The sequence below is a fragment of the Zonotrichia leucophrys genome, chromosome 4 (assembly GCF_028769735.1).
Source record: "Zonotrichia leucophrys gambelii isolate GWCS_2022_RI chromosome 4, RI_Zleu_2.0, whole genome shotgun sequence".
In the NCBI taxonomy this organism is placed as follows: Eukaryota; Metazoa; Chordata; class Aves; order Passeriformes; family Passerellidae; genus Zonotrichia; species Zonotrichia leucophrys.
Genome location: NC_088173.1, coordinates 42,948,822 through 43,227,686, shown reverse-complemented (window position 1 = coordinate 43,227,686; position 278,865 = coordinate 42,948,822). Strand labels below are relative to the sequence as shown.

Genomic DNA, 278,865 nt, shown 5'->3' with positions numbered 1-278,865 from the left:
CTACTTCTGTCCTGGTGATGGTGGGGAGCTTGGTCCTCCTGCGCACGGCCGTGGCATCGCTGCTGCTGCGGGGCAGGGTGGCACAGTCGAGCTCCTGCTCCCTCCTGGACCTGAGAGTGTGACTTTCATAGCATGGATAACCTGGACAGAAGAGAACCCGCGTCCTGTGCAGCTGCCAGCACCCCCAGAGGAGGGAGGCTCTCAGGGAAGGGCTTCATTTACTGTTTACTATTTATTATTTTTGGGAGGGTGGAGCAGGAAAGGAACAAGGCAGAGGCCTACGATGAAGAACAGGCTGCTTGCAGGGGTTGCAGTTTGCTGATTTGTTTGTTTCACTGCCTTGACACTGCTCGCGTGGGCTGGCTCCACTTAAGTGCCAACAGCGCGGGACTGGGAACTCCCCCAAAAAACATACAACTTTGTCTCCACTTCTGAGGGGCGAAAAAAAAAAAAGCCTTATTTATTTTTTTATTTCAGTACCCTAAAGCGGGCCAAAAGAGCCCGGTGCCCCCAAACGGGGACTCGGTGTCTGTTTCTCAAGCATGAACACGCAGGACGCTCTCTGAGCCCCTAAACACGGGACTCGCTGTCTCTGTCCCGGTGTCCGCCTCAGCCGAGCCCCTTTCCGAGCCGCTTTCCTCACCTAGGCGGTCCCGGGGTTCCCAGGGGAGCGGCCGGGGCCGGGCCGGCCCGCGCAGCCCCGGGGCCCCGCCCCGCGCAGGCGCCGCTGGCCGTGGCCATGGCGGAGAAGGCGCAGAAGAGGTGAGTGAGGGCCGCTCCCTCCGCGATCCCTCCCGGTCCCTTCCCGATCCCCCTGCCACGGCCACCCCGGCACGCGGCGTCCCCTCCCGGTTCGTGGGCGGACCCCCCGGTGACCGCCCCATCACTCCCCGCAGCGTGAAGATCGCGCCGGGCGCCGTGGTGTGCGTGGAGAGCGAGATCCGCGGGGACGTGACCATCGGTAAGGCCCTGTCCCCCGGCCCGGCCCCGTCCGTTTCGCCGGGGCGGGCGCGGGGTGACGCCGGGCTGTCCCCGCAGGGCCCCGGACCGTGATCCACCCCAAGGCCCGCATCATCGCCGAGGCGGGGCCTATCGTCATCGGAGAGGGGAACCTGATCGAGGAGCAGGCGCTCATCATCAACGGGTCCGTGCGACGCCCGGGGGGGGCTTAAAAAACCTGGGGAGGTAGAGCTTGTTAAAAAAAAATCACCAGACGTCGTGCTTTTGTGTACATGTGTGGCACTATGGCATGGGGGGAAGCCACAGAATCACAAGGCCTGGCCTTGGACACTTCGAGGGTTGGGGCAGCCGCTGTTGCCTTGGGGAGCCTATTCCAGTGTGTTACTCCCATCACAGTAAAGATTTTCTTTCCTTTATGTAGCCTAATTTATCTCCTCTTTAAGTCTGTGCCCATTACTCCTTGTTCTGTCGCTCCAGTTCCTGACAGAGCCCCTCTCCAGCTTCCTTGAAGGCCCCCTTCAGATACTGGATGGTTTCTACGTTCCTTTCTGAATCCTTTTCAACATGACAGAGTAGAAGAATCTTAATCCAAAGCAGTCTCAAAATTCTGACAGTTCAGCTCAGTTGGGTGGGATATCTGTGCCTTCAATCTGTCCCGAAGTTGAGCTGCCACACAGAGCACTGTCACTGTTTATTTCAGGCATGGAAATCTGTTCTTCCTTTCCGCAGGTACCCAGAAAATATAACCCCAGAGAGCGAAGATGTGGAGCCCAAGCCCATGGTCATTGGCACCAACAATGTTTTTGAGGTTGGGTGCTGTATCCTGGCTGTGCAATGACAAACCATCTGGCACATCGTGCTTCTGGATCTCTCCACGGTGGGGAGACATCTCTGGGGCTCTCTCAGGGTTCAGATAGCCCAGGGCTGGGTGGTGCTTTGAAAATGGCATCAGGGTTTTTCACCTGTGGAAAAAAAGCAAAGCCTTTTACAATTTTACTTAACACAGACCTGTAGATTCCCAAGCGATGAAGGTGGGAGACAACAACGTCATAGAATCCAAAGGTAACTCTGGACTCAGTGCCTTTGGCCCTGCTGTAAATGCTGTGGGGACAGCTCTCACAGAGACTCCTCCCTCTGCTCTCCCTGGCAGCCTTTGTAGGCAGGAACGTGATCCTGACGAGCGGCTGCATCATCGGGGCCTGCTGCAATGTGAACACCTACGAGGTGATCCCGGAGAACACCGTCATCTACGGCGCCGACTGCCTGCGCCGCGTGCAGACCGAGCGGCCTCAGGTGTGTGGGGGGGGGGGGGGCACAGGGACACGCTGGCTGCCACCTCCTGTCCCCCTCGGCTGTGCCCTCACCTCCCCTGCCCTCCCTTTCCAGCCCCAGACGCTGCAGCTGGATTTCCTCATGAAGATCCTGCCCAACTACCACCACCTGAAGAAGACCATGAAGACCGCATCCACCCCTGTCAAGAGCTGAGCACCCACCTCATGTTCCAGTGCCTGGGAATCACTACACACTCTGGGAAGAGTCCAATCTCTACATCCCTCATTCCATCAAACCATTTTTTCCTTCTTTGTGTAATTTATTTATCTTCCACCGGGAATCTCTGACCTGCATTGAGTCTGTTGTCTCTCATGCATTAACTCTACTGTTCGTGCTCTGTTTCGGGAATAAAATACCTCCTGTTCCTGTGTCCGAGGGAACCGCAGCCCTTGGACTATGCGGGGTGCTGTGCCTGGGTCACACAGGCGCTGTCGGGGCGGGGACAGCCCCGGTGCCACCTGTCCCGTGTCGCCGGCAGAGGGCGGTGTGACCCCGCGCTCCACGGGAGTCCCGGCCCCGCGTCCCGGATCCCCGCGGGCCCTGGGGTGGGAAAGGCTCCACGCACCCGGTGCCACCCTCCACCCATTTCCCCGGAGGCTGCTCCTGCTCGGGTTCCCTCCCGGAGGACCCAGGGCGGAGCTGAACCTTGTCCACTCGTTCCAGTGGAGTCTGGGGACTAGCTGTGATTCCCAGCTGTCCCACCAGAGTCCCCAGCTGTTCACAACTTCCCTTTCTATCCCTGTGTGACACAGTCCAGCATTGTGTCCCAGCTCAGATGGACATCGATTCAGCAGAAATTCCTGTAGGAAAGAGAGAAAGAGGGAAGAGGATGAGCAACTACCACAGAGGAGCCCCAATTTTGGTGGATATGGGGTTTTGGGATCGGGGGTTTCGAGGCAAGGAAGCAGTGCAATATCTCCTGGAGCAAATTGGATTTTCTCCCCAAGTCCACTTTCATGGGTACAAAAAAATTCCAAACCTTCCCTTTTTCCGGTTTGTGATTCCAACCTGGGTTCCAGCGCTGCTGGGGAGCTGCAGCTCTTCCCCAAAGCTGAGTCCAAATAAGGGTTGTGAGGATTGTTCCACCCACTGTCCAGCCAGAGCTTTTTGCGCAGATGCCTGTGGAGGGGGAAAACAAAGGGAGTTAAACACATCTCTAAATTCTTATTCTATTTCTCTCCTTGCTGAAAACCTACTCCAAAAGCCAGAGGCTCTAGCAGATCTGAGTGACTACATCAATCCCTGTGCTCTAGATTCCCTCTGGGGTCAGCTGCCCTTGTAGCCAGACACTTCCCACTCCCCCAAATCCATCTGGTGCAGCTCATTTCCACCTCCCTCCCGGCTCAAGAGCTTCTGCCCTGTGAATCGCTGCTGCGGGCAGGCTGCAAACCTGTGGGTGGCCGGGCTGTGTCCCCTGGGCTGCCGGCAGGACAGGCGGGCAGGTGCCCCAGGGCTGTTTCGGCTGCTGAGGCGCAGAAAGGCACGCGGTGACCTTAAGCGCTCGTTGGGAAGGAGCCCTGTGTCCCGGGCAGGATGTCCTCGGTGTCACCTGCACCTGCGGCCCCGGGCACTGTGACGAGGCGGCGCCTGGGCTGGACACAGCTGCTGGTCCCCACCCCAGGGTCTCCGTCACGCTGCTGCTGCAGGGGGAGCGCAGCCCTGCGGGAGCCCTGGGGCTGAGCAGGGCTGGAACGACCCAAAACCGAGCTGTAGAACGAATGCCAGGCTCAGCAAAAGCCCAGCCTAGGCACGAAGCCTAAATGCAGTCCCCGGGCTGGGCAGGGAGGGGTTGAGCCCTCAGATAGGGCTGGTTGGGGTGATGAGCCCCTGCTAGTCCTTGTACCGCCCCCAGCCCTACATTGGGTGTCCCCAGCACTGTCCCCTCCTCTGCCCCACAGCCGTGATGCATTCATGTCCCTGGGACTGTGCCCCATATCCCCAGCCTGGTGTTCTGTATCCTTAACCTTGTGTCCAGTGTCCCCAGGACTGTGTCCCCTCTGCCCAGCCCTGTCCTATACCCCAGCCCGTGTCCCATGTCCCTGAGACTGTGTCCCTCTCCCCATTCTTGCTCCCCATGTCACCAGCCTTATATCCCCATGTCCCAGACTGCTTTCCATCTCTCCAGCATTGTCCTGTATTCCCAACTCACTGTCCTGTGATCCCAGCTTTGTGTTCCCGGCACTGTGTCCCATGTCCTCGGCCCTGCGTCCCGCGTCCCCATGGCCCTCCTCCCGTATCCCTGTACTCCTCCATCCCCCCGCGACCCGACCCGGCCCGGCCCGGTCCGTCCCCGCCGCTCCGCCGCGCCCCCGCCCGGTCCCTCGCCGGCCGCGCCGCCCCGCCCCGCCCCGGCCCCCCCGCCGCCGCCGGGACCAGCCCCCAGCGCCGCCCGCCCGGACGCGGCTGCCGCCGGCGGGACGAGGAGCCTGGCCGGTCGCACCATGAGCAGCGTCCCCGCCGACAGGGAGGGCGGCCCCGCCGACACCAGCCTGCCCGAGGAGGAGGTACCGGGGGGACACACGCACCGGGGATTTGGGCCGGAGGGGGTCCGGCTTCCCCTTCCCCACCCGCAGTTCCCGGGAGCTGCCGTCCTCGGGTGCCCACGCACCCCCGCGGGATGGGGGGTCCGCGCCGCGGGGCTGCCGCCGGCTCCCGGTACCTGGGGCTGCCGCAGTGGGGACAGGGACGAGTGGCGGGACCGCATCCCCGCTCCCCGGGACGCTTCTATTCTCCGCCCGCATGCCCCTGGGGCTCGCCGCAAGCGCCCCTCCGCCTCGCCGGAGGGAACCTGCGGGCGCGGGGAGCCCCACGCGAGACACGGGTCGCCCCGCGGGGCGTGGGGGATAAACCAGGCTCCCCCCGGTCTCGCTGCCGGTGCCCGTGGGTACCGTGCATCCAGCGGCCGCGCATCTCTTTCCCACGGGTCTCACCCCAAAAAATGTCCGAAACGCTCCAATCCCCACGGGAGACCAACCCCACACCCCACCACGGTGAGAGCTGGTTTTCTTCATTCCAGCCGCAAAGTTCCTGGTTTTGCCCGTGACCTTGAGATGGGAATTTGGACTTTGTGAGGGTGAGAGCGGGAAGATTCCGATCTGAGATCGCCTCCTCCTCCTCCTTAGCCTCCACCCGGCTGGGCTGCTCCAGCAGCTCCCTGCTGAGCTCCCTGCTTGGTGGCCAACGCTGGGATCGATCACCTCAGCTCCACCGCCCGCTGCCGCCTGCCTTCATTTGCTTAATTCCAGAGGTGGCTCTGGCTTTAAACTTCCCAAAGATTCCTCAAAAACGGAGAGCTCTTTCCCCTGGAGGCCTTGTGGGGTGTGTGGGAGATGATGCTGCGGCTCTGCTGGGCATGGCAGAGGGTGACACCAATGGGGGCCTGTTGCCTTTTCAAAAGCATGGAACCGTGCACCGGGCAAAACCAGGACAGCCCTCGCTCCGCTCCCGCCGGACCCGGAGGACCCGGGGCTGGCTGGTGCACTGCTAATCCTTGGGGACCCCCTGACCCGGTGATGCCGGACATGGGGAGCACCCGGAGGGGACGGCTGGGAGGTGCCGGGGACACACGAGGTGGGCGATGCCCGTTCCTCCCTGCCAGCCGCACTGCTCCGGTGCCAAGCAGGTATTTTCCCTGCAGGACTTGTTCCAGCCCAGGCTGGAGGAGCCGGTGCTCCTATTTGCTCAAGCGCAGGGAAAGGGTTGTCCAGCTACTGTGCCTCACCTCCCCCCTCCCAGTGCTTGCCTTCCAGCCTCCTGTTCCCTCAGAAGAGGAGAGGGAGAGGTCACTCAGGGTGCTGCCAGGTGGGAAAAGCCCCCACTTCATGCCCGCTCCCCCCTGGCACGCCGGGTGGCTTCCCCGTCACTCTCGTGCTCCCCTCTCCCCCCGTGCAGGGGAGCCGTGGGCCAGGGGCTTCCCCACGGAGGAGCCGGAACAATTTGGGAAGGCGGTCACGTCACTCTGGCCGGGCGAGAACGGCATGTGAAAGGCTCGGCGGAGGCCTTATTTGGTAGCGGAGTGGCTGCGGAGAGCCCGGCTCGAGGCCCTCGTCCCCATCCCATGCCAGATCCCTCATCCCGGGGGAGCCATGCCATGGGGAGGGGACCCCAGGGATGTTTCCCAGCGGGAATGTGCCCAGCGAGTGGATAAAACCTGTCCCCGTGGCCCCTGTGTTGCATCTCCCCGTGCTCCTGCTTCCTTTCCTCCTTAAAGCGCGGGGTCCGGAGGGTTTGGAAGCCAGCTCCAGGCAGGACAGGGACGAGTGTGACCCGCGCCTGATCCCGCCGCTCCTCCGCTCTGTTGCAATCCCCCATCTGCTCCCTTGGCTGCTCACTGCCTTTTCCTCTGCCGCTTCCTCGTTCCAGCCCCGGCAGCTCTGGACTCGCTTTTCCCCCAGGGCTGTTTCTCTGCTCCCGTCCTTCACCGGACGTGAGAGAACCGCGATTTTCCAGCAAAGCGGCTCCGGGTGGAGAGGCCGGAGACGTGTGCCGCTCCTCCCGCATCCCCCGGGCGAAGGAGCCGGCATCCCTCGGCCTCAGCCTTGTTTATGTCGGGGAGTTTTGCGGGCTCAAGGCATGCGTACACACAGCCCGGCAATCTAAACCCAGCCGAGGAAGACGCTCCATTAGCCAAGAGACTATTTATGCCAGGACTAATCCCGGCTGGGCGGGAGTGCACCCCGCTTTGCCGGGAATGGGAGGGAAGCCCTGCCGGCCCGGTTACACGGCTCGGTGGCAGCCCAGTGGCATCGCCCTCCTGCTGCCGCCGGATCCGGTGCCTCCCCGGCGGGGCGGCGGGCAGTCAGGCGGATCATCGGCTGGTGGAGCATTAAAGCGAGCCCCGCTGGAAGGGGCGCACGCACGGACGGAAGGACGAGGGATGGGAGCTGGGCTGAAGGAGGCGATTAAATGCCTCGTGGATGAATCACCCGGACGCCTCCCGCCTCCCCACGGCCTGTTAACGTTTACCGGGGCTGGTCTGGGCAGGGCAGGGCAGGACAGGGGACCAGGACGGTGCTGGGATCCCCCTGGGATCCTTCTGGGCACTGCTGTGTGATGGGTGTCCAAGCCAAGCAAATGCCCCCCGGTGCCTCCTTGCCTGCAGGAGACAAACCTAGCTTGTGGCTTCATGTGAGGAAGAGGAGGAGGAGGGCTGCTGGTGCTCCATCATGGACCTCTCGATGCTGGGGTCATCCTTGATCCATGCTCTGGAGACCCCAGTCACCTCCTGGCCCAGATCTTTGCCTCTCCTTGCATGTCCTCAGCCCTAACCTCCACAGATCCTTTCCAGCATCCCTTGAACTGACCCAAGATGAGATACAGGATTTCTGGGACAACAGACTGGGACGTGGGATGCAAAGGTGAGAGGGGACAGGCCAGGCATGGGATGGAGATGATTTCCAAGGAAGAGGAGAGTAGCACAGACGAAGGGCAGACTTCCTGCAGGAAAAACAAAAAGCCAGGAGGGGACATATCAGGAGTGAGGCAACATAGGTAGGATCCAGCAGCCCTGAGAAATTTGGGAGCTGTGGGGTGCAGCAGCAGGAGCAGAGGAGTAATGTGGAAAGGGACTTGGAGCAGTCCCATGGCTGCCATCCCCATGGAAGGAAGTCAAGGTGGTCACCTTTGAGCTCCTCCTGGAGCAAACATTGGCATGCTGACTTTTAAAAAATCTTTGGTTTCACCCCAGGAAGAAGGAGAGATGGAGAAATGCTCCACCAAACAGAAACTGAAAGATGTTCATACAGCAGAACTGAAACAGCTCAGGCTGTCCAAAAATACGGTGGGGTTTAGGCTGGGGGAATCCCATGCTCCAGCGCCCTTTAATCCTTGCTGGAGAGCTGTCAGTCTGGCCCTGCCCCATGACATCCTTGGGAGCAGATGCTGTGCCTGATCCACCTCTCTGAAGGAGTAATTCTTCCCTGTGGAAGAACAGATATGTGCCTGCTGCCTGGCCATTTCTCTGATAAGGCTTTTTTTTTTTTGTTCCCAGGGAAGGATTTTGCCCTATGAGTGTTTCTGTTAGAGGATGGGGACTGAATCCCTGGGATTTCAGCACAAAAAACCTGGACTACCTCCCTGTGGGCCAAAGCTGCCCTTCCATTTAAGGGCAGGAGTAATATTTCTGTCTAGAATCTTTCCCTTGGCAAAAGGGCATCTGTGCAGCCTGCTGGGATTATCCCCAAGGATGCTCCCTTGCTCTGCCATCCCACCTGTTTGTTATCCAGCAAAAGGATGCTGTTCATGTAGGATCTACTCCAACATCCCTGGGGCTGGGTGCATTTGTGGGGCGCAGATGGGGAGCACCCAGGAGCTCATACCCATCCCCTGCCCTGGGCCCCAAAATCCCTTTTGGGGCTGGAATCCAGCTGGGGGATCCTTTAGAGCCCTTCTCCCTCTCGCCACTGTATAATTTTACAGATTCAAACTTGGCCGACCCGCATTTGAACTTGCAAAGAAAACAAAGTCATTACAGAAGAGAAGCCCTTCCTCTGTGGGCTGAATTTCGGAGGGCTCCTTGGGATCTTTCATCTCTGTCTCTCTCCCATGTGGCTTTGGGGACAAATGGTCTGGCAGGCTTGGGCATGCACGGTTTGGATTTCAGGGATGCAAACTGCCAGAGGGTTCCCCACTCCCTCCCACTGGTCCCTGGTGTTTCCTGAAGCTCCCCAGGGAGAGGAGAGGCAGGAAGCCAGGGATGGCTCCAGGGATGGCTCCAGGGATGGGGGAGACAGAGGACACCCTGCAGGGATGCTCAGGATGTAAACCCACCTGGGAGGGTGCATGTGTCTGGAGAGCCAATTCCCTGGGATTCCCTGAACAGCAGCCGTGCTCAGGAGGACCTGCGTGAAAGCCAGTATTTTTCACCCTAGGAAAGGAAAAGGTTGTTTTCTTTAGGTTGAATTTCATGGACACAAGGGGAGATCCTCCAGGAGAATCCCTCCCTAGCCCCCGCCAGGAGAAACTGGGGCAATGTCTCCACTGGGGGCCAGGGCAGCACTGAACACTGTGGGATGCTCCATCACTCCCTGGTCCCAGCAGACAAGCAGAAAGCTGGCAGGGGTCCCCTGAGGAGCTCTGGGAGACGGTCCCAATAGAGGGGACAGGCTAGTAGCCCTGGCTCAGGAAGGGGTGAGGACACCCCTTCTCTTCTGATCTCATCCAGCCTGGATGCTGGTACCCTCAGGGATGATGATGATGATGATGGTGATGATGGTGATGATGGTGATGATAATGCTGGCACCCAGGATGGGTATCACCGGGGCTGTTGACACAAGGGCTGTGTGCAAACAGCTGAGTACCTTTTGTTATTTAATAGATATAGGTCAGCCAGAGGTTTTGTTCCACAAAGCAGGAATGTTTGCTGCTCCCAGGCTGGGAGATGGGGGAGATAGCTTATCTGCAGGAGAAAGAAGAAATGTCAGCAAAAGAATAGGCCTGGGCTGGCTGTTTCTGGCTGTTTCCCATGTCTCTTTCCCAGGGAATGGGGCAGGCAGGGTGCCTGGCCAAAAAATTGAAATAAAATACATGGAGGTTTTCCCCTTCAACAGCCCAAAATGTTAGGATGAGATTTTGGGGATGAGGAGAGGAACAACAGATTCAGTTCCCCACACTCCTCTCCTGGTTACAAGCTGGTTGTAAAGCAAAACCATCCCAGCACAGGGTTTGCCCATCCTGGAGGAGCCCCACATTCCCCCTCAGGGGGGTGGGAGCAGAATTTCTGCCAAACATCCCAGCTTTGAGGATGCTGCACCACGATAAACATTAGATCCACCTTTTAAGGGTTAAAACCCCTTAAAAGGTGACTTTTACAAGCCAGGCACAAGTTGTTTAAATCCAGCCCCCTCTAAACCAGGGCTTTTCCTCCAGGAGGAAGAGCTGGTGTTTGCTTCTCCCAGTCCTTAATGAGCTGCTGCAATTAAACTGAGACAATAGGCATTGTCCAGGATCTGCTGGGGATGATGGGAGAAATCCTGTTGGCCAGACAGGGTAGGAAGGTGCTGGGATTCTGTGAGCTTTTTAACCTGGAGAGAACTGCTGGGGTGAGGACAGGTCCCTGCTACCTTTCCATGGTGCCTTAGCAGCTTCCTCCATGGCCACATGAAGGATAGGGCCACCCCTCCCAAAAATTCAGCATCACTCAAGCGTGATGCAACACCAGCACATTGGATCAAGGCTTTTGTCTGCTCTCCTTGGGCTGGCATTGTCCCTCCGGCTAGAGGGAGCGTGGTGTATCCCCAAGTTAGGGACAAGAGAGGGTCCCCAAGAACCTTTCTTCTTTTCCAGGTGAGGACACTCTTTGTCAGCGGGTTGCCTCTGGATATCAAGCCCCGGGAACTTTACCTGCTCTTCAGACCCTTTAAGGTATCACACTGGGGAGGGAAAGGGGAGCTGAAAGCATGGGGTTGGCCTCTGCCCCAGCTCCATGGCCCCAGACCACTTGGGAACCCATCATCCCACCATGTGGGAACCCACTGAAGTCTAATTCAGTCAGTTTATTCAGTCACTAGTATTTAATTGTGGGGATCTCCACCAAAAACTTTTTTTAATCCTTTCCTTGCAGGGGTACGAAGGGTCGCTCATCAAACTCACCTCCAAGCAGGTAGGAGCTGCTCCACATGGTGTAACCATCCCACCATTCCCTGGGGTGAGGGGCTCTCCTCTGTGCTACCCAGGAACCTGACTGATGGCTCCTGTCCTTCCTCCACAGCCCGTGGGCTTCGTCAGCTTCGACAGCCGCTCCGAGGCGGAGGCAGCCAAGAACGCGCTCAACGTGAGTGTGCCTGGCTCAGCCACTCCATTGCTCCATTTTCCCCTTGCTTCCCTGTCTCCAGAGACTCTCTGAATTCCTCCATCGCTAGGATGTACACCTCCCATGCCAGCCAGCCCCATGGCATCCCAATCTCTCCAGAAAATCTTGTTTCTCAGCTGCATCCTCCCTCCTGGGGGGCTGTGTCACTCTCACCTTTCTCAGGGCCATCCAGGAGGGCTTGAACATTCAGGACTTGAGCCTTAGATGCAAATGAGAAAGAGAATTCCCTGTTTATTCAGCAGGAAAAATCCCAGCTAAGTCTGCAAAAGAAAAAACAAATTTCACTTTCTTTTAGCAACTTGTGAAGTTACCTGAAAATAATCACAGGCAGAATTGTGTGGAGCTGGTTCTCCAATTCCTTCCCAGCTCTCCCTGCATTTTGGTTCGGGGTTGTTTTTTTCCTTCTCTTCATTTTCAACATAAAACTTTTTTTTTTTGGCTCCACTAATCCCTCTGGATAAGAGCTCGGCCTTGCGGGATGCCGACTGCCAAATATGGTGCCGATGCTAAAGACGCCGGAGGAATGTGAGCCGCCTCGGGGCCCGGCAAATTAGCTCATTTCAGGGCTGCAAGTTGAAAAAAACCCATAAATAACGGGGAGTTATTTTTGCTGCGGGGCCGGCACGCGGCGGTGCTCGCCCACCCGCTGCGCCTCCTTCCCTCCTTCCCTCCCTTCCGCAGGGCATCCGCTTCGACCCTGAGATCCCCCAGACGCTGCGGCTGGAATTTGCCAAGGCCAACACCAAGATGGCCAAGAACAAGCTGGTGGGCACCCCAAATCCCAGCACCCCTCTCCCCACTGCTGTACCTCAGTTTATCGCCCGGGAGCCCTGTGAGTACCCCCTGCACTGCCAGCAGGGCTCGGGCTGGCAGGCACCAGGGATATTGGAACTGGAAGGAGGGAGGACATCGTGAGGGGGTGGCCAAGGGGAATACCAGGTGCCATTGGAAGCGTTGGTACCTGCTTGCTGTGCGGTGGCACGTGCTGGGGGCTCCCAAAGGAGAGGACCTGGCACAGGTGACAGCCAGCAGGGTGAGGTCTCAGGAGAGATCTTGGCAATGCCCTGCTGTGAGTGCTCCATGCCCCTTGTCGCTTCTGGAAGAGCTTCTCTCGTGCAGACTCTGGCTCCTCACCCTGATGTTGCACACAGGCATGAGCTACACACTCTCCTCTGCTGAATCCCTGGTTTTACTAAACCTCGTGGAGACAAGGAGCCCAGCCCCAGCTCCCTGAGTGACATCCCCAGCCCCACAGCATTGCTCACCTCATGTTATGCCAGTGGGAGAATGTGTGTTAGTTTTGTGAGCCAGCTCTCAGTGGTGGCATTTCACAGTTTTCCAGGGGCAGCTCTGCTCCTGCATCAAGGGGAGAAGGAAGGATGCAGTGAGGGTTACAGCCCTCTGGTCACCATTAACTCTCCCTCTTCTTCTCTTGCAGATGAGCTCACAGTGCCTGCACTTTACCCCAGTAGCCCTGAAGTGTGGGGGCCGTACCCTCTGTACCCAGCGGAATTAGCACCTGCTCTACCTCCTCCTGCTTTCACCTACCCTGCTTCGCTGCACGCCCAGGTAATTCCAACCATCCACCTCCACTGCTCACCCTCCCTCCTGCCCTGGCCCCCTTCCCCTCGGTGCTCACTGCACCACTAACTCTACCCTGCTCACAGGCACTCACTCCCCGCTCCCCAAGAGTTAGGGACGGCTCCCAAATGGAGCAGAATGCTGGCAGGGGTTCCTGTCTTTCCCCAGACTCCTCTCTCTGCCTTCCTACTTTTGCTGGTACCTGCGGTGGGGCAGGTGGTGAGGGAGGAGGGAGAGCTGGCGATGCTCCCAGGGTCTGGACCATGCCCATCGCTCCTGGCACCGAACCATCCGGCTGCCAGTGTGAGAGGGGGGCTCCAGAACCCCTGGCTGCCCCTGCAGCATGGCTGGGATGCTGCTCATGGATGTGCTGCTCATGGGGTGTGAAGGCAAGCAGCTCTCACGGGGAGGAGAGGGAAGTGAAGCACAAATGGAGAGTCCATCTTTTATTGACGAGGAGCTGCCTCGTCACAAGCGCTTTCTGCCGGCTGCTGCTGGCCCCCAATGGCAGCATGGGCTGTTAAAAATTAACCATCCACCTGGGAGAGGAGTGGGGGAAAGAAGAGGAGAGGTGGAAATGGCGGAGGAAGAGGATTTCTTTGCAGTGCCAGCCTTGCAGCATCATGGGGATGCTGGCAAAGGACCCCTGCCACAAGGGGGAAAGGGCAGCTACCTCCTCAGCATCCATGCTGGGCAGCACCCTGCATTTTGCTCCTTGCTGCCAGCTCCAGCTCAGTGATGAACAGGAGGTAACAAGCACATGGAAATAGATTTGCCAGATAAACTGCATCCAAAAGGCTTTTGGCCTTGGCCCACCAGGATTGAGCCAGGTTATCCAGAGCCACCATCACTGAGAGCTGGAGCCAGGGGCTGGTTTGAGCAGAAGGGTGATGAAAAGTGCTCAGTGTGCAAACCATGTGCAGCCTTTGGACGAAACTCCAGTTTTCTGGGCCCTGCTGTTCATAGGAAGAGTGTTAGTAAATATTATTGCAGCTACGTACTTGCCTTGTCAAATAACTGCTAACAGGCAGCACCTGCCCTGCTCAGGGAAGCGCACAGCCAAGGAAATAGGCATACAGAAGCTCTGAGGGTCCCTTGGGAAAACCCAGGCTGAGACCTGATGTTAGACAGAAGCAATATTACCTGATGTGAATTATCAGCCTGCTGGGGAGGGTGCTGGTGGCACCTTCCCATCCTCCTGTGCAGCTGCTGGGGTTGTGCCTTTGCTGGGTGGGGGCTGGAGACTGGTGCCACCATCCAAACTGGAGCTGCTTTGCTGGATCCTGCAGACAGCAGCGGGATCAGAAACTACAGGATGGACAGTGGGGCTGGCTTGGAGAGATCTGGCAGAGCACTGAACACCTGCATGCCAAATTTTGGCATCTGATATTTTCCGCCCTGTTTCAAGCGGGCTTTGCAGGAGCTGAGAAGGATGAGCTCACTCCTGCTCAGTGGGACCATGGTGCTGCTGTCCCAGCTCCATCCTGCTGGAAGCAGCCATGCCAGGGGCTGTGCCTCAGTGTTACTGTTGGAATTGGAGCTGGGATGGCTGTACGGCTGTTCCAACCTCCCTCCGCCCTGTTCCTGGGGAAAGCCAGCAAAAGGGAGCCCAGCCACAGCCTGATGTTGCCAGGGTGGGCAGCCAGCCCCCCTCTCTCACCTTGTGTTCCCCTTGCCTTGGCAGATGCGCTGGCTCCCTCCCTCCGAGGCTGGTTCTCAGGGCTGGAAGTCCCGTCAGTTCTGCTGAATGCCGGGTGAGTGCCACTGTCCCATCCTCCTGGGCCACCTGGGGATCACCTCCACCTCTGCCCTGAGCTTCCCCACTGGGACTCCCAGGCTCTCCAGCAGCTCAGGGTGGGTGGCCACTTTCCAGCAGACACCCCAAGTCCTGTTGCCCTCCTTGTCCCCAGAAAGGGATGTCTGTGCCACCATTCACTTTCCCACATGTCCTGGGGCAGGAGGGAATGGCACCATGCCAGAGGGGGGTGCTGTGATGGAAAAGACAGCCCTGACACCATCACCTCATTAAACCTTAAGGAAAGCTATCCAGGCAGCCCGGGGTGGTGGGGGTGCCAAAACAAGAAGCACAGCCTTACCAAGCACCCAGCTGCCCGGCAGGAGGGCCCATTCCATCTGGGACCTCTTCGGATGGAAAAAGCCTTGCAAGATACGCTCTGCAAATAACTTTGGCCTTTGTGGATAAATAAACAAAGGGGACTCACACAGAAGAGGGAAAAGAGCCTTGTTGGACGCTGAGCACTGCTTGCCCTGCAATCCCAGCCTGCCTGGACCACCCTAGCCAGGAACAATCCCTGCTGGGAAGCCTCCTGCTTCCACATCCGCTTGTAGAGAAATGCCAGTGGATCCAAAGCTCTGGCATCAGCTGCCCATGCTCACATGTGACTGCTCTGCCCATCTGCCTGGCATCTGCAGCCCTGGAGGTCACTCAGCTGGGAGGGCATGAGGCCCAGCCCCAGCTGCAGCTGGCCCCAGACTTGGATCCATAAAGAATTCACTGGCTATTTTAGGCCCAGCAGATAAAAATAGGGAGTTGCGAGGCTTTGGGAACCAATGGTTCTTCCAAAATATGCAACGTGCCAATGTTTCCAGATAAAATGTGAGCAGAGATGCTTTTGGGAAGGGGACATGAGCAAACCCCTTGAAACAGGTCCACCAGCCCAAGAGCCACAGTGGGTGGTGAGGATGGAGGGTCAGGGACCTCCTGTTTCCCCTCCAGGCTCCTCCAGCTGGGAAGGGCACAGAGGATTTGGCTGAGGGCCTGGCTCTCCTGCTTGCATCTGTCTGGATTTGCTGCCTGGAGCCCATCATGGCAGGGCTAATCCCACAATCAGTTAGGTTGGAAAAGACATCTGAGACCACCAAGTGCTATCTTTGGCCCAATAAGCTGCAAGCTGTCCCCTTGGGAAGTGCCAGCTGTGGTGCCTGTGAAATCACCCCTGCCCTCAGCACACTGACCGCAGTCCCCAGTGCCAGCATCCCTCACTCTCTGCCATGTCCTCCCACAGGTCTCAGGTGTGTGATGGTGGCCTACAGTCAGTCTTGTGGGTATTAATGGAGTCTTCCAAGGTGGCTACTGGGTTGGTGTGCTCTCCACAGGACCTCAGTGTGCTGGTAAGGATGCCACCCTGCGGGCTCAGCTGCTTTGGGAAAGGGGCAGAGGAGTGAGGAAGCCAACACAATGATGTCCCTGAGGAACAGGCCCTGAGGTTGGCAGGGCCCTGGGGCTGCTCCAGCTACTGCCCTGCAGAGCCATGGCTCTGCCATTCCCCTGGATGGCTGCTATCTGGGGTGAGAGTTTCCACAGCCAAGGAATGCCTCTCATTACCCTGCTAATCTCATCTCCCTCCTTGCTTCCTGCCTTGGATCAACAGAGACTGAATTCCTCTTAACTGCAAAACTCACACTTAACTCCTGGCTTCCCACTTCCAGCCCCAGGGACTGCAGCCAGCAGGAGGAACAAAGTGGGATCAGTGGGGTTCTTTGTGCCAGAGATGGTACGGTCTCTCCCTGCAGGCAGGTCCCACCTTGCCCTTTCTCTGCTAAACAACTGTCCTTAGAGCAGGGTCCTGACACAAAATTTCCAAAACAAGCCTCCCTCTCCTCCCTACCTTGCTTCCTTCCTTCCACAAAGGAAGAGAGATTAACCACAGCCCTTTTTCCTCCATCACAGCTGCTCTTTTTTTTTTAACACCTCTCTTTGTTGTTTCAGGCTTGAAAAAAAACCTCACACAAGTTTGGATTCCTCCAAGACTTTCCCACAGCCTCTATCACACATCTGCTCTCCTAGAAGAAAAAAGAAAAACATACCTAGTAATAATATTTTCCTCTTTTACACTGTATATTTGTAAGGAAGAGTGTGTTACTCCCGAAAGCATGGTTTGACAGGCATTGTTGTAGTGTTTGAAAAGCCTTTTCAAATGGAACCATAGGAAAGCAGACTACAAAAAAAAAAAAAAAGAAAAAAGAAAGAAAAAAGAAAAAAAGAAAGTAAAAGGAAAAAAACCAAAACAAGAACAAGTATTTTTGTACCAAAGTTCCTCAAGAGGACAATCTTACACTGGGTCGGACCACAGGCTTTGTGCTTGACTTTCGACGTGTGTAAAGAAGAGTCCTATTATCCCCTGGCCCTGGCAGCTGCATGTGGAAGGCACGATGTTCACAAGCGTGAGGATGTCGACACACATGATGCAGGTTTGCAGGAAGTGTGCTCCCCTGGCACAGGAACTGTGCTCTGGCTGTGTTGGCAAGGTGTCTGCAGACACTACAGTATTACTGTTCTCTTCCCAGTTGCACCAAATGACCAGCAGGCAGGACGACCAGGAACTTCCTTCCCGTGTTTTTTCTACCTTGGGGCTGTGTTCATAGCTGCTGTGCAAAGCTTCCGTGGGGTACAACAGCTCGGATCAGGGATGGGCAGGCAGCCCACACATGTAGCAAGGTGACAATTTGCCTCCTCCTCCTCCTGCTGCCATGACTGCTCCAAGCTGTTACAGGCAACATAAACTGCTGTATGAAAAAACATACCAACAAATCCTTGGTTTGTCAGCTCCCTCCAGGTTGGACATGAGTCCTGAGGGGCTCCCCATTATCCTGAAGCACTGGCCTGGCCTGGCCAGTGTTTGAGTGCCGATGTTACGCTGGCCCAGCTGCTCCCTATGTGACATTCCCATGTTTTCATGTGCAAAGATGAGAAGGGAGGCTGCCAACATCCTTTACAGAGATAGAGTACCAGCAGAGAGACTGCTTGACATGCTAGTTCTCCTTCTCCTTGCTCCAGGAGGAATTTGGAAAAAGAAGAGAGCAAACTGACCCAAAAGCTCTATCAGTTTCCGTTTCTTGCAAAGGGAGGTGCAGAACTTCTCCTTCCATTGTGTTTCCCCCACCTCCATTCCAGCTGCAGGGAACGCTGAGCTCAGCTGCTGCCCAGGCCTCACTGTAGCCAGTTTTTCCCAGCTGTTCGTGGCCTCGTTAAACATCATCACCTTTTCCTTTCTCCTTCCTCTTGTCCTGTGGGTGGGCCACAATAAGATGGCTGAGATTCTGGCCATCGGGGTGGGACAGGGGGAGGAAAAAATGGGGTTTTTCACCATCAGAAACTGTCCCGTTGGGGTCTTCTGTAAAAAGTGGGCCTGATAAAAGTGATGTGAGAAGAAATCAAATCCAAGACAAACCTCAGAGCGGCTCCAAAAGGAACGATACCAGCGTTCCCAAGCGACAGACTAACTCTTTTAGCAAACTATTTCCTGTACTTTGTCTCGTGGAGAGGAGAGAAGCTTCCACATTGTCTACTCTGCTTTTGGAAATATGTTTAAAGGTACTTTTCTATTGTAATTTTTTAAAAATAAAACCGGTGATTATTATAAGTTACGCGCAGAGCGTCGCTGTGTGCTGTGTATCCGGCTGGGAACAGGGAGAAGGATCCCAGCACACCCCTCAGGGCCTTGGCAAACATCAGCCTCTTTCCTCCCTCGGGAGCAGCTGAAAGCACTGTCAGGCTCCTGGGTGATTTTTCAGGGTAGATGCCATCGTCCTGTTTGGCTCTCTTGGATCTCTAGGAAAGCTCCAAAATCCAGGCTGGAAGGACCAGCAGGCTTTAAAGAAATGACTCCAAGTTTACAAAGATGTTATCAGTTAGTTCTAAACCTACTAATCTTGGCACAGAGCACAGGAGCTGGGATGCAATTTTCCATGAGCTCAGCCTCGGCTGAGGCAAACGTAACCTAGAGACCAAGGGCCAGATTAGCTCTGTATTTTTTTTTAACACGCTGGGAATTTTGAAAAACTCCAGTTTGTAAGCCCAACCGAGAAATTCTTCCTCCTTTCTTTGCTCTGCTCCCACCCTGACAAATGTGACCAGCATCCCCAGGAGCTTCAGCCAACACACCAGGCTTCAAAAACAAAGTGCCAGGAGCAAGCTCCAGCTTAGCAAAGGCAGCCTGGCAAACAGGGTGTAAAGGACAGGATTAAAAAAGCTACAAGCTCCAGGGTGGAAGGAAGAGGCATGACAGTTATTTGAAACCCCTGGCTCGCAGGGATGAGTTAAACCCTTAATGTTGGATGCTAATCCTGCTGTGGCCACCGAGAGTCACAGCTTTCACAGCTTTCCTTCTGAGCTGCATCCAGCAGAGAGTTTGTTGGCAGGCACGGGGGAGGAAGGGAAGGGAGCCACAACACTGCTGCTCAGCCCAAGAGCTGCTCTGAGCAGCAGCAACTGGCCAAAATCTCTGTCCCAGGCACCACTTTGAGAGATACACAGATGTTTTTGGGAGCGGATTCAGCAGCAAACATCCTGCAGCTAAGAGAGCCGTGAAACATGCACACATCCTGGACTTTGCCTGGGCATTGCATCTGCTCCCAGATCTGCCCTGCAAAAGGAAGTGGGGCCTTGCCCAAAATATTTAACCTCTTGAACCATTTCTTTTTTTACTAATTTCCCCCAAAAGCCAGCCTGTTTTTTGTGCTGATGAGCGTTGCCCTAATCAGCGAGGGGTGGGAGCAGTATGGCTGCTGCTCGCCTGGCGTCCCCTTTGCCCGCGGTGACCTTTCCCCCTGCGGCCGGCCGGAGGAACATTCCTTCCCTGTGACCACTGGGGCACTTACAGGAAGGCCCAAGCTGCTGGCTGACACTGGAGAATTGCAAAACGGGATCAGGGACTCCCATGCCAGAGCTGCCATCCGATACCAGGGAAAAGTCCTGGGGGATATGAACAGGCAGAGCTGGAAAAACCAAAGCAAGATTTTGCACTCTCATTGTTTCTGTTTTCCCAAGTCTGTTTGTTCCCATCCCCCTAGCATAAGGTTAAGCTCAGGGAGTGGGATGCAGGCAGCTCCTTCCTGTGCATCCCTGCACAGGGGTTGGCTGACCAGCAGCAGGCTGGAAGTAGCTGCAAAGGCAGGGAGCAGCTTGGCAGGGCCTAGAGAGAACACAGAGCGCTGATTCCCCGTCAGATGGACACAAGTGAACAGCAGAGAAATGGGAACAAGGTAGGAGAGGGAGAGCCACATCTCAGAGGATTTAGGTGGATGGTCAGGCAGCAGCAGAAGGGACAGGGGTCCTGCCACAGGAATGGAGATGCACCAGCCAGGCCAGGGAGAGCAAAGGGCAGACAGAGCTGGCGCCGAGGCCGGCAGCACCCGCAGCCCGGATGGGGCAGGGAGGAGGAGCAAGCCCAGCGCCACTCCTGGGAGAGGGGGAGAAGGAATAACAAGGCTGGGAGAGGAGAGATGTGAGAGCACCAGGGCTTGGCCAGGCAGCTTTAAAGGCTGAGACACAGGCTGTGAGGGAAGCCAGTGGCTGAGAGCAATAAGATGAGGGGCTTTGTGAGGATAGCTGGGGCCTGGCACAGCACTCAGCACGGATTTGTTCCCCGATTCCTGAAGGGAAAACCGAGAGGTGTCACCCTGCAAGGGTCACTGCACTGTCTGAGAGCTGCCAGGCAAGGCTCTGTTCTCCCTGCCAGCACAAAAAGGAGGACATTCCAACCCAGGGGCATGAGCTGGGTGCTGCAGATGTGATCTGCCCTGAGAGCCAGGCTCCAGCCGACACCTGAACACTGCTACCTGCCTCACTCAGGGTACAAACCAAGATGACAGTGGGGCTTAAAAAAGCAAAGCTGAGAAATACCATTAGCAGGTCCCTGAAATGCTGTCTCTAAAACACTGGGAAGTCAACCATTAGCAGAGTCTGGACTTCATCTCTGCAGTCTCCATAATTAATAACCAGCTCAGGAGGGAATAGAGAACACAACCAAACTGATGGAGGCAGGAAGAAATCGCACAAGTACTTCAGGCCTTGGATGCAAGCCCAGAAGTGCAGGTATATAGTCAAAAAATTAACTTAATGGCAGGACAAGCTCCTGCCTTAACCATCCTTTTCCCCTGCTGTGCTTGTACTCTGCACAATGTCCAACCCACGAGGCTGGAGCTGTTTGACACGTGAATCCCAGCCACAGAAGCACTGATGGGCTTTCAGAGTCATGGCTGTTTTTCCTGGGCTGTTGAGTAACGCAGAGGCCACTGCAAGCCAAAGCAGCAGAAAGCAAGCTGGGGGAAACAAAACCTGCTCTTACAGCACGCCAGGAGGCACCAAAGGAACCAGGGCTCAGAGCCACAGGTGGGTACAAGGGGCTGCAGGAGGTCTCTGATCCAGCCTCCCTCGCACAACAGGACTGCTGCCAGCAAGAGACCTGGGCAGCCTGGTCTTGTCTGGGCAATGCTTGAACCCTCCATGGATAGAGACATCTCCCCACCAGCTGTTTTCCTCCTAATATCCAAGCCAAACTTCCCACATTCCCCTATTATGTTATCTGCCATAGCTGCCAAAAGCATTTGACCACATCATCCTCCTTACTGCCCTTCACACTGCTGTACTTTGTGATCAGATACACTCTCAGCCACCTGCTTAACACATTCAGCAGTCCCAGCTCCCCACAATTCCTCCCAGGCCCTCTGCCCCCAGCCCTGATCAGCCTGGGAGCTCCAAACCAGCATCCCTGGGGATGGAGGGGTGACTGAACAGAGGGGGAGGCCTAAACTGGACACAGTGCCCAGATGGGAGCTCCCTGGTGCCGAGCAGAAAGCTAATTGCTTCCCTTGCTCTGCTGGCCCTCGCTGGAGCGGCGAAGGCTGCGGTCACCTCATTTGGGAAGGGAGCAGCTACAGCTATGCAATGCCAGGGAGCCCTGCTGTGTCCAGGCAAGCCCTCTCTTCTGGGGACATGCCAATCTTCCTGATCTGCATGGCAGGGATGTGTCCAGAGAGCCTGAGCAGAGCTGACAACACTGATGCGGTCAGAACACACCCACAGAGCCAAAGGACAGACCTGAGGCACAGTGCCAGAGCAGACCCTCCCTCCCCTGGGAAGAAATAAAATCCCAGAGCACCTCCTTTGCCATATCCCTGACTTTGCCAGCAGACGGAAGACAGCACCAGCAGGCTGAGATCCAAGCTCTCCTCTCCCTGATGGCTGCCAGTGGTTAGCCTTGCCATGTTAAACCAGCCAGCACTGAGCACTGGCTCTCCTGGCCATCCTTCCCCCAGAAGCAGGAGCTGCCAGAGGCCCCCGGGGCAGTAACACACAAAGGAATTTGGGCCTGGTACATTAGCAACGACCTGAAAGTGAGCAACAAAGCTGGAAATAATAAGATGTCAGCACCACGGCTGCTTTTGGTAATCTGCAAAGGCAGCCCCTCCCCATCAGCAGGTAGCGGGAGCGCAGCTCTCCCTGGTGGCCCGGCACCGCCCGCCCGTGCTCATCGGAAGTGACAGCCCTGGCTGGCTGCAGCCACGTGCAGGGCCTCCCTACCCTTCCCAGGGCTCCCTGGCCTCGCTCTCCTCCGCTCCCTAAAAGCCTGGAGTGATCATGATGAATTATAGATGAGCTCTCACACACATCGCCTCATGTCAGTTTTCTCACTCAACCATACGCCACCCTGCTGCTTTCCATCCCCTTCCAGAATGATCTTCTTAAGGGAGGAGGAGGTGGAATAACTCTGCAGTCAGAGCAACTTTTAGGAGAGAAGTTAGTCAGTAGAGATCTATGTGACACACCTGGGCTACTCAACTTGTCTCTTAAAAAAGAAAAATCTTGTTGGGATCAACCCATCAAATCCTGGAGCTGAGGGAACACAATGTCCTTGCTGGACAGGAGCCCCAGGAGAGTGGAAGAGGCAGGGAAAGGTACAGACAGCACTGAGATGGGTTTGCCAAAGAACCTTCCTGAAATGCACAAGACCAAGGTGCCTGCCACAACCCACTTCCATCTGAAATACTCTGTTCTGTGTTCTCAGCCCAAGTGCCCTCATCTTCCTGGTTTGCAGCAGATGCTTCCAGAGAAGGAGGAGAAAAGTGGGATAATGGCCCGGGGCTGCCAGGACAGGACAGCACATGATGCCTCTCAGCAGCCTCTGCAATGCCAGCCTGAGGGAAGAAGGGTTTTGCCAAAGTAAGCAAGCTGAGGGCATGGTAGTTTTGGCCACTGGGAGAGTCATTCTGCCACACACAGAACACAAGAGAACATGCTGGAGGAATATGAAGGAGGTTTAAGTTTTTAACAGCTCAACTTCAGCAAAAAGCCTGATCAGGATATAATACTGTGAAGTGGACTACAATGGTACTAAAATGGTTTCAGCAAACAGACTCATGCTCATATAGTCTGAGATGTTGTCTAGTTCCACCATCTGATTTTTAAGAGGTCTTGGGAAAAAAAAAGGAACACTGGGAGCATCTTTGGGAAACAAAATCCATCTCCTGAAGTCTACAGAAAAGAGAGGAGCTCATGTTTCTGTTCTTTTTGACAGGCTTAGAAAACTGGGTCTGGTCACCCTGGAGAAGAGGAGGTTGGATGGAGACTTCACAGCTCCTTCCAGTATCTGGAGGGCCACAGAGGGAAGGAAGCCAGAGAGGGACCCTTTATCAGGGACTGTAGTGACAGGACAAGGGAGAATGGGTACAAACTGAAAGAGGGGAAATTTAGCTTAGATATATTGAAGAAAGTCTTCCCTGTGAGGGTGCTGTGGCCCTGGCACAGATTACCCAGAGCTGTGGTTGCCCCACCCCTGGAAGTGTCTAAGGCTGGCTTGGAGTGGGTGTGAAGCAACCTGGTCTAGTGGAAGGTGTCCCTGCCCATGGCAGGGGCTGGAATGGGATGAATGGGATGGGATTTAAGGTCCCTTCCAACCCAAACCAGTTTGGGACTCTACAATTCTGTGCTAACTGTCTGAACTTGTTTTCTCCACCACTGCTTTCTATAGTCCATGCCACCACTAACAGGCCAACATGAGCTCTCCTTCAGCTGTTTTTCAGATTTTACCCTAACAAGCTATAAAACTTATTTATGCCCTTTCTGCTACTATTGCAGAGGAGAAGGCATCCACCAGTGAGGCAAGGCATCTAATTCAGTCTTTCCAACTGGACACCACCTGGACTCTTTTGTTCCTTTGAACACTGGAGCTTGACAAGGCCAGTGCAGCACACAGAGCTCACAGTCACTTTCCCTTTCCTGCTCTCCTGTTTTTTTGACCTAACATATTTTTAATCTTTCAAAGTAGCTGGAGGCATTTTCTTTATACTCAGACTCTATTATCCTAATCACTTGAGCAGAGAAACAAAGCAGGTAGCCTACCTTGCAGCCAGCTTTGGTTCACAGAGAAAGGGCAGTGTTATGTAAGATAAATGGGAAGTTACTCCATGAGAGTCTCCAAAGGTAGGAAAAGCAACTCAGAGCTCTGCTGTTGTCCAAACACCATCACCAAAAAAAACACTGCTCAAAAATGCAGCAGATGGAAGGGAATCTTTTTTACCTTGAGTCAAGATGGTAGAAGAGAGGTGAACAGTTTTGCAAGTGTGCTGCAGGTACTCAAAGCAGAGCTGTAATGCAAAACTAAAAAGTGCCAAAAGGAATTGTTAGTGCTGACCAGGAAGATATAGGAAAGAAAAGAGGTTCAAAGCCATCTGGAGCAGCACACTTTTATATATATATATTTAAAAAGCATGAAATATATATATAAAAATAATAGAAGAAACCTCCTGACAGCATTTGCCAGCTCCTTAACCAGGGCTGACATGTGCAAGGCTGGGAGCACTGCCTGTTTCTCAGAAGAGCAGCCTTTCAAACCAGGAGGATAAACGCTGCACTTACAGAAGCACATTTCCCCAAGCTGACAGAACTTGTTCAGTGCCACAGCAACAAAGCCTCATTCTTCATCTGCTCACGTGGCCGCATCCGACGGCCTCTGCTCCGAGCAAGACAGCAGCCTGAGCTCAGGCAGCAGTGATGTGCCCTCGGTGGGGAGCTGCAGGCACCTCTTTTATCTCTGATCCTAACCCTGGAAGAACACAGGAACAGCTCCTCTCCTGCAGGGCCATGCAAACAGGATCAGCATTGACCAGCTCTGCTTTGGAACACAACAATAAGTTATGGAGAGGACACGGTTTGGCCGCAGTCCATGTAAGGCTGTGCTGCATACAACACCAGGCATCGACAGGCAGCTTGCATTTAAGGTGGTTCCTCCCCTCTCCCCAGCCATCATTAAAGAGATGACAGTGTTAGCCTAGTACAGTTAAGTCACTGAGAGGATAAAAATACAGCAAAGATTCCTTTACCTCCATGAAAAGGAAAACGCAACAAGCACAAAAGTTGCCAATGTTCTCATTCTTTAAGGAAGCAACACTGGAAACCTGCATTGTAAATTTATTACTTAAAAGAAAAAACACTTCAGTATTACATCGTCGTTTTATTTCCCTCCTGTGCACAGAGCAAGAAGGTGCAACACACTTGTACCCACAACAGTGAGGAGACATTGCCGAGGGCAATTCCTAATTACCATTAGGAAGCTCTGGCTGCATCCCATCCCACAGCCTGCTGGGATTTTGGGAGCGGGGTTTTCTGAGTTTGAGTCTCAGATATCACCACCTTTCAGTAAAGCTCAGTCCCGTGGAAAGGAAGAAGCATACAAACCGTGGGTGTATTTGACTGTGAAAGAAACTTTGCCTGCAGTGATTTAGGAAAAGGTTTTCCTGAAACAGGTAAAACAAATGCTGTATTCAATCCCACTAGAAAGCCCCTTGTAAGTAATTCCAGGTAAATACCCACTAAGCAATGTAAAAGCAGAGTTAAGCACTGAGCAGGAATTCCTGCATTACATGCTGAGCACCATTTATGCCAACAGGCAACTAGTGAGAACCTCTTACTCAAAGACACGTTTCTCATTAGCTAATTAAATTAACCTCTAAATTTAGTAGCTCATACTTGCTCTTAAACTGACCTGTTTCACCTCTGGCACTTGCTGGGGTGGGGGAAACACATCACATTATTATATACAGTCAGTCCTTGTGTGAGCAGACACCGAGCCCCAGCAGCAGAAAGCCCATCTAGAAATGCGCATTTGCTCCAGAATTCAAGTGTTCACTGCTTGCCAGGAACCACATCAGAGTAATCTTTTAATACTCCAACCAAGTGGTCATTGTGAGTCTTAAACCGGCGTTTCTTCTGAGAAGCAGGTTTCTTCCTCCTCTGAATGGGAGCCTGCAAGAAAAAACAAACAGCACTCAGAAGATCTGTGACATCTGACCTGACGTGTGACACCGTGCTGGTCACCACTGCTGAGAAAGATGAGCTCTGCCAGAAGGAGGGGTGGGCAGGGAAGGGAAGTGCTGGCTCCTGGAGAAGCAACAGCGTCCAATTCCAATGCAGGCAGGGAGATGAGCCTGGGGACAGAGCAGAGCCATGGTATCCCAGGCACAGTAGTTAAGTTGACATTCTCAAGTGCAGCTACAGAAGCAGGTACATGTCCCACAGCTCCGTCCACACTCCCATCAGGACTTCAAATCTCTTCAGCAGAAAAGGCAACACCCCCTCCCCCTCACCTTCCTCCCAAAACACTACTACTCTTGATGCATTGTAGAGCTTCAAGCAGAATCTTCCACTGTGGAGCTCACAGGGATTCCTGGAGTTTGCCCTCCTTTGATGCTGCTTGGATTACACCAGCTCTAACAAGTCATAAAAATCACTGACTGCTGGCTGCAGCACTTGGTTTTTCCAGTTTTTAACACTGGCCACACTCCCCCAAGCTCCACAAAGCTGTCCATAGGCTCACCAACACATTTTGGAATTAACACTGAGGGATCAGAAAGGGAGGGATTTCCTAGAAGATCTATAATTTGTATCTCTTACTATTCTCTTTGGTCCAGTTTCTTGCATGGAAGAAATACCCTGTCGTTTCAGATACTCTTCTATCTTCTCCTCATCCATAGAATCCACAGGAATGCTCCTCCACAGCTTCTGGAATTCTGAAACGACAAACTCAGTTTTATATCCCAGTGAGTAAACCCTGGGCAAAGACCCCACAGGAAGGGAAGGGGAGAGACTTGATTTCAAACACTCCAACATTCTGGCACGTCAGTCTGTCACCACCAGCAGGCACTCACTCAGCACAGCCTTCACCCTCTCCAAATGCTGATGCACAGCCAAAAACACCCAAAACCCGAAAAGATGAAACTCCAATCAACAAAACAACAAAACACCCTCAAGCTAAACTGCACTTGAGCATCAGGAGCACCCGGAGGCAACCTGTGCTTTCCGTGTTCATTTGCTACGGAGTCTCTTTTTGCCTGAGATCTCCAGAACTGTAGGCTGTGAATGAGTTTCACAGATCCCGATGAAGGGCAATCGCTAACCAGAAATGGCAACTTCATTTACACATCCTCAGCTGCCACTGACTTGGGAGACTCCTCATCCCATCCCCTAATTTACTGAGGGTTCGAGACATCGACTTCAGCGGCTCTGAGCCCGTTTATCACTGCAATACGATCCACACCGTGCTCTACAGATAACAGAGTACTAAAATTCCTCTGGTGTTAAAAAGAAGAGAGACACCTTAAAAACCACAGCAGCAGGAAAACAGACAGAGACAGTAAGTCTTAATTAGAGCAGCTGCCATCTGCCTGCACACTTTCTGCCTCACGTAAAGTTTCACAGAGCCTCTGGAATGCCTTCTCCAGGCAGCGGCTGGTACGATCCTACCTCCCTTCATTCCCCATGCAGGGAGTTAAGATACATCCTGTCAGCAGGTCTGGCTAACAAACTATAAATAAAACACGAGGCACACATAGCAAGGCAAGACTAAATTTTTCCTTTTATTTCCAGATAAATTTAGTATACAGTTGTCAAACAACCACAACCTCTGCATGCTTAAGGATGTGTCCTGTGCAGCAGGGGATGAGATGCTCCAGGGCCTGCTTGCCACAGGTATCCTGGCTCTGGGCACACTGCAACCAAATGGGAGTGTACAAAACCAACCCGGTTCCTGCCCTTGGAACAATTCCCTGCCTAAAGCACCTTGTTTTTCTATGCAAATACATGCCTCGAGTCTCAGGTGTTTGCTGCCAACAGTAAGAGACTGCCCCAGCTTTTCAGGAAACAAAAGAAAGGAATTTCACCACTGAAGAATGACAGTGTTTGTTTTGGGTAATGCAGTGGTTTTGAAGAGAACCAAAACCTGTCAAAACACCACGTTATGTTACACGGAGATAGCTCACAGCCTGCTTCTCACAGAGGCTATCCAGCACCCTGGGATCAGCGTGCACATCCCTTAATGCAGGGACTGACACTGCAGTGAAGACATCCTCCATCTGCTCATCCATTCTGAGGGGCTTTCCAGGCTTTCAGCATAGCTGCCTGCGCCTGCTATCAGAGATCATCCCTCACCCCCATCCAGCTGCAGCAGGTGGAGAAGGTTTGTCCTCTTATTCATAATATCCTGCTGCAAACAAATGTGTCTCCTCATTAGAGTTCAGGATATATGGATAAATACACCCTGGTGCAAAAAAAAAGGAAGCTGAGGAAAGGTGCTTAAGGTCAAACCGGTCTACATTCTTCTGGGGAACAGAAGTGAAAAATTAAACACTAGAAAATAAATGGTCAGCTCTTCAGGGATCAGCATGCACAGAAGTGCAGATCACAGTTAATATCTAACTACAGTGGTCTGCATTTCTTGTAGTGCCGCGGTTATAACATCACTCCAGCATCACATCCACCTTCTAAACTCGGCCAAGAAATACAAATGGAACAGGCACCAAGATCCAAAAGTGCAGGGCCAGAATGGACTTTACATACAGACAATTTAATCCACTAATTGGCCCCACCAGAGTCACCATATCATATTCTGCAACTCCATTTAAAAACTCCTCCGTAAATCAAGCTGCTTTCAGCACTACTGCTTTGATTGCAGTAATTGCAAAAGAAACTTCTACTCATTCTGGATCTCCATGTAGGGCTTTAAAACAGTCCACTGCCCAGGAAAGAGGGAGTCACAACAACATGGAAACACTCCCTATTGGAACAAAAAGCACAGGATAAAGGTGGAGAAGCACCGGGAGCTGCCACCCTTCAGTGTATACAAGTTGTCTGCACTTGGTGTGTCACCTAGAAGGAAAGGGAGATCCATCCATCCATCACCTCATCACAAAACTGACTTGGTGTAACACCAGACACTGGGCTAAGTGCAAGGTCTGAAGGAAAAGAGCAGCTGGATGGCTGGCACTGAACCATTTACACATTACCTGTCAGCCTTTTAAGTCTCCAAGGACCATGCCCCTATCGGCCAGGGAAAGTTCAGACCTTGGGAATACACTCTCTGAATTATTGTGACATCCTCTCTGAAATATGAGAACCTGTGGGAAAAGCTGGCAATAACTGCAGCTCTCAAGAAACAACCATCTGCATTTGTAGCTGTGGCACTTCTGCACCTCAGAAAATACACCCTTGAGCTGACACAGGGAAAGATTCTGCCTGGTTTCCTTGACAAGAATCCCTAGTGCTGTCACCCTGGCCTTTGCTGTGTGTCTGAAGAGCAGACAACAGCAGCAGAAGGCAGCTCCTAGGGCAGACTTCAATATAACAGATCCATTTTTCACAAGGTTTTTCTTTCACAGGGCACAAGGAGCTCAGCGCTGGTGTGAGGGGATGGCTGGAGCAGGAGGCTCCCCACATGCTGGCCTGCTGCAGCCAGCCATGGAGAACAGGTTGGGATGTATGCATTCCTGTGGTGCCTGCAGCCATTATGATGACACAGCACATTCAATTCGCCTGTTCCGTGCCCTGCTCACTGCTGGGTGATCCTGACACCATCACAGCACACAAAAGGTGAGACTCTTCTCTCAGAGCTACTAAAATCTTTCATCCATCAGCCAGAATGAAGGTAAAATGGTTGCAGGAGGATAAAAAGACAGCAGGGCAGGCCACACTCAGGCATGCTGACAATCTCTGCAGGGCTTAGGCTGCTTTGACAAGGCAGAGCCCAGAAAAAATCCCCAGGGAGAAATCTCCCAGGAGTTTCTGGTCAAAGCCATGCAGGTGCTTTGAATCCTCACTGAGATTTGCATTTTTCACAGAGCTTTCTGTTCCGATTCCAGTGCAGATCCTCCTGAGAAGAGGCACAAAGCTGTGATCCCAGTACTGAGGCAAGTGTCATGAACAAATCCTATACACAATATCTGGCAATCTGATCACGGAAAGATGTTAACTCAGAAACTGGACAGAATCAACACTACTCACTCAAGCTGCCTGCTTGCTCCTCCAGAGAGCTAAATTCTGGTCTTCTGAGTACTGAGAGGAGGAAATGAGACCAGGAGCTGGTGAAAAGCCAGTTTAGATGTTTGCTGACATCTCTAGCAACATGAAGTCAAAACTCAAAACAATGAGCTCTGACCAGCAGGAAACAACACAGAGCTAAGCTGAGGGCAGCATAACAAAGATTTTGCAGACACCTCTCTCTGAAACACCCAAGGGGTAAGGATGCACAGTTACCTTGATTTTACAGCATCACGAGGTGCCTCATAGATGAAAACAATTTGCACTGACATTCCCTGAGTGATTATACTCTAACCCACTTCCTTTCTGTAAATGCTTACATTTGGGGAATGAAGTCATGGGTAAATGACTGCCTGGTGACTTTGGAGAGGCTTATCCAGCACTTCTGACTGCCTCACCTGCTCTTGCAGAAAGGTTGAGATGGTTGTGGAGATAAACTGATACATCACACAGCTAATAAAATCTGCCAGAGATTAAAAACAGCTTAAAAATCCTCAGTGAGCCAAGCCAAAAGCTGAGCAAAGGACAAAACCAGACAATAACAGTGTAGAAGGGAAGAAACCACAGTCCTAGCAGTCCCAGGGAATGCAGCACTGGATTTATACCAGAAGGAAAAGGTGCTTGGTGCTAAATCTGTGCTGTCCCTGGACCACCACAGCTGTAAATCAGCACTGATCCCATGCAGATTTTACAGTGTTCAATTTAAGAAGCTTTAGCCATTCCATAAAAAGCCCTTCAAAAGCGCAGGAAGAATTTAAAAATAATTAAGTATCTGAATTTTTCAGCAAAAAAATACTTCCTGTAGTGCATTCAGCTGGGGAAGATACCATCTCTAGCAGTCAGGCAATCCAAGTGGCCTTTCAGCATTCAGCACAGGGTGAAAGCCTTGTTCACATGCAAAGAACAGGCAGCCTCGACTTGGCTGAAGCACCTGAAATCTGGCCCTGCTTTTATAAACACTTTCAGCTCCACACCACTGACAGCAGATTAATTAGCCAGGAAGTCCAGAAGGAACACATGCAACCTGAACCTTCCTCGGCTAATCACATAAAAGGAAGAACAAAAGCCCTTCCTTGCTGCTCAAACCCCCTCCAGTACCCTTGAGATCTCGATATATAGGCAGCACTCCGTTGCTGCGATACATTGGGATTTATTTTCACAGGGGGAGAAAGAAAAGCTTGTTCAGCCATCAAGGGCAGAGGCAGGCACTGCCAGAAAGGAGGTCCTCCCACTGCTCCAGGCAGAGAGCTCCACAAATTGCCCTGGCTCAGGCAGCAGCGGGAGAGGACCCCACTTTTCAAGGCTATCACCCTCAGCCAACATGTTCAGAGCTGGGATGTCATACAGCAGCACTGAGGAGCACAGAGCCCTTATTTCTGAGGATAAACATTAAACTAGAAACATATTTTGAACTGTCACCGGCTGCTAGATCAAAGAGTCTGCCAACACTTCAAGGCTTATTTTGCAGCCTTTTTAAAAACTTCATTTGAACGTTGCCAGAGATAATGAGCTGCAGTAGCATTGCTAAGGCAGAGACGTGTCATAACTCGTCCTGTGCACAGACAATTCTGCCAGAGACTCCCTAAGAGACACCCTTCTGCTGCTCTGGAAAGAATCCTAAAGCAAAGCTGCTCAGGAAGGGTGGCTTTCCTTCGTCACAGGATAACAGGGCTCAAAAAAGGACCTGCTCCAGCTGCAGTGAGTGAGAGAACATACTCAGGAATGTTTCCAGCACTGTGGCATACTCAGGTGGATCACAATATTCACAAAAGAGAAAATATTCTTACCCCCTCCCAGAACAAAGCATCAAAAGGAAAACCAAAACCAGCAGGAACAGAGCAACAACAAAACATCACTTCTAGCTGGGATGGGGAGCTGCTGCCACCTGCGGATAAAAGGAAGCAGAGCCACCTTGAACTACAAACACTGCTCTAAGGATCCCTTCAGGACACACACTGCAGCTTAAATGCCTTCCTTCAGCAGGAGGCCAGGCGTTTTAAGGAGTTTTTTTAACCTCTTCCTCCCTCTGGGAGCAACAGCTCCCTCTGTTTTGTGTAAGTGGAGCCCGGGATTTATCCTGGCTGCCTGATGCCTCTGTCTACATGGGCCAAAATGGGCCCTGTTATGAAACTTGACAGCTAATCCTGGAGTTATTACAAGCTAATAGCAACACGGTAGAGACTTCCCTCTGATCACTCTTTTATTATGGTTGGGTTCCTGCTATCTGGAAAAAATTGCACAAGAAAAAACATTCATTTAGCAACACGACTGTGATACAACCAGTGGCTAAAACTTAAAAGCTCTGTCTCAAAAGTTACTGCAAGAGCACTGATTTCTAAATGCTTTGGCCATGTTCAGGCCCCCAAAAACTGTGGGCCGATGGACTGAAGAGGCACCATCTCAACAGAAGGACAGGGTTCATGGTAAACTCCTAAACATTTGAAATCAGAAATTCCCCAGTGAATCCATTCTGCATTTTGCATATAGTTGGATTGCCCCTACCAAGAAATGACAGAAATCATAGTTTAAAAAGAAATTCACTTCAACCTTTTGAGATATTTTTCAGTATTATTAAATGTTGTAGATGCCACCTCTGCTTAATCACCATTGTGAAACAAAGCTATCATTACTGAGATTACAAGTGTGTACTCTCAGTACATAACAAATAGTTAACGATACACATCTTTAGTTGCTAAATTCTATTGGAAATAAAGATTCCCCTTGAGGTAGGCAAAGAAAGAAAGATCTTTATGCATCCTCCTGTGGTCCTGGAAATAGAGCAGTTCAAATTGTATCAAAACTCATTTTTTTACCATACATAATGTGACGCTGCGTGACGCAATGGCTTTATGTGTCATGTTACAAGAACAATACATGAAAAAAAGAAAGCGTTCAGTGTCACTGAGTCATTCAAAATAAGATCTTCTGACACAGACTGCCTTCCCCTTTCTGCATTTACAGACACCTCATGCTGACATTTATGTCCTTACTGGAACACATTCTGATTTCTGTGCATAAAATGGCACCAGAGGATTCTACCACCATTTGTGACACAGCAAACACACCAAAATTGTGAAGCCCCAAATCCACTCCAGGCCTGGGCAGCAGCACTGCCCCCACACATCTTTCGTTGTCTGTGCTCTCCTCCCAGCTGTAACCACCCTTCTCTCAAGAATTTTGCTCACATCTCATCCCTCCATGCTTCCTCCTTCTGTTCCATTTATGACTTCTTGCTGCATTCACCAGTAAAAGGCACATGGTTCATAACCAGGAAAAAAAACCAACAAAAATCTTGCACCCCCAAATCATTCTTTTGGGATTTTTTTTGGCTTCCCCTTAAGCAGCAAAATGTTAGATGCCGTTTCAGTCACAGTGAGGTGGTTTTTAGTCTCTTCTGTACCACTACTCTTGAAGACAACTGGTGGATTCCTGGTGCCATGTTCCAATGCAGCCATCATAAAGAAGAGGATATTACCATTGGACTCATTTGCTGGTCTCATTAGCCTCATGTTAATATCAACACTCCCCTCACATCTGGACACACCTAATATTTCATTATCACCCTAAAAGACTGCTCTACCTGAAGGCTGCTTATACACAGATGTCCCTAAGGTGAATACAGATCAACTGTCATGGAGACCCATGTAAAACAACACCTACCTTCATCCACAGCAAAGTGACAGCTCTTGTCATTGTAGAAAAGAATTTTCTTCTTATCAGGGCGATTAACGAAGATGATCTGGTCCCCTAAAGCCTCAAAAACAAATACAAAACAACAACTAAAAATCACTTCTTTTCCAAGCTGAAGGTCTCCAACCCCAACAGAGCCAGACCTTGGGCTAATAAAAGCAACAACAAACTGGAGAAGCTGCAAAGTAACTGGCCATGAAACACATGAGTACACTAATAAATCAAAAAGGAGATTCAGAGGACTGAGGTCAAGGTGTGAAAGCAGAACTAAATGCCTGCAGTTGGAACATGGGAGATCAGGAGTCTTTTGTGAGAAAGAGCTCTGAGAGCTGTGCTGAGACATCAGGGCAAATCTGAACATAAAGGATGAAATACAGAAAATGCCACAATATCAGATCTGCTGAAATGCCACTTGAGTTATCAAAAGAACAGCAACAGCTCATGAGAAAGCTCTGTCAGTGTCTCTCTTCCCTGTGAGAAGTGAAAGCTGAACTGCAGCCACGTGTTGCTCACCTTTATGGCTTTCTGTGCATTGGGCAGCCCTTCCTCAATGTCTTCCAGAAGGATTCCTCCCAGGCCTCGCTGGTCGTGCTTGTCCAAGAGCCTGAGCAAGGCCTTTTTGTCTTTCAAGTTGTACTTGGGTTTGAAGGCATACTTCCCATCCACAACTTCTATTTTTGGGTTGTTGACTAGAGCCTGTAACAGGGGCAGAAATTTCAAGCCTTGAAACAGTGCAGACACTTACTACTTTTTTCCTGGTGTGCTTTTGAGCACATGAACCACACGTTACAGCTGCCAGGCTGGAGCTTTGAGTTGAAACAGATTTTAAATCCTTGGATCCTATAATTCACCAAGACACACAGCACCTCTAAGAGAGAAGGGACCCAACTTTGGTGCTGCAGGGTATTTGTTTACCTTTCTTCATCTGGCAGTGGCTCAGTGATAACTTTATATACGCTTCTTGGGAGGGGCTCTTCCATTCCATTCTGATATTCTGGTTCATTATGGAAGAAGCCTGGAGCTACTTTTTGGAAGACTTCAGCAAAGTCAAGCTTCCCTCACAACCAACACTGCCAGAGCAGAGGTTTCTGCTCCCCAGAATATCAGTATTGTCAGCAAGGAATGTTACAGTCTGACTTAGTAGTTTCTTGAAGAAGGGATTACATATTAATAATTTAACAAATGTGTGTAATTCAGCTTTATCAGAATTCTTTAATGAAAATCTGAACATGTGTTTTCTTTACCTCACTCATTAACCATTGTTTCTGCTTGAGTCCAATATCTAAATGCTGTGTTTCATCCAGTATCTCCTCCAGGGTTAATGGATGTGTGTCACCACGCTGGTGCCGGGTCTGCAAAAGCAAACAGCATTTCTTACAGCTCTGTACTCACTTTATTCAGCAACTCAATCACCAAAAATTACACTTTATTTTGATCACTAACCTATGAATCCCAAAACCTGACAGCATCTTGAAATTCCTGCAAATAAACCCCATTATTTTGGTTGCAGAGTGACCTGGGATAATCAGGATTTTAGTTATGGAACAATATGCTAACAATTTCATTTACTGACAGCACTTTGAATTTAACAAGCAGTTTCTTGAAATTCTCACTCTTGCAGTAAAAGAATTTCAGGGGTTGAAACATTCACCATTTTCTAGCCACAGGACAAGAAACAATTAAATAATTTAAAACCAGTATTATTTTACACCAAAACACCATACCTTCATATAATTCACTATTTTAGCAAGGACTCCAAACTTGTAGCCAGAGCCTCCCGAAAGGGCTTTCAAGTTAAATGATCCATTGCTGTGATCTACAAAGAAAGAAAACAAACTTTGATAGCTTCCTGTTGGCTCTGAGCTCCATCACAAACAGGAGTGGCAGAAGCAGCCACCCCCAGGTGAGTCCTTGCACACATCTTGATCCAGACCCAGGGACTCAGAGGACACAGCTCTGGAGCATTTCTGGGCACAACTCCACAAATAAAAAGTTAAGAAAGCAGCAAGTGATTGCAGAGTTCCTGGCACAAGAGAACATGTTTAATTTGGTGGCTTAACATCCCATAATCATTTACACTACATGAATCCACGCTGAAATAATGCACTGCTTTTGCTCCACCAATACCTTCCTGCTGCTGAGATGGGGGCACAAAGCTTCCCTACTTCCCCAAAGGCACTCGGTGGTTACACAGCAGGTGAAGGAAGGCTGTGATTTAAAAAAAAAACAAACTGTTTCAAGTGGTTCTAGTGGAGAATTTATTAATCAGAGCCATACAAATGCAAACCAATTCAACCTGGTGTGTTGCACCACTGGAACAACAACTCAGAACCCCCTCTGTTGTCAGCTCTGGCTGTCTTTACCATGAGGTTTGCTATCACTGTTTCAAAAGTTCTTGCAAGGTTGTTAATGACCATTTAATAACCGTCAGTTCTTAGCACAGCACATTAAACACAAATATCCACAAACCACTATCACAAGCCACAGGCTCATTACCAGCACAACATTGCTCAAACCTAATGGCAACAGTTTTCTGGAATTTCAGCTACTTCAGAAAAAGAACACCATCTCTTTGTCACCACGGGGATTGTTTAATCCTCTGGTGATTTCTAAGCACATCTGACAGGACAACAGATATCTCAGAGATATGGAGCTCCTATTGTTTCTGTGGAAAAATCAGTATAGCAAGAGAAAAGAACAGAATCGTGAAGCTGTTACATGACATCAAAGTCTTAAAGGCTTTATACAGCACAACAATTCTAAAATTAACATAGAAATACCACTGTAGCTACAGAGGAATATTTTATTCTGGTTACTAAATTAAAAGAAGGAAAATCAAAAGCCAGCTCTCCCTGAAGATGTAGCCCATAGAGATTTTCCCCTACAAGGTGCCCTTAAAGATTAAAAATTAATGTTATGTAGGACATTTTAGAAATAAATAGAAAAATCATAGATGCAATGAGAGGTCTGAAGTGACCAAAATAAATTCAGAGGTACAACAAACAACTTATCATGTTTTTGTTCTGTCAGATTTGAATTGAATCAGGAAGATAATCTGGTTTAATCTGCCTGCTTGCAGTCGATGACAAGAGAATCTAACCCCACGGTGAGGCTGGAAATCTGCAGATATTAACACTTCAAACGTCACGGTTTGATGGCTGATCCGAGCACAAAGCACAGCGGGGTCGTGGCCAACCTCTGCTAACGAGCTCATCCCACCCCAAAAAGCAAGAACAGGGAGGCATTTGCTTCTCATTGCAGACAGTAAGTCACATTTCTGAATGATTTACTCCTGGGGTTGAGGGCTCAATGCAAATGAGCACAAAGGAAGTTGTCAGCAGCATCGTGCTCTGGCCAATGGAAGGAAAGCTCCATCTTAGCTGTGCCATAGGCTGCACTAAAAAAAGGGACCAGAACGGCGCTCTCTCAGCATCCTTTCACACAAGAGGTAGGTGTGTATCATTTTATAACATTCTCTCAGGTTTATCTTGATTACTGAAAGAAAATATGTCTGTAAGCTGAGAACCTGTAAAAGCTTCTTGGAATCAGAATGATTTTTCTCTAGGCTGAGTAGGGTTTATCCCGCTGAATGTGGAGGAGCTTGTCTTGCACGATCAGACGAGCACTTTCACCATCTGTGCACTAATGGAAAATTGATGACCACTCCATCTTACAGCAGAGCTAACACAACCAGCCAAGATTCAGTAAACAAAATGGATTTCGTGCTTGCAGGGGAGGTGGGTGGTTTCCTGCAGCCTCATGCTCCTGGTGATTGATTCTATGTGTTTGCACAGAAATGACAGCGAAAGGGTTTTCCTTAAAACAAAGGCAGCTCCAGCTGAAATGTGAGCAGTGTTACCTCCCAGGGGGTATTCCGTAAATTAGGCTGCCTAAAAGAGATCTGTGTGTGTGTGGAGGAGAAACCTGTTCTAGAAACAGGCAGGGAGAAAATCCCTGTGCCTGCTGTTACCTTTGGAAACACTGGAGCAGCCATAGACACAGGGCAAAGAGCCGGGTTAGAATGCACCTGAGATTTGTAAATGCTCAGTGCCTTCTTAAACAGGGCTTCCTCAGAGCTGCATTAAAAGGATTTTCTGCCAGTCATTTCCCTCTGCTCCATGATTTCAAATAAAGCTGCTTCTCTGCAGTGCCCAAAGATGCTAATGCTTTTAAATTAAAACCTAGTGCATTAAATATTTAACTCGTTGCATTTTGGATTTGTACAACTGCTGACTTGATTGTAAATCAGACTGGCTGATACGAATCTGACCTGTGCCATTACAAAATAAGTACAACTGCAGGAAACCAGCCCATTTTCGACAGCTTTCAAGGACACTAACCTCATTAGTGCTGTTTTAATTCTGAACAGTCAGCAACAGCTACTTCAGCCTAGTATTTCAATAATTACAGCAAAGAGTAGCTGATCTTTATCTGCCTCGCCCGTGGAGAGATCATCATCATCCTCCTCCTCATGGAGCATTAAATTCCATCTCCTGGCATAAAGACAAACATCTCTCCCCTGTGCAAACTGCTGCCCTATGGTGGATGTGGAGAGGGGAGGGAATGACTGTGGAGAGGGAATGGAATGGCTGCTGCACTGTTTTCTGGCCATGCCGTGCTCAAGATGCTCCTCTCCTCTTGGGAACAGAGCTACTCCCGTGGAAGAGAGCTGTCCGGGCTGAACAGTGCAAATCTGACCAATCCCTCCAGGGGCCACAGATCTTGATCACTTAGAGCAATATAAATGAAAAAATCCCACCAAAACTTATTAAATTTTGCTTCACAGAAACAGTCTGGTTTTGTGCCTGGTGTTTACAGAGCAAGCAAACTTACGTGTAACAGACTCCAACAAAACCCTCAGTCCTAGAAATCTGTTTACGAAGTTCAAAACAAAACTCTTTTCTTTCCCAAAGGTATCCTTTTGCCACTTAAAACACACAATTAAATCCTGCTTATTATAATTACTCCTCAAAGGGGACTCCAAATCCTTTTATTCAGCTCCCCCATCTCTCTTTGTCTCATGGATTATTTTGAAATAAGTCTTCAAGCCACCCCTTCAAAAACCCTCATGAGTTTTAGCCCTATAACAGGTTGGCTGAGTTTCCTTCTCACACTGTGACCAAACCAAGCCAGGACCTGACTCAAGCCAGGACTATTTTTAGCTAGGATTTGCTCTGTAAACTTTTGTTTAAGGAAAAAAAAAAAAAACCCAAAAAAACAATAATTTAATTAATCCCATCCATCTCAGTTATATACTGTATATTCAATTACTAATTTGCATACCCAGCTACAGATTTAAGTTACTGCAACTGCTCCAGTAAATGTCTGTGTGAAACATTAATGCCAGGGACCTTCCCAACAACAAAGCTCTTTTGTTTCAATTTAAATCCACTGAAGATAAAAGGATAAAGAACAAAATGTAGAATATTAGAACAATAAAAATAAGACATAGATCACAGGGTGGTTTGGCAGCATGATCCTGGGTTTTCACCATGTCCTTTTCTTTAATAATTTCACAGAAATAAGGACAGGTACTCAGACTGCTTTAGTAGACACCATCACCACTATGTTCCACCTAAAACCTCCTTGCTGTTCCCTCAAAGAAATACGGAGATCTGACTTGACCTCCTCCTCCCACACCCAGTTTTAAACTGCCTGAGGGATTCAAAGGTTATTATGACATCCTACAGCCACAGCAGATAACCAGAAGTTACTGTAGCTCCTTGGACAATTTTTATTGCATTAGACTGTTGAGCAAAGGCAGATTTGCTGGAGTCAGCTTCTTGCTTCATCTCCCCCACACCACAGAGCAGCCTCTTCCTCTGCTGGGTGCCAACCCAGGCTTAGGCAGAGTTGAAAATAAGGAGGAAGAACTCCTCAGGAAGGGCTGGGTTTTCCTTGTTATCCACCCCAGTGACTACAGCACCACAAACAAGATTTCCAAACGCTTCCAGTGCCATCTGGGCAGCCAAATTTCTCCAGCTCAAACTACTCAGCAGGGGAAGAGCAGGGGAATGAAGAGGTCAGGAAATCTGCCCTCCTGAAGTCCAGAGAGTTTTGCAGGTGAACAAGTCTGTGCTGACAGGCAATTCCAAAATAAAAAGGCCTTTCACACCACAAGACTGACGATGCACAGATGGTTGAAACCATTGCACACCTTGAAAATCTAGTTTGTAAGCTGTTTGTGCATATAATTGAAATAAAGAAGCAAAGCTCTCTCATTCCTGAATCACTTACACCACATCATGCCTGCACGAACCAGACACTGCCAAAATAAATGTTCCAGGTCTATCACAAACTTACACACATGGAGTTTGATATTTTGGTGAGCAAACACAAGCATGCAACAATCCATGTTAGTAGAAACTTTGAGCACTTAGTCTAAGTAGCTCCAATTTGTGATAAATATCACAGTGTTTCCTTGATTGACAGTTCTCAACAGCTTTGTTTTTGTGTTTCAGCTCCCAAATCTGTGCCAGTGAGCATACCCAAGCCAAGCAGCTCCTCAAGGATGGCAACCCTCAACAGCACCCACTGGAATGAAACTACTACATCCATCTCCCAGTATCTGGGCTTCCAAGTGCAAAAAATTTACCCTTTCCATGACAACTGGAACACTGCCTGCTTTGTCATCCTGATCATATTCATCTTCACTGTAGTTTCTCTGGTGGTGCTGGCTTTCCTGTATGAATTGCTGGACTGCTGCTGCTGTGTGAAAAACAAAACTGTGAAGGACCTAGAGAACGAGCCCAATCCTGTCAGAGCAATGCTGAACAGCTTCAGGAAGCGAGACACAGAGGTGGTGTAGGAAGCACTGAGCACCTGCACTTGGAGAACTTGGTTTGACATTTGACACCTGGAATGAAGCCTCCTATAGCTTACAAACGAGCAAGTTGTGTGCTTTTTTTCTTTTGGATTTAAATATCCACAGTGGCAATTTTAACTCTGGATGTGAGCTGGAATAATTGGCAAAGGTTTTCCAAGTGCTCAGCAGAAAGACAATCTACTGCAGTGTTATGGGAGGGAAAAATTGTTGTTTTTTAGATGAACTGTTGCTGTTTATATTGAGTGACTAGCATAGAATTTTGTCTACCTGACCGAACAAATGCTGCCTAACATGCATAAAACTGTTGCTTAACTGAAGAAAACATTTATAAAATGTCCAACAGTCTGATCACATTCCATGCAAAGACAGCAGTGTTGTCCCACCGAGTCAACCACACAGGGACAGGACAGACAAGGGGTAAGAAAAGAGTTGGGAGAGGAGGGTTGGAGGGCAAGAGACCCTTCAGGCAGGAAAGGACTGGGTGCATTCTAGCCTTTGGCAGTGCTTTTTATTAAGGGTTTTTTGCTTCTAGAAGAGAGGGTGGTGGGAGGAAGACTAAGCCAACAAGAAATGTATCCCTAAAATGGTCTCTTCTAGTTTTCCTAAGGGTACTTTGACCCTTCTCCAGTTCCAGGGAGCTGTTCTCCCCAGTCTGGCCAACAATTTCTGGGTGTTGACACCTGCATAACCCACTACCTTCAGAATATCTGGCCCCATCCAAAAATACTGCTGGAAATGAACAGGGACAATTCTCTGCCTCAAGGCTGCTGCTTCTGTGGCAACCACAACACTACAGGGAGTGGGACACACCGGATCTATCACCCCTATCCCAAACTTTCAAAGCCAAACTGGAACTGGTGGAGTTCTTGCCAAGAGCACAGGGAGATGGGCCACAGACCTCCCACACTGAAGAGGGGGATGGCACCCAGCCCAGGTGCAGCTTTCAGCACTTTGCACAAGAGAATCTCACTTGACTCCATCTGCTTGCTGACACATCCCAGAGCTCACACTCACCCCTTGTTCATGTCCTGGCCACAGAACTCTCACACCTCTGGCTCACTGCCCCCTGTAGCTGTGCTGTGTCAGTGGTTTTTAAAACCATTCAAGTTTTGCTGCTACAAATGACAACTGTAATAAAAATGTCCAACAGTGTAGCCAACAGTAACTCCTGGCAAGTCCTTCACCCTCCTGAACCCCCACAGAAATGTCCCAGAGCAAAGCTACATGTGGGACAAGTTATTTAACCCCAGAAAACATCCCTGGCAGGGAGGAAACAAAGCCCACCTAAATGGCCACAACCACAAGAGACCTCACACTCCATCCACATCTGAAAAACCTTGACCAGTACCTATAATGATCTTTTTTTTTACATATATCAAATCCCCCTCTCAGGCTGAGCATGACTAAGCTCCAGAAGATCTGAACACAGTGAAACACTTGTTAATTGACACTCTCCACTGGGGAGATGGAGTCACAAAACATCCAGGGCAGGATGAACTAGCACAGCTAGTCCAGTGATTCACCTGGAGAAGCAAACTCCCTCCTGCAGTCACAAATCCCCACAGACACACTTCTTCAAGCCTAAAATCAAAAGCACAACTGATGGAAGCCACTGCCCTGAGCACAAGATCATTTAGGACTCACACTGAGATGGATGATGGAGATAATGCCAGTGGAGATAAGGATGACACACCACCTTCTGCTGTGTGACAGCATCCGCCTGGGAAGCCCTGCTCAAGAGGCCAGAGTAGGCATCAGGATGCACTGAATTAAATCCTGGCTCTCTCCTAAAAGGAAAGGCTCAGGACACTTGCAGCATTCCCACAAAGTGCCCATCAAGCTGCACACAAGAGGGCAGTGTGTGCAGCACGCCAGCCTCTGCTGCTCTGGCAATGCCTTCCTGAGAAGCACATGGAGTGACATATGCTGGGACCCATCCCAGCTTTTTATTTCACAGGTCTGCAAAGGGGAATGGGGGTGGGCACAAGCAGCAGAAGGCAAAGGTGGCCCCTTGCACAGTACCAGAGAAGACTCAGGATGATTCTTTCCCACAAAACAGCCCCTGAAGTTTCTGGCTCTTGACAACTGTCAGCAGAGACCACTGAGACAAAGGTCTTAAGACAAAGACCACAGCCACAATTTATTATTGATTAATAAAATGAAACAAACAGATTTGATCAATTTCATTTATTTTCCAGTTCCTGTTCTAAACTGAGCAAACTAGCTTTGAATTTTTTCAAACAACTTGTTGAAACAATAACAGTAACGTCTGCATAACAATCACTGTAGGAGCAGTGGGAAGCTTAGAGCCAGACTTCACAGACAGGCCAGATTTAGCTGGACAGTCTCTTGAAGATCAGCATGGTCTCCAAACCTCTCCTTCCCCAAAAAGTATCAAGGGCAGGCTCTCTGAGCCACAGAACCACAGAGCCAGGGAGGCACTGCACACCCAGGGACTATCAGTGCCAGCACATAAATAATGAGGTGATAAAGGTGACTCCCTTCATCACCTCTGTGGCCACTGCACAACAAAATTAGGACTGACCACCCTATTTTTGTCTCTTTAGGGCAGTGGGACAGGGATTTCCCAACACCAGGTTGTTACTCCACCTCCTGTCTCTGACACCCACATATCCTGACAGGCATCTGCCAATCTGGCAAGTGAAATAAAAAGTGGGTTTTGAGGCAGAGGATTTTGACTCTGCAGCATAAAAATATTGTAGAAAGCCTGGAACCTCTCTGCTACTGCCTGGAACGCAGCCAGCAGCATAAAAGATGAACTTTTATCTCCTCAGAGCCACCTCAAGGCCCTGTTTGTGTAAGTGAATTGTCTGACAGCCACAACAGCACTTAAAGAAACCCTCAGCCCACAGAAACCACAGAAACAAAATGAAACCTTCTTTATCTGCTCAAATCCTCCAGATCAGGCTCACATTTGTACCCTCTGCCCTCTTCCTGCCTCCTCATCCCTTCTTCCCAGCAAACCTTGCTCACCCCAGTGACGCAGCCTAGGATATTCCACGCAGAATTTTGTTTTCTTTGGAGAGTGTGAAAAAGGGATGGATGGAAACCTGGCCTCCCTTGATTTATTTTAGAATGTCTGGCTGATACTTTATTTGGTGCCTGAGAAGCTGCAGACACATACCCAAATTCCCAACTCTTCCCCTGGGACAGAAGATGCTTCCCTCCTCCCAAACTCCCTGACATTTTTCTCTGTTGTTTTTAGCTCTATTGTTTCTCCTGGAGTTTAGGAGAGAGCCACGTGGGTATTATTCAAAATATGAGCATGGACTGAGTTTGCACAACAGGGTATTTTGTTGTGCAAACTCAGATCCTGGCATTTGATCTGACCTTTAAAGTGCACTTGAGTACTGCCACGGCTTTGGGAGCAAATCCTCTCCCCGGTGCTGCACTTTCCACACACTCCCACTATTTTTGGTCCTGCTTTATTAACTGTTTATTTGATACTAGGAGACTCATTATCAGTGCCGCCACCTCCTCAGGGAAATGCCACAACTCCCCAGTAAAACAGGCAGAAAACCCTGGAATGCCTGGTGCTCACGAGCAAAGCTTAGCTCCCAGGTGAAACGAGACAACTGCTAATTACAACATGCAAGCCAAACAAGAAACACCTGGCAAAATCCCTAAAACAAAACCCCCAAACAAGATACACCTGGAAAAATCCATCTCAGGTATGAACACCCTCCAACTTCGAGTTATCTAAATGTTTTAGGTACTCTTTTGCCAGAAATAATCACGGAACAGGCTGGGAAGGAAGGGAGCCTAAAGATCATCCCATTCCAGCCTCCTGCCATGGGAACACTTTCCATTAGACCAGGTTGAGCCAGGCCCTACCCAATATGGCAAACACAGAGAAAATGAATGGCACTGCCTGTCCAGCAAGCACTGAAACTCACCGTTTCCAAAAGCACATCCAAAGCACGGTCTCACATCAATCATTTTGGCAGCACAGATTCCTCCAACAGAGTAACAGCAAACGAGCCACGGGATGAGGCTTAACACACATGCACAGTAGGGAATGGGTTTTTCACACCGTGCAAGTGATTTTCTTAGCAAAAGTGGTAATTGAAGAGAAACTGACAACAGCCACCAGCAAAACTCACAGATACAGCATTATTCACATTAATAAACCACGGCTTAAAGGTAAACAGCAGGAAACACCAAGCAGCTGCTGGACAGGAGACTTCCACCCACCTGTGGTTTGTTTTGAGCTGGAGGAGCCCCCTTGCTCTACCTTGGCCTTCTTCTTCTTGGAAGCAGAGGAGTCGGAGGTGAGCGCTGGGCGTTTCTCTACGGCGGGCGTGGAGAGGGCTCGCTTTTTGAACAGCTCCCGCTCCCGCAGCAAGCTGGGGTCCATGATTCTGCCACGGGGAAAGGGCGAGAAGGGTGTCAGCCTCACCGAGGTGTTTAGGAGCAGAAGCTGCTGTTTATCACGGAATGTGCTGAGCTCGATGGGGTCCCAGCACTGAGTCCGACCCCCAGCCCCACACAGGACAAGCCAAGAGCCCCTCCCGGGCCTGGCGGGGCTGTCCGAAGGCCCCGTGAGCTGCGGCAGGATCGGGGCCGTGACCACATCCCTGGGGAGCAATTTCCTTGGGTGCTCCTCCTTTTCCCCAACACGGACTTCAACAACACATTCGAGGTGTCAGAGCACTACCGGAACCTTAAGGAATGTGAACAGCAATGCCGAACAGGGACAGAAGAGCCCTGCACCAGCTTAACGAGGCACCTCACGGCAGGACGGAACAAAGTGGCAGCGCGGCGGGCGGAAACCCCCGGCCGGGGGATGCCGGCGCCTCGCTGCCCCTACCCCCGCGCACAGAGAGGGGCGGCCGCTCCCCCGTCCCCCTCTCTGTTCCCGTCCCGGTGCCGGTCCCGCTGGGGCTGCCCCGTCCCCTTAGGGCGGCCCCCGCCCGCTCACCCGCGCGCCGCCGCCGCCTAGCGAGCCATGCCGCTCCCGGCAGCCCTCGCGCGCCCCGCACGCCACGCCCCGGAAGCAGCCCGCCCGTCGCCATGACAACGCGGCCCGGCCTGCCCGCCCCCAGCTTCCACAGACACATACACATGAAAAAACTCGGTTATTTATTCAAATCCTTTTATTAACATCCCGTTTCACACAGTGAAAAAAGTCTAAAAAGTGCTGCTTGAGGAAGAGAGGAGGCAGCAGCAGGAATAATGCAGAGCAGGGGCAATTAAAGCCCCTGTGAAGCAAAAGTCTGTGCAGATAATGCTCGCAGTCATGGGAAAGACTAGTAAAAAATAGATCATCTTGATTTCCAGATTCAACTGAAAATCCCTTTCTTGGTTTCTGTTTTGCATTTCTTGGTCTGGGTTACAGCTCCAGGTGTTGCTGCCGAGGTTCCAAACCATTCTGGCACCCTCCTCTTCACGGGGGGATGCAAGCTCTGGAAGGAAACAAAGGCACAAATGTGGAAGGACACACAGCCACAGCCTGCCCCACTGGCACAGCTCTACTGCTCTAATTCATGCTCAGCTGGAGGCACAAACTGACCAAACTGTTCATGAATATGCAGCAGTTAAACCCAACACCTTATTCAAGAGCTAAACTCTGAGAATCAAGGCTGACAAAGATTTGCACTCACAGCAATATCCAGCTTCAAACTGAAACGAAGAGTTCAACAAGCAGTGCTGGTCAGGGACAGGAGCTCCCTTTTAAATAAGAACTCTTAATATCTGGCCATACAGCTTGTGTTCCTATAGACACCAGGGGAAAAACCCTTAATGTGATGGGCACAGCCTCACAGTACCGTGTACTTCAAAAGGAAAAAAAGGAAACAAATGTCCTCTTAAAATGTTGGAAGCATCTGCCACAAAAGAGCTGACAAAAAGTACCGGGGGAAAAGTTTCTTGTAGCAGTCTATTGCAAGGACAACAAAAACAACATGGCACCACTGCCTCAGGGGTGTCAATGAGAGGCAAGGGCTGGCAAGCCAGGCCAGGGTTTCAGACAGTCTGGGAGCCAAACAGAAGCTGAGAATTGGGTTGTTGAAGACTCCCACCCCCATCAGCAGGTCTGGGCTGTGCTCCTGCCTTCTCACCTTGGGCTGAGGGTCTGCCAAGAGCTGCGCCTTCTGCTCAGGATGGAGGGCAGGCTGGTGGGAGGAGGCCACGGTGGTGGGCTTTGAGGGGCCTGCTGCCCCCCTGCTCCCTGCCTGACTGCCATCCACACTCCCTGCAGCCTTCCAGGGAAAACAAAGGAAGCACAAGGTTACCGGGTTACTGGGTCACAGTCCCTCATCAACAGCATGCCAGCACCTCTGCTTAGTGAGGGCACCACCTATTGCTTATTCATGTCACCATAATAAAATCTGAGCAAGTGAAGTTAGTGCATTTCAAACACACTGCAAAATTGTACTTGGCTTTTTTTTAAAAGTGGATAAAACCACTTGCTCCATCCCTATGGCTCTGAAAACTTGAAATATTTACTTCTGCCTCCCAAGTGTTGCATTTTGAAATGTGTTTTCACAGCTAAAGTGTCAGTTACAAACAGCACAGTGGGCACAGAGATATGAGCTCATGTTTTTTACACGATCCTGCTGTCCATAGGTTGCAGCAGTCACACTGACATTTTTGCATCAGCCACACATCCCTGTGTTACCAAAGCCCTCACTAATGGCAGTTTTACCACATGCTTTATTAGAGTGACAACATCTGTTTACCCAAGCTGAAGGCACCATATGCAGATGGGTTTTCCCTGCTCCTTCCCTGGCTGCTGGATTGATTCCACTCCCCTGTAAAAGCAGCAGCAGTGTCAGGCCATTCAAACCCAAGAACACCCATTAAGAGATTTAGAATTGCTTAATACAGAGAATTATTAGATATTCAGCATATTTTCTGAAGGAGCAGTAAATAAAGACTGGATTAGCTTTTGGATTTGCAGTCTGTTCCTTTGGATTACATTAATTTGATTACTAATAGCGTGTCATTCCACTATTAGCTCCAGGAGCACAGAAAAGTGTGACAAGAGCTCAGGCAACTGCACTGTCAGGAGGTCAACTGCAGGAAAAAAAGGCTGTGACACAGATATTGTAGTTTTCAGGGAAGCAAGAAAAATCAATTTGGCAAAATGGCAGTGCTTGAAAAATTGTTTGAGCCAGTGTTTAAGAAATCAGCCCCAAGCCCTGTAAGGAGCAGACACAAAATCCCAGCACAGGTAGAAGGATTTGGAATATGCTGTTTCTTTTTGCTATTGCCACCAGGTGCCACTCAGTGCAGGGTGTCCTTTGTACCAGGTACTGAACTCGGACATGGGGTCAAAGGCCAGCAGAGAGCCGAGACTACTCTGGATTTTCTCAAACAGCAACAAAGAGCTCCTTATTTTCCAACATTTGTCCTCCAGGTGACACTTGTTATCAGGCTGTGCTCAGCAGTTTCAAGTAATCTAAGGACCCAATTCCTGGCTGGAATTGCCTCTGGCTTTTTCATCCTCTTAACCTCCCTGCCTAGTAGGAGAACCTCTTTGCCCACATCCCAGTGCACAGAAAAAAAGCCAGGGCACAAGCTGGATTTGGCTGCTATGAAGGAACGTGCACATCCCAATTTCCATACTGGGAAGAACTTGCAATGTGTGTAATAAATCACAGCAAAGCTGCACAGCTCTGACTTCTTCCGAAGTCAACACTTATCCCAAGAGAATCCTCAGTTTCTGCTCTAAACATTCCTCTGAGGAGGAGGCAGTTCGGATCAAAACTGAGGGAGAGATGTATTGGGAAGGTGCTGGAGACACCAAAAACATTCTGTTAGTCTGTTCCTACACAGAAAACATGATTTTACAGAAGAACACTTACAACCTTCTTTTACTAACCTGTGTTTTATTCCACAATGCACCTTCCCTTCTTGCTTGATCTGCTCCTGTTTTTCCCTGCTGCCCTTCAGGCCACACCAACCTTCTTTTGAAGCCTAAGCCATCCTGAGATTTATTTCTATTCTCTTTCTCCAGTAGTACAATCATCATCTTGATCAGATACAGCTCAATATTGGCAGGAGTACGTTTTCTAATTTCTTGAAGTTTGGTAGTGTCTTAGAAAAAATAGAAAAATAACGTTAATTATTTAAGTTCAGTTTTCTTATATTGTACAATACATTTGTTGCACCTCATTAAAGCACGTAATGGATTAAGGCATAGAAAACGTAAGAAGGTGAAAATGTATGGGTTTGACTTGTGAGATCATGTGATAAATTCCCACTGTGTTTTCTGAGGATGCCAGTACTTACAGCAATACTTTGTCAGTTTTTTCCCCAAAAACATTTCAGTAAACACAGATTTAAGAGGGATGACTCAAGAACTTCCACCCAACTGAGTCAAATGACTTGTAAAAGTCAGCCCCATTGTTATGGATCACGATGAAGTTACTTTACAACTGAACCTGAAAGGAAAGCAGTCTGCCCCAGCCTTCCAGGACTGCTGGGGGGTGTAGCTGGGAGCAGCAGCTGCAGGTAGGTCAGTGATGCTCACCTGAGAGGATGGGAGGGCTGCAGATGATGTCCCTGATGAGGCTCTGCACGTCGGGGGTCAGACCCGCGCGCTCCACGCTCACCGTGCAGCCCGCGGCCAGCGCCTGGCACAGGTGGGTGCCAACCACTGCCAGGGGCAGAGATCTGCTCTCACTTATGGCCCTCTGGGGAAACAAAGGCACAGGGCATGCACAGGGCTCAGGTGTCAGTCCCAAAAAACAATCCAGAGTCGCCAGCACATGGTAGCGCAACAAAGCTCCCCAAAACACTGCTTTATTCCTAATACCTATCTCATTTCTTACCCAGCTTGTCAAGTGCGTTTCTCCCTCAAAACTTCACAGATTAAGTGCAACATTTCACCTTGAACTTAGCTGAGATGAAGGAGCTGTGGTGCACCTGACTTCTCAGGGGCACACAAACACCACAACAAATTCCTCCTAATTTTCACAAGTTGGAGGATTTCTCCTCCTAAAGCATTTGCCTTGAAGCAAAGTATCTTGAACTTGATTGACCCAAACTTTATTTTCTCAAGGATAGGTCCCCAGCTGGAATCTGGTACTCTTCAAAAAAGCACACTTCAACTTTCTACTCGTTTCTCCAAAGAATACACACACTGTGTGCATTTCAGCAGGATTAGTGGATACAGTGCATCAAGCTGCCCATTAATAATTGTACAACTATTTCTTGTTAATTCATCTTTAGGTACACTTTTAACTCTGGGACCATTTGCCCCATACTCTTGGGACTGTCAAAGTAAAAGCCAAAGCAACTCAAGTTGCTTCCTGTGGAATTAAAAATTCACTGTATACCACCTCAGTTTTCCATACCACCACTTCAGAGATAAGTAAGAGCATCTGCCACTTCCCAGGAAAAACACTGCCTCAGAGGTTTAAAGCAACCTATCCAGCACCATGCAGAGGATTTAAGAAAAGTTGCACACCCCCCTCCTCTAGACAAAGCCTCTCTGCTGCCAGTTTTCAGCAAAGCAAAAGCCTCCACAGCCCAGAGCTTACCAGAGAGTAATTTTTCTCCTGGAACAAGGTATATGTGACCTCCTCTGAGGGAGAAAGGGCTCTAGCACGCTTCCAGGGAGATGCTTCTTGCTGAACCTTGGATTCAGCGGCGGGGAATGTGTCGGTCTGAGTGAGATAAAGCAGAATTAAATTAATTTTATCCCACTGACAACCCACTGATCACCCTCCCATTATCTGAAGTTAACTGACAAAGTAACCGTAACAGAACCATTCATCTCTCTGGAGGTTGGTTTTGACTCCAACTCCATGTTCTTAAAAGTAAAGGGAGGGAACACTAAAGCAAGGAGGGAATCCAGATGGACATCCACATGTTCCCATCTTACTAAAACCAGCACAGCATCATCCAAGGAACTTGGAAAAGAAAACCAGCCAGAATAAAGTGCCCAGGCCAACACATCATCTTAGGTATTCCTCATTCCATGTGAAACTATTTCACCAGAACAAACTGTGGCATTCAGTCTGCCTGGGACACTTCTCAATTTGAGCTCAATTTTCTCAAAACAGACCTCCTGAAAACAACTACAAAACTAGACATGCTTTTGATTCCTATTGCTAGATCAATGCAATTTTTTTTTTTTTGTGAAACAGAAAGGCAACTCCATGGAGTTGTCCAATAGCTGCAAAGCAAACTCCATCCTTAAGGTTCCTGCCAAGGAGAAGACACTTGATTCCATCATACCTGCAAACCATTTGCTTGGCAGAAGTCCTTAATCTCAGCCAGGAGAGGCATCAACATGGTGGACTTGGCTTCAGACACACCATCAATTTTCTTCAGGTTCTCAATGCTCGTAGGCCTGGTTTAGGATGAAGAATGCAACAACATAAGGCAATCCCAAAATATTGCTGCCTTTTGGTAGCTGGAGGAGGCACTTGAGATGCCTCCATTCCCCCAAGAGAAGCAGCAAAGGGATCTGTGGCTTGGTTTGCAAGCTCCCCAGTTTGTACAACATGTCTGCGTGCTGGCTTTACCTTATCCGGGCCATCTCCACCAGGATCTTATTGGTTGCCAAGACAGCTGGAGGAATTTCCTTCTCATTAGCTACCTTCTGTCTAGCAGTCAGCAGCTTGCCATACAGAGCAGTCTGGGAAGGAAGGAAGGAGCCAAATTCTCAGGAAGCAGCTCTACATCACTTGTAAGTACAATTGTTACAAGAGCACAAGTTATCCCCTCCCTGATCTTCCCAATAATACACAAAAACCCCACCACACATTAACCCCCCCTTGTGTATTTCAGTCCTATTCTGGTAGTTCTGTTTAAAACAACCCAGTAATTTGAAGTAATTTTGTAGTTTTAAGTTAAGTTAATTTTAATTTTGTTCTGCTCAAACACAGAACAACTGTGGTTTGCAGGCTGACTGCAATTCAGAGATATCCTCCCAGTCCCAGCAGAGCTTACCTCAAGCTCTTTTTCTCTGGATGAAGCACTTGGTTGTTGGGGCTTCAAAGGAGATTTCAGTGGTGAGCGCCCTGAAACACTACCAAAAAAAAAAAAAATCAAGTGTGAAGCAAGCCTTGCTTTAAATCACTTGAATCAAGGCCCAATTTATGTTGCCAGCTCTGCACCCAGGGCTGGCTGGGGTACAACCAGCAGTATGCAGACTCCCACTGAGTCCATGAGCTCAGGGACACAAACCCTTGACTGGACTGCCAGGATTACACTGCAACATCTGTCAGCACACAAGCTGGACTAAGACTCCTTCCCTAAGCACAGTGCAAATAGCTTGGTTTTACAGATTTTAACTGTCCCTAAAATAATTGGTCTTCGCATGGCTGCAGTGGCAACTATTCACCTAACTGATACAGCCTCTTCCTGTCATCTGCCAGCACCAGAATGGTGGCCTGAAGGAGGAATCCACTTAGAAACACAAGGTGCATTTAATCTGAAGCAGCACATGAGCCAGGAAAACAAATTACTTGGTCTGCTTTTTGCAAGAGGTTATTTGATTTCTTTTGACCTGAGGGAGTCTTGAGTTGGTCTCAGTCTTCTCCAGACCAGTGTGGAAAGGCAGAGCCCTCCACACTCCCTGATGTTAACTGTGAAATCTTGTAAATACAATATATTTTGAAATGTAATAATGCAGTGTACAGCAAGTTTTAGGCACTTGTCTTTTTTTAATGCATTAAACATTTCCACACCCCTCGCACAGGAAAGTGCTCATTTTAATGATCCCCCAACAAGCAGCATCCCCATTCACACTGTCAAAACTAGGTAAGGCTGGTTTAATTCCAAATACTGTACCTGTTAACCATGTTAGCGTTTCTTGGAGGAGTTTGACTTTTTCTGTAACAGGAAAACATCTCATATAGAGATACCTATAAAAAAAAAAAAACAGAACAAGGCAAATGCTGATTTACCATCTTTTCATCGAGTTTGCTGTTGATAAAAATTAACTTGGAGTAAGCTGGGTTGGGTTTTTTATAACATGGGCAGGGATGGATGACACAGCAGGAGGGTTGTACTGGTACAGACCTGCTTGCCTGGTGACTGTGCTGTTCCTTTTGTGCCAGGCGAGCGCTGCTTGGCGAGCAGAGGCGAACGCCTGCTGCTGTAATGCAATTAATTACATCTTAACTCCATTGTACAGTGAACAAAAAACAACATTCTGCTAAATAAACTGATTTCAAGTCAGTACAAGGACGCGTTTGGCAAATCAAGTTATTGATTAATTACTAGAATTGTTATTCTGTGCAAAAAAACCAGAACACTGAGGATCTCAAAGCCTCCTCCTTTTCAACCCTGCCCTCTCCAAAAGCAGGGTTCAGAGACAGATCTGATTCAAGAGAACACATGTGCTACAATTACCTGGCAGAAGGTCTCTGAAGATTCAGGTCTTCACTGGACTGTAACAAAAGACTTGGATTTGGGGCAGATCCATCCTTGGACAGCCAATTCCGACCCTGTAGGAAACAAACCACACTGCTTAGCTGTGGGTTACTCAGGAGGAGCTCTCAGTGGGTCCTTTCACTACCACAAGTACCTTCTGGGTGAGCACACAAATGGTTGCAAACTTGTTGTTCTGGCCTGAAACCTCTTTGAGGAAGCCTTCCATGATGAGCTGCTGGCAGAGCAGTTTCCACCAGTTCTCTGGCCACTCTTTCCCACAGCCAAAGAGAGGGTGCCTGCGGTACCGCTCCGGCAAGCGCTGCGAGCACTGCAAGGTTGGAAAGATCCTGTCACACTTGGGCACTCCTTGCACAGGGAAACTTCAAACAACCAGTAAACCAAAAGCCCAGCATGTGAGGAGCCTCCTCTGAGCTATTCCACTCCTAACCTACTTCCTGCCAAGGCTGTGGCAAGTTCATTTTTCCCTAGATGCACTTGTGTGACAACCAGCAGCTTAACTGCAATAAAAGGTTAAACAAGGAACATAACTCACCCTAACCTCCTCAGTTTGTAAGCATAAAAAATATTTTGGTTTTTTCTAATTTATTTCCAGTGACTGTCTTGCTTAGCATTTCAAAACAATTAAAATTAAAGGTGTATGGAAGTTAGTTTATACTTATTCTGGTACACTACTTCAGTACTCAAAGTCAGACAGCAACACTAAGATACAATGGTAGCCATTCTTTGTTTTATTTAAACATAAGCCAACTAATTGAGCCAAATGTTTATCCTGAATTCTGAAAAGGCTGTTCCTTTCAAGATAATCAAAATGATGCATTTTCACAAAAAATTAGAGGACGATCCCCTTGCTTGTTGCATGGGGAGTGGAGCTGAGCAGCTTCCCAAAGTCAAGACTACCTCTCTACACAAATCTCCATCTCTCCAAGAAAAATGGTGCACACACATGGACATGCATGGATATCCCTGTACTGATGGACAGATCAATTAGGAGGATCAATTAAATGAGGTTGTCACAGCCCCTCCCCTCAGAACACACACCAGGAGTTGCCCCATCACTTACAGACCCTCGAAGAAGCAGAATTGGCATTCTGGTCCCAAACTTCTCATCCAGGGCACTCACTGCAGACAGCAGCTGCTGTGCTTGCTTCCCAAAGTCCTGCAATCCACCCTCAAAGTCACTGGGGACTGCAAGGCAGGAGCCACTGCAAAGCACAAAAAAAGCCAGGCTTAACACAAACAAACCAAGTCCCCTCTCCCTTGCTCCAAAATGCTGTCAACCCAGTGATTAAAGAAATAATTAAATGAAATAACAAGTGATTACTTGTACCTAGTCTCTAATGTCAGTCCATGTTCTATACATCTAAACACATTTAATGATTTGCATCAATGTAACTTCAAGACACATTTCTATTTCTATCCATGTAACTTTTCAGACACCTGCCCAACCCAACAGGAAGTTCTCCACCACACCTGCTGTTAAGAACATGGTCTCAGCAATTTTTGGAATTCAATATCAAAATATTTGCATTGGTTTGGGCATGCACAACATTTCTTCAACTGCACTTTAAAGCTTTTTTCTGTTTCTTTAAGAACATAAAGGAAAAACAAAACCAGAAGTAAAGAGCAACCCCACTAAAGGCTAGGTAAGGTTTGTTAATAGGAAAAACAAAACCAGGAGTAAAGAAAGACATAACCCTTTAGTGGGGTTGCTCTTTCTTACTGACTGAAAGGACACACAAACATTACACTGGCACAAACCACTTCTAAGGAGAAAAAACAAGAATTACCTATTTCAAGTGATTTCAGTTCTGCAATACAAATTCACAACCTGGCTCTTTAGTAGCACTGCAAGGTGACTGCAAAGAGGGCAATTATGATCTTTTAAATTCTTTAACTCAGCTGTAGTAGAGGCCAGGCAAAGCTGTCCTAATCCTTGACATACAGAAATTCAGTAGCTACATTGGTAACACTTCTCCAGAAAGCAGCACAGCCTAACATCTCACCTGGGATCAGAAAGCATCAGGCTAACAGCCCGAGCAAGGAATGCTTCACTGTAACTTCAGGGAAAGCTTTATTGTAACTACAGAAGGAGGTGACAAATGTGTTTCTGCTCAGGCCTCCCTGACTATCAGCCTCCTGAGTCCCCCTCAGCACATCCATGAGATTATTAGCAAGGTTAAAAGAGCACATGTCAGCACAGGAGAACAGCTCCCCAGACACTGGGGCAATTTAGCCTTAGACACCTGGCACCACACACCATTTGCAAGTGTTGTCCTTTGGGATTAATTACCTAACAGGCCTTAAACTGATGAATAGAAGTGTTTTTCACTGAGTGGTGCTCTAATCCCCTTTTAGGAACTGCAATCCTGCTCTGCTTCCAGGCTTTCCCACAGCCTCACTTGGAGCTTATCACAGTTTGCTTGACCCACTGGAAAAAGGTTAGGGAGATGCCCAAAAATAAACCTGAGGCTGAGCAGCTGCCAGATCAGATGTGTGAGAGTCAATTCTTTCAGATAATTTGCCTTCTAAGTCAGGCTGAGAGAACATAACCTCCAGGACCAGCCTTGAGGGAAGAAAGCTTACCTGGACCTGCAATTATCACAGCATTCTTCTGTGCCCATGATGCCAGAGGAAACCTTCCGGAGTTGTCTGTCTTCAAAATGAGACAGGATGATTCTACCCAAAGGAACAAAAAGAATTCAATAGAAGACCAAGAATTTACACATAAAATTTATTGCAGAAAATGGAGTCAAAATCAGCATCATTAATTAATTCACTGGGGAACCAATTATTTAGCCCTGATTCCTCTAAAGAAAAAGTCTTTTTTTAAAAAAAGCAAACAAGGATATGCATAAATGTGCTGAAGGATGTACTTTTGATACTGCTTATTAATACAGAATAGAATGTTCTGTGCTTGTGGAACACATTGTGAGCCTGAGCTGCCTTCTGGCTACAGCCCCCAGCTGTGCCTGAGCCCCAGCAGCTCTCAGCAAAGCTGCCTGCAGTGACACAGCACTAAATAGCTGCCAGCACTCACTTCCTCCTGCAGCCATTGGACACCAGGTACTTCTCCATCTTGGCCAACATCCTCAGCTTGTACAGCCGGAACCCCTCGTCACGGATCTCACCCAGGAGGCGCCTGAGACAGGAGCAAAAAATGTACAGCCTTAAATGCTGACCACTGTTAACACTTCAAAAATGAAACATGCCAGACAATACCCTCCAATTCACCAGGATGGCCTAAAAAAAGTATCCTGCTAAAACCAGACCCAAGCTGCCTGCCTGCTTCTGCACCATGGGGGATACTCAGGAGAGCACTTCATTCATATTCTTCCCATTATCCCAAAGAGGACAGAACAGCAGAGAGACACAGAGGTTCTTCCAAGCCTATGGACTACTGTCACAGCCATATTTTCTGAAAAATACCTTTGCCCAGGATTTTCTCCTGGAAAATCCTTTATCTCTTCTTCTCTGGAAGCTGAGAAGTCTCAGAGAAAAAGAAAAACAAGTTCTTATCTCATTTGCTTCTCCTGTGTTGTACTCACATGTGGAATGTGTCTGGAGATTATTTCACTGGTTTCATATGATTTGACTTATTGGCCAATCAGGGTCAAGCTGCCTTCTGTCAGTATCTTCTCTGTATTCTTTAGTATAGTTTAGCATAGCATTCTTCAATATGAGTATCACAAAATAATGAATTAGCCTTCTGAGAACACAGAGTCAGATCCATCATTCCTTCCTTTGTCGGGGCACCCACAAACACAACAGGCTACTGAAGTGCAGTGAGCCGTGGCCAAAGGGGCTGCGGAGGGAGGGCAGGGCTGTACCTGTTGGAGGCCAGGTCAGTGGCAGCCCAGAGGACGTGGCAGGCAGCAGGGAGGCCGTCACGCCCGGCCCTGCCCATCTCCTGGTAGTAGGACTCCATCTCCTTGGGGGCGCCGTAGTGGATCACCAGCCGGATGTCAGCCTTGTTGATGCCCATCCCAAAGGCCACCGTGGCCACAACGCACTGCAAAACAGCAGCCACGTGCCAAAAACAGGCCTGGCTTACGTCACACATGCTTGGGAATCTTCACAAAATCCAGCCTGAACTACACCAGCTTCATGCCCACACCCTCTGGCCAGGGCACAGCCATAGGATTGTAAGTGTGAGAGGGATGATGTCCTTTGGCAAATGCAGGAGTGTTTTCAAGAAGCTGTTTTCAGCAGGCACAAAACAGGTCATGAAAAGGAACACAAGGAGTCCCAGGATATCTCTGCTGCCCAGGAAAAAAAGCAGCTCATAGAAGCTGTGCTCTTGGTCCAGCTATCACCATTTTCCCTCCATACCACATTATCTTTGAGGGAATTACTACAGAAATTCAAAAGATAAGCCTGGAATCTTGCTCCTGACAGCACAGATCAGCAATTTCTTCACCCAGAACTGCAGAGAGAGGACATGGCTAACACAGGTTGATATTCCAAAACTTTCTCCCACCAAAAACTCTGCAGTTCTAAACAGGACTCAAGAGACTCATTTCCTCCATACCTGAATTTCATCCCTCATGAACTGGTGGTGAGTGTCTCTCCTCTGCTTGTTCCCCATCCCAGCATGGTAGGTACCACAGATCACATTGAGTTTTTTCAGTGCACACACCACCTGCTCAGTGGCCTTTCTTGTAGGGCAGTAGATGATAGTGGGGCCTTCAAACTCATACACAGAACTGCTGAAAGTATCAACAACAACATCATGTAAAGACAAAGAACAAAAAGTGCCACCTGCCTGTAAAAAAAACCCCATACCTGAGGGATCAAAACCAGGCTTAAATCCTTACCTTCCTTTCCTAGTCAGGAACTGCTTCAAATCCCTACAGATGTCTCCACTTTGCTGTCCAACCTCCAGGTACAGGTTAGTTCTGTCAAAGCTGGTGCAGGTGACCTGGGGATTCCTCAGGTCCAGGCATTTCACTATGTCCTGTCTGATCGAGGGACTCGCAGTTGCAGTCAATGCAATAATGGGGATCTGCAAACAGATGTACAATAACATTCATGACCTCTCACTGAGCATTTTTTACAACAAAAACCTCAAGAGTCTACCAATTGAGAACCTAAACAGGCACTTTAATGTGCTTATCATTGGATAAATTCAGTCATTTGAAAAAAATATAGTTAATACTGAGCTTCTTGAACATTTTAGACTGAAGCCTTTGAGAGAGCAGACAGGAACACAACACTTGAAATGCAAAGCTTTATTCTAAATCTATCTTCCACAAGACCACAGTATTTCACTGCTGTGATTAGCTAAATTTAGGGAATATAGGATGACACTGACAATAAAAGCATGTTAAGTTCAGGTCTAAATTTCTGAGCTTATGCAGTAAGTGCTTGAGGAGTGTCCAGAAATCAGTGGCATGCTCCTACCAGCCACTTGATCAGGTAAAATAAAATCCTCCAATATGAAACCAGGGGCTTAGGGACATCATCATCTTCCTCAGCACAGGAATTCAAAGCAATTTAAATTTCTTAAGTTTTGGTAGTCCAAGTCTAGAACACCCTTTGCTTAAACACTGGGAAAACCTACAAAGCCTAATCACTGAAAGGGATCCTCCAATTCCCAACCAGCATGGTCAGTACACCCAGAGCACAACATGAAAAGGCTGGGATTTCCAAACTACTACCCAAAACCCTCTTCTTGCATCAGAAACCCAACTCAGCCAACCCTCACCCAGGGCAGAGTCTTCTTTAACAAGCCCAAACTTCTGAAGGAGCTCCTGAAGTCGTGGCCCCACTCGGAGATGCAGTGAGCTTCATCCACAGCTATGAGGGTGATACCTGGAGGACACAAAACCACAGCAAGCTCCAGCTTTCCTGAGAAACCACCAGCAGGGCCTGGGTTTTATTCCTAGAATGCTTTCTGCTGCACCACCTTTAGGGTCTCTCTCATAAAAAGGCCCAGGAGCTTTTACAGTCTCCCCCCCCAACCACAATCTAAGCTCCATTCATCCAACAGCCCTCATATGGCTCAAAATGTTAAGTTAGCTCCAACAGGAGCTTTTCCCACTCACTGCTTCTCAGTGAGTCACAAGTAAGAATTCCAGGTGTCATTTGTTGTATTTCCTGGATTGTAACAGCCTGATGGTCTCCGACAAACTCATATGATATTTTTTTTTCATCTTGTGAGATGAATGGGAATGAATGGTGTCACTACTCTCACCAAGAAATAGGTGAAAAGTCTCCAATTACCAAAAAGGCTTAGACATAATGATCAATTTAAGCTGCCTGGCAACTCACCCACAATCTTACCTTCAACTTACCAACAGTTCGGTCAAGGTCCTGAAGTAACTCTAAGTTCCCTGAGCAAAACTCTGGAGTCATGTATATGACTCTGTACTGACCCCTGAAAGATCAGAAAAAATACACTGACACAGAAGAATCCAGACAATTCAATAAAATCATGATGGCACTGAAAAAAATGAGAACAACAGATTTCTGATGGCAAACAAGAGGAATTGAGTGAAGTCCAGAGAAAACATTCCAGAACGACAGGAAAGCAAGGCATTGCAGGAAAAGTAAAACCAGATTTGCCAGCCATTGGAATAAGAAGGGACTGTTGTGGTGCTGACAGATACAGGCCTAAAGCCTGACTACAATCAGGTATAAATCAGAATACAGCAGAGTCACTAAATTCCATTTCCCCAGCCAAAAGGCACTGGAGGGTGGCTGTAGCCTCCCACACTCTCAGCCTGGGTGAATGCAAACAATATCCTAAGTGCCAGGTCCCAGGGCTGGGCCAGAACCAGGAGTTTCAGTGGTGATGGAGCAGGGAGACATCCCACCCCCCCTCAGCAGCCCTTTGTCACAGCCCAGAGTACCAGAAAGCTTGGCTCAAACTCACCCTCTGATGGAATCCTTGACCTGTTTTGACTGAGCTGAACCAAGGAAACAAGCTGGAATCCCTGTCATTCTGCAGAAATAAAAAAGCACAGTCACGAACAGACTCCCTCTCCAAGCTTTAGCTTCCAGCCTGTGCCAGCATTTCTAAAGGAAGTTCAAGCTGTGAGGTCAGACACTGCTTTCTTCAAGGATCTTTGTGTGAAACACCTTTTGAAAAAGCAGGAGTGGTGCATGGCTCTTCCTGCCACCCAAATGCTCTTGCACTTCCCCTCCACAAGACACACACTGGATTAATAGGAATCAGAGAAAGGAAAGCCATTTTCCTTGCACAAGTTCACAATTAAAACATGCAAAGAATATGCTAAATCTATTTTCTTCAACTCTTCACTGCAGCAGCTCATCACATTTGGATATAAGCCTAGCTAGCCCACAGTTTTTTACCGTGTTCCATCTTTTGTGAGCTACTGATGCTGCATCTGCTTGTTTTAAATCAGGTGGCTGCTTTTTAATGACATAATAAATACCAGCCCAAGTGATTGATATTTCACCTCTTAGCTTGGTGATTTGCTGCATTGTCTCATAGCCCTTGGTTTCCACAGCTGCTCAGTCCAAACTGCAGCCAGACTGACAAACTGCTGCAGTTTGTACAAATTCAGTCTCCTCAGCCTTCAAAATGAATTAAGGCAGTGAATAAACCCCTTCCACAGAGGAAAACAGTGGAAAAGTCAGAGACACCCTGCTGAGCAATAGTCAAAGAGCTTAGGCTGTCCAGCCATTCATCTGCACACAGCCACAACATGCAGCAGCAAATGCCACATGTCACTGGCGTTCTTCACTTCAAAGCACCTTCATATCCCCTCTAACACAAAAACCTCCTTTTCCCAAGGTGGAAAAAGCAGGAATGAACCACTCAACTCAGCATGAGTCCCACAGCTCAGTGCAAAACTGTCAGAAGTGAATGGCTCTTACAATAGGAAGTGAATACATGTGGAGAAAGCATTATCAGGTATTAAAAATCAAAGAGATTTATCTTGACAACACACCTAGAACCACTCATGTCAGAGTGATTTGGTGTCACCCACAAGTTGCCCCCTCAGATCTCTGAAGAAGTGAAGAGGTCAGGTGTTGGGAGACCTACTACACTGTCCCTCTTGAAAGCCTGTGCTGCAGCTGTGATCTGGAGTGCCAACAGCTCCCAGCTATACTGGGTTCAGATGTCACCCCTCTGACCCAAAGCAAACCCTGACACAAGTCTGACAGCCTCAAACAGCCCCCCTACCACTCTGGTCTGGACATAAAAAGCCTGTGAATCCAGAAATAAGTGCCTTCAAAAACCTCTCAGCAGCATCCATCCTTTGCAAGCTCAGCCTCTGGTTCACCCACGTGGCAAACCCAGGGATGTGAGACTGCTGACAGTCACACAAGGGCTGTGCGTGCTCCCTGAGACACACAAGCCCTGCAGCTGACACCCCAAGAGCCTGCTGCACATGGAAACACCCAGCAAGGGCAAAGGCAGCATCCCTGTGTGCCCGGGGGCAGCCAGCAGCAGCCTGGCCCTGCCACCATGTCACTCACGTCAGCTGCAGCACCTGGTCCTCCATCAGGGAGATAAGAGGGCAGATGACAATTCCTGTTTGTCCAGTGTAAACAGGAGGAAACTGGAAGCACAAGCTTTTTCCATAGCCTGAGAGGGGAAAAAAAAAGGAGCAGAAGTGAGACACCATGCTTTCTATGCACCTACAACAGACAATTCTGACACTCCAAAAAACCCAGCCATGTTTGTTGTGCTGCTGTCCCCCAAAAAGGGAATGACTTTCTATTGTTTCTCAGGATGCAGTGGTAACTCACCAGTTGCCATGACAACAAGATTATCTCTTCTGTCTTCCAAAAGAGAATTGATCACTTTCCACTGGACCCTTGAAATAAAGCAAAGGGGAATACTTGATTTTGGCCACCACAGATAACAAGTGAATTCTATGGAACTGCGTATTTTGCTGGACTGTGGGTTAAAGGGACCCTTGGGGCTGCCTCAGAGTGGTGTCCTTGCACGCTGCAGCCACTCAGACACCCCAAGTACTGCAGGCAGGGCCCAAGTGGGGATCTCTAACAGGACTCAGGCAGGCAGCACTTGAAGCAGGAGATCACTGATCTCAAAGAACACCTGCAGTTTTCACAGCATTTGTGGATCACTTATCTCCAATTCAAGAGAGTGTGAAAAAGACCTGGATTTATTTGTTGCCATTTTTTTCAAGTGAATGGTAATAAAAACATCATCCAGGTTGGAGGAAGGGCAGGAACACCTACCCCAGTGTGTCCATTTCAACAGAAAACACTCACGGTTTAAAAGAAGAATGCCCAAAATAAGTCTTGAGACACATGATGTGGCTTTCTGCAGGCTCTGGCAGCAGTGGATCTTTAGTGGGAGAGAGAAGAAAACACTCTTTTGGGATTGAATTTTAAAAAGATAAAGCACTGTCTCCACAAGCAACAGTCTGCTCATGCTTTGTCATGCCCAGGGGTTAGAATTTGGGCAATTCCAGTGAAACAAGAGATCTCAAACTCCAGATATTTTCAGGCTGGAATGTAGGATTAAAAAAAGCAAGGAGGCTCCTCAGAGACCCTGCATGAGGAGAACATATGGCTTGATTAATGAGATAAAGCAATAGGACTGCAATGCATAACTGCATCATCTGGAACAGGATCACCCTTACAACTCAGCTCCTGCTCACATTTCAGCTGCTTTTCCCCATTTCATTTGTCTCCACAGGGACAACCCCAAAGCAAGTCAAAATCACCCCCAAGGCAGAATTTCTTCACAATTGTCATTCAGCAGCAACAGAAGAGCACAGGCAGATGGGAGGTGTCACCTCCCCCGTGCTGTTTCTGAGCAGGTCCCCCACACCCCCAGGTCAGTTTTACTCCATGAAGCAGACATCAGCCGACCAAGACAGAACTTCACTCTCTCCTGCCAAGCACACCTTTGTATTTCAATCTTCATACAGTCCAAGCTCCCCTTAGAAATCCAGGCAAGCTTGACCTTCCCACTTTGAGAAACCCATCCCTAAAAGTCACTGTGCTTTCAAGGCTGCTTCTACAGACAGTGGTTTTTAAAAACTTATTTCACCATGCACTAAGACTTTTAAAAAAACCATACCCAAATATTCCTCCTCCTCTTCCTCAACACCTTCATCTTCATCACTGTCTGGTGCTACATCCACTTCAGGAGTTTTCCTGGCTTTACTGGACTCTCCTTCAGGTAGAACTCCTTCACAATCATCTACATCTTTTAGAGACTGCACATTTAAGAAGAAAAGTTATTTTGGAGCAGGGAAGGGTAGATAAAACACCTCTCTCAAGTAAAACGATATGGGAACCAATTTTTAATCCAGTTATAACATCTTTAATCTAGCAGGCAGATCAAGTCCAAGCTGGTGGAGTAAGGATGACACAGGAGGCCAATGATACTCCAGTCTAACTGCAGCAAATTGAATTCTTTAGGTATTCCTGTGTTTATTCTGTCCCTCTTCTGCAAGCAGCACCTTTCTGCTTCATATTCCCTCCCATTACCTGCACTCCCAGAGCAGCATAATTATAAACAAAATTTTAAAATAAACCCTCTGGCACTCACTTTGAGCATCTCCATTTCCAGCTCTTCATCACTCTCAATGACACAGGACACGTTTTGTTCATTGTCTGTGGAACACGCCTCCTACAAAATCAACACAATTCTCTTAGGAGCAAAGTAATTTCTGAAAATTCAAGATAATTAAGCTCAACATTCAGCTCTGAGGCCTGTCCATCAAAAACAAAACATCTGATAGAAATATTTGGAGTTCAGGAGTGTTCATTACCTCGGGTGCAGCTTCACTTCCCAATTCCTTGGCAGCCTGACATTCCAAGACCTGCAGCTCTTGCTCCGTAATGTCCAGGGACATGAAGTCATCCCTGTCCTCTCTGTCTGTGACCCTGGCTGCTGGAGCCCCACTTTCCAGAGCAGTGTTACCTCTCTGTGCCTCCTCCCCACTCATTTCTTCCTCCCAGAGGACAGCCAGGGTAGCATCAGAGCAGAAGTTGAGGTCACCTTCAGGCTGCTCAGCACATTCTGCTTTCTGTGCTTTGACACTTGCTGACTTGGCTTCCCAATGCGTTCTGTTTGCACCACAGCTCCTCTCCAGCCCAGAAGGGGAACCTGAGCAAAGCAGGGTGGCTTTCAAGGCACTGATGTTCCCTGATATCTCTGCTAGTATTTCTGTAGCCCTAGGAGGCAAAATCAAAGAAAGTAAAGCAAAATTACACCAGCAGTTATTACACTTCAGAACAAAATTCAGCAAGTTCAGGGTCAAATCCCTTACAGTCAGTCAGTGAAAACACATATTCCTACATATAAAAAAAATGCATTTTCCTGGAAAACAACAAACGGGTAACAGATGCCTGTTCAAAGACATGTAACTTTGTTGTACGGGACCTGGGGGATCAAAAACAAAACACTGATTGTGAAGGCAGAGACAAGTCAGCACAAAACTGACCTCTGCAAGTTCTCCAGTTGTCCAGAAGAGTCAGGGATGTGAGAAGCCAGGTCTGTTATCTCTGCAGCCAGGGAAGCCAAGTGCTTCTTCACACCCTCAGATGTGGCATCTGTAACAAGCGCAGCAACTGATTATTTTGTAACAATTAATTTGTAATAATAACATCCCTATGTCAAGAACACCAGCGACTGCATCCCTACAGCATTTACAGCTGGTAAAACAGCATTTCCCCGGGCTTAAAAAAATCAAGCACAGAGAATCAGGCCAAGCTTCTAAGTATTCCAGCACTGCATCTCTTCCATCACACAAGCTCAGGGAAAACAGGTACACAACGGGAACAAAGCAATCCCTCCAGCTCCTGGAAAAGAGCTGCTAACACAGACGTAAAACAAGGCCAAATCCTGCACCTCAGATCAAGGGGACAGCACTGCCACTGCCCCTTTTGGCAAGAAATTAAAACTGAGCCAAAACAAAAAGGAAACTATCCCCTCACCACCTCTTTTTCAGCATTAAGCTAACTGTAATTTTTTATGAAACACAGAACTGAACAAAACACTAAGATTTTAAAATTGTCTCTGGCCAAGTAAATAATGTTAAGCTGCTCTGAAACATTTAAGTCCTATTGATGGGCCTCAATAAAGACATTACTTCCCAACATGGTTTCTTTTGTGGCCCTATTTCATGTTAAATTAGGTATTTGTCCCTGCATCAGCAGCACTGAAATTAACTCACTCAAGTGTTTCCATAAACAAACTGGAATGACAGCGGGAATTCTTCCCATCCCTGTGTACAGCAGAGACAAACACAAACACCCCGAGAGCACCTTCCCACATCCTACGGAAAACAGGCACAGAGTATGGGTACCCTGAGCATCCAAGGCCTCTTGCTCCCTCTGCAAGTCATGAGGAATCACCAAGAGGCCAAACAAACCTGGCACTATTTTAATATATATATTGATTTCCCCGCTGGGAAAAGGAATATGCAATTGTACATGGGATAAATTCCTTATGCCTGGATGGACAACTTACCTTTGTTCATACTACACAATTTCAGGTCACTCTTATTCATATTTTTCAGTTTTTCATAAACAATGTAGCCAGCCTAGGACGGAAAAGAAACTATTGGTACTCTGTACTTGAGAGAAAAAATAATAAAAAACAATTCATCAGGAGTTAATAAGGCAAATCATGGCAGCAATGCAGTGTGACCAGCAGAAATCCAAACTGGAATATGGCTCCCATCATACTAATTACCACCCTGACTCCACTGTCCATCAGGACCAGGTTACATGCTACAGAATGCTGCACTAAGGGCCAAGTGCTGACTTGGGGCTCCCTCTGAAATGGATCCTCTTGCACAGATCCCACAGTGGGTCATCTCAGCTGCTGGCTGCACACAGAAAGCTCCCAGTGCTCAGCTCCCAGGGCCACCATCTGCTCACCTCATTCAGATTTCATGCCCTGCTCCAGGAGAAGAGCTACAAACACACCAAGATGGATTCAGTGTGTTTAGTATTTCCCTAGGTATGAATAATGAGTTCTAACAGAAAAACACAGCCTAAAGCCAGCAATGTGCTAATTAGGCTACATGTGTTGAAAAAGAAACAAGTTACTCCCTAATGTTTTCCTGGGAAGCTCCAAAAGGCAGGCCAGGTGAAGAGAGCAAAGTGGGAAAGATGCACTGCCTGGGAAAAAATGGCTACAAAGGATGAACCAGGCACAAAAAAATTTGAAATTTTTCCAGACTGTTAAGGATCTTGACAGAGGCTAAACCCCACATGGCAGACCTTTTAACTGAACTAGAAATCAGAAAAGAAACCACTGTCCCACTTCCCTTCCTCCAAGCCCAGAAATATGAGACTAAAAGGATTTTTTCCCTTGATTTTCTCCCAGGAAGCAGGTGGCACCTAGTAGCATATTGGCAAAACCCTTCACAGAACTGCAGATAAACCAAAATTCATCCAAATGACTGAAAAAACTGGGACTTCTGGAGAAGCACAAAACTCATATGCAACTTAACTCTCCTTGACAATCCATATTGTGGTTCTCCTGTATTACCCACCAGTGAAGGCTGTGTTTCTTGCAAGTTTTGAATTTCACCTCCCATACTGTATTCAACAAGGTTTGGGTTAATTAGCAGCTAAGAAATATGACAAAACCAGAAGGAAATGGATCCAGAAGTGGTAACAAGGGACTAAAAAATACGCAGCAGCTAGGAGCACACAGGAGAAGGAATTCAGTTCCAGAGGCTGGAATGCTGATCCCCTGTGCTACATACATAGGCATCTGTGGCTGCATAGAGCTTCTGCTCCTTGTTAGTGCAAACTTCTCCCAGTTGCTGCAACTCTCCCTGACAATCCATACTGTGGTTCCCCTGTATTACCCACCAGTGAAGGCTGTGTTTCTTGCAAATTCTGACTTTCACCTCCCATACTGTATTTAACAAGGTTTGGGTTAAGTAGCAGCTAACAAAGACGACAAAACCAGAAGGAAACACATCCAAAAGTGCTAACAAGGGACTAAAGAAATAGCCAGCAGCTAGGAGCACAGTGGAGAAGGGATTCACTCCCTTCTGAGGAGGCTGGAATGCTGTGGTACATACATAGGCATCTGTGGCTGCATAGAGCTTCTGCTCCTCCTTGAGTGGAAACTGCTCCCAGTTGCTGCAGCGGACGGATGGATCCTTCAGCAGCTGCCTGCCAAAGAGGTGCTTCACCAGGCCATTCAGGCTCCACGTCTCCTTACACTTCAGCTGGGGAAAAGAACCCAAACAAAACACCAAAAGCAGATGATATGTTTATAAAGGAAAGCACCTGCACCTCCCCCAGAAGAGCAAAGCATACTCAGTCCCTTCCTAGCAGCAAAAAGCTCTGGGTTAGTCAAAGCATACTTAGTTTTTCAAAGCAGTGCTGTCACAACAAAAATATGAGCATCTGCACAAAACAACCTCTGGGTTGATAAAATAAAAGCCCTGGACTTAAACAGCACCCCCTCTGTCCTCCAGGATTTTCCTGCTATTTGCCTTTCTAATTAGAAAAACCCAGCATCCAGCAACAGGGATTTACCTAATAAAAGCACAGGAATATTAAAGCCTGCCTGTGTGTGATGGACATCTTCTGTCAGGCTGAAGCCAAGCACAAAGCAGAAAAGCACAGCTCTAGCCCAGGACTCCCAGGCCTCCGAAAGCCATCCCAGCACGTGCTGCCTCCAATTGCCTTTGCAATCCCTTGTCAGCCACAGTGGCTGCACCCTGCTGCCCCCAGAGCCAGCCTGGGAAATTCTGTTGGGGTGCCCAAGGATCCAGGCCTCATGGGCAGTCTGCTGCTATTCCAGCCTGGAAAATGTGCCCAGCTGTGGAGCTGAACAGCAGCAGTGCAGCATTAGCAGCTCACTGCCTTGAGTCTGGTATTAAAAAAACCCTCCTAACTGTTCTTTTTAGGCTCCCCCACCCCTTCCCCTCCCATTGTGCCATTATATATAACCCTGTTCTCCTGTTCTCTTTCAAGTTTATTTTTGGTTTGTTTTCTCTTCAGCAGAAGCTGCTATCAGAGATCACACTGCTTATCTTCATAACAAATTATCCTGAGCCAAAAGACAGAATTAAAAAAAACCAAAAACAAACCGGCTGACTGAGGAAACTCCAAGTTGGAGAAGTAACAGCTCCTCTTGTTACTTGAGCAAAACAGTTAATTTGTATCATTTTCAATCCCAACTCCACAGGGGCTCCTAGGGAAAGCACTGAGCTGCACCACAGAAGGGATGAGAAATTTGTGGAGAGACCAAGCACAGGTAAGGTGCACACAGCAAGAAAAGCTTTAAGGGATGTGCTAGAAATCAGAAAGATTTGGAAAGCAATGAACCTTGGTTTCCTTAAATAACAGCACAGGTGGCCCTGCATCAAACCATCTCTGACACAGAACTGAAATTCAGGGCATGCCAGAGGCAGCACAACTTGTAAACAGCAGCTCAGCAGGTGCTGCAAGCAGCACCCACACCAGAGCAGAGGGGACACCAGCCTGAGAATCACAGGAATGCAGATATTCCTACAGAAAATCCATTTCCAGACTGTGTTGCAGAAACACCTCTGCAGAGAGGGCTTCAAGGAAGACCTTGAGCCTCCCTCCAAGAAGCAGGGCTGCCTCCTTGTAGCCTGCTGATGATGCTCAGCCACTGCTGGGACAATGCCACCACTGCCAGCACTACAAGCTGGCCATTTCCATCACCAAAAATTAAAGGAAAAGCACCTGCAGCTGAATTCAAAAAGTACCTCTTGTAAACACTTGAACAGACCTGAGAGGAGACAGATGTTGATTAAAAACTGGCTCACTGGAAGACAGTAGTTAGTTTTGCAAGCTTTGAGAGGTGTTTTTAAGCAGTTTCTAAATAAGTTAAAATAGATCTCTGCTTTACTCCACAGAACAGGTTTGCTGTTGGAATTGAACTCCAACCAAGACAAGGAAGCCTTCCTTTGCACAGCAGCACCATAACAAGATTCCCTCCCACAACAAAAAGGTTTTAGAGTTTTACTTTGTCATTAGCAATGTCAGCCAGCTCCACAAAGCTCTTCAGTTTGATCTCAAAGTCACTCATCAGCTTCCATTGATCTCCCTCAATTCCTACGCCAACCTTTTTAATTGTTTCATCTTCGAGCAGCCTTTTGAGTCCCTTGGGAAAACCTAAAATAGATTAAGCCCAAACATGAGAAACTAAATACTGGAAGATGCCAGAAAGTCTAATGGAAATTACAAAATCCAAGCAAAAACACCATCTGCAAAACCCTGGGCTTCTAAAGGAAAAGCCACCAAAGTTCCCCTGTTTATTTGATTTCTCTCTGGAATGACTTGAAAACTTCAGCTGGTTGTGATGGGTCATCTGCAGACAAGCAAGAAGGAAATACCTGAAACACACAAATCATCCTGCACCTATCTGGAAACAAACCAAGTAAAAAAACCCAAAACATAATTGGTCCTTCTGATTGTTAAATCACGCAACAAAAACCAACCCTACGCTGGAAGTTTTAACTCTCAAAACTCAGTGTTCATTACATAAAATCAAACACTATTTTACTATTTTCCCCATGATGTCCTCACAGTTTTTGCTATTTCACATTTCTGGGCAAGAGTTGAAACCGTAAGCATGGGAAATCCCCAGCAGCACAGATTCTCTGGAGACAAACTCACAGCTAAGGCTGGGCTGCTCCAACAACAGCATTTGGAAAACAAAACCCACCAACCAGCTGCTGTGCCAAGCCCAAACATGCCAGTCCTGTCAGCAAGCAAAAGCCCAGTGTTCAAAGATGCACACAGATACTCAGTTTTATATTTTGATTTCTCCCCAAACTGATGGCACAGCAAATCTGGATCAAAGGGTATTTTCAAGCTTACAGAGCTGAATTAAAGCAGGCAGCTTTCTCATCTCTTTCTGCAGGAAGAACAGCCCCAGACACTTCATCCTTGAACAACAACAGCCTTTTACTCCCCTGTGTGTTTGCTCCCATTTAAAATTCAGAACATCTTATTTAAACCCATACCTTCAGGACCCCACAGCTGGATACCCTGAGTTAGTCTCAAAAGTGCAAATCTAGTACCTGCAAACACAGAGAGCTGCACAGGCACACAGTGCTCACCTGCCTTGGCTCTCATTGCAAACACCACCTTTTCCCAGCCCTGCAATATGCATTTATGTACTTCAACAAACACTTGGCACCACTGATTTTATTTGTGCACCATTGTCTCTGCCCTTTGCTGGCTGCCACTCTACATTTGCAGCCACAGCCAATTTCCTGTGCACTGGAAAATTGCAGATCCACCCCAAAGCTTTAAAAAAATAACTGGTAAAACCCCCCCAGACAGGAGCAAGCTGGTGCTGTGAGAGGCAGACCAATTACAGCATTCCCAAAGCATGTGAGCCATGGGAAAAGATGGAAAACCCTCCACAAATAAAGAGAATTCAACCAAATACAAGCCTGCATATGTAAAAGGGGTTTTCACCTAAGGGAATCATCACTACAACCTTCCAGGATGGGCACTTCCCAGTGGAGGAGTCCTGCCCCATTTCCTAGAAAAGTGACTAAATAAAAAACAAAAAAAATCTAAGTTGAAGATTGTGCAAAAGCCACAATCTGAGAAACAGGCCACAATTTGAGAAATCTGTAAGGAAATTAAAAAAAAAACTAAAACATGGAAAATTATGAACAATCTTCCCAATAAATAAATAAATAAATGTGGTTTTGCCATTTATGCACAGTCCAATAAGGTCCAATTCCTCCTGCAGGAGAAAGCTTTTTTGCTAGGACTGGCTGTTTTTTCTTCTGGTTTGGCCACATTTCTGCAGATCACATATATTGCCATAAAAGCAGAAACTGGCTCTGGTCCCTGCCCAAGTCACTCAGTTCAAAGTGCATCCTCCACTGGCAAGAGGAGGCACTTTGGCAAACCATCCAGAGGGAAACTTCCCCTTTTGCTGTACCACAGCAGCCACACAAACATCTCCCCTGCCAGAAGCAGGAGCATTGCAGTTTTTATGGCTATTGTTCCCTCAGCTTCCTCTCCTCACATCATTTTCCTTTGTGCTCTCCAGCCTCCCTGATGGAAGAGCCTCCAGCAATTAAATTTTCCACCCCATTTGCTCTAAATGACAAAGGATTGAACACCAACATTAAAATTATCACTATTATACCTCAGCATGAGTCCCCCAGGGAAATCAGAAACCTCTCCCAGGCATATTTTTAATCTAACATTTTAAACCAAAGGTTATAAAATTGCCATATCCCTCCCTTATCCCTATTTTCCCTATTTGGAAGCTTTTATTCACATCCATAATGAATTCAGCCTCTGCTAAGCACACCCCCTTCTCTCCCCACAGCTGCATCACACCAGGTACCCAGGGCTCTTTCCCAAAGCTGATGTCACACAACACAGGAATTGGGAACAAAGAGCATAACAGCCATCATTTTTGAGGCTCCTTGTTGAAGCCAAATAAAAAAAAAAAACAAAAAACCTCAAAAATACCAAAACACAATAAAACCCACAGCCTACTCTACTTAGGTTCACTGTTTATTTTGGCACTAAACAGGAAACTCATTAAAGGAGCAGAGAATTAAGTTTTTAAAACTGGAATAAAACATTCCCATGTAGAAAAATAATCAGAACCCACACCCTGTTTTCAAGCACATCTAAGGTTGTCTTAATATACAGGCATCACTCAATGAATAAATCCCTTTATTTTAGGTGGGAAAGGGGAGGAAAAGGGTGGGGTTTTACAGTCCCACGTGGTAGGATATGTCAGCCATTGCTCAAGGCTTCAGTTCAGAGATAACCAGGAGAAGCAGAGAGCAGCTCATGGCCCAAATAAGAGAGGAAGCACAGTACCTGCCATGGAGGAGACATGGAACAAGTAGCACCTGTCCTCAGCCACACACATCTGGATTACAGCTGTTCTGGCCATCTTGCCCTTGGTGTAGGATGGAGGCCACTCGATGTCAAAGCCCACAGCAGCCCCCTCTGACAGGCTCTGCCTGGAAAGGAGCAGATATTCCCACATTCACCTGCAGATATTCCCACATTCACCTGCAGATATTCCCACATTCACCTGCAGATATTCCCACATTCACCTGCAGATATTCCCACATTCACCTGCAGATATTCCCACATTCACCTGCAGATATTCCCACATTCACCTGCAGATATTCCCACATTCACCTGCAGATATTCCCACATTCACCTGCAGATATTCCCACATTCACCTGCTGCTCCAACACCTGCCACCCTCAGCAGAGGTTGTGTGACACCCCTATGTCACACCTGCAGGACACAGAAAGCATCCCACAGCTCTGAGCACTTGGTGCTGACCCACAGAGCCCCTGAAATGCTGCAAAACCCTGCAGACCTGCCTGCAAACACAAATACACATTGTTAAAAACAGCTGCAGGTGGTGGATGCAGAGAAGGACACTCAGCAATTACCAGCACATCAAAATTAAACTGATTTCCTACCTGATTTCCTTTCCAGTCAAATCAGAGAAGGGCAATGGGAAATGAAACAATCTCAAATCACCTTTCCCACACCACTCCCTTCTTCCCTGGACTCCCAAATTTCCTACCTCTTCCCCCTCAGAACCACAACAGGGACAGAACCTTTAATCCCCACTACTACAACTTGGCCACACAGGCCTCAAGGACAGGCAGAGGAAAAAAGGAACAGTTCTTATTCCTGTAAAAGGTTCACCCTAGGATCCCTTGAAAGACAGTCCTTTATTTATCCCACAGCACTGGAAGTGTTGCACACAACTTTTTTTCCCCAGCATCATGAGCTGTGCTACACAAAAAAAAGGGGAAATAATAATGTACTTGCACCACAAATTTACTGTATTTTCTTTACACATACACTCCCAATTAATGGATTAATTAGGAACTAACACTCATCCATGAAGCCAGTGAAGCACATGGAATTACCCATCCTGTGAAAGGCACTCAGTCTGCACTGAAGCCCTCACAGCCTCTGCTCTGAGGAACAGAAAGGCTCAGCAATGGCATCTCCCACCAACAAGGCCAAATGGGAAACTATTCCCAAGAGCTGAGCCCCTTCCAAAAACACAGGGGCACTCAAGGGAAAGATGGAAAAAACTGAGTGTGAGCTGTTACCTGATATCTTCTGAGAGGAGGGAACAGTCACTGGCTTCATAGCTATAAACAACAGAGCCAGAGAACTCCAAGAAAGGCAGCCCATCCTCCAGAACACTCCTCTGGGCACCAGGCTTCTGAGAAAGCAAATTTGGGAGACCGGTTATCTGCCACTCCCCTCCTCACCAGGGACACCCATCCCAGCCAGGCTCACACAGCCCCATCATCAAAACATTTGGGTTCCTATCCCATCGTCCCTAGTGAACAACAAGTCAAAATTACTGTTGTTTCACCTGATAACTTTTAATAAACACCTACTAATCAGCTAATCATTTACTCCCACTTGGTGGAATAAAAACTGCTGAACTGCACCTTCTGCTCTCCCCCTCCCTCATTAATGAATTAATTATCTAACTACTGATAATTAATATATTATCAACAGTTAGATAATTAATTATCTAACAAAATAATTATCTTTACTAATATTACATATTTACTAATATAACACAAGTATCTATTCTATTTTATACTTAGATTGCACATAAAATTATATAAAATTTTATATATTATATTTATTTAATAATATAAACAAATTATATCTACTTTAAGATTTACATTATATATAAATATTATATATTTACTAATTAATTATCTAACTAAATAATTATATATTTTCTACCACTTGGCGTAATAAAAGCTGCTGACCTGCACCCTCTGCTCTCCCCCTCTCTCATGAATTAATTAATTACCTAACTGTTGAAGCTGTTTCAGGGATGGTCCCTCCTCATGGGCATTTTTACACTGAACATTCACACATTCTCCAGAGCTGGGTTGCTCTGCAGTGAGCCAGGACCCACCTTTTTGTGCCCCAAGGAAGCTTCTTCCTGGCTCTCTGTGAGCATCCACTGGGGATACTTATCCTGCAGGCCAGCAGCTACCCCATCCATTTCTGGCACATTTCTAGAATTAATAAAGAGAACAACAGGAAAACAGAACACTCAGCTACCACATCCATTGCCGGGGCTAATAAAGACAAGAAGAAAAAATTAGAACAATCAGCAGCTCATGTGGAGGTCAGCTGTCACTATCATCAGGCCTGATCAAGGTTATGAAAATATCTTAATTTTTAATTTATTTTCAAGGCTAAGCAGACTTTTCCCTTGGTGTACAGCAGCACAACCAACATCCCCCTACATTTCAACACCAAACAAGCATTTTTACACTAAAGCACAACAACAGCCACGGCTAACACGCCTGACTTGCTACACGAACACTGAACGCCCTCAGCGCTGGGCAGGCCGCCAGGGCCCCCGGGGAGCGGCTGCCCTGCTGTGCCCCAGGGCTCCCGGGCCCCCCAGCAGCGCACTCACCGCTTCAGCCGGTGTTCCCTCGCAGCCCGCGGCAGGCCAGCAGCAGCTCCGAGCGCAGCGCGGGGGCTCCGAGCCCGTTCGGCCGCCGCGGCCTCCCCGCGCTCCGGTCCCTGGGAGCAGCGCCCGCCCTTACGGAGCCCGAGCGCACATTACGCGTCATGCCGCGTCGCGCCCTAAATACGTCACTGATGGCGCCCCGCCTCAGTTCGGGTTACCCGAGGTGACGCGCACGCACGGTGCCGCGGCGGCCGCGGGGCACTGTGGGTGTTGTAGTCTCGGCGTCGTAAGGGCCGCGCACCCCCCGGCGCCCCCCGCGCTGCCGCCGCCGCCGCCGATCTCGGCCGGGCGGGGCCGGGGCGGGCCGGGGAGGGCCGGGGCGGAGCGGGCGGCGGGGGAGCGCCAGCCCGTGGCTCTGCGCGGCGGGGCCGCCGGCTGCGGGCGGTGGCGGCGGCGGCGGCTGAAGGGCAGCGGCGGCGATGGGCGCTGCGGGGTGAGTGATCAGGCGTGGGGAGCGCGGCTCCGGGGGGCGCGGAGGGGCCGCGGGGCTGCGGGGGGCAGTGATGGGGCCGGAGATGCTGTGCCGGGGGGCGCTGGGGGGGCCGCGCTGGGGCACTGGGGGCGCTCGGGGGCGGCGCTGGCAGCGCTGGGGGCACTTTTGGGGCGCTGGGGGCAGTACTGGCAGCGCCGGGGGGCAGTACTGGGAGCGCCGGGCGGCACTTTTGGGGCGCTGGAGGGCAGTACTGGGAGTACTGGGCGGCACTTTTGGGGCGCTGGGGGGTAAGGGTGAAGTTGTGGGAGCGCTGGGGCTGGAGGTGCAGTGATGGGGAGCACTGGGCCGCAGTAGTGGGGCGCTGGGGGCTAGGGGAGCACTACCGGGGGCAGTGCTGGAGGGCTCTGAGGGCACCAAGGGCCGGTACCGGGGCCGTGAGGGGCCAGAGAGGCACTGGGGCACTACCGGGGGAAGGAACTGGAGGCTGGAGGGCACTGGGGCAGGAGATGCAGTGGCGGGGGGCTCCGTGGGTAGCGGGGGACAGGAGGGCAGTGCTGGGGGAAACCCCAGTGCAGCCCCCGTGCCCTGGGAGGAAGAGCAGAGGGGGTGATGGAGGGGGAAGGCAGCGGCTCGGGGATAGAGCCTGCAGAGGGGAGCCGCAGCCCGGGAAGAGGGGTGAGTGCTCCCCGAAACAGGTCACCATAACCCACCCCCCTGGGGCAGCTGGAGGGTCTGTGGCACCACAAGGCAGGACAGGTGGGCTGCAGGGCAGGGAGTGTTGCCGGGAAGTGCTGCTGGAATCGGGGCTCCATGGTCCGGCAGCCGGAGCGCGGGAGGGGAAGAGCGCCCGGGATCCTCGGGCTGCGATGCTGCGTGCCAGTGGCAGCGGAGAGGGATGCAGGAGCCTTTGTAGGGAGAGCGGCGCCGAGCGGAGCCGCCACCGAGGAGCTGAGCAGGCCCCTGGTGCTGATGTTGTTATCTGTGTCTCTGTTGTGTATTGTTTCCAGCTGATTGGTAAAGATGGAAAGAGGGAGAGGAGGAGGAGGAGGAAGGAACCTGGGAGGCTCTGGCCTGCACAGGAACATTTATTCCCAGTCCCAGCAGCAGTACCACTACCCGGCCTCCTCCCAGGGGAGCTGCATGGAGATCCAGGAGCTGGCCTCCAAGAGGGTGGACATCCAGAAGAAGCGGTTTTATCTGGATGTGAAGCAGAGCTCCCGTGGCCGCTTCCTGAAGATCGCCGAGGTCTGGATAGGAAGGGGCAGGCAGGACAACATCAGGAAGAGCAAGCTGACCCTCTCCCTGTCGGTGGCCGCCGAGCTGAAGGACTGCCTGGGGGACTTCATCGAGCACTACGCCCACCTGGGCCTGAAGGGCGGCCATGGGCACCGGCACGAGCACAGCAATGACAAGGAGCAGCATCCCCGGAGGCGGCTGCAGCACCCGCCGCCCTCGCCCCCGGCCTCCGTGGGCTCCGAAGAGCCCCCTCACAGCGTCCTCAAAACGGAGTACATCGAGAGGGACAACAGGAAGTACTACCTGGACCTGAAGGAGAACCAGCGCGGGCGCTTCCTGCGGATTAGGCAGACCATGAGCAGGGGACCTGGCATGATGGGCTACTTCGGCCACAGCTTGGGACAGGAGCAGACGATCGTCCTGCCGGCGCAGGGCATGATCGAGTTCAGGGATGCTTTGGTGCAGCTGATTGAAGAGTACGGCGAGGGGGACATAGAGGATCGCCGGGGGGGAGGTGAGGAGCCCCCGGAGCTGCCCGAGGGCACCTCCTTCCGAGTGGACAACAAGCGCTTCTACTTCGACGTGGGATCCAACAGGTACGGCATCTTCCTGAAGGTAAGTGAGGTGAGGCCGCCCTACCGTAACACCATCACAGTTCCCTACAAAGCGTGGACACGGTTCGGGGAAAATTTTATCAAGTACGAAGAAGAGATGAGGAGAATTTACAACAGCCATAAAGAGAAAAGAATGGATGCAAGAGGGGACAGTGGTGAAGAGCAAGAGGGTCTGGAATAGAGTGCATTGGACGATTAAACAAACAAAGCAAGCAGAAATTGGTGAGAGGGACTGACCTATAGTAATTCCAAGTTGCCCCAGTTTTTTGTAAAGTCCTTTTCTGGTAGTTCTTGCTAACTCCAGTATATAATGTTATAGGAGTCTGGTTATCACGTTAAACTATGCCCAAAACATCTCCGTGTGTCTTAGAAAAGGATCAACCTCCCAAGTCCGTATGAGTCAGCTGCTTCGAGTGTTGGAGACTGTGGAAGTACGAGTATCAGCACAAACAAAATCCGGCACCCCGACCTTTAAATAGTCTAGAAAAGGCTTGTGTTGCACTTAAACACGATACAAAAGTACCCCTGCCCTGAACCTTACCATGAAATGTATCAGTTTCTGCTTATCACCAGTTTTTCAGGACTGGCTTCTGCCCATGCCCGGTCTGAAGGCCAAGCAGCACTGTCGTAGAGCATTTATGGCAAAAATCGGCTCCACGTGAATCTGTGGTCTGTGTGTGAGGAGGGAGAGAGGTTTAAAAGTTGACATCTCCTGGTTGTTGAGTTGGAAACGATAGTCTGTTTATGGGTAAAGTCCTGATAACCCATCAGACCTCAGTCACATGCCAGTGAAGGGCAGAAGAGCTGTCATTAATTCCGTAGTTTTGTGCTGACCAGATCACCTGAGTACCCCAGGACAGCAGAGTGCTCAGCCTCCTGAATTAATGGCAGTGAATGATAACCCACTCCTCATCTCCATGTTCTGCCCCTTAGAGGCTGGTGATATTTTTTTTATTTTATTTTTAATGCATTTTGTCCAAAATTTCAGAAGGTATTTTTGTATTAGGCTTGGAGCGGGTGTTGGAAGGTGGAAGAATGCCGCGGCCGAGGCTCCCGGCTCCTCTTCCAGATTGATGTGGTTCGGGATGTGACCTGGGCGAGGAAAGCCTTTGGGTGTTTTCCTCCTCCTGCCATGGGAAGACCTTTGGGGTGTTGGGTGCGCCACTGGATTCGTGTAGAAAGGCATCTCTGTCACGCTCGCTCGTGGTGCATTTTGGAAGCTGTGGTGGATGCCCCGTTGGTTTTTCTGTTGTGCTGGTTGTGGGTGGTGCTGGGGAGACAACATCTGTGCCCTGCCATCACCACCTTCCTCCCCAGCTCGGAGCTGGAGCTGTCCTTGAACCGCTCCAGTCCCGATCTCGCCTGCCTGCCCCAAGGTTTTGCTGTCATCCTGGAGTCTTTGTGATGTAATTTTAAATCTCGTGATATTAACTCTCTGCCTGGAGGGAGAATGTGTGCAATTACCTGGTTGGGAGGCTGGTGAAAGGTTCTGTGTTTCTTAAAACATGAATATTTATAGCATAAGGGGCTTGTCCAGCCTTTGGGCAACCAGCTTCTTCCCCCTGAACCAGCAGGAGTTTGACTGAGCTCCAGGTACTTCTAGTAGTGCGTTGCTCACCTTTAAGATTGTTTTAAGCAGGCGTTACCATGTCTGATCAGATATTTGTAATCACTCAAATTGTTTCATTACAGAGTGGCCTAGTGTGCATGTGGACCAGCTGTTTTTCCATGCAGCCATGACCTGTTTTATTTTTAAACCTTTTGAGAAACATCTTTATCTCCAACCAAGACTGTTCACCACTCTGAGTCTGGAGCCACCTGCACACTGCATGGCCACGCTCAATCCGAATGCTGTTGCCTGTTAATGTCATAATGAGAAAGGTTGGGGAGACAGGGTTGGGAACCAAGAGGATAATCTGGATTTTAGTTTGGGAACTAAAACTAGTTAATCTGTTTTAACTTTAAAAAAAGAAAAAAAAAAAAGAAAAAAAATAACAGCTTGCACCAAAGTCACCAAAGAACCTTTAGGAAAATGTTACAGTTGTGACAAGAAGTAAGAAAGTTAATTTCACTGTTTTAGGTGATTCCCCCTTTAAAACCATATATAGCAGTTACAGCAACCAAGCCTTTGGCTTAGTGTCAAAAACTCCCATCCCTTTCTCCGTAGGTTGCTCTTTCAGGTCCCTTTTCAAACCTGGAAGAGGTTTCTCGCTCCATCACTCGAACAGCCAGTGGACCATGATGAATCAGCGGGCGTTGTGCGGGTCCTGGTTCATCGGTGCTCTCACGGCTTTCGTCCCAATGGTTTTAACAGGTCAATTAAAAAAAAAAAACACTAAACCCCACGTTAAAAGAACTCCACATCCTGTTATGGTGTGAAACCAGAATTTAGTGAATGAGTCGTTGATGCGTACATTAGCGCATCACTGACTGCTGCTGCCCGTCACAGTGCCTGAGGTAAAAAAATTCACTTCTAGTCCAACAAACCGGAGCTATGAATGTACGAACTTTTTATGCTCTCCTTCCCTGTGTGTGCTCGGCATCTCTCATCCCTGCTCGCCTTTGCCTCAAGGGATCGTAAAAGCTCCTGGGTTGGAATTGGCCTAAGTGGCCGAGTGTGTTGTAAGTGCTCCTGCCCTCCCCGTGTTCCTGTAGCATTGGTGAGGAAATTACTCATGATTGGAAAGGGATGTTTTCTTCACTGTTTTAAAAGATGCAAAAAAGGATGCAAAATTGCTTTCCTTATTGCTGCCCGTTTTTAAAAAAAACTCTTTATCTTTTGTTAGTGAATTGGCCTTCCAATGCCATTAGTTTCTTGTAAATGTCACCCAGGAATCCAGCGATGGCCAGCCTTGGTTCTGGCATGCAGGTATCCCATAGGATCCGCTCATGTACTTACTCCCCTGGCACAGGATGCACCTTAGTATCCAAACCTGGCTCGGGATCTTCACGTTCATTGCCGATCTCTCATGGGTAGAGCAGCGGCTCTGGGTTTCCATTGCCACGGGAAGCACCGGTGTTGGGTTGGGGGAGGACGGCTCTCCAGGCGATGGGAAGCGGATGTTGGGCTGGAGAGCAGTAGGGATGCACTCGGAGTGTAGCAATGCAAGACTTGAATGGTGAGATTCGGAAACGGGTTCCTTTGTATTTTTGGCAGTGCGTCCTCAGCTTCCCAGAGCAGTGACCACGTGGGCTGCTGGTGCCCAGGAGGGCCCAGCGAGAAAGCTCCGGAACGCTGAATCCCTGATGTGTTTTAAGTGTTTGTTCCTGACGCCCTGAAACTGCCATGTCCCTTAAACTTGAGAAAACACAAGCTTATTTGCACTAGAAAGAACGGCCAAAAACAATCCTTAGGAGGACAGGGTGAAGAGCACCGGTCTGAACCTCTTTTTCTCATGAGAGAATTTCCTATTCAAGCCCTCACCTCTGTTTCAAAATTCTATGGTCCCGGCAGAAAGTCTGTCAGTTGAATTATTAAATCCTAATGCACTTTATATTGTGTAAATAACGCTAGGAGCACATTTCTGCTCCCGCTCCGGTAAGGGGATGCTTTGGTAACGTAGTCTAATGCCGAGAGAAGCCGTCTCCTGCATGCACACCTGCCTGTTAGAGACCTGTTGATCCTGCTCGGTCCAGCTCTGCTCGTGTGTTAGAGGAGGACAGGCACTGTATTGAGGATCCTCTCAAACCACCAAGAGTGGAATGATGATTTGGTTTTTTACATTGCAATGTTGCAGAGCTGCTGAGCGCCCTCAGCTCCGCCGTCGCAGCGGCTCCTCACCCCTTCCACAAACCGGGCTCCCCATGTTGCTGTCGAGGCTTAAAGCCGAGCTTTGCTCTTGTAGTCTTGACAAAACCACCTCCAGCAGCTGCCCCGTATCTGGCTTTCCCTGCTGCTGGCGCCAAAGGCGGGGTGGTCCCTGCAAAGCTTATCCCAGATGGAAGGGGCTGGGGGGCTTCCCCTGCTTTGCAGCTGGGGGGACGTTGTGTTGGGTCCGGCCCAGGGAGCCAGCTTTCCTGGTAAAGTACAGAACTATGGAAGGGTTGGGAAGCATTTTGCACTGGTGTGGAGAGGGCAGAACCCTCCCTCGTGGGCTCCCTGCGTGCAGCCTGGATGGACAGTGGACTTTACCCAGCGAGAAGCTGCAGTGGTTATTGGTATCTACTCGTCGTCGTTAGTGTTTCTTATCTGTATCCGATATATACCGATTCATATCCACGTATAGGCATTACTATATTTATGTGAGTATATTGTAGCCTGTAGTAGCTCGTAGCGAAATAACCTTATTTATCTGAAGTGCAGTCTGAGGAGGGGACGTCTGCTCCCGCCACTGGTCTGGATAAACACGTTATTCCACCCAGGGCTGGGCGCGAGCTCCTGGCCGCAGCCCTCAGAAGAATCCTGTAGGTTTTCAGCAGGGCAGCAAGGGGAAGGGTAGTTAAAAGGAGGCAAAGCTCTTCCTTGGAGGCGTCATTGAGGAGAGGTGAGAGCTGTAAAGAGGCAGCTGCTGGCCACGTCATGTCTGCGTGCCATTTTACAACCCCTGGCTCTGCAAATCTGTACTGCCATGTTCATAAAATCCCAAGCAGAAGTATTATAATCACGTCCTTTGTACAAAAAAGAACCCCCGAGCAATTACCAAAATCAATGTCAGCACTTTTTTTTTTCAGCTACAGATGTCCTAGTCTGATAATTGCATCATTTTTTTCCCCTATGGCCTATTGAAGTGACCTAAACTCCCAGGGAAGTGAGCTGCTGGTGGTTAGGAAGCCTTCTGCTTGCGTGACTTGCAGTCTTGTTTTCCAATTCTAGTAATTTTTATAGTAGAAAGGAGTTTATTATTGCGTATTTTCACTGGGCAGATTTTGCACCAGGTCAAAAATTATCTAATAAGCTTTTTCAGTTTCATGGCATTCCCACTTTTGCTGTACATACACTAGATATATGCAATTTATTAAAGAATTCCTGAAGAAAATTAGACCTTCTGTTTAATTTTCTATGCTGCTTACTCCAAAATTAAGTTGCCCTTTATTTTTAATGATTTAACATGATGTGATGTCTAAAATTTCACCTTTCCCTTCCTTTGCTTTCATGTAAAGGTTGTGTTTGAAATTAAGAGTTTATTCAAGAAGGAGTGGATATAAAGGCTGCACCATAAGCTACACCCAAGCGAGGCTGTCATGGCCACAGGAAAAGAGCCCCAGCTAGGGGAGAAGGTGCTTCTGGATTTGGGGGATTTGGAAAAAGCTAAAGCCAGATCTTTTGCTTTTCTGTTCCTCCAAAACCTGCGGAAGCCATTATGGGCTGACATCAATTTTTCTTCCTAATATTTTGTCAGCCTGTGTTCAGTTCCCCACCTGCACCTCAATAAAGGCAACAGTATATATAAAGCATCGAGGTGAAGTAAAATATCAAGAACTCCTGATAGATGACATGGATTAAAAATTGGTTTTCCAGAAATGTCAGAGCGTAAATTGAGGTTTTATAAGGCGGATGTCGTTTTGGCATTTCTGTGATGGATGTAATTGGATCGCTCCCTCCCCATGCGGAGGGAGGCATCACGCGGAACCCGGACCCGCAGCCTCGGGGCTCTCTTGTGTGCACCAACTTCTGGAAAGGTGCAGGTGTCTGCTGGCTTTCTCACGTGTGGGGAATGTGGTGGTGTTCCTACTAGCCTGGCCTCCAGGGGCCTGGCTGCCCCCCCCAGTAAAACCGTCATTAACGACTTGCTAATTCATCTTCTTAATTGCTAGGCTGCACAGAAACGCTTGGAGTGGCACATGGAAATTGCTAGCTCTGCACAGAGCCGAAACTTAAAGAGGCATATTCTGTCTTTTTGGGGGTTTTAGAGCCATCCAACACACCAGTATTAAACTGGGAGGGGTAACTGCTCCTGCCCGGGAGGTGTTGGTTGGACACAGACAATCGGATGGATTTCTTACCACAGTGGAGGAAATCCATCCGGCAGGCGGGAGTTTACGTCTGCTCTTGGTCCTGATCGTTTGCCATGCAGAGATTAATTTTAGGCAAAGATGGCCCTCGGTGGCGGCTGCTGGCAGCCGGAGAGAGCCGGGGCTTCGTGCCCAGCCCCACTGGCACAACATCTGTCAATTCATATGTGGGCACAAATGAACGCAGAGGCGAGGGAGAGAGGAGCATTAGAGATAGATATGCACGGGCATATTGCAAATACTCATTTCCCCCCTGTTTCCAATAGGTCCTTCCCTTGGAGACATTAAACAGACTATCTGTCTGTTCTGTTTCCCGTATTGGAGATGGGTTTCACAAGCAATATCAACATACTCTACTACTAACCTTAAATCTTTACACTGCAATAGAATCTGCATTTCAAAACAGCAGAGAGTATGTGGGATAAAAGACACGGGTTAACCCCAGGCTCTTACAAGTATTCCCATCTGGTCCTTGTTGGGAGCACATGTTGTTGGCACAATGCAGAGGGAGAGGGGGAGTAAGAGCAGAGATAAGTGCTTCTCACCAAGGCAGAGGAACAAAAAGGCAGGAGGGGGCGGAGGGAAGCGAGGACAGGATGCGTGCTCCAGGGAATCATAGAGCATGGTGATGGTTGTATCCCTAGTAGGAGGAATAGGCAGCACCTTCAGCACTGGAGTCCCACAGAGCTGGGGAAGGAGACACAGAGCCTGGATCCTAATGCTGTACTCCCCAGGGACCAGGGTGGTTCTCTTGGGCTGGTTCTCCTTCCTCTTTGGGATCAGTAACACGCTCTGCAAGTGTCTAACCTTGCCAACAATCCCACCGGGGCCAAGTGTGTCCGATGGGTGGAGTTACTGCTTTTACAGCTCGCTCTTCGAGGCTCACCTGGCTGGGCTCTTGCTGGGCTTGCCCAGGAATACAGGCAGAAGTTCAGAGGAGAACTCAGTTGTTGGTGGCCCTGTAAGGTTTGCTGGTGCCATCTCAACTTATGGATGCTTGTGTGTGCTTTTCACCAGAGCCTCGCTCCACATCGGCTGCCTCCCACTCCAGGAATGAGTGATGGAGTGTTGTGTGTATCCGTGGGGCAGCTGCTCTTTTCCATTTCCAAGGAAAGGGGTTGGTGAAGGCTGGAGTGGATCAGAGTGGAACGAAAGTGGCTTTCAAGAACAATCTCATGCCTTTGCAAAGGGTTTTGTGTGGTTTCTAACAAGACTCTGAGGATGATCACCACTTGTACCGCCTTTGCTTTCGTGGGCCTGCCACTCTGAGGGCTGAGGTGCAGCCAGGGTCGGTGTCAACAGCTGTTGAAAGCTGTGCTTTGAACCAGTGAAGTGCTGGAGTAATTGTCTGGACTCTGGGAAAGCTGTCAGTGTGTGGAGCTGGGCCTCCTGATAATGGAGATGGGATTGTTTTGGCTTTATCCTGCCTGTGCCTGTTCTCCACCACTAAAAGGGGGTGGATGACACCTTCCTACCTCAAAGGAGTGCAAGAGTTCTTGTGATGGTCTGATGCTGATCAATACTGATGGTATCCGGAAGCAAGAGAATATTCACCCCAAGGGAGAAATTTGGGGTGAAATGTAGTGTTTGGAAGGTTTGGAACCTACCTGACTCTGAACTTCAATTTGCCAAGTGCAAGGATGCCTCTAATGTGCATTTCAGGGCCGGGTACAGAGCAAACAGCATCCATATTTTTCCCAAGTTGAACAACCTGGAAAAAAATTGTTCTTTCAAATCTCTCATGCTGGATACTCCCAGCTCGACACTCCCTCCCTAAGCTATTTCACCCTATTTCCTGTCAGATACTTTTCCTGCTGTCCAGTCCATGTGTCCCTTGCTTCCATCTAATTCTCTTGCTCTTTGCCTTACAGGCCATGCTCTGCAGAGGAGTTATAAAAACAGTTTAGTTTCTTCCCTGCTGCAGCTCTTACACATAATTAAAGGCTGTTGTCAGGTCTCTTCTGCATCCTTTCCAAAGGAAATACAGAACCTTCCACATGGAGTAATTTTTAGCTCTGGTCATGTTCTTGTTGCTTTCTGATGAGTCTGTTCAAACACAAATGCAGGGACAGCACAATAAATGACAATATAAGCTCCCTGTGCCAGCATGTTTGGAAATGTAGGTTTTCCCTTATGTTCCTAAATCTCCCAGGATTGTGTGTCAGGAATCACAGAAATACTGGCATGAACTTTCCCTCAGTAACATTTTTAGTGTGAGGAGATCTGGTAGTTCTGTGTAGGTCCAAGGAGAGAGAAGCTCCTGCTGTCCCACAGTGCCACCGCTGCACATGAATGTATAATATACATTCATCCCAGCAGCTTCCAGAGGGGCACATGTATCAGGCAGCTATTTCTTCCCTCCTCTTCCTAGGGAAAAGGCTGGGTGTGCCAATGCAGCCCTGGTATTTTGAACATAAATCAATTATCCCTGCTGTTCCATGTCCAGGGGGGATCTGGAGCACGTTGTGTGCTGGCAGCAGCGACCCCGCCGGCTTTGAGCACGAGAGCAAAGCTCAGGGCTCCCAGGGAGTGAGCCCAGCCTGGCCTTGGCAGTGCTCCCACTGCTTCCCTTGGCAACTGGTGCTGAGCAGGAGCTGCTTTGTCTCTGCACGTTCCCCCTGGACCTGTGGCTGTTTTGCAAATTGTCACTTTTGCTTTGGGCACGGAGGAGGCTGCTGTGCTGCTGCCTGGTTGGGAGGTACCTGATGGAAAAGGAGAGTCTCTCTCTCTCTCCCAGGAAGCTGGCAGGGGGAATCTAAGGCCAGAGACCTTAGGCTCTGAGAGGGAGGTGATGGAGCACTGCTCTGGAGTAAATGCAGCTCAGTGTGCAGTCAGCAGGTAGATGGGTTTTCTGTTTGGGTTGTCTTCACCACACTGCTTGTTCTTTCCTCCTAGATGTTGGAACACTTCTGAGATCTCTATAGGGCTGCCTAGAACAGGAATCTGAGGGAACTGAGTGGCCTCCAAAGACAGTCTTTCTCCCGAGCCTCCAACGAGCATGGCAGAGTGTTTGAAAAGTGGAGCATTGTGCTGGTGGCACTTTGAAAAGAGTTTTTCCCAGGTAGATATCCTAGCAGGGGTGAGCAGAGGCTACTGACAGCCAAGAACAGAGGGCAAGGGTTTCATCTAGTTATTGGCAGTAGCATTTATCCTAGATTCAACAACTCAGTTTATGTGCACATCCCTGTAGTAAGTGATGAAGTTTTTTAATTTAAGCCTTTTTAATAATCTCCCCCATCCTGGTAAAATTAGGGAAAGAGTTTTCTGGCTGAAATGTTTACCAGTAAGCTGAGAATAGGCACTGTTTCACAAGGTGAGCCAAACTTCTGTGCCTCTTACCTCAGAGCATATCCCTTAAGCTGGCATTACATTTCTTGCTCCATCTGGTTGCCAAACATCAAGGTCACTAAAGCAGCACAGGCAGAAACCCCTGTAGGTGTTTATATGGCTGAGTGCATAGGGACATTCTCCTCTCACTTTGCTGGCAGTGCCTGATCCTGCTAGTGTTGTCCCTTTTTCCTGCTCGATCACAGAGTTGGCGTCTTGTTCATGACCTGGCTTGAGGGCCCTAAACCTCTTTTTTTTCTTACAAGTTCAGCATCTTTTCCTTAAGCTTTCATTATGAATCCCTCTGGAAATGTTGTGCAAAGCCCGAATGTGCCTTGGTTCCCTCCTGGCTGCTGCAGCCAATGTAGGACAAAAAGATGTGGAGCTGGCTATATTTTTCCCAGACAGTCGTTTTGCTCCCTGTCTGTTTTGGTGTGTTTTGGCCTCAGCTATTCCAGGGATCCTGTTCCACAGCTCTCACGTGCTTCTGCAGCTGTTGCATGGCTGGTGGGGCTCTGGCCGACGTTACCTCTGGACTGGGGCAGATTCCTGGGGTGAAGCTGCAGCAAAGCAGGAGTTATTTAACCCTGCAGCCAGCCATTCCCACAGGGATGGCTGCCATGTGCAGAGGGCTCCATGGAGCAGTTCCCTGGGGCAGCTCTGGAGCTGTGCTGGTGGCAGACTCCGAGCAGCCGGTGCGCACCATCTCGCTTGTAGGCAATGTCTGACAGCTTCCCCAGGGATGAGCTTTGCTGCATCTGCTGCAAGTGCTGCTCTGAGCTCAGGCTCTTCCTTCCCACCACGGCTCAGTGGCATGCCTGGATCCTTTGTTATGTGTAACCTCAATTTGGTTTCTTTGAGCAGTGCCAGGATTTCATTTTCCCCGGGACATTTAAATGGGGTGCAGAGTAATTAGAGTCACTTTTCTCTGCATGTGTAATAGCAAATGCTTCCAAATCAGTTTGGGAATCGACCCAGGGGTTTGATGTGGGTTTGTAAATTCAGGCACGTGGGAGGAGAGTGCCCACAGCAAAGCATGAAGATGTGGAGATAAGAGCTGTGCCTCTGCCAAGCTCCTGTCTACTTTCTTACAGTCCTGTACTGACTCTGCTTGCTGCAGTGGGAGCCACCAGGACCAGGGACCACCAGAGCCTGCCCATAGCACCTGGGTCAAAGTGGCAGCAGACACCTGAGCTAGGCAAGGGACCACCACCCACAGGTACTGTGTGTCCTATTACAGCTCAGAGGGAAGCTGCCAACGGCTTTATCCTGGATACCACAGCAGCCCAGCTCTTTCATCCTTCCTCTTCTGCCTCTGGTGCATCCTCTCTGGAGAGCCCAGAGGCATGTCTGTCCTGGGATCAGTGTGTGCCAGCATGCAGTGGGCTCGTAATCCTGCTGCATCCCGGCCCCCTCTCCAGAGCAGCATTTACTGCTGATGTCAGCACAGTCATCCCTTAGTGCTGCCAGGGGTAACCCTTTGAGCTAACCACTGATAAGTTCCTTCTAGCTGTCTTATTTTAAAAAAAGAAATTAAAAAAGAGGAGGAAGGTGCTGCAGTCGCCTGATGAACATTTGCATGGATGCTGCCAGCTTTTTACTGTGGGTTACCTTGGTGAAGGCATATTACAGAGACTTTTCTTTTAAAGAGAGCTTAAAACCGTCTGCTTGGCAGTGTGTGTTTTATGCTGATAGATGTGAAACCCCGAGAAAACCCCCAATCCAGACCAGGAAGCAGAGGTGGTGCCCACTTAACTCCTGCCTGCAGCATCAAGCTGCACTTTAACCTGTTGCATTTCACACCTCTTTCCTGCTCTTAGGAGGCACCTTCTAAAGCTGGGATAACCTCCCTAAACCTCGCTCCTCAGGCTCTTCACAGAGGGAAGTTCACTCTCCTGCTCCCTTCTGCAGCCCTCGAGCTGTTGTAATAGCCCTTGAGGTGCCCTCTCTCCTTGTTCAAAACCCACGCCAGCCTCTTCCTCTCAGCGAGGCTGAAGATGCTGTGCAAAACAAGCAAGAGGGCACAATATGGGGATTTTTCACTTGCCTCAGCCTAAAAACCAGCCTCCTCCAGGCTCTCAGTCTTCCAAGAGCTTCCCACCTTTCTAGCCAAGTGGTTTGTTTGCAAGAAGAAAAATTGGTAGCTTTGTGCTAGCAATAACCGGAGTCCTCTTTTACTAGCGCAGGCATTTTCTCCTTTGAATTCTGTCTGAATGCAGAAACTATTGTGAAATGAGAGCAGTAATATCAGGAAAGGGGAAAGCAGAGTGCTCCTCTGGATAGGGTTTGATACAATTTGAAGCTGCTTGTGGAAGATTGGCTGGAAGGTAAACTGATTTGGGCTTAAAAAAGATGGTGCTGGTAAAGTGTGTTAGTGACTCTTCAGTAGATGGTCCAAAATAGCTTTTTTATGGTCTCTGACCTCTAGGAAAGATAACTGGATTTTTGATCTTAGATTGAAGGGGCAATTTCTGCTGGAAGAAACTTGTGTTCTTTAGAAACCATCCCAGGCTGGCATTTACTGTCAAAAACGTTTCATGGGAGTGGACAGAAAACAAGCGAAAAATCACACATCTGAGTCAACCCCAGGAGAGCCTTGAAGGATGCTGTGGCTGAGCTATATCAGAATGAGATCAACCATCCAGAATTCAGGATAGGTTCTGTTGTCATCCATCCTCCTGGTGGTCCATGGCCACCAGAATTTCCTGTGAGGGTGTGATTAGTCAGGAGCTCCTGGTTTTGCAGCATCCTGGACTGCAGAGGAGTTGTGGCCCCAAGGAGGAGCGTTCCACTCTGACATTCCCGCGTTTGTGTGGGAGCTGCAGTGCCCATATCAGGTGGTGCTTGCTGAGGTGGGTATTGAGTTACAGGGGTGCCTTTCCAGAGCAGTGCTTGGTCACCAGCTGTTGTCCAGGACACCGTGCCTTTTGGTACAGCAGCAAAAAAATACACCTTTCTCTTTGAATTTCAGGTCAGGGGCCTGTTTTCTGCCAAGCTACCCCCCACCGTTTCAAATGTATTTTATTCTCCTTTTCTTTGCACTGGTCCCGTTCCGCTCCGCTCAACAGCTGCTACATTTAATCCCAGAAGCTGCAGTTGGTAGGGAGCAAAGTGATCTCCATATAACCTCTCTGTTACTCATAAGCGTGCATTATGAAGCTTAACCGATGGTAATAAAATGTTTTGCTTTCAACATGCTGTCCCTGTGGTCCAATGTTCCCGTCTTCAGGCTCCATCATTGCAGCGGGGCAGCGTACCGGAGCTGTTCTGCTGCTCCCTGGGAACGTGCCTGGGAATACTGGATGTAGGCCTCATGGATACCCAGCTAGGAGGGATGGAGAAGGTGGAGCAGAGTCTTTTCCATAGGTAGTAGCACCAAGCAGCTTTTGGAGGAAGATTGTGTCTTGGCTGGGACCCAAGTGCAGGTTCCCATCTCCCTAAGATTGTCTGGCACTGCAATCTGCTGTGAGAGGCTCTTCAGGGAGCACAGGAACAGATTGCAGTCCTGCTGCTTGGTTGGGTTTTCTTCATCCCTTTCACAACCACTCTGCAGGTTCATGGCTTTATTTGGCTTCTTGTGTTTCCTGCATACTAAAAAAGGGCATTTTCATGCCATCCTGCACGATGGATGTTTTTGTCCAGGGGGGAAAAAGGATGTTTCTCATCCACATTTAAGTAACCATACAAAATGTGGAAAGTCTGCTTTAGGAACTTGGGTTTTGTTTACACACCATTGATGCTTTTATTAAAAGCATCTTTTCACATATAAATAATTTAGAGGTCATATGATTTTCCTGCTCTAAAACGAAAGCAGGAATTTCAAAGCAGGGATCTCCAAGCATCATTTCTGTGTCACGGTGGGTTGCATTAGCCCTACAGCTGCCTTTTGTTGAACAGGACGGGGTTCTTCCATATTTGAGGTTTATGGCATTGGGTTTCAAAGAGGAATTTTCCAGACAGAGCCCCCCAGAAGGTATCAGAATATATGGCTTTGTCAGGCAACGATAACAGCTTTTTTCCTGGAGATTGCCATTTTGTAAATAAGCTTCTTCTCCAGCAGCGCAGCTACAGCTAGGAAAGATGGATGATTATTTCTTCCCAGAATGGGTCTTCCGCTGCAGGATCTGGTTTTTATTGTGATAATTAGCATAGAATTAAAAATGGCCCCGCATCTTTAGTTTGCACTGTAGTGTCTCTGGTACCCAGCAGCCTGGGCTGGTGTTTTCCTTGGAAATAGGCTATGTCTGGGAATCGCTTGATTCACCACTGAAAACCAGTGCACAGATATCTGCAGCCTTCAATGCAGCAAAAGCCTCCGCCTCCAAAAAGAAATTACTGCTCCTAATAAACTTTCAAATCAGTTGTTTTTTGGAGACTGGGCAAGTTGCTGAGGATGTTTAGGTGAAAATCTAGAGCAGTGGCTGGAGCAGAGTTTTATAAATGCCTTTAAAATCTGGAGCTTGGGTTAAAGGTGAGGTCACGGGCAAGCAGAAGCTTTTTCTCCTAAAAAACCTGTAATAGCTGTTCTTTTTAAAAATTTAACAAGGTTGCCACTCCAGGTAGAGGCAGAATTATAAGGAGTGTCACACACAATGACAATGTATCCATAGGAGAAACTAAAGCGGCAGAAATGCAGCGCCACGCGTAAACTTCCTGGTGAGAGCCGTGCAGGAAATTACTGAGCAATTGGACACGGTGTCCTAGCATTAGATTTATTATCCACTTCCAAATCATCTGCCAAAAATCCTTTCCATCGGAAGACAGGAAAGAACATGTTATAAAAAGACCTGGAAAAGGAGTCCTTTTGGCACGGGAGTTCTCAGGCTGGTAATTGTCCATGCCTTCAGTGTTTGGGTTTGGTCTCAACATTGAGGTCAACGCTACTTAAGCCAAATGTGATCCCAGTGCCTACATATGGCACATGCTGAGATGTGCCAGTCTTGCAGGATCACTCCTGGAATACAGTCCTGGAAGATGCTTCTTTGCCCAGTCTACTGCTCAGTGATTGCTTTTAATCCCACAAGGCTCCAGCATCACTTAGGGAAGGCTGGCATGCTTTTCCCTTTTTCCCCCATGATGGACTTGTTCCTTGCTGGATGGCAGGGTCATGGCCACAACCACATGCTTGTGTACATTCCCCTGGATATATCATTCCAGAAGTTTCTTGTCTGGATGGTGGACTGAGATGGTGATGTTTCCCCACCATGCACATTGTTGCTCTCCTCACTGCAGGGCATTGCTCATATCACACTGCACTTCTCCAGCTCCCACATCTTTTCCTTTCTTTCCAGTTGTGTACATCGATATCCCCTGTATGCACAACCTTGCTCTTTGTGTGTTAAATCCAGCTCTTTCTGGCAGTAAGGGAAATAAGTGACATGAGTTGGTAGCTCTGTTTTCACTCCTGGGATATTAGTGTTCCCTGCTGCTGGAAAACCTAGTGCTAGGTCTCTGAGGAGAAACATGTCTGCAGCTGTACCTGCAGCATCCCCAACAGATCCTGCCAGCTCCAGCAACTCAGTACTTTTGACTTAAAAAGAGCTTTCTCCATAGAAAAGATCCACATCCACCTTGGACGCGCCAGATGTTACACAGCCAGATGTTGCCTTGTACAACACTTGGGAGAGTTGGTGGTCCTGTGGTGAGTTTTTTGGGGTGCTTGCTGAAACACAGTGAGAACTAAAGGTTCTGCTTTGTGTGAAGAGGGATCAGGCTGGGTGATGGGGCAGTTGGTGGGAAGTGTGTGTTTACCGAGGGAAAAGGGAATGCCTGTCATCTGTTGGGATGAATCCTCCTTTCCCAGCCTCTCCCCAGGAGCGTGCTGATTCAAAGTCCTTCTCTGGAGCTTTGTTCCTCATGAAAACCAGTGTTTACCAGACCGCCTTCATCGTCTTGTCCTTGTGTTCGTTGTCCTTTGGCAGGTAGGGTGGTTAAGAGAAACAAGCCAGCTTAATGCATGGTCAGGAAGCTGCAATTAACGAAGCAGACCACAAGTAAATAGGTAAATAGGCTAAGCTGTAAGATAGCGTGTAAGAGGAGGCAGTGTGCCTCTGCAAAGTGCATGATAAGCATCGGCCAAGCTTGTTGCAGACACTGGGCAAGGCTGCTTTCGCTAGACTTTGAGTATCCTAGTTGCAAAGGCTCGTCAGTGTTCCTAAAGGCTCTTGGTTTTGGAGTGGGCTCGTCCTTTGTTTTCTGTGCGCCGTGACCGCTTGCTTCCCGAGCGGGTTCGTAGTGATGGAGTTCATGGAGCTGTTCTTTATAGTAGCCTAAAAGGTGTCAGTCGTTTGCTCGTGTGTGTTCACAAGCTGAGCCGTGGCGTGATTTGAAGCACTTTTGGTGTGGCATGTGCAGTTGCAGTGCTGTCTGTTTTTAATTTCCCCCAGGGTAGCGTCCCCGCCTTCCCCCGTGTTTCGGACACTGAACCAAACCAACGCTGGGACTAGCACTTTAAGTACTAGCAGTCACTTTGCTTTGGACTAAACTGAGCACTGCACTTTTGTACCTACTGTTAGCACTGAGTTTTCAACTCTCTTCTTTTCCCCAGCTATTTCCCCTCCTAGGCGCAGTGTAAATTATGTAGGGGCCATCAGAAGAAAATTTCGAGGTGTGTTGGACCACTGTCCAGTGCCTGATTTTCATTACATATCCATTAGCCACCTGAGAGTAGGGAATTTACCCATCCAAGTTTATTTTACACGACAGCACCAACATCTACAGGCAGACGTGGTGGTTGTTGTAAACTTCGAGGTCACATACAGACCCAAGGGCATGGCTTTTAAAAACACCAAAGATGCAGGAGAAGTCTCAAAAGGGATTGGGATGGTGCAAGACCATCTCCTTGGCACCTGGAACTGAGCGGCGCGGGAGCTCTTGTGTCTGGTATGGGACCCCGGTGAGTCCATGGGACAGCCCAGCCCAAACCAGTCTGAGAGCCTGGTGCCAATAAAGGCTGTGCTCAAGCCACTGCAATAAAAGCCATCATTGTGCCTGCACTGAAAGTGCTGTTGGGATTGGTCGTGGGCTTCAACTGCAAAAGGCATTTTGAAGTAAAAAAGATTTACAGACCATTTGGAAGATGGAGCACAATAACCCTGGGGTTTGCTGTTGGATTTGGAAAGCGTTGTTAGAAGTTGATCAGCTCTCATGTTCAGAGGCAGTTCAGATGTGCTATTCCTGTTAAATTCCTGTGGTATTTCCATATGGAAGGCCAGGGATCAGAGCTCCCTTGCCAGCAAGAAAGCAGCAGGGTAGAGTTAGTAGGAAACATAGTCAGAAATCTCTAGGATTTGGAATGGTGATCCCTGGGATGCTGAGTAATCTGGGTTTTACTGCCCCAAACCACCCACTCCCAACCACCTGGTGAGGTTTTGCTCCTTTAAAAGCCCCTGTGGGTTTTCCACAGCAGCAAATGAATCATGGTGGGTATGAGAGCCCCATGTTCCCTTCATGCCAGGGTACCCACACTTGGGACTGCTGCTCATCATCCTTGATGAGCCCACAGTCAATCCAAACCCTTCTCTGGCAATCCTCCGTGATGGGAGTTTCTCCCCGGTGACACTTGATGGATAAACCCTGCCAGTGCAGCGTGATCAGTGAGAATGCAGAGAAGGGAATTAGGGTTTCTCCTTCACTGCTGCTAGCAAGGGGCCAGCATGGAAATAACCTTCAGCAGCAAAAAGAAATGGGTGTGTTGGGTTTCCCTGTTGCAGCAGATGGAGGCGTTTTCCTAAACAGCTCCAGTTTTAGTGGCTGGTTTTGTTGGCTTCCTTCTTCAGGGGCTTGGATATTCATTGGGAACCCAAGGTGGTTAAAAACCCCAAATCTTGAGCAACCCCAAGTATTATGCTCTTGCATCCTCTGTCACGGATGTAGAAACAGAAATAAAATCGGCATTTTGTGTGGGGTTGGTTCTCTTTCTTCTTCCCCCTCCCCCCAATCCCCAGCCAAATTATCCCTGCAAATTTAGCTTTAAAGAAATAGCACCAGGCGATGCTGCTGCTCTGTCTGAGCCCCCAGAATTATAGTGGCTGAGGGAACAGCCCTTTCAGAAAGTACCTTGGTGACTCAGAGCCCACATCCTGCTCACTGTCACCAGGATAAAGGCAAACCATTTGGAAAATCCCCCCCACCCCCAGCAAGCCCACCAGTCTCACTGAGTCCTTGGAAATAAGCTTGGGAGAAAGGGGGATGTGGAACAGGTATTTTTTGTCTTTTTTTCCCCCTCAGGTGTAGTTTTTTGTCCTTTGGAGATGGCATCTCATCCTTTGGGAAGGTAGAATTAAGTGTTTTCTCCTGCCTGTCACATTTGAGGCCTGAATGCAAATCCTAGCACAGCACCCTTTCCTCTGGAAGGACCTTTTAGGTGGAAAAAAAAATTTTTAGTTGTTTGGGTTTTCAGTTAGCTCGTGGGAAGCGCATTGTAACAGCACACAGGCAATGCTTTACCAACCTTTTCTGTTCCTCCAAGAGAGACTTTTTAATTTACTTCAGTAGTTTAGAGTTTGTTTCCTTGAAAGTCTTTTTGGACCCATGAAAATGCCCTTGAAATGAGTCAAGTTTATCAAAACAAAATTGTGCACACACCCATGCACTGGCCCATGTGTTCGTGCTTGTCTCCCTGGGTGTGTATACACTCAGAGAAATAGATTTCTTCCCAAAACATTCTTTTTTAAATTTTTTTTGGGTTGGTTTGGTTTTCTTGGGTTTGTTTTTCCCCACCCCCAGGATATTAACCAAAAGGTGTTTTAAAGTCATGGCATGAAAACTCCTAAATGTAAATCTGAGTACCTTGTGATGCTAATTAACAGGTTTTCTCCTGAAACTTTATGTGATGCTTAATATTTTCCTTAGGAGGTTTTGTTTAATGTTAGATCATTGTTCTGGAGGATGTTGGTCCTACTGGCATTAAACTAATGGAAATAAAATGCATGTGTTACAAGTGTAGAAACAGTGAAGAATTAAGTGTGAACTTACTGTACGATACTGATTCTGTTTTCAAACAATCTGTTTTGCTGTTCAATAGTTGACATATGGAAATGCCAATGTACTGTAATTTAGCACTTTTCCAATGGACCCTGTTCTCACTACGCCTGAGGGAAGAAGCAGCTTTGGCATGAGGCCGACTGAGGGCAGCTCCTGAACCCTTTTCTGCGTGTTTTGGCAGAAGTGGCCAGGTGGAGTGTCAATTTGAGGTTTTCTCATCACTTTGGTGGCTGCCACAGGGCAGAGTGGGGTGGCTCTTCCATCCCCGTGGCCAAACCAGGACCACTGTGCAGCTTGGTCTGGTGAAAAGGAGGGTGGAGTTAGATGATTTTTAAGGTCCCTTCCATTGTGGGATTCTGGGATTCCCTGATTTGGGAGGATGGGCTGGTGGCACTGTGCTCCACCAGTGCATCCCCCCAGGAGCCAGGCTGGGCTCGGGCTGTCTGAGCTGGGGCGGGAAAGCGGCCGAAGCAATCCACAGTCCCTGAAATCCAAGGGCAGAAGGGCCAGCTCAGCAGCCAGCCCTCTGCAGCCCAAACCCTCCTTTCCTAGTGCTAACAGGGCGCAAAGTGTTACTTGTCATGTACTGTACTGAAAGGGTTAATTGATCAGTGACTGTATTGTACTGTATGAAAACTCATGAATTGCCTTGTATTGTTTCTAATGGACTGTTCCATGTATCCCCACTGCCCCGTTGTTCCCAAAGGACTTTGCATGTGCTCAGTTGGCTCCTCCAAACTCTCTGGTGCTAACTCCTCCCTGTCTGATGGTGCTCCTGCGGACACCAACTGACCACATGCCCGTCCCCAGCTTGAAGTCCACCACGTCTTTCTCGTCTGTTTGTATCACACACACACACACATATGAGAAAAATTAAGGATAAACTTGAATTTGTTTCAAAGCCTCATTGACAATCTAATGTTTTCTATGTCTGCTTTTATTTTGGGATGGTTTTTCTAGAAAGCAGCTCGCCAGCACCTTCACCCTAGGAGGGGATTTTGCCCTGTTCACTCCTCTGGCATCTGCAGTGAGCTGCTCCCTCGCTGGCTTTTCAGGCTCAGCCACTGGAGCCAGTGAGGAAGAGGAGGTGCAGGTGCCTTCAAAGCTGCCCAACCCTAAAAAGCAGCTGGGATTCTCGGGGCTGCTCGGTCCAAACATAGGTGGGTGGGTACTGAGGGTCTTGGAGGGGATGAGCCTGCCCCTTGCTTTGTGGCAAAAATTGGCTTTTAAGGAGAACGGAGGTGGAAATTTAGAGTCCCAAAGGTGCCTCCGTCTCCTCCCAGCATCATTCCCGAGCCTGAGGTTTTCCAGGTGACACCCACCTCGGATGGCGTGAACAGGGCCACCCCCTCCAACCCCCCACCCTCATGCGAGCTGCTTTTTGGACAAAATGAAATCTGACTATATTTTATATCGATTTGAAAACAAAGTCTGATATTTACCCCTGTTCTCAACTGAATTTGCATATTGTTGTTTGCCACGATATTTGTTCTGTCCTCAAATAAATTTGCTTACTTGTGTAGTCTTAACTGTCTGCTCGGATTCTTACCATCAGATTTACCCCTGCTCCAAGGTGCCTGCACCACAGCTCTCCTTTGAGCGCTTGCCAGGGAGAAGAGAAGGAAGTTTTTTCCGGGAGGGGGAATCATTTCAGGCTGTAAATGTTTTTCTCTCCCTTATCTCCCATTCATCTCCCCGGGGCTTTTCAATTTGATGCCCTTTCCCCCCCGCAATCTTCCATCATCGGCTTCTTCTATCCGGGTAAGTGCGTGGCAGAGGAGCGGCTGTGCCTCAGCCCGCTTCATCTGAGCGATAGAATTGTTGCTAACACATTTTTTCAGGGTGAGGCATTTCCGACGGCAGTGCTTTGCATTTGGGAACGGAGGGATTTACGGCCGCGAGCTGCGGGCACCGCCGGCTCTTCCTGCACATCGCATTAGCGAGACGCTGGCATCAGTCACCGGAGCCGGCGCGGCGGAAGGCAGTGCCCTCCGAAGGCTGCAAACCCGATTTGCACATGCGTTTCCAGGGAAGTAATCAAATCAGCCGGCAGGCTCGATACAGGGAATAGGCAAATGTTCCAGATTCGCCTGCGTTTGCAAACAGAACCTGTTGCAAGGCTTGCAGGTTTTGAGGTTCCTCCCCAAAATAGCTGTTTGGGGATTAAAATTGTTCCAGGCTGCTGCAGGAGGACATTTTTTATTCCCTGAAAGATGCAGCTGTGTCCGAGAGGAACATTTTGGGAGGATCCTTGTGAGGGTTTGGCTACTCTCCTTGCTTTCGGAATCCATCCCTGTGCATACATCACAGCAACAGAGTCCATTTTCAGAGATTCATCCCCCTTCTCCTGGCAGCATTCCCCCTCTCTTTGCCTCTTTCCTCCCCTCTGACTTCTCCCTGGCTTTTGTTCCCAGTTTACCAAGATGTTGTAATGTTCCCTGCTGCTCCTCACAGTGCTGCCCATGGGGATAGATGCCATCACGGGAAGGAGGGAGACAAATCCTGTGGGGAAACCCTGGGAGAAAGAATCCAGGCTTCCACAGAGGCTGCTGCCAGGTAGGTTTGCCTCCCATGCACTGCAAAAATGCTGTGTCTGCACCCCAAAATGTGTTTTAGCCACTGGGTGGTCCTGTGCTCCCCTGCACCCTCACAGGGGGGTCAGGGGCCCTTGGAGCAGCTCCCACTGGGTTTGTGCACCCTCATCTGCTGGCAGAAGGAAGAACTTTACTGATTTATTTCATTTATTCACTGTGGGGTGGGTTTTTATCCTCTCTAAAACACAGGAGTCCAGCACCCTTTGGGAAGCAGTGGATAAGCCCAGGCAATGCCTTCCATAGGCATTGCTGTTTCTCCTGTGTTCTGTATCGCAACCTAAAAAAACGAGTTTCAGTGGAAAAATCACAAGAATAAGAAAGCAAGGTACCCCATGGGGGGGTTTAATGTTACACAGCCAACAGTAACATATTTTTTAATAAAGTGGCCTTTTATGCCACTTTACCAGCATTGCCTTTTTAGAAGGTTCTAGCAGAGAAACTAAAAGATTTTTAGAGAAGGTGGTGGAAAATCCTGCCTTCATTAATTCCCTCTGGGTGAGGCTTGTCAGTTTTCCCTGCCAGGGAGCCTGATGAATGTCCCCACTGCTGCTGGGAGACTCTGCAGGCTCCATCCCTGCCACTCCTTTGCAGGAAAATCCCCAGCTGATCCCACGAGCTCCCTCTTTCCAGCAAACCACGTCCTGTTGCTCTGGGGATGCTCCTGGCTCAGGCTGTGAGGTTTTGCCAGAGCTTTGCTGAGGACCTGCCATTGGATCGATACCTCAAAACCTCTTTATTCCTGACAGGGAGCCAAGAGAAATATCTCAGCTGCACCTTTCCATTTAAGCTTCCCCTATTAAACATTTTAATGGTGGCAAGGAATCAGTAAATAGAAACTTAGCACCACAGCATGCATGTCCATGTGGGCTTTGTTTGCTCAAGTTAAATCACGAGGAAACCTCCAGAAACTGAAAGATGGGATAAAAGCTGCTTTTGGTTTAAGGCTGACATCCTGAGGCTCAGGATGCCCTTTTTTGGGTCATTTTGGACAAGGCAGGGGTGATTTTTATTGGGGGTGCTGGATGCCATTTTTTTTGGGTCATTTTGGACAAGTCAGGGGTGACTTTTATTGAGGGTGCTGCTCTCCTGTAGGCTTTGGACTGGGAAGATTTATTGTTCCCTGCCACAAGGCTGGGTTTGCCTTATCCCATGGCTGTTCTGTGCTGCAGTGTCACAAACATGGGCAATATGGTCAGAAATGATCTTCTGGAAAACAAATCAAACATCCAGAGGAGTGTGAACACTTCCTGGCAACTATCTTTCCTGGGAACTGGACTGGTGAGCAATTGTCATTTATAACAGTAGCCACAAGGTTGTGTTTTATGTAAATTGCTCACTTTTACTTTGCTAGCTGTTTTTAGTTAGAAAATTTACTTCAGGGATGTGATGTTGTGAATCCTTTCATTTTTGGCCCCCTCAGTTCAGGGTGAATTCCTTAAATCTGTCTGTTTTACCCAGCGGAGATGAAGGGAACTGTGACCAGCATGAGTGCTCCTGGTAGGAGAGCCTGAGCAGCTCCTCAACAAAGCTCAGCCTTCCCATCTGACATGAACAAACACACCTCATGGACTTGATCTACCTTATCCCGCTAAAAATCCCAGGGAAATTTCCCCTCAGAGGTCTCCCAAAATCCTAGTTCCTGCTCTGTGGACACTCCAGATTGTGGCAGTGTCACACCCTCAGTTGTTGCATCTCTGTCATAATATTGCTGCTCCATTTGGCTACAGGGGAGACAGCAGAACGAGTTCAAAGGAGAGAAATAAACAGCACTAGGTAGGAATTCGTGCAGGTCTGTCACACTTTAAAGCTGAGGGCAAGGTGACTAGAGTGCCAGATTGTAAGTAAATATAATAATTTTACTGCTTACATTCACTGATCGTGTATCATATTTGGCACATCATCGTACACGTGATGAAAAAAAAACCCCTTCAGTTGTGATTATTGCCCCACAGTATTTCACGGGAATATGGCGAAAGGAATGAACACCGCACATTCACTGAGGGGCAGACAGAGACTGTTACATTCCCAAGCTCTGCTGCCAATGCTTGCGACTCGACACGCACAGCGGGCGCAAACGCGTGTAAGGTTATCCTTTTCCCTTAGACAGAAGGGAGCAGTTTATTCCTTTTTCCTTTGCCGAGCGCAGCCGCCATAGCCTCATGCAGCCGTGAGGGGAGGGGGCGGGGCCGAGCTGAGGGGCGTGGCCAGAAAGGAGGGGCCTGGCTCTGAGGCCGACTCAGCGCGCCGGAAGCATCGGCGCGCGGCGCGCGCGGCCGTGGGCGTGGCCGGAATTGCGCAGCAGCCGCGGCAGGCGGGGGGCGCCGCCATTACGCGGAGCGGAGCAGACCCGAGCGGGCCGCGCGTCCCCGGCCGCCGCCGGCACCCACAGGCGGGCCCGGGCCTCGGGGGGCCCGCCCGGCCCCCCTCGCCATGGAGGAGAAGGGCTTCGCCAAGGAGCTGGACCAATGGATCGAGCAGCTGAACGAGTGCCGGCAGCTGAGCGAGAGCCAGGTCCGCAGCCTGTGCGAGAAGGTGAGTGCGGGGCCCGGACGTTGGCAGGGCGGGACGGGGCCCGTGGTGTGTCCGGCGTTGGCAGACGGGCTTGCGGCCGGGGCGTATCGGGCTCTGGGGGGCGGCGTGCTGCCTGTGGAACACTGGGCCTGGCGAGAGCGGGTGGTGCCCGCGGCATATCGGGCTTTGGGAGGCGGGGATGCGCCTGGCGGGATATCGGCACTGGGAAAGCGGATGGTGCCGGTGGGTTTGGGGTGAGCGGGATGGTGCCTGTGAAGTATTCGCCATTGGATGCCTGGAGCGGTTTCTGTGAGATTGGACATGGCGTGGCCAGGTCGGTGTTTCTGGAGTATCCAGCGCTGGGACTCCGGCGTGATGCCGGTGGGGTACCCGGTGTGCCGCACAACATGGTGGAGCCCCGCGCTGAAAAATCGACTCCCAGTCAGTGAGGAAACCCGCTGGCTTGGAGGTGGGACCTCGGGAAGCAGAGATGAGACCCAGAGAGACTCCCCGCGGGCTGAGGGGACCAAAATAGAAAGAGGAATGGCTGGGTAAAGGACACTGTCGGCTGTTCTGGACAGGTGTTGGGAAACGGTGCTTGGGTTTGTTTAGTGGGGAATGGGAAAAGCCTTTTTTTCCCATCAGGAGAAAGGTCCTCAGACCTGTGCTGGATGTTGTCTGAGTAGTCTCTCAGCACTGCAGTCTGTGACTAAGGGAAGATTTTCCTTGCCATATTCTTCCAGCAGTGATCCTAGCACTCCTTAACCCCCAGACAGCTTCTGTTTCCTTCTCTTCTTTTTCATTTTTTCAGTCCCTTGCTAGGGCTGTCTGTTTGTTTTGTGACTCTTTCTCCAGAGCTCCCTCAGTTGTGAGGGAGCTGTGGCTGTTCGGGAAACTGGAGTAGTGGCTGGACACACAGGAAATAGGGAGAAGCTGGGTGGGAGAGCTCAGCTGGAGGTGGGGAGGGTGTTTGTCCTTCAGGAGGCAGGTGACAGGGAGGTGTGTCATCTGTCACAGCACCTCGTTCTTCCAGGCTGCTGGAAACTGATGGAAACGACTGGGGCATGAAGGAAACACTGTGCCCTGCACTGACTTGGCTTGTTTAAGTTTTGGGGAGTGGTTGGGTCACCCAGGAGAGGAGCTTACAAAAACCTCTGGGTGTGCAGCCCTGCCACAAAGCTGGTTTAGTTGGTTTCCTTGAAATTATATTTGGAGAAATCCTCTTCTCCCGAACACTTTCTAGCACTCTTGTGTTTGGAGCTGATTTCAGAGGGGCCCAGTGCAGTAGTGCCTTTTGCCTCAGGTTTCAGTGTGTGGGTGAACTGAGTACTAAAACAAAAAATCAAAATGAAGTGGGGGAAAAAAAATCTATAAAAATCCAAGAGTTATTTGTGTGGGTTATTCTTGGTTTACATACTGGCATAGTGGGCAGTGATGAGGGAAGAATTGGACACAATGGAGGTGTGCCTAGTGACTGTGTACGCTTAAAAGTTGTTGAAATTTGCAGCTGTGAAAGCAGCGTTCTGTCCTCAGCTGCCCAGTGGTAACCTCGTTAGGGAGCTGATCTGCCCCTGTGGCTCATACAGGGGTGAGGTGAGGGAGGTGCTGTTCCTCACTGTGATAACGTTGTTCCTATTCTGTTGGTGTTCACAATGGAAATTAGCTCAAACCCTGCAGAAATTCAGAGGCTGATAGAAGGATTAATTCCTGTCACTGCTGGAGCACACAGGTGAGGGAGTTGAGAGCCACCCTGCTTAATCCAGGTTTTTCGCCAAGATGATGAACTGGGCTATGGAGGAAGGCAGGGAAAAGGCTGTCTCCTGACTTAAACAAGCAGCCATCCATGGCCATTCCTCTCCTTGCAGCTTTTCTCTCCTCTCCTGGCTCTTGGGATGACACGGTCCCGTTGCAGGCAATTCCTTGTGCTGTGTTGTGGCTGGCAAGGTTTTGTCTCTCTGTTGGTGGTGCTGGTTCCGGAGCACCTGGGCGCCTTGGCAGAGGCTCTGGGTGTCCCCTGTTGCCTCATTCCTGAAGGGTGACACAGCTCCATCCCTCCCATCCCTCTGACTCCCATCCCACTTGGCTGGTTCTCCTTCCAGCCAAGCTCCCTGAGGTTCAATATCCTCAGCCCACTTGGTGGTGCAGTAGTTTGGACTGTGGACATTGGTGGGTTCGAGGTTCAGGTGAATTTTGATCCTAAACTCCATGCCTGGCTTTGGATTCCCAGAGAACAAGCCTCTGTCGGTCAGACCAAGCTGAGGGAATGAATCCTCCAGAAGGAATGGAGTTTTTCCTTTCTCCAAGACTCTTGAGAAGCACCCAAGGAGTTGAGGTGATGGGCAAGCTCACAGCCAGCAAATGGGCTGCTCCTCAGAAGCTCTCTGAGCACAGACAGGCAGCCATTGGTTGGGTTTATTTAATACAAGGGAGGTTTATTTAATAAAAACACCTAAAAGCTGCTGCTTTTTATCTTGACCTGGATATGGTTTTCATCCAGCGCAAGTGGGACAGATGCACAGGAAGCTGATACCATTAGTCACTGTTTTCTGCAACAAAGGTAGCTAAATTTTGACTTCTAAGTCACAGTTATTTATTAGCCTCCTGGATTAAGTGAGTGCTGATGATGCCAGGCAGCCTGCTTGCATCAGAGGTTTTCATTTTTGCTTTGTAATAGTGCTTTTTATTTTAAGTCATTTGATGGCAGTGTTCACACTGCAGGCAGTTAGTCACTGCTTTTCTTGGGGTGTTTTTGTTGATGCTGAGCATTTTGAGAGTCTTGTTCTGCATTAGAAAATGATCACGTAAGGGCAAACTGGGGCTCCCCAGCCTGATGTAAGCCAGCTCTGCAGAGTTCAGATGACAGCCTGGATGTGTCCATGTGCACCTATGAGTGTCCTGCCCACAGGGTGAGCTAAAATGGGTACAGGGGAACAGCTGCTTGGCAGCACAAAGAGTCACTCCTGTCACCTGCCAGCTCCTCCTTCCTCATCAGAGGAAACTTCTGGGTTCTCCTGGCACTGACATTTCAGTTTGTGGGCTGGCCCCCCTTCCTGGGATAGGTTTGAAGGGAGCCTGTTTGCCCTGTTCCTATGGAAAAGGAGCCCTGCTGAGCTCCAGCTTGGAACAAACCCCTGCCTGTTGCTTTGTGCAGCAGCCAGAGCACAGGGAGCAGCTGTTTTGTGGGTTTATATTTGTCTCTCCCAGAGGGTGGAAGCTCTCCGAAGGCGCTGTAAATGCTTTTAAAGACATGCGAGCAGAATCTGAGTGCTACTACTGCACTCACATACAACATGTTCAGCAGTTCCCAGGCACAGCCCATCTCAGCAAGTCCACGGGCAGGAGGTGACTTTAAGGATCCCTCAGGTTAGGTTCTCTGCAGACAGCATGCTGGATACAGTCCAGACTGTCCAAACTGCTTGGGTTGTAGTTATTCCTTCCAGATACATGTTTTTCTGAAGAGAGGCAAGGCAGCAAACATTGGAATGGGAATGCAGGTGTCCTCAGAGGGTATCCTTGGGAAGCAGCTATCTTCTGGCAGCACAGGGTGAGCCTTAGCTCATCCTGAGCTAAGGGATATGGCAGGGAATACCCAGATCATCACCTGCCTGTGACTGCTCAGTGCTGGTGATCTTCCAGCCCTTTTGTTTGGATCAGATGGAGCCATCCTGTGGGTGTTCCCTGTGCCTCAGATGTGCCAGGAGCGCTGATCAGCATCAGTCAGTGAGCTGCAGGCAGCACAACAAACCTGGTATTTGATAAGGATAATGAGGTGGTGCAGATAGGCTACATGGCATGGTTGTAATTAGCAGAGGAACTGCTGGGTGTGGAAGAAGAGATGACTAAATCCAGGGATGCCATCCCTCCATCTGTGGTGGTTTTGTTGCCAGCTGGGTACAGCCAGGGAAGCTGGTTGTGGCTCCATATGTTCCAATTGCCTCTGTCTTTGCTTTCCAGTTGTATGTGACTCGCCTGTAGAAGTTGCTGAACTGTTGTGCTTGGAAGAGGATTGGAATTTTGGTGGGCAAAATGTGCCCTGGGCAAGGAAATCTAGCCTTGCTGTAGTAAACCTGCTCACCCCCCTGCACTGGGATTTGGGAAGCATCCCTTGTCTGTGCTCACCCACCAAACTCTTTTCCGGTGGTCATCTTGGGCTGTGGGGATGACACCAGGTTTCCTCCATTGTGGGAATACAGCAGAATAACATCACCTGCCTCTGGAGGATCTTCCTCCTTTTGTGTCCTAAACATGCTTTCCTTGCCAGGCTAAGGAAATCCTTACCAAGGAATCCAATGTGCAAGAGGTACGCTGCCCCGTCACCGTCTGCGGGGATGTCCACGGGCAGTTCCACGACCTCATGGAGCTCTTCAGGATCGGTGGCAAGTCTCCAGACACAAACTACCTGTTCATGGGAGACTACGTGGACAGAGGCTATTACTCAGTGGAGACAGTGACTCTGCTGGTGGCGCTGAAGGTACGGCTTGGGAGACTGGGGATGGGAGCTGGGAGCCATTTTCTCCTCCCAGTGACGCTGCCGTTGGCTCGGGCATGACGGGTGTAAATGGATCCGTGCTGGGAGCAGAGTGCAGGGCTACTGTGGGTGATATTCCATCACTCCTTGTTTCTATACCTGTGCTAAGGGAGGTTCTGTCTGCCCCCAGGTGCGGTACCCAGAGCGCATCACGATCCTGAGGGGCAACCACGAGAGCAGGCAAATCACCCAGGTGTACGGCTTCTACGACGAGTGCCTGCGCAAGTACGGCAACGCCAACGTCTGGAAGTACTTCACAGACCTGTTTGATTACCTGCCTCTCACAGCTCTAGTAGACGGCCAGGTGAGTGTGGTGTGAGGAAAAGCCTCTCTTCCCTCCCTTTCTGCAGGCTGTGTTGTGTGACATCCAGAGGAACAGTTCCAGACAAGCTCCTGTAACTTGTGATCCCAGGATAAGATGGCTGGGGTTGGGAATGAGTGTTAACAGAGTTAGACCCAGCTGGTTTGGAGGTCATTGCTCCCACTAAATGGATTGTTCTTTTCTTTCTGGAACAGATATTCTGCCTCCATGGTGGCCTCTCTCCATCCATAGATACACTGGATCATATCAGGGCTCTGGACCGCCTGCAGGAAGTTCCACACGAGGTAACAGAATTCAGAAACTTAAATATCTGCTGGTGGAAAATGCAAATGTTTTCTCACGTTGCAGTCCATTTAGACATGTGGTTACACATGGATTATGGCCTTTCCAGGAGCTAGAGCAGATAAACATTTGGGCAAAACACACATAAGTCAGTGTGCTTTGATTACAGCAGCCTACATAAGGAGAGCTGTGGGGGTTTCACAGCTGTTTTCCTTAGAATCATGGGATTTTTGGGCTTTCAGTCTGACTCAAAGAGCGGGATTTGGCAGGGGAGGGTGTTTACTATCTTCAGCCTCCTCGCAGAGGTGGTTGTGAACTGACAACCACCATGTGAAGCCACATTGTATCACCATCCTTCCTCCCCAGCCAGCCCAGCCTCCCTCCTGTGGTGTTGCACCTTGTTGCAGCTTCCTGGGGCATGAAACCTGAACTGAAATCCACCTTAGAGCTCTGCGGGCAGCTGGAAGTTTTGTTGGGAGTGGCTGGGGCTCACAGACGTGTGCTCAGTAAACTCTTCATGTGCCTTGCACTGAGCAGGACGTGCTGGCAGTCTTGCTGCTGTAAATAAAAAGTGTTTAAGCACCTTGCCAGTGGTCTAACAGAGAGCTCCTAATGTTCCCAGGGTCCGATGTGTGATCTGTTGTGGTCGGACCCGGATGACCGCGGCGGCTGGGGCATTTCCCCACGTGGTGCTGGCTACACCTTCGGGCAGGACATTTCGGAAACCTTCAACCACGCCAATGGTCTCACACTGGTCTCCCGCGCTCACCAGCTGGTCATGGAGGTAGGGCAAGCACTGCTGGCCAGGGCTTCCAACACAGGGGCCCACGGGGTCTGCTCTGGGACACCTTCCTGTCGCAGGTTTGTTGGCACCTTTTACATAGGTCAGTACCAAAGAGAGGCTTTAGTCACATGGAGACAACACAATAAAGTGAAGTGCTTTGACCTGCAGCCTAAATAAGGGTATGTTCTGGCCTTTCCAAGCAAATTGCCCCCTCCAAGTAAATTGCCAGAGGGGCTGTGTCACGCCCTGTTTGTGGCAGGAATAATCTTTTTCTATGCTGGTTTGTTCTTGCTCAGACTGCTGCTGCATCCAACAGCCTGTCCCATAGTGCTCAGCAGTCAGATGTGACAGGGATTATGCCATTTTTGGCTCTCTAAGGCTATTTTTGGATGTCTTGCTGGAAGAATGCCAGGTGGGTCACTGGAGCAGATGCCTTTTTAAAATCTAGTGCAGGTAGATCCCTTAAGCAGAACTGTGTGTCAGAAGTCAGTGGCATTCAGCAGGCAAATTGTCACTTGTGATGGAGGAAAGCTGAAGGCATCCCTAAAAATCCCAAGGCTTTTTAGTGGTGCAGTCCATAATTTACAAGTGAGGAGGGGATGATCTCCTGTAGGCTGCTTGAAGCTGGTTTTGTGAGGTACCTGCTGCTGCTTCTTGTGGTAAAGCACCTATTTTGAAATGAAACTAAGTCAGTTGGAAATACTTCAGGAAATCTGTACTTTCACAAGTGCCTCAGAGAGTTTCAGGCCTGAAGAGGAACTTTGGAGGGGCTGAGGTTTAACAGAGACCTTTTGTTTTTCCCTCTCTGTCCCTGGCAGGGTTATAACTGGTGCCACGACCGGAATGTGGTGACCATCTTCAGTGCCCCCAATTACTGCTACCGCTGTGGGAACCAGGCTGCTATCATGGAACTAGATGACACTTTAAAATATTCCTTGTGAGTATGCTGCCTTGGGCTGGGCTCTCCTTCTAGCCACTCTGTGAGGAATGGCTGATCATTCCCAAAGGGGTTCTTCCATGAAAAGCCAGCTCAGACCACTCTGGAATTAACATGTGCTCTGCCTTAAAGTAAGCAGTGAGTTAAGCTCCTAAAAGCTTCTCTTCCTGGCTGTCTGGAGAGTTGGAGCTTTTGCCCTTCAATCTCTTTATTGCCTAAGCTTGATGGAGAGAGTAAAAACACATGGCTTTATCTATTTGTTTTCATCTTTGGTAAGATGAAGGAGAGGTCTGAATTGTGCGTGGTGACGGGCTGCTGGGTCACTGATGAGTTTTAACTCTTGTTTGGGGCTTGGAATGTTACGTACAGCAGGAGAAAAAGCCTGGTGTTTATCATGGCAGTGGAAAGTGACTTGTGGAGGAGGGTAAGTGATCCCTTTTTGTTTCCTGCAGCCTCCAGTTTGACCCAGCACCTCGTCGTGGAGAGCCTCATGTTACCCGTCGTACCCCAGACTACTTCCTATAAACCTCTCCCAACCTTTGTAGAAGGAAGTACACCTGGCATTTTAAAAGAGCAACAATATTTACATGTTTCTGTAAGAAATCAGGGTTCGTCTCAACTCAAATCCCCATCATGGACCAAAATGTGCCATACAGAGGACGAAGAGCATTTAGCACAACTTGAGACTGAATTCCTTACGACACTCTCTCTGTCCCATGCCCATCAGCCCGAAAGTCAGTTTGCCTGCTGTATTTGTAGTCATTGTTTTCCTTCTGGACTGTTCAGAGAGGAAAAGGTAACACTCTAACAACACTCATCTCCTCTGACGCTTCTTTGTACATTTTTAGTTCTAGTGTTTAACTGGCATGAATTAGAGTTTGTTTTCCAGGGAAGTGCACACTAACTTCATCCCCCACCACTCTTTATTTTATTGGAAAGACCGCTCAACTTAACTGGAGAAAGGAAGTGATTCCTGCTTGGGAGTACGTTGTCATAACCCAGATAAAAGTGTTCCCTTTTTAGCTCTATTCCCGTTCTGTGCTGATCCTGCCCCCCTTTTTTTTTTAATTGTTTTGGGGTATTTTGTTTATTTTGTTTTCTCTTTTGTTATTTCCCACCCCCCCCTTCCCCTCTGTATATTTGTCCTGGAAGTGCTTGCAATCCTTCTCGCTGTACCTGAACCAATAAACTCGCCGTTGTCAGCCCCAATACGTGGTGTCGTGCAGGGCCGGGCGGGACCGGGGCGGCACCGGGGGCGGTCCCGGGGCGGGGCGGCGGGGCCAGGCCGAGCCTGGAGCGATGGCGGCGGCCGCCTACGAGCTGCTGGTGCTGGGCGGCGGCTCCGGGGGGCTGGCGGGGGCCCGCCGGGCGGCCGAGCTCGGCGCCCGGGTCGCGCTGGTGGAGCCGCAGCGCCTCGGCGGCACCTGCGTGAGTCTCTTGGGGGTGCACCCGCACCCGGGGCGGGGAGGGACGCGGAAGGGGACGAGCGACGCGGGGCCGGTGCCCTCTCGCTGACCCCGGTGACTCTGGGATGGTGGCGGAACCCCCGGGGGGGGTCACGGTGCGGGAAGTGGGAGAGGAGGAATCGCCCTCCCGGTTTCCGGGCGTTGTGCAAGGACCTGCCTCGTCAGGCTGAAGCAGGACGGATCCCAATCCCCCATCTCCACCAGCTTCTTCCCGGCAGTTTCCAAGCCGTTTGCAGGATGCCGATGGATTCTGGATCTGTGTAGCGCAACTGCAAGGCGGTAAAGCAGAACTCCAGAGCATGGTGAGCTGGTAACGAGCCAAAAAACAAACTGGTTCCTCAAGCAAGTGAGGGACAGGCTCTAATTTTATGCCCTAAATGCATTCTGCTGGGAAAATTAGCGTATTAGAAGTGCAGGAAAAGGATGGCAACCACCTTTCTGCAAGTAAATAATTTTTACAGTCTGAATGGAAAAAAACCCCTTGTGTTTGAAGGCCCCACCTTCCATATTATCTTTCAAGGAAGTGAAAGAAAATGAGCAAACCGCAAGACCTTGAGCCTCCCAGGGCGGTTACACCCCTCTTTTTCCAGGAACCCCTAATCCTGCCTTTGTTTTCCTGAGCAGAGAGCTGGGATGCGGAATGCTCTCTGGAGTACTGCCTTGGGAAAACTGGGCCTTGACACTGAGACTTGTTCTTATTCCCTCCAGGTCAATGTTGGATGTGTGCCCAAAAAGGTGAGGCTGTTCTGCCGCCAGCTCCAGTGGTGTGGGCTGGGTCTGCTGTAGGTGCCTGTCAAATTTTAGGGAGGTGCTGGCACAGGGTGTGGGGAGGAAGCAGGGCCTCGGAGGCTGTTGAGCCATCGGGCTGCTGTGGGCGCTCCGGGCAGAGGTGAGCAATCAGGCAGCCTGGCAGGGGTTTTCCCAGAGTGCCGGCAGTGCTCCTGAGCCAACCTGGGGTTTGCGTGGGCAGGTGATGTGGAACACGGCGGTGCACGCGGAGTTTGTCCACGACCATGCTGACTATGGCTTTGAAACTGCGGGTGTCAAGTTCAACTGGAGGTAAGAACAGGAACCAGTTGGGAATCAGCATCTTGCAGTGAGTGTCCCACAGGGAGCATCCCACTGTCTACTGCCTGCTTCCAGGCTCCCGTGGGCTGTGCAGAGCTGCTTACAGGGCCAGCTGTGTTTCAGAGAACAGGGAGCCAACCTGGCTCTGGGAAGGACAAACACAGGGAAGGCAGGCACAGAAATCTTGCTTTGGTGGGGAAAGGGTCATAGGGAGCCGCTTTATTTTATGGCATGGCTGCCCACATGCCAGAGAATGCCCACATGCGTTCACAGAATCACGGTTGGAAAAGACCTCTGAGGTCATGGAGTCTAACCTTTGACTGATCACCACCCTGTGAACTGGAGCATAGCATGGAGTGCAAGGTTCTTCCTGAACTCTGAGCTTCACCTGCTGGCAGTGATGGCATTCCCTGCTCTGTTCCAGGACCATAAAGGAGAAGCGAGATGCCTATGTGCGGCGCCTCAATGACATCTATGAGAACAATGTGAAGAAGGTGAGCGTGGGATGTGTTTATCTTGCAATCCCAGTGGCAGAAGTGATGGATTTTTGGCCACTTTTCCAGCCTTATGATTGTCCTCCGACTGTGGAAGCCCTGGCTCCATCAGCTGACTCCTCATGCCGCTGTTAACCCCGTAACTGTAACCCCTAAGGCTCACATTGACATCATCCGGGGCTACGGCAAGTTCACCGCTGATCCCGAGCCAACCATCGAAGTGAACGGGAAAAAGTACACGGCTCCTCACATCCTTATAGCCACGGGAGGGCGCCCGGCTGTCCCTTCCGACAGCGAAATTCCCGGTGAGCCTGGTGAAATCCCCCGGGCTCCCAGGCTGGGGAGAGGTCTGCCCAAGCAAAGCAGGCTTTGGGAGGGAAGGAGGACAGCTGAAGGGTGCCAAAGCATCTCTGCTTTGTAGGTGCCAGCCTGGGGATGACCAGTGATGGCTTCTTCGACCTGGAGGAGCTGCCCAGGTAAAGCGGGATCCATCCCCCGCAGCCACCGGCGCCATCTCCAGGTGGCTGCACACGGCGTTGTCACTTCTCCGCAGGCGCAGCGTCGTCGTCGGGGCGGGCTACATCGCGGTGGAGATGGTGGGGATCCTCTCCACGCTGGGCTCCAAGTCCTCGCTGCTCATCCGCCACGACAAGGTAGTGCCACCCCCTGTCCCCAGCTGTGCTTCCCACCCCGCTGCCACACCCCAGCCCTGGTGGCCAGAGTGATTTCTGGCTGTCAGTTCCTGATGAAGGAGGGTCTCAGTTGGCACGGGAGTAGTGACGCAGGGGATGGTGGCGTGGGAGCTATGCAGAGGATGGAGGGCACGTGTTTTAGCAGCACCCACCCGCAAGCCTGGTGTTTCTTCAGCCATGCGTGTCACCACATCCATCCGCTTGAGCTTTATTTCAAGTCACAACTTGAAAAGAGGAAGAAAGGAAAAGAAAATAATGGAGAAACAAACAGAGAAGTTTGTTAACCATGAGCATCCTAAACCTCTTGGGTTCCTGGGGCAGGGAAATGCCGGTGGAGGGGCTGCCAGGTGGTGCCTTTGCCTGCAGACCCTCGCCTGACAGGGTTGGGGGGGTCCTTGCCCAGGTGCTGCGAACTTTTGATTCCCTGATCAGCTCCAACTGCACCCAGGAGCTGGAGAACACCGGGGTGGATGTCTGGAAGCACACACAGGTGGGAGAGCACAGAGCAGCCCTGTGCCTTGTCCCATCCCTCCTGCAGAGGCACTGCTGGGGCAAAGCTGCCCTTTTGGGTGCTGCTTGCTGAGCCTTGGTCTTGGCAACATCCCTGCTTGTGCAGCATGGCTGCTGTCTGTTGTTGCAAGGCAAAAGCCATCTGCACCTTCTCCTGCTGCCCTTAGGTTAAGAGGGTCACCAAGTCTCCATGTGGGTTGCTGGATGTGACAGTGGCCTCGGTGGCACCCGGCCACAAGCCGACGGAGGCGGTGATCCGGGACGTGGACTGCCTACTGTGGGCCGTGGGGCGGGAGCCCAGCTCTGACGGGCTGGGCCTGGAGCAAGTGGTGAGATTTGGGGTTCCCTTTGGTCTCCAGAGCCTGTCACAGGGGTCCCACAAGCCCTCCCATCCCTGCTGGAGCGTATGTGTCTGCTGTTTGCCATGGCAGGGCGTGCGGGTGGACCCCAAGGGCCACGTGGTGGTGGATGAATACCAGAACACCACCAGGAGAGGGATCTACGCCATCGGGGATGTGTGTGGGAGAGCCCTCCTCACCCCAGGTACTGCAGCCCTGCCCCCTCCCCTGCTCAGCCCCGTGGTGCCACGTGGCTCAGGGTCCTGTTCCTCTCTGTCCCTGCAGTGGCCATTGCAGCTGGTAGGAAGCTGGCCCACAGGCTCTTTGAGGGCAAGCAGGATTCCCGGCTGGACTACGAGAACATCCCCACGGTCGTCTTCAGCCACCCACCCATCGGCACTGTGGGGCTCACCGAAGGTGGGGACACAGGGGCTGGGGACACTGCCTCAGAGCTGCTGCTTGCATGCTGGAGATGCTTTGATCTCCAGCAAGTGAGCCTTGACCAAAGGGCTTTGACTGCTCTTTTGGCATGTCCCATGTGCATCCCTCCGACCCCTGTTCCGTGGCTTCTGCTGCAGAGGAGGCCATGGCCATACATGGGAAGGACAAGGTGAAGATCTACAACACATCCTTCATTCCCTTGTACCACGCTGTCACCCAGAGGAAGGTGAAGTGTGTCATGAAGCTGGTGTGCACTGGCAAGGAGGAGAAGGTGAGTGGGGGCAGCTGGGAACCATGGCTGGCTGTCCTCTTGTTCCCTTGTGGTCAGCTCTTGGGCTGGCATCCAGCTCCCCAAGCCTGGGTCCCACCTGGCCTTTCATTTCTCCTCCAAAGGTGGTGGGATTGCACATGCAAGGGCTGGGCTGTGACGAAATGCTGCAGGGCTTTGCTGTGGCCATCAAAATGGGGGCCACCAAGGCCGACCTGGACAACACCGTTGCCATTCACCCCACTTCTGCCGAGGAGCTGGTGACGCTGCGCTGAGCCTGCGGGCACCGACACCCCGGGGATGGTGGCAAAAATGTTTCAAGTGTTTGCAAAAGTGCCTTACTGCTGAGCGGGTGCCTGGAGGGTGTGTCTGTAGGGTGGGTGTGGCTTGCTGTGCAGCGGGAAGTAAACACGCTGATGCTGGCTGGTCTCTGCCCTTTGCTCTCTGGTGCCCGTCTCCCGCCGTGCCCAGCCGTGCAGGGCGTTGGCATGGCCCATGGATGTGGTTTGGGAGAAGGCTGGCAGTGGTCAGATTCCTCTTCTGCAATCCCTGGCACTGGGGCTGGGCAGGGAGCAGCAGGAGGAGTAGGACTCTGGGGTCCTTGGGGTGTTCATGGGTGCTGGGGTATCCTGGATGGGCTCCATCCTCCTCTTTATCTCATGTCCCAACACCACTGGCTCTCCAGCCTGTCCTGACATCTCAGGGGGAGTTCAGGCTGGTGGTTCAGGGATCAAATTCCCTGTTTCCAGCCCCATTTCCAGCAGCTGGAAGCTCCAGACCCAGCTGGGAAAGAAGAGGCCTGAGGAGTGGGGTTTTGGGGATCAGAATGGGGCTCCCCGTGGTGAGCCTGGGCCAGGCACCTTCATGTCCTGGAAACAGAGACTGAGGCCTGGGTTTGGGGGGCAGCAGGCTCATTTAGCCAGTTTTAGGGTCCTGTAATAAATAAATCAGGCATTTTCTTTGGCTCAGAAATGAGAGAAGTCCCACATTACTGGCACTTGGAGCCAAGCCCATGCGGGCAGTCCCAGGGCTGTGAAACAGACTCCAGCTCTGTTTGGGCAGTGCGAGTGGGGGCTAATCCAGGCACTTTAAGGCTTTGACCAGAGAGCCCAAATCCTGTATTTAAAATCAGATAGCCATTTGGGCTGCGTTTGGGGGCTCAGGGCACACCCCAGACTGGTGAGATGCGGGGGAGCCGGGGTCAGAGCGGGGCAGCCCCAGGCTGCGGGGTGGGCTCAAGTGTGCAGAGTGGAACTGGGAGCATTTGCACCCCGGGAGTTGCTCCCCTTCCTTTTCTCTCCATGCCCCTATATCAGCCAGATGCTGTTTGCAAGGCAAAAATAGAAATTATGCCATCGGACAAAAGCATTGACAGCAGAACTGGATATACCTGGGCAGTGTGAGCAGTCTGTGGAAGTCAAACCAGTGACCACACAGAGGGATTTTAAATCAGATACCAGCAGGTTTCATTTCACAGGAACTCAAATTTTTTTGGCACCTCTTGCTTACATGTTTCCCTGTTGGAAGAGGTCAATTAGTCTTTTTAATGACCAGATTAGCCAGCACAGGGAAAAACAACCATCATTCCCTGAACACCTCCATCACTTCCATATCCATCTGCAATCAGGGGCCAATGGACAGCAGTGTGCCCTGAACAGGCTCTGAGGTGGGACTGGATGATCCTTGAGGTCCAAACCAAACCGTTTTGGAGTTCCATGGACAGTTCCATGAGCTCTCCTCGAGTTTATTTCGCATCCTGTCCTTCCTTCTGCTCCCAGCAGATGGAGCCGCCGGCCTTCCAAAGAGATGGAAGCGTCCTGGGACACGGATCGGCCCTGCCGCTCACGGAGCCGTTTTTAAAACTTAAAGGACAATATTCTGCAATGAATCCGTGATGAGGATTCCATGCTGATGTTCCACGGGGAATGGGGGAAGCAAAAAGCGATTCCCTGCAAGTCTCAGTTCCCTGCAAGTCTCACTTCCCTGCGATGTGGATGTTTTGTTGCTTCCATGAGTAACACTTGCTCATCTGAAGCTCGTTGGATTACAAAGTGAACTTGCCGCCTTTTGGGCTTCCAGGCCGAGGGAATGTGAATATAAGGAAGTGATGGGGAGACAGAACTGCAGCAGTGTGTGTGTGTGCAGGGAGAGCTGGGGTAGGAATTCTAGACAAAATCTTCTTACCTGTATTCAGGATCCTCTCTTGGTCTGAGGTTTCTCTGTCTGTGGCTTTTTAGTTCATCCAGCTCCAGGCCCCCAGTCCAACATCCTGGATTCTGGGATTCCATCTGCTGCATCACACGGCAAAACTGCCCTCACTGCAGTGTCTGTGTGTGGCTGGAGCTTCTCAGCCTCCATGTACAGCACGTGATGCCCCCATACAGTGTTGTTATAACTCCAGCTGAGTTATGCTGGAAAAGAATTTGCTGGTTTCAATTGATATTGGAATATGTTCTTGTTCTCTGAAATTTAAATGATTTGTTAAAGGATTAATTTTTAAACTATGCCAGGAATCAAAAGGGGAGTGTAAAAATAGAGAATTTATTCTTATTAAGGAATGATTCTTATGTCTATGAAATCATTAGTTGGAAACCTGTTCTCCTAGAATCTGTCTTTGGGATGCTGCTTTTCTTTCCAGAAAATCCTGATGCAGAGGCAGGTAAGGCAGGACTTGCCATTTCACCATTTCAACTACAGGGGCCACCTGGTTTCACCTGGGCCACACAGACTGTTGTTTTGGGTTTTTTTTTTTTCCCTGAGTTCCTGATGTAAAAGCTGGAATCTCTGGAGAGCCTGGACCTGAATGCTGGAGCTCAGCAGGTAGGAACAGAGTCTGGGAGATGCCACAGTGCTGGGAGCACTCGGAGCTCTGGGGGAATCTGGGTTCTGATGGATGGGGGGTGGCACCTGCAGAGGTAGCTGTGACTTCCTGACCCTTGGAATGAGCTTCCCAAGGCCGAGGGATGCCTCAAGCAGAGCAGAAAGGCTCTGCAATGGAACATAGCCCAGAAACTCTTCCAGCCGGGCAGCCCCGAAGCCCCGGGGCTTGGCGCCTGGCTTTGGGCTGGGCTCTCGGCTCCCTCCTTCCTCCTGTCCCTCCTCCCTGCCTGAGGCAGGAACCGCAGGGCTGCGGGAGCGGGGGCTGCAGCCTCGCCTCGCTGCTGCCTGCGGAGCCGGAGGCGGAGCGGAAAGCGGGGTGGGTACCCGGGGGGATCGGGCTGGGGCTGCCTTCCCCCGGGCAGGGCTGCTCCTGCCTCCCTGCCGCAGCTGGGAGCTGGGGAAAACCGCGGGAGCTCGGCGAACAACAGGTCTGTGTGTGTGAGGGAGAGAGCTGGAATGCTGCCGCCACTCCTGGAGGTGCCCTGGTTGGCAGGGGGGCACAACACTGCCTGCCCCGGGATCCCGGTGATGCCAGGGACCTGCCGGCCGGGAACAGCCCCCTTGGGCTGCCCGGGGTGGGCAAGGCTGGGATGAGGAGCAGTTTGAGATGGAGACGGCATCAGGTGCCCCTGAGCCTCTGCCTTTGGGGTTCCAGCCCCCGTGTTGCAGGAGGGCCTGGGCTGGGAGCTGGAGCGCTCTGTAGAACTCCAGAATTGGAGAAAGATGATCCTGAGGCTGTTTGTTTTGTTTTGTTTTTTCTCAGTGATTAAGACAAATTTTATTTTGCTCATTTTATGACAAGACATAATTTTATTTTGCTCTTCTATTAGTAGCAGGTACCTCCAGTAGGAGGAAAGTATCTGGAGCTTGAAGTAGCTCATGTTAGCATTTAAATCTGAACCTTTCCTGGGGCTGCAAAGTCTGAAATGCAGTGAGATCAGTTTGGGGTGTTTAGCTGGGGAAAGGGGTGTAAACAAGTGTAACTCTGAGCATTTCCTGAGGCTGGTAAGTAAGATGGCACCTCATCCCAAAAGAATAGATCTGTGCTGCTGGGTTTTTTTCCAAAAGAAAATCCTAGCAAGGAAAACTTCCTTGCAGTCCTTGCTGTTTGGACTGCTGTGGGTTGCAGCTGTCATTTACTGAGCAGTATTGGCTTTAACTGGAGTCAAACCAGGAGGTTTCCCAGGTAATCTCTCAGCATGTCAAATTCCTGACATCAATCAGAGGTACCTATCCGTGTTATCCAGGTAAGGCTTAGAATTTGGTGTTAATTAAAATTGAGTCACTGAGGCAGCAGCAAATGGAAATTCAAGAGCACTAAAAGGATTCAAATCCTCAGAGCAGGCCACAGGAAAAAAAAAAAATCAATGATTACCTAAAATGCCTGTGTGGATGTGGATGGTGATGTAAAGGGAGCAGTCAGAAGGTAGGAAGGTGCGGGGAGAGTTCAGCCCTTCTACAACCATCATCTTTCTGCAGAGGTGACACTGCATTTAAACCTCTGCTGTCACCCTCACAGCCAGTTCTTCTCCTGTGCACTTATTTAAAATTAAAGGCATTGCCTCTGGGCAAATCCAGCATGGGCTGAGGGGGAGTGTTCAGGATCCAGCCCCAGGGTGCTGCACAGGGAGCTCACCTGTCCTGCCCTTGGGCCAGGCAGGCTGCTCTGCCCAATTCCTAGTGAGGCATCGTCCAATGTTCTGCAGCCCAGGAGCTTGGGTGGGGGGTGAGAGGGTGTTTACTGTGACAGGCTGTAAGTCACGATACCCTCACTGTGTGACCAGGTCGTGGACCGTCACCTCTCATGCCTGTCTCACAGAGGGCAGTGGCACTTCTGTGCCAAAAGAGGTGGAAATGAAAAAATTCCGTGGCTCTGGCTGGTGCAAAGAACCCCTGTGGTGTGCTCTGTGCCTTGGGATAGGTTTGGATTTTCTGGTCTTTCACTTGGCAATGATTACAGGATCCTCTGTGCCCCCCATTTTGGGGGGACACAAACTGCCTGCTGGCAGAGCTGTCTCCTGTACCTGCTGCATTTGCCCTCACTGGCTGATGGGCCCCTAAAACATTTCTGTTGTTTGCCAATCCTGTCCTCCACTGAGACTCTCTCATGATTGTCCCACTTTTCAGGGGTGTTTTTTACCTCTGTCTACCTGCTCCCCAATTTCTCCCCTCAGTTTCAGTGCCCAATGACAGGGCTGTCAGAGTGACTTGTGAGCACAGGCTGAGCTGAAAGGTGCAATTTAGGAGGCTCATGTCCTATTTGTGGGGAATTTAGTGCTGCCAAGAGGCCAGCAGGGATCATTGATTTAGCTCTTCCTATAGACCAAACCCCAGCACTCACTGCTGAACTGCTGGAGCATCTCTCCAGGGAAAAAGCTGTGGCCAGTCCAGATATTCTGTGGGGTCCCTGCCCAGTTTCCAGTGATGGATGGGAAACTGCCACTGCATCCCAGGAGAACTTGAGTAATTTCCTACTGAAAGCTTTTAAAACAGGGACTTGCTTCCAAGGTAAGGCAGCTAAAATCCTATTGCTTGTCAGGCTTCTCAATAAAGTGGTGGCATAAATGTGCCTGGGTGTGGAAATCTTACTTTAACCTGATTTCAGGGAGCAGTTGGCTGAGATCTTAGTTAAGATTTAAAACGGCCTGTGACGCATCAAATAAAAAAATATATTTAGAAGCTTAAAGAATTATAATGACAAGGAATAGGTAAGCAGCCTTGGTTCTAATGAAGCAGGATGGAAATGATATATAAATATATATAAATATATATATATATGTATAAAAATACAAAGCCATTGCCAACTTGCTGTGAATGCCTCACCTGCCATTTGCACCTTCTGATTTACAGTTACAATTTGGCTTTAGAGTGAAATGTTTTCTATTCCCAGCTCAAGTGGATGAGTAATCCACAGCTAAGTCTGGTGTTTATTCCAGTCATCCTGCTGATAGCCTTGTTCTCCATCATTTGAAGTTTGAGATCTTTTAAAAAGAAACACCTATTTCAAAAAGCAATACCTACAAACTATTTCCTTTGGCCCCAGCTCAGCCTATGCAGATAAATGGCTCTGAGGGGAGGATAAGCAGTTTAAGTTCATTGAGAGGAGATGTGTGTGCAGCTCTGAGATTGGCACATCTGCCTGGGATTGCCCATTTCAAAATGAGAAATTTACTTCTCAAGGTGCTCTTGTTTTTCTTTATGAAAGTAAATGTCAGTAAGAAAGAATGATTTGATTGCAACTGGTTATTTTTAAGGGTATATTTTCTTCCACAGCTCCTTTCTCCCAGCTGAAAACTTACTAGGATATTTGGGCTTATTTGGAGATGAACCACTCTGAGGTATGTCATATAAAATAGGATGGAAATATTGATGGATGAAAAAGTTAAATACCTAAAGAGTAAGTTCTATTACCTTAATTCACAAATATCCCCAGAGTCCGCAGCTCAAGCCCTGCATGGCCTAGACCAAACACCTCCTGCACCAGTCCCTGTGGAACTGGGAATGGGGGGTTTGGGGTGGCTGCAGTTCCCCCTTGCTCTGGAAGAGAAGCCAAGAGGAGCCCAGATTCCCATGGGCTGTGCATGGGGTCCCTGTGGAACAGCATTTCAGGTTTTTAGTCAGTGGCTCCCTTCCTGGTTCCCTATGGCAGAGGATGATCCATTAATTTCTCTCTCCCTTATTTCTCAGACACTCACAGACCAATGTCCTGTTCTTTTTGCCATCCTTCAGGGGCTGTGTTTTGCCCCTGGGAATTTCTGACTTTTCAGCAGACCAGGGATCATTTTCCAAAGTGGGAAACCTTGGGAACTGGGAGTCCTGGGAAATCTCTGTTCTTGTGCCATTACTAAGCTCAGGACAAGGGAAGAACAAATTTTTTAGCACTTACCACACTGAATGTTCTTCATGTACAGCTGCATGCTCCTGCTGTTCCTCCCATCTCTGAAGTCTCCTTATTTTTGTTTCAGCCTCAGAGGATCCTGTGAGGGTATTTCACACATAAAAATGAAGACATCAGGATGACAAACCCAGCAGGTTGTGCACAGGGATGAGGCAGTGGTGGCTGCTCCAGGGGATTTCTTCCACGTGCCCAACGTGAAAATAATGGCATCACTTCATAATGGCTTGGAACTGCTGCTCTAACGAGGGAAAACTGAATTTCTCTACCCAGAGGTACACAAGTGTCCTGGTCAGGCTGTGAGATGTTACATTGTGTATTTGTCCATGGAGGCTGTGTCTGAGATTCCAGCAGGGAATGAGCCTCCTGTGCTTGGGAACCCACTGTGGGTTGGGGCAGTTTTCACTCTGGGAGGCTCCCTCCCACTTTATTCCTTTGCAGATTTTCTCTGATGTATTAAATGAAGGAGAGAGGCCTTGCTCTTATCAAGTTACCACGTGGAAGCAGATTACTGTTATTCATCCTCTTATACCAATTAGGTATTGCATAATTTTTTCTCTTTTCTTAGATGATTTATGTTTCTGTCCTCCGTGCCTCTCTCAATTATTTATCACTGCTTGTTTTAGCAGGCAAGGCCCCTGTGAAAACACAAGGCACTGTCTTAATTTCTCCTTCCAGCCAATCCTTCTCCCCCTCAGCTTCAGGATAATAGAAATCCATGGAGCTTTTCCATTTCCTGTCATCTGCAGTGTTTGCACAGCCTCTTCCCTATGCCTGCACAGCCAAAATTTCATTAGTGCAACTGGGATGAGACTCAGCTCCAGTTTTGCCTCAAGGCTGTTTACAACTTCTTGTTTACCAGCTATGGACAAAAACCATTCCAGAGATCATTACTGAAGTGATTAGAAGCTGCTGCCTCACAGCACAGTATCAGAAACAGAGAGAAAACACAAAATATGTATCCAAAATAACCATTATTCCTCCTGCTTTTAGTGTGATAAGGGACAGCCCTGTCATGGCATGACCAAGAACTTCTGCCTCGAATCATCAGAGACCCCTGGAAAAGCCAAACTCCTGCAGGTGAGGGAGGAAAGGCACCTCTGGGGACAGCCCAGGGACAGCTGGGCATGGGGACTGGGAATGTGGTGGGAGCCAAAAGCCACCTTCTCCTGGCCACAGTGTCTCCCTAAAGCAGCTCCTCTGGGTAGCAAAAGATTATGGCAGAAAATTAGTGGGTAAGAGTAATAATAATAGTAATGTGGTGAAGAGCAGCAAAGGGAGCAACAGGAATGCTGCTTTTTAATGGAGAGAGCATCTCCTGGGATTTATAAAGCCCAGCTCCAGGTCTGGGATTAAAGGAGCAGTGTAAACTCATGTTGTCAAACATCTGTGTTGGCATTCTCTCAGAGTTCCCCATCTTGAGCCCAGGTTGGGGTGCAAGAGCACCAGTGCTTCTTCCTTGAGGGATCAGGAAAATGGGCATTAAAGCACTTCTCACAAGGCTGACTCTGAGCTCTGGCTGGGGAAAGCATTTGGCACATCAGACATCTCGGTAAGATCACCTCCAATGATTTTGAAAGCATGTTGAGTAAAAACTAATCAAGATAAATAAGCCTTTGTCTGTAAGGACAGCCCCACAGAATGTACAACTATCCCTACACTTGTTCAAACCAACAAGCAGCTGGGTTTTGGTGAGGGACTCCAGACTTTTTTGTCTCCCTGCCTGGCTGTGCAGGCATTTAATAAGTCTGTAAAATACAGACCCATTAAGACACTGCACTGCTGCTGATATCTGAACAGGCACAAGAGAGCAGAACATGATGGGTTTTCACTGCTCTGCTTGTTCCAAACCTGAGGCACAGCAGAATAAATACTTTTTTTTTACTGCACTTAATTCTTGAGAGTAAAACACTTGCAGAGGCTTTGCTGAGCTTTCATACAAGCTCATCAGGATTCAGATAACTTGTGCCTAAATTTAAATCCCATTTCTATTAAGAAATTTGGAGTATCTTGAGAGCACCTGTGCTCACACTTTAATTTCATTCCTGCTGCCACCAATTAATTTTGCCCCCTGCTTCTTTAGACATCCTCATCTGGGAGACAAAATATATGTGGAAAAGAGTTTGGAATGCTGCCTCCAAGTCAAGTTAGCTGCTTGGAAATGAACCCAGCTCTCTTGTAGCTCAGCATGTTTCAGACACAATGTGGTCCTTCTTGATTGCAGCCTTGGAGTTAGGTAGCTTGACTAGCAGGGAGCAGGGAATTAAATCACCCAGCTGCACACAAAACCATGTCCATGAAATGGGGCTGGATTTGAATACTTGCAGGCAGAAGGCTTGTGCCACTTGAGAAAGCTTTAATCCCTGTTTTTCAGTGCTGGAGTTAGTGACTTTTTAGTGATTATTGTTCAGCCACCTCACTGCTGCCAGGGTGCAAGTGAGTTTCACGCTTATTTCAGCACACAGTGGACCCAAAACAGAAAACAATGCCATAATAATACTGATAATAATATTATCACATTGCTTCAGATGAATTGCAAGCAGACTAAAATGGCCTCTTTACAAATATCTTTTAGGGCACATTAGAACACAAGGAGGAGAATGGACTCAAACTCCTAGTTGGATTGGCCTCACTTGGATTTGCTGAATTACAACAGGACTTACAAGTACCTTTATCTGGAAGGAAATATCTCCTACGTGGACTTCTACCTCCACCAGCCTTGGGTGGCTGCTGTCTTCATCACCTCCTACCTGCTCATCTTCCTCCTGTGCATGGTGGGCAACGGGGGGGTTTGTTTCATCGTGCTGTGGAGCAGGCGCATGCGCACGGTCACCAACCTGTTCATCCTGAACCTGGCCATCAGTGACTTGCTGGTGGGGCTCTTCTGCATGCCCACCACCCTCCTGGACAACATCATTGCAGGTGGGCTGGCTGCCCGTGGGGTGGGGAGAGCCAGGGGCATGTGTCCAGGGAGCTCTGTGGGCATTCTGAGTCAGTGGAAGGTGTCCCTGCCCATGGCACGGTGTTCCTGGCCATGGCTGGAACTCCATGATCTTGCCTTCCATCCAAACCACCCCATGAGTCTACAGTTCTACTCAGGAAATGGAAGATGAGAGTGAATGATTTTAAGCAGAGTCCTGCAGTGAGATGTCAGCAATTCCAAAATGCCTTTTTCCTTGCAGGGTGGCCCTTTGGGAGCCTGGTGTGCAAGATGAGCGGGATGGTCCAAAGCATCTCTGTTTTGTGCCTGTGTCTGTCTGTGTGTCTGCTCGTCTCTGCATGTGTGAGCGCATGCTGACTGGATTTAACCTTGTATATGTGACTTTTGCTTTTCAGGTTTTGCAACTCATTGTTAAATTTAGAATAAAAAATCCCCAGCTGCCTTCCCCCCCACCCCGCCTTTTTTTTTTTTTTTCTTGGTTCTGGTCGAGTAAAAACCCAGAAAAATACCCCAAGATAGGCTAGAAAAGACCCAAAAAACCCAGTAAAAAAAACCCCCAAGATGGGCAAGAAAAAAACCAGAAAACTGCCACAGAAAACCCAGAAAAAAAAAAAAACAAAGATGGGGAAGAAGAAACCCAGAAAAAAACCCCCAAGACTGACAAGAAAAAAACCAGATAAAACCCCAAGATGGGCAAGAAAAACCTGTCGTAAATACGGCACATTTTACGGCACCTTTTACGACAGTCGCGCTTTGAGGAATGGAGTGAGGAATGGAATTTGTGCAAGGAGCAGCACAGGATCACAGAGCACCAAGGCTTATTCTGTAAGGCCCTACAGGAGCCAAATCCCAGGTAAAGCCATTCCCTAGGGCAGTCCTTCCTCAGATAAATAGGAGTGATTTCCACAGTATGACATTCCCTGCTTCTCACTGTCTCAAAATGCTCATCCTCTTCCCTACACATTACCTAAATTTTATCCTCAAACCTTTACCTGGATGTGCCTCAGTTTACCTCTAAATTTTCATTTTGTGCACTACGGCCTACCTCAAATTTGCTCCAAAAATTTTTCCCTGTCTGTCCCCTGCTTGTTAACTCATTTTCTCCTCACAATGTTCATTTGCCCTAGAGAACAACTCAGATTTATGGAGGAGCATTTCTCCCTCATTTTAGGAGGAACATTTCTCCCACAAGCACACACTTTCTTTCACTCCATATCCAGTTGAGGAAACACCAAATCAGTGCTTGGCTCTGACATCCACCTAGGGCTGCTTAGGGCTGTGCAGGTGGCTTGGTGAACAGCCAGTGGCAATGAGCTGTGCTTTCATCCAAGAAATCATTCCCAAGGGAGCAAATCAGCAAACTGCAACCCCTGCAAGCAGCCTGTTCTTCATCATATGCCTCTGCTTTGTTCCTTTCCTGCTCCATCCCCCCAAAAATAATAAATAGTAAACAGTAAATGAAGCCCTTCCCTGAGAGCCTCCCTCCTCTGGGGGTGCTGGCAGCTGCACAGGACGCGTGGTTCTCTTCTGTCCAGGTTATCCATGCTATGAAAGTCACACTCTCAGGTCCAGGAGGGAGCAGGAGCTCGACTGTGCCACCCTGCCCCGCAGCAGCAGCGATGCCGCAGCCGTGCGCAGGAGGACCAAGCTCCCCACCATCACCAGGACAGAAGTAGAAACTCACAGGTTCTCTATCAATGGCCACTTCTACAACCACGAGGTAGGAAATTTTAGGCTTGGCTTTGTCACCTGAGGGACAGGGAGCCCTGCCCAGTGAGGTGTGCCTCAGGCTCAGGCCGTGGTGTGGCTGCTCTTGTTCCCAGACATCCGTTTTCACTCCGGCTTTTGGGTCAGAAACCAAAATAAGAATCAACAGCCAGATGAGAACCAGACAAATGATAGAGCAGTTGCTTCGGAAGTTTAAGGTAAGTCTGCTGGCAGGAGGAAGCGTGGCCGTGTTCTGGAAGCGTTCATTCCCACGTGCACTCGCTCCAGCACTGCGGGAAAGATGTGGAATAGCTGGGCGAGGACAGTGCATGGAGCGGAGTGTAAAAAACCCCGATGGACAATTTTAACCCTGGCGGTGCTGCCCTCCCGCGGACAGCCCGGGAACTGCGGCTCGCCTGAAACAGCAGCGATTATCCCAGCGCCCGTCTGGGACGCGCTTTCCCTGGGAGCCGGGCGTGTGGAAAGATGGGAAGGTTACAGCTACAAGTACTGCTCGAGGCCAGCGCCATGCTGCCTGAAACGACTTTTTTTTTTAATTTCCTTGGAACCATCTCCCACCAACAATGTCGTATGTGGTCAGAAGCAGCTTTGCCCTTACTGCTGCATATTTCTCAAATATCTTGATTTTTCATGCTTAGTGTTTAATTAATACTTTAATGGTCTTAAACTTCCCATTTAACTTGTCTGGAGACTTCACTATTACAGAGTTACTTTGAGTGGTTAGTAAGACTTGTGAGTGTCTTGGAAGGAAAACAGCTTCTAGGAGTAGCAAGGAAGGGAATTAGAGAGCAGGGAGTAGAGTTGTAGGGAATACACTGCAAAGAAAGTGTTCAAAAGCTGTGCTGTTCTCTGAATGTGGCTGTCAGGCACGAGGGTAGGTCACAGAGGTTTACCTTGATGGCAGCACAAACAGCAGATCCACGTGTGAGGGGAGAATAAGCTCTAGGAAGCAGTTAAGGATGCTGCAAGGAAAGCAGGCAGGACAGATCTGGGTTTGCAGTGTGTTTCTGGTTTGGGCACATGGGAACACGAGGGTTAGGGCTGGCACAGGGACAGTGAACGTGGCAGCACAGCTTTCTGCTTTATCCAGATCCACTATCTTTAACTCTTGTACAGACAGGATCCCTGTCTCAGGCTTTGATCCAAATCTCTGAGCTGAGACACACAGGGAAAATGTGCTGAGAGGGAAGTGCTGGGAAGGTCTGTGAGTCTGAATGGAATTTCTTTTTTTTTCACAGATAGAAAACAGCCCCCATGAATTTGCACTTTACGTTGTCCATGCATCTGGAGGTAAGCCAGCCACTGCTGCCTGAGCACCTCAGCTCTGATCATTCTGTGTGTGTGGAATGTGTCCCTTGGAGTAGCAGGACTTGTGCCAGGCCTCTGTCCTTGTTTGTGCATTGTGTGTGTGCTGTGGCATTTTGCCTTCTCAGGGACCCTTCAGAGATGTCTCCTCTGGAGAGGAAAAGCTGAATAATTGTGTGTATTTCAGCTGACAGCTTTGCATTGCGTATGCTGAGTTCAAAGTACTCACTGGTCAGTGGAAAAGGGTTACTTCCATAGCAGTTTACTTTTCCAGGAAAAGGGAGATTTGATCTTTATTAAAGGGAACACCTAGAGAATAGGAGGGAACTGGGGGAGAAGGTATTTTAAATGGCACAACATCAGGGACCTGTTAGGTATCTGGTCATTGCACTCGAGTCAGTATGGGATCCTTGTCAGGAACAAAGGCTCGTGACTGCAGGTGGTAGATGGAGCCCCTGTGGTTGGTTCTGTGTTTTGTGACACTGCTTATACATTCCAGAAAAGAAGCAGCTGAGGAGTAGAGATGTTCCCTTGCTGCACAGGCTGCTGCAGGGGCCCTCTCAGAAGGTTGCCAAGTTCTTTCTCATGGATAGGGATGTGGAAGAGATCAGCAGTGATGTATGTATATCCTCACTTCTCATAGCTCGTGGAGTTTTCCTCGGTGACCACAGTCAGTAGTGCCTTTCTTGTCTTCTCCTTGGCAGGTGGCTCAGTACATTTCATTCCATCTTCCCTTCTTGGAATCCATTCTGCACAGAATAAATGAAGAGGAGAAGCAGGAGATTCAACAGACAACTGCAAGGTAAACAGACACAAAATGAGGTGTCACAGAGTCCAGGGCAATCTGTACAATTGGCTCATGAGGAGAACATATGGATGTAGCAGAGTGCAGGTGGAACACTGTGATGGGAAGGCTGCAGGGATTAGGAGGGTTTGTAATCCTTTCCCTATCCGGCTGCTCTTAAAGATTTCATAATTAACACTGACTACACACAGAGTGGAGTCTTCAGAAAATTTGGACCCTCAGGGTAGCTTCTCTTTATTTTGTTCGCTGTTTGCTTTCTGGGCTTTCGACTGGATCGGTCAGTACTTGCTGCTGTTCCCTTGGAAAGGGTAAATGCAGTACCACACGTGGTACCATTTTGATTCTGTAGCATTTCAGCCACATCAATGCCTGATGTCCCCTTAAAACTTGAGGTGAGTGATGGAAATGCCCCTGGCAAAAAGGGGGATTGTCCCACAGGTACAAGCCAGAGGAGCTGCCATATTTGTGAGCCTCTCCTGAGTCCAGGAGCACCAAGAGGCTGCAGCAGCCACAGATCTGTTACTGCATGAAGGGCTGATAATCACTTTGAATCCAAGTGTCAGGAAACATTTAGAAAATACCAGACTTGCCTGCATTGGGAAAGTGGGACAGGGCCACAAAGGTTGGGAATGGACCCACGTGTGAGCAGCTGGTTGGAATTTGGGCTGAAGGTTTGCAGAGGTTATTTCAATGCCTTCTCCCTCTCAGGTACACACGAGAGAAGAGGCTGATCCAGCAGCACCTGAGCAGTCGGAGCATTCAGAAAACAGAGACCACGGTGTGAGGGGACGGCCCTGGAGAGCACTGGGAATGCCCCTGGAACGCCTGGGCTGCTGAAGGACAGTCCTGCTGCCTTCTGGGCTGGGACTGAGCAGTGACAGTGCCCCGTGGGAGAGGTGTCCCCTCACCATTAACCCCTGCAGCGCTGGGGTGCGGGCTGCAAGCACCCACGGAGATGCACACTGCCCAAACTGCAGATGCTGGCTCTGACTTGGAACTTGGGCAAAAACTCCCCTGAAAAGCCCAAGGCTTTAAATCCTGCTCATGTGTGACCTGGCACCAAGAGGCTGGCGTAGAAAAATGCTGCAATAACCAATGTGTTGATAGAAAATGTGCAAACTAGGAATATGGTTATCCCTCTGTTAAAGAAATGTTGTGTTATATCAGCAGAAAGCTTTTCAGTAGAGCCAAGTGGCAGAAGATATTTATGTATTTAAGACTGCAGGTAGGATTTCCATTTAAGTTATAAAACATCCATGCAAGATGCCTGAAATCCATGGGATTCAGGCTGATGGATGCTGAAACTGCTTAAGCTTTGAGCTGCTGTTAGAAAAACATAACTGGAAACCCTCCCACTGAGGAGCTGCTGAACTCTTAGCAATGACAGGGAATTTATTGCTGAAATACCTCGAGCACTGCAAAGTAAGAATTGACTGAACGCTGTGGGGTCCTGAAAGGCAGCTCAGTGGTTTCTGTACTTGGAATTGTTGATTGTGTTCCTTCCTGAGTGTTCTGTTTGACGGGGAATGGAGGTGCTCAGTGAGAGGCCGCGTGTCACAGCCAGGGAGGGCTGGGCCCACGGCCTCCCAGGGATGCAGTTTGGCTCCAGCCCAGCCCCACGCAGGGCACTGCAGCCCCTGCCAGGTCCTTCCTGGCTGAGCTGTGCTCCATCTTAGAGCTCCAGTTACAGAGATGTAAATAAAATAAAGCTGTGCACAGCTCTCTGTCCTCCTGCACTACCTGGCTGTCTTTACCTGGTGTCTGTGCCTTACCTCACTGCCTTTGTCTCGTGCAGGTAACAAATGCTTGTGAGGGAGGAAAGGGATGTGCAGAATATGTGGCCTCGAAATTGTATGGAGTAAATCAAATTGTAAAACTTTACACTGCCCAAAATCCTGTTACTAAGATGGGAATTCAGAAAGTAAAGGTCAAGGTGCTGATATTGAATCTCCTCAGGTTGCAGCAAGTGTGTTATTTCAAAGTACAGTTTATAATCCTGCCCAGGAGAATGGGTAGGGACAAGGGAGCACAGAGGGCAGAAATAACAATAACTCATGGTTGAGGTAAGAATTAAATAGGCCGTTTTTGTCACCATCTGATGTCAAGACTTGAATCCTTTTCAATTGTCTTGTCTTGCTGAATTGGGACTGAAAACTTTGGGCAGACAGAAGTTTGGGGATAGGGCACAGAGCTGGTGCTGTTGGCCAGGATTTCAGGGTGAGTGCAATGGTGCTGTGACTCCTGCGGGGCTGGTTCTTTATGAGTGCTGTGCTGTCTAAATGAACCATTTCTGACAAATGCAGGCAGGAGCAGGGGAAGAATCACTTCCAAGGTATTCTGGGACTCTCAAGGAAACACAGCAAGGACACCCAGGTGACAGAGGAGAGGGGGGGTCACTCAGGTTCGAACACGAAGCCATTGACTACAGAAACAGTGATTACAGTCCATATCTTACCTGAATTTGTGCATTTGATCTCATTTGCACTTACACTTCTAAACTTAGGATTTAAAATGCCTTTATTTGTTTTGTTCTGTGACTATTTGGGATAATATGATAACATTTCATACCACAGCCAAACTCTGAATTTCCATCACTTAGCTTATTGTTTCAGTGGATTTCCTTATGGGGATTCAGCCTCTCTCTGACCTAAAAGTGGCTTTTTGTCAATTGGTTTGCTTTAAATGCTCCCTGTGCCCTTTGTGTCACTTGTCCAGCGAGGACATTCCCAAGAACTGTGCAGCCCCTTATGCCGACAGCATTTTCTCACTCCTTTGGGAGAGTTCTGGACCCTGGAAAAAGGAAAATCCCTGGGAGCATCAGTGTCAGGAGGGTGGCTGGTGTGTCTGTGACACGTTCAGTGCTCATTAGGCTGGGGCTGCACACGCACTAATTAATGGGCACGAGAGCAGCAGGCCGGGTTCGGCCGAGCTCGGCTCTGTTCCGCCGGACTCGGAGTCGCTCGCTGCATTCGGAGCTCAGCTCGGTTCGGTTCGACCGACCCCGTAATGTTCACCGTGGTTGGGCTGATCTCGTGGTTCGGCTTATCTAGTTCGGTTCGGTTTATGTAGCTCGGTTCGGCTGACCGCGGTTCCGTCCCGTTCCGTTCAGTTCACCTCAGCTAAACTCGGATCGATTCGGCAAATCGCGGCCCGAGTCGGCCCTTCGGGTACGCTCGGCTGTTCTCGGCCACACTCGGCTGTTCTCGGCTCCACTCGGCCGCGCTCGGCTCTTCGGCCGTCCCTGACTCTGCTCCGCAATGGCGGCCGGTGGCCGGGCCCCGCTCCCCGGCCTGAGCCCCGTGAGGGGACAGAGTGCTGGCACAGCCGCCTCGGCCCGGGCCACCCTGTCCCTGCCCGGGCCCGCGTCCCCCGGAGCGCGCCCTGCAGCGCAGAACGCGGCCTCGGAGCCAGGAGCGGGGCCAATGCCCTCGGCTCGGCAGCGGCGGCGGGAGGCGGCGGGCGGTGCCCTCAGGTGAGCGGCCGGAGCGGAGGGAGCGGGGCCGGGGGCACCGGGGCCGGGGGCGCCCTCAGCAGGACGGGGCTGCTTTGGGCGCTGCTGCTGCGGGGGACCCGCTGTGGGTGGGACGGGGCTGTCCCGGCCTGCGGCTCTCTGGGATCGCGTTCCGTGGAATAAGCTGGCTGTCGGGCTCGGGCAGCTCATTGTGTAAAACAAAGTTCATCTTAAATTTACACGTTTGTAGGATAAAGGCAGCTGGGGCTTGCTGTTTGCCAGAACCGTCACCTTAAATTCTTCCGTTTGTCTCTAGATTAATGTGCGGGTGGAGTGCTGTGGCTGTATTCCTTAGGGTCCGGTTACACTTTAAACGGTCTTCGGATTTGTTCATGAGATGTTCTTTTGCATACATTAGAGTTTAACACTGTGCTCAAACTAGTCTGGATTATGACTTTCAATTTTGCTTGTTTTCTGTCCACTGTGGATTAAACCAATACCCTGTTATTTCATTCTGTGGGCCACCTGGAGTCTGTGGAAACCGATGGCAAACCGGGTTTTGTTGGGTTTGGGACTTGCCATTTCCCCTGCTCCGTGTGTTTTGCCTTAGGAAACAGGAACTGGGCACCGAGACATTTTGTTACCCTAGAAGGGACGAGTTTATTTGTATTTATTTCCTGAGGCGCCTGGAACGATTTGGGTCTCAGCTGGCGCCCGAGAGCCTCCTCTGTGTCCTGGGTGGGTGGTGGCGATCAAAGGGGTAAAAGCTGGGGCAGGAGGGTGGGCAGAGAGGAGAGCAGTGGTTCTTTGGGGATTTGCATCTGGAAAGGGCCCTCAGGTTCCTGCTGGGAGTCCTGGGAACAGAGCTGAGAGTGGCTGAGCAATGAGGGCAGTGCAGCTGGAGTGCTGAGAGTGCAGAGGCTGCAGTGGCTGTTGTCTGCTCGCTCTCCCATATCCAGTGCTGGGCTGGCACCCTCGGGGCAGGGGTGGCTTTTAAATGTTTTAAATGCTGCAGCAGCTCCCTCAGATTGGATGGGTGTGAGGATATCCAGCTCTTCCTTAGGGCTTGGAGCGTGGCAAGGGTGCAGAGCTCATGGTCAGTCTTGTTTAAACACTTGGAATAGCAAAATACATTAAAACAGAGACTTTGAGGAAATAACATGGGTGAGTCTGTTGCAAGGGTAGGTACAAGCTGTCTTCATTAAAGATCCACACTGCTGGATGTTTGTCAGACCCCTCTGGGGACAGATGTGTCCCCAAAGGTTCATGAACCCCTTGTTTCCTGCTGCAGGGCAGGGTGTGAGCGCGGGCTCGGGGCTGTGTGGCTCCTCCTGCCCGGAGCAGGGACAGCCCTGACTGAGCCACAGAGGTTCAGTTGTTGGGGCAGCTGGGGATGGATCTCTCTGTGCCTGGGAATTGCTGTGGCTGCGTTGCTGTCACAGCTGCAGGGCTCCCTCCGAGCCTGGGCCTGCAGCAGCACTTGGAGCTGCTGTGCTGGGCAGGAGCAGCTCTGGGCTGGGGCTTTCAGTGCCATCAGTGCCCATGGAAATGCAGCCTTGGTTTCACTTCCAGCGGCCTCTCTGTGGTGCCACCCTCGGTGCCAGGGCACAGAGCTGTGGGAAGGCTCCATCCCATCTGTGCCAGGGGCTGCCAGCGCTTCCAGCAGCAGTGCTGGGGCATCAGGGGCTGCCTTTGGAGCCTGATTTCACACAGGGTCACACACTCTGCCCTGCAGCATCCAGCTGGATCCTACAGCTGGACAGTTCAGCCAGCAGGGGTTGGAGTCAGCTCTGGGGCCCAGAGCAGGTTCTGTCCCACAGAGAGGGACTGAGCTCCCTGGGGTAGCTCAGAGATGGGCACTGGCCTTTGGGGCTGGCAGTGAGTGCTGCAGGTGATTGTGGTAAGGGGGAACTGAAGCTTTCTTAGAGAAGCCATCAGCTGTGAGGGGAATCTGTGGAAAACAGGCGGTTGGTGCACTGGCTGGTAGCAGGTCCTGGGCTTTTCTTCTTCTTTCCTTTAACCTGTTCTTAAGAGGACCCCAAACCTGCAAAATCTAAAGGAAGGGGGATGTGGGGGTGAAAGTTGCTTTTCATTTTTTGAAGTGTTGCTGTGGATTTTGGTGTGTCAAGTGGCACTACCAAAACAGGATTGGAATAACCAAACTTCAGGACTCTGCACTTCATTCCTTTAATGTGTTTGTGTGGGTGCAGGAAATGCCAAATCCCAAAGCAATTCCATGTCTGCAACTTCAAGTGCAGCATCTTTAAAACCAAGTGCTCAGTGTGGGCTTTGCACGTGGATGCCAATGGTCAAAGGCCTTTCTTGTGTCCCAAAAGCAAAAACCTTTGTCTGTGAGGTTTTGGGGGGGATTCTCTTTGGGATTTCTTGTGATGCAGCATCCCAGGTGTCCCTGCCTTTCTGCCAAATCCAGTGGTAAAGGATGGAATGGCTGACACGTGGGGTCTGGGATAAAAATGGTTCTGTTCAAATTAGGCAGAGAATGCAATATGAAAAATGAGCATCCTTTTATTGTCTGAAATAGTCAGGAGTAAAAATGCTGGCAAAGGACACGTTGGTGCTTGAATTGGTGTCACCTCTCATGGATAAAACCCCATAGGGAGCAATCAGGGCAGAAGTATGAGAGCCTTTGACTTCCACAGTGGACTTAATTTTCTTTTCCTTCTCTCTTTCAGGGCAGGAAAAATCATCAAACTCCTCCCATCTTTGCCAAAAACTTTGGTGTTTGGGCAGCCAAAGGCAAGAGGCTTCAGCGCCAGGGCTCTGCACTGGAGGGCTCTGCTCCTGCCCACGCTGTGGGGTAAGTCAGAGGGACACAGGGCTCCTCTTTTCCTCTCTGCTGGGACTGACTGCCATGGGATTGCCATTCCTGACAGCCCAGCCCCAGCTGTGTCTGCTGGACAAGGCAAGGGAAGGGACAAATGCAGGTTCTGGCTAAAGGGACTGGTGCTGGCTGTGCCCTGGGGAGCTGGGATGCTGTGCCGGCGGGCTGTGCCCTGAGGGGCAGCTTGGGCACTGCCTGTGCCCCCAGGACTGCTGTGCCCTGAGGGGCAGCTTGGGCACTGCCTGTGCCCCCAGGACTGCTCTGGGCTCAGGAGCTCTCGGTGCATTCCCAGCCCTGCCAGGGTGGCAGCTGCTGCAGGGCTGGGTGACAGCCTTGGCCGGGGCTGGGGCAGGGCCTGGCCTGGCACGGATGCAGGGGCAGGGCTGGGAGGGTTTGGGAGCAGTGGGAGGAGAATGAGGGATGGTGCGGGCACAGAGCTCAGCCCTGCAGGGCCCTGGAATCTGGGAACAGCTCCAGCTCTCCTGGTGCCAGGGATGGGCTCTGAGGGACTGGGCTCACCTGTGGCCTCCCAGGTCAGCAGGAACAAGGGCAATGTGGTGCCAGAGCTGGGGCCCATCGGGCTCTGTTTCCCTCTGGGAAAGCACAACAGTCTCTGGGCTCAGGTGAGTTTCCTGCAAGTGCTTAGAAGAGCAATCCAGGGAAAAGGGAGTTCAGGAATTGCATCTGCTGCTGGGAACAATGCCTCAGGCTTGTTAGTTTGTGTCTGTGAGAAGTGGGCTTTGGGCTGGAGACTGAGTAGGAGGGAAGGGGAGTATTTAGAAATGATATCAGCATTTCTCCCAAAACTGGGGTGCAGCAGTGATGGGGGCGGTTGGGTTTGCTCTGGGCCTTGTTTTTCCTTGTGCAGTTTTTCAATTCTGTTGCATGATTTACTGTTCAGTATCTTTCTAACAAAAACTGACAGGAATTTAGGTTCAGGATTAGAACTTGGGTCCATTCACTGCAAATCTTGCCAAGGCTGGGGGACTGGGGTGATGGCTGCTCTCAGCAAAGGTTATTTATAATGCTGTGTCAGATTTCCCTCAGTGCTGGGCAGGAAAGGTGAGGGTTTGGGTCAGGAATTCTGCAAACAGGACATGGGTGATGGCTGATTTGTTTTGTTTTTCAGTGAGCCAGGGCTGGCACAGGGAATGGTGCAGGTGCTGGTCTGGCAGTGGAGCTGCTGCCCTTTGGAGCCATTTTAAAGGTGTGATCATAGAACATTTTGGGGGCTGTTTTCAGCAATCTGGGTTTAGAGCTCCTGTCCCCAGCCCATTGCTGACCCTGAGACATCTGCTCTGGTTTCAGGCTGTCCTTGCTGGAGCACCCTGGTCCCTGCCATCCCCTGGGACACAGAGGGAGCCCTGTCCCAAGTGGCCTTGGCACCTTGGCAGGGATGTGGCAGCAGCCCCAGAGCAGCTGGAGGTGAGAGCTGGGTGTGTGAAACTGAGCAGTGCTTACCTGGGGCTGGGGGCAGGGGAGGAGTTTCCATCCCCCCTGGAGCTTTCCTGCTGGGATGGGGCAGCACAGGGAGCAGCATTAATTGTGCCCCTCCCATGGGCACTGCTGCCCTTGGTGTCTCTGCTGTGCCACCAGACCGTGGCACTTTGCTGCTGCCACTGCCACCCCCCGGGGCTGTGCCCTCCTGCCAGCCCCACCCAGGAGCTCCAGGGGTGCCTGTGTGCTCTGTTGGGAGCGTTTGCTGGGAATGTGCCTCATCCCTGGCAGTGTCCCTTTGTCCCTGGGCTGCCAGCCAGCTTTGGGCTGCTCAATCCAGGGCTGGATTGCCCAGGGCACTGAGAGGGAGCAGCACAGGGAGGGTGACAGAGAGGGGCTGGCAGAGCCCAGCTGGCAGCCTGTGCTGGTGCTGCAGGTGGGCTGTGGGCACTGCAGGGAGTGAATGTCCCTTCCCTTATCAGTCCTGCAGATCCCAGGGGCTCCTAGAGCAGGATTTTATTCCTTACTCCCTTTGTGGAAATTCATTCTCCCAATTGCCATGAGCAATTCTTTGATTTCTCTAGGAGAAAACCTCCCAGCAGAGACAGATGGCAGTGGAGGCCAGAGCTGTGTTTGGAGCAGGGAGTGCTGAGAGCTGAATCTGCCTGTGCTGCCACAGCCTGAGCACAGCCTGGGAACAGCCTGGGAAAGGGATTGGGGCAATTTCTGATGCCCCAGTGAGAAGAACACAAACTCAGCCATTCAGCCTGACAGGCCCCTCCACCAGAGCTCAGCACACATCCTCAGAGGGAAGTCCAGCATCCAAAGGGAAAAAAAGCACAGAAGAAAAAGGTGATTTATTTTGATTTAAATTTATTTCAAGTTCTTAAAGCCCAACCAACATTTGCTCTTGATTTTGGTTGGGTGAAAAACAAGCAGTGGGCACAGGTGATGCCATTCATGTAGCTGAAAACCTGGTGTAATCCAGAGGGGATACAAGAACTGTTTGTGTAGGAAAATGCAATGTGAGGGGATGTCAGGGGGAGTGAGGTGGCATTTGTGAGGGAATTGCTGAGGTCATTGAAGGGAGCCCAGCAGACAATTCCCCTGGGAAATCCGAGGCCACACCCAGGACTCTCCAGGGCTGAGGGGGCAGCCCTGGGACTCACTGTGTCCTCCTTCCTTGGCAGCAGCCAGCAGGGAAGGGACAAGAGGATCCCTGTGGGATGAGGCTGGAGAGAGCGAGCAGAGGAGCAGCCTCGGGCTGGAGAAGGGCAAAGGGACCAACGTGGTGTCACCAGGGCACCTGTGAGGAGCAGAATGGACACTTGGAGGCCACATGGAGGTGAGGAGTGGATGGTTTGGGGCAAAGTCTGAGTTCATCTACAGGGAAATAAGTAGGGGATATTTAGGAGGGAAAAGCTGAGGTGAGGAGCTCACCCACCCTGGCACAAGGTGTGTTTGCACAGGCTGGAGCCAGAGGTGAAGGTCAATCCAAAGCCAGCCCTGCTCAACCTCTAAATCCCAGGATAAGTTGTACAGGCTGCCCACTGAGGGATTAAAAACACGAAAATGAAACCAAGAGCATTAATGAGGTTCCTGGGAATCCCATTAACTTGTTGTCAGAACTCCTAATACAGTTTTGAGCTTTGATGACAAGAATGCATTTCTTTATTTGGATTATGACTGTGTGGGATGTGGGGTTTATTTGGATTTTAAAGCTCTCATGGTGGCCCTGACACTGCTCAGGAGCTGGTAGGGAAAGCAGAGTCAGAGCTCCTGGCAGGCACAGGGTGTTTTCCCCATAGTGGATTGTGGAGGAATTGTCTGGGACCTGGATTGTCCCTCTGGGTGATGCCACTTGCTGTGATTTGTATAATTTCATACATTTAATTCCCAAAACTTCCCAGCCCAGGGGTTTGAGCTGACAGGGCTGGACAAAGATTGTTCTCTGTGTGGGGCCCAGATTTGGGGTTCCCTGTCAGCTGTGCTAGTTGTGATGAATTATACCCAGAGCCCCAGATTCCCTGCTCCATTCCTGCTGCAGTAACCTCCCAGTGCCCCATGGAGTGTGGGCATTCCCATGCAGAGCTGCTGCCTTGGACAGCAGCTGTGCCAGGAGCCAGCAGAGCTCCCAAGGAAGCTCAGCAGCACAGGGACAAGGACAGAGCTATATTCCATAGAACTGGCTGTTTCTAACCCTCACCCCAATGGTGTCCCTGGGGTCACTGGACAGAGCTGCCTGGAATTGAGCTGGTTTCACCCCCTGAGCTCCAGGATGGAGAACATCCAGTTGGTGTTTAAAGCAGGAGAAGGCAGTGGCAGATGTGCTCCCAGCCTGTGCTGGGGCAGCCCCTGTGCCCAGGGGGGGACATCTCTCCCTGCTGAAGCTCAGCTCCTCTCAGAGCCTCAGCAGTGGCCTCTCCAAATTCTTTTCCCTCAGGAAAGGGATGCACATCTCTGTCTTCAGCACATCTCCAGTGGGAGATGTGAAAGCTTTCCACCACTTGTGCACTTGCAGCTGGATCCCTGGAAAACACTAAATTCCATCCCACTGATTTTCAGGTATCTCTGAGGGCTCCTGCCTGGGATTTAATATCTGTGGGGGAAGACTGCCTTGGCTTCAGTGCTGCTGATGGATGGTGGCCTCTGGCTGGGCAGCAGGGAAGGGATTTGGGGTGGCTGGGACAGAGCTGGCAGCTGTGTGGGAGCTCTGAACCGGGAATTGCTGCGTGAGCCCCTCTGCAAACGGGCCGTGCCTCCATTCCCAGGTAATGCCAGCTGCTCCTTGGGCTCCTCCTGGGCTCTTGGTGCTCTGTGTGGGCTGGAGCATTTCCACGTGCCTGCTCAGAGCAGCCCCTGGCCCAGGAGCCACGGTGCAGGCACAGCTCCTCCTGCAGATCCCACAGACACGAGGGGCTGCTTGCCTTCAGGAGCTTCTGGCTCCTCCTGCCCTGCGCTCCCAGCCAGCTGGGACACCCTGAGGGAACACCAAGGAGCACGGCTGGCAGCGAGCAGGAGACACCGAGGCCTCTGGGCCCAGAAACAGCCCCGGCCTCAGCAGCCACCATGGCTTTGGCCTGGCAGCGCTCACCTGCAGGAAACGCCCCTGCCACTCTCCAGAGGAACCCTCAGGAATTGTCTGGTTCCCTTCTTCCTGGGGAAACAAAGGGACATTGTGTGAGCACATTTACAGCTGCTGGGTAAATCCTGGGAAGGGCAGAAAAATCAGGGTTATGGGGAAGAGTTTGGTGCTGACATGTTGAGTGCCAGCCAGTTCTTCCCTACAGCCATTGCAGGGGCTGGTGTGTAAAGCAGCATTAGCAGAAGGGAAGGAGCTGCATTTGCAGAGGAAGTCTCTTACTGGCAGCAGTCATTCCCATCCCATGCAGGACCTTTGGAACAGCCCTGGGATTGGCTCAGGTGTTTGGAGCAGGGTGCTGAGAGGACCAAAATTCTGTGTTTGATGTGCAGCTGGGCCGGTCACTTCTCAGCATTTGATTTGGTGATCCTCACGGCTCTGGAAATAAAGAACAAACAGTTGTCACTGGTTTTTAACACTGGGGGGTTTTCCCTCGTGTTTCCCTGTGGCTCCAGTCCCACACCAGGCACAATGGGAGCGGGAGCAGCAACGCCTCGGCCCCAGCGGCCGTCCCAGAGCGGCTGCTCCCGGCCGGGGCGCTGCAGCCCCGGGGGTGCGGGCACGGAGAAGGGGCTGGGGCGCTGCGGCTCGTAGGGGAGTGCGGGGCTCGTGGGGTTACCGGGCCGGGGGGCTGCGGGGCGGCGCCGTGTCCGCCAGGGGGCGCCCCGCGGGGCGGGCGGCGATACCGATGGGGTCCTGGGGCCGGTACGGGCGTTGTCCGTGTCCTTCCCGCTTCCAGCGCGATCCAGAGGCTGCTCCCAGGAAGCCTCATCCTCCTGGCGGGCATGGCACTGGCACAACACCGGCATAGCACCGGTTCCTTCCTGCCGGAGCATGCCCGGAGTCCCGGCGGGATCCAGCCCTCCGCCGGCTGCAGCCGGAGCTGTAGCGCCTCTCCCGGAGTGGTTCTTTCCGAATGCGGCGATGCCGGTGCCGATCGCATCCCCAATCCCACCTTGATCCTCCAGCCCCAGCACCCGCACCCTGCCCGCCCAGGTAGAAGTGGCTCGGCCCAGCTCCCACAGGAAATACCGGCAGGATCAGGACCTGAGTCCTCGGGCCCAGATCCTGGTCCCACCCGAGCGCTTTGGAGCTCGGGTAGGAGCAGCAGCAGCCCCCGATCCGGCTCTCCGCACAGCGCTCCGACCGACGCTGCCGCCGCATCCCGAGCTGAGCATCCCCTGCAGAAAGCGGGACAGGCGCGGATGTGAGGGACCGGGGAGGGAGGGGGGAGGTGCCAAGACCCGAGGGGACGCTCGTGTGTCTGGCAATTGCTTTTTTCAATGTGTGTTCACGCTGCAGAGTGACGAGCCCCCCCTCTGCTTCCCTCCCACCCCACCCGCCCCCCTCCCTCCCCCCGGGCCCCGGTACGGAGGAGGGGGTCCCCGCGAGGGGGCCGGGGCGGGACCGCGTCCGGAGGAGTGGTCCGGGTGAGGGGGCGGAATCTGGAGGGGGAGCTTCCTCCAGGCCCCGCCCCTCCCCGAACCCCTCCTCCGGAGGGGGCGCTCCCCGCTCCCTTCCCCAGGGATCCCCTGCTAGTGAGGATGCCCCTGTTACTCGGACCCGCCACCCCAGGACCCCCCAGTGTGATGTAGGGACAGCCGGAGCCCCGGCGGTGTGGGACGCTGTGTTGCACTGCAGTGGGGGAACCCGCAGAGCGGCTCCGGCCCCGTGTGGGGACCCCAGCGAGGGCGGGGGCGCCGGCCTCCGGCCGTCAGGGCTTTATTATTGCCCGGCACCCCGAGCCCCGCGGTGCGAGGGAAGGAGGAGAGGGGAGGACGGGGAGACAGGAGAGATGGGGGTGGTGAGTGAGGACGGGGAGGGAGAGGGGTCGGAGTGAGGAGGGAAGCGGGAGAGGAAGGGAAAGGCCGAAGGGGCAGAAGAGGGATGATGGAGAGAGGAGGAATAGAAGGGAGTAGCGGGGAAGGGACAGGACGGGAAGGAGTGGGGGGGTCGGGTTTGGGAGGAGAGGAAAGGAGAGTTTCAGGGGGAGAGGGAAGGGGGAGAAAGAAAGGGAATAGGCAGAGAAGGAAGCAGGGGTAGAGAGAGGGACAGAAGGGGAGGCCGAAGCCTCCGCGCCTTACCTGCGGAGCCCGCACAGGGAGCTCCCGTCCGCACCGTGCTCTGAGTGAGCAAATGGCGGCCGAGGTGATTTCCGGGGTCTAAATCACCTCGGTCCCGCCCCGCGCAGCCGCTCTGGGGCCCCGCCCTGCACACCTGAGCTGGGCCCGCCCCGGTATTGCCAGGCCCCGCCCCCTGCACCAACCGGCCACGCCCCCTTCCGGTAGGCCCCGCCCCTCACACCTTTGCCGGCCCCGCCTCCCGCACCGCTGTCCCGCGGCCACGCGGGGGCGCCGCGCTCGCACCGCGCTCCGTGTCCGCCAGAGGGCGCACTGCGGGGTCCCGGCCCCACACGGCGGCTCCGCGCCCGCACCGGGGAACGGCCGCGATCCCGCACCCGGCAGCGCCCCGTGCCCGCGGCCATCCCGGGCCCGAAACCGATCCCTGTCCCGGTACCGCTTGGATCCGCCCGACGGGAGAGAGGCCGCATCGCCCGGGACCTCTCGGCAGACCCCAGCAGTGCTCTGCCCCCACACCCTCGGCCGCCGTCGCGGCCCCGCCGCAGCATCCCGTGCACGGTGCTGTCCCCTCGGTAAGCCCCCAATAAGGCAGCCCCGGGGCTTTCCGCTCCGCCCGCCCTCCCCCTCCAGAGCACCGCGCCGCCGGGGCAGAGCGTCGCCCGGCTCTCCCTCCCTTCCCCGGGGCCGCAGCCCCGCGGGGCTCTCGCCCGTCGTGCGCGCTCCTGTGGAACCAGCGGGGCTGGATCGCCGTGAGCGGGAGGAGCCGCACCGAGACCTTCCTCTCCTCGGCGTCCAGCTGCTGCATTTTGCCCATGCCCATTGCCTGCGACTTCAAATAGGTGAGACCTGTCCTACCGCTGGGCTCATCTACGTACCCGGTACCCAGGGAGCTGCCCACTCTGCCCAGTACTTGCTCCGAAGCTTCCAGAGGCACCAGAGCTGACCAACAAGGAGCTGAGTGGCAAGGAGGTGGCTCTCCCTGCCACCAGGTGAGTGGTACTGCCTTTGTGCAGGTTACAATCCCAAAATAAAACCATTTGGATTGGAAAAGACCCCTGAGATTGATCCCGGTCAGTTCCTGACCCTTCCTTCTCCCCTTGGTTAGGTGATTGAGGAGATGGTCCTCAATTCCCTCTGGGGTGCAATCCCAGGGAATCCCAAATTTCACCACCGCCCAGCCCTTCCACGAGGTGCCTTCACCTCCAAGTGCTGCCCTGTGCACCGGCCCCCTCTGAGCTCAGAGCTGGGGGAGCCCCGGGCACAAGCAGGGATCCAGGGGCCCGGAGGGAAGTGCCCAGTGGGGGCCCAGCAGACCCAGACCTTCTGGCAACTCTCCACATCCAAGCGCTCCCCCAGCTATCCCAAACTATGCTTCAGTGGGTCCAACACTAGGGTGTCAGGGAGCCCCTTTTATCACCAAACTGATTCTGGGATCTCGGTTCCATCAGAGAAGACTTGGCACATATTGAGGGAAAACAGACATGAACTCTCCCATGAATGCATAAAGTTACTTTATTTTCAGTATACATTTATTTAATTTTGAAAAATATAAATGCTAAAATATCTCATCATCTTCATCTTTTGATTCCATAAAAGTCACAATAGAAAGCTTCATAAAACTGTAAAATACTATAATGTTATAAGGAATTTCATTTTTTATATTACTGGAAAAAAAAAATCACTTTAATATGTTTGAAATGTTTTCTGCTTTTTTTCCTTTTAGTTCCACCATCTGATCCACTTCATTTCATCCTAAGTCCTTGTTCCCTCCTCCAAAGAAAGCACGGACTTAGGAGAATTAAGAACAAGAATAAAAGTATCTCAAAGTGCGACTCGATTCCAACAGAGATACAAAGGTGCGGCAGCCCCGGGAGGGGGCAGCGCAGGCCGGCTCCCCGCGGGCTGGGACCTGGCATTTGCTGGGGGAAGGTCATTTTTGACGGCTGCCTCTGATCTTGGAGGGCTTTGGGTCAGTCTCCACACTTATTTCCTGAAGCGCCCACCCAGGCTTTTCCGACAAAACACCTAATTTGGATCGAAATGACGTTCTGGTTACTCTCCAAGGTCTGCAGAGAACCTTTGCTGCCAGAGGGCGGCGCTTCTCATGCAGAGCCTTTGTCCTGTCGGCAGCGCGGCCCTCAGCGCAACACAAAAAACACAACACAGAGAGAGAGAAAGATCTAGAACAGCAGTCAGGACACTTCAAGTGTATTTAACACGGTTCAGAAGAGAAGACCTCATTTTTGGGGAGACAGGTCACCAGGCAGCAGCAGCTGGAAGCTGTGCCCATGGAACCGAGCGGGACAGCCCCTGCGACCCAGCTGATGGCACCTCTCCTGTGGGATTGCTGCACACGCACGGTCTGGGCAGGATGTGCAGCAATCCCCACGCAGCTCCTGTGCTCCAGCCTGTGTCCCCACTGGGTGCCAGCACTGGTGTCCACCAAGGGATGGAGAGCATTGGCTAAGCTGGCATCACACTTCCCAAGTTACCTGTCCTCCAGCAGCAGGAGGCATCCCAGAGCTGCTCCTCTTCAGGCCTTTCCCAAGTTTCCCCAGCATTTTCAGAGTAGGTTTCAGCTGGGTTCCTAAGATACCCAATACAGATTTCATGGAAACTGAAGGGGAGGCCCCTCAAGGGTGAGCAGGGGCTATACAGAGGTGGTGGCTCCTGTGTGGGAGCAGATGCTAAAATTTGGCATTTAAGGTCTCAGCACCATCAGAAATTCCTCTTGACTTCACCAACCCAGACTTTGGTTTCACAAGGACCAAGTGGCAGCATGTGCCCATCCTCTGTGATGGGATTGTCTCCATCAGGAATTTCACCTCGAGAGCTGGGGTACTTTTGCTTCTTGTTCTGTTTTTTATTTTTGGACAAAGCTTTTTGTGTGTTCCCCATGTCCTGGTGAAGCCCAGTTTCCCAAAGATGCCTTTAGATGCACATACCAGTAGGAACATGCTGCAGAGAGGAAAACCTCTCTCCTGATGTGATGTCCACTTGCTTGGTTGCACCCCAAAATCCTGGGATGCCCATGCCTGGCCTGCTGAGTCCTGCTGCATTGCTGGTGTGGGGCAGAGCAGCCAAGGTGCAGGGTCAATTCTGCAGATGGTGGAACACAGGGCTGGGATGCAGGAGGATCTTTGTGAATCTGAGTGTCAGGATGAACATCCCAGCAGGCCACCTTCATCTTCCTCCTCGTGCACTGTGCCTGAGGCACACCTTGGCTCTTCTCACTGCACATACGGACACACTGGTGTTCCAAGAAAACCACAGAGCCATCCCAGGTCAGAAATCAACAACAGGGATAGAACCAGCAGCTGTCCATTCATGCTCTTCTAAGATCACAAGAGATTTAAGTCTCTTTCACAACAGGGATCGCTCATTACAAAAAACTCCATGAACCAACTTAACCCTAAGAAAAACAGATGCTTCGGAGCACAAGGTGTTAATTGAACTGATCCAGCCCTATGCCACGTCCTGGAGATTGCAGTGTGATGTTGTGGGTTTGTTTCTTGTAAAAATCACATTATATATGGTACAATACATTTTTTACAGAAAGCCTGGCATCTAGAAATAAGAGGTAGAACTACTCATAACTATATGTTTCCTGCTGCAGGAAAAAAATTCATTTTTCTTTACAGTAATTAAAAAAAGGTTAAAAAAATTGTCAAAAAAAAAAAAGTCGTAGGTTAGGCCCCCATAATTTAAACAAAATAATCTAGGAAAATAACACTCTTCCATGTACCTGACGGATTAAGTCCATTAAAGTGTTTCTTTAAAAAAAATTGCATAGGAAAGGGACGTTTCCAAACATGCTACAGCGATGGCAATGGTCTGTCTGTGCTGGGAGTGAAGTACCTTCTCTTTTACCTACACGAGGGTTAGCAGCACGTTCCAGCAGTGGGAGCAGACACGGAATGAGCCTGGAGGTCAGCTGGGCTCTGCAGACACACAGACAGCGGCTCCCGGCGTTCCCGCGGGGCTCGGGCGGGCCCGGAGCGCTGCTGCCCCCGCAGCCAGGCAGGAGGAGTCCGGGAAACACCGAGGGCGTGGGCGGGGAGGGGCAGGGCGGGCTCCGTTACCTTCGCCGCTGGGAGCAGGGAGCTTCTCAACATTTGGCTAGTGACAAAATGAATTGGTAAAAGATCGGACAGACAGACAAATTACAAAGTAGTTTCTGTTCCCTTGCTCCTCCAGAAATAACCATTGTCTTCAGGATCAAGTTCTATTCTAATTTGAGGCACAACTTTTACTGGAGTTCGTGGAGGGCTGCAAAGAAGAAGACAGACAAAGTCAGAGCAGTACAAATGCTGGGCTTTGGGAATGCACAGCCAGATTTCAGGTAAGGCCCACACACAGATAACCTGAATGAGCTGCTCTGAACACTGCTTGGAAACTTCCAGGGATGGGGCATCTTGATGCTCCACCCCAGGCTGTGACAACATCCCTCAGCTGCCACTGAAATAATCCAGGCATCGCTGCTGGGATGGATTTCAGTGCCTGTCTAACAGCTGTAAGCACAGACACATCTTTGGCATTTCAGAGGAATAAACTTGCCTTGCTCCACATCACAGTCCTGCTGCTGGGAGGCCCAAGCTGGCCCCAAGGGACTGGACTCAGCAATTATTACTTGCTGCAGTTTAAGGTTATCCTTTACTCTGTTTTCCACCACAATATGGAAAAATGGATTATTTCTCCTTGGCAACAACTCTCTGGGCTACCCCAGTAGCTCCACATTTTTCTCCTGGTCTGATTCCCAAACCTGCTCTCAGTGCAGCAGCCAGGAGGCCAGGGAAGCTGCCAGGTCTCTCCCAGGTTCTCCACTCCCCATCCCCAGTCCTGCCAGGAGCTGGAGTAACTGTGGAATCAATTTGTTCGTGATCACCTTGGGAGGCAGCAACCCCGTGCAGGGAATGTTCTCCAAGTGTTTTATTTTAAGAGTCCCCTGGAGGAAATTTGCTGTGTTCTGAGGGGGGCAGAGGTGCATTTTGGGGTGCTTACCTTGGCATGGCGTGTGATTGAAGGAAGGGAATTGTATCAGCACGATGTGTGGCGTTCAAGGAATGTTGGTGATTTTTCTCCTGGGGGAAGAAAGCCTGGGTGTCACTGCTGCACACCCACTGTGCAGCGCCTCCAGCCCTGCCTCAGCTCTCCCAAATCTATGGGCCAAGCTCTTTTCCTGCTAGCTGCCAGATGGATTTACAGCTTGGTGAGGAAGCTCTGCATTCCCTTCTCTCCTCCAAGGTAACACCCCTGGGGTGCCAGCAGCCCATCCCCTGACACTTACCTGGGACCTGTCCCCCTGGGTTATCCCCCTCTGTCACACCCACGTCCTTGGGGGACACAGGGTGGCTTCCCTCTGCTGACCCTGTGGAGCCATGTTCTCTGGGAATGACAGTCCTGCTCCTGCTCTTGCTGCAGGAAAGCTGCTGTCAGTAGTACTGCCAGGAATATGCCCTGGATCACAGTTACACTCAAGCACAATCCCACAGTGGTGCTGCATTCCAGTTGGGTTTTTTTGGTATTCCAGTGGCCTGATATGTTTTAATTTTTATTTTACATTGCTTTTAATTAGAAAGCAGCAAATAAAATACTGGATTATAAAAATGTATAAATACACAAACCAACTACAGTTCAGCCCATGGCTGATTTTATCTGTTCCATCTCCAAGGGCATCCCAAGAACCAGGCTGATGCCACAACTAACTTTTCCTAACTATTTTAGCCCTTAAGATGTTGGAAAAAAGGCATCTGATCCTGAAATCCTGAGTAACAATATTTAGGATGCAGTTTGTTTTTAGTATCAGGAATGCACTAAATACATGGAATGAGGAGGATATGAGGTTGCCTGTGGCTGATTTTGGATGATGTGCTGACATCAGCAAAACATTGAGGATATCCAAATAGCCAAGAAAATGCTTCCTTTCCAATGCTTTTATTTTATATCCCAAACTCTGAGTGTCTCTGTATCTAAAAGCCACAGGGTAAGGCTTACCATTCCCTGAGGGCTCTATATGCTACCAAAAGGAAAGGAACCTGGCTCCCAGTTCCTAAGATCCATCGATAATTTAAGGATCTAAAGATCAGAAGGGTTAGATCCTGCTCCTAGGAAGCACTAGCCAGGCTAATTTATTTAGTTTGTATTTCTCCCCTCCCACCTCAGAGGAAAAGGGCATTTGACACCCTTAGTATGTTACAAAGTCATCCCAAAGGCAAAACCACCAAGGTCAGCTGTGATTCCTCACTTAAAAGAGGAAAATGTAAAGTGGGAATGACTGAAAATAAAGATTAAATTAAACAATTACAGCTATTAACATCAGAAATGAAATCCTAAAAGAAGAGCACAAACCACCTAAGAAGGGAAATATGTTAATGGCCAACTGATCTCTGCCTGTGCAGCTTAATGACACAGATAAATAATTACTCTGTTAAATGCTGATTTTTGCAACTGCTTGGCACCTAGGGGAACAAACAGTGACAGGACAGCGCTGCAAATCCAGAACACAAAGCTCAGTGGAAAAAAAAAAAATCCCACCATCAGCAGGTTAACACCAAGGGGGAGAGGGAGAGGAGAGGAACAGAGAGTGGGTGGCCAGGAGACCTGTCAGGAGCTGGAGAAAAGCACTTAAACTGGAGGCACCAGAAGGAATAACATTGATTTTGTAACCAGCAAAGAAAATTAAAGCTCACAAAAGCAAAATCGGTCATAAAGCAGGGGCCTGGAAATTAAAAACGAGAGGGGAAAAAAAAGAACAAGAGAATACTTCTGAAGTTAAAGGAAAGATTAAAAATTATTTTAAAATCACTAAATAGACACAGATATAGTTTTGTAGTGCAAGTGAGAGTCAAGCAGGCATGCAAGAGCTTAGTTCTACTCACTGTCAGCAGGTTTGCTATCACTTAGGAAAGGTTCCTGCTCCATGATGTCCATTGGTATTTTAATACTTGGGACTTTTTCTGAGTAGGGGCAGTCAGACTGTGAAAGAAATGTGTAAAAGGTCTTAGAATATTCCCACTGCTCTCTCCCTCATTGTCTCCCACACATTAAAATTATCCTTCACACAGTTCTGTAGGAACAGGTAAAAGAAAGGAAGGGAAAAGAGAAAAGCATCCTCCAGCATAGCTGCCTGATGGATTCCACTGGTTCCCCACTGCATCCCACTTCCCTTGATTACCCTCATACTCCAAAAATAAAACAGAAAAGAATCATCCTGTTGGATTGTAAATTGTAATACATCTCCTTTCCCACCCCACCGTCATAAAAGACACCATCCCCTTCTGCCTGGAGTCAGCTGCAGGAAATAGATGGAAAATGCATTTGTGGGCAGACACAGCACGCTGCTGGAAAAGCTCCTCCAAATCCTTCATCCTGCTGGGATTCTTGTAAAAGCCCTTGCTTGTTCCCAATTGCTCCACAGGCCCCAGATATGACATGGCAGAGGCTCCTTACATCAGACTGGCTCAGCTCCCTCTTTAATGAAAGTGGAGTCAACCCCAGTCTCAGTTACACCTCTGGTTCACCAATTCCAGAGCCCTTGGAAGAATTCTGCAACCCTGGCCCAGCCAGAGAAACAGCAACCAGCTCAGGATGGGGCACAGGGAAAAGCTGGAGTCCCCCAGAGTTGGGGCACCAGCAGGATTTCACCCCCGCTGCCTTCTACCACCACCTGCTTCTGCTCAACAGGAGTGATTGGAATTGTTTGGCTTTTTTAAAAATAAAGGGAACTCCTCAAAGCCAAGGAAAGGCTGTTACTGCCTAAGTTGGCAAAGGCAGGAAGGTGGGATTTGCCAGAAATGCTGGGACATCTTTGTTTCTGAAGAGAACCGGACCCACAACACCAGGGTAGAGGGAGGAGACCTTCCAGTCAGGGCAGGAAAACACTAAGGAGGCCAGAGACTGGCTCTCCCTGGATTATTATTCTTATTTTTGATTTATTTTTTAACATAACTGATATCCAGTGCCTTATTTCATACTCCAACTTCAAGATGTTTCCTCAGGACTATTTTTATGAGGCTGAGGGACAAGCAGAACTCAAAGAAAGCACAAGTGACACCCAGCAACTCCCCTGGCTGAACTCAGATCCATGCACTGCTCCCCAGATCCCACAGGATTGACTGGATTGACTCTGGGGGTGGATATTTCTGGAAGGGAAAGGGTGAAAATAATCCAGCCAGTAATTGCCCAGTGCTGTATGTTCAGGAAGCTAGGAAAGGCAAGTGCTGAAAAAAACCAGCAAGAGTTAAGGACCAATATTTTGCATAAAATATCTTACCCATTAGATTAATTACTGTACCTGGAATTCAGGAAAAGCCTGGGAAGAGAGGAAATACCTTAAAACAGACAGGAGAGAGGGAAGCCATGGCTGGGGATACACGGCTGGATTCACACCAGTGAGGAGGAGGGGATGGAGCCAAACCATTGCTGATTCCTCAGCAGAGCCCCTTTTACTCTCATCTGGGTTTGCTCAAGGGTGCTAAAGAAAACCCTGGAAGCTGGAGCAAGGATGGGACAGGGCAGCTTGCTGTCTCAACTAAAAGCCAGTCCTCCCAGCTGTTTTTCCTGCTGTGCTAAAAGGGGATTCTTTCCCAGCTTCAGGTGACCTTACCTCTCCCTACAGCCCAGGAAAGGCCCTTCTTCATGGACATGAGCAGAAGAAGTGACACCATGCTTAGAACTCACCATGGAGTGTCTTTAGCACTTCAACATAAATTTAAAGCATTTGAGTTAGACCTGAGCAGGAGAACATTTAAAGGCACCAAGACTACATTTCTTCTTCTTACATATACAGGAGGAAAGAGAACAGTCAAAGGCACATGAGTGTGGCCTAGCCAGGTCACTTTTCACTATTTAGGGCATACTGCCACCTGAGGTAGGACCAGAGTGCACTGCAGAGGGCACGGATGCTCAGGAAACATGGAGGTGATGAGTTTTACCAACACCAAGCAGCTTTTCCTGCAATATGACAAATCACACCTATTATGTGCTTTCCAAAAGAGCCATTTAAAAAATACTTGAAAAATAAAACCAGTAGGACCAGAGCTGCTGGTGAAAAGCATTCTCCTCCTAAAATGTAAGAGACAACGAAGGGGAGAAAGGTGTAGGAGGGAAGCTGGAGGAGGCAGGGTGATGAGAGGCATTCTAGCAAGGGGCACGAAACCTCAGCAGGTACCTGGTGCTCTTGGAAAGTGTAACCTCACCCCTAGCAATGCACAAATCACCCACCACAGGCTGGAAAAGGGAAGGCTGTGTAGGAATTAAGTTTTCTTTGGGACTCATTAGCTGCAGCAGTGGCAGACCGAGCTGTCAGCTCCACAAGTGGCTGGCAAATGTCCAGCCTCAGCACTGGGCAGGGCATGGAATGTGCAGGGGGTTAGCTACCTAGGGAGGAGCGATGTGACAAGAGCAGGAAGCTCCTTACATCATCATTGTCACTGTCCATACTGCCCTTCTTCTTTTTCTTCTTCTTCTCATCCTCTTTCTTCTTCTTGTCCTTTTCTGGAATGACGTCGTCAAGAAAGCTTAAGTCATGCTGGGAAAAGAGGTAGTCCATGGCTTTTCTGACTGCCACCAGGGCCAAGATCTGCAAAGGCAGAGAGGGATTCCCAGTCACATTTTACCTTTCACTTGGCACACTGCATTCCTCTCAGTTCTGCTTCTAAGCCCACACTCTTGAATTCTGGCTGTAAATGAACATACAAAGAAGGTGGTGAACACCCGGGACATCTCTGTCAGCTTAAGAGGTTGTGCTGTCACTGCCTCATGTCAGAAAAAATCAGAAGCAGTGGAATACTCCTGTATTTAACACTCCTGTATTAGGAAATAAAGAGCAAACAAACGAGCACTTTCATTTACTTTTGGAGGCAGGTTCACAGGACAGCCTGAGTAATAAAACCTTGACTTGTTTCTCACCACTTGCCCAGCTGAACTTTTAAGAAATCAGACAAGGGCCAATCCACGCCCCCAGAGATTGCAGAATAAAGTTTACTGGGATTGTGGCAGCAGGAAACTGGAGTAAAAGCTTGTTCTGTGCAAGACTGCAACAAAAGCACTGGGAAAGAAGGAAGGGACATGTCTGAAATGGGTGCTTACATGGACACTGGGCCTGACAGCCCCAGCAGAGGCCACTGAGATCCCACACAGGCTTTGCAGAGGGTACAGCAATGGGCTGGGAGCTGTAACCTATTCCCAAGAAGCTGCCTTTAAGGACAGCTTTGTGCCAGGCCATCCTGATGCACAGCACAAACAATTCTCAGGAGAAGATCTCAGGCTCTGACTTGCATAACCTGAGGGGCGATTACAGACGTGAGGAATTACTCAGGGGGGAAAGATACCACACAGACACTGTGGCCATCCCACTGTGGATTACTGTGCTGAAAATGCCTTTCCTCCAAATAAACAGGGACTTGGCCACTGGCTGAATCCTCACAAACTCAAGTTTGTGCTTTTTTGCTCGTGAGTGCAGAAAATGGAGCTTTTTGCCATCATATCCAGGCCCACCGAAGCTGTGGCTGTGCCTTCCCTGAGTCTGCACCATTCTAACAAACTTGGTCAGCCTTGGGTTGCAATCAGATTTTAGCATGGGCAAAGAGATTTTACATTCCAGCTTCCAACATCAGTGCAACACAGCCATGGAATTGCGATGGAATGCCACATCAGTGGGAATTACTGATTTTTTACATCTTTCACAGGAGCATGTGTCTCAGCAGGAACATTTGGAGGATTTTTTCAACTGGCATAATCTTTTCTCATTTCACCATCTTGTTCTTCACCTGGGTTCTCCCCTCCCTCCCTCTCTCTCTTACATAAGCACTGCAGCTCCTACCAGCCCCCACAACTCAGATTTTACATGTCCATAAACCTGAAATTAGGTGACTTGGGACCAAGAGTTATTCAGGACTTTCATAAAACTTTGCCTTTTGCACAAGTCAGATCCATCTCCAAGCCTAGCTGTGTCTATAATTCCAGTAATAATATGAATAGTCACCCACAGAGGGTAAACAACATTAGTGTCTGTTTACTGGAGTCCAAGGAAAAGAGACATTCCCTTTCCCTCCCTTTGACACCTCTCTTAGCACTGAGCCTCCTTCTTGGTTCTGTCAATTTGTGCTATTTAAAAGCCAGGGAGACATTTTGCATCTGGTAGCTAGTGTGGGCTAAGCCAGAAACTCTGCACCTCTCCTCGGTTCATGCAGCTCAAGGAGAAACCATAGCAAATCTAACCTTGGCAGCCAGGACTGGTCAACACTAACTACACCTTCCTGGGAAAAAATTAACTTTCCAGGCTCATTTTCCTCCAGAGGATTAATGGAAAGGCAGCCACAGTCACACTGAGCCCCCTGAGTGCCACGAGTGGAGCTGTGAGGCACAGACTCGCTAGGGAGAGGCTGGATTTACACATGTACAGGAATGTCCTAGGGGGAAAGGAGCAGGCTGTGGGGAAAGGGAGGGCTGGGAAGGACAGCAACACCTACCATGACAGGGAATATGATGGCAGCCACGGTGGATTTGAGGATCCAGAGGAGGGCCAGGCACACCACCTGCAGGAAGGTGAAGAGGTGCACCCTGCGCAGTGGGACGTGGCGCAGGTAGATAAAGTCAGGCTGGTGTTTTAGAGGCATCAAGAGCAGCTTCAGCCGATCCATGAACTGGAAATGAAGAGATGTTGAAATGAAACACAGGATGCACAAAAAAAAAAGAGAGAAAACAAGATGAATGCCCAAACCAGGGTCAGCATCACATTCTGGGGAATTTTTGCTGTCCTCCCTTTCCCTGCTCCTGCCAAGGAAAGATATTCAGCTTTCAGAAGCTGTGCTTTTGTTTTCCCCAAATAAATCAGGAGCAGAGGTCAACAGAGGCGAGGGCAGACATTGCCTTGCCAGAAAACAGAACAGCACCTCACCAAAGGGCGAGGAAGATGGGCAGCTTTCCCAGCAGTGTCCCTGTGCTGGACCGGATGGACTTGGAGCTAAACCAAAATGGGGATTTCTCAGTGAGTACAAAACACTGTTGATCCCAACCCCCCCAGCACCTGGGTCGGGAGCAGGGGAAATCCCCTCCAGGAGAGCCGCCCCGGGGCAGCGGGACAATCCCCTCGTTGTCCCCTGCCGGAGCGCGGGCTCACTGCCCACTGCCGGGACCAGACGGAACCGCGGCACTGAATGGAAGCTGGAGCTGTTTTACAGAACGCCTGAGGGAATTCTGGGACTCACAGAACAGGCAGTCCCTTCCCCTCAGGGCACAACCCGACACAAAAAAGAAAGGCCTCAATTAACAGGGTGCCAGAAAGCAACAAAACCACTTCCAGCCTCCTTGGGCCAGCTACAGGCGCTGGGCACGAGAGTGGTTCCTTATGTAAGATTTCCTCAACGACAAAGAGAGGGGAATGGCTTCCCCTCCCTGGAGAACAATGTCCCTGCTCCTTAGCATTGAGGAACAACCCCACTGCCATAAATCATCCTCCTTCCTAGCCTTCAGTCTGTGGCACAGGACCCAAACTACCCTGGCAGCGATCCTGAGCTGGGGCAGAAGCCTGTAGAATCCTGGAATGGTTTGGGTTGGAGGGGATCCTAAGAGGATCCTCTTGTTCCACCCCTCTGCCATAGGCAAGGACGCCTTCCACCAGACCAGGCTACCCCAAGCCCCACCCTGGTTGCCAAAGATGGACCCAGGTCCACAAAGCACCCCTGGCACTGCCGGTGCCCACTTGGCCACTGTCCCTTGGTCTGCCATTTCAGGACGCCTGGGCTTGTGGCTAAGTTTGCCAGCAGCTGCCACCCTTCATGGGCTTCTTGGGAAGGAGGAGGAGGCAGTGAAGGAGAAGGGTAAAGCTGGAGGGCTGTGGGAGAAGCCCTGTGCTGGCTGATGACTCACCTGCACGCCGTTGAGGGATGCAACTCCCATGTAGAGGAAGACACCATAGAGCACGGGCATGGGAATGAACTGTGGGACAAGAAGAGCAGGAGAGCCCAGGTGAGAATCTCCCTGTACACCACACACCATTAACACGTGGTGGGACAACATTCCCAGCCTGTCAGCCATCCAAACTGCACCCACAGGGGGATGACAGAGAGGAATGAAGCCATGAAAGTAATAAAGCTGAAGAAACAATATGTAAATATGTAATTCATAAAATGAAGCTGAATAAACAATAAATCCTCCTGCTGTGTTCTGAGAGACACAAGGACATTTGTGCAATCACACTCTCCCAGTTCACCAGGACTTGGACATCTTGTCCAGAGGGCACGATTCCAGTCACTCAGCAAGTCAAGGAACAGGTGGGCAAACGTGTTCCAGTGAGCTTCAAACTGCCTTTCACCTCTGATTTGTGGTGTGACTAGAAACAGAAGGCAGAGAAGAAGGAAAGGCAGAACAATCCTGTAGTTTGTGGTACACCGTGTTTTCCCAGGTAACTCAAGTTGTGCCAGGGGAGGTTTAGGTAGGATATTAGGAAAACACATTCACAGAAAGGGTTGTCAAGCCCTGGCACAGGGTTTCCAGGGCAGTGCTGGAGTTGCCATCTCTGGAGGAATTTAAAGGCAGCTCTTGGGGACATGGTTTAGTGGTGACTGGCAGTGCTGGTGGAACTGGGTGATCTTAGAGAGCTTTTCCAATTAAAACAATCCTGTGATTCCATGTCCAGTCCAGCTCAGTAAACCATGCAAATCCATGCAGAAAGGACGTTCTTTGGAGTCCCACCTCAGCAACAACAGTCGTGCCAACCCAATCTCTTCCTGCTCTGTCTCTCACACACATTAATCCAGAATTACTCCCAAATACAGGACTGACTTCCTTTCTTTGTTGCCGGGATGTGTTCTTTCAAACATCACTTTCTGCTCCCTCAAAGTGCCAAGTGCTGCCCATACCTCCACATGGGGCACACCTCCCTTTGGGAGTGAGGAAGGTGCAGGGGAGCAGCAGACAGGCTGCCTGGAATGAGTCTCTATCCCTCACCAGAGGAGTGGGCAGCCTGCCTGGCATGACAGAAACAGGGATGCCTGGAACAAACCACAGGCAGGAGCTGAGTACCAGCCTCTGTGGGATTTACTGGTGCCCAGGGAGGGTGGAATGAGCTCCGAAGGACAGTCCCTAGCGCAGTGCCAGGGGACTGCCACTGAATGGCAGCCACAGCCAGGCCATGGCACCCACTGCTCCAAGCAGTCCTGTGCTGGGAATCCTCCCCTTCCAACCCCTGCACTGAGCTCATTAGAGAGGCAAACAACACTGCAGCTATGCAGTGTTTTAGCACATTCCCCACCACCTTGCTCATTGCTTCCAGCAGGCATTTCCCTGGGGCCACATGAGCACCAAAGTCACCCAGCCATATGCTATCCAGAGCCTCCCTGCCAGCATTTCTCCTTCCTTCCTGAGTCTCACTGCCTGTCCCCTCCTGCGAGCTTCTGAACTGCTACCTCATCCTTCTCTTGGGTTTATTTGCTCCCTCGAGTGAGCCACACTGCTGTTTCCCATCTGAAGGTAAAAGTTTTTTTTCTGCAGCTTTTTCTGGGCTCTGCCAACAGCTCTGCTGTGAGAGGGACAGGGACCCGGCAGGGGCTTCACAAAGCTGTGGGTGATCATGGGATTCAAAGCCCTCACGGGATCTCAGGGATGACACACAACACAATACAGTAAGCAAGAGCTGAGCTTGCCAGCTCATTTTCACTGCTCTCCTCTCCTGCCCTTCTATTTATTTCCATGGGTTTTTTTAAAAGTAAGAACAATTTCAGCATTCCATCATGATTAATCCTGTACATTATCCTGAGGTGAAACCTCAGTACCTGAGCCTGCAGAGCAGCAAGTGGTGCTGTCATTTTGGAAGACTTTCTCTTGGCAAAAGCATTCCCTAACGATGGGGGTGCTGGCTTTGGCCCCCAAACAAAGCTGCTGCAGGCCAACAGGACTAAAACTGTATTTATAGGAAAGTGCCTGTCACCCTCCCAGCAGGGCCAAGGATGTTTCTGTGGAGATCTGCCTGGGCTGAGCAGAAACACCAGCACCATCCAAAACCAGCACAACCACCGCAAAGCCCTCAGCAAACAAAGCTGGGATTATTCCGTGGATTGCCTGGTTTATTAAATTTGGGATTGTCAACGTTCAATTTGCCGCTGGCAGGAGAAGACTGAAATGTTCTGCAATGCATTTAGCAGTGCAGCTCTCTCCAGCAGGACCCTGCCACTGGAATTTGCTAAAGGTCCTGAAATCCTGCCAGGTCCTTCCCTCTGGCACGTGGGCCAGCAGCATGCTGACTTATCCTCAGGCGTCCTCCAGCGAGGATCTTCCCCACACATTGTCTTGGGGGAAGCACAGACAAATAATGAATGACTGAAGCAATAACAGGGGAAGTAACAGACCCCAGTGGGATAGAGGAAGAGGGATCTTGCAGGGAAAGGTCACATAAACTAAAAAGCAGGATTATCACAATCAGGCATTAAATTAAAGGCATGGAAATGCCTGATAGTGTGGAGGTGGAAACTGTTACCTGAGACACCAAAATTCGAGCTGTACAAACAGCCTTAGAAATTAAGAACAGGAACACACTGGCATGGAAAGCCACTGTCTCCACTCCCTCCACAGGCAGTGTCACTGTTCCCTGCCCGCCTCCTCCCCTCAGGCTCACATCACACTGTGCCTCACTGGCCCTGCAGCCTCCAAAATCTTCTGTGCAGCCTCCACAAATGTTCTTCCAGACACCCATCTGCTCGGTGCTGTGGTTACAATGCACAGTGCTGCTGCTCCTACCATAGGCCTATGGATCCATGGATAAGGGCTCCTGGAGCTGACACCTCCTGTTGGACAGTATGTCCATGCTTGGCACCACTTCCATCACTATCCCCAGAGAAGGCAGCATCCTCCACAAACCAGGTTCTCCAGTTTCCTTCTACAATCTGATGATCCACTAAGGATGCATTTCTCCATGGCTACATGCACCAAATCTCTGGTCTTGGAAAACAACAACCTACCTAAATGCAATGGTCCATCAGCAGCACATCTATCCAGAGCTTTGGCTACACTTACAGGAAAAAAACAGTTCAAAGACTAAGAAATGCCATTAATTGGACTGCTTCCTCCAGAAACATGTTTTCCATAGTCTGAGCTTTATCCAGAATATGTTTTCCATAAAACAAAGAGTGGAGGTATAAAAGAAAAGGGAGCTTAACTTTATGCAAACATGGAGAAATAACCTTAAAATGAAAAAGACCACAGTGTCCAAGAACCCCAGCCCTGAACTTGGTGACTGTTCTAGCACACTACAACTATGTTGGTGTTTCCTTCCAAAAAGTTTGGATTTAAGCCTTCAAAGAACTGTGAACAGTTCTTACCTTCAGGATGGGAGCCATGAAGACAGACACCCCGGTCAGGATGAAAACGATCACACCAGTGACTCTCTGCTCCCTAAAACAACATCATTGAGTCACGACCCCAAGTACTGAACACCAACAGGAATCCCCAAAACTCATTTCTGCAGCCACATTTTTCATTCAACAGCCTCAGGCAGATGGCTGGATCCTGAGCCAGACCTCTGTTTTAAACCTCAATTAACAACCAATGGTGGACAGTTTTGTTCCACCATTGGCCCTCCAAAAACACCTCGGCCAGTAATATTTCAGAATGCTGAAAGACATGCCATAAAATTTCCATCTAGTTACCTAAATAAGCTGCCTGATTTCCAGGAGTAATCCCACTGGAAGCACTTCAGACCACTTAATTAAAGCACCCAAACACATGAAAAAGATGCTTCATTAAGTAAAGCTGCTTGCACTAGGTATGATAGGTTTGTATGTTTGACCATTACATTTGCTAAGGAATTTGCTTCATTTCCCTGGATAGAGAAGCCTGCAGGAAATTTTTTCCTTTAACACAGGAACACTGCACCTGATATGGCCAAGTAATCTTTGGAGGAGCCACAAGGGGGCTTGCCCAAGGACCTGGCTTTGGAAATAGGGAAAAGGCAGCACAAAATTCTTTGTGCAAAAGGATTTTGCAAACAAGGTAATTGAGACTTCCTGGTGGGACATACCTCACTCCCAAAAACTTGGGCTGCTCTCCAGGGGCTGAAGTCTCCGTCTCCATCTTCAGGCTGTCGATGTGAGCGATGGAGATGACGGTAGCAGCCACGTACCAGGGCAGCCCCATAAAGGAGCAGACAATCATCAGAATGGCCACCCAGAACAAATCCAGATGATATCCAGCACCTTTCTGTGGAGGGAGACAAACAACCTTCAGCTTAATTATTCCAAATGCCTCTGGAGCAGGGCAGAGGAACACTGGACAGGCAGCATTTCCTTCTGCGGCATCCTGGCCAACAGAGCCAAACACCAGAAATACATTGGATCCTGTGAACAGCATAAGGAAGCATCTCCCTCACGACACAACCCCATGCTCCTTCAGGAGTGCAACAGGAACAGCTGAAGCCTCATTCTCTACCCAGAGGAGAAAGCTGCCCTTGTTCTTGACTCCTTTTCAAACACCTCTTATCCTCTATTTTCAAAATCCTGTAATGAAATAAAACAGGAATTCCAGCAGTCACAAGTGCCAAGAGAAGAAACAAAAGAGCCACCAAGAAAAGGGATCTTCAGAAAAACAGTGGACAAACCTCTAAGGTTTGCTATTTTAAAACAGATTAACCTTTTTAAAATCCCATTCAGCTTGATTTTATTGGAAAAAACAAAATGATCCAGGCCTAGAATGACCCAGGAGGGAGGGCAATCCAGCTTCTCTTGAATAGTCCTCACTGTTTTCCTGACATGTGCACTGCTTACCTTGGCTGGCTGGTGGCACCGGGATGGGCACCCAGCAGTACCCTGCCAACACTTCAGCAAGGGATGAGCAGAAAAAACCCATCTTTTTCCTACAGCAGATCTTGTGTATAGAAGTGTTTTTTGGTGTGGAACAACAAGATGGGGCTTGTGAACCCTCAATTCCACAAAATACCATATTCACACCATAAACAAAGGAAGCAGGGAATACATTTTTTACATCAAACAGTACTTTGGAGTACTGGAGTGTTTATAACTTTGTTGCTAAAAAAAGTACTGCCAGTGCTGACAGCAAAACCACATTCAGCGGTTCATAAGCTGCAGAGATGAGGGGCCTCTTCCTCATGAGGGAAGAACAGTGAATATTTTCTTACAGTGTTGAAGAAAATGCTATGTCTGCTTGGTTAGGTGCAAGAGACAGACCTAAAACTGCTTAGCCATCTCTGAGGAACATGAGGGCCCAATATTGAGTTTATCTGCTCAGATCCAGGTAGCAAACAAGGATGTTCTGAGGGGTTTTTAAATCATCAGCCAGCAGTCATCACTGTGCATAAGAAGCCATTCCCATTCCCTGGTACTTCAACTCTCTCCTCCAGGTTGGGCTCAGGATGGTCTTAAATTACACATTACTTGTCTAACATTTACAGTGACCACATGAATTGAAACATCCTCCTCTTTTCCAAGCAGAAGCTCCCTTCCCATTTCCAACAGCTCTCCTGATAACTGATAAAGCAGGTATCTAAATAATGACCCACCATTGCCTGTGTTTTGAGGGAACCATTACTCCCACAGGTCAGACCACTTGAAACATGCCCTGTGAGCAGGAAGAGACAATCTTCTTTCACAGGAATTTAATATTTTCCAATAGAACTGACCATGCAGGGGAACAGAAAAAAACCCTACAGGCATGAAAAACTGCATACCACTGGTCTGGAAAGTTTGTTTTAAAAACATGACTACATTTTAGGCTGTTACATATCAGCTCTTCTTTAAATAACATCCAGCTGAGGCTATGCCCTTGATATGTCCCAAATCTCTCCAGCTTATTGCTGGTATTTGACAGCACCATGCAGCTTTGGCCACAAAGCCACTTTTCCTGCTTAGAAACAGCAGCCAGTGCCAGGGAATAGGCTCGTGTCCATGGGGAGGAAGGTGGCAGGGGGAAAAGCCCCTGCCCGTGCTCCAGGCACAAGACACACCCACCTTGAGCTTGTGCTCCTTCCTGTTGACGATGACGGCGGTGATCTGCTGGTCCATGAAGATGAGGATGGTCACCAGCAGGGCAGGGATGGCTGCTGCCAGGTACACCCACCACGGGTTCCCTCCAAAAGGTGGGATAAACCAACCCCTCTCGGGGCTGGTTGGCTTTGAAGGGCAAGGAAAAGAAAGCTTGTGTTAGAGGCACAGTACAGGGGTGATGAAATCCCAAAGCCAGGTCTGTCTCCAGCAATGGAGCTCCAGGGAGACACTTCAGGTTTGTGGCAATTTCATCCTATCCATTAACACCAGTCAAAGGCTCCAAGTATGGAGGTAGAATTTAGGAGATAAACCAGCCAATTAAAATGATGCTAACAAAAAGCCTCCTAACCCTAAGCCTCTGAGTAAACAGGCCCTTTCCAGACTGCTGACTACATTCCCATTCTGAGGGCAAGTCACTCCACACAGGGGAGGTGCAATGGAAAAGGAACCTCTTCCAAAAGCCAGCAAACAAGCTGACAACAACATACCTTGAATTCACTTGGCACAATTAGTTTTGGTGTGTCCACACCAACCAGGGCATCAATTCCACAGAAGATCAAAATGGACAGGATAATGGCAAAGTCACTGATGAGCTTCCGGGCCTGAAAGAGACGTGGTACCATAAGCACAGGAGTTAGCACCACAGAACAGCATTTCACCCATCCTTTAGTGCCCACATGGCAAACACTGGCAGGACAAGCTCGTCATTTCTTCCCCCACAAATATGGCCACCATCATGTCCAGTGTCATTTGCCACACATGCCTTGGTACTTTACCGTGCTCTCTGAAAGCCTAAATGGAGGCATAGAAACAGCACAAACTTCCACAAATGAGATACTCTGAAGAACTGGCAGAGATTACACTGTTTGCTGTTTAAGTAATACGTCAAACTAAGCAGACAGGAAAACAAACCAGGCTTCCCAGCTAAATCCCTAAGACTGCAGCTCTCCTGAAGTCACTGGAATACAACAACTTAGAGCTGCCAGTGATCAGACCCCAGAATTTAACCACACAGGAGGCACTGTGCTAGCCTGGAACTGTGTGAGCTCTCCAGAGCTGCTGCTCCTTCCAGGTTTCTTGGGTTTGCATGGTTACAGATAAATTGAGCTGCATTCCAGCCCGGATGGAATTTGTTTCCTTTGTATTAAAAATAAGAGAGGTTCAATTGTAACACAGTGGAACAGTAAACATCCATGCAGGATAAATCCCTGTGTGTCAGGATGCCAGAAACGGGGCAGTCTCAGAGAGGAATGGCTTTGGCTCACACGCCTGGCCTGGGAGCCTCACCAAGGGACAAAACAGGCAGATGCACCTGAGACGTGCCCGAAAGCTTGGAAGGGTTGCCTTCAGCACCTTTAAGACCCCTGCCACATTACCCAAGCAGGTTACAGCTCCTCTTGGCTCTTCTGTTGCCTTACCTGTGCTCTCCAGATGCACTGGGAGCAATCCCAGACATCCCTCTGATAACCAGATCCAACAACCAGCTGCACTTTTATCCCGACTGCTTCCCTGCAGAGCATCCATCCCTCCCTGTGTGCAGGACAGCAGCTCCAAAAGGAAGGCTGAGCTGTGCCCTCACAAAGACTGATGGAGTGACAGGAGATACTTACAGTGGTGGGAAAGTAGCGACTGGTCTTGAATTTCTTCAGGGCCATGGAGCAGGTGTAAGTGCCAAAGAAGAGGATGAAAGACATGAGGGTGATGTCAGGGACATAGTCACAGTTGTTGCCCACAAGCTGACCCCCATACTTCAAGCAGTCCTTGGCTGTCAGAGCTGCCCAGTCAATGGTGCTGTTGGCCTGCAGGAAAAAAGGGAATGTTTCCATAAGGATGTGGATACTTGGCCCATGGTGGGACAGGAATGGTGACAGAGTATCTGAGAGGAACAGGGAGGCAGCATGCAGAAGTTAGAATCACTGAAGCACAGAACAGTTTGGGTGAGACTATTTTCCTGCTGGTGTTTGACTAAAAGAGGTTGTTATTCTGTGCCTCAACTTCCTTCCCCCACACAGGGATGTGATCCAGCAAGCTCCACTTCTTTCTCCTTGCTATCCAGAGCTTGCCAGCAGAGTGGCACCACAAGACTCTGCAGGCCATGTGATCCCTGCCTTCCCAAGGGGAACTCACCAGCTCAGAGGAGGGAGAGACCAGCTCATAGTCTGACAGCACCATGGTCCTGTTAAGTAATGAGCTATTAACTGCAAGAGAAAAGAAAACAGGCAATATGGTGAGCAGGATGCAGGAAACCATTGGGAAGGAGAGACAATTCCAATTATTAAATAATTTCTCTGTCAAGCTGTTTGCCACCTCTTTGCTCCAGAAAAGTTAGGCACAAGTGTTTCAGAGAGACTCAAAAGCCTCAATCATCAATCACTCACAAAACAGAAGAAAAAAAGGTTAATTGAAACATAACCCAAAACCAACAGGGATTATATTTTGAGTTGATGGTAAAAAAACTCCCACAAAAAACCAGACAGACAATATAATATTTCATAGCTTTCCAATATTTTCCTAATGATTTCTGGATTAAATTAAATACCCACAGAGCACTCCTAATGATTGATTTCAAATGCAAGCACAACGCCAAAGATACCCAGAAAAGCAAAATGTGATTCAGTGTCCAGCATAAACACAGTTTTGAATTAAAAGAAAGAAAAAAGAGAGCAAGAAATTGAAATCAACAGGATGGGGGTAATTTCTTTGAAAGAAGGAGCAGCATTCCCTGTGGCTTCTGAAGCATTAGGAATCATGAATTTGAAATTTCATTTAGAAATGCAATCCTTCCTGTAAATGGGCTCATGGCTGATTGAGGTTTTACATAAATAAACTTTTTTCACTTGGATGTCTGGAGAGCCACAAGTGCTTCAATGGAAGTGGAGACTTCCAGTTTGGCATTGACCATTCCCATCGTCCTAGTTTCAAGAAGGAATTCACTCTGCCATTCCAGCAGAGGCAGAACCAGGCTGTGCTCACCAAGGTCCTGTGTTAATAGGGAAGGCAGGCACCCAGCCCCAGGGAACGGGCTCTCGACACCTGCGAGGAGCAGCCAGCAGCTTTTCCTGTTGGACAGGTGTGCCAACATAACCTGCAGTTTGCTCTGGGCACAGATCAAGTTTCTTACTCACTCCCCATTGTTTGTGGGATCCTAGGAGTGGTCCTACTTCCCTAATGGTACAGCCAGCCTCTCTCAATTTGGATTTGGGTTTTGTAACCCTTTGTTCTCAGAGCCATAGGTACACTGGCTCTATCTGCCATGCAGCCCACACTCCAGAGATAGGCTGCCCTGGGGATACACTTCCCTTCTCGGAAGGGAGGGAATTGTTTGTGCTTTCCCTCTCATCCATGCAGCCAGGAGGTGGGAACCACCCACGTTTGGGTAATGCCTTGAATAAATCCAGCTCCTGAAACAGGAGTGGCCTGAGCTCCATGGCAGTGACCTCAGCTGCACAGCAGTGACCTGGCCACCACTGCTGCCCCTTCATGGCATTTGGAATACCATTTGGAACAGGGATGCAAGGAGACAGGGGTGCAGAAACAGCTTCTCCACTGGTCATGATGCTCTCTAGAGGAGCTCCAGCAAGACCAGCTGTAATGTGACATGTAGGTGTAGAAGAAGGGATTACAGGTGACTGTGCCCCTGTCATAGTTGCACTAATTACCAAAGAAGAGGAACAGCCTTATGACCCTCAATGGGTCATAGTAACTAATAAAGATAAGTGTGACAAAAGGGATGGGTTGGCTGCTCAGGGGTGGACCTTGAAGTAGGAGGACCTGGATGACCCCTGAGGAAGAAGGAACAACCAAGAAGAACTAGAGGATGGACAAAATAAGGCAGAGAGTTGCTGCTGAACAAGATCTGTGGTGAGGTTTGCAAGGGGCCTGCTGCTGGAGCCTGCAGTCATATTCCAGCAGGAACAGCCTGCAGACTCTGCAAACTAACACATGCAGTCACAGTCAAGCAGGAATTAGCTGCAGTCAGAGTCCACCAGGGAAGCCAATAGCAGGAGCTTGCTGTAGTCACAATCAGGATGGCTCAGTTGTAGAGAAGAATAAACGGGAGCCTTTTCACATCGTTGAACAAGAGTCGGTGTCTTGGCTCACTTCTACCCCCAATGAGAGGTCTGCTGCAACACTGACATTCCACTTGGGATGAAATGTACCTCTCAGCTTCTAAGAGACTAAAACAGGATATCTGAAGGTGACTGATAAAGAAGGAATAATCTACTTATTATCTGGGCTGCAGCACAAGGGAAAAGGAGAGCAAAGGCCACCTCCTGTCTACAAACTGGAGAGGTAATGAACACTCCCTTACCTGGATCTAGTGGTTTACAGGCACAAGAGTAATGAGTGATATAGTCCACCTTGAACTGGGAGTTGATGGGATAATGATCTGCCAGCTTGATCATCTTCTTGAAAGCATCATAAATGAAGATGAAGCTGATGAGGGAGGAAAACCCTTCCTCGGTGAAGCGGGTGAAGTACTTGACCAGGAAGCTGGCGTCGGTGGCCACGAGAATGAGACACTGGAAGGCTGACCAGAGGCCAATCCAGAGGCGGAACTCCAGGTAGTCAAAGTCATTGTCCCTGCAACAAGACAAGGGGGGCAAAAAAGGAGAACATTGGGTTAGATAAGATCAGGAAGTAGAAAGCAGATGTTACATAGAACAAAGTTGAGTCAGGGGATGTTGAATCACAGAATGACCAGGTTGGAAGAGACCTTCAAGATCACTGAGTCCAACCCAGCCCCAACACCTCAGCTAGACCATGGCACCCAGTGCCACATCCAGTCTTGTTTTAAACACATCCAGGGATGGTGACTCCACCAGCTTCCTGGGCAGACCATTCCAATACTTTATCATCCTTTCTGTAAAAAACTTTTTCCTAATATCCAGCCTATACTTCCCTTGGTGCAGCTTGAGACTGTGTCCTCTGGTTCTGTCTGTGCTGACTACAACCCCACCTGACTACAGCCACCTCTCAGGGAGTTGTAGAGAGTGATAAGGTCACCTCTGAGTCTCCTTTTCTCCAGGCTAGACAACTCCAGCTCCCTCAGTTGTTTCTCACAGGGTTTGTGTTCCCAGCCCCTCTCCACCCTCACTGCCCTCTCTGGATGGGCTGAAGGGTCTCAAGGTCCTTCCCAAACTGAGGGGCCCAGAACTGGACACAGTGCTCAAGGTGGGACCTCACCAGGGCTGAGTACAAGGGAGATTGACCTCCCTGCTCCTGCTGGCCACACTGTTCCTGATCCAGGCCAGGAGCCATTGGCCTTCTTGGCCACCAGAGCACACTGCTGGCTCATGTTCAGACAGCTTTTGACCAGTACCCCCAGGTCCCTTTCTGCCTGGGCACTGTCCAGCCACACCGTCCCCAGCCCATAGCATTGCAGGGGGTATTGTGGCCAAAATGCAGGACTGGGCACTTGGATTTATTAAACTCGATCTTACTGGAGTCTGCCCATCCATCCAACCACTCTGAGTCTCTCTGCAGAGCTCTCCTACCTTCCTAGAGATTGACTGAGACTGGACATTGAGTAAAAACCTTCTCCCAGAGGGTGGCTGGACACTGGAACAGTCTTGCCAGGAAGCAGTCATGGCACCTAACCTGATGGAGTTCAAGGAGCATCTGGTCATATGTGTTCTTGGTCATATGGTTTAGTTTTAGGTAGTCTTGCCAGGTGCACAGAGTTGGACTTGCTCATCCTTATGGGTCCTTTCCACCCTGGGATATTCTATGACAAACCCTGGTGCTGGGAATGGCAGGGGATGGAGAGCCATGCACCCAGCTGCATCATTGCTTTCTGGGGACAATGCCCCCCATTGTTTGCTGCTTGAGGATGAGGTGCTGTGCCAGCACAGAGTCCAAAGGTGGGCTTTTAGGAATGAAAAAGTGCCTCAAGGGAACACTGGAGCAGATGAGGACCTGCCAGGAAGGCCACTCACTGCCTGTTCTGGAGAAGGAAGCAAGAGCTGGTGGGACTGGCAGGCTCAGGCAGCTGTAATTCTCTGGAAGCCAGAAGCCCTGACCTGGAAGAGGGCAAGGAGCAAGTAAGAAACAAAATTATTTAGAAAAAGAGAAAGGAAAAAATAAAAATACAAGACCTAAGTGACAACTCTGAAGTATCCAGAGTCAGTGCCTGAGGGGGCAGGAGATCCCATCCATCTGAAGGCAGCTGGCAGAAACCCAGCTACACTGACTCCACACCATTCAAGAATTTCAAAAATGTTAAACTATATTATTTTAGCATTTACTTCTCAAATTCCTGCAGCACTTCTGAAGCTGACAGAGCAGGTGGAAAAGCACTGTGTCCTGCAGGATTGCTCCTAGCAGGGAACAGCGTGTTGTGAAAATGAACAACCACAAATGCATTACTGAAAAATCAAAGCACTCAGTTCCAATTTCCTTGTAAGAAAGGCCTCCTTTGAAAAGGCCTTCCTTTCTGCTCTGGCAGGTTGTTAGGACAATGGCTTTTACAACTGCCGCCTCCTCCTCAGGTTAACAATAACCACCTTCTTCCTTCCAAAACAGTACAAAGTGCTTTTCCATCTTGCTTTTTTCCTGCTGCCTGCTGCACCTGGGCTTTGTCATGCTTGCCAGGTGCCAACAGGTGCAGTGTGTTCATTCCTGACTCTATTCACTGATTCCAGATGAGGGAAGAAAAGGAAGGTGCCCACCTCTTGCTCCACTGTGCAACTCACCCTTTGGTAGTTTCCAGTTTCCCTCCCTAGGATAATCTAACTTTCCAGCCATTTTTTCTAGCCCCCATCCCTCTCTACATGTAGGAACACAAGTCCTGCACAACCTGCCATGCTGAGAACACAGACTACAAGGGATTTGGGGTGTATTCTGTGTAACCTAAAATGATCTCCTTGCAAAACACCAGCCAAAGGGTCACCAGCCCCATGGGTGAAATCATCCATGACACTGCTGATTCCTTTGGGGATTCCAGTGTATCTTCCTGATATTGCAGATGTGGGAATGGTAAATGATCAAACCTAAGTAAATGGGCTCCCTTTAGCTCTGGGTGTCAGCTGTCAACAAAGTGGAGAAAGCAGAACTTCTTTATAGCAGTTAAATGGAAAAAATGCAGGAAATTTCCTTTAAAAGCAGAAAAGCTCCCCCATGGAATTCTGGGGGCTGTTTCTACCAGAGACACTTTTGCTTTCATAAATAATAGTGACTATTTCAAATGGCCACTGGACAAATTCTTGGCAACCTTGAGACCCACGGGATTTTGTTAGTGAAGAGCAGGATTCATTTCCTTGTTCCTATGGGAGACAGAGAAGCAGTGATGGGGAGAAGCAGCGCACTGCACCGAGAGCAAATTCTTCACCAAGGACTGAAGTGGCCAAGGCTGTTTTTGTTTCAGGAGGCCCCACAGAGACAGGCAGCCACACACTGGGCAGTGCCCTGGGACATGCATGCTGGGACAATCCCTGATGTGATTGCACTGGGTGTCAGCAAGGAACAAGACCTTTCATTCTGTACTAAATCCCCTCCTTCCCCAGCAGCAAGCAGCTCATTCCCTGGCTGGATTTCCTTCATGTGGGACATTCCTGTCCCCCCCTCTGCCACCACGTACTCACTTGCTGAAATTGAAGAGGAGCCTCTCAAAGACCAGGACAGGTCCTGTGCTGCTCAGAATGGTGAGGGGCTGGCCAGCCAGGAGGCAGAACACGGCGCCGGTGACAGCGGTGCCCAGGAAGCTCTCCAACACGCCCTGCAGGGACACAGCACAGGAGTCACCCTCTCTGAAGGAGCACTTCTGTTGTGGCTGCATGTCCCTGTGCCTGTGACCAAGGGGACAGCATCCTCCGGCCCCCCCTGCAGCTGTCACCAAGATGCTGGTGCCACACAAGCCACAGTTACTCGGGACAGCCACACATTAATGTGCTGAGCAGCCATTAACAGCACAGGCCAATCCCTCCCTTCCGCCCAGGCAGCAGGGATGCGGCTGCAGCTCTCCTGACTTGTCAAGGGTACTGCAAGAATTGCAATCCAGTTTTGTGTCTCTCTTCCTTTAGAAGACACGAGTTAGTGTTTTCACTGAGGAAAGCAACAGGCTGACTGCCTTTGGGGGACCTGTAAGGCTGAGCCCAGTAATCCCAGGGCAAGGAGCAGCCTTCACACAGCTGATCCCCTCCACTCCTCTTGTATTATTCATGGAGAGGGCCCTCGTGGCCAGAGCATCTGGAATCTCTTTTTCCTACGTTCTTCCACTTGTCTGTAGCTAAGAATAGCATCTTTTCTCAGAAAGAGAAAACTCAGGAGCAAGCTGTGAAGACAGTGCTGGCTGGGGCAGCTCCCAGGACAGGGAGCAGGGATGGGCCGCGCTCAGTGCCTGCCCCAGCAGCAGTCACATCACTGTTTACAACAGACAAGACACAGACACACAAACTGTGATGTAGTCACCCCAAAAATACTGCTCTCTGAGGGTTTTTTTGCTACTTGATAGTAAGCTTGAGACTTCTGGACACAATGAAGTGTTTCTCAATTTGAACTAGATTTGGAATCAGGTAACATTTCCCCTTCCTCCTGTAATTTAAAGACTGCACCTTGTGCAGAGCAGACAGGCTTTGCTGTGCTACCCCATGACAGTCCAGTGTTGCTCACTGGTGGGAACTGGAGACCTCTCCATTCCTGACTTCCCTGGAAAACGCAAACTGTTTGTACAGAAGAGAGGGGAGCTGGGCACTGCACAGGCTTGCTGGATCTTGCTCTAGCCTGTAATTCATCACAGGGAAGTGCAGGGCTCCAGATATGTGCCCTCATTTCCTATGTTTGACTTAATTAAACCTGCATAAATTAATAATTCAGCCATTATCATTATGAGCTTGATTATTGCTAGGAGATTTGACTGAATTGGACTGGCTGAACCGAATATATCTAAATATAACCTCCTACTTTTCCTATTATACCACTAACACACAGGAGGACCTCCAGCACTGTTAACAGAGAATCCCTTCTCTTTAGCCTGAGCTAAGCCATTGATCCAGCCTGTCCATGGATATGTGCCTGGTTCTCAGCTTGTGCCCTCCCACTACTACAAAATTCATCTTTCTGAAGACCTGACATTTCTCTCCTGTGTTACTCATTTTCCTAATAATTTTGGCATTTGCTTTTCACCAGAGAGGCCAAAGCCCAGGTACTGTAGGAATCAGGCAGAGGATTCAGAGTCAGCAAATTGAACTGGACTAAAATGATACAACTGAGAGCAGATCAGAGGAGCTTCTCGGTACAGAAGGAGCAAAGACCTTCTCTGTTTCTTGGGCCTGCTTTTATTCACCATGTAAGGAACTGCTGTACAAGCTGTCAAAGAACAGCACAGCAGCAGAGAAAGCAGTGAAAGCCAGAACACCTCCATTATTGTAGCAAGAATTCCAGCTTTGCCAGTGCCCAAGCACTGCTCTGACTGGACAGCAAAAGGCTGGATTTGCTGGTTCTGAAAGCTCTTGCCCACCTGCATGTTCTCCGTAGCATCCCCAAGCAATCCCCCAAAAGTGATGGCATTGGTGACAGTGGCCAGGTAGATGAAGAGGATGGCTGAGAGGGCCTGGATGTTCAAAGCGTCGTAGAAGTCGCTGGCGAAGAATGGTGCTTTCCTCTTGATGTCTTTGATCAAGCCCCCGCAGAATCTGCAGGGACAAGCAAGAGGAGACTCAGGCAAGATGTCTCACAGTGAAACTCAACACGCTAAACCAGCAGAGACACTGCCAGCAATGAAGTATGATCTCTAAGGAGTGAGATCAGCACGTTGCAAACAGCCTTATCATAGCTGTGGTGGTCCAGGGATCTCAGAGAGAATCCTGTAAGGAGAGATAATATCTCAAACTTGTGATGCAGCTGGAAAGGGACAAATTGCAGGACTACAAGCCACGCTTCTGCTGAAACAGACCACTACAGTTTGTATTTCAGGAAGCTCATCTGTTGGTTTTTTTCCCCCAAATATATTAGTTGATGTAATAAAACAGATTAACTCTGGTCTAAGTCCCTGCCTGAATTTCTCCACATAGCAGACACCATGACTGGGCGAGCCAAACAATGTGCTGCATGGAAAAATGATTCAAATTAATAACCAGCAAAAGAACTAGAAGCAAAAACATAAGGGAAACACTCCTGGATGACAAAAGAACTTTCTTGCAGATATCCCTTTTTGTATGATCACAGACAAGACAGTACTTAAGTCTTATAAACTCCACATGGCACTGACACTGCCAGCATGAAAAATGTTTGTTTAGCCTCTTGTTCCCCTGCTCACAGCTCCCCACCTCTGCCAGGACTGCACAGACACTGTGGCAGACAGGTACACACCACCTTCTGACCCCAAATCAGGACACTCCACTGCCTTGTACACACCAAGGCAGTGTGAAGACTTTCAGACTTTCCCTCTAGAATTTAGACTAGAACTAGAACTGAAAAAGAAGATTCAGAGTGGGAAGGAAGGCACAAAGCCACCAAGAAGCCCTGTGCACTGATCTTGAAATGCTGAACCCGCTGTTTCATGACCACCTGAGCTGTATTCCCACTCCAGTGGACTTTAACATGGCACAAAGCAGAGTAATAAAGCAGAGAGTAGGGCCTGGGGCACTGTTACCCTCTCTCTTTCTATCCAATAAAAGCCTTTAGCTGTGCAATCCAATTGCAACACTAACGTCCAGAAAAGGGAACATCTCTGCTTTTGGCTAAGGCACCCCTTCAGCAATCCAAATGGATTAACTGGGGCTTGTACCAGCCATGTTTATGTTCCCTACAGCTCATCTGACTTCCCAGACTCCCAACAGGCAGCACCTACCTGGGCCTTCTGTCCTTTTTAATGGCTCTTTATCATCTAATGAGCATCTGATCCATGACCTTCTGCCATCTGCTGAAGCCGGACGTTCTGAACCCTTCACACAGCCTCACTCTGGGCAGGAAAGGCCCCCAGGACACATTCTGGGGTCACACCTGAGCCTGTACAGACAGCCCACTGGGCTGGGGATGCTTTGGCAAGGGAGGCATTGCAGGGGTGTCACCGACCTGCCCGTGCGCTGCAGCTCCTCACAGTCGCCGTGGCCGCCACCGCCGTGGCCGCCGTCGTGGGGCGTGTCGCCGTTCATCTGCACGTTCTCCCCACCCGAGTACATGTTCTTCCTAGGCCAGGACACAGCATGTCAGAGCACCAAGAGGAACCTCAAAGAGCCCAGCAAACTACCAGCTGTGTTATTGTGTGCCTACAACATCATCTCAAAAGGTACAGACTTCCAGGAACATCCTCCCTCCCTGAAAATATCTCCAGGCCTTTCTAAATAGTGACAGCCAGGTGCAGGTCACTCCATAGACCTGGCACAACCAGAACACCGTCTCTTCCCACCCCCTCATGCCCACTGTCCCTGGCCAGCAGCCCCTCTCCTGCTGTTACCTCTTATCTGAAGAAGGGAGAGACTTGGGGGGCTCTATCCTAATGGCTGGATCCCATTCCCCAGGGGGGAGCACAATGACTTCATCCAGAAATTCATCGATGCCTGCGATCAGGTCCTGACGGTCCTTGGCTTTATAGGCAATGTCATGGAATACCTGCAAGAAAAAGAGACTCCCCGTGGGAAAGGTTTGCATTTTCTGTGGCCCCGCCTCCAGAAGCAGCTGCTGAGTTCTACAAAATCAACTTAACTCCTTCTCAGAAACCTCTGAGAAAGTATCAAGACATGCGCCACAAGGAGGTGTGACCCTCAGAAAGCCCCTTCCTTTGGCTGGATAACCACAGAGATTCTTTCCTTTTAGGCATATATCTAATTTTAAGAAAACCATTTATTTCTAACCTTTAAAAATGTTAGTAAAGCAATTATCTATATCATTAGTGCAAAAAAGTTTTCTTCTACATAAGGACTTTCAATTACACTTGTAGAAGACACTTTGACAAAGTCACCTACTTCAGTCTATCAAACCCAGATTCATCTTCACCCCTGTGACACAGAACTGATAACAATATTTACTCAAAAACAACATCATAAGCTGGTTTTAGTGAAAGGCCTGGTATTAATAATGAAGAACAAATGAGAAAAGGTGGGGGGAGGAAAGCATTAATGCTGAATTTTATAGGAATCTTCTGGACTGTGTGGAGAGGAGGTGGATCAGTGCATGTGACAGACGAGTTGGTGGCAGGAAGGGACTCTGGGGCTGTGGGAAGTAGCCCAGTGAGTGACAGAAAGCTGGAGAGCTGGGCGCAACTGAGCTGTGATGAAGGAGCTGTAGGGAAGAAAGGAGCTGTAAATGAATCCTGAAAGGCTGTCCATGGCAGCAAGGAGGGGCCAGCTCCTCCTGGCTACACATGAACACTGCCAGTGCTTGGGACACAGTGCCACATGCAGCACCACATGGGGGAAACGGTGCTGTGGGCATCACCTGCATATCCCTGGCTGTGGGATTCTGGGATGGCAGAATGGGACACAAGGTGCAGACCACAACAGAAAAAATTCAACAATTAATTCACAGTTGATATGAAAGAGTGATCACTAGCAGGACAATACACACGGCACACAAACCTCTCCTAGAGTCACACTTTTAACAAACACAAAGTCAGAGGCAGTAATTTTGTCAACAGAAGGAATTAGGAGGTAACATGGGTATTTCAGCTGTGTGTGAATGCTCCTTCCTGTTGACCAGGTTGGAGGGAAGGACACTGTTACTTGGGAAAACCATTTCCCACTGGAGATGCCAAGACACCTACCTCATCTGACATCAGCGTGGCAATGGCTCGGCCGATCTCATGATAGGACTTGGCTTTGCCCTTTGGTCCCAGCAGAATGAAGAGAAATCTGACAAAACCAAGAGATTGTTCCCACTTAGGATGGCAAAATCAACTGCTTATTACCTGTACAATACCTAGACAGAAATCTGGCCTGAAATTTGTGGTCCTTGTTAGAGATCTGGAGGCTGCCAGTGGCCTCAAGCTATCTTTGGACCAGAGGTTACACCCTGTGGCCTACCATGGTCTGTGCACTACGAAAGCCTGTCCACCTCCATGGGGATTTGTTTCATGGAATCACAGAACAGTTGTGTTGGAAAGGATCCTAAAGGCTATCTCCCCCCTCTACTAGCCAGCTTCCTCCAAGCCCTGTCCAACCTGGCCTTGGACACTTCATTTTCCACATGATCTCTTCGGGCAGCAACTACATCCAAGTCACAGCTGAAGAGTTTAAAAAACGCCATGGTATGAAATCTTTGGAAGTGCAAACATACAGATGAAATAACCTCACCAGAAGCACCTATCCCCTTCCAACAGCTGGATTAAATATTATTTTATCTCCTAACTCATATATGATGAGGTACTAAGTTGAATGGCTTATGAGGAGTATTATATCCAAACAAGCACTTTCTGTTCAAGAGAATCTAGAGTCCTAAAAGAAAAAAGGCAGCAAGTTAGTAGGACAAGATCCATAAATACATACTGATTGGCATTACTCCACAACACCTCTTAATTGAGTCCTTCACGAGGTGTTTGAGTGTTTTACTGGAGGTTCACGGGGAGGTGAGTAAGCCACACACACCCAGGTCATGTCCTCTGTTCTCCTCCCACCTCCTGGAACTTTCCCTGCTTTACCAGTTCTTACAAAATAACACTCAAGAAAAACTGTTCCTCAGCCAACTCTTTCCAAACTCCAGGATGCAAATTAGCCAAACATATTAATATACTAAAAAAAGGAGGTACATAACTTCAGGAGCTGCTGCTTGGCATTCTCCTGGTTTTCCAGGAGAACCAGGCACTTCCATAACCCTCTTCTGCAATAACCCCAACCAGCTGGCTCTTTTCCAGCACAGTGCAGCAGCACCTGAATGCTCCTGCACTACTAAAACACTCCTGAAAACAAGGAGACTGCGGCATTTTCCAAATTCTTTGTCCTAATTCAGCTCAGATCTGCCTTCAGTGGGTAGAACAAGATCCTTTCACGGGCCAGACATTACAAACACAAAAACACTAATGCATTTTAGTGGCTGTAGCATTAATATACAGACAGGACTGTTTCTTGATGCAGAAAACACCAATCTTAATTGTATAGGCTATATTGTATAGGATTACCAGAAGACACTGTGTCAGATCTTATTGGTGGGCAATACATTCGCACTTAGTTTATTGGTTAGTACATGGTATTTTGCATGTCTATCAAACTTCTGTATTTATAGTTAGTTTACATAATTTTTCTACTGATTTCCATGAGACAGATCTTATTGTTTATGCAGGTGCTAGTTGTTTTGCACCTAAGAATAAGTTGTGTTAACAAACCTTTCATACCTAAGATTGTTTTTGGATGGGAACTTGCAAATTACTCAGCTGCACTTAGAAGAAATGACAGGCTAGCTATAAATTTAACAGAGCAGGCCTGATTTGATGAGGCCTTTCTTCTATAATTCTTCTACCTGTCTACAACAAGTGGCCTGAACTAGAGTATGTGTGCATAGATTTATTATCATTTAGTTATGAACATTTCCAGCCACAAAAGCCCTCACTCCATGCTGTGCCATACTCCTCCTCTTCCTCTGCTGAAGGCCACTCAAGAATTCCTCCCTGCTTCACACAATACACGCTGAGTTATCCAATGCCAATCTCTGACACCTAACATTGCTAATAATGCTGCAAGGCAGGGAATGGGAGGTTCCACCAAGCTCAAAGCCTCTCAGAAGTATTAACAAAATGCAATGTTTCTCTCAATGCACTGCTAGAACAGCAACTCCATAAGGGCTGAAGGCACCTATCAAAAGAATCTCAGCCAAGTCCTGGAGGAAAAGTGCCTTTGCAGTGAAAAGCCTCCACTGGCAGGCCCGGGAGGACCAGATCTGTCTCTCGCTCTCCAAATACCTTGGACAAGTTACCTCACTTCATTTGAGACCTGCAGACACCAGCCTTTCCCAACTCTGCACACCAGACTGTGCAAGTCTGTGCAGCTTATCTCCAAAAAACATCTTCTCCTGGCTCATTCCTCATCTTTCTTCCCATCTTCACTGCATTAAACAGCAGCCTTGAACACACGATTGTGCGTTGCTCTGATGAAAATACAAAGCCATTCACAAGCCATGTTGCCAGCTCAGGGCTTCCCCGAATGAGGAGTCCCAAGCACTGTGGGATTAAATTTGACACAAGAAAACCAAAGGCCTTAAAGGTTTTTTCAATGTGACCAGTAAAAAGAAAACTCAGGAAAGGCTGGGATATCTCTGTTCCAACTGCATATCCCTGATGTTTCTATTCTAGCCCCTGTGCTCTGGAACCAGGCTGGGAGAGCTGGGGGTGATCAGCCTGGAGAAGAGAAGGCCCCAGTGAAACCTCAGAGCTCCTTCCAATGCCTAAATGTGCTACAGGAGAGCTGGAGAGGGACTTGGGACAAGGCCCTGGAGTGACAGGACAAGGGGGAATGGCTTCCCACTGACACAGAGCAGGGTTAGATGGGATATTGGGAAGAAATTCTTTATGCGAGGGTTGTGAGGCCCTAGCATAGACTGACCAGAGAAGCAGTAGCTGCCCCTGGATCCCTGGAAGTGTCCAAGGCCTGGTTGAACAGGGCCTGGAGTAACCTGGGCTGGTGGAAGGTGTCCCTGCTCGTGGCACGGGGTTGAAACAAGATGGGCTTTGAGTTCCCTTCCCTTCCAACCCAAACCATTCCCTGCTTCTCTATCTGCAGTTGCTGAAGAGCAGGAAATGTTCACCTAACACAGCACCCCAGACAGAGGGACTGGAGACAAAACCTGAGTGTTTAACCCCCTCCTGCCCTACATAAAACCAAGGAGAGAAGCACACAGGTCACACTGGCAGTACTGAGAGAGCCGGTCCAGTTCCAGAGGCTGCGCAGCACCCAGCTGGCACCCGCACTTTTACCAGGGAATCAACAGCTGAACCAAATAAAAGGAGAGGCCCCACAGGACAGAAGGCTGGGTATGCCAGAGGCTCCAGCATCCTGCAGTCTGCGGGCTGTAAGTGCAGGCCCACGGCAGGAATACCGGCGGCACCGGAGATGTTCCATCACAGCTCCTCCTGGCCCTGAGGGGATTTCCTTGATTGAATTTCCTAGGATGCAGCCATGGCAAATGGCTCTTCATCACTCATGAAAGCCACCTAATGAGCCTTCCTGCTTTGATTAGGGCCAGTATTTGCTTTGGAGAACACCAAATGGATAATACTATTTCCTGGGAAAAGTGCTGGCAGGGAAGGACATACTGCCTTTATTATTGCTACTGAGTAATGAGGCTATCCAGCAATCCTGGATCTAACTTCCTGGCTCCCACCACCACAGCAAGCAATACCTCATCTTACAACTGCTGAAAAGAATTTGGAGATATGTTTAAAAAATAGTCAGTGGGATTAGAGGGGAAGCTGAAACACTGAAGCACACAGAGGCCAGGAACACTGAGGAATAAATAACCTGCTACAGAATGAAGCCACATCTGGGTCCCCACACTCCTACCTGAATACCCAGAGTGTACAGACAGCTGTGGATGTGGCTGTAAGAAACCACTTGATGAAACTGCAAGAAACACAAACACTGCTACTACCACTAAAGAGCAAAACTAGATGCTCTTTTCCCTTTGTTTGGTACACAGAAAGAGGCAAGGATTCCAGCAGCCATCTAACTTCCAGGGCAGCTTAGACAGGCAGGCATACTCAAGCAGTGACTTCAAATATTTAAGAACACAAGATATATTGCTATTTGTGAGACTGAGATTAATTTGCAACATGAGTCATAATAAATAAAATATTTCTCTGACATTTTCCCTTGAGCCATTATGCATTATAAAGCAACAAGCCCCAGTAGAATTGTATGTCCAAGTTCCCCTGACTTTTTTTTTTGCCCCAGGAGGGCCAGAATCGAATTTTCCATCTCTTCTGAGCTGAAGAGGAATAATATGTACAGCAAAAATGTGCAGAGGGAATCTGGGATCTGTACAGAAGGGGCGGGAAAAAAGCCTCAGAACTTCAATTCAACACTGACAGTGCTCTTAACAACTGCTGAGTTGTTAAGGCAGTGTGTTTGTGTAATGGCTTACTCACAACCAAACTCAGGAGCTGAAAATGATGAAGCAGCTTCAGTGAGTTTTGTTACTTTGCACCACCAATGCTGATGGTTCTGCATGTCACAGCATGGAAGGCATGGAGAACACCTCCTGGCCTGCTGTTTTTCCTTGGCCAGGTGGAAATGCAGGTGCCTGGGTGGTGCCTGCCCGGGGCTGGCTGTCCTTACCGTGTGGGGACAGGGACCTCGGTGAGCGCTCCCAGCATGACCGCCTGCTGCAACCGCACGAAGGCAATGAAGGGGCTCTCCAGGAAATCCACCTCCCCCACCAGCACGTTGGAGGCCTCAGCGTCACGAGGCAGCTTCTTCATGAATTTGTTCTTCAGCTGCAGCAGTGCAAGAGGAGGGAAAAGAAAATTAAGTTGCGCTGGGCATGTTCTTCACATCTCTGCACCTCTGTGCAGTGACTGTGCACGCTCGTGGACCCTGCAGTGCACCCTTGGTCTGGATCCAGCCACGGAGAAATGTCCAGGCTCCAGGGTGACCTCAGCTCAAAGTCTCCAGGGAAGGGGAAAACACCACAGCAGCAGCAGGAGCCCCTGGATTCTAAAACTCAGCCTCTGCGAGACGCCTTTGTTTGAATTTCAGCAGCGACAGAATTAATTTGGAATGGAAGGCTTTTTGAAAAGCCTGCCCTCAGCTGGTTCCCAATCTGCCCCCTCTCCCTGGGTGATCTCTGGAGATGCTCTGTGTGTGCCTGGCAAAGGGTGAATGGAGAGGGAGGATGTACTGCCAGGAGCACCAGCAAGAGGGGGGCACTGAACTGGGCTATGAATCCCTAATGAGCTGCATGAGGTGACTCAGGAAGGAGGAAAATGGAAAAAGTCTCCAGAAAATACATGAATTGACTGAACAGGAAGAAAACTGCTGGAACTATCCTGCCCCTGCACACTTCAGTCAGGATTACCACCAGAAGAAACAGTAAATATGCATCAAGGAGCATCGTGGAGCAAGTCTGGAAAAGCCCTACCAGTTCTTCCACAGACAGTGCTTGGAAACACAGTGGTGGTAAAAGAATAATGGGAAGATGGCAAATCCACAACAAACATTTTATTTACCTCACCAGGCTGGCTGTATGGCTGAACAAAGACCATTCAGCAACACCAGGGCTGGTTTGGACACCTGACCCAGACCCAGGTGATTCTCTGAGGCAGAACTGACCTGCAGCATTTCCTGTGCCCACTCAGCTCCTGAGGCCAAAGGCTCCAGCCCCTTCCTCCTGCCCAGCACAGCAAACCACTGTCACTAATTTTGAAGAGCTGCCATTATAGTGGGGTTTTTAATCTCCAAATGAGTTTTGCAGCACCACTCACCACTTTCTTAAATCATTTATCAGACAGGTAATGAGTGCAGTCAGCACTTAAAATCCATTCTGAACCATTCCCCAAAGAAGCTTTGGAAAGATCTGACTCCTCAGTAGCATCCAGGAACATGGGACGGATGAGGGAACTTCACTTTCCCCTGCCAAACAGAAGATCATTCCACCCCAACCACTAATGTTATGTTAAAAGCCACAGATCTCCAGCACTGTACTTGCAAAAAGGCACATCAGCCTCAGAATCCCAATTTCCTTAAATGTACTGGAGCACTCGGATCATCAACACCACTCTGGATTGACTGGTAATGAAAGCAGCTCCTGAGTACACATGCCAAAGTAGCACTTAGGGAAGGTTAATTCCCCTGGAGCTTGAACCTGTCTCTGTCTCTCTGTTTTTCTGTATCTGCTCACACAGAGGTTTAAGATCACCTGATCACCTTCCCACAACTTATCCCTTGAACACCTGCCTCCAGGGGCACCTTCTGGGCTCCAGGCTGCTCTGTCACGCAGGGATGCTTTAGAGGGCCACTGAGGATATGGGGAGAAACCAGGCAAGCAAAACTGCCCTCTGCATCAAGAAAAACAGCCAAAGTAAAGGAAATTCCAGTTAACTAAACTTTCTAGAAGCTTTTCCTTTCCTCCAGAAGGGTGGCATTGATTGTACTGGAAGACAGTCATTTTCTCAGGAGCTTCGTGGAGTGAAAGTACATCACCCAGGCTGACAGACCTTAAAATTGGGAATGTCTGCTTGCAAGTGTGGAGATGAGAAGATGTTCCAGCAGGAAAAGCAGCAATCACTCCCACAATCAATCCCAATGCATTCCCAAGAATGGGATCCAGCCAGCGCTTTCCTGTCCACGGGTCCCCAGGAAAGGCAGGAGGGCTTCTCTAAACAAGGCCAATTTCTTTTTTAACTCCAGCACTGGCTTTGGCACAGATTCCCTGTTGACATGGAAACACTGGGTTGAATACACAGTGTCTACACCACAACAAATAAGAAGGGTTTTGTGCCTCCCTCTGACTGACCACATTCATTCAGAGCCAGGCTCGTCCCACATCCAAGCCCTCTGGAAACACAGATAACACCAGGTCAGGAAACTCCCCTTATATCAACATACATTCCCTTGCTTTATGCTGTTGCATCAGCTCAGGAATAGCAGGTCCCTGGGAAAACAGATTTCCTTTCGTGTCCCCTTTATTCTACATGTTGAGGCCTGAAGGAGTGCTGGTGGTGCAGCCACTCGGAGCTGCCAAGGACATTCTAATAGAGCACAGCCAAGGGCTTCTTGCAGGGGGAGGGACTGGAATGGCAACAGCAGTAGGAACTTCCCCAGCTTCCTGTGGTCTGCTGGCACTGCAGCACCAGAGGGGCTGAGAAAGCACCTACTTGACTTTTTTCAGTCACTCTCCTTCACACATAAGCTGGAAAAAAGGGTTTACAATGTTTTTTAGATATTAAGATGTGGCTGCCCCATCCCTGGAAGTGTCCAAGGCCAGGCTGACGGGGGTTGGAGCAGCCTGGTCTAATGGAAGGTGGCTCTGCCCATGCCAGGGGGTGGAATAGGATGATATTTAAGATCGCACTCCATTCTGAGATTATGGAATTCTATGAATATGTTGCTAGTGAAAAATTTGATCCAACAACTTGATATTCAGGAGCTGGAGGAATTCTCCAGCTGTGAGAGTCCCTGGGTTTATGGACATAGCTCCAGCACCGCTGGTGTATCTAGCAACAGAGAGCTGGGAGCCCAGGAGGGGGCAGGAAGTCCAGATGCTCATTTATTAACTGCTATATAGAAAAGAAGAATAAATTGTCCCAAAATGCCACTGCTTGTCTCTCCAGCTGCAAATGCCCAGGGCATTAACTGCAGCCAACAACTCCTAAAATACGACAAATGAAGGCAAGTCCCTTCTCTGTGCTGCCACCTCAGGAGCAGTGCTCTGCCAAAGCAAACACAATGAAAGGGAATACAACTCCTCTTCCCTAATTACCTTGCTAAAATGCCAAGCAAGCCCACAGCACAGAACAAAAGAGCAAACCCCCAGTCTGCGGGCCCTTACTGAAGCTGTTTCTCACCAAAGTGGTTTTGGGTCAGGGCTTCTGCAGGATCCTGAGCCAGCCTCTTTGCCATCCCAGTGGATCTAGCCACCATTCCCATGGCAGAGAGAGTTGGCTGGTGCAAACTGCCTGATTCAGCAGGCATAAGGAGCATCCTGAGCCAGGCAGAGCTGTCTGGGTCCTGGCAGCAGGGATGAATGCAGGAGGATTCTCTGACAGATCACATCTCTGACATGCACGTGAAACCTGAACCTTTCAACATCCAGAGAAAAGGAGCAGGAATGCTGCAGATTAGAGGAGTATGCTGGCTATGAGCTCCCTAGATTATTAGTTGCACCATTCCAAATAGCACTAAAGGTTGCAGAACTGAATATTAAGGATGTAGGAAGACAGGAAAATCACTGAAGGTACAAAGAAGTTTGGGCAAAGCCTTTTTTCCTCTGAAACACGGGCATGCAATCCTCTACCTGTGTAAAACCAGGGATTGATCAAGGATGCAGGAAGGATGCAGGAAGGCAATCCTGCTCCACACAGCTGCTATAGACTGACCTCACCCCTCACTTTTCTTACAGGCACATAAATAAATAAAAACTGGGATGTTCTGTGTCTCCAGCACTCCCCTCTGCCTGTATGGCCTCACTGACTGTCCAGCTTCCAGATGGGATGCCCAAATAACAACAGCCAGTCTCCCTGCTGCCAAGGCAAGTGAACCTGCTTCCTTTGCAGCTCCTGCTGTGGTAACATGATGGATTATTGCTGTGTCTGTGTATGGCACACTGAGTCCTGCTCAAGGAAGCTGCCAGGCACCACCACAATGCCACAAATTCAATCAAGGCAGGACTTTGAGTCGATCAGCCATGAAAACTGAGCTCTAAGGTGATGTCTCAAGGTGCAGGAGGACAAGGCTCCCACTTTGTGCAGAGTTCATCAGCAGGACATGGGCTAATTAACTAAGAGGATTTTTGGAACTCTACACTTAGCAAGAAATAGTTCTCACCATCAAGAGCCAGGCATTATGTACACTGGAAGTTAAGAACTTTGGAGCCTGCTCCCAGCTGCATCTATTAACAGATTTCCCTATTAGTGCTACCAAAACCATCTATTTTTATACCTAATTCTCCACAAAAGTCCATTATCTGAATTTCCAGAGAGAGAAGGGGCAGTGGAGACTGTCTGCACTGCTGACAGCTGACAGCTCAGCAAAGCTGCAGCAATGCTCAGCCCCAGCTTTGGGCAGGTCTAGCATTAAAACCACAAGTACAATGGGATTAAAAATGTCACACAGCAGTTTGTCCAATGACAAAAAGCTATTTAACAATCCTCCTCCTTCCCCAGGTGTGGCTGTGTGTACTAAAGGAAACAGGTATTTTGGAAACACAACCAGTACAGGTGATACTAGAATATACTACGACACTGCATGACTCTGAGATCAGTGCAAAACACACTGCTCCCCTTCTCTTTCCATGGAAAGTGTATTTCTTTAGGCAAATTTTAAACTGTTTAATTAGCCTGAACTCACTATTGTACCTCAATTATGTTGTTGTGTCCCTTTCAGGATTTGCAGAAAACTGTGACCAGCCATTGTTGAAGGATGGGAGCCATCCCCAACTGGCCAGCAAGGCTGTGCTACCCAAACAGGTTTCCAAAGTGACTCTCATTTGCATTCAGAATCACCATGAGGACTAGGGAATGCTGGAAGATGCAGACCAAAAAAGAGATTCTCCAAAAGAAACAGCCAGGCTTTGAGAGTAACCCACATTTTGAGCCCAGACAAAGGTTTTTTGAAACTTGCACAGAGACCTCATTCAGACACCAGTTTTTCTAAGAGTTGGAATAAACTCACTCTCACCCCTCAGAGGCGGCAGCCTGGGGGAAGGATGGAAGCACACACAAAGGCAGCCCGTATGCCATACCACAAACATTTTCCTGGGCTAGCAAAGAGGTCAAGGCATGGACATTTGTCACTGGAGGCCAATTTTAACTTGATTACTGACTGCATTTTGGAGCTGCTCTCCTACATCACCTGTGAGCACAGCCACCATCCCACTAGGATGTGCAAGGGGAGGTGGCACCTTTGTTCCACCAGCTGCTGCAGCAGGGACACATTGCCCTGAGTGCTCCTGCTCTACCCCGTAGTTCCTGTGAACATTCAGCCCAGGGTGCTCCTCTGCAGACCCTTGTAATCCCTCAGCAGGGAGAGGATCCAAAATCCATCACTCCCAGAGTATTTTACCTCCTTTCTCATGGGGATCAGCAAGATGCCATCTACGTGGTGTTACTTAATTCAGACCTTGTAAGAGACGAACCTGCTGTTTGCACGGGTTGGTGCTAAAAGAGTCCAGGAACTAATCACAGGACTCAAAAATACTCACTCCTCTTGTTTCCAGGGCTAAGGTACAGAGTAGCCCTTTGCCCAACATCCAGCTCCTCTCCAAACTCATCCCCAAGAACAGGCTGGGCCTGGAGCTTACCTGGTCCTTCTCAGGCTTGTCTGAGATGTCGTTGAGGCTGGTGGAGGTCAGGTTTCGGTGAGCCATGGCTGGGCTGCCTGGAGGAACAACACCAACAGCAGTTAAAGCACCTGCTTGGATCCAGTCAGAACACAGAGGCTCAGGCTACAGCATCACCTTTCCTTGGGAGGCTGATGTGGGGAATTCCAGACCCTGACAAGCTGCTTTCTGTCACTTCATGTGGCACAGGGGGGGTTTAAGACGCTAACACTTTGCCACCTCTGACCCTCCTAGCAGTCCAGTGACTCCAAGGACAGCAAAAGAGTCCAAGAACTTCCATAATTCCTGCCTGTGGGAGATAAGCAACACAGCACCACACTGCTGGCCAGCTCACCCAGGACCCACCACAAACTCATCCCTCCACAGAGCTGGGACCTTCCACGGTGTACAGCCCTGGCCTCAGCCCCCCTCAGCATCCCAGGCACTGCACACAGCACAGGCAGAGAGGGGGGCAGCTCCTGCTCCTTTGAGACAGCCCCTAATGAACGCCTCCCTCGCTCTAAGCAAGCTCATTAACAAAGCTCAGGAGCATCTCACTGATTAAAACAACGTGTGTGCCACACCGACAGGCCAGGAGTCAACAATTCCTGACACCATATTCTCCAGAGAGGTGAAAAAACTCTCCAGAGACACAGCACAATAATTACATTTAAACCAACCCAAACAAATAACAAACTAATAGTAAACAAAGGCTTCTGGGACGGATACAGGATCAGAAATCACAGTGGTCATTATGAACAGTAAAAATTATCCTGAAATGTTCCCATCCCTTCTCATCACATTTGCAGGAACCTGAAACACAGCACCAGGAGCTTCTGACCATGAACTTCATTGGAAAGGGAGGAAATATAAAGGAAGCTTTTATCCCAGAGCTTCTGACTATGAACTTCATTGGAAAGGGAGGAAATATAAAGGAAGAAAAAATGGCAAGGAAGCATCTCCCAATTGAGGCTGTGTTTTGAGACCAAATTTATTTTATATTATTATAAGGAAAGTCCAAGTTCTCAGTGTTCATCAGCTCCCAGCACAAACAAGCTCAATAATAAATCAGCATCAGAGCTGGGAATAAAAAGGAGCAGGAATAAAAAACTCTGGACTCTCCAGATATGGGTTTTCTTTACAACATATGTGGGTATAGATTCAAAGTAGCTGTATCTGCTGTGTGTTACTGCCACGTCCAGAAACACCAGCACAGCCAAAGCTAAGCACAATTAGACAAATCACATGCCACAAAGGGGGATCCCCAGCTCCAATTCTTCCTGCTGTTATTTAAGACCCCATTTAGCTGCTATTTTTTCCACATTACATCACTTGTTTGCTTTGTTTATTGGATTCCAAGCTGACTGTTCCCTGGGATATAATGACCCTTCTCCCAAGAGGAGGAGGCTTTGTGCCTTTCTCTCCCCTTGCTAGCAGCCTCCTTCTCCTGGGGAGGTCAACATAGCCACACAAACTCAGAGCAGCTCCAAACAAACCTTCTCCTAATGGGCTCCACATAGCCATACAAACACAGAGCAGCTCCAAATAAACATGTGGAGTACAAAGTTTCGGCTGCTGAGACCCCTGTGGAGGACTTCTGGCCCATGACATTCACCCTTATGGTGCTTGCTAACAAAGGATCATTTCCTGATCCAGGCCCAATTCCCATTCCTGTCTCTCTGGTAAAGGTGACCTGAGCCTGTCCATGGCCATGCTCAGCCAAGGACTCGTGAGGGAAGTACACCTGGCAGTCCAAACCCCTCCATGCCATTACCTATGAATCAGCTCCATAGTCATCTGGCAAGGGGAATACCCTGGAATTCAGACTTCAGTCACTTGTCATGGTCACCACAGAACACTTCTGTGCCACCACTGCCATAAGCTGTGCCCTCCTGGGAGGAGCAGTGTGCTCCTCTGGGATCAGCAAGGCTCCCTGACACAGGGAATCAGACAGGAGCAGTGCCAGAGACCTGTCCTGCTCACCCCAGAGAGATCAAGCTGGCAGACTATTTCTGAGGATAATTTATACAAAAATTACAATATTTAAGGCCCTTTAACAGGCAAAGGGTACTTCAAGAGACCAAAAAAAAAAAGTGCCAGCAGCCATCCTAGACTGCCCTTGGAAGGGGAGAATGGCCTGACCTACCTGCTTCATCCCAGATGAAGGAAAGAAGGCAAACAGAATGAAGCAGAGCGATAACAGGAGCAGCCAGAGCAGCACACTCCCCACAGAAGGCACCCACGCTCTCCCCACTGTTAGGTTAATGCACCAGCAAGCATTAGAGCCTGGCTGTGGCACTGCCTGTCCCCCCTGCCCTGCTGGCCCAGCCCCCCTGGCGCTGCCCACACTTACTGAGCCATCCCACGCTGGGGCTGCGCGGCACTCCCAGCTCATCGTCCAGCGTGCGCGTGGCCAGGCAGGGCACCGAGCTCTCCAGCGGGCTGCGCGCTGGTGCCGGCCCCGCAGGACACAGCAGCAGCAGCAAAGAGCAGCAAGAGAGCAAAGGGGAAAAGTTAAAAGAAAAGAAAAGAAAAAATAAAAGAAAAGAAGAGAAAATTATGGCAGAAAGAAAGGCTCAAGCAGTGGTACAGCGAAGCCAGGCAGGACAGAAGGTTGGAGCTGCACAGTGCGGTCACTGAAGCCCACTCATTTAGATCCTGACTTCTCCTCCGCAGCTCCACCTCGCAGCCTTCACTTGGCAGGGCTGGACACAGCTTTCCATCCCTGGTGTCTCAAATTCAGGCACCTTTGAAGCAGATCTCATGGAGGTGAGTGGGCACCTGCAGTGCTGGTGGCACTGAGCAGTTTCAGGCTGCAGCACCATCAGTAACAATAGGTTTTTGAAAATAAAGATCAGGTCATGTCCCAGGAGCCAACTTTGAGCATCCTGCTCCCATCTGTACACACTCAGGCACACCGATCCAGACTTGGAAATGCTCACCTTAGTCTGCCATGCTTCCAATGATGCCAACATACACATTGATAGGGATTTTCCAAGCATTCTCAGACACCACCTCATTTTTGGTATTGTTCAGCTGATGCCACTGTTCAGCTACAAAGGCACTGAGGTCCCAGTTCGTGTGAAAAGCACTGAACTGATTAATACGGAACCAGAGGAGCCATGGCTGCCTCATCCCTGAAAGTGTCCAAGTGACAGGGCTTGGAGTAACCTGGGCAAGTGGAAGGTGTCCCTTCCAGTGGCAGGGGCTGGAACAAGATGGTCTTTCAGCTCCCTTCCAACCCAAAGTCCTCTAGGATTCTAAAGTGGGATAAAACCTCTCTCCCCGCCCCAGCCAGGTATCCTCCAGTCTGTGCCTCAGCTGACAGCCTGCTATTCCCACTCAACTGTTTCCAAACCACGCTGCCAGCACAGTGTGAACAAACAGCGCTCAGGAGGTGTTTAGGCAGCACCCACGCAGTGATGGGACCATGCCATTATTTATGGTGGTTAAACACACACACCTAAACACATCACAGTTTTCTATAATCTCTGCCAGCTTGGGTTTAGCAGCATTTCATCATTTCTCACTTGCCAAAGGCTCCCACAGGTGTTGAATTATACAAAACGCTGGCAGGCACAAAGCTCTGAAAGAAAAATCTCAAAATGGAAAGCAAATGTCATCACAGAAGGCTGGTAAATATTGGTCAGTCCTCCAGTCAGGCACCTGCAGAAGGGATGGGCACCACAGATCCCATGTTATAGCATGGCAAAGCTCAAGGTGTGCCAGCTGGAGAGCTGCTAGCCCAGGTATCATGTACTGCTCCAGCGGTGTAGGACAAGGGCTGTGCCAGGAAGGAATACAAAGAACTCTTCAAAAGCCACTCAACAAAATGAGACACACACAAAAGCCTGGCAAAAACCCCTGCAGGAGTCTCATCAATATGTAACATGGAAATATGCTTGCTGAACACTTCATACGGTTCACCCTTCTACCAATGGAAGCAAGCAAAAGGGCTGTGTCTTCACAAGGTAACATGGAGGAATTGCTTAGTCCAGCTTTGTACACCCAGAATTTTGGCAATCATCTTTTTCCTAGACAACAGACAGCAATGGAGTACTGTGATTTATCCTCTTCCATCCATGGCACACGAGGAACTACCCTCTTTGCCCAATTCCTTTCCCAGAGCAAAGGGATTCCTGATAAAACATCCTGCCAGAGCAGGTGTCAGAGCACACCTTGGCCATGTCTCTGCCCATCTGATCACTACCTTGCCTTCAAACAGAGCAGTGACATCAAAGATGGGGGCTGAGGATGACCCACCCCCATCCCTAGGGAGGGTTGGGAAAGGATAGAGATGCTCCAGGATCAGTTATGGCAGGGAGATGGGCAGAGACATCTCTCTTTCTTAGGTTCCTGAATTTCTAGAGTCATCTGGGATAACTGCATGGGGCTCATTCATCTCAGAAGTCAAAAGTAAGAATATATTGGAGGCCCTAAGACTTCCGTTAAGTAAGCACTCTGAACCAAATGAGATAGAGGCACCACAGGATTTTTTTGAGCCATGGCCCAGGGTGTATTTCCAAATTTCAGATCTAACAGACAGATCCCACCCCTGGAAATGTTCAAGGGCAGGTTGGCTGGCTGTAGAGGGTGTTCCTGCTGAGCCAGTGAAGCAGGGGGCAGCTGCACCAGGCTGTAAAGCTGTTGTGCAGAGGGCAGGCGGATGCTCAGACCTATTGGATGGAAGTGTCACTGACACTGAGATGAAAACAAACACCCACCTGGAAAGAAACTCAAGGGGAATTTAGGAGTGCCTGGGGCTGGTGGCACAGTCATTAGGGTGATTAGCTATGCTAAGAGACAGCTGCATTCCTGTTGGCCTCATAAAATTTTTATCTGTCTAAAGGACACATGAGACACTCACTGAATCCAAGGTATAATCTGATCAAATATATTCTGTAGTTACTTCTCCATTAAAGTGTAAATAATAAATAACAGCAACAACTACTCATCAGGTTTTTCCCTCATATGTCAGTCTTGCCCTCCTGAAGTCTCAATGCATTTGTACTGTCATGGAACAGAGTGTGTTACACATCCTCAGAGCACATCAATATCCCAGGAGGAAGAACAGAGACAGAACAACATAAAAGGAGTGCCTGAAGACCAGACCAGGAAAGAATTCCTGGGGAATCAGTCCAACTGAGCCAGGACCTGCACAGCCCATTCAAACAAGAACAAGAAATGAATGATATTGAAATCACTTAAAATCCAAGCAAAGAAGGCCTTTAACCATGAAAAAGGAGCAGGGGCTGAGTGAGACTGTGAGGAATGTCCTCTGTCAGCATCACTCTTCCTGGGATAAGCTCTGCCTACGTGCAGGAAAAGGGGTTTGCAGCCGAGAACTGAGGGCATCCCCTACAAGAGGTGACTGAAACACTTGAGCACCAAGGCATGTCTGTCTGGGGTTCAGCCTCCCACACACTGTGGCCACAGGCCAGGGTTCTGCTCCCCACAGCAAACCCGACCATCACAGGCCCAGAAAGGACTTGGGTCACGGAGGTGGTACCAGAAAGCAGCTGCCTTCCATCCATCCCATGGGGAGCACACCTTGGGAAGGCATCCAGAAGGCCAGGCTGGATGGGGCTTGTAGCAATGTGCTCCAGTAGAAGGAGTCCCTGCCCATGGCTCCTCCAGCTGTAGCACTCATCTGGCCATGCTGTCCCTAAAGCTGTCATTTCATCCCAGTGCTCTCCCCAGAGCCCAGTCCCTCTCTGCTCCATTGGCCTCCTGCAGGGATGTTCACTGTGAAAACTCCCTTGGTTCATGTTACTGCACCTTGCCTTACTCCCTCACTCACCACCTTATTAAGGCACAGACATGACAGGAGGTATCACCCAGAGCAAGGAACAGTCTCCACACACATACACACTCCTGCTGCAAAACCAAAGGATGATCCAAGGTAGGAAATATTAATGAAGTGTGAGAATAGGTTAGGGAGCAATGTTAGGGTGAGTTTTAGAAGCCAAACACAGCAAGCTAAGAGGCCTTTGGTAGAGCAAGAAGAAAATAATTTTCTTCATTTGCTCTTATTTCTGGGTATTTTAAAATGGCAACTTTAAACTCAATTTCCAGACTGTCACAGGAGACAGTCGAGAGAACTCCAAGACATGACAAGAGGCATAAAACTCCTCTTTTCTTTATTACCATGAGCAAGAAGATCCCAAATCTCCACCCAGGGGCAAGCACTGAGTCAGTGTCCAGGCCTCCATAGCTGTCTGCATACACACACACACATTTAGGGACACCACTACCAACATGGCACTACCTATTACACCTTTTTTAGAGAGAACAGGACGCATATTCGCAACACACACCACAAAATTATTTTAGGACGAATAAAGCAGGATGGAAATCAGCTTTACCCCACTGGACAATGATTTTATTGCAATAAAATGCAAGCTAGGTGTTACTGCCAGGTCATTTTTGATTCACAGTGCTACTGACACTGTTACAGACACAGAATGTGCATGGAAGCTTTGTCTCTGCCCAAATAGTTCAGGTGACCAGCCTTTTAAGGTTCAGGCCCCACCAAAGTTTTTGGCAAATCTCTCTTTCCTATTGTTGCTCCTAAACCACCTCCTAGACGCCAGCTGTGAGAGCACCCCCTGCCTTCCAGCCTGCCCCTGGATCCCTGCCAGTCCAGTGAAGGTGTGCTTAGAGTGCTGTGCCAGGGCCAAGCAGCTGCAGAGCCCCCACTGATGCGCCATCAGCACGGCCTCGCTGCTCCTGGGGTTAGGAAGCGGGGTCAGGGCCACGCAGTTAGTTCTGGGCGGGCGGGCTGCTGTGACAGAGAAGGCAGCCTCTGCATTACCATTATCGGGGTTGGAAAACATCCTACTTGCACTGGAGACGGTCTTTCCAATGTCAGCCAGCGAGCGCAGGTTGGATTTCTTGGTCTGGTGCCGGTGCTTCCTGAGCAGCGTGTAGGTAACCTTGTCCTTCAGGTCGGGTTTCAGCAGCCCCGTCTCGATCTGATTGTCAACGATCATCTCTGTGGCCACACAAGAAGGGGGAGGGAGGCAAGACCAAAATTAACCACAGAGCTCAAAACCACTTCCAGGGAGAGCAGAGAGAGAGGGCTTGGAGGCATTTTCACCCTGCCTTTTTGAAGGCTTTCTCACCATCTCAAAGCCAGCTTTTGTTTCTATGAAAATCTCTTTTAGACATTCCTCTCGAAAGAGGACATAAGCACTTCCATCCAGCATGAGCCACTAACACACAGCTATTGCACTGAGATTCCCTTCTGCTATTTCCTACATGCCATGGAGCCGATTTCAAAGACCAGGGTAAGCCAATTCTTAGCTCAGAAATGGAATCCCCTCTCAGTCTGGACTTTCTTAGAGATACTACTACTCTATGGCAAGTTCCATGATGCCCCCATAAAGCACACAGAAAATCTTCTATCAGCTTCAACAAGGCCTGAGTTCACCTTGCAGGCCCCCAGTAAAACTTAATCTAAAGATAGGAAGAAATCCTGGAGATGAGCCACTAATTAAATCATTCACTTGCAGGACTGAAGTGATGGCAACTACAAGCGGCAGAACTTGCTCCAGTTACCACAGGATGTATTATATGGCTTTACTTTTCATGGAGTCGCCAGGAGAAAAGGCCCCCAGCGCCCTCAATGCCTGCTCACTTCCCATCAATTCTCTCCTTTCTCCTCCCTTATCCCAGAGGAAAAAGGCAGAAAGGTGGCCAGACTTATGAAGAATGTCCCCTGTGAAGTAAGTCTGGCATGAAGTTGTTCCCTTGGTAACTTGAGTTCACACGCTGTCCCCTGAGGGCAAGTGGCAGCTCATATTTGTCTGCTGGTAACTTTTATTTGTGCTAATAATAAAAGTTATGGCAAGGGGGAGGCAGGACACGCATCACATTTGCTAACTCAGTGAGTCAGAAAGTCATCCTCTACGTGCTGCTCAGAATTAAAGCCTCTTCAAATCCCCAAGGAAGCACCCAGCTCTTCCTCTCAAATTAAGACAGGGTGGGCAGAAGCACGTAGGTACCCTTACACAACATGCCTGGCAAAAGGCTGACCTTTGCTAAGTGTTACTTTAATACAAGCTTTTCTGGCTCATGGTTTTGGTTAGTGAATTTTGGAGTATTTCCTTCAGAACCTACATTCAAGTTTTATCCTTCTCTATCTGGCACTTCCCTTCCCTGTTGCAGAGAAAACACAAACAACAGAGAGAGTTTTTCTTTGGAGTTTTCCTTTCCTTTGTGTCACTACCAGACACAAGCCAAGTGATCATGATTAAATCATCCTGGAAATCCAGTCCTGTATATCCCTACCTGTCTGATTAAGGGTCTGGACCAGCAAAAACACCCCGCTCAGGACAGTGTCACAGTGTCACAGCAACAGCAACCACCAATGTGTAATTTAATCTCCTAGGAATTAGATTTAATTTGGGGGTTGAAGAAGGAGATTGAAGGTGACATCTCGAAGGGACTTCAAAAGAAAATTTAATGTTTGAGGGTTTAAGGTTTCGGACCATGAACACCAGCTTCTGAAGCAGGTTAACATTCAGCAGAAAACTTGAGAGCTTCTTGGGGGGTTTATTTTGTTAAAACTTTGCAAAGCTGTGCATTTGGATACACAGACACAAAAGCAAAGGAAGATACATGTCACCATAAGCACATGCAAAACTAAGTTCAAAACTCTGTATTTAACACCAGAAACACCTGTAATTCCAAGTCTGACGATCCAGTGTATGGGAGAATTCAATGCCCTGATAATTTTGACCTTACTTCCTGAGATGATCATTCAAAGCACTGAGTTTTGGCAGAGAAAGTACTTAATTTTTCTCTTTTAGATCTCCTCGTGTAATGGCTCTTAAACTCAGCATTTTGGTTAAATGTCCCTCCACTGGATGGCTCACTTGGAAAATTTATTTTCCCTAAGTTCTCACACACCATGGGCAACGTGATCTGGCTCTCAGCATGTCACCAAGCGTCACCCTGGGCCACAGCTGATTTGACCATACAAAACCTGCCCTCCCACTCTGCAGAGCAGAGCACCAGCTGGTGCTGGGGTGCTCTCCCCTCTCCCTTGTTGGGGACGGGGAATATCCCATCCTAAACACAGTCCCATCTGCCCTCAGTGGGCAGCTGAACACCTCAGCCAAGAGCAGCTCCTGGCCCGAGTTGTTCTGCATAAGCAGTACCTGATGGGTGTCTCTGCTCCAGACACACGGCCCTTCCACATGTCACCTTTTCCATAGCGAACATAAATTAAACAGATGTCTTTTTCCTGCACTGAGAAGGACTCTTTTAATCTATCTATTATCTCTTTCCAGGTACTTTCTAGTTTTTTCCTCTTATTCCTTTTTCTTTCATTTTTTTCCTCTTTTATGGGAAAAGCAGAGCTTTTTCATTAAAACCACCCATAAAGCCATACCAGAGTTAATAAAAATTCGTGGGGAAGTGGTGAGAGAAAGAGCCAAGGCAGGTGTACTTACCCACCACCTGTGGGAGGGAAGAAGCCTCCATATCCAGCATGATGGAGCCCTTCTCTATGCACGTCCTCAGCTCGAACAGGCTGTGCAGGGACAAGGTGGCCACGTGCGGTTTGCTCCATCGCTCGCCACCTTGCTCTACCTTCTCCTCAAACTTGATCCACCTGCAACAGGGCAGAGCAATGACATGGGGTTAAGGCTGTTGTTTCCTTGCAGGGAAATAAATCAGCATTTCTGGAAATAAGGCAACTTGTCCTTCATTATCTGGGCAGTTCTGGTTTAATGGTTGGACTCTATCGTCCTGGAGGGCTGTTCCAAATGGAATGATTCTGTGATTCAATTTCAGGCAATAAAATATGGAATCAGCCACTGTCAAGATGGAGGCAGAGTGGAATACTGCTGTCCCATGCCCACAGGCTGACAAAGATGGGAAGAGAGGAGCACAAGCTAGTCATGTCTGAAGGTGCTTTTAGAGAACAAATGAGCCACCAAAGGAGAAGGCACAAATTAAGGAGCTCATTCTTTCCCTCCAGCTGCTGTTTAATGATTTAACCAAGCAGGTTTGAAAAACCCAGAAAACTTATCTCTAATGGAAGGTGAGAGCAAAGGGTGAATCCTGGTTGTGCAAAACACCCTTTATACCCCTAAAACTACACCCCAAGAGCAGGGAAGCAGGAGGCTCCCTGTCCGTGGCATGCAGCCCATCCCCAGTTCCCCCCACAGCTTTGACCCTGCCCTTGGCCCCGCTGTGCCCAGCCCAACAGCGTGCAGGGATGGGCAGTGGGGATAGAGCACAGGGCTCCTGCGGGCCTGGGGGATCTCAGCTGGCCCATACCTTCTTCCTCACCACAGCACCCAGCAACAGCTCTGCTGTAAACTGGGGGTGCAGGAAAACGTGGCCCAGTACGCCCTAATGGCAAAGCAGAAATGCTTTTTAATCCCCTCTTGAGACACCATTTTAATATATGTGAAAAATGAAAATTCCAGTGACTAATATAAAGAGATTATTAAGAAAAAGGTAAGGAATAAGGTAAGAAAGCTCATAAATTTTTTCAAAAGAATATTATTAACAGCAAGGGAAATTATCTTTAATCCTGAAAAATGTATTACTTGAGGATTAATCAATTATGCTTCACAACTGCAATAATCTCTTTCTGAGACTTTGTTTTTTTAAAGCTGCTTTTTAACTCAAGATAAAAGACTGATTTTCATCTCCAATTAATAAGGTCCTTTTAGTTCACAAAAAAATAAGTGTTTCCTAGGACACCTGAGGGATCTGGGTGGATGCAAGTCTGTGCACTTGAGGGGCTTTGTGTGGAGCCACATTTACCCTGTAACAGCAGGAAGGTTGCAAATTACCAGTGTTTGTCCTTCCAGGGAAAGTGATTACTCACAACTATCAATATTTACTTTCTGTTTACTTTTCTCACTGCAACCCACAGTCGCAACACAATACACCAAACATTAACTTGCAAACCTGGGTGAACAAATGCCTGCTGGATTCACACCACCAGAGAGTGGTGTGGGTTGGGAGGGACTTCACAGCTCCCCTAGTTCCAAACTGCTGCCATGGGCAGGGGCACCTTCACTAAGCACGGAATGCCTGCATCCCAGAGGTGGTCACAGGATACCAAGTGAGGCACAAAAAGGAGACGACCTGCAGCAGCTGGAGGGCCCCAGCCTGTTGTGAGGAGCACTGAAGTATCTTTGGGGACCAAGACATATATATCTTGGGGGATATTCTCTCTAAAAGGCAGAGAGATGGCAGGAAGGTGATGGGATTACAGAGAAAAGGAATGACAGTGCTGGACTGTGGGATGGTGGATATGGGTTTTTTGAACTTCTGTTATAATCATTTTTGTTCTATAAGCTGTGCCAGGAATTACATTTCTATCCTTCACCCTTTTACACCTGATAATATCACCACAGCTTTCACGGGCTGCTGGGAGCGAGGTGCAGCAGACAGAAGGAATGTGTAGGTGTCAGAACAGAGCAGGAAGGAGATGAGGAAGGTAATTTGATTGTTTGCTCTTTCAAATATGAGTGCAGCCTTTAGCCCTGCAACAGCCTGAAGCCAGCATTGCTTTCCCCAGCTGGGAGCTGTGCAGTTCTACCCTGGGCCAGGGGAAGCATAGACCCTACAAGGTCTCTTCTGTCCTCTCCTCTTCCTCCACCCACACAGCCCTGCACTTGCTCCTGTGATCAGTACCTGCTCCTGCAACTTCCCAGCTGTGGGAGATGTTCTGCAGCAGCAGATGCGAAACAACCCCAAAACAGCTGGCAGACCCTGTGCCCACTGAAGCACAGCACCAGCCAGCTCTGGATGCACTGGGAGATGCTCAGGAGCTCTCAGGAGGATCTATGGTGCAAGATTAAGTAATTTCAGCAATGTACTTTTGAAAAATCCTGAGCAATCAGATACTTTGTAAGATCACTATCCACAAAGGCAGGAGGTTGGGTGAATTTAGAAACTTAACAGCACTTCAACAGGGTGCTTTGTTATATTCTGTGTCATTTATACAAAGAATCATGGATCCATTCAGGTTGGCAAAGTCCTCTACGATCATCCAATCCAAACATTAATCCAGCAAAGCCAAGGCCATCACCAACCCATGTGCCTAAGCATCACATTCACACATTTGCAGGAGATGAGGACTCCACCACTATCCTACACAGACAACCCTATGAGTGAAGAAATTTTTCCTAATATCCAACCTAAACCTCCTCTGGCACACCTTGAGGCTGTTTCCTCTTGTCCTGTGGTTTGCTCCTTGGGAGAAGAACCCTGCAGAGAACCACCCACACAGCTCCATGCAGCACTCCTACCAAAGATGTGTAACAACAGCTACATCAGGAAGTGCTGAATTCATGGTAAGAGGAAAGGAGAGCAATAAAGGGAGAAAAAGGATGAGCAACAAGTCAGAAGTTAGAGAGTAAAAGGCGAAAAGTCATTAAGTAAGCTTCCCAAGCAACTGAGAAGCAAAAATAAATTAAGATAAGAGGTAAAGGGGTAGGTGGTGGAGCAGCTCGTTAAATCACAGGTAAAGAAGATTAGGGTGACCAAACAGGGGCTAACTTTAAACAGACAGCGCCCTTAAGAGGGGAAGGCGGGGAAAGAGCTTAGCCCAGCCACCACAAAGAAAAGGAAAAAAAACCCCAGGCTCAGTGAGAGCAATTGGGAATAGGCCAGTGGTGTTCAGATATAAACTACATGTAACTTGTAGCAGCCAGACCCCAAAAACATCCCAGCTTTTTTCTCATGGCTTTTTGACCAAACTAACAGCAGCACCGAAGAACCCAACCAAGGAACTCAAAGCAAAGTAACCCCATGGAGCACTTAACATGCACCTTGAATAATTTCTTCACAAGAAAACAACTTTAAGCTTTTTTTCCTATTTAAAATTAATTCCATCAGTAATTCAGGAGGACAGGGACAGCCTGTCCCTGTGAGGTGGGACCAGGCTCAAAAGCCACTTTGGGGCAATAGTACTGAAGCGCTTTTGACTCAGCCAAATTGGAATTGGCAACTTCTGCCAATTCCGGCTGAGATGTGTCCCCCTTTGCAAAGCACTACTGAGCCCATACTTTTCTCTCCACAGGCAAACTATTGCAACCCATCTGGCACTCTCTTGTTCCCCAGCTTTTCTTTTGGAATACCTAAACAAACCCAAAAATTCTCTCATTTACCAAAGAATGGCAATTTGAACTTTGCAGGCTCCTTTCTGCAGCTTCCCCATGCGATCCTGCAGCACAGCTATTCCCCAGTGGAATGCTAAACCAGGAATCTCCCGTGGAAAGCACTGCTGGCTGCCCTTCCCTTTGGAGGTAAAGGAAAACCAACCCACCTTGCAGTCTCCTTCCACTCCATCTCCTGTCCATCGACAGCCAGAAGCTCGTCCAGCTCGGTGAAGAGCTGCGGGGGCGCGGGGCTGTCATCTTCCTCTCCGAGGATGAAGCGGATGCGCTCGGCGGCGGGGGAGACTGCAGAGGTGAAAATACTGCGGTTAACGGCCTGTGAGATGACCAGGGACGTGCGGCTCCTCTCCTTGCCCTGCTCCCCAAGGCCGTTCAGCTGCTTCTCCAGGCTGCTTCTGCCATCTGACATCCTCGGCGCTGCGGACACGGGCCGGGAGCGAGGTTGCCTCTATCTCCCTCTCTCCCCTTCCTTGCCTCTCACTGAACTTCTTACAAGTTCAAGCTGGGAGTAAAGTTCAGGAAAACTTGTCTTTTCCTACAGACCTTGACTATGTTACAGCAATTTGCAGTCCTTGTGAAAAAAAAAGCACTATGGTGCTCTGTGGCGCTGCCCGAGGACCGGCCGCTCTCTGAGCAGCCCGGATCCTTCACCCCCTTTTTTATATGACCTAAAACCAGTTCCAGCCAAACCAATTGGGGGCTTGCTGGCACAGCATCCCACTGCTGGCTTTCCCCTCCCTCCCTGCCAGCCAGGTTTGGGCTGCCATTGGCCTGCAAGGGAGGCTGGAACCTCCCCAGCCCACCACTGGAAAACACAGGAATACTTAACAGAAGGATTGTCCTCCTCTATACGTGAAGAATGCAACCCCATGCATTTAGTCAGGCACCAATGCACTGAAAAAAACCAACTGGTCTGGGTTGGAAAAAGCTGCCTGTTTAGGCAAAAGAGCTACTATGTTCAAACACACAGCACAAGCAAAGCCTGTTTGTTTTATAAGCTCAAGAAAAAGGACAGAAACCCTTTCTTGGCTAAGGGTTCAAAATTCAAACCTGAGAACATCACTGTACCCATCATCCCGAGGCCATCTCCTAAAGGTAAGTGGAGCCCACACCACCAGAGTCACCTTGCTGGAGGGCTCCTTGGGGTCTACAGCCTTTTTCTCAGCATATCACCTTAAAATAAAGGTGTGACCATGTGAAATTTTAAGACAGACATCCTTTCTGCTGGATGTTTATCAGCATTAGAGATACACAGCAGACTATGAACTTTGAACAGTTCCGCTAAAAACGCCTTTCTTTTCAAAAGATCAGCTGGCTCTCTCTTGCAAAATAATTAATTACATCAGGTGTCCAACCACATTGATTTTTCCAGGGTAAACAGACTCTCAATTTGCAACTGGGAAAAAAGAAACCAGTAGAAAACATGCCCTTTACTCCTTTTTCTTTTCCTTAAATAAACTTTGATAGCTTTCTTCCTAAGTTACTCAGAGTGATGATGCTTCAGTGATATAGATTTCCTTTTGACTGAAAGTATATCAGTAATCATAAATGCCCTTGGGAACTCCTGGGAGCCAAGGACCTTGCCCTGCTGCTACAGCAGCCTCTCTATCATGAGGCATTCAGCTTCCTGCAGGCTTCAGGAGAGCTGGGGAGAGACTTCTAACAAGGGCCTGGAGTGACAGAAAAAGGGGGAAGGGCTTCCCACTGACACAGGACAGGCTTAGATGGGATATTGGGAAGAAATTATTGCCTGCGAGGGTGGTGAGGCCCCGGCTCATGTTGCCCAGAGAAGCTGTGGCTGCTCCATCCCTGGAAGTGTCCAAGACCAGGTTGAATGCGGCTCGGGGCAACCTGGGGTAGTGGAAGGTGTCCCTGCCCATGGCAGGGGGCTGGAGATGCCAGACACATGCATGTTCAATCATCCTCCCCCTTCACCACTAATGAATCTCAATATCCTTTTATATTTAAATGGAATTCAAATATCACAGCTAGAAAACAAATAAAATACATGCCCATCTTATTGCTTCAAAAAGCAAGATGGACCACAGAAGTGGTTGCTGCTTGGAAGAGGCTGTAAGAGAAGGGACTGCAAAGCTCCTTGAGCTATTGAAGGCATCCACTGGAGCCAATAGGAAAAGTGTCTCTTGAGTCACTCTGAAGTGGCTTCACCATATGAAGTGTTACCCTGATGCTGCCAGCCATAACTCACTCACTCCACAGTATTTTGCACACTGAACCTGGGTGCCCATCGTCCGTCACCCCCTCTCTCTTGGCTGCCTCCTCTCTGTGTTGCTGATTACCCATTACCTGCACTTAGGGCTGATGATAAGGTTCACAGCCCCATTAGGGCCCTTGCTGGGTCACAGGTCCCGATGCTGGCCTGACCACATGTTCCTGATTGCCATTCTGTGGGTTAATGGGCCGTTTATGGGCTGTTTATGTGCTCTCTTGAGCAAGGAGAACATATTTCCATCCTCATCTCCAGGTGAACACCGTGTGCTCGGTGTGGGCAGCTGGCTGAGCCCCGGACTTAGGGGCTGGGGAGTCATTAACCCGGGGGTGACCCCCCAGCCCCCTGCCTGCCCGACTTCTGAGCACCACCGGGCCAGCCTGGCCCAGCCTTGGCCACCACCTTGGCTTCCAGCCCGGCCATCCAGCTCGGGAGCTGCTCAAACCAGCATCCCTGACGCCAGGAACAGCTCAATGCTGCTTTCCTTACTGTCTTCAGGAGAACAATCTGATGGTCAACAGACATTTGCAGCAGAAAAAAGGCTCATCCACAAATTTAGATGGCTGAGTTTATATATTCATTGCAGAGGGTTGAATGTTCCTACACAACAACATGGATACAGAGGGAATGGGATGTCTCTCACTTGCCTCTCTTCCCTTTCCTGTTCCATTCAGTCTGTGAGGTAGCTTATAAAAGGATAACTTGCACAAGAGCAAACACATCAGCAGTTTCTCCAAGTTCAGCTCAGGCCAGTTCTGAGCACAATACATACCCTTGGGTTCCCAAAGGCAAAAATCAATCTCCATCAAGAGAGAGGAATCTCAGGGAATTCGGAAATAGGGAGAGACACGTTCTCGCACAACGTCAAATGGGGCATGCCTGAGCTTCCCAGCCCTGCTCCAGCACTGGCTTTGGTGGCAGCCATCACTCACTGCCTGGTGCAATGGCACAGTCACACACGGAAATGCCAGAGGGCTTGGTGGCACTGGCCCCCTATCCTAAAGTCACCTCCTGCTTTGGTGCTGAGGGCCTGGCTGGTGGTGGAAGGCAGCTACAGCCTGGCTCTCCGGGTGTACAGGGCTGCCTCAGGATGGAGAGCAGGGGGTACCTGTGTTGATGCACAAGTAAACAGCCTGTTCTCCACTCAGCCAACATGCTTTCCCTCCTGCTTTTTCAGCTGGCTGCTATCAGGGACACTTCTGAAGACATGAAAAACTTAGTTCCTTATCAGGAAAATGTTGTTGAACAGGTTTGTCTTTGAAATCAGGATTTCTTTGTTTGTGCTTGCTTCAAGAATCAGAACTATTCAATCAGAACTCTTCTTGTGTTTCTACTTTGGTACAGATTTTCAAAGGTATTTTAAAGCCTTAAAAGATAACATTAACTAAAGTTAAGATAAACCAAAATTACCCTCTTCACACAGCTATAAAGGACTGAAAATTCACACAGATGAAGTAAGTCACTGGAGACAGATGGAAGAAAACCTTTTATTGTTTTAAATGGACAGAAGACAGCCACATTTCCTTCAGTAGGGTTTCCCTTTACAAGGAGAAGTTATGTTTTGAACATGTTAATGGCATGGCTAGCTGCATAACAAACCCATCCTATCTCCTCCCTGCAACCCTGTAGCAGTCTGACATTGACTCCAGTGAGAACAGGATTAAGCTGCAATACATTTTTCAAAGAGAGAGCCTTCTGAGATATTTTGTTGCCAGAACCACTGCTGATTTTCCTATCTGGCTGAAAATAAATGTAAGATAATTGCAGAGAGTTTTGCTGAGTAACTAGTTAGCAAAAACTCCTATCTTGCCCTTCAATTCAGCCCACACTTCTTGAAAAGACTCTTCTCTCCGTCGGTTCCCACTTGCTAATGTCTTCAGTACTTTATTACACTGAGGACCTGCACCTCAGTCAACTGCTTCCTCAATCTGAGGCCTAAGGGATACAAACAGATACAAAGGTGTCTGTTACTTCTAAGTGAGTTGGCAGCTACAGAAATCCCTGAGAGACTTGGTGCAAATCCCTCCCCAGAGCCTGTGGAACCAGTACCAAGGAAAGTGGTTTGTCAAATGTGCATTCCAGGCAGGCTTATTAAAATAGGACACGATCACACTCCCCTTCCTTTCTGGGGCTGCCCTCCCTCTGCTAAAGCCCAGGTCAAACCCATCCACAGTCAGAGCAGTGACACACTTGTCCAGACACCTGTTACAGACTTAAACTTGTTTCCTTTCCAGTTAAGCTAACTTGCCTTCCAAAATTCTCTGTTACCAAAACCAATTTTAACTGTGCGTCACTGTCAACACAAGACACCAGCTAAAGGCAGGTGGGTAGGCTTTGGTGGCCCACAGTCCCACCAGCTTCCTTTAAAGACAAACCTGAATAGAATTTCACTTAAAAGCAGGAGATGAGAAAACAATCACCTGGGACACCTACTTCTGGAAAGACTGCTCTGAGTTTTTGGGAGCACTGCTCCGAGGCTGCACCCTGGCCTTTCCCAGGGTCCCACAGAAGCAGCCCTGGGTGATCTGCTCCCCAGCTAATCGCTCTAAGCAAGCGTGAGAATTTCTCCTTGCTTGTTTTGCGTCTCTGCTTGTGAAGGATCACTTTTTGACCCCATGTCGGGGCAGGCTGGCTGTGAGGCAGATTACGCTTTCCACAGGCAACACCTGGCAGCTGGGAACGCTCCCCACAGTACCTGAATCCCTCCCCAGGCCACTTCTTGCACGATTGTGGGGCGCAGAGAATGCTACTTGAGATGCTTGCTCTATTTTGGAGCAAATCTACCCTATATTTTCAGTGTCCCATACCAGACATAATGAACAGCACTGACTGTCTTTGGAATAATCAATTTTTTGCTGGACTTTTGGACTGCATGATAGTACATGTTTTGCTGTAAATTCCTCTGCAGCACGTGGCATATATTAAGTGTCTGATCTACAAAAAATCTTCAGTATTGGACAAATTCTTACTAATAGTGTGTTCTGTCAAGCACCAGAAGAACGGCAGCATTTACATAATCCCTTGCTGGGCATTCCCAGCTCCCTTGGTCTTTGGTGCTGTGCCTACAGACACTTTTTAAAAACATTCCTTGGAGATGCAGGGAGAGAAAAAGAACCCTTCTTCCAAAAATGTTTCACATCAACTCATCATTGGATGCAATATGGACAATCAGTCTGGGAAACTTCTAAACAAACCCAGCACCATCTCATGAAAATGTTGTGAGCCTTATTCTAAAAGGCAGTTCCTACAAAAGAAGGCAGCCTGCCAATCCCATCCACATGGCTGTGATGGAGAGACCACTGCATGCTATATCCCAAGTCCCATGATGAGCTTTTTCCAGCACTGCTCCACTCTAGGGAGACTCTGCCTTCAAAGACTGTTTTTCCCAACTGGAGCCAAACCCAGTAATGTCTACACAACCTGCCAGAAGCACAGGCAGCTGCAGAATCCCAAGGAAATGGGAAAAGATAGCCTCCCACAGACACACAATGAGCCATTTGAGCCAAACTAAGCATTTTACCTATTATCAATGTGAGGCTCTGCCTGCTCTCATCAATGCCAGGCTCCCCTGATTCCAAGGGTGCTGAATTGGGCATACATGGACCATGCAATTCCCTATGGGTATGCCACAGCTAGGTGCTAATCAACACTGACTGGATAGAAAAACAGGAAATTTGTCTTTTTACACCACATTTAAAAATTTTTCTAGGTTCTCAGAGTGCCATTCTTAATTGCATTAAAGGCAGCAATGCCGATGACACTTCCTTTTACAAACCAACTACTCCACAGTGACAAACCATACTGGTTATAAATCCTGATATAAAACATACCACAAGCAATTCACTGCAAAATATGGATAACAAAGGTATTTTTGGACCAGTCCTGGAGGTCAGCCATCGTACCTCCAGTTGTGTCAGACTGCTACAGCAGCACATTTTTAAGGAGCGATTCCCAAGCAGTTGCCAAGAAGACTTTAATAAAGAAAGAGCAGCACCTAGGGAAAGCCTGACTTTCTCCAGAGCTCTGGAACATTTCCTGTTGTCACACAGACACAGGATGCTGTCTGGCATCACACCTCCATTGGATCTGAGCAACAGTCAAGTCCCCAGTGAAACAGCAGAGCAGTGGCTGCCACATAGAACTGAGTTCAAAAATCACTCCGTCCTTCTCATTATTTTCCTTCTTTGGCTTTTCTTGGTTTCCCTTTTCAAAGCAGTGTGGCTTTCACAGTCTCCTTCCTGGTGCTGTCCACCTCTCTGGGATTCTGCTGGGTCCTGCTCTAGTACCTTAAACACTGTAAGCACACCATGATCACACACAGCCCTTCCACACCTCCATCAGTATCACTGCACCATGTGCCCACAAAGCAACTGCTCATCATAAGCACAAGGGAAAACTCCTGCTCCTCTGATGAACCAAAAAAAAAAAATCCTTTTCTTCTTCAGCACTGAAATGTTGCTCCCCAAAGATGGTTTTAAAGCAGTTCTGAGGAGCTGCAGTCCCTGTAAGCAGCATTGTTTCTTGCACCAGCCACAAGCCCTCCTGCCAAACTCTAACTCAGTCTATCACTGCTCATTTACCTCGTTTAGGTAACAGGGAGGGTACAGGGACACTTCTAACGACACAGCCATAACAACTCTGAGCTCTCCTCTTGGGTTTAAGCTTCCACACAACGACAAGAGGAAACTTCCTCTCTGCCTCCCAACCAGCCCTCCGGCTGCAATAGCCAATTTTCTGCCTATTAAGCTCTTCTCACAAGCAGGGTTTCATCACTGTCTATTTGTCTCGTTCAATCAATCTCCACAGCTGACTGTTTCAGCACTTCTGGAAGCTTCCTTCAGCAGGGGCTCAGCAGGACAGAGCCCACTCACAGAGGGAGGAAACTGCACACGTGTGGGTGAGGATTTTCCATAGTTATTCCCACAGTTTCCGAGCACACCGAGCCCTTTGCCTCATGTCTCCGGCTGCAGCAGAGCCCACCTCTGTTGCCAGGCAGTTTTTCAAGGAGTACTGAATGTTTCTGGCATCCACACTTTTTGCTTTCAGCTCTTTTCATTTTGTCCCCTCTGTTTTCCATGTTGCCAAACACCTCATCCATTCTGGGCACAGAGGGAGCCGTGCTTTATTATTCCTCACCATCCCTGGAGAGACCAACCAATGCATGAGAGCTAAAGGCATGGGCTGGGGGGTTCTGCAGGTTGTTATTCCTTCCTCATCACCTGTCCTGCTCCAAACTCCACATAGGAGAGGGAAGCCACGGTGTAAATATGTATTTTATAGAATGCCACACTGGTTTAGGTTGCAAGGGACTTAAAGATCATCTTGTTCCAACCCGCTGCCACAGGCTGGGACACCTTCCACTTAGCCCAGGTTGCCCCAAGCCCCATTCAACCTGGTCTTGGACACTTCCAGGGATGGGGCAGCCACAGCTTCTCTGGGCAACCTGAGCCAGGGCCTCACTGCCCTAACAGACAAGAATTTCTTCCTGATATCCCATCTAAACCTGTCCTGTGTCAATGGGGAGGCATCCCCCCTTGTCCTACACATACTCCACACTAAAAGCACTATCACAGAATTACAGAACTGTAGGACACCAGGTTGGAGAGACCTCAAGGATCATCTGCTCCAACCAGCTCAGAAGCCAGAGCTCAGGAGGCCGCTTCACCTTGACTCACAGCAAGGTGAGGAAGGCGCCACCCTCCTCTGAGATGCTTTCAAAAAGGCTTCTCTATTTTCCCACCAGCTTCTGAACAGCTCTGCTCAGTGACAAACTGCCCTTTTGGCTCACAACAGTTCACAGCCGCTTATGTAAAAAGCTGCAAAGCCAGCCTGAGAATCCAGACAATGCTTCCATTGACCAGGAGAGCACCAGGATTTGGCCTGACAGGGTGCTTACAAAATCAGCTGGTTTCACATCTGGGCGCTGGTTTTCCTCACATTTCCCTGCTGCTGCAAAGCAAGCTCCATCAGGTGGATCCACCCCTACAGACCTGCCTCTCTGGGTGCCTGCATTTACTCTGTATGTTAAATCCTGACCAACGCCACTTTCCTCCCCTGGCATCCCTGGAGATGGTAGCACCATCCTGATGGAACTGTCCCACCAGTTAGCAGCGTGGCAAAGCAAAGCTCTGCGTGGGTAAATCACCTCTCTGAAGGCATTTTCTTTTTCTCTCTGGGTCGAGTCAAGGGAACTCGGAAAAGGGCTCTTGCAATGGCATTTGGGAGCAGAAAGACTCTATTGAGACAAAGCCACAATGAGCAGTTTCGGGCCTGCCTTTAAAAATTAACCACCATTAACTCCGGGCTTGGCAGGGCTCCAGGCTGCCAGCAGCACACTCCTTCCAAGCAGCTTCCCAGAAACTCCCAATTCAGCTCCTTCTCAAAAGCCTGCTGACATTTGGGCAGCTCCTGCTCTGCACTGGTTTCCCCTTGCAACAGCAAGTGAAGTTCAAGCTTCTGCCTCCTTTTAACTCTGAGCTTCACAGACTCACCCCCACCTCCTACACAAGCTCCAAACCTCCAGGGAACACGACTATGGTGGAAAAAACCAGTGGATTTGCTGGGGTCTCATCCATGCTGAAAGGTAGCTTTACAGCTTTAAGCAAATTTCTGTAATTCAATCAAGGAAACATAAGTATAAAATATTTCCACTTTCAGGAAAGGAACATGACCAGGATCTACACTAGTAAAACTGTGTACAAGAAAAATAAAAGACCATTATCCAATGGATTTATCTAGGAAAATTAGGCACGGGTTGGCTTTCAGCAAGTGAATGCACTGTAACTAAGATCAATACACTCCAGAAAAGGCTACTGCCAAAACTGAAGAAGGAGGAAAGCAAGTTCAAACAAACCCAACTTGTTTTTTCACTGAAAAACGAGAAATCTGGTACCTAGAGATACATTTGGTGACTCCTTATGGAATGCAACACGAGCCAGGCAGAGAGATACTTTTACCAAAACAACAAAGAGGCTCTAAAGCAGCAGTGAAGCACAAATACACAGAATAAGGAGGCAAAGCCACACTTAACTGCACCATTTAGGAACATCTGGGTCTGACACAAGCCCAGGTGAAAGGAAAACTACCAGAAATGAAAGATTCCACTAAACACTGGAGGATAAGTGCGTAAGGCATACAAGGAAAATGAATTATTTAAGACCATTAGCAGCAGGAGCTTGAGAAGGAGTGGGTGACCTGGACCACCTTGGAGAGAGACAGCCAATTAAAGGGATTAAAATGTGCAGGAAAGCAAAGCAGCCTCTTCGTGTGAAACCCCAGCACACAGGTGGGTGCACAGGCACTCAGCCTTTCCCAAAGGGTAATGTGGGACGAGGCAGGTGTGTGCAGAACAAAGAGGAGAGGATGGAAGTAAACCCAAGGAGTTCACAATGAGTGGCCAGGCCCTCTGTGCTCACATCTCACCAGACCCGTCCAGAGCCAAGGTTTTAGTCAGGTCTGAAATGTTTCACACAGCCTGAATCTGAAGAAAACAATCATCAATCCCCAGAATTACCTGGCACTGCTATCCAACAGGATGCCATCCACCATATTTTTACCATTTCTTTCTAGACTCCAGGCTGGGCCCTTTGGAGATTTTCCTTGCAGTTTCCAAAGGTGCACAAGGTGACTATGCCTTTATTTTTCTTACCCAACTAAAACCACATGGGATCTAAACTGCCCCAGCCTGCTGGGACTTACCCAGACCAGAGGGCTGCAGTTAAAAACAAATCCATTAGCAGAGTTCTCCAAAGTGCTACTTAAGCAGATTTTTTTTTCTTTCTTTTAAGCTCCTAAATGCAACTTTAGCAATTATTGGTTTATGTAATTGCCTAACATTTAATGTTTACAGCAACATTTTACAACCAATTTACATGCAGTTCACTAAATGCTTTAGGGTTAATTGGTCTTTTGCTGTGCATTAAGCAGCTTGCTAATGATTAGACAGTTGGGAAGAAAACATAAGTAGGAGGTCAGTTTGGGGATGGCTTGGACCAGGGGAATGGCTGGGGGGCATTTTTGCAGAAGTATTGACCTTCCTAATGGTCAGGTCCCAGCCTCACCCCCAAGTGGCAGAGATAGTGTCTTTTATAGGGTCACATTGTTCCCTTTGTGCTACCTGTGAGGAGGAGGAGGATACCACAGCAAAGGAGAGAGAGAAGATGCAATTCCTTGCACTTGGCAAGAATAATGTTGTACTGCCTGTGCTTGAAGGGAGCCCCAGGAGACCCAAGTATTCCCTGTCCTGAGCATCCAAAGGTATGAGGATGCTTCCAGGAGTAGGAAAAGTAACAGTGTGCCTCCCTGGGGCCCTGTGTCACTGCACTGCCATCTAAGGACAGAGTGCTCCGGACATGATACCACAACTGAGAAAGCCAAGTTAGTAACTTAATTACCAAGCTGGCCCTGCTTTGAGCAGAGGTTGAGACTCACTGATGGCACCTTCCAACCTCATTGATTCTATTTTATTAGCGACCTTCCCAGATAGATGATCTCCACTCCAGCTACCCCATCTGCTGCCCAAACATGAACAGTTTTGCCACGGCTTCAGGGAAAGTTTAGTAATGAAGAGAGACTGGAAACCCCACGCTGGGTTTAATGATCTGCTTGGCATCCTGGCCTGGAGAACGGGAATAGAAAGGAAAGTAACAAAACACCAACTCTGCATCAGAAGATACTGACAGACTCTTTGGAAACAGCAAGGGCTGCACCAGCCCAACCAAGACCAAACAGGAAAACAGCAAAACAAAGCTGAACAGCTTCCTTTGCATTTAGGGAATCGACTGTGACCAACCCAACAGGTAGTCAAACTCTACTTTTTAAATCCTTCCCCAAGCACAAAAAACTGGCAGTGGGATCAAAAGCACCGAGCAGCCAGCTGGTCTTAAACATTGTCCAGGACTTAGGAAAAAAATTAAGAAAAAAATAAGAGGGGAACAAATCAGCCAGGTACTACTGGTAATCTTTTAAACAACTTAAGATGGAATGAGCAAAGCAGAAATGAGCAGTGTTTTCCAAACTATTCCATCAGAACAGCACTGCCTCCAATGTGAATCTCTTCACAAGCACTGATCTCCTTAGAGTCATTAAATGCCATCTTTATTTCTTTTTAACTGGTCCCACTGCATTTTAAATTACCTTTTAAAAGTACAGCTGGAGCATATAAACATGATGTGTTGAAACACAGAACTGTTAAAATACAGGAAATAAATTTGAAAAGTTTGTGGTTTTACTGGTACTCAAATTTCATTACCCAGAAATAAGGAATGTACTAATTTTAAAACAAAAAATATTTGACTATTAAGAAAATCTCAGTGTCTGGCAAGTTCCGGCAGATGATTAATTATTACAACTCAGGAAGGGGTGCTGCTGCTTTCCTTCTGACCCTGCACACTCTCCAGGTGGGTTGAAGAATAGCAACAGCACACCTCACCTTTCCTCACTTTTATTGTCTTCCTGCTCCCACCCCTTCAGCCTCCTGTTCTCCCTTCTCTGCTGGGATCAGGACTCTGGGCTTGCACTATAACAAAATCTGTTTTGCTGATTCAGCTTAGTGCACGGCCACAAAATCAGCTAGATGGCCCTTAAACCTGTCAGATGGACATGATTTTTTTTACAAACTGGGTGGAAAACCATTAGCACACAGCAGTGAGGGATGCCCCATCCCTGGAAACATTCAGGGCAGGTTGGATGGAGCTCTGAGCAATGCAGTCTAGAGGAAGGAATCCCTGTCCATGGCAGGGGCTGGAACAAGATGACTCTGAAGGTTCCTTCCAACCCAAGCCATTCTGTGACCATTTTTATGATCCCATGAGATGGGTTAGATGGCTACAAAACCAGTTAGGTGGCCACAACAGCAAGAGGAGGGAGGAACAAAGGAGCTGGGGTGAGGTGGGAACCTCACGCAGGAGACCTGCCCTGACAAAAAGCTGAAGTTAGGGATAACCCCTCCATGGAGCTGCCCAGATTCCCAGCCCAGCAGCTGGGCCAGGCTCAGCTAAGGCTGAGGATATTCAAAGGGCCCTGTCACCGTGCCAAGCACACAGCTCCTGTGACAAGGGTTGCTTTGTCTTGTGTCCCCTCTGCCTCCCAGCACATGGGAAACTTCAGAAATTCCCTTGCTGAGGAGAACAACTAAGCTGAGTAACTTGGAATTACAGGCTTTTAAGGTTAGTTTGCTGCTGGAGCCAAGACATATTTCCAGAGCTTCTCAGGACTGAAAACAACCTCCTACTTTTAATGACTTGCCTTTTATCTTTAATAAGGGATTAGGAGCTATTTTTCCAGCTAATACCTTAAAATCCAGATAATCATAAAAGCAATCAGTAATACCCAATATATGTTAATTACTCATTTTCTTCTCGTCTCTGGTTGCCTTGCTGTCACTCAGGGCCATTAATTTGTCTATAACAAGGCTGCAAATCAAAATCAACAAAAGGCTTCAGGTCCTCTGGGGAGTCACAGGTTCGGACTTGGGGGATTAACCACAGATTATATCTGCAACAACAGCAAGGAAAACAATATTATGGCCAAAGAGGTGCTAAACTATCCCACCAGCCATTTACCCACGCCTGGACCTGCTTATTCCCACAGCAGTCAAGCAAAGCAAAAAACTGATTAAAAATCAGTTAACAAGCCACTGAACAAACTTGACAGCACTAAGGGGAGCCAAAGCTGCACTCACCAAGTCATTCCCAGTGAAATGCGACTCTAAAATAATTTTACTTTCTCCACACGAAGCTACACTGGCCTTTCCAAAGGGAATTTAAAGGAATAGCAGGTGTAGAAGCTTTACATTCAATATCTGATGCTGGAATAATGATGCTGATCAGCACATTGCTCAGAGAGGTAATACCTATGACTGCTCACAGAAGAGGGATTCACAGTTCCTTGAATGCCATGAATTTGAAGGATGCCTTGGATTTACCAGAATATTAAGGTGATAAGGAAAAACTGAAGCAGGAGCAAAGATGGATGTACCTACTTGGAATTCCATCCAGCATTTATGCTCTGCCCTCCCTGCACAGCCATTTCTCCCATTTCTGAGTCCTGAAGAGCTCTGCAGGGCCCCGAAAGGAGTTTAATCCCTCGTGCCTCAAACCAAACTCTCCATCACATCCATTACTGCACCTCTGGGTTTCAGGACTATCTGTTGGCAGTCCCAGCCCCCTTGAAAGCACGCACGTCCCGCACAGGTGATTCCTGACACCCCAAACACCTTCCCCTAATCTCCAAAGCCACAGTCACGTAACACCAGCCATTAGCTGCTTCTCAGCTCTATTAATAGAGCCCAGGCTGCAGCCAGCCTGGTGGCCAGGGCTGCTCCTGGCTCACGTAACACAGTCTGTGGCTCCTCTGTCCAGGAGCACACACGAGCTGTCAGTGCCCACCAGTCCCCTCAGCCAGCGACCAAGGCTCTCCCAGGAATACAGCTTTCCATCCCTGCCTCCCAACCCTGCAAGTGTCCTAAGCCAGGCTGCACCAGCTCAGAGCTGCCTGCTCTAGAGGAGGGTGTCCCTGCCCATGGCAGGATGGAACTGGATGGGCTCTAAGTTCCCTTCCTGCCCAGGCCATTCTGTGATGATTCTCTGAACAGAGAGCACAAAGTATACGTTTGATTCTGAAGACCTGAGCAGATCAAATTGCTTCATCCAAACGAGAATCAAAAGCTAGCAATTTCAGCCAAGACTACACAAATGTGCTAATCCAGTTCTTCCCAGTGGCATCTTCTACAGGGCAGAGGGAATATTACTGTCAGTTTACATTAATTAAATTATTCAGTTCATTAAAGAATTAAATATGATGTGACAACAGGAGAGGTTGTTCATTTTTTCAGAATTCTCAGCTACAAGAAGGGGTGGGAAGATGAGATCTAAGGAGAAGAGGGAATTTGGCTGGCTCATTAGTTCAGATAATGCTTAATCCCTAAAAGGACTTCAACTGGGGAGAAAACCCAAACACCAAGTAGCTGCACCATTACCAAAAAAGACAGCCTTCCCCTTGGATATTTTTAATGGAATTTCAATCTCCATCCACATGGAATTTGAAAAAGATGATCCAAAAGGAAGTCTTCCCCATCTCCAGGTGGATACCAGCATGAGCATCTGGCCATCCAATGTACAAAACTCAGGATGTTGGACGCCTGCACATCACAATGTCAAATTACACCAGGTATTATAGAGTGTGACTTGGCTACCAAAAGGGAACAGCAGATTCAGGGTGAAAGAAGTCCTAACAGCAAATGAAGGAAATAATGACAATGATATCACCAGATTAAATCCATTATTTAAAATAAAGTTCCCCACTTGCTGATTCAAATGAAGCATGATGTCTTGTACACTATTTTTTTAAGGCAAACATGAAGAGCTGATGAAGTGTCCCATGCATTACTTCACCCACTGAGCTAAACTCTCCATAGTGAGGTGCACATTTTCATGGCTCCAGGGAAAGGAGAACCATGACCCCAGTGAAGAAGGTACACAGCAGTCTGGAAGTGCAAGGCAGCACTGAATCACAGAATCCCCTAGGTTGGAAAAGACCTTTAAGAACTGGAAGCAGCAGTGAAGCTGCATTATGGAAAGAAATTCCCCAAGAATGTGTAAAGCACAAGCCAAGGCACACATGGATCCTGCTCAGCCATTCTGATTGCTGAATTGTAACTGATTTATTTGTGTACACATACCAAGAAGATTTTTGTATTTCTTCTCAAGCCTCCTTCTTAAAGCCTCCTGAAATTGGGGAAAAAAGTGACAGGAATACCATGTTAAGAAATACACAGGTGATTTTCAGGGAAATTAAATTCCTCAACTTCTGCCTCCCTGTTCCAAGCATTCTTTTAAAGCCCTAAGCTAAACCAAGGTGCTGAACAGAGAGATCCATCTCCTCCTTCCCCAGTCCTCCACCACAGAGCACTAGGTACACTTTGGTGGGATGCAGTTGTGAGCAACAGGAACACATGCTCCGAGAATCCCTTTTCCAGCAGCCATCGTGCCCTGCTCTGTCACTACAGTGAGCAAGTTCTGAACAAGGAAAATGAACTTGTCAGGGGGCTCCATCTATTTCAGAGCAAGAAACTCCATCATGTGGAATAGTAACACCAGAAGAACCAGGCAAGGACGGTCTGCTATATACTTCCATTAAATGCATGAAAGAAAAGAAGATGTAGAAACAAAGATTGGTTTTCCAGGTGTTCCTCAACTTTGTGGCACTGGAGAAGCTATGGAATAGAGAACAGCTCTTTCATATATAGCTGATCCCTCAACTCCAACCCAAGTTCTTCTGCTTAATTTTGAGATGAAGTCAAACCTCTGCCTACAAAATCACATTGCAGATGAGAACAGTACAATGCACTGATTTAGACAAAATAGCTTTCCTTCAAAACACTTTTGTTTTTATCCCCCAAAGAGACAGGAAACTGTGAGCAATAAACCTCAAGGATGTCTTTTCCAAGATTTGAAAGCTATTCTCCAGTGGAGATTCCCATTTTAAGCACATGCTTTGCATAACTGAAAGAAAATACATGACCTTGATAGTAAGCAAAATATTCCTTGCAAAACATTTACTCTTTTTCTTGCTGTGCAAAATCTGTCTGCTCTTCCCAAATGAAGGACACCAAACCCACATTCCTCAGAAAAACATCACACCAGATTTAACTGGAGGAAGGTGTTTTTACAAGTTCAGCACTGACCTTATGTTTCTGAAGCTGTTAGCTTCCAAGCAAAGAGCATTTTTCCCTCTGCAACATGTGCTGCCTCGGCTGTGAGGGCTTTTCCAGAGCCACAAGGATGTTCTTCACTTCCACATCAAGGGCATCTGATGGAGCACCAAATACCACCTGACATTGTCCCCATCCCTAGTAACATCTCAAGAACTCAAAAAGTATATTCAGGGTCTGTCCTCTTACTACCTTAAGCTACAGGAAGAGCAGTGTCCCCATCATAGAAGCCCAAAATGGTTTGGGTTGGAAAGAACCTCAAAATTTATCTCATTCCAATCCTTGGCCATGTGCAGGGACAGCTTCCACTATCCCAGGCTGCTCCAAGCCCTGTCCAACCTGGCCTTGGACACTTCCAGGGATGGGGCAGGCACAGCTTCTCTGGGTAACCTGTGCCAGGGCCTCACTGCCCTGCCAGGGAAGGAGCTTTTCCTGCTGCACCATCCAAGCCTGAAGCCATGATGAGCCACCCTGCAGGAACAAGTCACCAGTGGCAGTGGCTCCTACACACTCTGTGTCCATGTAGAGCTGACCTGGCAAAATCCTGCCTCTGCATTTCCCACAGGCACTGAGTTCAAACACCTGGGAACACCCCACAGCAGCAGTGCTGCTTCCAGACACGTCAGACAAGCAGAGACAGCAAGAGGAACTGCTCACAATGAATCCTAGGTGCCTGACCCACAGAGATCAAAAAGACGTAAAATTCCAGCAGATTTCCCAGGCCAGATCACAGATGCCACAGCCTTAGACAGTTGCCACTTCCAAAACTTTCCCGTTGCAACCCCTTTTCCAGATGAAACCTCAGAGGAAATCCAAATCCTTATTTCCAAAAGGTGCTGAACACCAGCAGGCTGCAGCCAAACAGGAGATCAACTTTCCAAGTCTCCAAGACTCAGAGTAAATACTGTACTTCTTCCTTTCAAGAAAATGAGTGAAAAGAAATACAAATGCTTTTCTAGTCAGTCTCAGCCCCACAATGCCAAAGTTATTGTAACACAGTCATTCCCAAGGGGCTGAAAATAAAGAGCCACTATCAGCGTGTATCAATGGAAGTACCACACTGCATTCCTGCCATCCATGAACACGTAACCTCTCTTCCCTCCCAGCCAGCAATCTTCCCTGTAGCTCCTTACATCTGCATATTAATATTATTCTGCCTTTTCTGTCTATCTTCAAAGGCTTCCAAAGTAGCCACATTCCCTTTTGACAACAGGAATTAACAGGTTCTCCCCCAGAGCATCACACCTTCCATTTCTTTGCCCTGCTCACGCCTGTCCCAAATTCCTTGGCAAAAACAGCTATAAACATGGGAACTTTGATCAATAGGGTTTTTTAGCACACTTATTAGAAGTGTGCAATAACCACTGTGGAGGAATGAGGCAAATGTACTGGTATCTTTCCATTTTTAGAAAAGCACATAATTACATTAACAAACAACAAAACTATGAGTTTAGTCACAGCACTGCAGCAAAAAGAGCCAAGTCACCAACCCTGCATTATCTGAAGATGTAATGAAGGCAAACTAAATATTTTCCCAACCCCAAAATAATGTTCAATTGAACTAGAAGGTGATCTGTGGTCTTCCAAAGCGTTTGGAATCCTCCACAAAGAGAGAATTAATTGCCTAAAAAAGGTCTGCTTTTAGCACAGAACAGCAGGTTTGGGAAATCTAAGGAAAGGGTGCACCAGACAATTTCTGACTGCAAACAATCTATCTCCTCTTGTGCTGAAGGGCAAAGAAAAGTCCCTTTTGTTGTTCACAGGTATTATATCCGCTTTGGGAAAGAAAGGAAAGAAGGCATCCCCAGCCTCCTAAATGCTACCAAGTCTCAGTTACAAGCCTACAGCTCCGCTGCTGTGAAATATGGGATGTCCTGAAAGCCACCCCTTTCCAAGGCTGGTACCAGCTGAGAGCTGTAACAGGATGCAAGTCATCTGCAGAGCTTGGTTTATCCATAAAGAATTCACAAGGATAAGGTTTGCTAAAACCTATTCTGCTCTAATGATCAAGGAAGGGCATCAGGCAGAAGCTGGGGAACAAGATCTTCATTCACAAACCTTACACAGCTGCCATCTTTTTCAGCTTCTTAATATTGAACTTTCCTATAATTAAGAAGCACCATAAGCATGAAAAACACTGTATTCCACAGGCACAGGTTTTTGGACAAAAATCCACATATGTTACCACTCTCACACAGAAAAATAAAGGTATTTTAAGACTGGAAATGAAATCTGAATGCAAAGAAAATGTTTCCTGGAGCAGGACAGACACAGCTGTCCAAGGCAGCTCCAGGAAAAAAAGGTGAGCAGGTTGCTGTGACCACCAGCAGCAGCTCTTGACTGACATTTTCCACATAGGATACATGTCAGTGCCTGACCTCCCACAACAGGTGGGAAGTCTGTCTCAGTTGTAACTCAAGGAGAAGGTCTGCAAGTGAATCACTGCCAAAGGGGAAGTAGCTCCAAGGGGAACTCCAGAGGGAGCTGCTCATCTCCCTAACTCTGAGAAAGATCCCAGCCCAAGAGAATGATCCCTTTTTTATGAGCCCATTTTTACAACAGTTGAGAGAAACTACAAATACACCTGGCAATTCATTTAGTGACAGCTGAGCTGGCATTAAGGCAAGTAAAAATAATTGGGAAAATGACAATGTTCCTACTAAGTACTGCTGGGGGAAGAAAGCTTTTTTATGTTACTCCACTTCCAAAGGGACAGCAGGACAAGCCATAGAGAGCATGCTGGCTGCTTTCCCAAGAAGACTCATTCTCCTGGAATCAGTTTACAGTAAAGCTCAGCAAGGGGACAGCTCTGAGCAGAGCCACACTTTGGGAAAGCCGCACAACCCCCGGCTCAGCCCGGAGAGTGGGCAGGGAACTGCCAGTCCAGCTCTAGTCCCCTGTGCTCCGATTCTCCCACTGGTGACAAAGAGAACAGATACCAGGGATGGTCATCCCAGCCCAGCAAGCAGCTGAGAGCACTCCCTGAATCCTTGCCCACTGCCAGGTTTCCCCACGTAGCCAGAGCAGCTCCAGAGCGGGTAACTATTTATATCAGCAATCCGCCCGGCACTTCAGCAGATGCTCAGCCTTAAATATGGCTTTAAATCTTCTTGCAAGCAGCCAGGCTAAATATATGCCTTGGGTTAAATTTGTTCCTGGTGCTCTCCTGGGTCACAGCTCTCACTCTGCCTGCACTGTTCCTATAGATAGGGGCTGGCACAAGGTGTCCTGGCAGCCTGTCCCTGTCCCACCGGGGTCCCTCCCAGCCTTATGCCAAAGCAGGACCAAACCTGTGGACAAGGTGATGCTGGAACATCCAATCATCAAAAATTGCTCACATTTAACCCCAAATGTGGTTTTGTCTGCAGCTGGAAGCTTCTTATTTATTGCCAAAGTGCTAAAGGAACCCACAAGACAAAGAGCAGCCTCATTCCAAAGGCAAACAATTCATTACAAAATACTGCCTGTTTTGCATATACACACATATGTATTTTAAGCAGACGAGGCAAAAGATTTGGAAATCTTCCCTCTTCACCACTGAATTAAAGTCACATTGACACAGCTGGAACAAAAACCAGACTGAGCTCAGTACAAAGCCCCCAGCACCATTTTTCTGGGCAGATCCCAAGGCATGCTGCCCATCCCTAGACCTTCATCAGTTTCCTGTTTCCCCTTCCCATACCCACACATGATATGCATCATTGGGAACTGCAACATGCTGTGAAACCCTTGGGCCAGGCCAAAGGAAAATCTAAATGACTCCAGGATTAGTCTAAATTGGGAATTTAGAGTGCAAGTTTGATATCTGAACTGCACAACAGACAAAATTTAACTCTAAAATAGACCATGTGAGTAACTGTAATCACCATGGTCTGTGGTTCCTGAGCTGCTTCCTTTGCTTCCAACCAGTAAATAGGATTCTAGAAGCTGTGACAGTCACTTTATCTAAAACAGCCCATCCTCAAATAATCCCCATTTCTTGCAGTAGACATGAAACAACTGGATGACACTATTTTCCTGTCACTAGGAATGCAGAGCACGTTTCAAGCCCAGTTTTAATGTTAAGCCTAGACTAATCCACCCCAAGAGCTTTAGGTAGGCTTTGCCAAAGGAGCAATTGCTGCCACTAAATGCATTTATACTGTTTGATGGTGAGCAGTTTATTCTGTACAGTGAGCTCCCATTCCCATGATGAAACCCATGCTGGAATGAAATCACTTGAGTGAACTTTTTTTGCTATAGACTCATCCTTCTGAAGTTTCCCATCCTTGGCAATTTACCTTGGAACAGGCTAGGACAAGAAAACCATGATATACAAAGTAGGCAGAACAAGTCCCACCCAGATAAAGGGAAACCCAAATAAGAGCAAGTCCAACAAAACGGGGTCAGGCATGTTCTCTAGGAATACCCAAAGCACAAGGAAGAGCCTGTGCCCAGCTGAGCAGCCAAGTCAGTACTCTGCCTGGGAGCAAGGAGCAGGCAGCAGCCTTCTCTTCAGGAAGCTGACAGCTTTGCAAGATGGCCCAGAAAGCTTTGTGTGGCCCAAGGATGAACCACCACACACTGAAATTCTCCCACATCACACAACTCTTTTCTAGCCTCAAAGCTTCCATTGCTTTCATGGGCTTGAAACCAAGCAGTTTCAGGTGACTTCTGTAAGCACATTTCTTCAGGAGCCCCTTTATCTACCCCATCCCACCAAAATGCCCCCAAATAACTCTAGAACTTTGTGGATCCATCACTTGCCATGTCCCCAGTTTGCTGCTCCACACAGCCTGCTCCACAGGCAGCATGGAGTGTCTGACTCTGAAATACAAGCCACAGGACAGGGTTACCACCCTCCTACTGGGACGGTACTGGCACACCACATCCAGCCCAGGGAGTGTGAATCAAGGTGCAACGTCTCCACAAGGGGTTTCAGTATGGCCAATCTGGAGCTCTCAGAGAGGGAATACACAGGACCTAATCTATCTTGCAGAGAGACTCACTCATATGGACCCCAGCCCATGGAATACTTTCCTTTACCTCCTCCCAGTCTGAGTGACACCCATCTCTGCCCAGATTTGGTGCAGGACACTTGCTAAGAGCCTTGATATCTAAATCTTGTGGTTATCTAAATGTTATGGTTTCAGAAAAACTTCCCTGCCCTCTCTGCACAGAGCACATCAAGTTTCACCACCTCCAGCTAGCTCTTTCTGCTGCTCTTGCCTGTGAGTGGTGCTCTTCAGTCGTGTCCTTTTCTCCTGACTCACATCCTAGGAGCTCCTTACGTGTCTGAAAGCCACCCCCAGCAGTCCCCCAGTGCCATCAGCATTCCCTGGCCAAGAACCTGTGGTCACAGCCCTGCCAGCTGCTCTCCCCACTCCCTGTACCGTGCACACAGAGCTGATCCATCCTCAGTGCCATCCATCCCCTGTCAAACCCCACATGCTGGCTCCCAGGGGCCAGGCACTGTGAGCAGACTCCTGTGAGTGGGTTTCCAAGGAGGAATGTCCAGGTGGCCCAGGGGGAGCCAGCAGGGTTCAAATCAATTGAAAGGGATTTGACACCTAGGCTGTCTGCCTCCTTCACCCCCCAGCTCCCCTCCACTCAGTGCTGCTTGCAAGCAGGAAAATTTGGTTCCAAGGAAGGAAAGCATGGATTTGACCTCCTGCATCACTTCAACACAGAGGAGCTGGGTTATAAATGACAACCTGAAGGCCAAGCCTGTTGCAGAACCGCCCTCAGAGCAGGAATACAGAGGGGAACTGCTGGAGGTCTCCACAAGTCAGGATGCTCAGAACACCCCTCCTTTCCTGCCAGCCATGCAATTCCCAGGGTATTACACACCCTCAGCTCAGAGCTCAACTAAACACCCCTGCTCCATCAGATGAACTCAGTTCCCATTACTGTATTTAAATATCAAGGTCTCCACTTGGAAGCAAGACTTGAACACATCCCAGTACCACATTCAGGCTGGGACTAGTCCATTCCTAGGCTTCCTTACAAAGAGCAGGAAAGGCTCTGCTGATTTATGCATACTTTTATTTCCATGTAACTGCTGAGGCCTACAATGCCCTTCCAGGGGTATCCAAACAGAAGGAAAAGGCGCCACAAGGGCTCTGCCTTTTCTGAGACATAAATCCATCCATGCAAGTACAAACACATCTATGCAAACCACTTACATTTCAGCTAACATCTGCTTTCCACTTTAGCTTGCAGATGACCAAGTTCTTCCTACACATAATTCTGATGTGCTTAATACCATTATTTTAAAGTTCACTCAGTGGGTAAGAAATCAGCAAATAAATCCAAGCAAAGACTCTCCCCTGCTTGAACAGATGTCAGATCAGGATTCAAAGCTGAGCAGAATAGCCCACAGCTCTCAAGGATTTTGTTTCAGATATCACACAGATTTGTTTTAACAAACACACAATTTTTCTAGGAAATGGCTGACACTAACAAAGAGAAAAGCAAATTATTTTAAATGATCAGGTACAAGAGCTGAGGCTTCTCTGGCCTATCTTGTTTACTTTTCAGGTTTTTGACATGGAAATCTCAATTTCCATTTCCTTTCATAGTGGCCCTTTGGCTGCCAGTCCTTCACTCACAGCTAAAAGAGCCAACTTTGGCTCGTCAGGAAGTCAAAGAGATAGAAGTCAGAAGAGATAGAAGGGCACTTCCTGCCTCTGCATAAGTTGCTATTTCTTCAAGGCATGAACACATCCACAACACAGCATCTGCTCCAAACTTCAAAGCAAGATCACTACCATCATTTCCCCAGACAGAGAAACCCCAGAGTGGGTCCTTGGAAGGGACAGCCTGAACACAGGCCTTGCCTCAAGAGCATTTGCAAGGGCACACTGAGGTTTAGTGTTCCTGAACCATGACAAATGTATTTATTTCAGGGCTCACTCTTACACAAAATCCATGCTGGAGCCATGTCCGTAGGGGAGCAGGAGAGCCCTTTGCTATCAGCTCAGTAATCTGTATGAACTGATTGATTTTTCTTTTTGAACACTCCCTTGTGGTCATTCTAGCCTGCTGGCACTAGAGTACAGCAGGTTTTTGGCCTCAAGATCTCTGGTTCCCCCTCCAAATGTTTCTTAATCATCTAATTCCCTAACAGCTTCCCTGTGCAATCAAAGTCATCCGCATTGTCACTGCGCCAGCCCGAACTGGAGGAGAAGATAAACTGGGGGAGCCAAGTGAAAAGGGGAAAGGCTCAGAAAGTCATTGTGTCTGGGAGAAGGGAGCAGCCCTACACTCCCACAGACAGCCTGCACTGCTCTCCACCAATCTGCTGAAACCTCAGTGGCTCCACTCATTAGATCAGCATCTGCTGCCATCCCAGCACTGCCATCTGTGCACTCATTTCCCAAAGCCACAATCCCAACTGGAGGTTAGTAGGTCATGGACATAATTCTCTGCCCCTCCTGGGATGAGAGGAGACTTGGTTCCAAGCTGCAGGAAGCACTGAGAGCCCCCCTGTTGCCCATCCTGACCCTCTGAGGCCTCTCCTGCCCCTTGCTGAGGGCGGAAGCAAGAAGTGACCGGAAGAAGAAGCTACCCCAGCTCTGCTGATGGGCGACTTACTGGTGAAAGAATAATAATAAAAAATAGACACCACCTTCAAGAACAGCTAGACCAAGGATCAACATCTGAAATGGTACCAACAGGAGAAATTCAATGAGGTTCACAAGAGGCAATTGAAAACATAAAGAAAGGAGGGTTTCAGAGACGAAAATCCAGGTATTGGTTATACTGGCAGTAAAAGATAAACCCCTGTTTACATATTCAGAGAAATGCAGAGCTTTAGGATGGCTTGTTCCCATACTATCCAACAGATTTGCATGGAGTGTAATCCAAAAAAGGCAGCTTTGCAGTGCCAACCATCACATCCCCAACTCAGCCCTTCTCAGCTGGAGAAACAGCTCTGGCTTCAAATCAAAATGTTTCTAAAGGAGATTTTTTTTCCCACATGGTAAATTCCTTGGACTTTTCTGCCCCTTAGCAGTTTCACGTGAACACAGGGAACAGAATTAGGCAGAGCATTAAGGTGGCTTAAGTAATTATAAGTGGCACATGCTATCATCAGTTCAAGACATAAGATTAACACAGCAAGCTCCAGTTAAAGCAGGTCTTCCCCACACTAGGAAAAGAACCAGCCTCTCTTTTGCTCTAAAACAAACAGCCTATCCTGATAAAGTGGGAATAAAGACCCCATAAAATCTTCCCAAAGGCATCTCTGCTGGTATCCGTGCTGAAACACAGAGGAAGTTTCAAGCTGAAGCTGAAGAACCACTTTCAATCCACCAAGTAGTTACACACCCTGTGGCTTAAAATACCATGTCAAGGTTATATTGAATTATTTTCTTCTACATCTACATGACTAATTGTGTCCCCTTGGGCCAAGGGAGATTTCTAAGAGAATTGCCTGGTCAGGAAAAAAGCAGCGAAGACCATTCTCAATTAAGGAAGGCTTAGTCATAGATCTAAGAAAACATGCAGTTAATTGAGGCAGAAGTGACCAGTAAATTAAAATACTGTGTCACTTAGACCTACGCCAAAACCAAAGGATTCTGAGACTAAAGCTGCCTTAGAGGACAATTCCTCTGTTTTGCCCAGACCCAATTTTTCAAATAACTCTTGCTATTTTACCTCAAACTTTGCTACGATTAATTTAGTATTAACTAGCTGGGGTTTAGGAATTTAACTACTCTCCCAAGAACAGGTTACAGCTATAGAAGAATCTTAACTTCGACTCACCCCAAAACTATTTCTATCAGTTCTTGAAATTGTAGAGGAGACTTAGAGGTGTGGCAAGAGGGCGGCAGCATTCAGGTGTGAGAGCCAAAAGGGCAGCAAGAAGTGTTTGTACTTCTTATTCAAATTCATATTTTCACTTCAGGGCTGTGGATCTTGATCACTCCAAGTTGACAACAACCTAAGTGGAATTGCTCAACAGCCCTGCTGTCTGCATTGGTGTCACTGCCACAGCAACTGATGTGGCTGTTTTTTAAAGATGGAAGGAATGGAAGCAGGATTTAAAAGCTCTCTGAAGAGCTGGCACTGTGCCTTTAAATGCATTGCCCCCAGGAATAATCCTTACCAAAAGCCCATTATCATTTTATCATTTCTCCATTTCATTCCCCCTTCCTCCCCCAGGGGCTGCTCCTTTCAGACACATCCAGACATCCCTGAAGAATTCAGACCTGAACAATTTCATCCTGCTCTCTGCACAGGTGGAAAAATACTCCCCTCTACAGCCACAATATTCCATGCCCAGGCTCTTGGGACAGTTTCATATGGCACATGACAGCAGACTCCTTTTCACTCCCCAGCACCACTCTGACATCATCACAGCCCAGGAACACTGAAATCCTAGGAATACAAGACTCTTGATAGATCTCCATGACACCTGAGGCACCCAGCAGCCTGGCTGCAGCTGGAGGGGACTGACAAACACTGAGTGACACAAGCACTACTGGAGACACAGTGCACAAGGACCAAGTCAACCTGGAATTCCAGGGAATTTCAGCCTGCACTACTGATTTCTTTTGAGGAACCATGCACAATGGCAAACATAGGCCTGGGCTGGTTTATGTGGCTGAACAGTCCCTTCCAAAGGGCATCTGGTGGCACTTCAGAGCCTGGGGAAGGACAGACAAGACAGAGAGCGTGGGGAACAGTGCTGCATTAGGGCGAGATGCGTTTTCACCCGCACGAGGCCCCTGACATAGCTGTCCCTCTGAAGACCTCCAAGAGCAGGTCCCAGGAGCAGCCAAAGGGCAGCTGGTGGCAGGGGAAGCGCAGATGCCACATGCCACCTCCGAGCACATCCGCACATGGGGGCTTCTGTCACAGCGTCCGTCACAGCTGAGACTGCCACAACACCGAGTGCCACCACCCCATTACAGAGCTTCAGCCCATACAGAGCAACACCTTACCACATCAGAAGGCTGCAAGCATCGGTTCATCTTGTTCTTTAGCCCAACCTTGTACATCCCTCATGTTTATGCACTGCACCTGTGTGCCCTCTGCTCCCTGTGGTGATTGGCCAGTGCCCCTGGACACTCCATGGCTGTTACCTTCAACAAGGTTCACCTGCTGCTCACAGCTGGAGCCCACTGGGGATGAGGCTCAGCAGCCCCACTCCCAATTCCACAAACTGTGTACCTACAGGCTTTCTACAGGTACCTGAGCCATGCCCATGGGTTTAGTGATTTAATCAGTAAGTGCACATAACTCATCCAGGGACAACTGCTTCTGCTCTCCTACCTCACTCTGAAAAACAACTTCAAAAAAATCCCAACTCCCAGACTTTTCTGGGCTGGAAAAGAATAAATCCCTGTACCTGAGACACTCAGCATTTGTCTTAACAACGAGATTACTTGCTGGTTTTCTGTTGGGAGCCTCAGGACACACCTAAGGAAGGAGGAAGTTTAGCTCTACCTTTTAGGACGCCCACCAGAAATCTGGAATTTGCAAGCAAATTAAAAAATCCAAACTTGACCACCTTTCCAAGCTGTCATGAGAAAGGAATGAAAGCTCCATGCTCTATGTTCTGCATTTACCTAAAGGAGATGGACTGTCAGTGTAAGGGAAGTGCAAAGGGTTTTACACAAACAGAAGTGCTTGTAACAAGCCCTGATGTGACTGGCACATGCACAAGTCAAAGTAAAAAAGAAAAAAAAACTCACAAGTTTAGGCAAGGGTTGTTGCAAAAAGAGCATTTTTTTTTAAATTAGCTGTCCGAGTGAAAGCCTGTACTCTTGCCAAGAAGAAAAGGAAAGCCTTTGCCTAGTGTGATGGATCACATCTAGACCAAACCTCATATCAGCATGTCCCTTCATCCTGCCCAAGTGCCTCAGTGGGAGGTGGGGCTTTGCAGTGAGGCCACAGAACAAGAAAAATGCCATCCTGACCCTCCCCCAGAAAAAGAGCTGGAGTAAGCAAGGGGTGAAGGTAACCAGGTTTAGCTGCTGCTGGAAGCACCCCCTCCAACACGAGCCTCTTCTCTGTCACTCCCACACCTCAACAAGTCTTAACTGCCACCACCGGCACCCTCAGGGCTTCACACCGCCACAGGACAGGGTTAGATTAGACACCAGGGAGAAACTCTTGCCTGTGAGGGTGGTGAGGCCCTGGCACAGGGTGCCCAGGGACACTGCAGACACCCAATCCCTGGAAGTGGCCAGAGGCCAGGTGGGACAGGGCTTGGAGCAAGCTGGCTAGTGGAAGGTGTCCCTGCTCATGGCAGGGGCTGGCAGGAGGTGGGTTTGAGGTCCCTTCCCGGCCAAACCCCTCTGAGCATGTGGCTCTCAGGCCCCTGCCCACCATGGAAGCAGGATGGGCAGACAGCAATCCCACCAGTGCCAGGATCAGCGTCTCCGTGTGTTACGCAAGCCCTCCTCGGCAGGGTGGGAATGGCTGCACCGAGGGCTGTGTCAGCACCTTCTCAGCTGCCCTGCCCCAGCCTGCCTGCCCCAAGCACCTTCCCATGGCCTTTCCCATGGACACTGCCAGCTGCACCCCGCCAGCGCCCCAGCGGGCCCCAGCTACACAGAGGGCAGTCTGCAAGGCAAGCAGTAATTAGCTCTGTGCTTAACTCACCTCTGCACTTGCACTACAGTGGACCCAAGCACTACTGGAGGGGCAGAACAAGGCCTGTTCCAACTGACCCCAGCACCTGGGACCAGTCCAGAGCCTGCCGTGCAGTTCTCAAAGACCAAACCAGCAAAATTCCCTTCTACTCACAGCAAAATTCCCTCCTACTCACAGCAAATTCTCCCTGACCGCTTTCCCTATGCAAAATGCCAATACAAAAACAATGAAGCTTTGGCCATCCTACCTGGTTTTTGTCAACTACTGTCAGTGCTCTCACTGAGGTGAGCTGAGGCTAAAAGCTTTTGGAAAATCCTACCCCATGTCTTGAAAAGTCAGGAAAGAAATTGGATGGCTGAAAAATCCAGTAACACGAACAGAAAGAGAACTTTTGGCACAGTCCAGACTGTGCTGCATCTGCTCTGCTAAGTAGGTTCATTTATTTCCATCCTGTAGCTCTCTCCTGCTATTTATAGCATCTGCCTTAATGAACTTTCAAAGTAGACACCCAACGTGAGCATTCCTAAAAAGATGTCTAGACATCCTTGTTGAATTAATTTGATCTTTTTATGAATGGACCCTTCCAGTCAGACTGGCATACCTCACTGGGAATCACAGAATGATTAAGGAACCTTAAAGATCTGCTCATTCAACCCAGTGCCATGGGCAGGGACACCCTCTACTACCCCAAGTTGCTCCAAGCCCTGTCCAACCTGGCCCTGAACACTTCCAGGGATGAGGAATCCATCACTTCTTTGGGCCACCTATGAAATGGGACATTGTCCACAATAAACTCTTCCAGCAAAGCAGGCACTCCAAGATGGGAAGCGGGACCAGGAATTTACCTGCTTCCAGTGCAAATCCGATCCATCCAGCCAAAACCTCACCTTCACTGGGAGAGATGCACTCCATGTGGAATGGCAGCACAAGCCTCAAACTGCACCTTAATGAAATTACTCCCTGCAAACAGGAGAAGTGCTCCTCCAAACCCACATCTGAGGGCTCAAGAGAGGATTTTTACTAAAACCTTTAAGAACTATTGCTGCTGGGTGCAAGAGGAATTCTCTGAGCCAACTAGAAACCTTTAAAAAGTTCTCATATGTCATCCTTCCACTCTCTCTTTATATGGGTCCTCTTACCCCTGTTTTTAGGTATTCCAAAATTTAGATTCTGCAGTTATATTTATCAACACGGCAACATTCTGACACCTGACAAAAAATCAGGTTTTGCTCTCTTCAGGGCTGCAAGCACTAAGAGAATTCTACTCCTTGGAAGTAAGAATTTCTCAGAACCACAAGGGGTTTTAAAAAGTCAGTAAAGTATTGCAGCACCTGGGTTTGGGCCAGGGAGGTGAGCCAAAGGGACTTGGAGGGCAACCAGACAATGAGAAAAAACCCCTTCCCAGATCAAGTGGAGATGCATTTCCTCATGGGAAAATCTCTGCACACCAGTAGTACAGAACGAGGAAGAGGGAAATGGACTCAGAGAAACTTCATCTGCCTTCCTTGTTCCTCCCTTGTGTCATCCCTTGCAAGTAGCAGCAAACTGCACAATCCTCTTTGTGCTGACACAAGCACCAGCTGATCTATGAGGCAGAGTCTAAAAAGCCTTTGCTCCTGACTGGCCCTAAATGGAAAGCAAGGCTAGGGGGTTAAAGGAGGTGCTTTCAGACCAGAGGTGCTGGGATGTTTCACCTGGAAGAGGATTTGTCATCGTCTGCAGTCCTGCCTGAGAAGCAGGGCGTGAATGCCAAAGTTCCCTGAGAGCAGAGACAGCCCCGCAGGCCTGGAATGTCCTGAAAGGGCTCTGCAGAGGGAACATTGCCTTCCTGCCTCCTCCTCAGTCTGTCAGAATATCCCTGTCTGGATTTGTGAAGGAGGCATGGTTCCCAAGCACTCATTTCCCTAGGATAAAACGGATCTGTACACGTTCCACCTGCCCAGCTCTCTCCAGATGGGAGAGCTGAAGGTTGTCTAGAACTACCAGAGTTTGGCTCAGCTGGACACAGGTTAAAAAAAATATAAGGGCTGACATTTCCAGACTCCACCAATTCCCAAACACAGAGGCACAGATAGACTGATTTGGGACTGGAACAAAACTTTTCTAGAGAAGATTTACATTTCTGGACCTGTTTATTCTCTTGCTGGTATCAATGGACATGTTCCATCAGGTTCAGCTGCTGCGAGCAGCTTGACCCAGTGAGTCAAACCCAGACTTGGTCTAAGTCTAATTGCAGAGTTTTCATCCAAGAAGCTGAGAAATCATTTTCAGGTAAGATATTGAAGCTTAGGCTCATGGTCCTTAGGGACAGATCAAGAATTCCAAGTGATGTACCAAATCACAACTGGCTTAAGCTTTCTACTCAGGAAAAACAAAGGTCTCAATATACAGGACAATAAAGTTGTTCCCTGAACTTCTACAAATTATTTTAACAACAACATTATTAAAGATTTTGTAAATCAAGCTCTATATACTTGTACTTGTATTAGAAGAGACACTAAATCACCAGTTGTGTACCCAAGCTGAACTGACAAGTGTCTAATACTGGCCAAGGTGATAACTGCAAAATCAACAAAGAGAAGGAGCTCTTTGTATAAATTAAGGATTTCTTAAAATGAGATATGTTGGACCAAAACTCACAGTGCTTGAGATTTCTTCATGTCAGACCAGATTTTGCTTGTTTTAAACCACACAGCCCTCACACCTATTTCAGCATCTGACAGTCCACACTCTCTACTGACTGCCTTACATATACGTAGTACAGCTCATTTCAGCTTTCTCCCAATTCCATTAAAATTGCTCTGCAATATTCCCCAGCTCTTAGTTTCTAAAGTTCTTTTGAAACTGAATTTGAGCCACCCATCCCTCAATCAATGCCTATTATGGGATGAAGATTAAAACCCCAGGGTTGTAACTGAGGTTTCTTGCCGGGATTGCCAGCACTGGACACCAGCCTGAACTGGTACATGCTGCCCAGAGAGAAATGGGCTTCTGTCAGACACACTTGTGTGACACAGCTGGTGGGGAGAAAAGAAAGGCATCTCAGAAAGCAAAATAAAGGGTGGGAAACACAAAATTCAGGTCAGCTCTGAAGACAGGAGTATCAGAGGGGGAAAAAGCCCAGGGATATGAGGTAACTTGTAATTCAAGACAGTAATCTGAACTACCCCTCTCCCTTACAGAGCTCCAAGATAACTGAGCCAGCTCGTAAAAAGATCTGGGCACCAGCATGAAACAGCAGGTCCCTGCAAGGATCTGGAAAAATATCCAGATACCTGAGCTGCTGAACAACAGAGAAAAGGGCACAGGGATGGGGTATGAATGCTACTGCATGGGACACCTGGAATATTTGTACAATTCCACTCCAAAAATCTGCAGTGCAAAGAGGTCAGGGTGGAAGAGGCTATGGGAAAACTGCAGATGGAAAGTGATGGGAAGACTGCATTTTCTTACTTGCAGTAATATGTTCTTATTTGCACTTACACCTGCATAGAAAAAACAGAAGAGAAAAAACACCACAAACCCCTCCTCAAATGTCACAGACACAATGATGGGCAAAATGAAAACCTGATGGGACATGAAAATCTGATGGAAGAAATGGGTTTTCAAACACAGGCACACTTAGCCCATGGAAACAATTCCCCTAGGATATGATACATTCAGAAGCAAAAAAGAAATTTCTACAGGCCTGGTAACCTGCATGCTAAAGAACAGAGGTGTAAAAATAAACATTTTATGTTTAAAGTTTAAAACATTTGAGTTCTTGAAGTAATTATGTCTTTTGGTGTTAAACCAACTCCTGGTATCTGAGCACAGACAAAAAACCTTCTTTGGGACAACCAGGGAACAAGAGCTGGGAAGAGCAAATGGAATCTGTGACTTGCCTTCCTTTCTAGGTGCAGTTCTCTGAAGATGGTAACCAGGCTAAAGACATGACTGATCTGCCTGCCCCATGTTACTGTCTCTATCTACAGCAACTACCCAGCAACGTGACTTCAAAATGAGAAATGAATGTATTTCTTCAATCCAAGAAGCAGTTGTATGGATCTCTCACACAGGAAGCATTTTTCCACTTGGAAATGAAGCTCCAGCCATCTGGAATTAGCCTGAATATTCTAAGCTATATCACATCCTGGCCTGGCCTGCTATACACAACCCCATCAGCCTTCCCATCTCCCCCCTGCTCCTACCAAAGCAGCCATCTCCCAGATTTCAGGACAAGTTTGTGGCCAACAGAGAATACAGCAAGGGGAATGCAACCCTGTGACTCTGCACAATGACGGCACCAGCTAAAGGTCACTGTCTTTTGCATAACAATTCTGGTGGGAATAGAGGCACAGGGGATCCAAAACAGATCTCACCTGCCTGTCAATATTTAGACATTCAATCTCTAAAGATACTCAAACATACAGCAAAGCTCCACTTGAGTCTCCATTTTGTTTTCACAACCTAAAACTGGTTAATTACCAAAGGGAAAGAAGCTGTTAGCACTGCAAGTTAGTGACACATGAGGCTGAAACCATGGGGTGGTGGAATTCCAGAGCATGTGCACGCCCCAGAGCCAGGGCAGAAGCTGCAATAGATCCACCTAGGCACTGCTCAGTCTTTGCCCTTGCTTGCTATCTCTTTACACACAGTGTCAAATTGCTTTTCAAACATTCAGCCTGTTCCTGCCTGGCATCCCTCAGGGGCCAACTCAGGTGATACAGAGGGATGAAATGTCTGCTCTGGGCTGTGCCTTTTTCATGGACAGCAGCTGGGTAAGACCACTCCAACCCTGCAACGTGAGATCATTGTTTTTGTGGCTCGAGTTCCATCCCCCGTGAGCAGACCCCCTAGAGAACAGAACATTATAAGGACTGACAAGTGGAAGCAGTACTCACTGAGTGGTTTAAGGATGCTGCTGCTTGTCTCGTCAGTGTTTTCTAAGTCTGATTTGTCCGAGTAGTTCTCTGAGATTTTCTCCTTTTCTTTCTTTTCTTTGTGCCCAGCTCTTCTTCTGTGACGCCTCCTCCGCCGGTAGCTCTTCGGCACATGGACCCCGATGTAAATGGTGTGGTGACCTGGGGAACACAAGCACACCAACATTAACTTCAGCTCTGTGCAGTCTGGGCACCACGGGCCAGCACAGTTCACACTGCATTTCTGTCAATCCCACAATGGTTTGGGCGGGAAGGGACCTTGAAGCTCACCTCATTCCAAAACCCTGCCATGGGCAGGGACACCTTCGACTAGCCCAGGCTGCTCCAGGCCTCATCCAACCTGGCCTTGGACACTTCTAGGGATGGGGCAGCCACAGTTTCTCTGGGCAGCCTGTGCCAGGGCCTCACCACCCTCACAGGGAAGGATTTCTTCCATATGTCTAACCTAAACTTCCCCTCTTTTGGTCTAAACTCGTTACTCTTTGTCCTATCCCTGTTTCACTCCAGAAGGCAAGTGAGATATCTCTCTTAGCTGGCCTAATGTTAATTAGTCCTGTTTTTCTTGTCTCCAGATGTGAGCTTGGAGCTCTGTAGCTACCGTTTGGAGAAGTATTTTTATCCTATCATTTCTCAGAGCACGTGCCAGTGCAGACTCTGATAACGGTTGTCCTTGTGACTCATTTAAATACAAAAATAAACCCCACAGAAGGCCATCATACTCATTCTGTAATATTGAACAGAGTGCTTTTCAAACACATTCTACACTAATTTTTCCATTTGTTTTACCAAATAACTGGCTGAACTTAACAACTACCTCATGCCAAGTGATTCAGTTTAATTGAAGAGCTTAGACCAACAAAATCTACATCACTTGACTGTGCAGTCCACTGTAAAACAAGTGCCAAAGTACCATTAGGTACCTTACACAGGTGCCACTATAGAGGTCCATGCTCTAAGTACCATTAGGGTGTTGTTATAACACAGCAGAGGAGGAAGGACTACTTACACAAGCTCCTATAAACTCCTACTCGACACTTTCCAAAATAAAAATTAACAAGTAACAGAAGAAGTGCCAAATCTCATATGTTGGCTGTAAATCCCAAGGATGCCCTTGCACTGAGACTGGGATTTCAAACCAAAGCACTTCAACCACATTTGCTAATGGTTGTGTCTATTTGTGTCTGATAGAAATGTTTTCTTTTCAGGGCTTTCTGCACTTCTGCCAGCTCAGGATGAATATCCTGTGCTTACAGAAAGCACTTAGATGTTGTCTTCTCTGCCCAGATCATTGAGACATCTCACTGCAAGCTATAAAAGCAGCTCTTACAAAATTAACTCCTGAGAAATGAGAGCTGGATTCTGTACTTGGGACCAAATTTGATTTCCCCATTTCAATCCCAGAGTGGCCAAATGGAGAGTTTCAGATGAACAGACTGAGTAAACAAATTCATCTGAATCAATGACCCACAAACTGAACATGTGTCTCTAATTCCTCTTTATGATAAATCCAGTCTTGGCGACTGAACAACTGAAAATTCAGGCACAAAATACTCCATTTCTGTAACTAACTGATTTGCCAATGAAAAATAACCCTGATTTGCCATTTCAAATTCCACACACTCCTGAGGCCAGCTGTGAGGCCTTTATTTTGCATGTTTGCTCCTCTTGTTCCAGCCCCTGCCATGGGCAGGGACACCTTCCACTACACCAGCTTGCTCCAAGCCCCATCCAACCTGGCCTTGGACACTTCCAGAGATGAGAGAGAGAGGATTCTGGAGCTGAGCAGGGTTCAAACTCAGGCAGAAATAGTGACGTAACAGGGTCCTGTGTCTGCTGCCTCTTGTCAGAATGGCCATCTCTGAGGAATGGGATCACAGTGCAGAGGGAAAGGGCAGAGCCACAGAGACACCTGCAGCAAGACCTCCCAGACAGACACGTGAAGATCCAGTTTAGCTCTTGCGTGCCAAAGGAAACCCAGAAAGCTCTTCCAGCAACTGGAAACATCAGCTTTAATGTGGCAGATGGCCTGAGCACAGGGACAGGGAAGGGGAGATCTTATCTGAGCACAAGCAGGAGTTGGAGGGTGGGGGTGACCCCAGACAGACAGGGCAGTGGTAGCCCTTCCCAAGGGATTCTCACGCCCAAAACTCCATCCAAAAGCCTGATGCAAAAGGCATCTGTATTAAACAACATTCCCCTTTGAATCACTTGAATTCTGTGGTCAGCTTGATAATAGAAACACATCATAGTGAGCCTGCAGTCTTAATACTTTAATATGCTGCCAACAGAACTGGACAATCTCTTTAATCTTTGGACCACGTGTGCACAGCACAGATTTTGGTAATATGAAACTCACTTGTATACACGCAGGCAAACATCTGCATTACTTTGCTGCTTTCCCCTAGTCTGAAGGCAGAGACTTATTTAATGTTCCTTGCTGTGCCCCCACCCCCCAACCGTTCAGGGTGGCCAACCAAAACATTTTCCTTCTCCATGTACTTGAAGTGTTTGGCATCTATTTATATTGTTCCAAATGCTGGGATAATCTCCAAGGCTCCCTTCTCAAAGCGCCTGGGAGGAAACAATTGACACATACTCTCAATGCTCTGGGCTCCTGAGAGATTTCCGACTCACCGGGGGAAGCCAGCCTTTCCCATGAGAACCAGTGCCTGAAAACACAACGTGACACACAGGCACTGCAAGGATCCTGCAGCTGGGGAGGACGGCAAGCACAGAGTGCTAAACTTCAGGTAACCCAACCCTGCTCTCTTGCACACCCAGCACAGCTCCTCCTGGCCCTCCCCAGGGCACCCACACCCTCTGTGTGCACTGCTGTGTTACACCAGTGTCTGTGTCACAACACTCACACCCCACCTGTACCAGGCACATGCAGAGCTGCAGGTCCCGGCGGCATCTGCTCTCTTCTCAGTGACAGTGGGCTGGCTCTCTTTGGACTTACACAGACTGTAGCTGAAGTCTTTGACTTTTGTGACCACAGAGAATGTTTACTGTGCCCCAAGCTCACAACAAAATCGTTTCATCTGATTATTAACAAAACAAAAAGCAGTCATCATCAGGGAGGTTCCCCTTGAAAAACTCAGTTAAAACAGCATCTTTTGCTTTACTAAGAGCTACTGAATAAGTTCATGATTGAGCACCCAGATTTGGAGTTTGGGCATGGGAGACTCCCTGAATCAGCTCTACTGATGAAAACCACCTTGTGTATCACCCAGCTGAGGTTCTGTGAAAAGCAGCACTCCCTCCCTGCCTGCAGGAATATCTGCTCATCATCATCATCAAGGCCAGCTTGGATGAGGCTTGGAGCACTCTGGTCTAATGGAACGTGTCCCTGCCCATGGCAGAGGGGTGGAATTAAATATCCTCAAGGCCCCTTCCAACCACAACCATTCTGAGACATCACTTGATTATGATCCTCTCCATTTTTAAGCACTAGCTCTTTTTTTAAAAGGGTACTAGGGAATGGTTTTTGCTCAGCAAAACCAAAACTCAGTCACTTGGAGACAGGAGCTGAAAGTTATGGAATCAAAGGGTAAAGTCTGCCTGCTGCATCTCAGAAGGAATCCTTTCCACATGACTGGATTCTTGAGACTCAGAGCGTGGTAAGACCAGCCCATAAAGAATCTCACGCTGGCACCTTAGAAGAAAACAAGATCAAAATCTAATATTAAAAAAGTATAAAGGACTGAAAATAAGCTGAGCATTAGCAGTTTTCACCCAGCCCTTGTTTATCCCTTTAAAGACTCCTTTGCAAAGAACAGGGAGAGTCACATTAAACCTGATCAGACTGCAACAGCCCATGTGGTTACTGATGGCCACAAAGCCAAAATCTTCCCCACCAACTCTGGCCAGATATTTTGGGCCGCCTGAAAAATGGACTCTGCTCAGGATGCCCCAGCCATGTCACTTAGAGGCTTGTGACATGGGGTTGGAATGAGATGACCTTGAAAGTCTCTTCCAACCCAAACCACTCTGTGATTCCATGAAAGGTGAGACCTTTTCAGCCCATTTTCACAGCCCAGTCATCAGTCTTATTCCCAGATGGAATGGAAAGCCCCAGGTGCCCCCCCCCACGCAATGTAACATCTAGAGATCTGTTCTGCAGTCACACCAGAGGAGCCACATGCTTTGTCAGCAGAAGATGGCACAGTTTTGTGCCCAAGGAGGTGCCAGCGCACAGCCAAGCCCACAGAGAGAGCTGGCACCAGCCAGGACATGGCCAGGATCACAGCCAGGTCAGTGTGCTTTAGAGCAGCTGCTTTTCCAACCTGGGGTTCGTGCAAAAGGTGCTTCTCATTTTGTGTGAGAATCAAAGAAAATTAACAATACAAAAAAAAGCCCACAGCTCAGAAGGACAAATAAATCAGGAGGATGATCCATTTTAAAGGGGAGATACTAAAAGTAGCGCTAACGAGGTCCCAAACTAAGCCCTGCTTAGTTTCAAATCAGCTCAAGAAATAAGAACAAAAGGCCAGGCCGTCACGTGCCGGGTGCCCTTAGCTCTACCTGGTTGTAGAGGGCCTTACAGGTGCTGGCAGCAGCAGAGGGGGCAGCACCTGCACCCCACCCAGCTGCACCTTCCAGGCCACAAGCTGCTCTGTGCTCCCAGGATGGGATGCACAGCCAGCAGGACACCCCACGCTGGAGAGCTGTTCACACCTTAGCAGAAACAGGGAACACAAGGACCTCCCCCAGCACTGTGCAAAAGCCATGTCCTATTCCCATTCATGCACATGGACAGAGACACTGAGTCTCCAGGGAAAACCAAACCTCTAGACAGGCTGCCCAAGCACAGTTCCCTCAGGCTCACCCACCAGTCCCCACAGGGTTTTCAAAACATGCTGGTATTCCAGCGACCGATTTTCCATGCAAGTAAAAATCCATCAGTCAGGGAAAATGCAGAAGGATTCACTGAGCACTTTGTGGAAATCTGAACAAAACTGAATGCACTAGTTGGAGACAGATCAAATCCCAAATCCCTTCTCCTATAAAGAACATTAGTATGCAATTAACCAATTCTTCTGTGTTGTGGCGGTTTGCCAAGGAGAAGGGTCAGCATGAATCCATCAAGCGATGGGAACAACAACCATAAGGCTGAGCTGCAGGTTCACAGACCTGTGATAAATGTCTCCTGATAAATGCCATCAGGAGATGAGCCTGCCATGAGGGAGAGACAGGAAAGGGCAAAACATAAAACAGAGGCTTCGTGAGAGACAATCCTGAGCTACTATGCCACAGAAAAAGGAAAGAAGACATAACAAGATTAGAAACATCAGGGATCTCTTCCAGTCTACCAGCTCCAACAGAAGAACCCCAAATTCATGGCTTAGATTCAAGCGAGGATCACCATCAGCAAGGAACAGGCAGTTCCTTAACCAAAGAGGGAACTTGTGCAAAGATCATTTCATATATTTGCATTACTGCCCTTTCATCTCTTAACCGGTAGTCCTTGACTGAAATGCCTATGAGGGGAGGGAATGAGCTGTGCAGGGGAACACAGCGGGGAAAACTGGAGACCTTTTTCTCTCTTTTTCTGTAACACCAGGCTTCTAGCACTTCGTGATCTTCAAAAAGGATTTAAAGCATTAGCATGTAACAAAGCTATAGTTAGACAGAAGGGAAGTCTACCTAGCCATTTGCCTAAAGCTTGCACTCCTCTGTTCCAAACAGATGATCCATGACCCAGACTGGACCTACCAGATTCCTAACAAGATTCAGACGCCACTCCAGCAAAGATGAGTTAGATCTGAGCAAGAGGACGGCTCTAAAAGACGAAGCTCACATAAATTCAAGTAAAAAATATCGAAACAGGAAAATAAAATAAAATTAGATCTTCCATTTTCTTCCTGAAGATCCTAGAAACTCTGCTTGTGCAGATGGAACAAAGTCATTCGGGGGGGTGGCAATGAACGAAGGGGTGGGCATTGTTCAGACAGAACAATGGACATGTGGCAGTGGTATTCTCCCTGAGCTTTACATAAGCCACTGCGAGACTCTTACCCACAGCCCTGTAAGCTGCTTTTCTTTCTCTCTTCTTTGGAGCTGTGAGAGGTTATAAAAGCCACTGAACCTGTCCTGCTGTGATCTGATCTAATCTGGCCAGAACTACTTGGCTTCAATGGAAAGAAGAGTTGAAGAAAACTTGAAGAACAGAGGGCTCTGAGGAACAGGGCAGAGAAGGGGATCTGTGTCGGACTGTTGGATTTAGCTCTCGGGAAGCACAGTACCTTTGGATTTTCTGGCATCCTTTAAAATCATGTCCCCTTCCAAAATGCTCCAAATGACCACTCAAGAGAACTGATCTTGGCTGAAAATCTTTTCCTATTTCCATCTCATTAATTACCAAGACTGAATGAATTGAGTACCAAGCTGTACTCGACACTCTCAGGCTCACAGGTAGAGGCAGGATTCAGACCCTGCTCCAACAGAAGTAAGAGCTGTGGTATGATGACTAAGGCATCCCAAGCTGCCTCCATTCTCTGGGAAAAGCCTCAAACCAGCCCTCTGCAACTGACCCTCAATTCCAAGGCTGCAGTTTAATTGGAACAGGTGTCTGATGGAAGGCCTTGCTGCAAACAGAACAGGGCTCACACAGAGGTGCCCACACAGAGGCACCCCACACCTTCCCAGCAGCACACGTTTCCTTCAGGCAGTGCAGGAGTTCCCTGTGCCCCTTCTCAGTCTCTATTTCAGTCTGGTGTTCTGCTACCAGAGCAGGAACATCACCAGAAGGAAAGGAGAGGACAGGCCTCCAGGAAGGCTGGGAGGATGCTCAAAACAGCAAGCTACAGCCCCAGCACCAGTTTCCAGGTTAAGCCCAGCTTTGGCAGTTCTGGTATGAGAAGCACGGGTGGGAGAGGGAACAACACTCCTGATGTTACCTAGCCCCAGCCCAGGCAACAAGACCAACATGTTTTGGGTTACCTTTTCATTTTAAATGTCCTGGAAAAATCCAGAAAGGCTCACAAGCACATCTGGGACTCACATCTGGCAAATGAGCAAAGGCTGTATCTGATTTGCCATCTCCATGCTGAACTGTTATATCCAGTGTTACTGTACCTTAAAAAAGAGCTGTTGGGCAGAGGAAGATGAGAGCAGACAGTCAAACAAGCCTAGACTTGAATCCTGACTGAAATGAGAGCACTTGCTCCCATCCAAGGCTGCAAGGTGCCATGTGAGGGCCACCTTTCTAGCTGGCATGGGCCCCAACAAAACTAGTTTCACTGCCAGGTCAGAGAACTGATGATAGTTTCCAATCAGTTGGACTTGATGATCTTAAAGCTCTGTTCCAAGTTCAATGATTCTGTGATTCTAAACTGACTGGAGATGGGAAAAACAAGTCACTGCCAGAATGGTATGGAAACCCACTCCTTCACCTCATGCTCAGCACATGCTGGCACAAAACTTAGCACCACTTATCACAGCAGAGCAACCACCACCTTTCCCTAACCATGGGCAGACCATGCCTGCTATTGACTCAGTTGCTTTTAGAATGCTTTCTCCACTTCTTGTGCTGGCACAGCCAGCTTATTGCTGCCTTACATCAAGTAATTTACCAGCCTCTGAACCCAGACTGCAGCTTTTCTCACTAAGCATGGAGAGGGGGGCTATCAAAAACCTCCTCAGCCCACCCAGCACCCTCAGAGCTAATGCTGATTGCTGACAGCAGAGCAGGGACAGCGACGTGACCAGAACAATATTCCATGCAATGACCTGCTGGACGCTGCCAAGAGTAAGCACAGTCCTGAAAAGTGCCATGGGGAATTAAAGCTGGAAAGGAAAGAATATGAAGACCTGAAGTCTTTCATCAGGGTGTTTCAAAGCTGGGAAGATTTAAACCACCTTTCTTGTTTTTACTTAATTGTGTGGAGCAGCCCTGCGTTCCAAACTCCACCTGCCATTCCCAAGTTCATAGAATCACAGAATGGTCAGGGGCAGAAGGGACCTTAAATCTCATCTAGTTCCAGCCCCTGCCATGTGCAAGGACACCTTCCACTATCCCAGGCTGCTCCAGGCCCCATCCAACCTGGCCTTGGACACTTCCAGGGATGGGGCAGCCACAGCTTCTCATGGCAACCTGTGCCAGGGCCTCACCATCCTCACAGGGAAATTGTGCCAGATGCTGGTTGCAAAGAGAGCACAAAGGCACTGCCTGAGTCCTCTGAGTTTGGCTTTTGCAGGAGTAAAGCCCAGTTCAGTTTTACTGAAGCGAAACACAGCCTGGTTTGCTTCTACATATAAATTAAGGGTACCAAAGAACATTAATGAGCCCATTCTGTGATCAGATTTTACCTGATTAATTTTTTAATCACATTTCTTTCAGAAGCAATTAAAGACTTTGATATGAAACAGGTCATCCGGTTACTTCTGAAAAGGAAGGAGGGTCTGCCTACGGTCACAGATCAGAAACAGAGGGCAGGGATGAGAGGAGAAAAAGAAATGCATGTATATGGGCAAATACAGCTCATTTCTCCCACTGTCAGCCTGCTGTTAATACAGGTAAAGATGTTCACAGTTAGCTCTGCCCTTTTAGCCTCTCTCCTCATTGATCCAACCACCAAGGACTAATCTTGGGCTTATGGCATCACACAGCTTTCTACCAGCAAAATGCAATGACACAACCTGGTCGAGAATAGAAAGCAAGGAGGAGGAAAGTGCTAAAATGGAACAAGCAGTTATGGAACATTGTTACAAAATCCCTGGGTTAGCCACTCTGCAGAGCACAACAGTAAATGACACAACCATAACAGGACCCAGGAAAAGTTTCCCCTAAGAGCATATTTTCCTGAATTCACTCCCATAGCAGTGCTGAGAGGTGCTATGGAAACCTTTACTTTGCCCATCATTTGAAGGCAGGACAGGTATGCTGCTCCCCATTTCCTAACACGTGGAGCTCAGGCTTTGCAGTGGAGTCATCACACTTCAAATCCAGCATCCTCCACCCCACCACAGAGCTAGGGTGGCAGCAAGCCTGGGGGAAGTTCCACTCAGAGAGCCAAGAATACCTTATCTCGCAGGATAAGGTGGAGCTTTACTTTTCCCCTCTTGCAAAATCAGTTATTAAGTAATGTGTTTATGTCACACATACCAGCACTCCTCACAGGGGCATTACAGCAGCACAGTGTTACCTTCAAGGAAAGGAACGTGCAGTGCTCTAAATGAATGGAAAGGGTCCTCTCTCATGGCTCAGGGCAGTGCCTCTTCCTGATTTCCCCCAGCAAAGCCAACTGGTACTTGCTTTCCTTCATGCTCTGCCCTAGACGCAGGCAAATCCCCTGGTTCGCCAGGTCACGTTTCTGGGCACTTCTAGTCAAGCAACTCCTCCTAACTAACATGCACTGAATCCACCTCCAAGCCCTCTCATGGATCCAGGCAGCAGGGAGGAGCTGAAGTGGAGTAATTTCCAAATGTCAACAGCTGATATCACAGCAACACATTCCAGTGTAGGACCAGGGTGCGGTGCCACCTGAGGGCCGGACTAAACACTCCCTGGAAACAGGCCCAAGGGACATAGTTCTGTCAGGTATGAACAGTTTCTGTTAACACACCATTTACTCACTGAGGGCACAAGGGACAATTTTCCCACCCTGAAAATGTCTCAATGCCTTCCCAAGTAGAAATGCCCTTTTTTATCCCTCCTTAAAAAGCCAAGTCCTTCCCTCTCCCCCGCACCACTACATAATCAAATTGGTGGGCGATGAGGTTGGAGTTGCTATCTCCATCCCACAGACATAACCTGTGGGCATCACTGACAAAGTGAGCCATGCTCCTCTCTTTTCCCAAGGAACACACCAAAGAGGGATGCTCAAAGCGACACCTTCAAAATTCTGTCTTCGCCTCCTTGAACTCAAAGCAAGTTAAAAACAGCAAAAGCAACCTGGTTCCAAGGCATATTATACTGATCTGCTGGAGAGTCTTTCCATTCTCTCCTGCTAACTCCTGCTGCCCTATCTCTTCTGATAAAGGTTACAGCTCCCCTTCCCCTCATGGAAGGAAAAGAAACAATCTCCTCTCTGCTCACTTTCAGTGAAATTAAGTCTCTTGACAGACACTCTCCTTCCTTAAAACACCCCACTGTAAGTGCAGGAATCTAACAGGGACTTAAAAGCATCTGCACCAAGTGCCAGCCAAAGGTCTGCAGCCTGATATCTTCACCCTTCCACTGGATCTTACACTAACAGAAGGCAGGGTGAGATTAGATTAGATACTGGGAGGAAATTCTTCCCTGTGAGGGTGGGGACGCCCTGGCACAGGGTGCCCAGAAAAGCTGTGGCTGCCCCATTCCTGGAACTGTTGGACAGGCCTTGGACCAACCAAGCAGAAAGTGTCCCTGCCCATGGCAAGGGGCTGGAATTGGAGATCAGTTCCAACCACAACTACTCTGTGAGTGTCAGCTGATCCCACACATGCAGACCATGACTGCACCCAGGGTGCACATTGGATACACACACTCATTACACACACGGATCTCTGCAGAGAGACAGATGTAGCCGAGGACACACAGAGAACTGCAGAAACAGCGAGGCTGGAAACATGGAGACAAATAAGATCTCTCCAAAGTGCCAAAGCCTTTAATGCCTACAGGCACTTCTGCAGTGCCCCAGATTGCCAGGCACGCCAAGAATTCCAGGCTGTCCCACTCAGCACAGAGCAGAGCGGCTGAGCAGCGGCTCCCTGGCTGACCCACCCATGCACCACACGTGCCCTGTGACCCTGACAGATGCCTCAGCCCTGCGTCCTTGGGAAATTTAGCTGGGCTGCTCCCAGGAGCCTGGCAGGAATCACGGGCTGCCTTCAGCACCCCCGAGGGAGTGAGCTGGCTGCACAGCCCCAGGGCTCTGCGGAGGCTCAGCCCAGCAGCTCCAGCTCCCTGTCGAGTACAATTAGAAGCGCTTGTTTCACCTCCGCTCCTCATTCCCCCAGCTGGTCTGTTAGCCCAGCTAAACCAAATGAGGATATCCACATTGGAACAAAGGATATGAACACACCACAGCCACAAATACTACTTCAGGCAGTAACCACATCCCCTGCAGACAGTCAGAAGGACCCTCCTGCGCTCATCACCAACCACCACTTGTATTTTACTCCTGGAACATCACATGCGGCCCTTGCGCCTCAAAACAACACGTAGCAACATTCAAGATGGTAAAACATTAAAAAATATCCTCTCTCTCCCTCCTCAAATGTTTCCACTGTGCCAAAGTGTCGATTATTCCACAAGCAAAAGGCTAATACAAACCTGACCCTGCAGACAGCAAACAGCCTCATTAAACCCAATACAATGATTTATAGTGGCTGAGCACAGATTACTTCATTCCAGACAGGAAGAAAACACAGGCTTTTTGGTGGAAACGACTGGCTTGGTTTGCTGGAAGTGCTCTAACTCCTCTTTACAGAGACTATTTCCTCTCCTACTCCTGGATCCTTTCCTGTCCATTACTGGTGACAATGACATGGCTGTAACTCTACACCTTTCAACACATTTTCAATTGAAAAGCCACAGGCATTTGTTTGCAAATAAAGAAGTTAGAATAAAATAATACCCTGAAGTCAGGAGGGGAAGGATAGTTTTGCAAGGTGAAATCCTCTCCCTTCTAGGTTAAGTCCTATCCTATCCTGTTCTCCTCCTTCCCCCCTACTAGTTCCTCAAGACAACAGACAATAAATCCTCAGAAAATGAGAAAAAGAGAATTTGCTGCCATTAACTCAGTCCTATCAGCTTCATCATTTTCCTGGAAGAAACTTGAAGTAAACTCCTTTAAATTCTTTTTACCTTTGGGATTTCACAACATTTTTAGTTAGAGAAAAAGCAAAAACACATCCAAGGGAGTCTACTCTTTCCCTATAAAGTGAGGAAATTGTTTTCTCTGTTAAAAAGTTTTCCTTCAAGGGAAAATCATTCTCTTTATGCCTCCCAAGCACAAAGAATAACCCAGGCAAATGGTCACTTCCTGCCTTAAGAGCACCCTGACACTTGGTACAAATTCTGCTGGATTTCCCACTTGGCTTCTCCAGCTGCCTCCACATTTCCAAGCTCACAACTGCAGTGCTGATAGGCAAGCACTGCCAAATAGCTCTATTCACAGAGGAAAGCAAAGCAAACAGCTCTGGTGCTTCCCAGCCATTATGCAGGGCACAGCAACCAGTACTTTGGGGGAAGAGGAAGCGTGTGCCAGCAGCACACAGCAACGTTCGCTCCCCAAATGGAACTGAGGATTTCTCTAAAAAGTCACCTCCACCCCGACCAAGCCTACCCATGTTTCAGTCAATTTTAGGATGAAGTACTGGGCAAATCAAAGGCACCCCGGGTCTCTGCCCTCCTACATACAAACACCAAAGCAAAGGCACCCTTCCTCCCCAGCAGTCCAAGTCTCTTACCTTCCACTTCTTCTTCATCACATACATGTTTAAGGAAGGAAGCCCCTCTATCCAGTACTGCCTCGTCCTCCATCCTATAGTAATAGAAAAGAAAAAAGGAATGCTCAGACTTCTCCTGGAGCGAGCTGTTTGAACCAGCCCAAGTCCTGGGCAGGTTAACTTGCAAGCTGTTGTTCATGTTCCTGTGGGCACTCCAGTCCTCCTTCCAGTGCCTGCTGTTCCTTCATAGAGCTCCTTTCACATGGCGTTCGCTTTAAGCTGGCCTCACGTAGCTCCGATTCTGACCTTGAGAGGACATCAGTGGTGACAGGTGTGAACAAGGTAATCCCAGCTACAAGTCTTTGGGGGCTTTCCTGCTTCTTGTGTCTGGCTTTTGCCCCCCTCCTCTTTTCTCCAAAAGGTACAGCCACACAGGCAGGCTTGGGGCTGTCTATGCAAGAGCCAAGAGTTGGTGGGATGGCAGTTTGCCTCTGATGCTGCCCCAGCGGCACAGGGAAGGGAGCAGGCACACCCCCCAGGGCCACACGTTCCAAGCACAGCCCCTAATAGCAGCAGCACAGCACACTTGTCTGCTGGGAGCCCAGCCTGTGTCACATGCTGGCCTTACAGAAATCTGACATATGAGGATTATCCCAAGACCGAGCTACAGTAAGTCAGATCATCACAGCAGTCATTTATGTGTGTCACCCATTCATTCATCCATTTGGGGAAGGGTTTTAGTGGTTGCCCTCCTTCCCCTCCCCTTTTCTCTCCACCTCTGATCTGCCTCTGTGGACAGCAGAGACTCCTAATTCCACGCTTCTGCCATTGTCGTGCTTCTGCAGAGCTGCCCACAACTCCTGCTGCTGTGGCTCACCCACAAAACCAGACCCTGCCTGCGTTCCAAGGGTACATCTGCAAATCCACTCTTGACAAGCAAATGCAAAAATAATAAAATAATAATAAACAAAATTGGAACTGTGTTAAATAATCTCCTTAGAGGCTAAGTACACATTTGCTGCTCACTACTGGGCAGTCGCCATGGGAGCTTTCCATCCTAATACAGCTGAGACCAAGCTGGTCACTTGTTTTCATAGCAAAAATCAGCCATAAAACAACACCTTTTCCTTATATTTCCTCAGGGGAATAGGGACAAACTCAGTTCAGAGTGAGACAAGGCCTTCAAAAATTCTTCCCATCCATACTGCTTCCATTCAAGATCCTCTGAGAGCTGTAGCAGCAAACACCTGCAGATTATCTTAATGGAATATTCAAATTCAGGAGGGTATAAATACTGAACAGATGAATCCAAGAGTCCAGAATGCCTTAGGGTGTCTACCTTGCATGCCCAATGCCTGGCTACCTAACTAGAAAATAAAAAATAAGACTCAGCCACAAAAGGAAGAACCAGAGTCCCATTTCACGAAAGCAGTACCTCAGCAGCCACTCTCTCACCTCTGTCAAGTTTTCCTCCACCGCTTTAGCCAGCTCCTCCTTCACACAGGCTGTTTCTGACTGAACTCCAGGAGCCAGAGGATTTGAAGCAGAAATTTCCCTGAGCTAGGAAAGGTGCCATTCCCCAAGCAGCTGCTGCTGGGTGCAAAGGGGTGGGACGTGCTCCCTGCCAGCACAGCACACCAAGCCAGCACTCAGGCACACACCAGCCTCCCCTGAAAGCTCCAGCTCTTCATTAAATTATTTAAGGCTATTTACACATCTTTTCTAATGCAACAGAAGGGAACATATCCCATGGATACCCTTGCTTGTTTGCAATGATTGTACAGGAACAACCCCACATTTTTTTAATTATTTTTTTCTACAAAGCATCACAGTAGCTCCTTGCTAGATACTCAACTGGAAAGACCTGGAATAGATGGGACTGGATTTCCAGACCAAACACAAACTACAGGACTAGTTTATTCCTCTGTAAAGTCTGTACTTATCCTGGCATTCAGCTCCATTCCCTGGGCACTCGCACACATGCAGGTGTGTAACACACCTGTGTGTCCCACAGCTCTGCCTAAACCCTGTGTGTCCCAAGGCCAGCTCCTCCAGCCTAGGCAGCCTCAGCCCAGCCGTGGAGCAACTGAGAAGGAGCAACTGAGAAGGAGCAACGTGGTAGAGCAGAGAAATGCAAAGGAAGGGAGTAATTTCCACTGCATGCAAGGGATACAGGGCTGAGAATTCACCAGTTGCCATCTCCCTGGCAAATGTCTCCTCATCCTTCCCATGACAGCAGAGCACCCTCTCAAGCATCACTACAGCAGTGGGAATGTCCCCCACCTTCCCAGAACATCACTGTGCCAGCCTGGAATGGGTTTATCACATTTAACAGCCATGATTTTTAGCTCCAGAGGGCTAGAAAACTGCTCAGCAAGGCTGATGCTTTCCCTGAAACATGTATCCAAAGGAGCTGGGGGGTTTAAAGGGCCAGGAATAGAGCTTGGGTCGCCTTGGCACAGCGCCCCGGCTCTAATCCACAGGAGTTTAGTGATTAGACTCCAAGCACCACCTCCCTTGACTTGGTCTTTTCTGCCCTTCTCAGATTATCACAGGATTTCTGTGGGCCAAAATCTAGCAAGAAAACATCCTTTACTGATTTGCATGGGGAAATTATTTCAGTCTCCTGGAATTTTTCAAATACCGTCAAATGGGAGTTGCAAATGAAGAAAGAGAAAAAAAAAATAGTGATGTGGAACAGCAAGTAAAGGTTCCCTTGAATCTTCAGGGGGAAGTGGCAGGCAGACTCCTGTTGGTGAAGCACTGCAGCAAGACCATTATCCCATGGAAGACACACATGGACAGGAGAAAAGAAAGCATGGAAAAAATTTTAGGGCCTCTGAAAAGAAATGTGCCTTCGGTTAAACCTGGTTTACCAACTCCTTGTTGGAAGGTAAAGGAGTTTCCAGGCATTTCTTGTCTAGATCAACATCCTCGTGACTGCTGCTGCAACATTTTGGAAACAAACCTAAAATAAAATTTAAAAATATTGGGCTTCTATTTTCAGAGTCTGACAGAGTATGCTCCAGTGAAAAAACACGAACTGCTTGAGTAACTGGCCTCTCTGGGCCGATGATTAGATCAGTGCCAAACATTTTTAGAAATGATGTTATGTGTCAATAGCATTTGAACAAGAGTCACACACGGCCAGCAGCAACTCTGCTCTGCCTGAAAAGCACCGGCAGATCCAGCTCACGGAAATATTCTGCCCAGCTACTCAGCAAGAACAAGACCAATTCAGTACTAGCAGAGATCCTGGACTTGCTAATGGATGCGCTCATCTGCCAGCATCTGTTCTGCTCATCACAACATGAATTCTTCGTGCAGGTCTCTGGCTGCAGCACCAAACACTCTCACCGCATCTCCCAGGCAGCGCAAAGCAGCGCGTAACCTCGGAGTTAGCGCTCCCCGCGCTACTCCCGGCAGCGGCCGGCCGCCAGCTCCCCCGGGAGATGGAGTGCTGCCACCGCCCGGCTGCTCAGCTCCACAGCTGCCAGACTCGGAAGGCTGAGGGCAGGAGAGAGGGAAAGTGGTGTTTGGCGTAAATAAAAAAGACTGATGTGGCAACACGAGATGTTGCGAGGAGTCACAACTCGCCGGCGTGAATCAATGCCTGACGGAGCTGTGGAGCCAGAGGGGAGAGTTACTGCTCACTGATAAGCTTTTACGATTCTGCCCATTTCCAACGGCTTTTGCAATCAGGAAGAAACCCCAGCAAACTCTGAACTGCACAAGGAAAAAGAAATGGAGCCAGTTCCGTAACTGGAGCAGCGTAACACAGAGCCGTGAGAAAGTCACATTAGAGAGCAGCCCAGCGAGCTGGGGCGTGGAGGGGATCAAGGGGCTGAGGGAGGAGGGAGAGCTCCAGGTCCCAGAGCAACAGCACGGGCAGCAGGGCTCCCGGCGGATCAGTGGGAGCTGCCAGCCCACAGGGGGCCTGCCCAGCACAGCACCCGCTGTGCCACAGCTCTGCCCGGCAGGTGTGGGGAAGCTCTCCACTCTCCCGGGAAAAGGCAAGGGAAGAAAGATCTCCCTGAGTGTGCAGAGTCAACCACCCTGTCTGTTTCACAGAGCACAGCATCAGTGACCTGTGAAGACTGACTGTTTTCCTCAGAAAACTACCACAACCAAAGTGGAGTGGGAAGGCATGGACTGGGATGCTACGGGAGAAAAGACAAACCCAAGCGGATGGTGCACAGGGCATCGTGGGCTGAGCTGTTTAGCAGGTCCCAAATCCCACAAGGTTTACCCCCAGATCTATCACATACTGCTCCCCCACACCACATACCCCCAAACACAAAAGGAGAGATCTGCTCTGGTAGGAAACATTCACAGCCCCACACTGCTCCCCTCAGGTGTAACCAACACAACTTGTGACAACAAGCATCATCCAACCTTCAACCACAGATGGATCAGCCAGACCTGAAGGCTCCCATGGACAGGACCTGGACCTGAGCAGAGAGAAGAGCAACCAAAGGCTTCCCTGCCAGTGACACCCAGTGCCGTCACCAAGCCACCCAGGTTAGATGCCAAGTGCAGGAATGAGTCAGCAAGCCAAACAGGCTGCTTCTGTCAGCTGGCTGGGGGGAGACAGAGATAACATTATTCCTTCTCTCTGCAACCTGTGAAGCATTCAGACACTGCAATTGTAGTGGCCAAGTAAACAGGAAACCAGGAAGGAGACTGGGTCCCAGCTGATGCTCTCACAGCCCATACGCAAATGTGTGAATAAACAGACCTAATGTGACCGATTCCTTTTAAGGGCCCTGATGTGTTCTCGTTTTCTCACATACCTGCATATGGGCTTTATCACATAGAAAAAAAGAGCTTCTGCCTATACTCAGCACAGCCTGGTTGATGCACTTTTGGAACATGTTGCCAAATTTATCCTGGATGCATTTTCCCCTGTCAGCTCTAAAGCTGCATTTATTTACAAGCTTTCTCAGCAAAAGGCTGTACTCACCCGGAGCAAAGCGGGACAGAAGCCTCTGCTTTGCACACAAAGAACTTGCACCCTAATATTCATAAACCAAATAAATTCCCAATTAAGTCATCTCATTAGGTGAAATGTTTCCCTTTATGGAGGTGTCCTCAGGGATTGAAATTAAGTCCCGTGACAGGATTTAAATAGGAGTCTCAGTTCTTGACTAAACCTTGTTTTCAAAAACTCTTACAGACTGGAACGTCAGGAACTCTAAATTTTTTATCTCAACTCACAGGTGAAGTCTGTGAGAGCACCTTCCTGAAACCAAGATAAGAACCATTTTAATTCATGATGGCAAAATAAGTTCCATCACCTGGATTTCAATTTTGATCTCCGACAATTTCGGAAGAACTCCTGAAGCTGGCTATGTTCCAAAAATGAAGTAACTACTAGGAAAAGCAATTAGGAGTGAATGAAGTTACAGCTTTCTTCTGCACAAGTAATAAAGTAACACTATCAAAACATCGAGGAATACAAGAGGAACTGTCACTGAATGCAGGGCAGGTGTAACAGTTTAGGCCTTTGTTTGATTGTGATTACATGACTTACCATAAAATGCCATGACTATTTAAACTGGTGAAGTCAGCTGCCTCTTCAGCTGACTTCTGCAAGAACAAGGCTGCCTTGCACTCCAGCTTCATTTGAGAACTGCAGGATCTCAGTGCAAGCCCCTCTCCAGGACAGGGTGAGCCTCTGCTGCCAAGCACCCGGCTCCTGACACATCCATCTGCTGTATTTCATGGAGCTACAGCCAGGAAAAGGTGCAGAGACAGCCTGTAAGGAATTCGAGCTTGCTCTTTGGCAGGAGCTTTGGGAGATGGAATCAAATGAGATGAATCCACAGGAAGAAGTGATTCTGGACTGCAAATATTATGAATGTATCTGTTTGAGGATAACATAAACCATACATTTTTGTAGCTTTGTTTTCTGGAAATAGAAATCACCAAAAAAAGATTTCTCTAGAGGCAGAGAGACATCAGGTTTTAAACCTAAAAGCAGTAGTGGATTTTTCCTAAAAAAATATTATTTCAAGCCAGCCTGTGGCATCTGAACTATTTTTGGCTATTTATTACCGTGACAATGTCATGTCCTGCAATATTTTTGTTGCAGTTTTATGCCTGAGAGGCAACTTCTTACTTGACTGTGCATCTATCTGAAACCAGTGCTGGTTTGTACAGTAGCTGCTCCTTGTTCCAGGCTCCTGTAAGAGCTCTTTTTGAGGAATCTGTGACTAAGTGTCCTGTGTCACACACAGGAGCAAGTACCATGGGCTAAGAAGCAGAGCAATGTTTCAAGTGTGTATTTTACATCAGCTCAGCACACAGCTTTCAAAGTATAGGAGGTCTGGATACACCTATAGAGAAACCTGGACAAAGAAACAACAACTGCAGGAAATTTCCAGCATCTGCTGCATATTGCTCACCTGGAACCTCCAAAAGCAAGGCATGGGAAGACTGATCCTGAGGCAAATTCCCAGCTACAAATGAGGATGTTAGAGTGGGCAGCCTGGTCCTGTGACTAAAAGCAAAGAGTTATCTGGGCTGGGTGGTGCTGGGTTTAAGTCCATTTCCCACTGAGCAAAGGAACAGGCAGTGTGTACAATGAGGGGTGGGGCAGCACACACTGGCACCACTCACCCAGGGCTGCTTTTCTCCAGGAAAATCAACCCAGCACACTCAATCCTGGCTTCCCAGCAAGCACCTAGCTCCTGCACTTGTCCTGTCCTGTGACTGCTTTCGGGGGGAAAAGTTCTCCATAGCAATCACACCACACAAAAGGTGTGAGACCAGCCCATAGCTTAATCTCTGGAATTACAGTCTGAAGCTTTTCCCTTCCCTCAGGCTTCAGACTGTCAAGTGCACAACTCCTGGAGTTGCATATTGTCCCACAAACCACTTCCAAGATGCTGAAGCCCCTCTAAAAGCATCACAAATCTCTGGACCACTGATGGTAACACGGGCACAGAGCATGCGCTGGCTTCCTGCTGCAAGGAGGACAGGCAAGACCTGATCCAGCACAATCCAGACTTGAGCTCTGGCTGGCAGAGGCAGAAAGCCTGGTTGTATAAAACATTTTGGACACATCTGAAGCAGCCAAGGGAGCTAATGCACTCTCAGCACTTCCCAGAGTGCAGGCACAGCGTTTCTGATCCAGTTCTTGGCATTCTGAAGCGATATGTGGATTCACAATATGCTGGTTTCAAAAACATAATCCAGCATCAAGGATATTTTTAACATGGATCATTTTGGGAATCTGCTTAACCACTCGCATGGTGTTACACAAGCAGGAACTCCTCAAAGAGTACTTATCCCAAATTATGCAAACTTTACCTGGTTACTAGATGATGGTGTCTATTAAAACTGCAATTCTTCCACCTTGGAGCAGTTGCTCCAAAGTAAGAAGGGATGTGATACCACTTGAGTTCACCTCCAAAGGAGTGTGGACAGAGCACACAGCTGTAAAATTTAAACAGAAGGGCAAAGCCATCCAAACCAAATGTCCGCACACACACAAGATTGAGGCAGAAGACAAGACTCCAAAAATATTAGACAAGGAAAAAAACAGCAGTCTTTGGACCTCATCCTCACTTGAGAGCCAACTGCTCATCCAGAAGATTTTATAGTGACCATTCCCAGGGGTGATGAGACAAAATCTCTGCTGAGGAAGGTCACTGGCATTGGTCCTGGTGTATGCATCAAATCCTAATTCAATAATAGTCACTCAAAACTAATGCAGACCTGAGAGCCAGAAACACAAACAGCCAGATTTCAAACTAAATGCCCTTCTTGCCTTCACTGGCTGCACTGGGAAGGAAAAAACCAAACAAACAAACAACCAAAAAAAAAAAAAAAAAAACCCCACACATAACCAACCTAAACCCAAAGGAAAAAAACCCAAACCAAACCAAAACACAAAAAAACCCACAAAACCACCCCAAAAAACACGAGCCAATGGAAGCTTACTGAAGATAAAAAAATGTTTCCTGACAGAAAAGGAGAGAGGGAAGTGAACTGCAAAACCAAGTTATTTTATAACTTGAGGCTGAACTGAAAAAAAGAATTTCACCACTTCCACCAATTTAAGGTCCAGTCAGAAGAGAGTCAGTCACAGCCCAGAGCAGCACAGACCCAGGTAGTCATTCTGTCTCCCAAGAGTGCCAAGTGCTCAAGAAAACACTGATTACACCAGCACAAGCCACACAGCCAGGAGGATACAGGTCCTTCACAAGATACCCACAAGGATCACAAGCAGAAACACAACTTCAAGTGACAATTCCCTTCCACATGGCCAGAGATGGTGCTCCTGCTCCCGGGAGAGCATCTGCTGTTGGATCAACCATATGTGTGGTGCCAGGCTATCACTAACCAGCGACATTACATATTTTACCTACATGCAGGAAAACTTCCCCTCCTCCAAATTTCATGTGGTACCAGAGGGGCAGGTTGGTAGGAAACAGCTGTTCCAGAGCACCAGCATCCACTGGGATATGACACAGTCTAGGGGTACTTCACTGCCATGGCCACTAGCCCACAGAGAGCTCATCCACACAGCCACACACTTGAGACTGCCTGCAGAGACAGCAAAGGGGAATTTTGTACACTTCTAAGGGAACAGGTCACCGGAGCATGGAGCACAGCATCACCTTGGGGTGGCCCTTGGCCCCGGGTGCACGCAGCCCGTGAGAGCAGGGCGTCGTGCTGACCCGCCCGGCACCTGAGCTGGGGCGCGTGACGGCAGCGAGGAGCAGCCAGCCTGTGATCCCTACACCCAGCCCTGCAGACAAATTAGCGATTAATAAGAGCCTGGCCCAGAGCAGGCAGGGCACATGATCGCGTTCTCGGGGCGTTAGTCAGTAGCGCAGCGACACGGGCTCCTTCGGCAGGACACCGGCTCCAGCAGCACGAACATGATGCAGCATAAAAGCACACTGCTATGAGCAGACAATGCATGATCCTGCATAAGGCAATCCATTTAGCAATGTTCAACCCACCTCACCAGCAAAATGTGTTTGCTTCTGGACCGGCATTTTGCTCCATGGGACAGTCAGGTTCTAAATTTGGTTCTCAGTGCCCTAAAGCTGGGTTTACTGTATCCTCCAACCACAGCCAAGAGCGCAGAACCTAACTGCTGAGCAGGCAACTCCCAAGTTTTAACAAGACTGTCCTCTACATGACATCCATTTAAGGGCAGCTCAAAATAGACTTATTCATTTCAGCCTAAAACAAGACTGTGAAGAAAACAGCAACCCGAGAGCTGAAAAGTCATCTCTTGCCAGAAAGTACTCACAGCTACTTCTTCTGAACCCCTTCCTTGTGACCCATCAATGTTGTCTGGAAGAAAAACTTGTGGGGCAGAACTGGTAGGAGCACAGCAATGCTGATGAGCAGCGCTGCTGCAGGACGTCCTGTGGTTTCCAAAGTAACCTAACCATCAGTATAAAGGCTACTGAGCTCAGACAAAAAACCAAGCAGACTTCTGCAAGGGAAGAGAAAATAAGACTTCAGCATCAGTCTTTCTTTCAGGGTCTGGAAAACTTCATCTGTCCTAAGGATGGATTATGAAAAAAATCCTTCTCTGGACAGATAAAACCTCAAAAATTAAGATCACTTGCATCTTCCTTTACCAAAGGAAGGCTGCTCAGCCTCCTCTACTGCCACTTACACAAGTTTGTCACTGCAATGAGCTGCTCTCCCTGCATGGCAGCTGGCTCCTTCTGACTCCAGATCATTAGTCCATAAACATGAACTTCCCAGGCATTCCTCAAATGTTCTCTTCAGATTTCCCATGTGCCTGTACAATTCAGCCCTTTACCCATTAGGGTTTCAAGCAATAGTGTTTTGACATGAGTAAGTGCTATAAAAAATATTTTATAGGTCCCACATTCTCTCTCCTCTTCCTCCAGAACTCTGTATAAAGCAAGAGTTGCTACTTCTGTTTTAGGAACTATAAACTCAAAGGCATCCTCAAGAACCACAGCGGATGTAACATTCTGTGCTGCTCTGCCTGGGGTACAGCTCATTTTCTTCTCAATATCTAGTAGGGGACTGTGGTTTAGATTTGTGCTGGAAACACACAATTGACAAATGCAGTTGACCAATGTTACTGTACCTGTCGTGGGAGCAAGCAAGCAGTGGTGCAGCTGGGGTTAAATCAGGACACTCCTTTTTGGTGTCCAGTACAGAGCACAAAGGGTTCAAAATAACAGCAGATTTGACTGGAATGTGCTAGGTGGAATTCACAGCTGTCATAGCTGTATGGATACTGATCAGGAGGCTCCTGCCCTGCCATGGGCACGCTTGTCTGGCTGCATGGGGTGCCTAGAGGTTGTCAGGGGCAGCTTTTGCTTTCGGTGCTCCCGTGGTGCTTATCAGGCTGCTCTGCTGGGCCTGGGAATGCTCTGATAACAGCAGTGACGACGACGTGCCCGGGCTGATGGGGCACAGCTCAGGGCTACTCTGCTGCTGTGCTGGGGAGGCTGCAGCTCCAGTGAGACCTTGGGCCAATGGGCTGTGACCTGTGGGAACACCCCAAAGGATAACTCCAGGCTGGAGAAGGTACGTCTCAAAGGATCTGGCCAGGCCCACGCTGCAGCAGGTACACCTCAGAGCATCAGCGGCTGTGCATGAGGACATGCTGGAGTCCCTCACTGCTCGTGTTGATCACCCACCATCTGCTTTCATCCTCTTTTCCACATGCACCTAAAGCACTGCAGGAAGTCATTCTTTCAGAAAAAGTCTCTGTAACAGGCCTGAAATAGTCTGCTTTGGTAATAGATATTCATAAAAGCACAAGCAGCTTTTCCACTCCTTTCTTAAGCTGTCAGGGTGACCACGGCTGAACCCAGACACGGTCATCAGTCACGCATTTCTTAGAGACACCTGTTAACAAAGAAGGGCTTTATGCCCAGCACCTAATTGCAACATGGCTGTTTAAAGGTAAACAGGAAATGGGCGACAGTAATATTAAATCCCAGTTATCTCTATCCATTATCTTGCATTTTTCTATTGCTAAGCCGAATGACTGGTCTGGGAACAGAGCCAGAAAAGTTGGGCTGATACCACAGATCAAGACTTCATAGATATTTCTGAGAATTACAAGTTAAGGGTCACATCCAGAACTGAACAGACTGCTCCACAAAAACTCACAGGTACCTTGACTGAATCACAAGTCAAGCCTTTCCAGGAAAACAGAGCTGTTGGCAACCCAAGGCATTACTAGACCAGGAATACGTAATGCAAAGGTGTCCTACTCTCCACTTAGAATTAAAAAGGCAGAAACAGGTCCATTCAAGAAGCATTGCCCCATTCATAGAAAAGTTATTACAGAAACTTTTAGAGTTCACAGCAATCTCTACACTCCCACATTTGTGAAGATTCAGGGAACATCCAGGTTACTTGCTGGGAGAGACACTGAGCTTTACATTGTTTTTTCAATGCTTTTTAACAAATTAAGTTGCATAGCTAATGTTCAGTGAACTGGGCTCCTTTAGCTTGATCTTTAATTCAAGTAATTATTTTAAAAGCTGGAGACACCATCTCCCTTTACTCAGTCTCTGGAGGGGATTCTTACACTGGAACACACCGTTGGGGTTTTTTCACAGGGCTGTTTTGCAGCATATTCCCTTTCAACAAAATTTATACACTGTATTCCTGGCAAAGGGAAGAGAGCTGTGATCCAAGCAAAACTTGGGAAATACAGAGGTCTTCCTTCTGCAGCAATTCCTGCCATTGCACTGTTTTGTTCACAGGTCCAGAGTGTCCATCCCAGGTTAAATTACAGCCCAAGGATGGCAGCTACATGCCTACTCCTCCAAATTCTACTGCAAACAGGAGCAAGCCATGAGACTGAGCACTGAGAGCATCCTGTCTGGAGCTCTGTGCCCACAGCAGCCGAGAAAGGGCGCCTGGGCTTGCCTTGCCGACAAAGCACGAGCCTAAGCCCAGGCTCGAGCCCAGGCTTGCTCACATTCCTTCCACGCTAGCAGGCTCCCAGGCTCAACTTCAGAGCCCTGCCGAGGGGGCAACACAGAGCCCAGAGACCCAAAGGTCACCAAGGTGCCTCGTACAAGCCAGAACCCAGCAGAGTCCCATGGCTGGAACCTCACGCCTGCCTCGTCAGGCACAGTGCAAAAGCTCTTCCCCAGGCACGGGAAAGCCCAACGGGCACAGAAGGCCTTCTCCAAGCTTGTATGACATGGGAGCTGTACATCATGGGAGAGGGCTGCCTTTGCTTCTAAAGCCCAGCTTCGGTATAAAAATTGATCATTCACCAGTGATTAAAAGGGAGAAACATACTCCTTTATCCCGAGTAAGAAGCACTCACATAGTTACAGAGAATCATGGCATCTATCACGTTCTGGTAGGACCAGTTCTTGCTCTTGGGCAGCAATAATCTCCTTTCTATGCACATTTCAGTGATATGCCAATAACACAACAGAGATACAAAAGCACTCTGAAATGGAGAGCATTTCAATATCCATTCAAGGCATCTTTTGCAAAAGTTCACTGATGTCATCCGACTGGTGAACTGGAACTGAAAAGATAAGCTAGGCAGGTGGACAAATGACAGCTCTAATTTCATTCCAACACTACCCTAAATCAATACTCTATTCTACAGCTTCTCTCTAACATAACCCTGCAAGCGCCTATCAAAGATGCACTCAAGACTTTGCACTGGTCTTTCACTGATTTCCAACCCCACCCTGCAAGTAGCTCATGGCTGCAATCCAGACTTTGTCCCTGCACCCCTCTGGCCCCACTTGATGAATTCTCCCCACACACTGTCCTATCTCAGCACACATTTCTTCCATTCATGCCAGTGGAACTACTCATGCAGGACTCAGCCCAGCACAGCACTTCAGCATGGCCTCAAAGGCCAATGAGTTGAATTGCCTCAAGGCCAGAAGTCACCTGCACTGAAGATTTTTGTGGGACTAAGGCAACAGCTCCACATTTCCAATCATTCTCGCTGCACTGATAGAGGTGTTACTGCACTGACACTCCATCACCAGCACTACTGCTCCCATGAAACCCCGCACTGACACATCTGCTGGGACGGTACTGCTCAAACCCCATCCCTGCTCACCTAAGAGATCATGAGATGTCAAACAATGGATGTGGAACACTCCCATGGCACCACAGGCTGGCTCGCTGTGCCATCGAGGCTCTGGAACGGAGCTTTGCTGGGGACACAAGAGAACAAAGCCCCATCTATTTTCCCCTGGGGATGATTGTTCCTGCCCAGAAGAACACACAGGCAGCTCTGTTGAGGAGGGCTGCTGGTCTTGAGCCGTGCTCTGTATCTGCTGAATGCACCAAGTGTCAGCCAGGGAACTGAGCTCAGACTAGACAAATTTAACAAGAATTTAGGTAACATCTGCTTCAAGATGACCACAATTGCTAACTCTGAGATCTCAGCAAAATGTGCACCTCCAATTCCTGTGTGTAAGAAATACACTTCAATCCCAGTTGCAATAGACAGGTTTGATGTGCTCAAATGCCACTTTTCATTGAGCTAGTGAGCAGCTATTTCCCAGTTTCATTCTTATTAACCTCATATTTAGCAGCCTTGATGAAAAGACCTTTATGCTTACATTGAAGGGCTGACAATGTGTCTGAAGTGTTATACAGCCACTACAGGTACAATAAAAGCAATTAACTTTTGCAACCTTCTGTTCAAGGTTAAGGGTTTAAATGAGTTCAGTAAACCTTCAAGATATGATTAAAATGAAGTAAAAACTTATTAATAAAACTTAGGAGGAAAACACCATAATATTCAAGTTGCACACACCATTGAAAAAGAGACACAAGTTCTGTTTCTGCACCTACTGTACATAATAGAGAAAACTGAAAAATTTTAGTAAAGATGAGTAGTTGGCACGCAAGACTTCAGTTGCCATCTTTGCCATCAGATTACACATCTGCACAGTCATCAAAATCCAAGTGTTTGCATGTTTCGCTCAGAAAAAGTAGCAGAAAAAGACAGAACACACCACAGGAAAAACTCCTATGTGAAAAAAGCCAAAAATTAGTTGGACATGCAAACCACCAGGACTTCTTGCATAATACCAGCTCATTGTAATAACTTTCAAAAGAAAGTAAAATTCAATCTCCCCTGGGGAACAATCACATCAAATATCAGCAACTCCACAGATGAGCAGTAGTCACCTCGCAGAGGTCAAAAGCAGAGGTACCATAGCTCTGTATTATTTATAGATTATATGTAATTTTATTATTAATAACATTATATTACTAACTATATTTTGAATAATATGAAATAGCTTTTATAGTCATCATTAATAACAGAATGAAGTTATTTGAGTAATCCTCAGTCTTAAAAGAAGTCATGGAACAATTCCCACCACCAAGTTCTTAACTCACTTTGGGATACCAGAAGTATGGATCAATACTTATGAAAGGAAAATTAGGGCTTCTTTCAAGACAGAATTAATACAGAGTATTTAGCAAGTATTTATTATATGCTAGCAAAACAGGAATATGATCCTGTTCCCCTATAAAGGTAGTTATATAATACAGCTAGGATTTGAAACACTTGGAAAATTCTCTTCCCCCACTAAAGGAATTTCCTTAGGAGCAGAAAATATATAGATCAGCCATATTCTCTCTCTCTCTCCATATGTATTTATACATATAAATAATAAAACTATTTTAAATCCACCCCTCAGTCTCTGTTTTACTTTGGCAGCAGAATGAACTTTCCTAATAGCACACGTTTCTGGAATGCAGAGGCTCAAAGTTCATTTGTGCTGCAGATTCAAAGAATTCTGATATTGATGACATGGAATCAACTCTTCTGGTTTTTCTAGTGAGAAAATTCAGATAAAACCAGGGCTGTCTGCAACCTCCTGTGCTGTGCTCAGAAGGCTCAGCCATACTCCAACAGCATGGCTCTACATGCCTACTGAATTTGGACAGAAATCCCCTGTTCCAAATCAAACTGAACGCCAAGAACTGAGATGGAGCTTTCTCTGATTTTCAAATTTGTCATAAATCTCCATGCAGCCTTACTGCACTGCCAGTCTCTATGGCAAGTTCAAATATGTTCCTTATGTGAAAGACTCGTAATTGTGTATGTAATTCAAAGACATTTTATCTCTTCAGTTAATGTAATTAAGCCATTGAAAAGCAAGAGCTCTGCAGCTTTTTACTTATGCTATGCACTGTTTTATCACCCAGTTATGGGTGCAGTCATTGTCTTTGACACTGTCCAACAGCAATAAAAATCATTCCTGCCACAAACTGCGCACAATCCTGAGCAAACTCAGGAGAAACGAGATGCTACAGCGACTCAAAGTTCAAGGGCAGGGAGGCAGAAACCTTGCTTTGAGTGGTTGTGGGAATCCACTGCAACCTTGACCATTTTATAGCTGTATCTCCATTTCAAGCCAGGCAGTGTGAGCTAAGAGAAAGACCTCTGCCTCCCCATCCAAGTCCTTATGTTTTGAGGGAGCACAAAAGAGGAGCTTTCCTTCCACCAGATGCAGCACAATGACACAAACACGCACTCCTTTATCAATATTAACCATAAACTGCTATTACTGGGTTTTCAAAGAGCACTCCCCCCTCTTGTGAGCCTTCTAAGTGGATTTGAAGCCGGAAGCAGCTAATTGACTTGGAACAAGGAGAAGTTACCAGTACCCTTTTAATTTGCTCAAAGCAAGAGTTCAAATTCTGAACCTAATGCACACAGCAGATATGTGTGAGGTGGGTCTCAGGAGCGTGACAAGGATGCTCTCGCAGTGGGGCCATGAAGGCATCTCAGCGGGACCCAGCAGTGCCACCGCGGGCAGCAAAGCACCCCCAAACCCTCCCTCCAAGCCCTCAGCTTCTCCCAGCCCAGGGAGGAACTGGGGGGCACACCAGTGAAAGCCATGCTATTTTGATACATACGTGTATAACAACGTCACGGCATAAAATCCACAAAATTAAAGAAGAGAAACTGGTTTACTAGCAAATCTGCACTGACGGATGGCATGTACACACACAGGAGCACCACTTGCTGAACCCACAAGGCCCATTTTTGGGCACCCACCTCCCAAAACAGCACATTTCCCCCAGATTTTCCTTTCTCAAAGCAACACCTTTCCCTTTATGACTGCATCTTTCTGGCAAGGCAGCACCTCCGACTGTAAATAGCTGTTCGCACACTTACTGGCAGAAAAATAAGAACAGGTTTTTTCTTTAGCCTCTCACGCAGCAATTCTCCTTCCCAACCTTGCCCAAAACCCCTTCCAGCTTATTAATTACAGCTGTCCAGGGTGGCAGCATTAGAAAACCTTCAGCCAGAGACACACTCAGCTCCTCCACCGTGTCTGATAAGCAGGTAGATCTGAAAACAAAAGGAGTTACAGATTCTTCCTTCTCACAGGGATGTTTTTCTTTGAACTGCACTTTGTGCATAAATTCAACCCTTTCTTATCAGCTTAAGACATCAGTAACCGAAGCATTTACCTTACACTCAACACATTTTAAAAGCTCCTCTTAAAATCCTGCTGCAAGTGATACCACAAGACAGCATCAGTACATGAGGCTGTTTTCTGGCTGCAGAGAAGTTTCAAGATCTAAAATTGTAACATGGAAGTTAAAGGGAAAAACCTGCACAGTTCTGAACTGCAGAAAATCCTGCCAGACCTTGCTGGGAGCAAACCGGATGAGTGTAGGATGTTACCTTGCCAGGAATGCCCTGTGCACATACATGAAACCTTCATCTCTCCTCCCCACAGCTGGAAAACGAAATAAAAGGAGAAAAAAAAATCCATAATTCCTTCTCATCCCACCACCATACCTTGCTCCCTACTCATCTGAGGTCAGCAGTCTACAGTTGCCAGTCCCTTGAAATCTCGGGAATGCAGGTCCCTTAAGTCCAGCAGCTGCTTTTAAAAATGCAAAATTAACTTACTCTGAGCTCAGCAAAAGCAAAGGGTAAGTTACAAACAAATCCTCCTAGTTTTTTTGGAACTTCAAAGTCTGTGTTTCCTTCCTAGGAAGCTGAAGGAGCATCCCTGCAGATTGCACTTGCATTTGCCCTTCCAATCCCACTGACCCTCAGCAGCAGGTGAAGTTGATGAGAGCTAAAATCACCAGCTGAAACCAGGCTTTGCAAAATTAACTCTTCCATCACCTAATCCCGGTGTCACCAGAAAAACTCTCTGAGCCTGGTATGGCAGTCCAGGAAAGGACTAGGACAGATCAGCTTATGTACCATGCTCTGAGCAAGCACAGATGCAAACAGTCCCGTTTAATTACTTGGCACGGGACTGGAGATTGTGAGAACAAAATGAAGTCTCTCATTCAATAGCTGCTGGGGTTTCGGAGCCTGAAGGTTGCTTTGGTCAGGGGGCTTCTGTACAATTTCCTACTGATCTCAATCAGAATAAGAACTAGGTGTATTCCTGCAGCCTATCACACCAACACTTAGCAACATTCTGTCCCACACACAATATATACAGCTTGGCACACTTTGTTAAATCCAACTAGTGAAGCTTTTGTTGTTCGGTTTTTGGGTGGGTTTTTTTTGGTTGGTTGGGTGGGTTTTTATGTTGTTTTTGTTTTTTTTAAACAGAAAGTATGTACATTATAGGAACAACCAGAACAAAGTCCCTAAGCAGCTGGGAGCACACGCACAGAGTCAAGTTCAGATGCACCTCTGACACAAAAGGAGCAAGTACTTATATATAGCCCATGGAGCAGTTCCCCAGGGGAGCTGCTACTGCTCGGAGCTGCCCCAGGGCCCGACCTTGCTCCTTACGCGCCCAACTTTACTAACAGGAGCAGCTTTGCGGAACGACTCCACGGAGCTGCCGCCACGCACCCCGAGCCCCGCTCTCCCGGGAGAGCCCGCTGCCTTTTTCCATCATGTCGTGGGAGCTCCCTGCACATCCGAGTGTTCCTCCTGAACGCGAGGGCTAAAGGGATGCACTCGGAACAGAAGAAAAATCTGTTAGTAACTAACGCCGTACAGAAAAAAGGAACAAGCCTCAAGATGGTTAAATCCTCATTTGCTCGTGTGCTCTCGCTATGGATGGCAGCGCTTCACAGGAAGCACAGAAAGGGCAAACAAACAGGTCTTGGATAATAAAACACTCCATACAACCATACACCAGGTGGATAACTGGAAACCCGGGAAAGACGAGGCTGCCTATTCAGTGGCTGCTAACAACTCACTGAAGATGAACTGTAACGGTAAAGAAAGTTTTCAAACACCATGAAGCGTTTAAAAAGTTGGCTCCAGCAGAGCTAGGCACCGAAAAAGACACCGAGGACGGAGAGACGCAGCCCGGCGTTTCCACCCCCGCTCCCGCTCACTCACCTCCGGGGCTCGGGCTTGCGGCGTTCCTCCAGCTTGGCGGCGGGCGGCGGCTGCGGGGCAGCCGGGGTGGCGGGCGGGCGCTGCGGACGGGATGCGGGCAGGCTCAGTGGGGCATGGCGGGGGCCCTACACCTGCCCCTCTGTGTCCGTGTCGGTGAGCGCCCGCAGCAGTCCGAGCGAGCGGCGCGGCTGTGCTGGCGGCACCGGCCCGGGCCCGCATTTAAAGCCGCCGGCGGGCTCGGCCGTCCCCTCACCCGCTCCCATCCCGGCCCGGCCCGTCCCGTCCCATCCCATCCCCGGCCGCCGCTCGGCGTCACGGGGCCCGGGGCGGGGAGCCCGGAGGAGGAGTCTGAGGGCCGGGGCTGCGCTTCCCCGCCCCGACCTCCGAGCCGCGCCGGGGCAGGTGCGCGCTTCCACGGCTGGAAGCGGAGGGCAGGGGCGGCAGCGGGAACCCCCGCCGGCTGCGAGTGGGGCTGGCAGTGGGCACCCTGTGCCTCAGGCCGGGAGATGCCAGGCCCCCGAGCAGGGGGATGCTCTCCCTGGGGTCACAGCCGCGATACTGCCGCGGGCTGCCCACGGCTCCTGTCGCACGCCCAGGGCAGGTTCCCTGCCGCTGGAAACGCACGACCCACGGCGCTTCCGGGCCAAAAGCACGCAGCACTGGAAAAAACCCAAGCAAACAGAATCCAACCAAACAAAAACCTCAAAAACATTAAAAACCCAACAAGAACAACAACCAACCCAGGAAAAATATAGAAACCATAATTTAGTCAGTTCGTTTTAATTTTCCACGGAAATAGTACCTTATGTGTTGCTTCTCCTTAACTTCGAGCATCGCAAGGCTCACCTTGCTTGCCAGCCCAGTCCTACTTCCTCCTCTCTCTCCTACACAGACACTTCCATGGACACTCATCACCCTTTCATAGGTTCCCTCCAGACTGCTGTAGGACAAAAGAAGCAGTGCCAATATCCCTCATCTTGTTCAGTCAGCTGTTGCTCCTGCACTCAGCTTGACTGTCCAGGCCAAGGTGATGAGATCCATAAAATATTTTTAAACCATGGAGCTCTGCAAAAGGCTCAAAAAGAACATGGCAGAACAGCAATCCATCATGGGAAGTACACGGACTCCCAGGGGAACAAAGGAGGCTATTGTAGCTCCATAGGGAGAAAACTCCCCTTCTTCAGCAAGGTTTATGATTACCACACAGCAACTGCCCCTTCAGCTGCTCCTCAGCCACCAAGCTCCACCTTTGTCACCCATCCAAACTCTGTACTAGGGAATAATACGCAATCCATTGGCTGGGCAGAAAAAGCAGCAGCAACAGAAACCACAGCACTTGCAGAGCAGAGGGAGAGCGCTGCAGAAGGATCTCCCTGCCAAATTCCTCCTCTCCTTTCTGCTGCTGCCACCCCTGTGCTGTCCCCAGACACTGAGAACAGAAGATTGGCTTTAAGTCATTGTCCCCTCATGCTGTTCCATGTTTTCCTGGAAGATCTGAGAGCCACAGTCTGCACATGAATGGGTCAGGGCTTGGGCTCCTCTGTTCGCTTTAATAAAGCCAGTTTTTTAAGAACCAGTTTTTCAACAGCCAGTGAGTTTCCAATGGGCACAGTGGTGCCTTCCATCACTTGCAACTGTATTTCATTTCAATTAATGACAGTTCCTGTGCTAACAGAAGCAGAGCACCACATCAGTTGAGAAGTTTTGTGTGCTCAAGTCCTAACCCAAATAACTGTACATCTTCCCTCTTCCAAAGGCTCCAAAGCAAGACTGCTGTCTCCATGCCCTAAATCCCTAATGATGTGCCAGTTAGTCCCTACCTTCACTTCACTTCCTTTTTAAATAAACTAGGGAGGCTCCTGAAGAAAAGACACATTAGCTACTAGAGAAAATTGCTGTTGTTTTTTGCCACTTAGATAACTCATGGGGGTTTTGGGATCCCTCCAAGCATCATGATCCCTCAATGAAAGCACCTCATGAATGCTTCTCAGCAGCTGGCTCTTAGCTCGCTGTTTGAGAAACAAACCTAATTAACTGTACCAATTCCAGTTCCTGACAATTCACTGTAACTTCAAATACTGTCATTTTAAACCTGTGCATTCAATTTTCTGGCTAAAAAAAAAGGTTTTTTATCAGGATGCCTGATTCCAAGTCAGTCTTTAAATATCACACTGCTGCATTTAATAATCTAAAATGCTACGGGATCCATTTCCAGAAGTCCTTAAATCAAGAGCCAGGCAGTTGTCTTGACCAAGTTTAAAAAGGAGTACGTTCTCTGTGCAGAGAAACACCCATAAAGTGCACTAATAACCCTGTCTGTCATGGTGACTGACACAGTAAATCCCGCTGGCTAGAGTGGGCTTGTGCGGCGCCTGTACGTGTGCCTACATTCTGGCACTGCCCTCAGCCCTTGGCTCGCACGTCCCCTTGCCAAACCTCCTCAGTCGTCTCCAGGATTTTTCTCTGCTCCATTTCATAACCAGAGAGGAGCTCGTCACTCAGCACAGCAGCCTGCTAGCTCTGCCCTCCCTGCACAGGCCACAGAGAAGCAGCTGGATTTGGGAAGACTTTGGCTGACTGTTTGAACCTGCCTTCCGAGCCCGCTGGCTTCAGTCCCGCTCACAAAGCTTTGGTGAGGAAAAGCTCTGCTGACAGCCTTTGCCGACATCCTGGCCAAGGCAATACCTCAACAGGGCATGGGACAGGACAGCACCTTCACCCAAATGCCTGCTGCTCTACAGCAATTTCTGATCTGCCTTCTCATCCAGCACACACACATTTTCCTCCCTCAGCTAACTCAGGAACTCGTTTTCCAGGGAGGTCACGCAAGGTATCACTGTCATTGACAGTGTGTGACATGTGTATGGATAATGAGAACAGGCAAAGTTCTGATGGTAAAGATTAGAGAACATATACGTGCGCATGCTCGGTGGAACTGCTAGGGTAAAACTTTCCCTGTGGGCAGGTTATTCCATAAATACATCTTGCAGCATTTCTGGTAGATTCCTCGGAAGCCGCTCATGCTGACCACAGCATTGTCAGTCAGAGGTGATGCTGAATGAGATGGAAACTGGCAGCTCCTGCACTTCCAGGGGTTTGTGCACACTACCCAGTGATAAAATATTTGCGTTGGATTAAGTCACAAGTAATTCAACCTAAGTCAGGAAGTTTCAGAGGATAAAGATTGCAATGGAAGGATCTAGGTGCAGAGAGACCGCAGCCACACTTATCACAGAGGCTCTCAGCATTTTTCCTTGGCTGACAAACGTCAGTGCCAAGTCATCATGACAAAAGCGGCTCACCCTGAACACACCTGTGCACGCAGCAAATCCTATGCACACCAACAAAATCCCTCACACACGTTTTCAGGACTCAATCCTCCATCACAGCTATTCCTTGTGACCTTGAGGTTTCAGGGGTTTTTTGGTCTGTTTTACATAGACATGGGTACTACAGCCTTTTAGCTGCTGAACTCAACAAATTCCTGCACTGCATTCCTTAGTATTACAGCTGAATTAGCACTGATTTCCAAGGGAACCACAAAAAGCAACTCTGTAGCTCCCATATTTGCATTCGAGTCACCAAGAAGCAGGACTTGTCTGTCCTTTCCATCCACTTCCCAAGAAATCTAGACAGAACATGGCATCTCAGCAAGCACTCCCTGATAGCTGACTAGTAAAGGTGTAAGGTGAGCACCCATTGCTTTTGGAAGCTTTTCTAACAGTGCTGCCTCAGTTAGCAGTGAAAACAACATGCACTGGGGTGCTGGCTCTCTAAGAGTACCTGCTCAGCCCTGCCTGCCCATTCCCTGGGAAACCACTGCAGGGCCCTTGGAAGAAAATCTGCCAAATTCCCACTGACTTTCCTGCCCTGGCTCACTCGTTTAGAAGAGGCAGAAACAGGAAGTGCTGAAAAACATTAAAATGCGGTAAGACCGAGCAGAACACCAGAGGGTTAAGGGGGTTTTTGTGAAGTGTTTGATGTGCCTTTCATTAATAATGCACCCTGTCTGCTTGAGAGCAATGAGCCATCCTGAAGCACTTGGAGACCCACCCAGGTCACAGCACTTCCTTCATTCAGGGCACAAGAGCCTGGGGATTTCATCAGCTGGGGCTATTGCTTCTGGTGCCTTGCAATACTTCTGCTAGCTCCTGAAAGCATGGTATGTTCACCTCAAGGGCTTAGAAAACACAAGTTGTGTTCCACTCCTCTGGGAAGCAACACAGGTTTGGGCTTTGCAGCCCTGTGAGCAAGCCTTGCCAATCTCCTACCAACTTCCAGGACTGCACTCTCTAAAAAAACACCCCTTATCTTTCCAGCAAGAGCAACCCCTCCGAGAGCACACTGAACTACCATACTTCGTGCATCCCTCTCTGCCAGGAGCCCCGGAGCTGCTGGGGCCAGGAGAGGGAGCCGGCAGTGCTGCTCGAGGGCCCTCTGCTGGGAAGCAGCCCTGCTTCCCGTGCCTCCAGGTCCGCAGGCAGCCCCAGACGCAGCCCCCCCGAGGGGCGAGCTGCCAGTGTCCCCTCAGCAGTGATCATAGGGGCAGCTCAACGCCCCGGCCCCAGGGAGAAAGCAGATTTCATTTGCCTCGAGTTGAGTCCTGCTCTGTGCTACAGGGAACGAGGCCAAAGCAGCTTTTGGTCAGGGCCAAAAACGCAGGGCTTTGTTAAAATAAAGCGAGTTTGTTCCTACACCCACAATACCCACTGCAGGGTAGGGCCCGAAACACACGCTTCCACCACCTCCAGCTGTTGGGACACTGGGACAACAAATACTCCCCCTCTCTGGAAGAGAGGGCTTAGGAAGCAGCCCAGCTGACTGAAGCTCTTCTGGGCTCTCAAACACATCACCTGCTCTCTGCTTCAGAGCAAAAGAAGGTCAGAAGGGACACAGATCCTTTCACTTCTCAGGCTAGGAGGGAAATCCAAGGCTGAAGTCACACCCCTTGAGCACAAGGCTCATTGTATCCACATAAAAATGGGGTACAGACCTGACAGGGGTGATATGGATGGGCTGCAGTGGGATGAGCAGTATTTACATCAGAAGGATTTCCTCTTCTCCCAGTTTGTCCCCAGCTGTCATTTTGATGAGTTTCTTTCTCTTCCTGATTCCTCAGCTATTGGCATCCTGTGCCAAAAAAAAGCCACCAGGAAAGCTCAGAGGGATGGGCCAACAAGCCCTTCAGCCCTTTGCAGAGCACCTGTACTGTGACCCAGACCAATTCTTCTGAGCACCGAATCCTTACAGTGCAACTAACCGGCGTCTTCACCAAGATCCTCATCACCTCCTGAGCACCAGCTCAGGAAGGCTTCTAATATTTTATCACTGACTGGAAGGATGAGGAGGAATCTCACCCACTCCCAGTGGAAGGCCAAGTCCAACAACATGACTAGTACAGACAAAAATTACAACCTGGAGCCCTCCAGTCAGCCTTCTTACCCTCTGGTTGGAAATAACATCCCACAAGCAGATGGTGACAGACACCAGGACTAGAAATGCCTTCCCTGATGTACACTACCTCTTGCCTGCTTCTCTAAAATTGAAACCTTGCCTCTACAACGCAGAGCATCTGCTCTTGAGCACCTAATATCCTGAAGGAAAAAGCAACTTGAATAGCAGGTCACTGTGATCCTCTGAATTCAAGACTACATCTTTTCCTGATGCTAAGAAATGCCATGTGGGACACCTCCGCAGGGCTTTGCATAAGCCAAATGTTAACTGCAGGAAATCTGAAAAACACCATCAGTAACACCACAGATAAATCACTGATGTTTCTACCTCATCCAGCCATATACACACCTGAGCAGTCTTCTCAGATAATAATGCCTTACAATGGATACTTGGGAAATGAGCTATCAAACTACCACCACAGGAAAGTACACAGTAAATCCATGGACATCTATATTGCTCTGCTCCAGACAACCTACCATCAATTGATTTAGAGTGTCATTTAAGTTACTGTTCTTGGAACACTATTTTCCCCTCACTGTGCCAATTTAAACAACAGATACTCCTCTCAATGTTTCTTCTTTTTCTCACTTCATCTCAGCTCTTTGCATTTAACCATTTTCCTGTTGTGATAATACAGACTATATTCCCAGTGAAAAATGTGTTTCCACTGGTTAACTTTTCATGTCTTCCCTCTGCTGGCCCTCTTTTGATATGGAGAAAAAGGCTACCCAGGAACAGCTGGTACTTATAATACATTGTATTTTCCCTTCTGTCATTTCATTTCTCAACTCCTAATCATTTTTCAGGACACAATTTGTGATGCCACACAAAGTTTGACTTTTGTTGTTTTGGGTTTGTTTCTTCCTTTGCCTAGGGCTTCAGTTTATTATCCCATTGTCTATCCTGGGTCATCAGAAATGTTTTCTTTTCTTTTCAAATAATTAAACAGCAGCATCACTCACAGCTTTGGATTTTCACATCTCTTGTTCTGTTTCTCATCTTTTATATCAACATTTCCTAAACAAAATATCGAAAACCAAACACTGGCAGGTCACATTTAGCCAGAAATTTGTACTCTATAAATAAAGCTTTGAGGACTTAACGACTTTGAAATTATTTGTTAGGTAATTCCAGCAGAAACAGTCTAGTTTAGAGCCAACAAGAGTTCCCTGGGAGCACATGTAACTCCAAAAGGGCTTTGCCACTTAAGGGCTGTTTGAACAGCAAAGCATTCTAGGAAAAAAAAAATCTGAGTGAAAGTGAAACCAGAGAAATGTGTTGTCCAAGCCAAAACAAGGCCAAAAAAATAAGGGAAAAGCACCCCTGAGAGCTGGCTGCTCTTTCAATCTCTTTCCAGCTCTGCAGCCTTCTGCTGCAGAAGCTCCTGGAAGTGCAGGTAGATGAGGAATACCCCCTGCATATAGCCCCAGATCTTTGGGATTCTTCCCAAAGAGAGGGACAAGCAAACTGAGCTGAAACCTTCCGGAAGCCACACACTCCACCAGAAAACCTTTGGATAGATACCCTGTAGGTATGAAAACCTTGCCTGTATCACTGAGCTGTGCATTTTATGTAAGGCAGCACCAGGAAGTTAAGATGAGAAACCTGCCCACAAGACCTGTTGCTGAAACCACCTATTTAAATACCTCTTGTGGTTACCTCCAGCAGCAGTCCCTAGCGAAGGCTGCAGCCAACAACCCACATCCAAGCTCCTCTCTACAGGAAGGAAGCAATTTGTTGAGCAGGAGTTGAAGGGCAAGGAGCGCCTGCTGCTCTGGAAGCACTGGGAAGGGCAGGCAGTAGAACTTCAGGAGCACTGACCTGTAAGAACAGCCACAAGGTCCAAACTGCTACATACAAGAGATGAAATGTCCAACTGGCCTCAGCCTCTCTGGCCTTCCAGCAAGCAAAATAAATCCAAGGCATATCAGCTTAAGACTAATAGAAATTAAGGCACTGTATGAAATAAAAATGTGCAGAAACAATATCTTCTGCCTTGAAAACTAATAAAGTCAGGCTTCACTTCAACATTTGTGTAGCAACAGGAGATGACTGCTCTGAGACAACATCCCACTCTGTGTGCTTTAGGGCTCAGGCCTGACGGAGTATCCACAGATATTTGGGACAGCATGTTCTGGTGGAGCGCTTTAACAAAATACGAGTGCTGTCAAAGGGCAGGCTTTCATTTTATGCTTGTTCAACTCAAGAATAAAATATTGCCTTTGGAGAATCTCACATATCGTTTGATTAATACAAGCACATCAGGACTATCTCCATTTCTCAAAGCCTTGAACTTCTGGCTGTTTTCCCCCACATGCGTGGTCCCACCTCAAAGCTCCCATCCATCCTCTTCAAGGGAGGGGACATCCTCAAGGCCCCTACCAGCTCATCCTCTGAGGCCAGCGCATTCTCTTTCCAAGTTGCATTGGAGCAGGCAAGAGCCGCTCTCTAGGGCATGATGTCTTCATGTACAGCCTTGCTTGTGGTGGAAAACGCAGCCTGGGGCACTGACATCCTTTGTTTCTCCCCTGCGGCAGAGGCAGCATAATTCATGTTCAAGCCCTGGTGGTATCCCTAGGCTGAATGTGTAACTATTCCAGGTGCCCTACCCAGGATAGGGACAGAGGCAGTGAGGATACCAAGGCAGCAGAAGCTGAGGGACACTTTATTCCCATCCCTCAAGACAATGTCTTCTGGCCTTTTCTTTCTCCTTTCCTACCTATCTTTGTGAGGTTACATTCCAAGACTCCTCACTGAGTTGCTGGGGATATTCCAAGGGATATTAATTGCTGCTTGAAATGACTTCAAAGGACCTTTTTTCCGTCTCGTATTAATAGCCAGAATGAGGAAATTGGTTTGGATTTCATACCTACATCTGCTCCCCAAGCCTCTGCACATTTCAAAACCCCATCTTAACCCAAACCTCCTGCTATTAAGGGCTCCTACTCCATGCAGGCGCTCACACCCATCCCTTTCCACTTCCCCACAGATCTACAGCCCTGCATTCCAATTGGCAGCCAGAGGTACCAGAAATAACCACAAGAAAGGCTGCCATGAAACCTCCAGCCAAGTTTTGAAAATCCAGGCCCTTGACACAAGCCTCTAAGCTTAGAGGGCTTCAGCTGAAAGCAACCTGAACTCAGACTCAAAAGGTTTATGTAGCAGGGATCAAATATCAAAAAAATGTAAATGCAATTACCTTTTTTCCCCCGATAAAAGCATGCAGGATAACAGTTGTTCTACAAGGCTGTTAGTGCATACTTGTAACAGTCTGCTGCTGCTCCTGCCCCTCCGGTACTAGCTAATGGCTGGTTTTCATTCCTAAGTGGTTCCCCCAGCCCCCCCGCCAAAGTCTATGCTACAGTGATTTTGGAAACTGGGTCAAAATGCAATTACTACATTCCCATGCTTAGGGGTGGGGAAAGAAAATAAAAGGAGGAAGAATGGCAAGAAGCGATGGCATTGGCAGCGAGCCAGTGCTGTGCTCCCCACCCTGTCACCTGTGCTGCAGCCCCAAGTGCTCCCACAGCTGCTCTTGTCTCCCAGCATGGGCATCAGGGAAGTCCCAAGGCAGGGTCTCCTGGAGAGACGCTGGTCATCCCTGCCCTCATGGCTATGCTGGAGGTTGGGAGCAGGTAGAAGATGAAGCCAGGGATAGGGAAAAAACCCTGAGCCAGGCAGCAACCCCTGCAGATGACAAGCAGTGTTTGCCTTGCAATTCTTGGGGAAAGCTGTAGCACCCAGATCAACTCTCCAAAGCTCTCCCCCAGGATGCCATTCCTGCCTTTTCCCTTACTATGGCATAAGCAATATATCCCAGCACTTTGGTTCCCCTGCTCCACTGCAAACATTGTCCACAGGAGAAGGAAAATAGTGTGTTTAGACATGCCCTTACTATTGTCACACTTAGAGCACAATCTATCATACCTTATCAAATCGCACATCTTGGATGCACATGGTTTGCAACAACACATTTACGAGGCTTTTCAGTACGGAAAAGGAATCACTCAAAGATTTATTTATGCCACGTCTTCCCAAGTAGGTCTTTCTGAGAAACACAGAGCCCATTATACACATCCCTGCCTTCCTCTGTCCCTCATTGTTCCTTGTACACACAGTTATCACAAAACAATTGCCTTTGCCGCTCCTCTCCTTGGCTTTGTTTTGCACAGTTCTCAGAATATCAGCTCCAGCTCTGCAGCATTTGCTGGCTCTCCTCCCAATTAATAACTGCAGGTTAGAGTTGGGTCATTATGGCTGCAGACTAATGCAGAAAAACATTCAACAGCTTCTGAGAGATACAGAGAGACACACAACCTTTCTCTTCCTGACACGGAATGTGGTTTATCTTGCTATCCCAGTGTTCCAGGGAGATGATATACCACTTGTCTGAATGATTTAAACAGATCAAAAAGTTGGCTCCACATGAGCATCTGCTGCTGACAACAAGCCACAAGGCTGATGTTATCCGAGAGGTAACTGTATATGCTAGCACAGGCTAGACAGATCGCATGTGGGATAAAAAAAAATAAATTTTCATGAAATCACTCAGTCTTCATCCACATACCAGCAATTAAACAAGCAGGAACACAAGGCAAAGTGACAGGTTTCCACTGGATACCTGAATTCTTTCAGACTTGTTGCAAGGCACAGGATTGTGAAAACCCCAGAGCTGGCTTTCTGAGGACTCTCCAGTTCCTAATTTCTCTGGAAAGTTCTCCTAATACAATAACAGAACTGGTGCAAAAGACCTTGCCCCTGAGAAGAGTCTTATGCAGGTCATGACCCATATCAACAGGAGAAACCTGGTGAAATACCAAGTCTGGCACAGAGAGAAAAGGCGGAGCTATGATTTCGGACTGGAGATCATTGTCTCCATCACTGGAGAGCCCCTCCTGATCAACTCTGGTTCTCAGCGTCCCCCCCCAAACCAGGCTGCCCAGACCTACCTCCAGTCCCTCCACAGATCCAGCTGTCCCATGGGCTCCTTGAGCAGGAGAACCAAGGGCTCGCAGCAGCTTGCCTTCCACATTTGCTCCAGTTCTGAGAGGCAGAGCCCAGCAAATGCTGTCCCACTCGAACGGACACTCCAGCTCCAGGCCTGTATGACATTTACTAGAACCCACTTCTTCCCGCCCCGCTGCCCCCCCAGAGAAAGGGATCAAAATAGTTTCCCCCCCGTGACATTTTGCTTCATTTGCCCGGCAGGCTGTGGGAGCGTCTCCATTAAAGTCTCTGCAAGCCAAGCAAGAGCAGCAATGCCTGTCACCCCAAAGTGGGGGACACCCCAGGAACACCCAACCTTTCTGCTGCCGGCACAGAGGGCATGGGGTCCAGGACAAACTGCAGTATGCCTCTGCTACAATTTGCTCTGCAGATGCCACAGGTGAAAGGCGAGCTCTTAGCCCAGTGACTCTGTAAGTAATACGTGTTGGCTGCCTGTCTGTGGGACAGACTGCCCATCTTAGGGCTGAACCTGAGCACCTGACCCTTCACCCGGCTCACCTCGGCCCATCCCTCCCCTCATGTGTTTTTCCTGGAAACATTGTGCCTCCACAAGGCAGCCCCACGTCCTGCTGTGTGCCCTGCCCACACTGCTGCTGTGGGACCCCAGGTCAGGGCAGCATGCACGGATGTGAGGACACGGCACAACCGCGATCTCGTGTTTCAGCTCCAGGCTGCCAACAAGCAGAAGCAACAATGAGAAGGGAAAGCTGCATCCAGTTCTAGATGAAGGACAGATAACATCTGCCACCAAAAGGGAGAGCTGGCACTGGGAGCCAGGATGTACATTTTCTTGATGTACAGAAGCACTGAAGATATTGGAGACCTGTGGTTCAGCAGTGGACTCCAGTGTTCCTCCCTTGTGTCACTTGGGTTACTCTTCACTGCACTTACACTTGCCCTCATCCTAGTTCTCAACCCAAAAGCAAAGGCTTGACTACTCATTCAAAAGGCAAAATATGCCTCCACAAAAACCCTTATCTCAGACACTAAGATGGGTAAAATTTTCTATTTCTATTAATTCTCCACAGCCAACTCTCTTGGAACATAGAGTACACCTTCCTTCCAGTTGTACCTAAACCCATCACATTCCTTACTCAGCAGTTACAAGCAAACAGAGCATGTGCCTCCCTTTTCAAGGCAAGCATATGAGATGAAACACCAAACCCAAAGGAAAGCCCTTTTCCCTCCATCTCAGTCAGTGCCAGTCTCTGGAAAGGCATGACCTGGCAGTGTGAATGAGTTCAGGTCACGTATGGCTGAAGCAGAGTTTCTGCTCTCTCTTTGAAGTCCTGCAGCAGGCGTAGCTGTGGTAACGGCGGCTCGGCCGCGCTGTTTGGCTGCTCCTGTGCAGCACTGCCAGCACCTGCTTTGCCCCAGAGCCTGCTGAGCTGCACCAAGAGGCTCACAGCCTCTGCTCCCAAATGCTTGGGATGGAAGCAGACCAGCCACACGGGGAGGTGCTCTCACCTGCCACGGACACATACAAAGAGGAATGCACTTATTCATCTGCCATCTCCAGCATGGAAAAAACAAACCAGTTTAACCCCACTCTAGTGCCTTTCCCATTTCCTTCTCATTCCAATGCACCTCCAGGCAATGGAAACTCATTATTAGCCTCCAGTTAAGCCTCAGAAGAGATTTTCCTTTTGTAATTAACTCTGCACTACACTCATTTTTTCCTGCTGTCTTTTTGCTAGGACTTCTGGGAAACAACTCTGAAAACATTTTGAAACACAATTGATTTAAGGAATGGTACTGAGTGATAGAAATGAGCATGGAAATAAATTCTAGAAATAAGATTCAGACCAGCATATTAATTGTGCAGTGCAGAAAACTTAGCCAGGTTTTTGCCCCCTGAGTTATCCAAGGACAGTGTCCACAGGAAGATGTATTCTGATGCCTACTGGTTTAGGAAGCAGAAACATGGCAGTGTTTTCATACCTAGTCTAAATGAAGTCAGTAGTGCTAAGTTACCTGGGAACATTCAAGTCTGGTACACCTGAACAGGTAATCACAGCCTGACAACCAGCCTGTCAGGTTATTCTGTTTTGGGGGTTTTTTTTCCCCTTTGGAAAGCTGGATTGTCACCCCCTTACATTAAATTGTATTGGGGAACAAAGTCAAAGCAATACTGCCCCTGCTCCAAGAACACGTAATGAAGAACTGAATCCTGTTCAATTCAAAGGCACATGGTAGAAGAAAAAGAATGAAAAGACAGAAAAAGAACAAAGTAGAACAGTTATCTCTCTTTTAAATCTTAAGGATTTAAGTACATTGGAAAGAACTTACTGTTGATGTCATTAAAACTCTGTTTGGAAGGGGCAATATTCCGAATTCAGGGTGCAGCCATTGTAGAAACTAGGAGAATTTTAAATTCTTCAGCTCCATGGAAATTAATACCAGGTAGGGGAGGGTGATTTATAACAAATCAAGCTATTTTTAACTGCCTCTTAAAATGTACATTTCTGGCTTCTACAGCTAGCACAGGTGTCAGACAAGTAATGGGTCATACTAAAACACACTGTGGTACTGAACACTCCAGATGTGCCCTTAAAGACAAGTTGCAGAAGGACAAGTGAAAGCCAATTCCTTCTCTGGAGAGCCTGCTTCCAGCACAGGACATACAAAACCTGCCCCTGCTCAGCAGGGCACACACCAGGAAGTCACTGCAGAGCTGTGACAGGAATACACTCCAGAGGGGGCAGCTGATCACCAGGACCCTAAAAAGGAGCAATGCCAGACTCTACTCCTTGCTCCTTGTCCCATTCCTCCTTTATCCAAGGCTTTCTTTGGAAAGAGGAGCCCGGCCCCATCCTCTTGAATCCATCCTTCAGACACTTGTATGCACTAATTAGGTTCCCTCTCAGTTTGCACCACCCCATCCCGCCAAGTCTCTGGACATCCTACCAGAGAGGTTTGGATCTCTTTCACAGGAATGATGGACAAGTCACATGAATGACAAGTCAGTTCCCTGCTCAGGCCAGCTCAATCCCTAGCTTTCACCACTTGTCTGTAAGGTCCTCTAAATCCCTACTGAAAACATGAAGAAGCACAAGATGCTCTTGAAAAATACACAGTTCAGTCCCAAACATGTTTGTTTAGAAGTGTTTCAGAAAGAAAAATACATCTCTTTTATCTGTTGAGTTGTTGAGGCAGCATTGCAAACATCTTTAAAACACACTATTCCATCCATTTGGAATTAGTAGTTTATATGGATCCTGTCCACAAGTCTGAATACTTGTACTGTGCCCTTGCTGAATATCTTTCTTTCATCTGATTTTTGGCCAGTATTGAGGGAAAGCTCTCAAGAGGACATGTTGCCACTTCAGAGCTCTCTCTCGGGGTTCTGAGGTTTAGCAATTCTGTATCTAACACTTACTTACTGCTACTTTCTGCCTGTGCTGATCCTCTCGTTAGGAAACCGATTATTTTCACTTGTATTGCTTCCTTATTGGTGGAAAGGTATTGGTTAAACCTGCACAGAGCCTGTCTTAAACCAAGGCTGTCGTGGACAGATAGAAGAATTATAAAAGAAAGAACTCATCAAATCAGGCCTGCTCTGTTAAATTTATAGCTAGCCTGTCATTTCTTCTAAGTGCAGCTGAGTAATTTACAAGTTCCCATCCAAAAACAATCCTAATATGAAAGCTTGTTAACATAACAACTTATTCTTAGGTGAAAAACAACTAACACCTGCATAAACAATAAGATCTGTCTCATGCAAATCAGTAGAAAAAATATGTAAACTAACTATAAATACATAAGTTTGATACCCATGCACAATACCACGTACTAACCAATAAACTAAGTGTAAATATACTGTCCACCAATAAGATCTGACACAGTGCCTTCTGATAATCCTATAAAATATGACCTATACAATAAAATTTAGCATTTCTATATGAAGAAACTGAATCCCATCTATATATTAATGCAACACAAGACAAGCACAAATATGAACACTGGTGAGGAAAGAAGGGGGGAAAAATATTTCAAAGAACAGTTTTGCTGCTGTCTATAGAATGAAGATCCTAAAGAAAGATCCTAAAATCCTCTTTGAAGGCATTTTAAAAACCAAAGAAGACAGGAATTAACTTCTTTCTCTTATTAACTCCCCTCTTGGTTGATTTGCCAGTGGGACCAGTGTTAAAGACTCTGACTTGAATTTCAGAAAACACCACTGACTCACCCAGAACCCTGCTCAGGTTTCTTAAACTTCTCCATGCTTTGATCTCCACAAACGAGAAGCCAGGAGAGCTTCCTTCTCAGGGAGCCTGAAAAGTGACAAGCACAACAGTCCTTGAAGTGAAGGGAGAGCACTCACAGCCCTGCATTTCACCCATTCCAGAGGGAGTGCTCAGCTTAAAGGTCCAAGTTTATTTCCTGGAAAACTTGGCTCAATTGATCCATTTACAAGTTCAAGGCTTTCAAAATGAGGGCTCATTTTAATTTTGAAGAATTTTCCTGTTAACAACAACAAGTCATCTGGTTCTTCAGTTACAAAATTATTTCTTTTAGCACTTCCTTGGTGACAGAGGAAATCACAGAAGAAGGGACATGGGAGACTTACAGCTAACCACATGTCCATACATCCTGTCCAACACCTGCCTTACAGGAATAACACCATTCACTCCTGTTGCTAGCACTACAGGAGGCATGGAATGGACACATTGTTTAAGCAGGTAATTTTGGGAGACCTTTTATATAACAGTTTCCTAAGAACGATTTCACATTCAGGATACAGAGTGGATATTTGAAATGGTTCCCACTCTTGTGTCAACAGGAGTTTAATAAAAAATTCCTGCTTTGTTAGCTGCCTCACCAAGCTCCCACATCAGCAGAACACTTACAGGTCCATGTATTCCAACACTTCTTTGTGCTTTATGGTTTGGGGCCATACCTACATGCTTCACAGAGACGTGTCCCTGCCCATGACAGGGGCTTTGAACCAGATGAGTTTTAAGGTCCCCTCCAACTCAAACCATTCCAGGATTCTATGGGTTTGGCTGCAAAGCAGCACTCATCTCACAGAGTGTGTGCATCGCTCACTTAAAATTTCTTGCAGGGGTTGCTGCAGGATCTAATTAAAAGTGATTATAATTAGCTCTGTAGTATTTCCCCTCACACTTTTGCATGAGTAATCAGCTGAAGACACCAAAACTCAAAACACAAGGGGATTTATCCAGGATGCAAAGACAAGAAAAAGGCTCCCTCCTCTCGGAGCATATTCCTGACAACAGAGCTGACACCCCATTGTCACATTTGTAGAACTGCCACCAGAAGCCTGTAAAATGTTACGTGCCATGAATGTCACAGGATGAAGTAGCCCTGCCTCAGAAAATAGGGTTCATTTGTCTGAAGCCAGGGAACTTGACCACTGCTTCTTTCTGTCCTGCTGTGCATTATTAAAAGGTCACCAGAAACAAAAGCTCTGAAATGGTCTCTGCAGTTCTTTTTAACAGGATCTTTCTCCTCCTTCCTGTATTGGAGACAAGGAAGTTTTTACCTCAATTTAGTAAACATTATCTCCAAGTCAGAGTTGGCACCCAGTGAAATCAGTGGAAGAATCCATTTCTCTTGAAATCTTGAAATTCTTTGCTAACTCAGACAAACACCAAGTTGAAAAATCTGCCGAAGCTTTTTCTTACTCATCAACCAAAGAGTTGACATTACTCCATCCTCCTTCCCTTTGAGTGGTCGGACATTTTCCACGGCCCTTTAACAAATAGCTTGCTGGAAAATCCCCTCACTTCTGCCAACCTGCCAAGTTCTCTCTCTGATGACCCTGAGAGCACAGAGCAAAGTTAAACTTTTTACCAGAGCCCTTTTCCTGGGTGGGATGGAGTAATGTGCCTCTGGAAAAAGAAGAATAGGCAGTTGGCCAACGCAGGAATGCTGCTGCAGGCATGAGTGGTTTATCTTCTGTTTGATCCCTTCTGCTAAGGGATGACAAGAATGGACTTAATAAATCTGCATAAACACGTGAAAGAAGCACGAGTCTGGAGTGATTTGGTAAGCCAAGAAACTCTATGTTGTCAGCCTGGATGCTCTGGCATGGTGGAATATTCATGTTATAAAAAACATCATTTAAAAGACAGCAGTCATTCTTTTAGGATGAAGAGGTTCCTAACTAAGCAACAAGACGGAACAAAGTAAGAAAAATTATTCAAATTTTTAAATATTTCCCATTACTTTTTTGGTAGAAATATTTTCTGATTCCTTTGCATGGAAAGAAGAAGAAATCCTTCTAAGATACCACGAGATCAGACTGAAGTACCAGGCATGGAGCTTCCTACAAGAACTTTCACTGCTGTTTTAACTAGGATCTCTGTTCCTTCCTGCCTATGTGGCTTCAATGCTGTTTCCAGCCTCAGCTCTCTACCCTTCCCCAAGTCTCTACTAGTGCCACAATTACTTCCATCCCTTATCTCTTGACCTCTTTGATGAGTTATGCAATGTTTATCCACCATTTGATCTTCTCAGATTGTTTCATAGCAACAGACAACAGTGTATGGTGGATATTGTGTGAAAACACTCCAGCAGAACGTGCCCATGAGTCCTGCTGGTTTCTTGGAAAACGTTATGGTCTCTGGAACAATGCTGGCTAACAAGTTATCTTAATTTTATGCTAAAATTAGAGCAGTTGAACATTATTTATTTTGAGTTCACTGGTTTTAGTGAATACCAGGAAGCAATGAGAATGTGCCCCATGCACTGCAACCCACACAACCTCAACCATGACACTCATGCAGTGGCACTTGCAAATCAGAGCAGAAAACACTGCATGGCAACTACACCAAAGAAAACTTCAATGTGCCCACCACATTCCTTGGACTGAATACCTTTAGTAAAAGGGAAACCCAAAACCTTGGGACTTAGATTCAAAAGAGCTTCTCAGAGTCATAAAGAAAACCATGTTCAAAGACCCCCGAAGTAGTACGGGAAAACACAAAACCAAATTCCTCCAGCTAAGTCCCCAAGTGTTGCAGTTTTGGCAGCTGCTGCCTAAACTCCCTCCTGTGCCCCAGAAGAGGAAGCAAGCAGAGCAATTCAGGCATTTCTTACCATACCATGCAGGTAGGTAAAAGGCTTAAGTAATGTTTAGCACCCACATTTATTCTGTGACCAAGCATTCCTGAAGTGCCTGTCTTTGATTTTATACGGAGAAGTGCCTAAAAGTACAAAAGTGTCCTGACTTGGCAGTTTTGTAACCTTTCCTGGTAAAGTCCCATCAACTGCTAAATAACATATTCCCTCTCCCTTGGCAACTGAACCATGTCCTTCACAATCCCTGCACAAACCTCTGCTTACAGAAGGGTCCCTGAGTCTTTCCTGTGGGCTCTAGGAGAGATCCTGAACTTTGACTTTGTAAACCAGTGCCTTTGTCCCTCACTCTGTAAGGACTTGCCTAAAGTCTGGCCTCTATTTATGATGTCTCTTCCCTAAAATCTTTTCCAATTTACACATTATCAGTCATTTTCTCATGTCCAACAAGAGAAGTGAAGGTTTTGCAATATAAGACTTCACCAGCATATTCAGATTACCTGCTGCTACTTAATTTGACTTGTTTGAATAGGTCATTGACTTCTATATTTATATTGCCTATATTACAAATGAAAATGCAGTGCTCTTAATTTTCAAATTAGCTGCTAAGATTTTAAAACAGGCTCAAATATACAAAATAACCAGGCACACACACGTTCACCCATTTAGTTTTTCAAAGCACACTTGGTTCACAGGGTAAGGCCACCCATGAGATTCCTGATTTACTTTCTTCAATATGGATAGGCACACAAAGTAAAAAATGCACTCCTGATCACCCTACAAATAATCTGACAGATTTCTATGTCCACTGCATCATTGTCATACTATATAATATGGAATAGCCCCCCCAAAATTAGATTTCACACCACCAATATTTACAATTTAATTCTTGCTAAGAAACAAAGGGTGAAACCATTCTTTCTGGCAACAGTATAATCTCAGATAAGGAATATCCCATTCCCCTTCCATCTTCCTTTCTAAGATCTTATGCCATCAGCACACAAAGGGGAAGGAAAGGTACGAACTGTTCAGATACATAAACTCTGTCTTACAGGAGAAGCCCTGGAGCTTCCGACCATGTAAATAAACACCTGACTATTAGAGAAGAGCAAGGACCAGAAACAGGTTCTCTGACACATTTCAAAAATAAACACGGGTGTTCCATCCCCATTATCAGATGTACCTGATCTGAGCCTCAGCAGGGGCCACTTGTCTGAGCAAGCAACATCACAGCTCAGGATGGCAGAGCTCTCATGACCTTTATTGTTATTACTGTTATCAAGGACATCACAAAACACTCTTCCTTGGAAGTGCAGTTTGGCTCTGATTTTCTGCTGGAGGAAGGATTCCATTTTTCCTTTTAATTGTTTATTGTTGTAGGAATCAGTACTTTTAAGGTGTTTCATGTTACAATTTTTCACACAGAAATAGATACTGACTCACTGGAAGAAAACAAAAGCTGAGGAATCTGAAAACAGGGTTCTTGGTGTTCCTAGCTACATTCTCCACCACCCCAGCCTACAGATGTGGAATTCTAAGGCCTGGAAGGACTTGGTTCTCATGTTAGGAAACCCTTGCTTTCCACTTAACAGTTACTCTGACCGCATTCAGCCCTTCAAACCAATAAATACAGGGAAACAAGGGGAACTTCCTTCTCCACTGGAAAGAGCAGACTTAGTTCCAGTGCTAAGAAACTGTTGGCTGCCTTTTCCCTCCTGTTAGAAAGCTTCACTTTAAACTCTCAAAAAAACACTGAAGAGACACATTCTCTAAACAAGAAAGTAATTTTTACAAGTGACAAGACAAGGCAAATGGCTTCAGATGGACTCAGGGAAGGGTTAGATATTATAAAGAAGCTGCTCCCTGTGAGGCTGGTGAGGCCCTGGCTGCCCAGAGAAGCTGTGGCTGCTCCATCCTTGGAAGTGTGGAAATGTCCAAAGCCAGGTTGGACAGGGCTTGGAGCAACCTGGGCTAGTGGAAGGTGTCCCTTGCTTTGAGGGACTGTGAACCATGAAACCAGAGACAGGCCAGGCTGTGTGGCCTCCCAGGTCCCCCCAGTCTGGGGAGCTGCCCCCCTCTGCCATTCAGCAGGACCACTGCCTTGAGCCCCAGCTCAAGACCCAGGTCTGGGTCAGGTCTGGTGTTTCTGTGTGAAGCATGTGCTGACAAACCCAACCCTGCAGGGAGCACCAAGATGTCTGCATTGCCCTAAAACCTTATTTCCATTTTCCACAAGTAACAGGGTGTCACAGATTCATTTTAACCTGTTTTCCTAGATCTCCGCTAGGTTATTTCCCATTAAATGGTACTAAAGGAGGTGTTAAAGGTAGGATGGGATGTAATACACCTTAAATATTTATGGCCTTTGTATTTATTACAGACCTCAGGCCTCCTATACAATATGTGCCAGCATTCAATGCCAAACATTATCAACATTCCAACAGAAAGAGTTTATACCTACCTCAAGTTAATAAACCAAAATTACCTCATTAGCCTATAGATTTCTGTCTAGTTTAAAGGGGCTTTAGAACACTGTGCAAGGAAGAGAAAATTCCTATTGCTAAGCTGGGGAGTTTATCTACTGAAATAGAGTCAGTAAATAGTACATTAGAGAGAGGCCATTCTGGAATGCAGTTGGCCAGAAATGAAACACCACAATTAGCAGGAAATTCTAATGGTTTGGTGAGAGTGCTCTGCATCACACTTGCAGAAATAGACCTCAGCTTGCATTTAAATGCCAGCCTGATTCTCAAAACCAGGCAGTGCTGATGTCCTCATCATGTAAGTAGATTCAAAGCTAATTCTGAGCAGAGTTAAAAACAGAAAGCAAAAAAATTAGCCATTAGCATGGAAAGTCACTTTCACTGCTGTATTTTTATATTCTGTCTCTACATTTTTGGGCTGCAACTTCATATTAGAAGATATCAGCTGCTGAAAATCAAACTTCAGCACAGCACTCTGTCCTTCCTAAGCCCATCCTGCTGCTCATTCCCTGGAGAGCTTTCTCATGTGGTCTCTTCACTCTTCTTGCAGTCAAAGCTCAGCAAGCAAGCAGGAGTTTGGGCAGAAGAATTTTCCTGCAGCTTACACAGCAGAAAGCCCCAAGTTAGCCTTCCCCATGACCCTCCCACGCACCTAGGCAGGGCACAGTTAGACTCTCAGCTATGTGACTTCTATTCACACTTTGCCCAAGTGTTGGCTAATTTGGGAGCACGAGGCCAGCACTGGCAGAAGGAGAGGAACTGTTCAGGGGAGCCAGCAGGTCTGCAGACACCTGCCAGGCAGAAATCCCTGTCCCGCATGGCTGGCATCGTTCCCCTTTTCCGACTTGGGATTAGTGTGTCATTTGCGTGCATCAGCTCTTCCCACCCAGCATCTCCAGCAGCTGTCAGAGGCCCTTCCCAGCCCACCAGGCAGATGGCTCTGTGGCTGGGATGCCTATCCAGTGCTAGGCACTGGCACCTGGCAAGTGGCTGGAATCCCTCAGCAGGACTATAATAAGCACAGGGCATGACTAAACCTGAAGTGCTGTTTACTTTTCCAGAGGCATCGTGCCATAACACATATGCTACAAAGAACTTGAAAAAAAATGTGACCCACATCCTCTTTCAATTCCTTACCCCTCTCCCAGCAGCATCTCATCACCCACAGCCAGCAACCCAAGCCCTGGGGAGCTGTTTGGGAGGCAGTTCCTGCTGGGACAGGGAGGCCAGTGTGTGGCCCACGACCAGCACACAACAGGGAGCTCAGCCTCGTTCTGTTCAAATAGCACCAAGCAGGTAGAACTGCTGGGAGCACACTAAAAGCCTCAATAGAGTGACACCTTGCACCATGTTACTGTCTACTTTCAGCTGTGCTGTCAGCCCTCTGGCTACCATTGGCTCCCAATAGTTGTCCCAATAATCCTTGCACAGACATGAATAAGGAAGGCTTTGAATGGTCAGTCAGGAATTTTTAACAAGGACTACCAGGACTGTGAGTTGGAAGGGCAGGGTTAGCTCACCCCTGAATGACAGGGGCCAAACCCGCCACTTGTGACATCCTTGCACTTTTTGCAGCTGTAGGGATCTATTTTTCCTCTTCTTTTTTGCAAGCAGAGGAAACAAAGTGCTGGATGCATAACTGCACCTGAAATGGTACATCTCAGTCAACCCTGAGCCACTCTCAAATTTCTGCAGTAAACACTTCATTTTCTTTGGAAACAAGTCATTTGCAAATATTATCCCAAACTGGTGAACAAAAATAAACAAAGGAGGCAAGTCACAATCCTAAAAGCAAGGTACTCTGACAGGTGATTTTAGAATCCAGAGATCCCACCAGCAGTATCCTAAACCTGTGCCCAAAGTGCTGATGCAACACACACATGCACATGTGTAGGCACATACACACACATCCAAACTCTTTTTATGAGAAGAGCAACCAAGTGAAAACAAAGGAATTTTTCCTTTCTGAACTCACACACTTTATTAAAACTGGATTTTGGAAGCATTCCAATTCTAATTCCTTCCTCTGAAAGAACTCCATGTCTTAAAAATACACAGTATGTCATAAGCACTATTTCACTTGTACTTTTAACTCCTAACCAGGCAGGCAACTACCAAAGGCCCTGTTTTAAATACATGGTAAAAGGCAGATAAAATGACACAAAATGGTCTGTTTCAGTTTAAGGAAGCCCAACAGTCAAGTCCAACAATACACAATCTTTCTTTTTAAAAAAGCCTTCAGTAGTGAAGGTTTTCAGTAAGTTTTGAAGAGGTGTCCTCCTCT

General features: G+C 48.6%; 13 protein-coding genes and 1 long non-coding RNA gene across 36 annotated transcripts in view; 8 read left to right on the top strand and 6 right to left on the bottom strand.

Moving 5' to 3' along the window:
• Positions 1-683, bottom strand: part of GC (GC vitamin D binding protein) — an 8,566-nt gene extending 7,883 nt beyond the window's left edge. The window contains exons 1-2 of one of the 2 annotated variants that reach the window (XM_064711413.1): positions 644-683; positions 1-141 (exon numbers count right to left, since the gene is read on the bottom strand). The exon at positions 1-141 is cut by the window's left edge and continues 44 nt beyond it. The gene's annotated coding sequence lies outside the window, so the exon portion shown is untranslated. Of the gene's footprint in view, positions 142-282; positions 302-643 lie in introns of those variants that run through there. The other variant, XM_064711414.1, reaches the window with a different exon arrangement.
• The window catches only part of DCTN6 (dynactin subunit 6), a 3,372-nt gene extending 710 nt beyond the window's left edge, over positions 1-2,662 (top strand). Inside the window, exons 2-8 of the mRNA XM_064711416.1 lie at positions 478-762; positions 897-961; positions 1,039-1,144; positions 1,690-1,778; positions 1,975-2,022; positions 2,111-2,253; positions 2,347-2,662. Coding sequence (XP_064567486.1) covers positions 740-762; positions 897-961; positions 1,039-1,144; positions 1,690-1,778; positions 1,975-2,022; positions 2,111-2,253; positions 2,347-2,445 — 573 coding nt within the window. The 5' untranslated portion in view covers positions 478-739 and the 3' untranslated portion in view covers positions 2,446-2,662. The remainder of the gene's footprint in view (positions 1-477; positions 763-896; positions 962-1,038; positions 1,145-1,689; positions 1,779-1,974; positions 2,023-2,110; positions 2,254-2,346) is intronic.
• Positions 2,556-4,510, bottom strand: LOC135446904 (uncharacterized). Its single transcript, XM_064711415.1, has 4 exons — positions 4,442-4,510; positions 3,683-3,999; positions 3,301-3,411; positions 2,556-3,092 (listed from the first exon to the last, which is right to left on the bottom strand). Exons 1-4 carry the CDS (start codon positions 4,482-4,484, stop codon positions 2,556-2,558), a joined length of 1,008 nt encoding a protein of 335 aa, XP_064567485.1. The 5' UTR covers positions 4,485-4,510.
• A 157-nt stretch (positions 4,511-4,667) lies between these two features.
• Positions 4,668-18,070, top strand: RBPMS (RNA binding protein, mRNA processing factor). Its single transcript, XM_064711411.1, has 9 exons — positions 4,668-4,796; positions 10,576-10,653; positions 10,853-10,891; positions 11,000-11,062; positions 11,783-11,933; positions 12,540-12,670; positions 14,367-14,436; positions 15,709-15,814; positions 16,413-18,070. The coding sequence occupies exons 1-7, from the start codon at positions 4,734-4,736 to the stop codon at positions 14,427-14,429; spliced, it is 588 nt and encodes a 195-aa protein (XP_064567481.1). The 5' UTR covers positions 4,668-4,733; the 3' UTR covers positions 14,430-14,436; positions 15,709-15,814; positions 16,413-18,070.
• A 6,807-nt stretch (positions 18,071-24,877) lies between these two features.
• Positions 24,878-45,307, bottom strand: GTF2E2 (general transcription factor IIE subunit 2). The gene is made up of 8 exons (XM_064712360.1): positions 45,251-45,307; positions 44,524-44,690; positions 35,207-35,298; positions 34,727-34,834; positions 33,996-34,178; positions 33,453-33,546; positions 26,376-26,491; positions 24,878-25,727 (listed from the first exon to the last, which is right to left on the bottom strand). The coding sequence occupies exons 2-8, from the start codon at positions 44,684-44,686 to the stop codon at positions 25,608-25,610; spliced, it is 876 nt and encodes a 291-aa protein (XP_064568430.1). The 5' UTR covers positions 44,687-44,690; positions 45,251-45,307; the 3' UTR covers positions 24,878-25,607.
• On the top strand, positions 36,665-42,480 carry SMIM18 (small integral membrane protein 18). Of its 2 annotated transcripts, none has more exons than XM_064712358.1 (2): positions 36,665-36,930; positions 39,944-42,480. In XM_064712358.1, exons 1-2 carry the CDS (start codon positions 36,792-36,794, stop codon positions 40,288-40,290), a joined length of 486 nt encoding a protein of 161 aa, XP_064568428.1. In that variant the 5' UTR covers positions 36,665-36,791; the 3' UTR covers positions 40,291-42,480. The 2 variants fall into 2 exon arrangements, with proteins under 2 accessions (XP_064568428.1, XP_064568429.1); XM_064712359.1 differs by having other exon boundaries at positions 36,833-36,934.
• A 156-nt stretch (positions 45,308-45,463) lies between the features above and the next one.
• WRN (WRN RecQ like helicase) lies at positions 45,464-74,190 on the bottom strand. Of its 6 annotated transcripts, none has more exons than XM_064711405.1 (36): positions 74,072-74,190; positions 73,559-73,661; positions 72,723-72,838; positions 71,452-71,597; positions 68,609-68,757; positions 66,684-66,833; positions 65,111-65,183; positions 64,083-64,191; positions 63,408-63,813; positions 63,185-63,265; positions 62,711-62,849; positions 61,894-61,969; positions 61,405-61,472; positions 61,132-61,240; positions 59,558-59,626; positions 58,977-59,059; positions 58,388-58,494; positions 57,498-57,685; positions 57,212-57,389; positions 56,511-56,692; positions 55,721-55,822; positions 55,267-55,359; positions 53,744-53,885; positions 52,817-52,990; positions 52,642-52,736; positions 52,309-52,384; positions 52,078-52,151; positions 51,235-51,313; positions 50,808-50,920; positions 50,518-50,632; positions 49,818-49,943; positions 48,806-48,968; positions 48,155-48,369; positions 47,010-47,081; positions 46,389-46,529; positions 45,464-45,734 (listed from the first exon to the last, which is right to left on the bottom strand). In XM_064711405.1, exons 2-36 carry the CDS (start codon positions 73,646-73,648, stop codon positions 45,612-45,614), a joined length of 4,422 nt encoding a protein of 1,473 aa, XP_064567475.1. In that variant the 5' UTR covers positions 73,649-73,661; positions 74,072-74,190; the 3' UTR covers positions 45,464-45,611. The 6 variants fall into 6 exon arrangements, with proteins under 6 accessions (XP_064567475.1, XP_064567477.1, XP_064567476.1 ...); XM_064711407.1 differs by having other exon boundaries at positions 52,309-52,381; XM_064711406.1 differs by having other exon boundaries at positions 57,212-57,386.
• Positions 74,191-74,471: 281 nt separating this feature from the next.
• On the top strand, positions 74,472-78,375 carry PURG (purine rich element binding protein G). The gene is made up of 2 exons (XM_064711404.1): positions 74,472-74,561; positions 75,569-78,375. The coding sequence occupies exon 2, from the start codon at positions 75,582-75,584 to the stop codon at positions 76,590-76,592; it is 1,011 nt and encodes a 336-aa protein (XP_064567474.1). The 5' UTR covers positions 74,472-74,561; positions 75,569-75,581; the 3' UTR covers positions 76,593-78,375.
• A 21,193-nt stretch (positions 78,376-99,568) lies between these two features.
• On the top strand, positions 99,569-107,842 carry PPP2CB (protein phosphatase 2 catalytic subunit beta). The gene is made up of 7 exons (XM_064711403.1): positions 99,569-99,801; positions 104,042-104,251; positions 104,439-104,612; positions 104,825-104,914; positions 105,535-105,696; positions 106,515-106,633; positions 107,086-107,842. Exons 1-7 carry the CDS (start codon positions 99,700-99,702, stop codon positions 107,156-107,158), a joined length of 930 nt encoding a protein of 309 aa, XP_064567473.1. The 5' UTR covers positions 99,569-99,699; the 3' UTR covers positions 107,159-107,842.
• An 83-nt stretch (positions 107,843-107,925) lies between these two features.
• GSR (glutathione-disulfide reductase) lies at positions 107,926-112,332 on the top strand. 3 transcript variants are annotated; one of them, XM_064711398.1, is made up of 13 exons: positions 107,926-108,061; positions 108,808-108,834; positions 109,070-109,158; positions 109,592-109,661; positions 109,819-109,966; positions 110,083-110,137; positions 110,215-110,314; positions 110,757-110,843; positions 111,031-111,192; positions 111,295-111,406; positions 111,487-111,618; positions 111,780-111,913; positions 112,036-112,332. In XM_064711398.1, exons 1-13 carry the CDS (start codon positions 107,933-107,935, stop codon positions 112,183-112,185), a joined length of 1,395 nt encoding a protein of 464 aa, XP_064567468.1. In that variant the 5' UTR covers positions 107,926-107,932; the 3' UTR covers positions 112,186-112,332. The 3 variants fall into 3 exon arrangements, with proteins under 3 accessions (XP_064567468.1, XP_064567469.1, XP_064567470.1); XM_064711400.1 differs by lacking the exon at positions 107,926-108,061 and adding an exon at positions 108,090-108,409; XM_064711399.1 differs by lacking the exon at positions 110,757-110,843.
• A 6,527-nt stretch (positions 112,333-118,859) lies between these two features.
• Positions 118,860-127,534, top strand: LOC135446896 (ras association domain-containing protein 6-like). 2 transcript variants are annotated; one of them, XM_064711401.1, is made up of 9 exons: positions 118,860-118,960; positions 119,679-119,765; positions 121,261-121,607; positions 123,162-123,346; positions 123,450-123,551; positions 124,593-124,644; positions 125,159-125,277; positions 125,364-125,461; positions 126,173-127,534. In XM_064711401.1, the coding sequence occupies exons 3-9, from the start codon at positions 121,457-121,459 to the stop codon at positions 126,246-126,248; spliced, it is 783 nt and encodes a 260-aa protein (XP_064567471.1). In that variant the 5' UTR covers positions 118,860-118,960; positions 119,679-119,765; positions 121,261-121,456; the 3' UTR covers positions 126,249-127,534. The 2 variants fall into 2 exon arrangements, with proteins under 2 accessions (XP_064567471.1, XP_064567472.1); XM_064711402.1 differs by lacking the exons at positions 118,860-118,960; positions 119,679-119,765 and adding an exon at positions 120,106-120,237.
• A 1,168-nt stretch (positions 127,535-128,702) lies between these two features.
• LOC135446893 (uncharacterized) lies at positions 128,703-136,741 on the top strand. 10 transcript variants are annotated; one of them, XR_010439925.1, is made up of 7 exons: positions 128,703-128,936; positions 131,609-131,733; positions 132,887-132,964; positions 133,066-133,182; positions 133,779-134,046; positions 134,385-134,539; positions 135,638-136,741. XR_010439925.1 is itself a non-coding variant. In XM_064711393.1 (6 exons), exons 1-5 carry the CDS (start codon positions 128,722-128,724, stop codon positions 134,504-134,506), a joined length of 657 nt encoding a protein of 218 aa, XP_064567463.1. In that variant the 5' UTR covers positions 128,703-128,721; the 3' UTR covers positions 134,507-134,539; positions 135,638-136,741. The 10 variants fall into 10 exon arrangements, 5 of the variants coding, with proteins under 5 accessions (XP_064567463.1, XP_064567462.1, XP_064567464.1 ...); XR_010439922.1 differs by lacking the exon at positions 133,779-134,046 and having other exon boundaries at positions 134,385-135,759; positions 136,485-136,741; XR_010439924.1 differs by having other exon boundaries at positions 134,388-136,741.
• On the bottom strand, positions 136,036-138,465 carry LOC135446894 (uncharacterized). The gene is made up of 3 exons (XR_010439927.1): positions 138,421-138,465; positions 136,289-137,517; positions 136,036-136,174 (listed from the first exon to the last, which is right to left on the bottom strand). It is a non-coding gene; the product is annotated as an uncharacterized LOC135446894 (long non-coding RNA).
• Positions 138,466-139,911: 1,446 nt separating this feature from the next.
• Positions 139,912-256,857, bottom strand: SLC4A4 (solute carrier family 4 member 4). 4 transcript variants are annotated; one of them, XM_064711387.1, is made up of 27 exons: positions 256,594-256,857; positions 238,302-238,375; positions 225,867-226,046; positions 193,606-193,741; positions 189,764-189,924; positions 187,120-187,299; positions 182,659-182,754; positions 180,288-180,364; positions 174,608-174,765; positions 170,110-170,197; positions 168,805-168,959; positions 168,423-168,536; positions 166,867-167,041; positions 164,993-165,126; positions 161,722-161,993; positions 159,537-159,607; positions 159,020-159,208; positions 157,898-158,011; positions 157,374-157,535; positions 155,432-155,610; positions 154,734-154,806; positions 151,288-151,356; positions 149,889-150,062; positions 147,836-147,997; positions 145,296-145,392; positions 143,419-143,498; positions 139,912-142,686 (listed from the first exon to the last, which is right to left on the bottom strand). In XM_064711387.1, the coding sequence occupies exons 2-26, from the start codon at positions 238,372-238,374 to the stop codon at positions 143,455-143,457; spliced, it is 3,333 nt and encodes a 1,110-aa protein (XP_064567457.1). In that variant the 5' UTR covers position 238,375; positions 256,594-256,857; the 3' UTR covers positions 139,912-142,686; positions 143,419-143,454. The 4 variants fall into 4 exon arrangements, with proteins under 4 accessions (XP_064567457.1, XP_064567459.1, XP_064567460.1 ...); XM_064711389.1 differs by having other exon boundaries at positions 187,147-187,299; XM_064711390.1 differs by lacking the exon at positions 182,659-182,754 and having other exon boundaries at positions 256,594-256,855.
• Positions 256,858-278,865: the final 22,008 nt, after the last annotated feature.

What these genes read in the sequence shown, in the direction of transcription:
- LOC135446904 (XM_064711415.1), bottom strand. Translation starts at nt 4,484, where the DNA reads ATGGGACACAGTGCCGGGAACACAAAGCTGGGATCACAGGACA. An exon ending in AAAGCTGGGATCACAGGACA is followed by an intron (nt 4,000 to 4,441) that starts GTGAGTTGGGAA and finishes TTCGTTCTACAG; the next exon opens with CTCGGTTTTGGGTCGTTCCA. An exon ending in CACAGCCCGGCCACCCACAG is followed by an intron (nt 3,412 to 3,682) that starts GTTTGCAGCCTG and finishes CCCCCTCCACAG; the next exon opens with GCATCTGCGCAAAAAGCTCT.
- RBPMS (XM_064711411.1), top strand. Translation starts at nt 4,734, where the DNA reads ATGAGCAGCGTCCCCGCCGACAGGGAGGGCGGCCCCGCCGACACCAGC. An exon ending in TGCTCTTCAGACCCTTTAAG is followed by an intron (nt 10,654 to 10,852) that starts GTATCACACTGG and finishes CTTTCCTTGCAG; the next exon opens with GGGTACGAAGGGTCGCTCAT. An exon ending in TCAAACTCACCTCCAAGCAG is followed by an intron (nt 10,892 to 10,999) that starts GTAGGAGCTGCT and finishes CTTCCTCCACAG; the next exon opens with CCCGTGGGCTTCGTCAGCTT.
- SMIM18 (XM_064712358.1), top strand. Translation starts at nt 36,792, where the DNA reads ATGCAAATGAGCACAAAGGAAGTTGTCAGCAGCATCGTGCTCTGGCCA. An exon ending in AGCATCCTTTCACACAAGAG is followed by an intron (nt 36,931 to 39,943) that starts GTAGGTGTGTAT and finishes TTTGTGTTTCAG; the next exon opens with CTCCCAAATCTGTGCCAGTG.
- GTF2E2 (XM_064712360.1), bottom strand. Translation starts at nt 44,686, where the DNA reads ATGGACCCCAGCTTGCTGCGGGAGCGGGAGCTGTTCAAAAAGCGAGCC. An exon ending in CAGCTCAAAACAAACCACAG is followed by an intron (nt 35,299 to 44,523) that starts GTGGGTGGAAGT and finishes CTTTCTTTGTAG; the next exon opens with ATCACAGCAATGGATCATTT. An exon ending in TCACTTTGCTGTGGATGAAG is followed by an intron (nt 26,492 to 33,452) that starts GTAGGTGTTGTT and finishes TTGTCGTTTCAG; the next exon opens with AATTCCAGAAGCTGTGGAGG.
- WRN (XM_064711405.1), bottom strand. Translation starts at nt 73,648, where the DNA reads ATGGATGGGGTAGCTGCTGGCCTGCAGGATAAGTATCCCCAGTGGATG. An exon ending in GTCAAGGATTCCATCAGAGG is followed by an intron (nt 59,060 to 59,557) that starts GTGAGTTTGAGC and finishes CTGATCTTTCAG; the next exon opens with GGGTCAGTACAGAGTCATAT. An exon ending in ATATGGTGCCTTCAGCTTGG is followed by an intron (nt 46,530 to 47,009) that starts GTAAACAGATGT and finishes TTTCCCTGGAAG; the next exon opens with GCTGCAGGGAGTGTGGATGG.
- PURG (XM_064711404.1), top strand. Translation starts at nt 75,582, where the DNA reads ATGGAAAGAGGGAGAGGAGGAGGAGGAGGAAGGAACCTGGGAGGCTCT.
- PPP2CB (XM_064711403.1), top strand. Translation starts at nt 99,700, where the DNA reads ATGGAGGAGAAGGGCTTCGCCAAGGAGCTGGACCAATGGATCGAGCAG. An exon ending in CTCTGCTGGTGGCGCTGAAG is followed by an intron (nt 104,252 to 104,438) that starts GTACGGCTTGGG and finishes GTCTGCCCCCAG; the next exon opens with GTGCGGTACCCAGAGCGCAT. An exon ending in TGCAGGAAGTTCCACACGAG is followed by an intron (nt 104,915 to 105,534) that starts GTAACAGAATTC and finishes TAATGTTCCCAG; the next exon opens with GGTCCGATGTGTGATCTGTT.
- GSR (XM_064711398.1), top strand. Translation starts at nt 107,933, where the DNA reads ATGGCGGCGGCCGCCTACGAGCTGCTGGTGCTGGGCGGCGGCTCCGGG. An exon ending in ATGAGAACAATGTGAAGAAG is followed by an intron (nt 109,662 to 109,818) that starts GTGAGCGTGGGA and finishes GTAACCCCTAAG; the next exon opens with GCTCACATTGACATCATCCG. An exon ending in GACCTGGAGGAGCTGCCCAG is followed by an intron (nt 110,138 to 110,214) that starts GTAAAGCGGGAT and finishes ACTTCTCCGCAG; the next exon opens with GCGCAGCGTCGTCGTCGGGG.
- LOC135446896 (XM_064711401.1), top strand. Translation starts at nt 121,457, where the DNA reads ATGGTGGGCAACGGGGGGGTTTGTTTCATCGTGCTGTGGAGCAGGCGC. An exon ending in CCTGGACAACATCATTGCAG is followed by an intron (nt 121,608 to 123,161) that starts GTGGGCTGGCTG and finishes TCTTCTGTCCAG; the next exon opens with GTTATCCATGCTATGAAAGT. An exon ending in TGGAAGAGATCAGCAGTGAT is followed by an intron (nt 125,278 to 125,363) that starts GTATGTATATCC and finishes TCTCCTTGGCAG; the next exon opens with GTGGCTCAGTACATTTCATT.
- LOC135446893 (XM_064711393.1), top strand. Translation starts at nt 128,722, where the DNA reads ATGGCGGCCGGTGGCCGGGCCCCGCTCCCCGGCCTGAGCCCCGTGAGG. An exon ending in CCTTTGGAGCCATTTTAAAG is followed by an intron (nt 132,965 to 133,065) that starts GTGTGATCATAG and finishes CTCTGGTTTCAG; the next exon opens with GCTGTCCTTGCTGGAGCACC. An exon ending in CAGCCCCAGAGCAGCTGGAG is followed by an intron (nt 133,183 to 134,384) that starts GTGAGAGCTGGG and finishes CTTCCTTGGCAG; the next exon opens with CAGCCAGCAGGGAAGGGACA.
- SLC4A4 (XM_064711387.1), bottom strand. Translation starts at nt 238,374, where the DNA reads ATGGAGGACGAGGCAGTACTGGATAGAGGGGCTTCCTTCCTTAAACAT. An exon ending in TCTCTCCCTCCTCTGAGCTG is followed by an intron (nt 159,209 to 159,536) that starts GTGAGTTCCCCT and finishes TTTTTCCTGCAG; the next exon opens with GCCAACAGCACCATTGACTG. An exon ending in CCATCATATTCCCTGTCATG is followed by an intron (nt 147,998 to 149,888) that starts GTAGGTGTTGCT and finishes CTGCCTTTGCAG; the next exon opens with ATCTTGGCCCTGGTGGCAGT.